The sequence below is a fragment of the Drosophila sechellia genome, chromosome X, assembly GCF_004382195.2.
Source record: "Drosophila sechellia strain sech25 chromosome X, ASM438219v1, whole genome shotgun sequence".
Classification (NCBI taxonomy): Eukaryota; Metazoa; Arthropoda; class Insecta; order Diptera; family Drosophilidae; genus Drosophila; species Drosophila sechellia.
In genome coordinates this window covers 15353825-15597617 of record NC_045954.1, presented here as the reverse complement: position 1 = coordinate 15597617, position 243793 = coordinate 15353825, and the positions used below count along the sequence as shown (strand labels likewise).

At 43.0% G+C, this 243793-nt stretch overlaps 32 protein-coding genes, 1 long non-coding RNA gene and 1 pseudogene across 44 annotated transcripts in view; 16 read left to right on the top strand and 18 right to left on the bottom strand.

Moving 5' to 3' along the window:
* The first annotated feature begins 7151 nt into the window (after window positions 1-7151).
* Window positions 7152-15370, top strand: LOC6619939 (chondroitin sulfate synthase 1). The gene is made up of 6 exons (XM_002044115.2): window positions 7152-7821; window positions 9877-10733; window positions 10850-10990; window positions 11049-11214; window positions 13156-13569; window positions 13673-15370. Exons 2-6 carry the CDS (start codon window positions 9969-9971, stop codon window positions 14674-14676), a joined length of 2490 nt encoding a protein of 829 aa, XP_002044151.2. The 5' UTR covers window positions 7152-7821; window positions 9877-9968; the 3' UTR covers window positions 14677-15370.
* On the bottom strand, window positions 11313-13119 carry LOC6619940 (alkaline phosphatase, tissue-nonspecific isozyme). The gene is made up of 2 exons (XM_032724549.1): window positions 11640-13119; window positions 11313-11575 (listed from the first exon to the last, which is right to left on the bottom strand). The coding sequence occupies exons 1-2, from the start codon at window positions 13084-13086 to the stop codon at window positions 11370-11372; spliced, it is 1653 nt and encodes a 550-aa protein (XP_032580440.1). The 5' UTR covers window positions 13087-13119; the 3' UTR covers window positions 11313-11369.
* LOC6619938 (DALR anticodon-binding domain-containing protein 3) lies at window positions 15337-17157 on the bottom strand. The gene is made up of 3 exons (XM_002044114.2): window positions 16421-17157; window positions 15976-16291; window positions 15337-15913 (listed from the first exon to the last, which is right to left on the bottom strand). The coding sequence occupies exons 1-3, from the start codon at window positions 17155-17157 to the stop codon at window positions 15626-15628; spliced, it is 1341 nt and encodes a 446-aa protein (XP_002044150.1). The 3' UTR covers window positions 15337-15625.
* A 559-nt stretch (window positions 17158-17716) lies between these two features.
* Window positions 17717-19707, top strand: LOC6619937 (protein krueppel). Its single transcript, XM_002044113.2, has one exon. It carries the CDS (start codon window positions 17824-17826, stop codon window positions 19546-19548), a length of 1725 nt encoding a protein of 574 aa, XP_002044149.1. The 5' UTR covers window positions 17717-17823; the 3' UTR covers window positions 19549-19707.
* An 864-nt stretch (window positions 19708-20571) lies between these two features.
* Window positions 20572-22206, bottom strand: LOC6619936 (dnaJ homolog subfamily C member 25 homolog). Its single transcript, XM_002044112.2, has one exon. It carries the CDS (start codon window positions 21997-21999, stop codon window positions 20998-21000), a length of 1002 nt encoding a protein of 333 aa, XP_002044148.1. The 5' UTR covers window positions 22000-22206; the 3' UTR covers window positions 20572-20997.
* Window positions 22207-22323: 117 nt separating this feature from the next.
* Window positions 22324-27709, top strand: LOC116802021 (E3 SUMO-protein ligase NSE2). Of its 2 annotated transcripts, XM_032724875.1 has the most exons (3): window positions 22324-22620; window positions 22670-23281; window positions 27597-27709. In XM_032724875.1, exons 1-3 carry the CDS (start codon window positions 22542-22544, stop codon window positions 27602-27604), a joined length of 699 nt encoding a protein of 232 aa, XP_032580766.1. In that variant the 5' UTR covers window positions 22324-22541; the 3' UTR covers window positions 27605-27709. The 2 variants fall into 2 exon arrangements, with proteins under 2 accessions (XP_032580766.1, XP_032580765.1); XM_032724874.1 differs by lacking the exon at window positions 27597-27709 and having other exon boundaries at window positions 22670-23430.
* Window positions 24098-25057, bottom strand: LOC6621043. Its single transcript, XM_032724876.1, has 3 exons — window positions 24933-25057; window positions 24607-24879; window positions 24098-24544 (listed from the first exon to the last, which is right to left on the bottom strand). Exons 2-3 carry the CDS (start codon window positions 24874-24876, stop codon window positions 24338-24340), a joined length of 477 nt encoding a protein of 158 aa, XP_032580767.1. The 5' UTR covers window positions 24877-24879; window positions 24933-25057; the 3' UTR covers window positions 24098-24337.
* On the top strand, window positions 25213-27537 carry LOC6621044 (CWF19-like protein 2 homolog). The gene is made up of 3 exons (XM_002045198.2): window positions 25213-26482; window positions 26537-27259; window positions 27324-27537. The coding sequence occupies exons 1-3, from the start codon at window positions 25262-25264 to the stop codon at window positions 27450-27452; spliced, it is 2073 nt and encodes a 690-aa protein (XP_002045234.2). The 5' UTR covers window positions 25213-25261; the 3' UTR covers window positions 27453-27537.
* An 893-nt stretch (window positions 27710-28602) lies between the features above and the next one.
* Window positions 28603-30421, top strand: LOC6619932 (UPF0454 protein C12orf49 homolog). Its single transcript, XM_032725575.1, has 2 exons — window positions 28603-29175; window positions 29300-30421. The coding sequence occupies exons 1-2, from the start codon at window positions 29074-29076 to the stop codon at window positions 29831-29833; spliced, it is 636 nt and encodes a 211-aa protein (XP_032581466.1). The 5' UTR covers window positions 28603-29073; the 3' UTR covers window positions 29834-30421.
* LOC116802168 (probable isoaspartyl peptidase/L-asparaginase CG7860) lies at window positions 30310-31575 on the bottom strand. The gene has a single exon (XM_032725574.1). The coding sequence runs from the start codon at window positions 31482-31484 to the stop codon at window positions 30486-30488; it is 999 nt and encodes a 332-aa protein (XP_032581465.1). The 5' UTR covers window positions 31485-31575; the 3' UTR covers window positions 30310-30485.
* A 12858-nt stretch (window positions 31576-44433) lies between these two features.
* Window positions 44434-45438, top strand: LOC6619930 (E3 SUMO-protein ligase NSE2). The gene is made up of 2 exons (XM_002044107.2): window positions 44434-44630; window positions 44680-45438. The coding sequence occupies exons 1-2, from the start codon at window positions 44552-44554 to the stop codon at window positions 45297-45299; spliced, it is 699 nt and encodes a 232-aa protein (XP_002044143.1). The 5' UTR covers window positions 44434-44551; the 3' UTR covers window positions 45300-45438.
* A 10619-nt stretch (window positions 45439-56057) lies between these two features.
* On the top strand, window positions 56058-58173 carry LOC116802262. Its single transcript, XR_004362633.1, has 2 exons — window positions 56058-56980; window positions 57126-58173. It is a non-coding gene; the product is annotated as an uncharacterized LOC116802262 (long non-coding RNA).
* A 2676-nt stretch (window positions 58174-60849) lies between these two features.
* On the top strand, window positions 60850-118965 carry LOC6620492 (adenylate cyclase type 9). Of its 2 annotated transcripts, none has more exons than XM_032726155.1 (5): window positions 60850-61275; window positions 109740-110017; window positions 112141-113331; window positions 113401-113501; window positions 113562-118965. In XM_032726155.1, exons 1-5 carry the CDS (start codon window positions 61267-61269, stop codon window positions 117089-117091), a joined length of 5109 nt encoding a protein of 1702 aa, XP_032582046.1. In that variant the 5' UTR covers window positions 60850-61266; the 3' UTR covers window positions 117092-118965. The 2 variants fall into 2 exon arrangements, with proteins under 2 accessions (XP_032582046.1, XP_032582045.1); XM_032726154.1 differs by lacking the exon at window positions 60850-61275 and adding an exon at window positions 107471-107883.
* Window positions 118966-119047: 82 nt separating this feature from the next.
* On the bottom strand, window positions 119048-142188 carry LOC6620497 (trichohyalin). Of its 2 annotated transcripts, none has more exons than XM_032726156.1 (7): window positions 141690-142188; window positions 141532-141624; window positions 123322-126197; window positions 122478-122641; window positions 122211-122414; window positions 119820-120095; window positions 119048-119758 (listed from the first exon to the last, which is right to left on the bottom strand). In XM_032726156.1, exons 1-7 carry the CDS (start codon window positions 141921-141923, stop codon window positions 119400-119402), a joined length of 4206 nt encoding a protein of 1401 aa, XP_032582047.1. In that variant the 5' UTR covers window positions 141924-142188; the 3' UTR covers window positions 119048-119399. The 2 variants fall into 2 exon arrangements, with proteins under 2 accessions (XP_032582047.1, XP_032582048.1); XM_032726157.1 differs by having other exon boundaries at window positions 123322-126194.
* Window positions 142189-142563: 375 nt separating this feature from the next.
* LOC6620496 (arginine/serine-rich coiled-coil protein 2) lies at window positions 142564-148105 on the bottom strand. 2 transcript variants are annotated; one of them, XM_032726408.1, is made up of 4 exons: window positions 147952-148097; window positions 147416-147637; window positions 143902-144048; window positions 142564-143827 (listed from the first exon to the last, which is right to left on the bottom strand). In XM_032726408.1, exons 1-4 carry the CDS (start codon window positions 148012-148014, stop codon window positions 142727-142729), a joined length of 1533 nt encoding a protein of 510 aa, XP_032582299.1. In that variant the 5' UTR covers window positions 148015-148097; the 3' UTR covers window positions 142564-142726. The 2 variants fall into 2 exon arrangements, with proteins under 2 accessions (XP_032582299.1, XP_032582300.1); XM_032726409.1 differs by lacking the exons at window positions 142564-143827; window positions 143902-144048 and having other exon boundaries at window positions 147458-147654; window positions 147952-148105.
* Window positions 148106-148959: 854 nt separating this feature from the next.
* On the bottom strand, window positions 148960-154604 carry LOC116802305. 2 transcript variants are annotated; one of them, XM_032726405.1, is made up of 4 exons: window positions 154580-154604; window positions 150477-152817; window positions 150317-150425; window positions 148960-150074 (listed from the first exon to the last, which is right to left on the bottom strand). In XM_032726405.1, the coding sequence occupies exons 2-4, from the start codon at window positions 152751-152753 to the stop codon at window positions 150007-150009; spliced, it is 2454 nt and encodes an 817-aa protein (XP_032582296.1). In that variant the 5' UTR covers window positions 152754-152817; window positions 154580-154604; the 3' UTR covers window positions 148960-150006. The 2 variants fall into 2 exon arrangements, with proteins under 2 accessions (XP_032582296.1, XP_032582297.1); XM_032726406.1 differs by lacking the exon at window positions 154580-154604 and having other exon boundaries at window positions 150477-152842.
* Window positions 154605-155268: 664 nt separating this feature from the next.
* LOC116802306 (sprT-like domain-containing protein Spartan) lies at window positions 155269-157939 on the top strand. Its single transcript, XM_032726407.1, is given in 5 exon segments — window positions 155269-155482; window positions 155552-155674; window positions 155753-156112; window positions 156236-157665; window positions 157667-157939. Coding segments are annotated over 5 exon segments (2184 nt in total). The 5' UTR covers window positions 155269-155389; the 3' UTR covers window positions 157845-157939.
* LOC6620490 (UDP-N-acetylglucosamine transferase subunit ALG14 homolog) lies at window positions 157887-160517 on the bottom strand. 2 transcript variants are annotated; one of them, XM_032726412.1, is made up of 3 exons: window positions 160387-160517; window positions 159861-160087; window positions 157887-158502 (listed from the first exon to the last, which is right to left on the bottom strand). In XM_032726412.1, exons 2-3 carry the CDS (start codon window positions 159909-159911, stop codon window positions 157921-157923), a joined length of 633 nt encoding a protein of 210 aa, XP_032582303.1. In that variant the 5' UTR covers window positions 159912-160087; window positions 160387-160517; the 3' UTR covers window positions 157887-157920. The 2 variants fall into 2 exon arrangements, with proteins under 2 accessions (XP_032582303.1, XP_032582304.1); XM_032726413.1 differs by having other exon boundaries at window positions 159861-160070.
* Window positions 160518-161380: 863 nt separating this feature from the next.
* Window positions 161381-166948, bottom strand: LOC6620493. Its single transcript, XM_002044664.2, has 4 exons — window positions 166860-166948; window positions 162898-165238; window positions 162738-162846; window positions 161381-162495 (listed from the first exon to the last, which is right to left on the bottom strand). The coding sequence occupies exons 2-4, from the start codon at window positions 165172-165174 to the stop codon at window positions 162428-162430; spliced, it is 2454 nt and encodes an 817-aa protein (XP_002044700.2). The 5' UTR covers window positions 165175-165238; window positions 166860-166948; the 3' UTR covers window positions 161381-162427.
* A 593-nt stretch (window positions 166949-167541) lies between these two features.
* Window positions 167542-169755, top strand: LOC6622017 (annotated as a pseudogene).
* Window positions 169703-172343, bottom strand: LOC6620494 (UDP-N-acetylglucosamine transferase subunit ALG14 homolog). 2 transcript variants are annotated; one of them, XM_032726410.1, is made up of 3 exons: window positions 172217-172343; window positions 171689-171915; window positions 169703-170318 (listed from the first exon to the last, which is right to left on the bottom strand). In XM_032726410.1, the coding sequence occupies exons 2-3, from the start codon at window positions 171737-171739 to the stop codon at window positions 169737-169739; spliced, it is 633 nt and encodes a 210-aa protein (XP_032582301.1). In that variant the 5' UTR covers window positions 171740-171915; window positions 172217-172343; the 3' UTR covers window positions 169703-169736. The 2 variants fall into 2 exon arrangements, with proteins under 2 accessions (XP_032582301.1, XP_032582302.1); XM_032726411.1 differs by having other exon boundaries at window positions 171689-171898.
* Window positions 172344-173210: 867 nt separating this feature from the next.
* Window positions 173211-178883, bottom strand: LOC6621468. Its single transcript, XM_032724131.1, has 4 exons — window positions 178795-178883; window positions 174728-177044; window positions 174568-174676; window positions 173211-174325 (listed from the first exon to the last, which is right to left on the bottom strand). Exons 2-4 carry the CDS (start codon window positions 176978-176980, stop codon window positions 174258-174260), a joined length of 2430 nt encoding a protein of 809 aa, XP_032580022.1. The 5' UTR covers window positions 176981-177044; window positions 178795-178883; the 3' UTR covers window positions 173211-174257.
* Window positions 178884-179483: 600 nt separating this feature from the next.
* Window positions 179484-182165, top strand: LOC6620489 (sprT-like domain-containing protein Spartan). The gene is made up of 4 exons (XM_032724132.1): window positions 179484-179697; window positions 179767-179889; window positions 179968-180327; window positions 180451-182165. Exons 1-4 carry the CDS (start codon window positions 179605-179607, stop codon window positions 182068-182070), a joined length of 2196 nt encoding a protein of 731 aa, XP_032580023.1. The 5' UTR covers window positions 179484-179604; the 3' UTR covers window positions 182071-182165.
* LOC116801949 (UDP-N-acetylglucosamine transferase subunit ALG14 homolog) lies at window positions 182113-182789 on the bottom strand. The gene has a single exon (XM_032724135.1). It carries the CDS (start codon window positions 182720-182722, stop codon window positions 182147-182149), a length of 576 nt encoding a protein of 191 aa, XP_032580026.1. The 5' UTR covers window positions 182723-182789; the 3' UTR covers window positions 182113-182146.
* A 69-nt stretch (window positions 182790-182858) lies between these two features.
* On the top strand, window positions 182859-186688 carry LOC6621086. Its single transcript, XM_032724130.1, has 6 exons — window positions 182859-183044; window positions 183100-183588; window positions 183698-184312; window positions 184371-184870; window positions 184931-186438; window positions 186501-186688. The coding sequence occupies exons 1-6, from the start codon at window positions 182925-182927 to the stop codon at window positions 186542-186544; spliced, it is 3276 nt and encodes a 1091-aa protein (XP_032580021.1). The 5' UTR covers window positions 182859-182924; the 3' UTR covers window positions 186545-186688.
* On the bottom strand, window positions 186651-187063 carry LOC6620488. Its single transcript, XM_002044659.2, has one exon. The coding sequence runs from the start codon at window positions 187052-187054 to the stop codon at window positions 186686-186688; it is 369 nt and encodes a 122-aa protein (XP_002044695.1). The 5' UTR covers window positions 187055-187063; the 3' UTR covers window positions 186651-186685.
* A 155-nt stretch (window positions 187064-187218) lies between these two features.
* Window positions 187219-188215, top strand: LOC6620487 (transmembrane protein 17B). The gene is made up of 2 exons (XM_002044658.2): window positions 187219-187587; window positions 187665-188215. The coding sequence occupies exons 1-2, from the start codon at window positions 187471-187473 to the stop codon at window positions 188127-188129; spliced, it is 582 nt and encodes a 193-aa protein (XP_002044694.1). The 5' UTR covers window positions 187219-187470; the 3' UTR covers window positions 188130-188215.
* Window positions 188146-189359, bottom strand: LOC6620486 (glycolipid transfer protein 1). The gene is made up of 4 exons (XM_002044657.2): window positions 188959-189359; window positions 188828-188883; window positions 188475-188732; window positions 188146-188410 (listed from the first exon to the last, which is right to left on the bottom strand). The coding sequence occupies exons 1-4, from the start codon at window positions 189089-189091 to the stop codon at window positions 188243-188245; spliced, it is 615 nt and encodes a 204-aa protein (XP_002044693.1). The 5' UTR covers window positions 189092-189359; the 3' UTR covers window positions 188146-188242.
* Window positions 189123-192180, bottom strand: LOC6620483. Of its 2 annotated transcripts, XR_004362324.1 has the most exons (3): window positions 190478-192180; window positions 190150-190318; window positions 189123-189210 (listed from the first exon to the last, which is right to left on the bottom strand). XR_004362324.1 is itself a non-coding variant. In XM_002044656.2 (2 exons), the coding sequence occupies exon 1, from the start codon at window positions 192067-192069 to the stop codon at window positions 190495-190497; it is 1575 nt and encodes a 524-aa protein (XP_002044692.1). In that variant the 5' UTR covers window positions 192070-192179; the 3' UTR covers window positions 189125-189210; window positions 190478-190494. The 2 variants fall into 2 exon arrangements, 1 of the variants encoding a protein (XP_002044692.1); XM_002044656.2 differs by lacking the exon at window positions 190150-190318 and having other exon boundaries at window positions 189125-189210; window positions 190478-192179.
* A 278-nt stretch (window positions 192181-192458) lies between these two features.
* LOC6620482 (anaphase-promoting complex subunit 1) lies at window positions 192459-199379 on the top strand. The gene is made up of 8 exons (XM_032724671.1): window positions 192459-193609; window positions 193670-193793; window positions 193852-194013; window positions 194070-195297; window positions 195357-197401; window positions 197460-197894; window positions 197962-198544; window positions 198604-199379. The coding sequence occupies exons 1-8, from the start codon at window positions 192562-192564 to the stop codon at window positions 199078-199080; spliced, it is 6102 nt and encodes a 2033-aa protein (XP_032580562.1). The 5' UTR covers window positions 192459-192561; the 3' UTR covers window positions 199081-199379.
* On the bottom strand, window positions 199366-201353 carry LOC6620481 (P3 protein). The gene is made up of 2 exons (XM_002044654.2): window positions 200233-201353; window positions 199366-199939 (listed from the first exon to the last, which is right to left on the bottom strand). Exons 1-2 carry the CDS (start codon window positions 201268-201270, stop codon window positions 199610-199612), a joined length of 1368 nt encoding a protein of 455 aa, XP_002044690.1. The 5' UTR covers window positions 201271-201353; the 3' UTR covers window positions 199366-199609.
* An 853-nt stretch (window positions 201354-202206) lies between these two features.
* Window positions 202207-204540, bottom strand: LOC6620480 (adenosylhomocysteinase). Its single transcript, XM_002044653.2, has 3 exons — window positions 204390-204540; window positions 203947-204137; window positions 202207-203461 (listed from the first exon to the last, which is right to left on the bottom strand). The coding sequence occupies exons 1-3, from the start codon at window positions 204412-204414 to the stop codon at window positions 202379-202381; spliced, it is 1299 nt and encodes a 432-aa protein (XP_002044689.1). The 5' UTR covers window positions 204415-204540; the 3' UTR covers window positions 202207-202378.
* A 405-nt stretch (window positions 204541-204945) lies between these two features.
* LOC6620485 (secretory carrier-associated membrane protein 1) lies at window positions 204946-208450 on the top strand. The gene is made up of 5 exons (XM_002044652.2): window positions 204946-205121; window positions 205309-205536; window positions 206226-206427; window positions 206774-206903; window positions 206968-208450. The coding sequence occupies exons 1-5, from the start codon at window positions 205059-205061 to the stop codon at window positions 207374-207376; spliced, it is 1032 nt and encodes a 343-aa protein (XP_002044688.2). The 5' UTR covers window positions 204946-205058; the 3' UTR covers window positions 207377-208450.
* Window positions 208451-234937: 26487 nt separating this feature from the next.
* LOC6620374 (merozoite surface antigen 2, allelic form 4) overlaps window positions 234938-243793 on the top strand; it is a 94860-nt gene continuing 86004 nt past the window's right edge. For 3 of the 4 annotated variants that reach the window (XM_032724768.1, XM_032724766.1, XM_032724767.1), the window contains exon 1: window positions 234941-235261. In XM_032724768.1, the coding sequence (XP_032580659.1) occupies window positions 235109-235261 (153 nt within the window). In that variant the 5' untranslated portion in view covers window positions 234941-235108. Of the gene's footprint in view, window positions 235262-243793 lie in introns of all 4 variants that reach the window. The other variant, XM_032724770.1, reaches the window with a different exon arrangement.

Below are 243793 nucleotides of genomic sequence, written 5' to 3'. Positions count from 1 at the left end.
TGCGTGACTCAAGACCAGTTAGCTAGCTACGTGCAAACTAAGTTTTCCAATTGGCGACAAAAAGCATTGCATACTTAATGGGATAGTACGGTTTTGCAGGCGTAAAAGAATATTGAAATGCAAAACAACATTTTTTTATCAGTGTAGCGGCTAAGCAATGGCAGTGGGCGGACAGTTAAAAGCGGAATGAAATGAACCATACTGAAGCGAACCGGCATGGAGTAGTCATGAATGAATACCCCGGATTGGATGCCCAGATGGACGTGGATGTGGATGCGGGAATGGTTTGGAAATGGATGGAAACGGGTGGGCGGTTTCGCTCGGGGCGTTGGCGGTTCGCCGGCAAAGTGTGAAACTAATTTGTCAGCATGACAATAACAGCCAAAAGCCATAAACATCATAATAATATTCAATAAACATCAGCAAAATGCGCCAATTAACCGCCACCGATTTGGCTGCGGAACAAGCGATCTTAATGCCATCAAAAATACGGAAAGCGAATAGACACGCCGCCGAATGGAAATTGTGCAAGTATTTCACATTAATTGAATTATAAACGCTGCCGGCTAATAAAATCGATGATGTAAATTGCACTCGCTGGCATTTAACACCTTCGCCGCTGGAATTTCATCTATTTGGATGCCCTCCCGCTGTTCGGATCACCGCGGGGCATATGCACTTCCATTCCATGCCAGGAATTCTGTTTCCCAATCTCGATCAGTTGGATGATATATGCAACTTCCATGATGAATTATGATCTCCGTTTGGTTTTGGCTAACAAAAGGAAAGTGCACACATTTGGCACCTTAGGTATGCAATCCATTAACAATTGCCATCATAATATATATACAAAATATTGTAATAGTTACAATTTTGAAACAGCAAGCTCAAGTCAGATTAGTCAGTTGAGAAAGTATCTTGAATGCTTAAGTAATTGTATCTTATGGATACTGAGTAGAGTGTGCTCACAACTTCGGCTTGAGTTTGGCGTACGATTTTGATACTTGATTTATTTATGATACCAGCAACTAGTACCGTACCGTCCCCACCCTCGCACCATCACCCCCCCTCCCCTCTCAGGGGAGCAGGGGAACATGTTTCAGTGCCAATTGCATGCAAATCGCATGCGATGGCAGCCGCGTTGAGCTAGAGCCAAAGCCATAGACAAAGCCTCCGATCGGGTATTGGGTCCGATCTGGTCGGACTGGATAGCTATATGTCTCTGCTTCTGTGCCGATCTCCCCCCTCCACCTCCTCACCCTTTTGGAGCCCCTCGTTGAGTGGGGAAGTTGCGAGCCGCCGATTGCCGCGGGGCTGTGTAATTGTAACGCAACAATCAAAATCAATTGCTATGTAAATAAAATTGCAAATTAAATTACAAATTGATTACCTCACTGAGTCATTAATTAAAGAAAATGCTCTACGTTGAATGGAACTAAGATATTTAAGCCAGACCTGCCATTATGCTCGCTGTGGACCAGCGGCTCCAAATTGCAAACATTCTTCATCAGGCAATCTGGGTTTTTGGTCAATAACGTACATTTTACTTCACATTGGTGGCTTGAAATCTAAAAAGACTCAAAAATTTAGGAATTTTCATTTGAGGTTGGCTATAAAAAATTTGCGATTAATTTTCTTCAAAATTGTCGCATTTTTTGTAAGGAGTAACGTTATTATTTCAAAAGTTATGATAAAAAAAATTGATTGTTTTTTGCAGAAAATCAAGGGAATAATTTTTGGAAAAATGCAATTTTTACGATTGGTTTTTTCTGTATAACTTGGCTAAAAATGGTCAGGCAGTTAAAAGAATTACCTTATTTTGCTCCTAATTACCAATACTAACTATAAATATTACTTTTTGACGGACTTAGGAAAACTTAATTTTTGTCAAAATTTTCGCATTTTTTGTAAGGGGTAACATCATCCAAATTTGCAAAAATGGCGAAAAAATTGAATTTTAATTTTTAAACACAGTTCGTTTAGGAATTTAATTACAAGCTCAACGAGGCATTACATTCGATATTTGGATCATTATTTCAAAAGTTATGATCAAAAACTTGTTTTTTTTTTGCAGAAAATCAAGGGAATAATTTTTAAAAAAACGCAATTTTTACGATTGGTTTTTTCTGTATAACTTGGCTAAAAATGGTCAGGCAGTTTAAAGAATAACCGTATTTTACTCCTAATTAACAATACTAACTATAAATATTACTTTTTGACGGACTTAGGAAAACCTAATTTTTGTCAAAATTTTCGATCATTATTTCAAAAGTTATGATAAAATAACTTGTTTTTTTTTCAGAAAATCAAGGGAAAATTTTTTGAAAAAATTTAAATTTTTACGATAGGTTTTTTCTGTATAACTTGGCTAAAAATGGTCAGGCAGTTTAAAGAATAACCGTATTTTACTCCTAATTAACAATACTAACTATAAATATTACTTTTTGACGGACTTAGGAAAACCTAATTTTTGTCAAAATTTTCGCATTTTTTGTAAGGGGTAACATCATCCAAATTTGCAAAAATGGCGAAAAAATTGAATTTTAATTTTTGAACACAGTTCGTTTAGGAATTTAATTACAAGCTCAACGAGGCATTACATACGATATTTGGATCATTATTTCAAAAGTTATGATCAAAAACTTGTTTTTTTTTTGCAGAAAATCAAGGGAATAATTTTTGAAAAAATGCAATTTTTACGATTGGTTTTTTCTGTATAACTTGGCTAAAAATGGTCAGGCAGTTTAAAGAATAACCGTATTTTACTCCTAATTAACAATACTAACTATAAATATTACTTTTTGACGGACTTAGGAAAACTTAATTTTTGTCAAAATTTTCGCATTTTTTGTAAGGGGTAACATTATCCAAATTTGTAAAAATTGGCTAAAAATTTGAAATCCTAAAATTTTCATTTAATAACACAGTTCGATTAGGAATTTAATTACGAGCTCAACGAGGCATAACATTAGATATTTGGATTATTATTTCAAAAGTTATGATAAAAAAACGGATTTTTTTTGCAGAAAATACAGGGGATTCATTTTTGGAAATATGCAATTTTTACAATTGGTATTTTCAATTTTTGAAAAATTTGGTCCTTTTTCAGCAACTCCTTTAACTCAATTTACTTCTTACATTTATCCTGGGATCCTTAGATGCCAAGACCCAGACTCGTCCCACACCTCACCTTACCCCTAAGTAGCTGCACTGTAAGAAAAATAATCAACTTCTGTATACACTATATAAATACCTTTCAACGAGTCTAGTATACCCTTTTATTCTACGAGTAATGGGTATGAATAGTGCCACTGTAAAGAGGCAGCCCGATCGAAGGTAAAAACAATATATGTATATCCATTTAACAAATGTTCCAATTAGCATTGTGGGCGGCTAGGGGGCGTGGCTCAAAGGTGAGTGGCTCGGTGGTTCGGTGGGTGGTTTTTGGGTGGGTCACTTGGTCGCAAGTCGAGAAAACAAATGTCGTGCTGGGCAAAACAACGCAAAACAGAAAGGAAATCTGCAACTTCGCTTAACGAAGAACTTAACTCTCTGTTTAATATTAACAATAAATCATACTATTTGTAACTACTATGTCATTGTTTACTTGTTAGCTTTCGTTGAGATTAGGAGGATCATGTAATGCTGTTATAAGTCACAGAATTACACGGTATTTATGGATCGAAGCCAGAAATTCGGAGCGTGATCGCCGACTTTCCGTGGCGACTTCATTGTCGTTGGCACGACATTTGCTTAAATTATGGCCAGCACAGCGCCGTTGACCAAACGAGGACAGTTTGTATATATCAAATATATATATATGTATATATATATATATATATATATATGTAACTGGGCCGACTTCGACTTGGACAATGAGTGCTCCACTGGTGGGTCCGGATTGAAGCGGCTTCGATTGTTTTTTGGCCGTGCCCAGGCGCTCTGTCAATCAACCGATTGCGGGGGCGGTATGAAAATAATATATTGGGGGGCGTGGTCGACCCCAAAAAGCCACCGCTACTAGCTCTTGTTGCTGTTGTTGTCTTTCATTAGTCGTGATTAGTTTTGAAAAGGAGCACAAACTGCACAAGAATTGGCAATTTGAGCCCGCTGTCGCCATTGGGCGTATAAGTCAAGCACATTCACACAGCTATTATTATTAAATATTAATATAAATATTAATAGTATTAATATTATTAATAATATTTACTTTATTTGGAAAATATAATTTTAAAACATTTAAAAATCCCGTAGCAAGTGCTGTATGGAATCATTCAATTTAAAAGTATAGTTTTATATGCACTTTATTCCACACCCAATTTAATGGGTATCCCAACGGTCGAGCATTCAACTCCCTGCTCCAATCTTGCGCTTTTTGTTTTCTTAATTCGAAGTCGCGCCACGCGCCACAAACAACAACAAAACAAACACGCCACTTGGACATGACAAATTGCGAGCAACGTTTACAATTGAAACAATTTAATCAAACAACAATCAAAAGTGGCAACTTGGTGGGGCACAACTGCTGGGGTGGGTGGTTTGGGGGGCAGGGGACGATGGACAACACACGGTGGCAAAGCAACAACAGAAGCCCCCGCCGCTGAGTTGCACATTTCGGAGCCCCACTGTAAAAATAATTAAATAAACATATAAATAAATAAATGAACTGACTTCCCAATCATTAAAAAATCTTAAGATAAATCATAGAAAATGCTTTTACTGCTAAAATAAAATGTAATAGCCTTTCTTCAATATGGGAAACCCTAGCTGACAATTTAAAAACAAAGAAAAAGTTATTGAAAATTAGATACAGTAAAATACTTAAGCGCTTAATTAGAACTTAAGGAATTCCAATGACATAATCCATTAAATGGGTGCAAAGAAATGGGGAATTACCTACTTAACTAATTCAAAAATAGTCCAGTCAATGAAATTCATCGCAATTCATCGTTAATATCCACCAGAACGCCAGGTAGAAAGAGAGGGCACGAGGGCCGGCGAAAGAGATGGGGCGCAAAGTTGAGAAGGTGAGTGATTAATGGGCATTTAATAGCCGGTTCGCTGATCGGCAAAACGCGAAGAAGTCGTCGCGATAAATTCGATAAAAACAAAACTGTAGGCCGCTAAATGTTGCCATTTATTAAAGATAAAATATATATAGAGATATAGATATATATATAAATGTAGCACTGGTACAAGCCAAACGACAGCGGAATAGATGGATAGATAAATAAATAAATAATAAATAAAGTAAACAAACAACATCGCACCGATCGCGTTGCATTTGCATATCAACTTTTCGCATTAAATTCAATTGAAAGCTTTTCTCACTTTAGCATCATTTTGAAATTCAATGAGCCGCCCTCGCCCCCGCATTTTCGTATTTCAGACTTGAAGTATTGCTAATGTATTTATTGCCATCGGATGCGAGCACAAAATTTATGATGGCATTAAGCAAATGTTGAATGCAGCAAAACAAATAGAAAAAAACAAAGAAAACGGCAAAATTGAGCACCTAGAAATGCAAAAATTTATAGTGTTACTTGTAATTTACACGAGGCACAACACAACATAACATATCCACATATTAACCCCATGAATACTCGCCTGCCATTAGCATGGTTAATTTTATTCGCCGCTGTCAGTTTAGCTGGAACGCATTTGTTTCGCAATTCCCATTTTTTATATCCAGCATTAGCCAGTGATTGCTCAGCGATTTCAATCATGATTGATCGCTTTTTCGGGAGGGGGCTTTTCCAGGTGAGAAACTCGAAGGGTGGAACCTTCAACGGGTTACGTGATATCCTTCCATCTGATGACCAAGGGAATTAATTTGTTAAGGAGGTTTTAAGCTTAAAACGCTGATAAATTCATTAAATTATTAACAATTTTGTACTGCTTTGAAAATTCAATGTCATTTTTATCATAAAAATAAATGTAGCATTAGTGAAAAATCTAAAGAATTATTAATCTCTAGCGTATTCATAAGTATAAAAAATGTAGATACACTAGCTTAAATGTAGATAAGAAATAACTATACATTACAGTCTTATTTACATGCACATGTATATTTTCTTGTTATATTTGACATGGCACAGATGCGCCAGCAGGCGGATATTTACAAAACTACAATTTACGTTTCTCATCAGTTAAAGAGATGGCGCATTTACAAAGTGGCGCCATCGAATATCTAAAATGAATACTAAGATTTGTAGATCAATTTGAAAAATTTGTATCTTACTATATAACATACTAAAAAAAGCTTTGAGAAAATATCTAGCTTACTTATTAAAACTATCAAACAAACAAAAAAATAAACATAACTTTAACCTCGCAATTCTTGTACGTATTTAATGCTCATTTTTTGGCAAAAGATTCAGTGGATTTCAATTCTGCGAACTATAAAAAGGATTAACGAAGCGAGTGATTTCGGTCCACATGTTGCCATGAGCCAGAAAAAGAGAATTACCAAGCAGACAAATAGCAGGCGGTGCGATGAGCAGGCCACTCAACATTCTGCTATCAGATACAGATACAGATACACCCGTCTCTCCGAAAAGCAAAGATACGCACTGAGAGAAACCGACGGTGGCACAACCAAAAAAAACCAGAAAGCTGTTCTCTCGCTCAATTTACTACTTTCATTTCTAAATATTCCGTTTTTTTTTTAAATTTGTAACTTTATTATTTTTTTTTTGTATGAAGCATGTTTACAAAATAAATCATATGATCATATTTATATGATATGATATCATATGACCTTATTCTTATTTTAAAATCTAAAACATAAAACTAAAGTAAAACCAATTCTTCCAATTTCTTACCAATAAGAATTCTTATTATATGTTATCCTAGTACATCTAACCAATTATTTGAAGTATAACCGCTTGTGGAAAATATTAATAAGTATTTGCTAGGATACTAAGTATCTATGATCTTAACTACGTAACTATTTGATAACTATACTTCAAGAAAGGTGGATACAATAAGGTGGATTTAGCAGTGATGGTTCAACAGCGATCATCGACGCATCTCTGACGCAGCTCAGAAAGAGAGAGAGAGAGAGGGAGAGAGCAGAAAAGTATCTGAGAGATACTTTCGCAAAGGTGGCCGCGTTCGGTCGACCGATCCGATTCCGATTCCGACGCAGTTCGTCGACGGCGGTGCGACTACTTCTCGGATGGATTGGTTAGTTCTTGCAAGGCGCTCAACGTTTTTCGGCGCTTCTATCGGTGGTCGCTGTTAAGATATTTATTGGGAGACATCAAAAAAACCGAAAACGCAACAGTTTGTTAAATAATTTAATTCGCCGCTGCGAAGGAAAAAAGTGAAATTGCACATTACGAAGTTGGCTTAATTATTTTCTGTGCGTGTTGGCTGGTGTGTGTGTGTTACTTTTTTTTTCGTGAAACGACCTTTGCGAACTTATCGTCGTAACCAGCGAAAAAAAAAAGCAAATAGGCAGTGACAACAACAACGAGGGCTAATAATAATTAAAACAGCGTGCTGTGTTGTTGTCTGCTCGCCGAATTGTCGCTGTGTGCGTGCCCGAGTATCTGTGTGTGAGCCACTGAGTGTGTGTGTGTGTCTGTATGGGAGTATAATCTCTCAACAATTGCGTACCCCTAGTCAAGATCCTCCACTTCGCAATTGGGATACTCCCACTCCACTTACGTACATGCATATGCATCTACTCGTCATACTCCCCGATCATCCGATAGATGCGAATTGTCAGCAAGAACCCAGTTAAACCGGCAAAAAAAGGCGGCAAAAGTGCTGACCCAGCATTCGACGGCAACCTGATCGGATCACTTGGAACAGGTGAGTTGCTGCTCGGCAGTTCAATTAAGGCCAAGAGCTGAGACATGTCCATAAGAACACCCAACGTGCTTAGCAAATCAATCCAAGATGGTTTAGTTTGTATCTTAAGTATATGTATCTTTATATAATATTACACAGTTACTATTACATTTTTCATGAAACCCTAATATATAATAAAAAATAGTATGGGATTTTATTGTGAATACAAAAAAATGTTAGCTAAATTACTTGGAATATATATACCACAACTTTTATCTTTGGTCTGGAGAAATTATTGAATCACCGCAGCTTTCAGGAAACTCATAGATCGTCATGAGCTTAATCCGATTAAAAAATATGTATAAAAAATGTGCCCCACCAAAAACGTATATGTGCCCATTAGGACTACCAATGTTCACCATGTGGGCCTTTAAAAAATATTTCTCTCTTGCTAGTCAAAAAAAAAGTACATATATTAATAATAGAACAGAAGTACAATCAAATCCGAGAAATCTCGCCGCTGTCCCCTGGCCAAAAAGGAAATGGGCAACAACCCAGACTTGTTTAAAATCTCGGCAATTTGCTGTCAAGGTCCGAGAATCCGAAACGAGACTCAAACCGAACACTTGGGCATTAAAAAGTTCATTAAACGAATTCTGCGAGCCCGCCTGGATTCTCATACCCTTCCACCGGCGCAGCTGATTACTCTCAGGCAGATAAGAAATAATATTCAAACAAAAAATATATGTACCTACCTATATATACAATAAGTCAAAGCACTCGTTTTAAAGCAGTGCCATATCTATGGTGCGGCCATAGAAAATAAAAGTTAAGTTAAGATCGCAGAGGCCGAAAGTTGCATAAGCAGCTAACCAAAGGTACGCCCAGGTCTCACCTGTACAGGTGACTCAGTGGAGGGCGAGAAGGTCAGCAGAACGCTTTTGCGTCCAAGCTACACTGCAAGAAATGTGTTAAGAATCCTTGCATGCTCTATTTTTAAAACATTAGGAAAACACACAAGTTTTTACTAGAGTTTGAACAATTCTAAGATATTTTCTACTCTCATAAAATGAGTTATTAACGATATCTACGATTTTTTGCTGTCCAACTAAAAGCCATTATAAGCAGAGGCAGTGCCTCCTGTTTATTTCCAATGTGTGTGCTCCCATTTTCGTTTTCGCTGGCCTTTGATTTGTTAACCAAATAGTTTGCCAAGCTGTTTGTTTATTTAATTAGCATTCGGCTACGCACATATTTACTATATCCAAGACGATGTGGCCGACGCACTGGAGGCGACTTTTCGAAGCTACCGAAGCAAGGTTCCCGGACAGGCGGTTCTACAATTGTGCCAAGTGCCATTTGCCCAGCTCGCCCACGCAGTCATCTCAATTTATAAATAGATCTAGATTCTACACGGCACATCTCGCATCTTGCATCTCAATCTCGGCTCAAGTGTCCGCGTCTCGCGAAGATCGACGCCGGGGGCAATGAAGTGGGGCACACCGGACACCGGTGGTGCATCCGAGGCTAATGGAAAACAATTCCAGGGAAATGCCTGGAACATTTGCGAACTCAAATGTTTGCGGAGCCACTCCGACGTCAAATTTCCATTTTCAGTTCCCATTCCATTTCCATTTCAATCACGCAGCGAGTGTAAATGAATTCGACTTTTAGCTATTTACACTAAATCGGATTCCTGAGAAAATAGCTGATTGTATTGATATGTATTGTTTAAACAAAATGAGAGAAACTATGAAATTTTAGGGCTTACCTGTTCGGCAGATTGATTTTCAAACTTATTCAATAACTTCTATTCGAGAGAATACACAATGAGAAACGTATTGTTTTTTATACAAATAATAATTTATAAATAAATTAAGAAAATTTTAAACTTGTATTTTAACTACATATTTCCTTAATACAAATTCCTGTTCAAATTTTATGTTTATTTTAATATATACTATTATATAATATTTTTCCCAGCGCAGGCATACATAACGTATGCGTAATATTTCCGTCTGCTGGCACGAACCATTAATTTATAGATTGCTTCCCTTTTCTCGTTTCCACGCACAGGAATCCCCATGAGCAGCGCCCACTGAACACCAATGCCATTGCACTTGGAATTGGATTCGGATTAGCGTGGCTATACATATACTCTATACAGGATGCTGCAGCACAAGATGACGAAGCGGAAGACGCTGATCATCGGCTTCTTTGGCATCACCCTGGGCCTCTGCATCGGCACCATGCTGAAGAACTACCTGGCCCTGGAGATCGTGAAGCGGTGCAGCCTGCGCCCGACGAATCTCAAGACGCCGGCGGATATCATTGGACTGCGGGAGGAGGACACCATACAGAACTCGCAGCGGAATCTGGTCTTTGTGGGCGTGATGACGGCAAAGAGCTTCCTGGAGGGCAGAGCGCGGGCGGTGTACGATACGTGGGGCAAGGAGGTGCCCGGCCGGATGGCCTTCTTCAGCTCGGAGGGCAGCTACTCGGATGACCTGCCCGTGGTGGGGCTGAAGAACGTGGACGATCGCTATCCGCCGCAGAAGAAGTCCTTCATGATGCTGTACTACATGTACGAGCACTACATCGACCGCTTCGAGTGGTTCATCCGGGCGGACGACGATGTCTACATGGAGCCGGACAAGCTGGAGCGCTTCCTGCGCTCCATCGACAGCTCCAAGCCGCAGTTCATCGGCCAGGCGGGCAAGGGCAACAGCGAGGAGTTCGGCCTGCTCTCCCTCGAGTTCGACGAGAACTTCTGCATGGGCGGACCGGGTGTGATCCTCAGCAGCGAGACTCTGCGCCGCGTGGCGCCACACATACCCAGCTGCCTGAAGAACCTCTACAGCACGCACGAGGACGTCGAGGTGGGGCGGTGTGTCCAGAAGTTCGCCGGCATACCCTGCACTTGGAACTACGAGGTGGGCAATCCCAATAGTTGGACTCAAAGAACAACCAATTAGATCCATTGTTAGAATTCTTTGAACTCTAAAATACTCGCCTTTAAATGAAACGCTTCTTTTTCCCAAAAATCCAGATGCAGTACATCTTGCGGCACAACTCCAGTGGCCGAAATGCGTACACGGGCAAACTGAAGCGTAAGGAGATCCACAACGCCATCACCCTGCATCCCATCAAACAGGCGCCGCTCATGTACCGCCTGCACTCCTATGTCCAGGTGGGTCATCACTATAAACGCAAACATATAAGAGGATACTACTGAATACATCTAACAGGGTTTGAAAGCGGAGGAGATGCGCCAGGAGTCGCTGCTGCTGCATCGGGATATCAAGCGGATGGCCAAATACCTGGAGGTGCCGGACGAGAGCACCTACATGATGCCCAGTGTGTCACCCGAAAGCGATTCCACCAAGAGGCACTTTCAGGATCACAACATATTAGGTGGGTGGCACAACCTAAAGATACATATTATAAAAAGATACATAAAGTAGATAGAAAGATACTAAGTTAGAAAATTACGAAGATACATAGATACATGCAAGACCATTTATTTAGAACAACAGAAAACGAAAATTTATCCGAAAAACTTTGAAAAATCAGGCAGTCAAATCCGCATCCGTGTCCTGGTTGCAGAGAGTGACGCTATTGCCCAGACAAGCGGCATAGCCCATGAGATGGGGCAGCAGATTCTGCTCCATGACGCCACCGAACAGATGGGATTGCGGGCCCATTGCAAATACGACCACATCCTCGCCAGAATGCACGCCCTTCCTTCCATGAATATAGCTGGGCGTGTAGGATGCTGGTCAGGGAATAAAAACGGGTTATTTGGACCAACTACAACCGGAACCATCGAGATTACTCACTGGGACTCAGGGTCTTGCTGGGACTCTCCCGCCGTCCATCCTTGTCCAGGCTCTGCCACTTGCCGATGGCATAGTTGAGGGTGCTGTATGGCACTCCGTTCACATCCCGCTGCTGTGCACCCATGCCCAGGATGGGTGTGCCCCGCTTCGCGTACCCCGACATGCTGAGCGTGTGCGAATGATCGGCGGTGACCACCACCAGAGTATCGCGCGGATCGGTCATCTGGATCACCGTCTCCACAGCCGCATCGAACTCGAGCATCTCATCGAGGGCGTAGCCCACACGGGTTTCATGGTGTCCATGATCAATCCGTCCGCCCTCAATGAACACGAAGTATCCATTCCCATCCTCCTGCGACTTTCTCTCCAGTTTTTCAATGGCCGCCGCTGCCATGTCGCAGAGTCGCGGCAGCTCCTTGCTGGCGGCCAGGTGATAGGACATGTGGCTGTCGCTGAAGAGACCCAGCAGTGTACCGGTAGCATCGCTGCAGTTCCTCAACTCTTTCAGGGATCGCGCGAAGCAGCCATTGGGATTCGATTCACGCCACTGAGCCAGCAGATCCTTGCCATCCCGTCGCTCATCGGCAAATTTGCCCAGACCACCGCCCAGGATGACATTAAGATTTCGTCCCGGCTCCTCCTCCACCAGCTGTCGCGCAATCTCCAGCTCCTCGCCGCGCCTGCTCACATGGGCGTAGGCACCAGCCGGACTGGCGTCCGTCAAACGGGTGGTGGTCACCACTCCCGTGGCCTTGCCCGCTCGCTGTGCCCACTGGAGTACGGACTCCACGCGCTCACCACTGCCACTCTGACCCACTGTGCCGCTGTGCGTCTTCACACCGCCGAAATAGGCGGTGGCCGTGCAGGCGGAGTCCGGTGTCTGCTCGTCGATGCAGTACGTCTTGCTCAGTCCGGTAAAGGGGAATTGTTCCACGGCCAACTGTGCCTCCTCACCGCGTCCTCCGCGCCGTTGCCCCTTCAGAATGCGGGCGGCCGTTAAGGTGGTGATGGACAGTCCATCGCCCAGGAGCATCACCACATTCTTGGCCTGTCGGACGTCGGCGATGGAGTCCTTGGTTCTGGCCAGACGTTCGCGCAACTGAGTCTGCGCCTGGCTTAACCAATGCGACGATAGCAGCTCCTCCGCCCGCTGCACTTGCTCCACCATGGGAACGGATAGCGCAAGGATGGGGTGGAGCAGGAACAGGAACGGCAATTGCCTCAATTGGAGCAACATCTTACTCCGGATTTTCGGGATTTTTGGCCGGGGAAAACCGAATCCGATCTGACTGTCGCCGCCGCCAGACGTTCGTTTTAAAGGCCAACTCCGTTGGGGAGTATGGAGTATCAAGCCAATCCACCGGAAAATTAACAAGCACCACCTGGTGGGGCGTGTTTCCATTAGAGCACATTTGCATTGGCCCAGTTCCAAGTGAATGATATGCATAACACGTAGATTGCCTTCATAAGTCAGAGACTCCGTCCACTAATCCATTCTCTTCACTTTCATCCACAGGAATCAGTCCGGAACTGAATAAATTCGTGCCAGCAAGCACCGACGACCTCCTGGACTGGTCCTTCATTGCCCGCAGCCTGTACTCGGCCAGTTCCGCCAATCCCAAGCAGAAGATCGACTCGGCGATGCGCGAGGGACTGGAGGATGCCATCACCGAGGTGATGGAGAACATCAACAACTATTCCAGGCAGCGGGGTCGCGTCATCGAGTTTCGGGAGCTGCTCTACGGATACCATCGACTGGACGCCCTCCACGGCCAGGACATGATCCTCGATCTGCTGCTCATCTACAAGAAGTACCGGGGCAAGAAGATGACAGTCCCGGTGCGAAGGCATCTCTATGTTCAGCGCGCCTTCACGGGCATCTTTGTCAAGGAGGTGGACGAGGACTTCTACAATGTCACCCTGCAGCAAAGTGAGTGTTATATTCTATTTCAAATATGTATACCCATGTGGGGCAGTAACATCTTGGAGAGATAACTTATATGGTTATTGTAACTGCCCTTTCTCGACGACAGGTCTCCTGGGCAGCCTGTTCCAGAAAGGAATGGCCCGCTTGAGCAGCCACTTCACGATGCCCAGTGGACTGCTGTCACCGACGCAGGACAAGATCGTGTTCGTCCTGCCCATCGCCGGTCGTCTGGGTACATTCGAGCGCTTCCTGCGCACCTACGAGCGCGTCTGCGTGCGTGGCGAACAGCACTGCGACCTCCTGGTGGTGATCTTTGGGTCGCCGGACGAGCTGGGCGATCACCTGCAGCTGCTCCATGATCTACACGCCCGGCATGTCTACCAGCAGGTGAACTGGATCCAAAGAAGCAGCGCCTTCTCCCGTGGCGTTGCCCTAGACGTGGCCGCCAGATCCTCGTACATTCGTCAGGAGGACATCATTCTGTTTATCGACGTGGATATGGTCTTCGAGGTGGAGACGCTGCAGCGCGTGAGGATGCACACGCAGCGGGGCAAACAGGTTTACCTGCCCATCGTCTTCAGTCAGTATGATCCGCAGAGGAGGACCGGTGATGCTGGGGGATCCGAGGACGAGGGAGACACGCCCAGGATCGACGACGAACGTGGCTACTTCCGGCAATTTGGGTTCGGCATCTGTGCCATCTACAAGTCGGACATACTCGATGAGGATATCAACGGATTCGACAAGGACATCACCGGCTGGGGCCTGGAGGACGTCAAGTTCCTGGAGAAGATCGTGCGCGTGGGCACCAGGCAACGGGGCTTCCTGGCCAACACCGCCGAACTGGCCATGGACTACAACGAGGCCGCTGAGCAGTGGCGCAGATTGAGTGTCTTCCGTGCACCGGATCCCACGCTGGTGCACATCTACCATGACATCAGCTGCGACGTGCAGCTGGATGCGCCGCAGTACAACATGTGCCTGGGCACCAAGGCCAACTCCCTGGGCAGCACGCGGCTAATGGAGCAGCTCTTCCACAGCAGTCCCGAAAATGTCCAGTTTGCCGCCGACTTCAATCGGCAAAAGCAGCAGCAGCAGCAGGCCAGGTGATGATCCAGATCCAGTCCCATCCAGATCCAGTGATCCCCGCCAGCGCTCCTGCCACATAGTATTATGCTAAATGTTTCCTACATGCCAAAATAATTGGTAAGTCCCTGATGCTAAGTCCATGTACATGTAAGGCCAATAATGATGAAATGGGTGAAACAACTGTAAATTGATAGGATAGGTTAATACAATATATACATATGTGGACATTTTCATGACCTGGTACATACCATTTAGATTTAAAATGAAACGAAAATAGATTTTGTATGCTGAAAACAAATGAAATGTAGATAAGAGTAAACGGAACATTTATGGCGATTACATTTAGTTACCAAAAATCATTATTATGTATCATTAACATTATTGTTTTCTAACCAAAGTCGCTGAAACCATTTAAAATTGTTGTTAGGAAATAAAAAGTATTTTAATGGTTGTTAGTCCCTTCGAAATAATCAATTTTTTTATATACATACATTCAAACATTTTAGAAATACGTTTCGGTTGGGTTTTCAACTCTAGATAGCTAGGACATTCATACATTAAGATGTAGCCATGTATGCGAGATGATTCCTGTTCTTAAAATGTAGCATTAAGTGTTTAAACAAAATCGCATTTCAATGATAATCGTAGTGTGGATACTTCTTTCAATAATAAACGATTCGATTGTACAAAAGGAGCTTTTGTATTCATACAAAAAGCAAGTCTTTTATTCAACGTTTCAGCGTTTTGTATACAAGTAAATACTGCAATATTTTGATTATTATTTTATAAAATGAGAGGTGTAACTATGTTATATGAGAATTGTATGGTCATTTTAAAGATCACATGTCATTATTATATTATTATTATATTATTACCGCCCACTGTTGAGACAGCTTTCGGTTTTGGTACGGTTTCGCATCAGCCTCTTGTTTTTGTGTTTTTGCGTATAGAAGATATGGTCAACATATCTTTATACGTAGTCCACCGGTTCTATGCCCAGGACGGCCAGAGCCGTATTCAGGACCTGTCTCACCGCCTTGATCAGGTAGATCCTGGCGTACAGGATCGGCATAAGTTCATCGCGCTTCTGAAGAAGGACCTTCTTATGATAATAAAAGCGACTGAAGGCGGCAGCCAGGTTCTCAACGAAGTGCACAAGCAGATGGACACCGCAATTACCCTGGTCCAATTGTTCCATTGTGTACTCCATTAGCTCCGGAAAGGTAAGGAGGTAGCCATAAATCAACTCCCAGTCAACCTGCGCATAAAGGACATAGAAAATCATAAAATGACAACAGACAGCAAACAAAAATCACATACACCATCCTCTAGAACGCTAAAATCGATCTCATCCAGCAGTGGCAGTCTCTCATAGGCACCAGTGCTAACCTCATGATGAAATTTGCGCAGCAGCGCCTCCATACGTGCCGAATTGTACAAGATGTACGAAGCACCCTTGCAAATTCCCATTCCATGGCGCACCACACGCACGGCGCTGGAGTGGCGCACCACAAAGAGATCCACAATCACGGCAGCGGCTCCAAGACGCTTCGTCAGCGTCTCAAGGCTGCTCATTCCTACCGGACACATTCCGGACCGTTGCGTGGCCATCAGCTCCATATGCTTGCGGCGCAGCCTACATTGAAGGTGCAGAATACGTGCACGAAAAAGAAAGAGATGCAAACATATGAGTTTTTAGGTTAACTTGGAAAAAGAGCTTGTCGAAACATGTACTGATATAGTACATACATATGTATGTACTTACTCTAAGTACTCGTTAACAGTCAAAAAGCTGGCGCCCATATTCATGGGGTCCAAAACAGGACCGCTTGTGAGGCACACATGTCTCACGGGCTGCTCGCGCTTGCAGCATTTCTCCAATTCGACAGTCACACAGATGGTGTCCTTCTGGCGGTCATTCGGCTCCACAAGGCGCCAAGACGAGTAGTCAACCATGCGCAGCAGTATCTTGTATAGTTGCTGCACACGATAATGGCGCAAGTCCTGCCCGCCATCGACGGCTCCGGCATCGGCTTGCAACTGCAAGCAAATGGTGCGCGAATGGTTGTTTTTTGCCGAACGGCCGTAATCGCCGCGCAGCGTGAGCACAGATTTAAGCACGTGTGCAATAATCGGATGGCGCTGGAAACGCAGAGAGTAGCGTTCCTTGTTCAGCACAGTGACTTCGAGGAGCGGAAAACGCCACATGCGAGACTGCTCGATCAACTCCTGGCGCTCCACCTCGCTGGGGAGCAATTCGTCGCCATCGATGCGCAGCTTCAGACCCTGCATCTTCAAATATTTTTGCCAGTAACGCGGAATAGCCACTATTGTCAAGTCACCCCGCTTGGTCAATTCATCGTTGTTGTAACGGATCAACTTGCCGAAATTCTTCAAAGGCAACGGAGCCGCAGCGTCGCCGCCAGACTCATCCGTCTTCTCCGGCTGGGTCAAAAACTCGATTAGCTTCTGGCCAAACTGCACCATTGGATAAAAATTCATTTTTCACTAAATAAAATCAACTTCTCCTGCCTGCCGTCAAACGCAAATCTTCTGAATGCCGACACGCGCAAATCTTCTCTTCGCCGATAAATGGTTTTACAGATAAGCGCGAAATATAACAATTTAAATTCCGTTGAAAATAGTCCGACTTATAGAAATATAAACAAGCACTTGTAAAGTATGAAAACTTGAAATGATATGCCAGTAATGCAATAAAAGGTATTTCGAAGTTGTCCTTCTAAAATGCTTAATTTGCTGAAAAACAACCACACGCCAGACGCACTTTTCGTAAAGGAAAGTCAACGATAACAGAATCGCTAGAGGTGAGTAATCAAATCTACAAATAATCGATACGAAATAATCTTTTTTTTTGGACTTACGTTTTACCACTTTCAAATATACCCCTAAGCAGAAAGGGCCTGTACATTTTTATTTAAAAAAGAAATAGACAAACAGGAAATAACCCATCCTAAAAAATATACGATAACTAATAAAACGATAATAGCGCGAGTCTCGTGATTGCCACACTGAGTGTCAGGTACCGAAAAACACGCAAGTGCCATCCCTATTTCAAAAGAAGTGTTTTCTTGTTGCCTGCGCGTGTTGCGAATTTTGGGAGCAGCTTGAGCAAGAGCCATAACGCAGGTTCAGTCCGAGATCGGAGCAATGTCCAACAACCTGCAACCGCGTGTGGTGGACCTGGGCGTGGCGTGCCTGGTCTGCCTGGCGGAGGAGCCCGAGGCCAGCTCGATCTATGGCCACGACCCGCAGTCTCCTCATATGCTCATCCTGGACAAGATTCGCTGCTGCACCAGCCTGCAGCTGGACAGCAGCCCGTCGCAGATGCAGCGCTTGCCGGACAAGATCTGCAAGCAGTGCCATCTGGAGTTGTCCGTCTCTTATCGCTTTCACGAGAAATGCACCGCTGTCCAGAAGCTATTTCGCTCCGCCAGCCGCGCTACCTCGACCTCCGCCGGCTCCGGCACCGCAGCTGCTGCTGCTCCTGCTGCTGCTGCTGCTTCTCCTGTCCCTCCGCTGGTCGATAAGCAGCAGGAGCAGCTTAAGCATGATCTGGAACAGGCTCACGTTCGGCTGCCTGCAACACTGAAAATAAGGAGGCTCAACGTGGATCCCTGCTCTTCCAGTTCAGTAAGCGGTACAATAACTACCAGCACGGAGCCCTCCGAGGATGTCAAGGAGGAGAAGGCTGATTCACTTGCCCTCATACAAGAGGGAGCCATGGCCTTATCCCTGAATGGCTTGCAAGCGCCGGATCCTATTACTCAGCAGGCAGAAGAAAAGGACCCTGAAAGACAGCAGGATGAGGATGAGGGGCAGGCCAAGATGCTGGGACTGGATCCCTGGGATGACGAAAACACGCCGGAGCATCTATACGAGATCGAGACTCCGCTCATCGATGAGTCTGTGGTGGCCAGCCCGCCGTTGCCGTTGCCGCCGACTCCGCCCGCCAACCATCAGAAAAAGCGCACATACCGTCGCGCTTCGCCCAATGTGAAGCAGGAAAAACTGCCGGTGACGGGGAACGTGGACGATGATTTCAAGGTCGGTTCCACGACCAAACGCCGCAATTCCGAACGCTCGCCAAAGATCTGCGAGGTGTGCGGTAATACATACAAGTACCAGCACGCGCTAAATGCCCACATGCGGCGTCACAACAACGAGCGGCCATATTCCTGCGAGGTGTGCCAGAAGGCGTTCATCTCGAACGTTGAGCTGCGACGCCACATGCGCGTCCATACCGGCCAGAAGCCCTACAGCTGTCGCCACTGCGAGCGTCGTTTCTCGGACTTCGGCAGCAGCAAGAAGCACGAGAGGATCCACACCGGCGAGCGGCCGTATGTGTGCGAGGTGTGCAACAAGGGATTCGCCTATGCTCACGTTCTGTCCGCCCATCGGCGGACGCACACCGGCAAGAAGCAGTTCCAGTGCACGCAGTGCGACAAGGGTTTCACCAAGAAGACCTATCTGTCGGCTCATATGGAACAGCACCGTGGCTCGGGCAGCGGTGAGGCATCGGTCGCATCGTCATCCGCGGATGCGTCCAGTCGCAACAGGAGTGCCTCCGCACGGAAGGAGCCAGCGCGCAAGGAGGCGTCGCGCAAGCAACAGCAAATACCCGAGTCCTTCTCGCTGGACTCCGTAGAGCTGGAGCAGACGAAGGTTCTCGAGGAGTGCATTGTGGCGAATGACTTCATGTTCAACGAGGAGGACAACGCGGAGCAGGAGGCCAATCACCGCGAGGGGCTGCAGCATGACGATTCCTACCCGTACGTCGGTGGCTATCAGAGCGTTGACTCTGTCAAGGAACTGGTCGGCGATCTGCTGGACACCGAGGAGTTCTGTGACGAATCCAAGTACATGATAGAATAGTATTACTACCGGGACAACTAACCGCACCACTAAGGGGCTGTCTCCACACAAGGATGGCACCAAACTTCCCCACCCCGTACCATTTAGACAACCAGGCTAAGAAGCGTAGCTCTAAGAAATCGGTGTAAATAAAATGGAGATACTCGGATAGAAAGCTTACGAAATATTGGATATTTTTTATGGAAAGTGGCTGTAAATAGAAGTTAAATAGTAATGAAAATGAAATATTACTTAAGAGGAATATTTTTTGGGGAGCAATTGTGCATTTATAATCTAGCTAATTTAAAGAATAAATGAAAAGGTAAGAAATGTTTATAATTTTAGTAAGTTTAGTAAGTTATGCTCATATTACTTTAAACAAACTGAGGACTTTGATTCTTTAGAAGAAATGATGAGGAAATAAATGTTTATTATTTTAGTAAGTTATGCTGTTATGATAATAATACTTTAAACAAACTGAGGACTTTGATTCTTTGGAAGAAATGATGAGGCAATAAATGCTTATTATTTTAGTAACTTATGCTGTTATGTTACTTTACTTTACTTTAAACAAACTGAGGACTTTGATTCTTTAAAAGAAATGAAGAAGTAATAAATGTTTATTAGTTTAGTAACCTATGCTGTTATATTACTTTAAACAAATTGGGGACTTTCAAGACATGTTTAAATAAAAATTGGTATACGTGAACAGCGAGTAGCGAAATTCGAGAGCCAGACGTATGTATCTGAAACTAAAGTCAGCATTTCGCAAAACAAATAAACTTTATTTGAAGGCTACCATTGAAAAATCCAGACTTCTTAACTCTTCAGCTGACTTAAGTTAAGGCACGTACTTAAGTTTAACTTTCATCAACCCCACCAATCGAAGAAACAATAAGAAAACGAAATTGTTTCTAAGCAAACTGTGTAAACAAAAGCACGGAGAGATGCTGTTTAGAGCGAATAAATGCCACGAGCTCGAATTTTTGGCCATCCAGAACAACTGTTCTAACCATGCACAGTGAACAATCAGTAAGAGAGACGTTTGAATTTTATCTAGTTTATTACAGTAATCGGGTTAGTCAAGTTAGTTAGGAAACACCCAAATGCGGCGTGCTTTTTTTTGTGACCAGCCAGGTAGGGGTATAATTGTTCTAGGGTTGTTCGTTCACGCCAGCCAGTGGGCACTGTGCCGACGCGAACCGAACTTGGCCACGTTCTTGAACCGGTTTTGGCGGATCGCTCCGGCGGGGTCAACGTTTCGCCCTTTGGCGGACGACACCGGGACATTAACATAATTCATATTGATATAGTTGGTGTACAAAAAATTTCTATATATATATGTATAAATGTATCAAAATTTAGACGGTATGGGGATGCCGAGGGCGAGGAATTTGGGATCGGTTTTACAACACGCACACAACAGACTTTTAGATGGAACAATAAAACTTGAACATCGCAGAGCAGCGGCTAATCCTCGAAGGTGATGCGTCCGGGTCCGTGGTTCTTCATGTATCGCCTGTACGCCTTGTATCGTGGATTCTCCGCCAGCTTTTTCTTCATCTCCTCGTCCTGTTCTGCCTTCCAGGCGACGAAGTTCTCGCGCTTCCACAGCTTCAGATGCAGGTACTCCTCGATCAGCTTGTCCTCCTGCGCCTCGAACTGATGCTGGCCCATGCCCAGGTGCCGACGGATGAGGTAGAGCTTCTGCTCGCGGCCATACGGCTGCTTCATCACCGTGTAGCGCCAGAACCACTGCGCGTGCCACACGATGAACGAGAGTATCGTGTAGGGGCAGATGATCAGCTGCACCCACAGCACATCCCAGAGCGTCGGCTTCGCATAGCCGCCCTTAACGTCCATCTTCTCCTCGATCACCCGCCGGATGATCCGTTCCAGCTCATCGCGCTGATCGTTCTTGGACATACGATTCTTGCCCTTCTTCTGGATCTTTTCCTGGATCTCGTCGCGAGCTATTTCCAGGGCCTGGTTCCTATACTTGGGCACCGTGGCAAAGTACTTGATGGCCGAATCGTAGCGCTGCCAACCGGAATAGTACTGGATGACGGACACAATGGTTAGGACGACCACGATCACCACGCGCACATCCACCTTCGGCGCCACGCGTCGCCGGTAGTAACGATAGTAATGCGCATAGTATGCATCCGGGTTGTCCAGCATGTAATCGTAGTCCGTGCGCGACTCCTCATCTCGCAGGATCTCGTAGGCGGTGGCCACCAGCTTGAACTGCGTCTCCGCCGCCGCCTTGGCCTCGGCACCTCGATGCAGATCCGGATGATAGCGCCTCGCAAGCTGGCGGTATGCCTTGCCGATCTCCGACTTGGATGACTCTCTGGTGACGCCCAGCACGTCGTAACAGTTTTCCTTGCCACAGTACAGGCCCTCCAGCAGGCCTAGGGCCATTGTGGGCAGCAGGGCCAAGAGCACCAGTCGTAGTCCGTGCGTCCGCATCTTGGATAGCGCTTTCACCCTGGGGACACGTGTAGCTGCAGCTGAGGCAAGAGGTGGTGCACAGCTGGCACTCGTTGGCTGGGATCGGATCGGAGCGGATTGCTTGTGGCTTGGCTTGGTCCGCAGCAACTGGTGGCGGTGGCGGTCGCGTTGGCGCTGCTCGTCCGTCTGCTCGGCGTTTGTCCCACTGAAAAGTTGGCCGCCGCTCGTTAACCAGGTTGACTTTGGCCGATAACCGCGATAGCTCGCGGGTGGGTATAACCGTATGTTGGGGACTTGGTCACTCTAAGTTAACTCAGCAGTTATCCTATTTTACATTTTATTTTAGCGTCGCTAAGTTGACGCATATCTATTTTACTTAAATTTCAGGGTTATCCATCCATCCATGCTTATATACCACGATTATTAACAGTTCGCAAAATAACGATTACACCCTCGATACGCTGCCTATCGAACTTATCGGTCCTAGCTGAACCGAAGCGTCTGTCTTGAACACATATCCAAATATCCTAGAAGCGTCTGCATAACATTTGGGCTCTAAAATGGACTTAAATTACCATGTGGATTCGGCACTTAGCACTTTATTGGAAAACCATAAGTTCTTCAAGGAAATGGCAGAATGTAAGCAATGTGACACACCGAGACATCTTTAAAACACTCCCACCCACAGTCGTTTCTGATTTCAACGATGGCGGGGATATCCAGAAGTTGCTGGACCAGCAGGTGGAGATCGCCGAGGATCTCATCCGAATGAAGAGCAAGCACCAATTGCTCAACAAGGCTCTGAAGGATGCCAAAAACTCTTGCAACACCGTCGATAAGTTCGAGGAAGTCTGGAAGGAGCGCTCCGCAGCGGTGGAGCAAAAGCGCATCGATGTCAAGAACTCAGCCGAGTTCAAGAACTTCATGAAAGCGCTGGAATCGGCAGCTCCCCAGGAGGGTGCGGAAAGCAATGGTCAAGCGAATGGCCCCGCCCATGATGAGGACCTTATCATGGAAGCCACCGGCGCCGAGGTCTTCTCGCTCTACGATCCCTGGTCCAAGGCCCTGATAAAGAACCCCGTGCGTAACAAAATTTGCGGCCACGTCTACGACCGCGACTCGGTGATGCTGATCATTAAGGACAACATTGGCATTCGATGCCCGGTGCTCGGCTGTGCCAACAGGTCCTACATCCAGCCAGTGCACCTGGTCAAGGACCACGACCTACAGCAGAAGTTGCAACAGCGCATGTCCAACGCGATCGAGGATGAATCTTCCTCGGAGGACGAGGAACAGGCAGATCATTAATTACGCGCAACTACATCTTGTCGACTAATAAGCGAATAATAAGCGCCTTTAAACTTTAAGATTTAAATAAGACTTCAAGTCTTGTTAAGAATTAACTTTATAAATAAAAAAAAAACACTCATTTGGATTGATTGAAAAGAATTTTCGAATTTTATTATATATTTTTATACCCGTTACTCGTAGAGTAAAAGGCTATACTAGATTCGTTGAAAAGTATGTAACAGGCAGAAGGAAGCGCCATTAAACAAATTTTCAAAAATATATACATATATCAAGTATCTTTTTTAAGTGCTGAATAATAAGTAGGCGATGATTTCAACATTTTTCTTATGCAATACCATTTTTAAGTAGGCGATGATTTTAACTTTCTTCTTTTTTAATACTATTTTTGACATTTACACTCATTGTGCTCCAGAAACAACACCTATAGGATTTGCTCCTAACTTTTTCTTTTTTTTTTTTTTGTATATATCATGCGGAAAACCAAGTCCCAACAATAAAAACTGAATCAATGAGGTAGGCAGCAGTATCGCAATTTGAAGCACCTTTCGACGATGGAAAATATACCTGATCTAGGGCATGACGATGGATGGGGCGAGGGTCCGTCGCTAACAGGACAAGGTGCTGATAAACTCCTCGTTTTCCATGGAAATTCCTTTATTAATAGAATTTTCTTCTACAGTATATACAGACGTTGTTACGACGCGGTCTTGGGAGCTAGGAAGCCCAGGATAAATGGCATTATGCTGCGGATTCTGAGCTTTGTCAATCATATTCATTCTTATAACAAATTAATAAAAACCAATAATTCTGATTTAATTTTTTTCGTTTTCAAATTAATTTATTATATGTAGAACGTTGTTGATATTCACTTAAAAAACTAATTGGTAGGCAAACGATTCCAGCTTGTAAATCTAGTTTCATTAACTTTTTTGACTTTTGCGATGAGTCGAATGCTTGTGGCTGATTTTTTGATGTCAGTGAGGAAATATCGTGTTTTCTATACATTTTTAAATACTACTATCGAATGAAGACTTGGTGATATAAATTATTTGGGAGCTGCTTCGTTGCTTTTAATATATTGTTTTACGGTGACCATAACTCCGTTCATGTCCACAAATCGTGTGTGGGTTCCAGCTGCGATAAATCGCTTGGCAGGGGGCATATCCAGTCTTGGCGCCGCCAGAGCTTCGTTTATTTCCTTATCGCGGGCAAGTAGGTCCCTTGCACGACGCAAATCGTGCATCACAGCATGCTGAAATGGAACATCGAATGGTAATTGTCGCCATGTGTGTATTGTGTGTATATTGCACTCACATTTGAGACATCTTCACCCTGCAGTTTCAGGTATATGAAAAACAGTGTGCTGTTCAAGTATACCAGGTAACTATCCAATTTAATTTGATCATTTGTGTTCACTGTGCGTTCCGCCTGTAGAGCCAGTGCCTCCGTATCGGCTTCCAGGAGTTCGATGCTGCTGTAGAAGGTTTTCAGGATGCGTTGAATGCTTTCGTCCTCCTGCAGTCTTGTGTCCAGGTAAGCGTTGCAGGGCAGTCCATTGTCGACAGCTTGATTTTCTTCAGCCATGTTCTTAAAATGAAATTAAATTCATGCGCGCATATTTACATATGGTTTATGCTTACAGTGCGACCGTTGTCTGAACATAAAAAGAACAGATTCTATTAGAAGCATTCAAAAAGCGCCGCTTCCACTTCAACATTCTACATATGTACATATATGAACAAGAGATAATGCTATAGTCGAGTTCCCCGACTGTCAGATACCCGTTACTCAGCTAATGTGAATGCGAACGCGAAATTTTATAATTTTTCTTTATTAAACAATCAATTTTTCAATAGTGAGTTAAGCGATATGTCTGTTATTCAATAGTGGGTTATGCGATATGTCTGTTGTGCATGTTTGTTCATCTCTAAGACAAATGTTTTGGTAAACAAAAAGAACCAAATTAGACATGAGCTACATACAATTTGAAAGCGGCAGGGAGAAGGACAAGGCGCGCCAGGAGCTCCGTGAGGCCCGGCAGGTGATGCTGCAGCAGGCCAAGGAGCGGGCGGAGCTGCGTGGGCAGCGGGAGAGGCAGAAGGAGCTGCGCGGCGAAGCCGACTGGATGCTGCCCGCGGTGGCCAAGAAACTGGAGAAGCCCGCCAAAAAGTCAAAGAAGAAGGTTTCCAAGCACAAGTCCAGGTCCAAGTCCAAGTCATCGAAGAAGAAGAGCAGGAAGCATCGCAGCAGCAGCAGTAGCAGCGAAAGTTCCACTTCATCTTCCTCCTCGTCCAGTAAGGATGAAAAGGAACGCAAGCGACGCAAGAAGAAGTCCAAGAAGAGCCGTAAGGAAAGTGCCAGCGAGGACGAGTGGGTGGAGGCTGCTCCGCCTCCCGCGGCGGACAATGTCACTAAGAAGGAGCCTCCTCAGCGGGACGACTGGATGACCAGCGAGGCTCTTCTTCTGAAAACGTTCTCTAGAGAACGCAAGGAGCCAGCGAAGCCCAACGAGAAGGCCCAACAAATTGATGCCTACGATCCGGCCAAGAGTGTCCGTGAGCTCAATCCTTACTGGAAGAGCAATGGCACGGGTCTGCCTGGTTTCCAGAAGCCACAGGACGATGATGAACGGCAGGACAAGCCGCATCCCAGCAGCTCCGCACAGGGATCCTCGCGCGGTTGGCGAAAACCAAAGGCTCCCAGTCTGCCCAGAAGAAGCAGATCCCGCTCCAAAAGTGCCACATCTCCATCATCTGATGAGGAGATGGAGGAGCAGGAGGCGGTGCAGCAGACCAAGTCCACACCCTCCTGCCTCACAGACGAACAGATCAATGAACTGGCCGGCAAGGTCATCAAGGCAGAGCTCAAAGGAAAGAAAGAACTGGCGGCGGAACTCAATAAGCAATTGGGTGCGGCACGTAAGGAGCGAGCAGAATTCATTGCCTCCGGCCAGTCACTGCAGAAGGCAAATACTAGGCCAGCCAAGTCCAAGGCCTCGGCCGAGCATGTGCTGCTCACCAAGGTGGACCAGAGCGGCAACGTGCGTCCGCTGGTGCAGTCCGGCGATCCGAACGAACCGTACGGTGGCAGGAGGGGACAAAAACGCGGCAGCAAGAAAGTGGACACCCACGTGGATGGCCAGCGTGTAAGATACTTTGCCGATGATGACCGCTACGATATTAAGCAAATGGTAAGCTCAACTTTCAAAAGCAAATACTAAATAGTAACCTATTTTAACCTCCAGTTCGAGCGGGAGAAGCACGCCACAGCCGCAGAAGCCAACCTGCAGTATGCCGACATTGTGTCCAAGCACAAGAATCCCAACGATGACCTGGAAGACATATTCGCTGACAAGGTGCGCAAGCAGATCTCAGCCGGCGATGCTGAAAAGCGGGAGATGCAGAGCGCCATTAGGGAGCACGAGAAACTGGTGGCCACGCTGGACAACTGCGAGCGGTGCTTTGACTCCGCCAAGTTGGACAAACAGCTGCTCGTTTCCCTGGGCGATAAGATCTACCTCAGTTTGCCGTGGTACATGGGCCTCCAGAGTGGTCACTGCATTCTGACGACCCTGCAGCATGCGCCCTGCTGTACGCAACTAGACGAAGATGCCTGGGAGGAGATGAGCAACTTCCGTAAGGCACTCACCCGCATGTTCGCTGCACGGCGTCAGGATGTCATTTTCTACGAGATTGCCAACAAGCTGCACCGTCGGCCGCATCTCAGCGTGCACTGCATCCCCATTCCCGCCAGCCAAGGGGAGATGGCGCCCTTCTACTTCAAGAAGGCCATCGAGGAGTCGGAGCAGGAGTGGTGCATAAACAAGCAGCTGGTCTCGCTGCGTCAGAAGTCCCTGCGGGCGGCCATTCCCAAGGGCCTGCCCTACGTGTGGGTTCATTTCGGCATGGACTCGGGCTTCGCGCACGTCATCGAGGACGAGGATCGATTTCCGGCCAACTTTGCCCAGGTTCGTTGGCATTGCTCGCTCTTATTTGACTCAAATGTATGCTGATTGCACTTTATACTTTCAGGAAATACTCGGGGGAATGCTGGAGCTCAATCCGAATGCTTGGCGAAAGCCACGAAAGGAGGCAAACCCCATCGGAAAGGTCAAATCCTTCGCTGAAAACTGGAAGAAATTTGATTGTACACAGAACTAGATAGATGCATTGTACAAAGCAGATATCCTAAGATCATTTAAAGTTAAAAAAATGTAATATTTATTTTTATACATTATAAAAACCGTTTCAATTGCATTTATTTTATCGAGGGTGAATCTTCCTCGGAGGACGAGGAACAGGCAGATCATTAATTACGCGCAACTACATCTTGTCGACTAATAAGCGAATAATAAGCGCCTTTAAACTTTAAGATTTAAATAAGACTTCAAGTCTTGTTAAGAATTAACTTTATAAATAAAAAAAAAAACACTCATTTGGATTGATTGAAAAGAATTTTCGAATTTTATTATATATTTTTATACCCCTTACTCGTAGAGTAAAAGGCTATCCTAGATTCGTTGAAAAGTATGTAACAGGCAGAAGGAAGCGCCATTAAACAAATTTTCAAAAATATATACATATATCAAGTATCTTTTTTAAGTGCTGAATAATAAGTAGGCGATGATTTCAACATTTTTCTTATGCAATACCATTTTTAAGTAGGCGATGATTTTAACTTTCTTCTTTTTTAATACTATTTTTGACATTTACACTCATTGTGCTCCAGAAACAACACCTATAGGATTTGCTCCTAACTTTTTCTTTTTTTTTTTTTGTATATATCATGCGGAAAACCAAGTCCCAACAATAAAAACTGAATCAATGAGGTAGGCAGCAGTATCGCAATTTGAAGCACCTTTCGACGATGGAAAATATACCTGATCTAGGGCATGACGATGGATGGGGCGAGGGTCCGTCGCTAACAGGACAAGGTGCTGATAAACTCCTCGTTTTCCATGGAAATTCCTTTATTAATAGAATTTTCTTCTACAGTATATACAGACGTTGTTACGACGCGGTCTTGGGAGCTAGGAAGCCCAGGATAAATGGCATTATGCTGCGGATTCTGAGCTTTGTCAATCATATTCATTCTTATAACAAATTAATAAAAACCAATAATTCTGATTTAATTTTTTTCGTTTTCAGATTAATTTATTATATGTAGAACGTTGTTGATACATTATTAATACATTATAAAAACCGTTTCAATTGCATTTATTCTATAAAAATAAACCAATTTCAAATTTTGAATCGTCGATAACACTAATCGATTAGTATTTTTCCCTATCAGTATTGCGCAACACTGGTAAACAGCTGATTGAAATATATAAATATTTAGCAATTTGTTTTCGTGCCTGCTAACGAATTTCGCTTCCATTTATTGCAATAAAAAAATATATAATACAAATAAAGGCATAGTGGTCCAGTAACGGATTGCACATATCATGCTGCAACGCAGAGAAAAGAGAGCTCCCCCTTCCAATTTGAGAACAGTTGTTTCCAACTGGGAAGTTGCCTAGAAAAATTCATCAACAATTCATCAAAATTTCATTACTCTGATGGAGAAACAGTTCAGTTCTGAGTGAAAACTGCAACGACACTGCAACTGGATGTAATCACGACCAGCAGAAGGAGGTAAAGCTATCTGAGGAGTGACAGCACCCAATGCACCAGTAGCATTCAAACCGAAGAATTCCCCGATTGTGACCACTGCCATGTCCGTGTCCCAGGAGAATTACACCCAGCGGGAGCTGTGATGGAGCGCTAGGTTCTGGCCAGGATGTGGCCAGCCGCCCTGACACGCCTGCTGAGACGCCGGATTGTGTACATCGTGCTGGTGGTACTGCTGCTCATCTACGGATTCGGACACATTTTCGATCGGGTGAGTGCAGGTGCTCCAGCTGGCAGTTCCTAGCTCCTGGATCTGAATCTAATGAGAAGCATTAACTGGACCTTCACTACATGATGCAACCCGTTGGCTAATTGAGTTACTTTTGTATGCGCAGGACTCATTTTCCGGCCTGCACTATGACGAGTATATGGTGCAGCGCACCCGACCGCTCCTGTGGACGCAGCAGCTCCTGGCGCCGGAGGAGCAGCTCAATCGCACGCGCGGCGATCCGGAGGCACACTGCCGCAACTCTGTCCAGGGCCGCCAATGGCTGGCGGACGAGCGAGGATTCGTGTGCCGACGCGAGGAGGTGCTAACCAACGGCTGCTGCAACCTGGAGCTGCCCGGCATTGGATACTACAGCTGCCGCACGTGCAATACCAGCACCCACTGTTGCGGTGTTTACGAGTATTGCGTCTCCTGCTGCCTGCACCCCGGACAACAGCCACTGCTGGAGCGCGTCCTGCAGGCGCCCAACACGCCCAAGTACATCTTCGCCAGCGTGACGGACCACTTCGAGCTGTGCCTGGTCAAGTGCCGCACGAACTCGCACTCCGTGGAGCACGAGAACAAGTACCGCGATCCAGCGGCCAAGCATTGCTTTGGTCTAACCGAGGCGCACGAATCCCAGCGTGATGTGGCGCCCTAGGGAGCCAGTCGCAGCTGACCACTGCGTCCACCTTCCACTGTCCATCGTCCAGTGCGATGACTCTGCCTTGTGTACAACGTTTTCGGCCGCCACACATAGACGTTCAACGGATGAGCTTTACCTCGAACTGGAAATGAGAAAGTTTTAAGTCATCAGCTGGTTCGTTGGCAATATTTCTACTAAGTCAGGGATCGCTTTAGGCTAGAAGTAATACGTTTTCTCTCTTATTAACTGCTTAATTATCGTGAAAAGTTCATTAATAACAACTATAGAAGATAATCGAACACACTGTTTTAAACTAAATCGAATTTAGTTTGTATCTTTAGCCAACTTAGATAGCTCTCTTTTATGTTTAATGCTTTAATTTCATTTTATAACGCAATATAAGCTATAGAAATGTGCAATTTTCGTATTTTAGCGTAGGTATAATACAATTGATTATCAATGTTTAATTGTGTAAATAAATAAGCAAGGAATAGAGTGGTCAACTTTAATTTATTTATATATTCATTTGATCAAATGAACTAACTATTTAAAACAAATGCGTGTGCTTCTTATTGAAACAAGTAAAATTTATTTATGGATTAACTTTCTGAAGTTTCTTTAATACCGGAATATTTCATAAATCCTTGGATAGGTACTCCGAATTTAGTTACGTGGAAACTGTGAACGGCTCCTGGTGCACAACCTGACCCTCGATGCCGTAAAAGATGGTGCCATCCTGGACATATCCCCACGCCATGCGACGCGACGTGAAACTGATGCCCAGGTCACCGGAGTGGCCAACCACGATGGCGCCACCAGTGCCACCCAGCCGTTTGGTCATCTCGCGGCACTCCTTGTCGGCGGCGGCCTGGGCGGACAGTCCCTGGTACTCCATGGCGGCCAAAATGCGCTGGGCCAGATTGTAACGCATAAGGGTCTCGCCATGTCCGGTGGTGGAGACGCCTCCACGGCAGTTATCCGCATAGGTGCCGCTGCCCAGAATGGGTGTGTCCCCAATGCGACCCGGCCACTTGCCGGTGATGCCGCCGGTGGAGGTGCCTACCACAATTTGGCCCGATGCGTCCATGGCCACTGCACCGACTGTTTCGCCACTGGGATCCGTTTTCGGCACCGGCTTGTCCTCGGCCAGTTCCGTGCGGGCAAAGAAGGGATCCTTGCCCTGGGCCATCTGATCCTGGAATTCCTTCAGCGTGAAGCGAGCGCCCTCGGTGACCAGTGCTCCCGGCTGCAGTCGCTCGCTGCCCGTGGCCAGTGCCAGCTCCTGGGCCGCTGCGCCGCCAAGGAAGGTGTGCCGCTGCTTCTCCATCAGGCGACGCGCCACTGTAATCGGGTGCATCACATCCTGCAGCAGGGTTATGCAGCCAGCTCGCAAGTCGCGACCCTCCATCAAACTGGCCTCCATCTCCACCTGGCCACTGGTGTTCAGGCAGGAGCCGTAGCCGGCGTTAAAGTTCTCGTCCAGCTCCATGCTGCGCACCGCAGCCTCCACGGCATCCAGGGCACTGCCTGCGCCGCTGCCATTGTCCGGACTCAGTAGCCCCCAGGCGGAGCGCAGGGCCTGCTTAATGCCCGCGAACTTGCCCGCTATCCTGGAGTCCGATATATCACCGGCTCCACCGTGGATGAGCAGAACTGGGCGTGGCATTTCGAAGATATTCGCCGTCAGCTACGGAGATTTTATGGAGATGTGGCAGGCAGCTCGAGCAGCTGATATCTGGTGCTCCGATTGCTGGGGAATTGTTTTATACTCTCTTTGTCTTTATGGCTCTGGCTCCTTTGTTGGCGGAGACAATGCCCTGCTCAAGGAGTCCATTAGCAACTGAAGTTATTTTAAATACACTTTTGATTTATTTTCCAAAGGCAAGGTAAGTGATAATAAAATGTGTATTAGATTTGTATAAAATTGCTTTAAATATTATATTTTATTGATTGATTAAATTTTATTTTAATGGTTAGGGTATATAAATGGTCAGTTCTTTATTTGAAAAATATGACAATTATGGAAATAGCTTTCGTGGGTTTGTGGTCTTTCTTATCTGAAATATGCATTTCAATATGGTTTAGTATCTATATAATATATAGTTTATTTATAAGGAAATCTTACAAGCCAAGAAACCACAAAAAATTTAAATGTTTAATATGGTATAGTATTTTTCACACTTGTATCAACAGTGTGCATCTCAAAAGAGGTAAGGGTATTCGCGCTTCGACTTTAATGAATTATGTGGCTGTCTGCCCCTTGGTTTTTGTTTTTTTTTCTCTCACATGCATTGTGTGATAAGGCGACTAATCAGGTTGTTCGTGCCGTTTAAATATTATTATTCATATTATAATGGGCGTGTGAACCAGCAGATAGATAAGGTTCTGTATGGGTAGAGGTGCAGATACATATGTATCTTGTTGTGGCATCCGACTCTTACGAATCTCTTTGCAAAACAGGCTTAACTTGTTGGCAATTTTTATGGAAAGGCTCGAGGAATGGAAAAACAAATATTACTCTGCTCAAATACGCACTCTTCAGCTGTTTTAATCAATCGTTTTTGATCGAAATTCTCATGGAGCTTACAATCAATCAATTATCCGAATACAGTAATTCCCCAACAGATGTGTTGGTTCTTTCTAAAAATACCACTATTTTCCACACCATTCAATGGTGAATGGTTAATTTCGTGGCCAATGGCCATGTCATATTCATCACCATCGCCATCCATTCCCATTCCCAGTGACATGTTAAAGTTCAATGGTCTTTGCCCGCCGCACGCGTCACTTCACCAGCGCACCACAGTCAAGCACGCACTTGGAGTGCACCACCCTGAGGGGCATGACACCACCCAACCACCATACCACCCACCATTCACCCTGCACCACCAAGCCACTATGGAAAATTTGACCACTTTTTTTGGCCAAATATATTTCTAGTTCTTATTTCTGCAGAACTAAACATTGGTAAATTATAAAAGCATTTAATATTTAATATTATCTTAATCGACCGACTTTTTTTGGCCAAAAAAGGGCTAAATTTCCCATAGTGCAACCAACCACCACCCATGGCCGCAATCATGATGAAGCAATTAAAGCAAAACGTTTAATCAAAACACTCGACGGCAGTTGTGGCGGCGCCATCTACATTCCACCACTGGTGGTGACGCTGGTGGCGCCCTCTGTTGGTGGTGTCACAAGCAACAAAAGATCAATTTACTAGATGTTTTCTAACTTAAATTAGATATTGTGCGTGTTTAGATTGCTTGCTTTAAATTAATAAAATTTTATATTACTAATTTATTACTATATGCTTAAATTAATATCATATCATATACATATTTCTCATATTTTATAGCAGAGGAGTGCTGGTGTGGATTTAAAAGCACTGCTCGATTGTTTGAGCAACTTGATCTTGGTGGTGGTGGGTGGGGTTCCCGTGAACTGGTTTATATGGCCGGGGATTCCCGCGCCAGTACATCGGAATATTCGGTGCACACTCGAGTGCATAATAAAATTTTATGGCATCGAACCGTGAGCATGGCTTTGCTTGAACTCTGACCCCCTCTACTCGTTATAATTTCTCGCATTTCTCTGGGGGGTCTGAATGAAGCAATTTTGGCCATCCTCTCCAGCCATTTACCCCGCTGCCATTTGTTTTTTTTTTTTCTTTGCCGCTGCCAATTTTCCAGCGAAAAGCCCCCGCCCCAATCGTTTGGGGATCAAACGTAAATTTCACTTTGTGCAGCGGCGAGGAGCTCGCAAAAAAGGCCAAAGGAACAGCTGTAGTAACAATAGACGCGCTGAAATGGGCGTTGGACTTTGGAAAGGATGGTGGGGTTGGTTGGGTTGTTTGGAATTTATAAATCAAAATGTCAGAAATTGTTAACGATTCGAGCAGCGATGGGTTGTGTGTCAGTCGTCGTCCTCACATGACCCCATCAGCGCAATCATAGTCATTATCAACGCCATTATTGCCCCCAATGAACTCTTCTCGTCCAGCGGGCTGCGCTAAAATTGGCCAAAGGATAAGGGAAAGGATCCGGGGTAATAGTTGACGTACCTTCTGGCCTTAGCGATCTAATTGGGTGTGAAATGCTCATAACAGAAAGGTTGCATATATGGATAGGGATGGGGATATGGATGGGAATGTGGATGGAGTGCCACTTGGCATCATTACCGGATTAAGCTTAAATGTCGAGCAGATACTTCAATCCTCTTCAATGAATTTTTACAACTGCATGCGGAAATTTCATTTAATATTCGAAAATTAAAATTAATACAAGTGTGGCGAATGCCACAATTAAATTGGCTTTTCGCTGAAGCAAACCCCTCGAATTAACGCATTTTATTGTTCACAACAAAATATGCCGCGCCACAATTTTTTGGAAAAAATATTTTTTAGGAACAGGATAACTACACATTTCCTGCGCAAGTCGCAGCTGAAAAGTATGCTACGATAATAATTGCGTTGGCATTGAAGCATGAGCCTGATGTGATGACATTGTCTGATTGGAGAATCCACATCCAAAGCACGACCATCCCGTAGATAACCAAAGTGACGTCAGGGATCAAGGTCGCAACACCTGAGATCCACCTGTCGATTCCCTGAGGGCAAGGAAATCGGAAATCGCAACCGGAGTGACATTGACAATGGCGACAAAGACGCCAGAGAGACTCTTTTGTTGCGGCTTACGGCTGCCATTCAATGGGCTCCATTTCCATCCACTTAACCCACCCACCCACCAACAACCACCTTCCGAGTCAGCACCACCATCCATCCAGTGGGAAAGCGGATAATTTGCTGTCTCTGGCATTTCCCGAGGAACCAAGCTGCTGAAAACACCTTCTCGGCTCAAGTCATTTTCCAATTAAGACCGTTTTTCAAACGAACTGGTTTATTATAGACTGTTAAAAATTTGACTAAAATCTAGAAAACATATTTACATCTATAGCTCTATAAATTTAATAACAATTTATTATAAATAGAATTGATAAAGCCAAAAAATTAGAATTGGTTATGCATACAGGTTTAAAAACTAACCTTATTCGCTTAAATTGGGTCGCTGTTTTATTTAGAATTTAAGATATTAAGATACCAATATTCACATGTTTCATCGAACAGTTGCCACTTATTTCTCGCAGTGCCGCACTTCCTAACTTCCCCAATTAAACTCTTGATTGTGTGGCAAAATTTCGCTCGGTCTTGATTCCTAATGGATTCAGAACGAATGGATTGTAATCCACGTTGCCGTATCGGTTACACTTGGACACTTGGCAAGGTCGTTGTCCTGCGTCCTTTGAACATCCTGGCTGGCAAATTAAATTGTCAGCTCCCTTTTGGCCATCTATTTCGCATTGTTTTTCCCGTCCGAACGACACCCCCTCCGCCCATAGTAGATTTCAACTTGACTTTGATTTCACGTCTTTCGGTCTTTTCGGTTCGAGGCGGCCACTTGAAAATTAATTTAGAACAAACCGCAGGCGATCGACAGCTCAGCACAGTGGATATTATCTGTTTATCCAGTGCCAGATAATTGAATTTATTGACGTCTCATTCCCAAGTTTGTTTCGGCCAAATTGCGTGTTATAACTTAATTTCCTTGCACCATTGGCAACTCGCAACTTGTCCATTCAGCGACTGCAGCAATTTGAATATATCTATATAGTACTATATACATTCTATTTGGCCCACTTTTATCGATTGTTGGGAATTGACCTCATCTATGCGGTTATTGTTTGCCTGGACTTGGCTGATAACAATTAAAGCTGGCCTACACTTAAAAAACAAAGAGCTAGCTATTTTTGATATGTAATAAATAATATTACTTATAAGTAGATAAAGTACCATTTAATTGTGATATTTTAATTTTTGCCCATTTTTCATGAATATATCTATTACAAATATATGGAGTGCAGTGTAATTGGAACATAATGGGAAATGATAAAGTTTTCCCTCGCCTTGGAAACTTTTGTGCTGGAATCTGCTGCCAATAGATAGCTTCCTTAATTCTATTCAATCTACCACGACTAACTGATTCAATTTCAATATACTTTGGGCTGGTTTTGGCTTGAGTATTTGGTTAATAAAGTGCGTTGCTGTGTCCTTGATGTATTTAAACCTTTAACAATGTGCACAAAGTATATATACATACATATATAAAATTCAAAAGAGTGAATATTCAATAGCGATGCAAGGGGTAAATGAACAATTTTCGCAACAACAGAAAGTTTTTCTTGGACTCGAGTTTTGTGTGCTGTTTCCATTTCCCCGGGGAAATCCCCCTTGCAGGGGGTAACAAATAACTTTTGCAATTGCGATTAATATACGTGTTACTTTGCCCGCTGGATGTCCTTTTTTATCCTTTTTTTTTGGTTTTTCCCCTTGTTATTGCAGTTTGCCCTGTTTTGCCTTCTGTTTTGGGCTTCATTATGGCAATGAATAAATATGAAGCAGCAAATGACAAGCAACAGAGGGGGTGGGAGTGTGTGAGTGTCCTGCTGGGTGGGTGGTTGTGGGTGGTGCGGTGGGTGGCAAGGAACTCTCTCTGCGGCTGTTTACATGGTTTTACCGCCAGCAAAGACAGCGGCAACTGAGGAACAAAGTTGATGAAACTCCCCAAAAAGGGGCGGCGGTATGTGGCGCCAAGGGGGCGGCGAAGTGATATAGTATTTTGCGACGCAGAATGGCCTGACTCCTACGTGTCCAGTTGCTGTGTCCACTGCAACTCATGCGGTTCATGCAACACAGTATTCAAAGTTACAACACTCTTCGCCTTTCAAAAATCAATGCCACACATTTTCAGAGGGCAGTTTAATTCAATTGCGATTGCAAGTCTATTTTGACACATATGTATATGTTTTTAAATATTTATTTTAAATATTTATTTAAGTATTAGGAAAGGTTTTAAGCTAAAATTGATTACAATGCCATTTTAGATGAGCTATTTTAGTTATTTCCGCCGCATAAACGCCGCATTTTTGCGAAAACTTTCGCACAGGACCAACCGTCGGCGAAAAGTAAAAACCAACAGGAGCAACATTGGACAAAGGACATCAAACACTTGGCTTTTTATGTGCTATGTGTTGCCTTGGTGGAAATTTGATTGCCCACGTCCTCGGGTCACTCCCCTTTTTGTACCGCAGCCCGTCCATTCCCTTTCCCAAATCCTCCGCATCCCTGATCCTTCAGCGCCTGTCGCTCAATTGTCCTGTCTGCAAAGGCAGAAAAAAATATTGAAATGATTAAGTTTTTATAGATATTACAAAATATCTAAATACATATATATATATATTGGTTTTGGAATATCCTTGCAAATTTCTTTCTGAATTTTCTTTCTGTGGACATATTTATTAGCTCTTACTCCCGAAATTTGTTGCGGCTTTCTACGTGTGTGTGTGTTTGTGTTTGCCTGTGTGTGCCCACACACACACATCAGCCCCGCCCACTGCGCCCACTGCGCCCACTTCGTTCACATTTCACTCGATTGTCAGTTTCAGTTTTTGGCTCTTGAGACGAGAGTTTGTGTTTCATTATCGCGGCTGTCCGCTTCACTCCCCCTTCCACCGCCATCCTTTTCTTTTTTTCAGTTCATGTGACAGTACCCAGCAAGGGGTATCAAATTCAATTGCAGGTGTGTTGGCACTTAGGAACTTTGGGACTCTTAAGCTGAACGGAAAGTTGGAAAGTTAAATGATGTGTTTCAAACTATATAGACAAAGGGATACAGAAAATAAAGCTATATAAAATATTAATCGAATTCTTTAGAATTTGCACAGTCGTGGCTATCTATGTATCTTTATATCTATGTATCTTTATATCTATATATCTATGTATTTATATATCTTATGTGGAATGTTAGTTGCTTTCGCTTGACTACGAATCGATTTGCATGCTGCTCCGCTTTTACAAAGTCACATCGAGTCGCATTCGTCATTTGGCTGAGTGATGGGAATTGGGATTGGCCATATCCTTTTATCCTTCTATATGTGCTATATAGTGCGCCGATCCAGCAGTGCGGCTGCCATAACGCTAGCGACGACGCTCGTGTCTGGCTGCCCCGCGGCGTTGACCTTGAACTTGCAGCATGAGGCAGCTACAGAATTATAACAAACCCCCATCGAAACCCCCCATCAAAATTTCCCCAATCCTCGGGCTGAAAGTTTCGCTTTCTCCTGGCCCCCCATTTGTTACACTCTTTTTATTCGGTTTGATACGCTTTTCGTTTCGTTTTGTTTCGCTTCGGTTTTCGGTTATTTGGGGCGAGTGTTTTTTTGTTTTTTATGTGCGTGCACTGCGTTCCGATTGGATTTCAGAATTAATTTGCTACCCAGCCCCATCTTAATCCGCACCGCCCACCTGCAATCCCCGCATCCCCTCCAAATTTAACCACTTTCACCGCGTAGCAGGAAGTTGGAAAATTTTCGGAAAATCTCGGTTTGGGCATCGCGATGAATAATACGGTCGACAATTAAGGGGATTTACACAGCACATGCATCCTTGTAATTATTAATATTTTAATTGGAAGAACCGAGTGAGAGCTACCTTAATTGTTATCAATTTATACGTTTCCGTTTTTTGAAAAAACAATTGCCGCTTGACAGCTTTAAGTGACGGAATTTATAGAGGGCATTAGCAAAGCTATTGCCAAATCGATTTCACTTTCAAATGCGATTCGAGACTTAGTATTTAGTATTCCAAAAGACATAGTGGCTTTAATTTGCTAAACTCTCGACTAAACCTTGATCCGCTTTTACCTAAATTTACATGCGAACAATCAAATGCTCAATCTCTCAACAATACAGCAATTGGAAAAATCGTGTTGTAGCTGGAAAGGGGGAAGGTGGTAAGGGGGGAAGGGGGACCAGTAATGGGAAAAGAAAAAAGGACGAAGGACGAAGGAGTTGGCCAAATTGGCGAGGGACAATACGGGCAGCTGTCCATAATAAATGTTGAGCCCACGTTTGTGGCCACGCACGCATTACGCCGCTTTCAATGTCCTTCGGTCATCAGCCCGCTTCCCCCGCTTCCCCCTCTCCGCCCTCTCCTCTCACCCCTTCTCCCAAGTATCTAAGTATCTAAGTATCTAAGTATCTACTATTTTCGCCCAGTGTATCGATGTATTTTTGTGTACCGCTTGTGGGTTAATTTTTCATGCTAATGAAGGGGGCATGTTAATTGTTTGTGTTGCATTCGCCGCCTAGCAGGTGGCCAAACAAGCCCCAAAAAAAAAAAAAAATAGGGACTACCGTTCAAAGGAACCGGATGCCAAGGATAATTGCCAGGCCATCAGGTGGGCTCACATTTTTTGGGTTGCGCCAAACAAATCATTGGCATTAATTTCGAAGCAGGAAATTAAGAAGCGTTTTCTGGACTATGCACACACACACAAGTACGGGGGTCAGGGGTCAGGGATCAGTAGGTGGGGCAGTTCATGGCAGGACAGCCTTGACCCTAATGCCTTCGCCTTCGCCTTCGCCTTTGGCTTTGCCACTGCTCTTGGCTTTTGGCCATCCGAGTAGCAGAACTTTAAGTGATTTCGCTGGTGGCCTTCGCAAGGGGAAAACAATAAAATCATCGCAAACTCATTCAGAAATTATATATAACTTATAACGCAGACAGTGGCGCGCAAAAAGGGGATCCTTTTTGATTGATAACTACAACGATTTGGATTGAATGGGCGCATTCAAGGCATCCGGCTAAGTATTGCGATTAAATCTACAGATATATATCCATATATCCTGTGCCTCTGCATGCCCGTTTACACATGCGGTGGTAATAAAACTCTTGCGGCAAGGATTCAAGGATTCATTTCGAGATTTTCGAACTTTCATGTAAAATATGAATACTGTCGAGTGGAATGCGAAAACTTTGGGGATTGGCAGCGAAATCAATATTCAGCTATTTAAAGTGTAATATTTAAGATATTAAGTGGGATATCTGAAAATTGCTAGCATAATTCAGTTTATTTTTTTAACAGAATTTCACAAAAGATAACCCACTCAAAGCCACAACTTCGATGGGAAACACTTAACGTTTGCGTTCGCAAAAACAATTTACACTGAACAAACGACTTGGAAGTCAAGTAATATTCAATAGCCAGTCGCCAAGTGCCAAATATGTGACAGGGTATCAATATTCGGATCATAATATATGTTTATGTACGCATAAATGGCGCCGTCTCGTGGGAAATGTTTCGACAATCTGTTGAATATTCGCTTTAATGTCTTTGTCTATTGATTTAATGGCCCCACAGGAGTTGGCCACCGAAATGCGGTCACATTTCTCTGGCACACAGAGAAAAAGTCGGAGAAATGGAGAGGGACGGCACTATGGGGCGGTGAGCGAGACGGAATGTATCGCATATGTGCATACTAAGCTGCGTGTGTGCGAATGAAAATGGAATTTAACTCATTTTGATCAAAACGATACCAGCCACGCCCACTGCGCCACGCCCACGCGATATCGCTTTTGCCTGCGAGCTGTCAATGTGGGCGTATGCGAAAGGGGCGTGGCCCGTAATTACTGCGATTGGGGGGCGGTGGAGCGGTTGAGCTCCTGAATTTTCAAAATTTATAGCATACTTTGCGACGCATTGCGTATACGCAGCGTGGCCAGAAAATTGAAGATGTGCTCGTATGTGTGCGTATGCGTTTGGTATGTGTGTGTGTGTGCGAATGTAAGTGGCAAGAAAGTTGAATTTTTATTGAGCAAATTCACGAGTCCCCTTAAATATTTCAACACGAAGCAGTGAGAGAAGGAGGCATCCTGCATCCGCGTCGCTTTATGACACACCCAATGGCATCGTAAAAATCCAACATGCACTCCCAAGCACCTTCAGGAGTAAGTCTCCAAGCTCCAGGCGTCATCCACCCATCAAAACCAGGTGGCCATTGTTTAATTTCGGATATCTTTCGTCGACTTTTGAAACTGCATTAAAGCAAAGTTATGGACCAGGCCCTAACCCTTGGTCAGTGAGGATGGAGCAGGCCGGATACGGATTGGGCCATGCCATCGAAGTGATTTACTTTTAGTTGGTTATCCCAGTTCGCAGCTTGGTTATATTTCTCTTAAACAATAGCAATTAGTTATTATTCTGTAAGAAGAACTGTGCATCTGAATCTGGCGAATGCACATGACTGGCCCAGATAGTAGTAGTTCCCGGTAGTAGAAGGTAGTCGCTGCAGAGGACACCACCACCTGAGGCGGAGTGGCGCAAGTGCGTCGTAAATAAATAAGCTGCATGATGTCAATTGATGGGGTGTGGTGCTGAGTGGTTCGGTGGCTCAGTGCCTCGGTGGCGCAGTGAGTGGGCCAAGGACATTTGTCGCTGCAGGTCCGTAATTAGAATACATTTTGTTTACCAGTAGCTCCAGCTGCGACTGCACAAGTCAGCGTTATAGAATATCCACGTCAATGGGCGGGTCAGCGTATAAATTAAATTACCACTAGACAGGACTCGACACTCGGTAGCTAACAGGTGGGGCCACCAGCGAAGTCGCCTGTTTCCGCACATTTTAAACAACAAGTGGGCAAAGTCTTGCGAATTTAAAGTTACTGATTTTGTTGGGCCACACACTAGATAACCGCATTCAACGTTGTAATCTATGGATTGCATTTGCTTCCGTCCCCAGTCACATTGATGCCCTTCTGAGCGAATGCAAATGGCTTTGACAGGCCCCTTTGATTAGCTGGAAAATCAAGGGAAAACTTTGATCAAAGCGTCCTGTAATTAGGATGCGCCAAGGTGCAGCCACGAGAAAACTTGGCATCGCCCTTCGCTTTTGCAGCCGGGACAGGAACTATTAAAGAACTTAAATAGTATATAAATTGCATAACTGTTCACTGGTTAGGATATATCGATTAAATTCACCATAAAACTAAAGTTAATTTGCTTGAAATCCGCAGAAACTTTCATACTTCTCTGGCAGTGATATCCCCTTACAGCATTTGAGAGAACGACATAATGATAGCTGTGTTTTGTTGTTGATTTCCTGGGAATATTGGTGGGGGTTCGCCGCCAATCGAGTGGCATGTTCCAAGGCCAAAGCCTCCATCTGCTGCAGCCTTTCCGCCATTTCAGAGTCTCAATTTTCCGCAATTACCCCTTTTGGCTGGGCCTGTTAACAAGCAGCAATTAGTCAGCGTTGCACTCTTTTGAAATGCAATATGCAACAGGTGTCCTCTCTCCACTGGCTTTTCCGCCCACACAACGCTACCGCTTCGCACCTGGGCGCTGGGAAATGGCAAATGGGAAATGGCACTGGGATGTGGGAAATGCCAAATGGCAACTGGGTTGTGGGCGAACTGGGCCTGAAAGTGAAAACGGATGCCAAAACCCGTTGATGGCAAGTGGAGGGTTTCTCTCCGGGATGACTGAGATTGCGGAGATGTAATTAAGTCCACTGCATTTGTCATTTGTCAGAGGGGCTCCACAAGGACATGGTTAAAATGTCCCGGTTGTCCTTTTTGTCCTTTTTGCCACTCGTACTTCAACTGTCGCCTGGCATTGTCTTCCCCTTCAGTTTTCTGAATTATTTATGCCAACGAGGCATTTTCCCACAAAGCCTGGCCACAGAGTAGACGGATTACATCCCGTAGTTCCTGCCCGAAAGGTATTTCAATGCAGAAACGTTCGTTTCGTTGAAATATTGCGGTTGCATGTTTATTTTACATTTTATCTGTATGTTTTAGCCCTTCAATAACAAATACCCTTCGATTTGACCCGATTTCCCACGCACTTTTCCACATTTTCCCAACTGCCACGGGAAGCAGTGTCTTTTAATTTACTCTGAAATGAGTTTGCCAGTGGGTGGCAATGGGAGCGATGGATACCGGGGGCCAGGGATGGCTGCAATTGCTGACTTCTTCTCTAATTGACAGGATGTCAAAGTTGCCACGAATTATGGCCAACAACAACAACAAGGTGGCAAGAGCGGGGTGAGCGAGGGGAAGTGCTTAATTCGACAGCCTGGGAGATTTATAAGGCAGAAAGGGTTTTTTTTTCGCAGCGGGAAAACTCTGATGCTGTCCTCTCAGCACAGAGTCCTTGCAAAAAGAATTAGACCTTGCATTACATATAACATCGTGGAATCAATGAGGGATTCTGCCGCCAAATCACCATTTTTATGCATTTTAAAGCATTACAATAAACATTTTTAACATAAATATAATAGCACTGTGTTATGAATTAAGATATGCATATGAACCATATGTGTTTCACACACATTCTTATTTATAAATATAATCAAAAATGTAATATAATAAAATGCACAAGAGCCAAGTCTGAAACGGGTCTACCCTTTCTGCGTAATTCAATTTGCATTCGTTGTGCTTTTGCATAATTCTGGGATTCTTGGAGCCCGGAATATGCTGAACAGACAGCTAATTGGCAGCTGATTAACATTCCCGACTCTTTTCCAGTTCCAAATTGGACCATAATCCCTCAGCGTCAAGGGTCACGTCCAGTCGCCAGTTGATTCGGGTAGGACCGCCAATAATTTTTGGCTTTTGGTTGCACGAATTTCCATTTCGTGGACCGAAATCAACGGTCAGTGGAGAATCGAGTTATGTTTCCAAAATAATTAAGTCGCATTTTTATTAACACTCTTTTGTAGCTTTTGCCGTCGAGGGTATATGAGCCAAGTTGGCCATTGAGATCCTTAAATAGGGAACTATATTTTTTATGAAACATTGTATATACTTGCCGGTTTTTTATTTCAGTTAATTTTAAACATTTTTATACCCGTTACTTGTAGAGTATACTAGATTCGTTGAAAAGTATGTAACAGGCAGAAGGATGCGTCTACGACTATATAAAGTATATATATTCTTGATCAGGATCAATAGCCGAGTCGGTCTGGTCATGTCCGTACGATTGCCTAGATCTCAGGAACTATAAAATCTAGAAGGTTGAGATTAAGCATAGAGATGTTGCCACGCCCGCTCTAACGCCCACAAACCGCACAAAACAGTCACGCCCACATTTTTAAACAATTTTAAAATTTTTACTCATTTTATTCCCCAATATCTATTGATATCTCAGAAAAATTATTAAATTTCGCGTTCGCATTCACACTAGCTGAGTATCGGGTATCTGATGATCGGGAAACTCGACTATAGCATTTCCTTTTGTTTTTTGATGCAATTTTCCAAGATCACTACACAATTAGTTCTTCATAAGCCTATAAGCACGGCATTCCGGAACACGCTTTGTGATCAACACCAAACATAAATGTATTTCATGAGATCTTTTTTGTTCATAATTGACCCACTGTTATGCAATTATCTCAAAAGCTGTGTAAACTATTTTTTTATTTTCCTGAAATTTCCTTTAAGATAGTCTAGCTAGATATTCCCATAAGAGTGCGTAGCCCATTTTTTAATTGGATAGTTTACATACCTTCTTGGATCCTATAAACTTAAGTCGTACATAGATAGTTAGATCTTTCTTTTCTTAATATTTTTGCATTTTGTATTTTTTAGAATTCACCTATAAACCTATATAAATAAATAAAAAACTTCCCCATGTTCCAAATTCTACCACTCCGCCATAGACGCTAACTTAGCGACGCTTATTTCACGCACATCACTATTATTAACAGTTCGAAAATAACGATTACACCCTCGATACGCTGCCTATCGAACTTATCGGTCCTAGCTGAACCGAAGCGTCTGTCTTGAACACATATCCAAATATCCTAGAAGCGTCTGCATAACATTTGGGCTCTAAAATGGACTTAAATTACCATGTGGATTCGGCACTTAGCACTTTATTGGAAAACCATAAGTTCTTCAAGGAAATGGCAGAATGTAAGCAATGTGACACACCGAGACATCTTTAAAACACTCCCACCCACAGTCGTTTCTGATTTCAACGATGGCGGGGATATCCAGAAGTTGCTGGACCAGCAGGTGGAGATCGCCGAGGATCTCATCCGAATGAAGAGCAAGCACCAATTGCTCAACAAGGCTCTGAAGGATGCCAAAAACTCTTGCAACACCGTCGATAAGTTCGAGGAAGTCTGGAAGGAGCGCTCCGCAGCGGTGGAGCAAAAGCGCATCGATGTCAAGAACTCAGCCGAGTTCAAGAACTTCATGAAAGCGCTGGAATCGGCAGCTCCCCAGGAGGGTGCGGAAAGCAATGGTCAAGCGAATGGCCCCGCCCATGATGAGGACCTTATCATGGAAGCCACTGGCGCCGAGGTCTTCTCGCTCTACGATCCCTGGTCCAAGGCCCTGATAAAGAACCCCGTGCGTAACAAAATTTGCGGCCACGTCTACGACCGCGACTCGGTGATGCTGATCATTAAGGACAACATTGGCATTCGATGCCCGGTGCTCGGCTGTGCCAACAGGTCCTACATCCAGCCAGTGCACCTGGTCAAGGACCACGACCTACAGCAGAAGTTGCAACAGCGCATGTCCAACGCGATCGAGGATGAATCTTCCTCGGAGGTCGAGGAACAGGCAGATCATTAATTATGCGCAACTTCATTCTTGTCGACTAATAAGCAAATAATAAGCGCCTTTAAACTTTAAGATTTAAATAAGACGTCAAGTTTTGTTAAGAATTACCTTCATAAATAAAAAAACACTCCTTTGGATTGATTGAAAATAATTTTCGAATCTTATGATATATTTTTATACCCGTTACTTGTACAGTAAAAGGGTATACTAGATTCGTTGAAAAGTAAGTAACAGCGTCTACGACTATATAAAGTATATATATTTGTCGCATTACGAATGTATTTTGACCACTGTACGTGTCTGTCATATTATTAGCATGGTTTGACCACTGTGCTTGCAAGACGCAGCTGCGCGCGCAATGAGTTTGGTATATCGTGAGGACATTCTTAGAATTTGACTACAACGTAGAATATGACTGGCGCCAAAGTACCGTTACGAGTGAGGCGACGGCGTTGTCGCGCTGTCGCCAAGTGTAGTCCAGCTAGGGTGTGTAAAGGATAGATCGATGCGTAGAAAATACGATCAGTTGCATACAGACGATCGAGCACGCCGGTTGGAATTCGCTTCACTCGAAAAGTTTATTTGCCAATATGGAAGATCAGGCGCAAGAAAATGCCAACGCTGCGACATATTCTTGATTAGGATCAAAAGCCGAGTCGGTCTGGTCATGTCCGTGTGATTGCCTAGATCTCAGGAACTATTAAAGCTAGAAGGTTGAGAATAAACATACAGATTCTAGAGACATAGACGCAGCGCAAGTTTGTTTACCCATTTTGCAAACCGCACAAAAGTGCTACGCCTACACTTTTGAAAAACGGCTTAATATTATTTCATAGTTGTTTTAGTCTTGTGGCCAGCTGAGTAACGGGTATCTGCTAGTCGGGGAGTTCTGATATAGCATTCTCTCTTGTTCGAAATATAACTTAAGTAGAACTTATAATGCTCCCCAAAAAACAAAGACTGCGCTGTGTTTTCATTTTAAACCACCGTTAAAACGGCTTCTTAAATTTTGAAAATAGCTTTTTAAAAGCGAAGTTGGCGCTGCAACTCGTCTCGAACTCGAACTCGCCATCGAACCACGTTCGTAGTGGAGCCCCGAACCGAAGCTGCGTTCGAACATGTTGTGTTTTGTTCGCGACGCCGCACAGTGAGGCAAGTGTGAACGGTATTGAGTATGCTTATGTTGGAAACCAACTATAAGGATAAGGTGAAGCTATCCCATAAAGGGCATAACTAGGGGCTTAACAAAGAGGCCCACAAATTTCATAAAACACGTATGGTATAACTATTATTATATTTATGAGTTAGGCACACTTGAAAACCAAATAGTAAGCAGCGTTATTTTCCTGCCATTAATTTGTTGTCTAGCACTTGTTTTGCAGGCATCACATGTTTGTGGGTTTTGGGCCCACTGTGCGGGCTTGGTTCGCTGCGCTGCGATTCCGCTCCAAATTTCATTCTCTAAATTACAGTCGCGGGTGGCGGACGTTCGGCGGAAAACTCTAACTAACTTTAACTAACTTTAACTGAAAATAAAACCAGAGAAAAGCGGAGAACGTGTGATAAGAACAGCAGAAACAACAACAACAACAGCACCAACAAAGTTGACTTTTGATTTTCGAGCGCGTGTGTTTGGATTTATTTCTTTGCCATTTATAATATTTGAGCAAAACAAAACCCAAGCATACCAACAACAACTAAAACGTGGTTCAACTAATTCGTTCATTTTTGTTTTCACTTTTTTTTACTGTGCGTACGAGTGTGTGTGTTTGTTTGTGTATGCGTGTATTAGTTGGCTTGCTTTTTAATTAGTTCGACTCTTGTTTTGATTTTTGTGATTCCCTCATTTTTTTCGAACGAGATCTTCTACAGAACAAAACAAAGAAGCAAGAAAACAAGTAAGTGTATAATGTGGGAAATTGCATTTGGTTATTGAAGAGTCAATTTGATTTGTTATTTATTATTTGTTATTTATTATTGTTTTTTATTCTTGTTATTGTTTTTGTTTCTGGTTCGCCTTTCAGTTATAATACAGAAAACACAGATACAGAAAACTGCAAGCGATCTTCTGTTCCTCTTCCTCCCGATCTTCTTTGACCGAACCGCCTCACTATGGGAAATTTACCCCCTTTTTTTGGTCAAAACATATTTTATGAAAGTCGGTCGATTAAATGCATTCATTATTAACCAATGTTTAGTTCTGCATACCAGAAATAAATATAGATGGCGCCACAACAAAATATGTTTGTCTGCAACGTTAAGTTTTTTCCTTCAACCAAATATATAAATATCTTTTGAACCAAATCGTTTTTTTTTTAGTTTTAAGCCGTCTGGCTCGTATTATGTGTTTGTGTCTGTCAAAACTAACTTACTAATTAAAAATAGTGTTTCCCCTTAAAACCGTGAAAATGTAAGTCGTCTAAAATATTGTTGTGATAAAAACTTAACTTTCAAAAGGGATTTAAAATGAATGCAGCAAGCATCATTCATGAAATAGATTGTTGCCAAGATAGTTTTAATTAAAAAGTGGGATGTACCACGCCCACAATTTTTGGTAACATAAGAGATATGTGCTAGTGTAACCCGATGCAAAAAAAAAATAATTATCTTAATATCTCCTTCTCCCTCTTCCTCTGGAGTTATCAAATCTGGCCAGAAAATGTGATCAACTTTCCCATAGTGCGCCGGCGAAGGGAACATCGAGAGAAAGAGAGAACAAGAAGAGTTGCAGTTGTGGGGCTGCCAACTGTGGGATACCCTTTATTCGAATAAAATGGCGATTAAAACGTTTTTTATGAATTAACAGGGTTTCCAATAAACTAGATATAAAGTTATGTTAGGTTTTTAGAAGTCATAGTCATACATAGGTCCAGAGATTAAGGTGTTAATATGAAGTCTATGATTGTCCAGAAGATACAATGTCTCGCTTAAATTTATTATTATTTAAAGTAGAATAAGCAAAATAAGCAATTGATAAAGAGCAGACCAATAATTTTCTGTACTGATCGTTTAAACTTTAACTGAAATAGAGTTTTGGATTTGAACCTGGTGAGTTTTCAATATGCACATACCCCCTTTCTCCAGAAGTACGGAGTATAGAAGAGAACGTGAGAGACTCTTGCTGTTTTTGTTGCTTTTATTAGCTCATACCAGGCTCAAAGATCACTTGCTTTCTCGCTCTTTAAGACTCGAATCTCATTTCTAATTGGTTAGCCCAACTATGTAATGCGTTCTTTGGCCTCTTCCCACATAAAAAAGTTACGTAGGTAAATCAAGTTAATAAATACGATATTCATTTTTTTTCTCAATATAAAGAAGAAACTAAATAATTAATTATCTTACATTTGCCATGTTGATGATAGAATTTCACATTGATGTTAGCAACAGAAAATCCTGATTAATGGGTGTTAGATATTCGCAAACTGCCAACTAAACTACTGTTTGCAGCTTCATTTTGTCAGACAGCTTTTGGCCCCTTTCGATAACGAAATGACGCCCTCCAACCCCATAAAATATACAAAAGCTTAAGCCAAAACCAGAAGCGGGAGGAATGATAAAGTGTGGTTCGATTTTTAGGATTTCGAGTGCTGCTGCTTCCTCATCGATGGCGAAATTGTTTTCCGCAAATGCTCTTGGCCTTCAGGCCAGCAGCTACAATGCAGATCCTGGCTGAAAAAAAAAAAGAGAGTGCAAAACGCGCTGGGATTTCCCGGGGTAGTGTGTTATGACCGAGAATCGCTTGTTTGTCTGCGGTGATAACGCGCCACGAGCTTCGTTCTGGAGAACCCCCGCAATCCGATACCCCTACACTCCTTAACCCCCTGGCCCCACCCCCGCTTAACCCCTTCCGGCGGTCTGAAAATTGCATTCCCTGGATGAATCTCCGAACTAAACGCAGTTGCAGTCGCATTCCCCGGAGCGGAGTGCAGTTAAGCGCAATCTTCTCTAGAATTTCAATGCCAAACAGAACGCTTGGCGCTTTGACAGCCCATGGAATGGGTTAACGGGGCTAGGGGGGTTAAGGGCGTTGGGCAGTGGATGGTTCTTAGCAGCAATCTAGACAAGTGGAAATTGCTTCGAATGATGCAATTTTGCAGCAGACGTCAAACGGCAAATGTGGCAAACAAAGGCCGCCAAGAGCGGAACTGTAACTTAACTTTTTGCGAGGGGAGAGGGTTAAGATTGGTTAAAATGTCATACTGTATTAGTTGCTCTTACGAATAATTCCTTTCCACAAGCAAATATTTTAAGATAAACAATTTTAGAAGCAGCTCAAAAATGCAAAAAAATCTAATCGTACATTAAATGTTTTTGAAATCACATTACTTGATTCATCAAAATCCATAAAAATAAGAGCTGAAATTATAAAACTGCCGTTTACTACATTGCTTGCTGCTAAGTTAGCACATTCGTTTAATAAACAAAAAAATTCTATGAAGATTTATCAAGTGCTAGTCGAATAGACAAAAGTGCAGATGCTCATCTGGTATTATACAGATCCAGATGAAATCAAATATTTTCTTATTGATTTATTAACAAACAAATAGAATTCGAGCGTGAAGCTGTTTTAAAATTCCAAGCAGCAGTTTTCCAAATGACTTTGATTCTTGTGGGGGGTTCTTGTTTAATCATACGATTTAACGAGTTGATTTAAAGTCGTATCAATCTTTTATTTATGGATTCCCGCGCCATCGATATGCCGGCTTATCATTTCTTTTCAACAAGAAGGATCGCCGCATTCTCTGGCATATTGTATTTGCTTAATGATAGCATAAAAGTTAATACATTTGTGATTTATAGAGAGTGAAATAAATGTTACCAAGCGATTGATAAACGATTTGGTATTAAAGTTAATATACAGCTGGGCAAAAAGTAATGCCAATGCCCATATCAAATATTAAATCAAACTTTAAATGCGTTCAGCACTCCAACTAGGTTAAAGTTACTTCAACCAATTTCCTGTGGATCTTACATTGATTAAAGTATTGAAGCTATACTATAATTTCGAGGGGAGCTGCGTCTCGGTTTAACGATATCCGAGTAAAGTGGGGTTTCCCCAGTTCCGTGCCCCCCACTTTTTCCATTGAGGCTAAGTAACCCACTAATGTAAAGCTTGTATCCGTTTTCTGTGCACCTGTTTTTCACCTGCCTTGAACGAATTTTCCTTGCCGCCTCGGGGAATCCCCGACTGTGCCATTTCCCCCCCGCCCGCGGCTGCGTTGCAGTCCATTCAAATGCATTTTCCTGCAGCAGCTTTTCCCCAGATTCAGCTGCTTATGCTCGCCGAACGGGGTATTCCTCCTCCTCCTTTGGCTTTCATCTTGCCTCGAGTTTCGTTTTTCACTTTATTACCGCAGGACATTTGCTGCTGCTGCTGCTCGTGCGTTGAGGTCCTTGCCGCAAACAAAAACAACAACTGGCAAGGAAAAACGCAAAAGGCCGCAAACAACAAGAAACAAGAAACATGAACGAAACGAAACGAAAAAAGAAATGGCCACCCAAACCACCCACTTTTTGAGGTTTTCCCCTGCAGTTTTCTGTGCCTTTGAAGGGTCGCTCCCATTTTGACATTCAACTTTTCGTGGCATTGTTGGCCGGCAACAATGGGCCACAATTTGCTGCTCTTATTTATGGAAAATTAAAATTAAAACTGATTAATTAAGCAGCTGCAAGTGGTAGTGGCAATGGCAATGCAACAACACCAAAAGCAACAGCGGCCGAATCAAATAAAAATAAAAATAATAATAAACACGGCTTTTTTCGTGCCGCTTGCCTTTGCTGAACTTTTTGCTATGCATTTTTAAATTACTCGTATAAAATTTATGTTTTTCTTTTCAATGCTCGCACACATGGAATGGTCGAAAAGGGGCGGGGCCGAAGGGGGCGGGTGGCCAGACCAGTTTCAGTCTTTTCAGACTTTGTCGCTGAAAATCTCTCGAACAAATTTCCGAAGCGTGAAGAGCGCGTAAACAGTGACGGGGTCTCGAAAGTAGCGCTGAAAAAAATCAAAATCCATGGCAGAAACAGCTGTTTTGGTTCAAGCCCGATGCACTGACAAAAACTAGGGTACCACTTTGAAAATGATAACTGCATATTAGAGAGAATGAAATAACTCTCTAGAGTTATTGAAACGAAATTGTTTAGAAGAAAAAGTTAAGCAGATATTAAAAAATATATTATTTTATCTTCTCAACTCGCTGATGTTTTACTGAGAACATAAAAATTTATTTAAATCTTGTAATTAGGAAAAAAATCCATTTGAAAATTATGTCTTTGTTATTTAGTACACCTTTTTTCCCAGTGCATTGCCCACTTGTTTGTTGTTGCTGCTGTCGTCGCGATCTCAACTGCCGATCAGAGTTGAGCCGAATTCTAATTCGGCATCTTATCTCTATGTCTCTGTTTGGTTTTGATTGAGACTCGGCTCGCAGTTTTCCCCTGCTCATACACTCACTTCAAGTCCGAGTCTCACTTCGAAGCCAAATGCTACCTGAAAGATCTTCGGCTTAGAATGTTGCACATTCACTTAGCATTTGTTAGAAAGTGCTTTATAAGTAAATTAAAACTTAATGTAACCTGCAAATATTAAAATCTGTATCTGTATCTGTATCTGTAACTATATTTGTATCTGTATCTGTAACTATATATGTATCTGTATCTGTATCTGTATCTGTATCTGTATCTGTAACTATATATGTATCTGTATCTGTATCTGTAAATGTATCTGTATCTGTAAATGTATCTGTATCTGTAAATGTATCTGTATCTGTATCTGTATCTGTAACTATATATGTATCTGTATCTGTATCTGTATCTGTATCTGTAACTATATATGTAAATGTATCTGTATCTGTATCTGTAAATGTATCTGTATCTGTAAATGTATCTGTATCTGTAAATGTATCTGTATCTGTATCTGTATCTGTATCTGTATCTGTAAATGTATCTGTATCTGTATTTGTATCTGTATCTGTATCTGTAACTATATATGTATCTGTATCTGTATCTGTATCTGTAACTATATATGTATCTGTATCTGTATCTGTATCTGTAACTATATCTGTATCTGTATCTGTATCTGTAACTATATATGTATCTGTATCTGTATCTGTATCTGTATCTGTATCTGTATTTGTATTTGTATTTGTATCTGTATATGTATCTGTATCTGTATCTGTATCTGTATATGTATCTGTATCTGTATCTGTATCTGTATATGTATCTGTATCTGTATCTGTATCTGTATCTGTATCTGTATCTGTATCTGTATCTGTATCTGTAGCTACAGCTGTTACTGTGACGCCAAAGCTAAAGCTAACGCTACAGCTAAAACTGAATCTGAATCTGATGCTGAATCTGATGCTGATGCCGAAGCTGTAGCTGAAACTGAAGCTAAGGCTGACTCAAGGTGACGTAATGGCAACGCCTAAAGTGGCTTTTATACGCTCCACCAGATCAAGTATCAATTACAAATAAGCAAAAGTGGGCACTTTGTGGGTCAGGGGGAGTTGGCATGCCCGTAAGCGGGGCGGTGGGGGATTTAGGTTCATTCAGTTGGGCATTTGGGAATTGAGAATTGGGATCGGAGGGCGCTAAAATCGGGGGTAAACAGAGCGGAGTGGCACTTGGCGATACGAAAATACATATCTGATTTGTGGGCAACTGCGAACTTTTCTCGCCCGCTTCAAGTTTTATTTGAGTATAAATTATAGCGCGCTAAAAATAGCCGATCTCATTTCGTGGGCATCCACAGACTGCATCAGTGAGCATGGCTGTGCGAGTGTATCTCGAGGATACGAGTTCTTCTTCTGGTGACAGCAGCCCCGGGATATCGGCTTACATTTGGCCAACAAAGTCTCCTGCAACTGACGTTTCAACTTTCCGTTTTGGCCAGACAGACACTTGTGAACAGCTGTCACTCCAATAAAAACAAAAAAAATATATATAAAACCGAACCAAACCAAAATAAAACTCCAAAAACAAAATCTCCCACAAGCCTTCAACTTCAACAGAAGCCCGAAATTCAATGAGAAATAAAAAACCGACACGACTAAAAAACTGAGAACTGAACAACAGTGAAAAAACGGTAGCAATAACAATTCGCCAAACAAATGTAAATAAACAATAATGCCAGGGGGGGATACAAAAAACCAGATAAATAAATCGGTATTGTTAAAATGTTGTACGCCACAGTAACAACAGAAATAACACCATTAATTGGCAGATTGGCCGAAAATTAAACAGCCAGAAATTTCAGCAAAAGCAACAATAAGTGCACAAATTAACTCGCTCAAGTTTGCTGTGTTTTTTAACACCTTATTCACCAGCGATTTTATATGATCGCAATTCCATTTCTTGGAGTAGATGAAAGAAATATAAACTATATAGGCATTATACAACGAAACGAAAAATTCGCACTAATTTTAATTAAAAGTTTATGGAATTAACAATATCGCAAACGTTTTCGTTATTCTATAGACTTCAAAAGTGATTTCATTTGAATTTGTTTGTAATAAACATTATTACTTAAATCATTTGTTCGAATTTGATATTTAGCAAAAGAAATGCTTTCTTTTGCGTACAATTACCAAAGAAAGAGTTTCAACTAATTATTTGTATTTGTGTTAACTTCAGTGTGTATTTTAGTTAGTAGCCGAGCGTATTTCAAGTTCGTTTTGACTTTGATTGGTGTTCATTCTGCTTTATTTCACTTGTTGTATCTGCTTCTTTTGTTTATGTTTATTTTTGTTAATCTGTGTCTTTTATTGTTGTTGGTGCCGTCGTTTTTTGCCTATTTGCACTTTTCCGTCGTTTATTTGTCTTTCAACTTTGTGCTTCGATATCATGAGCGCCAAAAACCAAAAGCACAAACCCCACTGCCCCAACTTCTTGTTCTTCTTCTTGTTCGGCTGCTTGGAGTCATGTAAACAAATGTTTAAAAATGAATTTTTCAATTCCCATTTAATGTGGCAGCGACATGAACAATAACAAGCTGTCCATCCCTTTCCAATTACATGCATCCCATCGCCGGGGAATTGGGCGTGTTTTTGATGTGCCGAGGTCAAGGACGTGTCGAGGTCAGCGCTGTGCCATGCAGCTATACCATGTGTGTGTGTGTAGTGGTGGGGGTATTGGTATTCCCCAAGAACTGACCACCACTGGGAAAACTTCACACGCCGCTTTATGGCACACTTGCTCCCCATTTGCAGTCCCATTTTCGTGGCGCTGATGATTTATTCATCACGAATCTCTAACCCACTGGCTTCCATAGAGCTTTAACTCTATCCCTGTCCAACTATTAGTGTATATAGTATGCAATTTGTTGTTTACCCTCGGTTTCGGTTTTCCACGTCAAATGCATATAAAGTTATAGACTCAACCCTTTCGATTTTCCACTGAAAATTCCCTGCCATGCATTTCGAATTTCCCCTTATTACACAACCGCCGCCGATTTAAACCCCCATCCCCTCCGGATTCCTGGTGGTTCCCTCGGCATGTGGCGGATGATTAGCATTAATGAAGCTGTTGATGATGGCTACGCTTATCATTAGGCTGATGATGCTATGGAGAGAACTTTACGCTGCGAATAAAGCAATCAACGCACCGATCTGGTCCGATCCGATCCCATCCATCTCATCCAATCTGATCCGATCCAATCCATAAACACATTGTCTCGCCGGCCAGCGTGTGCCTCATAAAAATGAGAATGTTTCCATTCGCATTTAGGGGTAATTACCGCGCGGCATGGAATCACTGGGATCATTTGATTCACCCAGGGATCACCGGGGATCACCCTGCACCCCTGTACATACATATATTCCAACCGGAGCTCCCTTTTTTCTGTTTTTTTTTTTTGTTTTTGGTTTTTATTATCATACGTTCGCTTAACTTAACGAATTTCAATTCCGATTCGCCAGTTGTTTGCTCAGTGTTTTTCTTCCATAATTAATTTTTTCTTGATAATTATAGACAGCTATTGACCGGGTACACAGTTTATTTTACACTTTACAATTGGTGTGGCAAGTTGAGGGGGAAGTGGTGGAAGGGGAGGAGGGGGGTATCTCACTTACAGCTTGCATTGTTCTGGCCATAAAGAGCCCCCGATTGCCACGCCCCTGGCCCCAATTAGAGAAACAGCTGCATTGACTTTTGTTCTTAGTCTCGTCTGGCTAAGTCTTGGCTTAGCAAGTGATTATAGTGATTATACGGGAATGCAGTTTCCATATAGATAGACATATGCACATACATATATAGGCCACACACAAAGACAACGAAGAAGTCCACGTAATTCGCTTTAAATATTTATAGAGCGCTCACGGTCTGGCGCACTCATCGTGATTCTTATTGTTCATCTGAATGTGAATGCGAGTTTGAATGTAAATGTGAATGAATGTGAATGTCAATTCGAATGTGCCCTGAGGACCAGAGAATAGGAATCGAAATCAGTTCAGTGCCAAAGTCGACAATTCATCGTTTAAGCAGCGAGATCATACACAGCTGCAAAATTAGCTAAACTCTTTGGAGATATACTTTAAAAAATGAATGAAATTTGAATGAAATTACCACTTTGAGCAATCAAATCAATGAGCGCATTTCAGTATCTTTAAGATATTTTGCTAAATTCCTAACAAAATTCTAGAGTTGCTCAAGAACTTGTCCAAGTGTCTGGCACATTTGTATGCGCTGACTAATGATGATGATGATGACGATGACTTTGCGCCACTCGCATCGAACGAGTATCATATCAAATGTTAATGAGCAATTTGTGCATAATCATGGCGCACAAGCCGCAAAAGCCAAAAAAGCCGCACATTGCGAAATCGGAAAGTGCCACGCGTTTAGTGGCTGCAACTGCAGCAGCAACTGCAACTGCAGCAGCAACATCACAGCGGCAACATCAAGCTGCAACGGCAGCCACGCCAACAAGTGGGGCAATCAGTCGATGAATCGCTTTGGGTAACTCCACTATTGAGGCTTCATTTTACTGACTTGACTAAAGATTAAGGATTAAGTAAAAGGTTATAAGAATCAGTGGCTAACCAGAAATCAAAGAGATCTCAACTGGTATAAAAATATGAATTACTTGCTACAATTACTAAAGCTACAAAGATTTCACCATAATACGTGTAATATTTGGCCTACGTAGCACTGAACTCAGTGTGTCGGCACTTTTATGATCTCTTACCTAATGGATCTGAGTTCTTATCGACACTATTAACTCACACGTTCCCGTTCCTTGTGTGCCAGACAAGAAGTATCAAAGTCTTAGCATCGCATTTATCAACCCTAATCGATCTGCACACAACAAATTGCGATTGCATTGTCCAACCTGGGGGACTTTACCCAGATATATGGTATATATGGTGGTAATGTATATATAATATATATTCACATTCTATCGTGTCTGGGCGTCTACTTCCTGCCGTTGCACTTGGCACTCAACACTCGGCACTTGCTGCAGCCGGGGGTTCATTCAAATGCCCGATATCGGTGCTGTAAATGAGCAAACAATTGCGCTTGTCAAATGACATAATCCGTCCATAAATATGGTATAAACAGTATGGAATCGAGTTCTATCTACTGCAGTTGCTGTTCTTGCTCTACCGTATTCGTATGCGTCACAAGACGACGTCAGCTGCAAGGCAGTAGTGCACTGAGAAAAAAGACCTGCAAGTTTGCCATATATTCAATATGTGAGTATAGAGAAGATGCTACTTCCAATGACTAGTAAGCAGATTGTTATTTATTAGATATTAGTAGACAGTAGTAGATACTATCTACTAGATAAATAAAAAATCTCTTTGATTTGTTGTTACTTTTCCAACACTTTTTCCAAAGCTACGATCATTTCCCTGCACTCCCAGCTAAACAAAAGAATGGACTGTGGAGGGGAACAGACTGGAGCAAGTGAGCTAGTTACACCATCGCCACAATGGGCCGTCGGCGTGACAAGTGCAATCAGTGCTGATACAAATTAATTACGACGCAGACAGAGCGCAGACGAATCGCTATATATATATATATGCACCGATATCGCGTGGGGAGATCTCGGCTTGACATTGGCATCTCAACGGCAAGAAGAGAAGCCCGCCAAGTGGCCGGCGGCGAAGTGGCGTAGCAAGTGCCGTAATCCGAGACAGCCACAGCCATATCCACATCCGAGAGACGCCGCCACCGATCGCGGCATCTTCGCAGCTGCAACATGAATATACATATATATATGCATACATGTATGACAAACAGGAAGTAATCACTCTCCTTTGCATGCGAACGATTTACAATAAATAATTATGATAATGCTGCTCTGCTGCTGCTGGCGATGCCAGTGATGAATGCCAGCTCAAACGACCGGAAGGAAGTGTTTGCACTTGTTAATGGATCCCGGATCCACAATCCTCAGTCCCAAGTGCCCAAGTGCCCCATCTCCGATCTGCGATCTGCAATCTGCAATCTCAGCGGCGCAAGATCATCGTGTCTGAATTGGCAACACCTTCGGGTAACAAAGCAAAATGGGCGGGCTTCTTTGGGAGCGGGGGGCGTGGTTAGAGCCATAAAAGTCGGAACTTGAGCTATCTGGTAAATCAGCAATTAGGTTATAATAGTGAAAAAGGGCTTAAGTGCCGCCTGCCGTTTGAAGCAAATGCAAAAGCAAGTGGGCTGGACATTAAAGTTAATTACCTCATATATTCGGCACTTAAAGCTCCGAAACTGTTGTATATATAATTATTTATGGTAATTTCAGCAATTGCGAAATTGTAGCAATTCATTCATTTTTAAATGCTCATCAGTAAATGTGTATATAGATTTTTTTGTAGAACCCGATGGAGATTTCGAGCCCAAAAAACGTAGTACTGCAAAGTGAAATAAATGGTTAAAGTCAAAAAATCGCCAACCGCAGCCTAATTTCAAACCAATTCATTCAAACTTGGCCTACCAAACAGCCAAACAAAAGGACCAACTTTTAAGCTCGACCGCACCGTTTTGAAAACATTTTCACATTTCCGCATTTTCACCGCGCCATTAAAGCACTCAGGGATTTTCGAACTTTCTTTCAAGAACACTTTTGAACACTTTCTCTTTGTTTTTTTTTTTTGTTTTTTTTTGGGTTCACAGATGTTTGTTGTTCTGGTGAATTTTGGGAACGAGTGTCTGGTTTTATTCGACTTGCTGGCACTCTTGTTCGTCTACAATTTCGATGTTCGCCGTTCTTGAATTTCGTCGCACTTGGCGCAAAATGAAAATGATAATAAACGAAGAAAAAAAGGGTAAAAAAAAAAAATGTTAATGTTGGGGTTAAGGCATTGTAATATTCGAATTACAATTCCTGGTATTCCTCTGGCATTCCTCAAATGCTATTATCACTCCGCACAATCGACTTGTAGCATTATATTATAGCACCCAAAATTTCACCTGAGAACCAATTGAAGTCGAAAATGATTCGCTATGTATGTTTTATGTTCTGCGATTTCTTTTTACGTTGTTTAAACTAATGGTAAACAAATAGTAAAAATGATTCCATTAATTTGTGCAGGCTTTAGGCTTTTTAATTGCTTGGCGAATAAAGAAACAAGCAATTAAAACGAGATGGTATCTAGTTATATGTATGTATATGAGAATTACCCAACACTTCAATTGACTTAAAGTTCGGCTTTTGCCTGCAACACGCGCCATGGAGTCAACCAGCTTAGTGGAATTTGTCCGCAGTATCATTACATGATTATTGCCCCCGCGGCGACCTTCGCACCCCCGTGGCCACCCACGCAATGCCCCCACCCGCATGTTTCTCTATGTTTTTTTTTTTTTCCCTCTGGAGCGGAAGCCACCAAACAAGCGGGATTCATGAGCACATCATCATTATCATTGGGGCCATTATTATGCATTATGTGTGCCCCGATTACCATCTCCGTTTGTCGGACGAGGGCTTCCCGTTGTCCACAGGCTTGCTAAGGGGGTTTGTGGGGAGTTACGGCGAATTCCGGGGAGTTCCGGGTATTCCGGGCATCCCGGGCCATTACGGGGGTACAAGGATAAGCGGACTTTACGCAACTTTGCGCCATGAGTGCGCTTACATGGGCCAACACATGATTATGGCCATGAATTGTGTAGGATTACGAAATAAATGCGAGAGCGGCAATTGATTATCACAATTTTAAATATTTTCCAGGCGGGAAAAGCGGCTACAATTTGTTGCCGAATTATTTCACATTTGGCGGAAATTAAAATGGGCAAATAAGTCGCATTGCTCGCGACTTATTAAATCCTTGAAATAAGTATTCAATTTCAATGAGCAGCCAACTGTTTAAAATATGTCGTTTGCAGCAAGTTTCGCGACAAGTTTCAAATGAATATTAAAGCAACAATTTAGATATCATTCTTCAGAATGTATATAAAGCACTTATCACACTTTCCGAAAGTACCAACTTGATAGAGTTTTATCGAAACCATGTCACTGGAAATCTGCTCAACTTTTATGGTTCATACATCAGATGCTCCACTCCGGGGATAGTAGTTTCTTCCCACCCAGCGAACTCTGAAGTTTTTCGACGAGCCAAAGTTTGTTAAATAGCTTGGAAAATAAGTTTAGCTGAGCGATGATAGAAACTGACAAACAACTTGATGCATTGGATAAGCACTTGGCCACGATGATGGGGATTGGGATTGGGATGGGGATTGGAATTGAGATAGAGATAGCGACTCAGAGACGTGGAAAAGCGACTAGATGCTAATTAAAAGCGGCGACAAATTGAATCAAAGTTAAGTCGCGACAAAGTTGGGCCTTGCACGATTTTCTCAATACATATATATCCCATATGCACATATGTACATATACTCGTACGCATTATATACATACACGTACATATATGTGTATTTACACCAACCGCTCTCTAAAAGCCAGACAAACAGTCGCCAACGATAATCGATGAACACAAAGCCAGCGAAAAATAAAACTTGAAATTTATCACCGAAAGATTCTTGAACTCGTCACTAAGGTCGTCCACTGTCCCCCCTGCCCCATTCCCCTGAACCCCTCTCCACATTCCCCTTAACCCCTCTCGAACCCCCTTCGCCCCGCGATCAGAACAGGTATCGCAGTGTGTGCTGACTGATTGTTTGACTGATTGATCGCCCGATCATTGATTGATTAACTCCCGCTCGCACTCTTCTTACACATAAAAAAATGAGTAGTTTAAACAACGACAGTGGCAGATTGTTTATTTGTTTTATGTGCTTGAATTACCAATGTTATTGTTCTTATTGTTAAGTATTCAGTTTCAAGCCTTTACAAACCTCTGCTTAAACTATTCATTCATTTTAAGTTAATTTTACAAAATAACTTTTAATATTCAATCAAAATATTCAATAAAGAATATTGATTTAAGCTTTACTTTACTTTTTACTTTATTTACTTTATACTTTATTAATTATAGTACGTACTAATTGTTCCTACCTGTGCATTTGTGTTTTCAGGCATGTGGCAGCCATGAGGCGGCAGCGCTCCACTCGCCGCCAGCTGTTATTATGTCCGGGCACTTGTTGCAGGCATTCATGATGCAACTGAAACTGCAGCGACCGGCGGCACAGCGAACTCGATTCCAGTCACTACTGGGCTGCGGCCACGAAAAACACTCATACGCCATGTGGGCGCGAGGCGATCGGTGGATGTTGCAAGAACGGCAGCCAACAACAACAGCAGCCACGGGCGCCACACTGGCCCACGGCCAAGGCTAGGGCTAAGGCTAGTGCCACAGCCACACAGCACCAACTACACCACCACCACCACCACTACCACCACCACCACCACCCCAAACCACCCACACCAGCAGCAGCAGCTATAGGAATACAAAACACAGCCACCACCACCATCAGACACAACAACAACAACAGCGACGACTGCAGGAACAACAACGTTCAACATCGGGAACATCAAGGAAAGTTGAAGAATTCCGTTGAACTCGAACGAAACAAAAACATCAAGAAAATGTCTGAGGTAAGCCAAAGTCACACAGTTACACAGAGAGAAATTGAGTGCTGTCAAGATAAAAAACCATATAAGAACCTTTGATATACACTAAACACTTATCTAATATACTAAGATTTACATTTTGAATGTGTAGTATCAAGTTTATTTTTAGTTTAGATATATATCTTGTGGTATGTTGGTTATTCTATTAGCGAAATTGTTATATAGTTATTGCAGTGTGTCCTCAAGGATGATTAAAGGAGCCAGACAGAGAGTGTTTCTTTGAGGCAGCCTTTTTAAAGAGACGGGGGTCAGAATTTCCATTTTTATTGAATTAAAATCGATTTTCAGTTTATTTTATCAAAAGACTTAAGAGCATCAAACACATTAAAAGCAAAAAACCACACACACACACATGTACAGAGACACAAGAACCTATTTGCGTGTGTGTGTGTATTAATGTTAGTGTGTTTGTGCTCATAACAAGAAGAACAAGAAGATGTCGCTTTCACATACAAAGTCTTCAACTATAAACTTATATAAAAGTGGGGAATGAAGTGCAATAAATGCTAGATAAAAATCGATGGGCCATTTTCTACAAGATAGATAAGGAATTATAAACTTTTATGAACAATAACAAGGCCAACTTAAACGTGACTTGGATGGCAAGCAAATGGTTTAAAGAACTTAATAATAACTTTGTAGGTGCAAAAAAGAATATATATTGCTCATTTTGAATCCATGTTTCGCCAAAAATATAAATTATTTTATATATTTTAGTTATAACTTATTTAGCAGCAAATTATTTTCTGTGTTTTGATTGCTTAGCAAAATATATGTATCTTGAATTCATTCGTTAACCTTTTTCAATTCAAATTCTTGGCGCATCTTGAACGCCATCGGCTCTTGACCTTAAGATTATATGGTGGCTCTAAGATTATTCTGGAGCTGCGTTCCTTGGGTCTTACATTGCTTTCGCTGCCCCATCTCCACTGCCACTTCCTGCTGGCATTTCCCGCATAGGCATTTGAATTTTGGGTCACTGACGTCGTCATCGTCATAGCCATCGCCATCGCCATCGCCATCGTCATCGTCTTTTGTCGCCAACGTCGCCATCGCCTCATGTTTATGTATGTGTGCGACTCCATGTGGCGGCTATACGGCTATATGGAGCATACCTATAGGGTGGGAGCATCGTGAGCAACAGGCGGCAATAACTGAGTCGAGCAGCTGTCGCCATAAACAAGCGGACGACGGACCCATACGACGGACTCGCACACGCAGACATAAATATTGACCTAATTTGCACCTGTTTACAAATTCATTTGAGCCACCCAGTCAGCCAGCTAGCCACCCAACTTCCCACTCCATCGAACCATTTCGCGTCCTGGCAGGACTTTGTGTTTTTGGCGCATGATTTATGCAGCAAACGGAGCGCGACAACCACGACGGCGTCTCCATAGCGAGCACTCCTAAATGGGTCGACCATGTCCACATCCACGTCCACAGGCACATCTATACATCCACATGTTCGTCCAAGTCCGCGTTGCACAGAAGCCAAGGAACGCCACTTCCAGCGCTCCAATGCTCGTGCACTGCGAGAAAATAGCAATGAAAATGTAGTTTAATAGCCACTACATTTTCGCCGATAAAAATCGTTTTCCATCTAAAATTGTAAAAACGCTCACGTTCGACATAAACGGAAATTACCAATTGCTCTTTTTTATTATTATTATTATTATTATTATGCGCAATAATTTTATTAATAACATGGCCTTTTCTCGCTGTGCATGGCTTTTCGGTCAGATTGCTTGTTGGCATGTTATTAGGGAGAATATTTGCATTTTCAACCCGCTCGTTGAAGGGAAAAGTTAGCTGCGGGAGCAACAAATTTGCAAATGCGAATTTCGATGTTATTCTGCGCTGGCTTACGCGGCGTATGATTGATCTGCCTAGGATGGGATGACATGCAAAATGTAACGAACTAAATTAGGGTAATCGTAGGCTGAACTAAATGACATTTTGAAAGATTCACTAGTTTCGCTTTTGAAGAAGAAAACTTTAAAACGCACTTTTGGTCAAATAAACTAAAAGAGGAGACTGAGGTAGAAAAATAAATAGTTTACTACGAAATGAATTTGTGAAACCGCTTTGCTTTGACATTTGAGACGACTTCTATTTGTCAAATCAACTTTATTGTTGGGTTAGAAAACCGCACTTTAGCAAACTAAATAAACATTGATATCATTGCAGCAAGCGTACTTTCATAAATGGAATATAAATAGTTCAGAAACAAGTTCAAAGTAAATGAATTTAATAAATAGGAAATAAATAGAAAGCGGTTTTAGACAGCTCAGAGCTACGACCCTTGAATAGAAAGGGAGATGGGACTTGAAAATCATTTCCAGTTGGACAATTGGTGCTCCATCAGAAGTGAGTTAATCCCGAGAAGAGCCTGAAATTGAGATACTTAGCCGGGTGAATGCTTAACTTTAATTGCCGAGTGCACCAGTTGCGGATTAGGAGCACTCGAAACGCGAAACGATTCAATCGAGGACTTAATGAGTGCCTTGGTCATTTGCCTCGACTCGAATGGAATCCACTGATGGTCATGATGGTAATGATGATGATGATGGTGGGTGATGATTATGGCGTCTGGCAATTAGGCCGCCCCGCCATCAACTTGTCCTCGCCCATGACATTGCCATTGAATTATCCACATCCTTAACCACATCCTCATGCCCATTTCTATGCCCACACTGGTTATTCCCATCGTCCTCATCATCATCGCTGCTTGTCTTTGGCAGCTCGAATCAGTTGTTGTCCATTGTTGGCATTGATTTCCCTTTATTGATGCGTTTTTAATGAAGGCGGGGAGGCGCCAGGTGCCTCGAATCATTAGCGCGATTTTCTCCACTTCTCTGGCTATGTATCCGTATATTTTTATGTATCTGTATCTGTATCCGCATCTGTGTGTTGTCTCCGCTTTTTTTTTGTTTTGCGTGTTGCCCCTGAAAGACAAACAGCCAGCCCTGATCCGCAATAAACTAAATTAAAAATAAATAGTCAATAACAATGGGGAAAGTGGAGCAAGTAGAGGGGTTTCCCCGCACGAAACCAGAAGGCGAAGAAAGTGTCGCAATGTCGTGGCCTGAAATTGACACAGCACTAAAGTTACGGCAAGCAAACAAAAGTGGCCAACAAGGAGCTGTGTGGGTCAGGTAGGAAAAAAGGCCGCACAACTGTGTGGAAAATGGGGAAAAACTAACTGCGATGGGTGAACGAAGAGCAGGAAAACGGGAAAACTGGACAACTGGGCAACTGGCAAACGAATGGAGCTTCCCCACGTGAGACGTGTACAAATGAACTCGGGTGCAGCACCCAAGGATATACATACGTGCATGCAGTTGCACAGGATCTGCGCCTGCAAGTGTGCCATAAAAAATAATGTAATCACAAACTAGGCGAACGAAAGACCCAGAAACAGAACAACATGCTACACAGCAAAACGGACACGTATCTCGACCAGTTTTGTCACATTTCACATGAACAGCCAGGCTGTTAGCAGTTAACTTGGGAAAAACAAGACAAATCGAATAAATGAATGGCACAATGTGGGTTATAACATGATTTCTTGCAAGTACTTAATTAGGTTTTCCCTCTTGAATGCAAATCGACTCCCTTTTCTAACGGATTTTGTGGAAATAATTTGTGTCCAAATTTTCATCAAAATTTGCGAAAAATTCAAAAATCCTAGAATTTCCAAACTTGAATGCAGATCGATTGGGATTTTAACAACGAACTCAGCGAGGTATGACATTCCTTATTTGGGTCATTATTTTCAATGTTTTGATCAAAATACCGATAATTTTTTTCACAAAAAATCTGGAAAACTTTTTTCGGCAAAAAACCCAATTTTCAAGTTGGCTGTTTTGGCTATAACTTGTCTAAAAATGGTCACACAGCAAAAAGAAGTACCATTTTATACTCCTTATAACCAATACTAACTACCCCTCTCACTTTTAAACGGATTCTGTAAAATTAATTTTTGGCCAAATTTGTGCATTTTTTGTAAGGGGTACCATCATAAAAATTTGCGAAAAATTCAAAAATCCTAGAATTTTCAAACTTGAATGCAGATCGATTGGGATTTAAACAACGAACTCAGCGAGGTATGACATTCCTTATTTGGGTCATTATTTTCAATGTTTTGATCAAAATACCGATAATTTTTTTCACAAAAAATCTGGAAAACTTTTTTCGGCAAAAAACCCAATTTTCAAGTTGGCTGTTTTGGCTATAACTTGTCTAAAAATGGTCACACAGCAAAAAAAAAGTACCATTTTATACTCCTTATAACCAATACTAACTACCCCTCTCACTTTTAAACGGATTCTGTAAAATTAATTTTTGGCCAAATTTGTGCATTTTTTGTAAGGGGTACCATCATAAAAATTTGCGAAAAATTCAAAAATCCTAGAATTTCCAAACTTGAATGCAGATCGATTGGGATTTAAACAACGAACTCAGCGAGGTATGACATTCCTTATTTGGGTCATTATTTTCAATGTTTTGATCAAAATACCGATAATTTTTTTCACAAAAAATCTGGACAACTTTTTTCGGCAAAAAACCCAATTTTCAAGTTGGCTGTTTTGGCTATAACTTGTCTAAAAATGGTCACACAGCAAAAAGAAGTACCATTTTATACTCCTTATAACCAATACTAACTACCCCTCTCACTTTTAAACGGATTCTGTAAAATTAATTTTTGGCCAAATTTGTGCATTTTTTGTAAGGGGTACCATCATAAAAATTTGCGAAAAATTCAAAAATCCTAGAATTTCCAAACTTGAATGCAGGTCGATTGGGATTTAAACAACGAACTCAGCGAGGTATGACATTCCTTATTTGGGTCATTATTTTCAATGTTTTCATCAAAATACCGATAATTTTTTTCACAAAAAATCTGGAAAACTTTTTTCGGCAAAAAACCCAATTTTCAAGTTGGCTGTTTTGGCTATAACTTGTCTAAAAATGGTCACACAGCAAAAATAAGTACCATTTTATACTCCTTATAACCAATACTAACTACCCCTCTCACTTTTAAACGGATTCTCTAAAATTAATTTTTGGCCAAATTTGTGCATTTTTTGTACCATCATAAAAATTTGCGAAAAATTCAAAAATCCTAGAATTTCCAAACTTGAATGCAGATCGATTGGGATTTAAACAACGAACTCAGCGAGGTATAACATTCCTTATTTGGGTCATTATTTTCAATGTTTTGATCAAAATACCGATAATTTTTTCACAAAAAATCTGGAAAACTTTTTTCGGCAAAAAACCCAATTTTCAAGTTGGCTGTTTGGCTATAACTTGACTAAAAATGATCACACAGCAAAAAGAAGTACCATTTTATACTCCTTATAACCAATACTAACTACCCTCTCACTTTTAAACGGATTCTGTAAAATTAATTTTGGCCAAATTTGTGCATTTTTTGTAAGGGTACCATCATAAAAATTTGCGAAAAATTAAAATATGCTAGAATTTCCAAACATGAATGCAGATCGATTGGGATTTAAACAACGAACTCAGCGAGGTATGACATTCCTTATTTGGGTCATTATTTTCAATGTTTTCATCAAAATACCGATAATTTTTTTCACAAAAATCTGGAAAACTTTTTTCGGCAAAAAAAATTTCAAGTTGGCTGTTTTGGCTATAACTTGTCTAAAAATGGTCACACAGCAAAAAGAAGTACCATTTTATACTCCTTATAACCAATACTAACTACCCCTCTCACTTTTAAACGGATTCTGTAAAATTAATTTTTGGCCAAATTTGTGCATTTTTTGTAAGGGGTACCATCATAAAAATTTGCGAAAAATTCAAAAATCATAGAATTTCCAAACTTGAATGCAGATCGATTGGGATTTAAACAACGAACTCAGCGAGGTATGACATTCCTTATTTGGTCATTATTTTCAATGTTTTGATCAAAATACCGATAATTTTTTTCACAAAAAATCTGGAAAACTTTTTTCGGCAAAAAACCCAATTTTCAAGTTGGCTGTTTTGGCTATAACTTGTCTAAAAATGGTCACACAGCAAAAAAAAGTATCATTTTATACTCCTTATAACAATACTAACTACCCCTCTCACTTTTAAACGGATTCTGTAAAATTAATTTTTGGCCAAATTTGTGCATTTTTTGTAAGGGTACCATCATAAAAATTTGGGAAAAATTCAAAAATCATAGAATTCGAAACTGAATGCAGATCGATTGGGATTTAAACAACGAACTCAGCGAGGTATGACATTCCTTATTTGGGTCATTATTTTCAATGTTTTGATCAAAATACCGATAATTTTTTCACAAAAAATCTGGAAAACTTTTTCGGCAAAAAACCAATTTCAAGGCTGTTGCTATAACTGACTAAAAATGATCACACAGCAAAAAGAAGTACCATTTTATACTCCTTATAACCAATACTAACTACCCCTCTCACTTTTAAACGGATTCTGTAAAATTAATTTTTGGCCAAATTTGTGCATTTTTTGTAAGGGTACCATCATAAAAATTTGCGAAAAATTAAAATATGCTAGAATTTCCAAACATGAATGCAGATCGATTGGATTAAACAACGAACTCAGCGAGGTATGACATTCTTATTTGGTCATTATTTTCATGTTTGATCAAATACGATAATTTTTTTCACAAAAAATCTGGAAAACTTTCGGTAACCAATCAGTTGCTGTTGTATAACTTGTCTAAAAATGTCACAAGCAAAAAAAGAAAATAAAAAAAAAATAAAAAGAAAAATTAATTTTTCCAAATTTGTGCATTTGTGTCATCAAAATTGCGAAAAATCAAAAATCATAGAATTCCAAACTGAATGCAGATCGATTGGGATTTAAACAACGAACTCAGCGAGGTATGACATTCCTTATTTGGGTCATTATTTTCAATGTTTTGATCAAAATACCGATAATTTTTTCACAAAAATCTGGAAAACTTTTTTCGGCAAAAAACCCAATTTTCAGTTGGCTGTTTGGCTATAACTTGTCTAAAAATGGTCACACAGCAAAAAGAAGTACCATTTTATACTCCTTATAACCAATACTAACTACCCCTCTCACTTTTAACGGATTCTGTAAAATTAATTTTTGGCCAAATTTGTACATTTTTGTAAGGGTACCATCATAAAAATTTGGGAAAAATTCAAAAATCATAGAATTTCGAAACTTGAATGCAGATCGATTGGGATTTAAACAACGAACTCAGCGAGGTATGACATTCCTTATTTGGGTCATTATTTTCAATGTTTTGATCAAAATACGATAATTTTTTTCACAAAAAATCTGGAAACTTTTTTCGGCAAAAAACCAATTTTCAAGTTGGCTGTTTGGCTATAACTTGTCTAAAAATGGTCACACAGCAAAAAAAAGTATCATTTTATACTCCTTATAACCAATACTAACTACCCCTCTCACTTTTAAACGGATTCTGTAAAATTAATTTTTGGCCAAATTTGTGCATTTTTTGTAAGGGGTACCATCATAAAAATTTGCGAAAAATTAAAATATCCTAGAATTTCCAAACATGAATGCAGATCGATTGGGATTTAAACAACGAACTCAGCGAGGTATGACATTCCTTATTTGGGTCATTATTTTCAATGTTTTGATCAAAATACCGATAATTTTTTTTACAAAAAATCTGGAAACTTTTTTCGGCAAAAAACCCAATTTTCAAGTTGGCTGTTTTGGCTATAACTTGTCTAAAAATGGTCACACAGCAAAAAGAAGTACCATTTTATACTCCTTATAACCAATACTAACTACCCCTCTCACTTTTAAACGGATTCTGTAAAATTAATTTTTGGCCAAATTTGTGCATTTTTTGTAAGGGTACCATCATAAAAATTTGCGAAAAATTCAAAAATCCTAGAATTTCCAAACTTGAATGCAGGTCGATTGGGATTTAAACAACGAACTCAGCGAGGTATGACATTCCTTATTTGGGTCATTATTTTCAATGTTTTATCAAAATACCGATAATTTTTTTCACAAAAAATCTGGAAAACTTTTTTCGGCAAAAAACCGAATTTTCAAGTTGGCTGTTTTGGCTATAACTTGTCTAAAAATGGTCACACAGCAAAAAGAAGTACCATTTTATACTCCTTATAACCAATACTAACTACCCCTCTCACTTTTAACGGATTCTTAAAATTAATTTTTGGCCAAATTTGTGCATTTTTTTAAGTACCATCATAAAAATTTGGAAAAATTCAAAAATCTAGAATTTCAAACTTGAATGCAGATCGATTGGGATTTAAACAACGAACTCAGCGAGGTATACATTCCTTATTTGGGTCATTATTTTCAATGTTTTGATCAAAATACCGATAATTTTTTTCACAAAAAATCTGGAAAACTTTTTTCGGCAAAAAACCCAATTTTCAAGTTGGCTGTTTGGCTATAACTTGTCTAAAAATGATCACACAGCAAAAAGAAGTACCATTTTATACTCCTTATAACCAATACTAACTACCCCTCTCACTTTTAAACGGATTCTGTAAAATTAATTTTTGGCCAAATTTGTGCATTTTTTGTAAGGGGTACCATCATAAAAATTTGCGAAAAATTAAAATATGCTAGAATTCCAAACATGAATGCAGATCGATTGGATTTAAACAACGAACTCAGCGAGGTATGACATTCCTTATTTGGGTCATTATTTTCAATGTTTTCATCAAAATACCGATAATTTTTTTCACAAAAAATCTGGAAAACTTTTTTCGGCAAAAAACCCAATTTTCAAGTTGGCTGTTTTGGCTATAACTTGTCTAAAAATGGTCACACAGCAAAAAGAAGTACCATTTATACTCCTTATAACCAATACTAACTACCCCTCTCACTTTTAAACGGATTCTGTAAAATTAATTTTTGGCCAAATTTGTGCATTTTTGTAAGGGTACCATCATAAAAATTTGCGAAAAATTCAAAAATCATAGAATTTCCAAACTTGAATGCAGATCGATTGGGATTTAAACAACGAACTCAGCGAGGTATGACATTCCTTATTTGGGTCATTATTTTCAATGTTTTGATCAAAATACCGATAATTTTTTTCACAAAAAATCTGGAAAACTTTTTTCGGCAAAAAACCCAATTTTCAAGTTGGCTGTTTTGGCTATAACTTGTCTAAAAATGGTCACACAGCAAAAAAAAGTATCATTTTATACTCCTTATAACCAATACTAACTACCCCTCTCACTTTTAAACGGATTCTGTAAAATTAATTTTTGGCCAAATTTGTGCATTTTTTGTAAGGGGTACCATCATAAAAATTTGGGAAAAATTCAAAAATCATAGAATTTCGAAACTTGAATGCAGATCGATTGGGATTTAAACAACGAACTCAGCGAGGTATGACATTCCTTATTTGGGTCATTATTTTCAATGTTTTGATCAAAATACCGATAATTTTTTCACAAAAAATCTGGAAAACTTTTTTCGGCAAAAAACCCAATTTTCAAGTTGGCTGTTTGGCTATAACTTGACTAAAAATGATCACACAGCAAAAAGAAGTACCATTTTATACTCCTTATAACCAATACTAACTACCCCTCTCACTTTTAAACGGATTCTGTAAAATTAATTTTTGGCCAAATTTGTGCATTTTTTGTAAGGGGTACCATCATAAAAATTTGCGAAAAATTAAAATATGCTAGAATTTCCAAACATGAATGCAGATCGATTGGGATTTAAACAACGAACTCAGCGAGGTATGACATTCCTTATTTGGGTCATTATTTTCAATGTTTTGATCAAAATACCGATAATTTTTTTCACAAAAAATCTGGAAAACTTTTTTCGGTAAAAAACCCAATTTTCAAGTTGGCTGTTTGGCTATAACTTGTCTAAAAATGGTCACACAGCAAAAAGAAGTACCATTTTATACTCCTTATAACCAATACTAACTACCCCTCTCACTTTTAAACGGATTCTGTAAAATTAATTTTTGGCCAAATTTGTGCATTTGTGTCATCAAAATTTGCGAAAAATTCAAAAATCATAGAATTTCCAAACTTGAATGCAGATCGATTGGGATTTAAACAACGAACTCAGCGAGGTATGACATTCCTTATTTGGGTCATTATTTTCAATGTTTTGATCAAAATACCGATAATTTTTTTCACAAAAAATCTGGAAAACTTTTTTCGGCAAAAAACCCAATTTTCAAGTTGGCTGTTTTGGCTATAACTTGTCTAAAAATGGTCACACAGCAAAAAGAAGTACCATTTTATACTCCTTATAACCAATACTAACTACCCCTCTCACTTTTAAACGGATTCTGTAAAATTAATTTTTGGCCAAATTTGTACATTTTTTGTAAGGGGTACCATCATAAAAATTTGGGAAAAATTCAAAAATCATAGAATTTCGAAACTTGAATGCAGATCGATTGGGATTTAAACAACGAACTCAGCGAGGTATGACATTCCTTATTTGGGTCATTATTTTCAATGTTTTGATCAAAATACCGATAATTTTTTTCACAAAAAATCTGGAAAACTTTTTTCGGCAAAAAACCCAATTTTCAAGTTGGCTGTTTTGGCTATAACTTGTCTAAAAATGGTCACACAGCAAAAAAAAGTATCATTTTATACTCCTTATAACCAATACTAACTACCCCTCTCACTTTTAAACGGATTCTGTAAAATTAATTTTTGGCCAAATTTGTGCATTTTTTGTAAGGGGTACCATCATAAAAATTTGCGAAAAATTAAAATATCCTAGAATTTCCAAACATGAATGCAGATCGATTGGGATTTAAACAACGAACTCAGCGAGGTATGACATTCCTTATTTGGGTCATTATTTTCAATGTTTTGATCAAAATACCGATAATTTTTTTTTACAAAAAATCTGGAAAACTTTTTTCGGCAAAAAACCCAATTTTCAAGTTGGCTGTTTTGGCTATAACTTGTCTAAAAATGGTCACACAGCAAAAAGAAGTACCATTTTATACTCCTTATAACCAATACTAACTACCCCTCTCACTTTTAAACGGATTCTGTAAAATTAATTTTTGGCCAAATTTGTGCATTTTTGTAAGGGGTACCATCATAAAAATTTGCGAAAAATTCAAAAATCCTAGAATTTCCAAACTTGAATGCAGGTCGATTGGGATTTAAACAACGAACTCAGCGAGGTATGACATTCCTTATTTGGGTCATTATTTTCAATGTTTTGATCAAAATACCGATAATTTTTTTCACAAAAAATCTGGAAAACTTTTTTCGGCAAAAAACCGAATTTTCAAGTTGGCTGTTTTGGCTATAACTTGTCTAAAAATGGTCACACAGCAAAAAGAAGTACCATTTTATACTCCTTATAACCAATACTAACTACCCCTCTCACTTTTGAACGGATTCTGTAAAATTAATTTTTGGCCAAATTTGTGCATTTTTTGTAAGGGGTACCATCATAAAAATTTGGGAAAAATTCAAAAATCATAGAATTTCGAAACTTGAATGCAGATCGATTGGGATTTAAACAACGAACTCAGCGAGGTATGACATTCCTTATTTGGGTCATTATTTTCAATGTTTTGATCAAAATACCGATAATTTTTTTCACAAAAAATCTGGAAAACTTTTTTCGGCAAAAAACCCAATTTTCAAGTTGGCTGTTTTGGCTATAACTTGTCTAAAAATGGTCACACAGCAAAAAGAAGTACCATTTTATACTCCTTATAACCAATACTAACTACCCCTCTCACTTTTAAACGGATTCTGTAAAATTAATTTTTGGCCAAATTTGTGCATTTTTTGTAAGGGGTACCATCATAAAAATTTGCGAAAAATTTCCTTATAACCAATACTAACTACCCCTCTCACTTTTAAACGGATTCTGTAAAATTAATTTTTGGCCAAATTTGTGCATTTGTGTCATCAAAATTTGCGAAAAATTCAAAAATCATAGAATTTCCAAACTTGAATGCAGATCGATTGGGATTTAAACAACGAACTCAGCGAGGTATGACATTCCTTATTTGGGTCATTATTTTCAATGTTTTGATCAAAATACCGATAATTTTTTTCACAAAAAATCTGGAAAACTTTTTTCGGCAAAAAACCCAATTTTCAAGTTGGCTGTTTTGGCTATAACTTGTCTAAAAATGGTCACACAGCAAAAAGAAGTACCATTTTATACTCCTTATAACCAATACTAACTACCCCTCTCACTTTTAAACGGATTCTGTAAAATTAATTTTTGGCCAAATTTGTGCATTTTTTGTAAGGGGTACCTAGAATTTCCAAACATGAATGCAGATCGATTGGGATTTAAACAACGAACTCAGCGAGGTATGACATTCCTTATTTGGGTCATTATTTTCAATGTTTTGATCAAAATACCGATAATTTTTTCACAAAAAATCTGGAAAACTTTTTTCGGCAAAAACCCAATTTTCAAGTTGGCTGTTTTGGCTATAACTTGTCTAAAAATGGTCACACAGCAAAAAGAAGTACCATTTTATACTCCTTATAACCAATACTACCTACCCCTCTCACTTTTAAACGGATTCTGTAAAATTAATTTTTGGCCAAATTTGTGCATTTTTTGTAAGGGGTACCATCATAAAAATTTGCGAAAAATTCAAAAATCATAGAATTTCCAAACTTGAATGCAGATCGATTGGGATTTAAACAACGAACTCAGCGAGGTATGACATTCCTTATTTGGGTCATTATTTTCAATGTTTTGATCAAAATACCGATAATTTTTTTCACAAAAAATCTGGAAAACTTTTTTCGGCAAAAAACCCAATTTTCAAGTTGGCTGTTTTGGCTATAACTTGTCTAAAAATGGTCACACAGCAAAAAGAAGTACCATTTTATACTCCTTATAACCAATACTAACTACCCCTCTCACTTTTAAACGGATTCTGTAAAATTAATTTTTGGCCAAATTTGTGCATTTTTTGTAAGGGGTACCATCATCAAAATTTGCGAAAAATTCAAAAATCATAGAATTTCCAAACATGAATGCAGATCGATTGGGATTTAAACAACGAACTCAGCGAGGTATGACATTCCTTATTTGGGTCATTATTTTCAATGTTTTGATCAAAATACCGATAATTTTTTTCACAAAAAATCTGGAAAACTTTTTTCGGCAAAAAACACAATTTTCAAGTTGGCTGTTTTGGCTATAACTTGTCTAAAAATGGTCACACAGCAAAAAAAAGTACCATTTTATACTCCTTATAACCAATACTAACTACCCCTCTCACTTTTAAACGGATTCTGTAAAATTAATTTTTGGCCAAATTTGTGCATTTTTTGTAAGGGTACCATCATCAAAATTTGCGAAAAATTCAAAAATCATAGAATTTCCAAACATGAATGCAGATCGATTGGGATTTAAACAACGAACTCAGCGAGGTATGACATTCCTTATTTGGGTCATTATTTTCAATGTTTTGACAAAATACCGATAATTTTTTTCACAAAAAATCTGGAAAACTTTTTTCGGCAAAAAACCCAATTTTCAAGTTGGCTGTTTTGGCTATAACTTGTCTAAAAATGGTCACACAGCAAAAAAAAGTACCATTTTATACTCCTTATAACCAATACTAACTACCCCTCTCACTTTTAAACGGATTCTGTAAAATTAATTTTTGGCCAAATTTGTGCATTTTTTGTAAGGGGTACCATCATAAAAATTTGCGAAAAATTCAAAAATCCTAGAATTTCCAAACTTGAATGCAGATCGATTGGGATTTAAACAACGAACTCAGCGAGGTATGACATTCCTTATTTGGGTCATTATTTTCAATGTTTTGATCAAAATACCGATAATTTTTTCACAAAAAATCTGGAAAACTTTTTTCGGCAAAAAACCCAATTTTCAAGTTGGCTGTTTGGCTATAACTTGACTAAAAATGATCACACAGCAAAAAGAAGTACCATTTTATACTCCTTATAACCAATACTAACTACCCCTCTCACTTTTAAACGGATTCTGTAAAATTAATTTTTGCCCAAATTTGTGCATTTTTTGTAAGTACCATCATCAAAATTTGCGAAAAATTCAAAAATCATAGAATTTCCAAACTTTAATGCAGATCGATTGGGATTTAAACAACGAACTCAGCGAGGTATGACATTCCTTATTTGGGTCATTATTTTCAATGTTTTGATCAAAATACGGATAATTTTTTTCACAAAAAATCTGGAAAACTTTTTTCGGCAAAAAACCCAATTTTCAAGTTGGCTGTTTTGGCTATAACTTGTCTAAAAATGGTCACACAGCAAAAAAAAGTACCATTTTATACTCCTTATAACCAATACTAACTACCCCTCTCACTTTTAAACGGATTCTGTAAAATTAATTTTTGGCCAAATTTGTGCATTTTTTGTAAGTACCATCATCAAAATTTGCGAAAAATTCAAAAATCATAGAATTTCCAAACTTTAATGCAGATCGATTGGGATTTAAACAACGAACTCAGCGAGGTATGACATTCCTTATTTGGGTCATTATTTTCAATGTTTTGATCAAAATACCGATAATTTTTTTCACAAAAAATCTGGAAAACTTTTTTCGGCAAAAAACCCAATTTTCAAGTTGGCTGTTTTGGCTATAACTTGTCTAAAAATGGTCACACAGCAAAAAAAAGTACCATTTATACTCCTTATAACCAATACTAACTACCCCTCTCACTTTTAAACGGATTCTGTAAAATTAATTTTTGGCCAAATTTGTGCATTTTTTGTAAGGGGTACCATCATAAAAATTTGCGAAAAATTCAAAAATCCTAGAATTTCCAAACTTGAATGCAGATCGATTGGGATTTAAACAACGAACTCAGCGAGGTATGACATTCCTTATTTGGGTCATTATTTTCAATGTTTTGATCAAAATACCGATAATTTTTTTCACAAAAAATCTGGAAAACTTTTTTCGGCAAAAAACCCAATTTTCAAGTTGGCTGTTTTGGCTATAACTTGTCTAAAAATGGTCACACAGCAAAAAAAAAGTATCATTTTATACTCCTTATAACCAATACTAACTACCCCTCTCACTTTTAAACGGATTCTGTAAAATTAATTTTTGGCCAAATTTGTGCATTTTTTGTAAGGGGTACCATCATAAAAATTTGCGAAAAATTCAAAAATCATAGAATTTCGAAACTTGAATGCAGATCGATTGGGATTTAAACAACGAACTCAGCGAGGTATGACATTCCTTATTTGGGTCATTATTTTCAATGTTTTGATCAAAATACCGATAATTTTTTCACAAAAAATCTGGACAACTTTTTTCGGCAAAAAACCCAATTTTCAAGTTGGCTGTTTTGGCTATAACTTGTCTAAAAATGGTCACACAGCAAAAAGAAGTACCATTTTATACTCCTTATAACCAATACTAACTACCCCTCTCACTTTTAAACGGATTCTGTAAAATTAATTTTTGGCCAAATTTGTGCATTTTTTGTAAGGGGTACCATCATAAAAATTTGCGAAAAATTCAAAAATCCTAGAATTTCCAAACTTTAATGCAGATCGATTGGGATTTAAACAACGAACTCAGCGAGGTATGACATTCCTTATTTGGGTCATTATTTTCAATGTTTTGATCAAAATACCGATAATTTTTTTCACAAAAAATCTGGAAAACTTTTTTCGGCAAAAAACCCAATTTTCAAGTTGGCTGTTTTGGCTATAACTTGTCTAAAAATGGTCACACAGCAAAAAAAAGTACCATTTTATACTCCTTATAACCAATACTAACTACCCCTCTCACTTTTAAACGGATTCTGTAAAATTAATTTTTGGCCAAATTTGTGCATTTTTTGTAAGGGGTACCATCATAAAAATTTGCGAAAAATTCAAAAATCCTAGAATTTCCAAACTTGAATGCAGATCGATTGGGATTTAAACAACGAACTCAGCGAGGTATGACATTCCTTATTTGGGTCATTATTTTCAATGTTTTGATCAAAATACCGATAATTTTTTTCACAAAAAATCTGGAAAACTTTTTTCGGCAAAAAACCCAATTTTCAAGTTGGCTGTTTGGCTATAACTTGACTAAAAATGATCACACAGCAAAAAGAAGTACCATTTTATACTCCTTATAACCAATACTAACTACCCCTCTCACTTTTAAACGGATTCTGTAAAATTAATTTTTGCCCAAATTTGTGCATTTTTTGTAAGTACCATCATCAAAATTTGCGAAAAATTCAAAAATCATAGAATTTCCAAACTTTAATGCAGATCGATTGGGATTTAAACAACGAACTCAGCGAGGTATGACATTCCTTATTTGGGTCATTATTTTCAATGTTTTGATCAAAATACGGATAATTTTTTTCACAAAAAATCTGGAAAACTTTTTTCGGCAAAAAACCCAATTTTCAAGTTGGCTGTTTTGGCTATAACTTGTCTAAAAATGGTCACACAGCAAAAAAAAGTACCATTTTATACTCCTTATAACCAATACTAACTACCCCTCTCACTTTTAAACGGATTCTGTAAAATTAATTTTTGGCCAAATTTGTGCATTTTTTGTAAGTACCATCATCAAAATTTGCGAAAAATTCAAAAATCATAGAATTTCCAAACTTTAATGCAGATCGATTGGGATTTAAACAACGAACTCAGCGAGGTATGACATTCCTTATTTGGGTCATTATTTTCAATGTTTTGATCAAAATACCGATAATTTTTTCACAAAAAATCTGGAAAACTTTTTTCGGCAAAAAACCCAATTTTCAAGTTGGCTGTTTTGGCTATAACTTGTCTAAAAATGGTCACACAGCAAAAAAAAGTACCATTTTATACTCCTTATAACCAATACTAACTACCCCTCTCACTTTTAAACGGATTCTGTAAAATTAATTTTTGGCCAAATTTGTGCATTTTTTGTAAGGGGTACCATCATAAAAATTTGCGAAAAATTCAAAAATCCTAGAATTTCCAAACTTGAATGCAGATCGATTGGGATTTAAACAACGAACTCAGCGAGGTATGACATTCCTTATTTGGGTCATTATTTTCAATGTTTTGATCAAAATACCGATAATTTTTTTCACAAAAAATCTGGAAAACTTTTTTCGGCAAAAAACCCAATTTTCAAGTTGGCTGTTTTGGCTATAACTTGTCTAAAAATGGTCACACAGCAAAAAAAAAGTATCATTTTATACTCCTTATAACCAATACTAACTACCCCTCTCACTTTTAAACGGATTCTGTAAAATTAATTTTTGGCCAAATTTGTGCATTTTTTGTAAGGGGTACCATCATAAAAATTTGCGAAAAATTCAAAAATCATAGAATTTCGAAACTTGAATGCAGATCGATTGGGATTTAAACAACGAACTCAGCGAGGTATGACATTCCTTATTTGGGTCATTATTTTCAATGTTTTGATCAAAATACCGATAATTTTTTCACAAAAAATCTGGAAAACTTTTTTCGGCAAAAAACCCAATTTTCAAGTTGGCTGTTTGGCTATAACTTGACTAAAAATGATCACACAGCAAAAAGAAGTACCATTTTATACTCCTTATAACCAATACTAACTACCCCTCTCACTTTTAAACGGATTCTGTAAAATTAATTTTTGCCCAAATTTGTGCATTTTTTGTAAGGGGTACCATCATAAAAATTTGCGAAAAATTAAAATATCCTAGAATTTCCAAACATGAATGCAGATCGATTGGGATTTAAACAACGAACTCAGCGAGGTATGACATTCCTTATTTGGGTCATTATTTTCAATGTTTTGATCAAAATACGGATAATTTTTTTCACAAAAAATCTGGAAAACTTTTTTCGGCAAAAAACCCAATTTTCAAGTTGGCTGTTTTGGCTATAACTTGTCTAAAAATGGTCACACAGCAAAAAAAAGTACCATTTTATACTCCTTATAACCAATACTAACTACCCCTCTCACTTTTAAACGGATTCTGTAAAATTAATTTTTGGCCAAATTTGTGCATTTTTTGTAAGGGGTACCATCATCAAAATTTGCGAAAAATTCAAAAATCATAGAATTTCCAAACTTGAATGCAGATCGATTGGGATTTAAACAACGAACTCAGCGAGGTATGACATTCCTTATTTGGGTCATTATTTTCAATGTTTTGATCAAAATACCGATAATTTTTTTCACAAAAAATCTGGAAAACTTTTTTCGGCAAAAAACCCAATTTTCAAGTTGGCTGTTTTGGCTATAACTTGTCTAAAAATGGTCACACAGCAAAAAAAAAGTACCATTTTATACTCCTTATAACCAATACTAACTACCCCTCTCACTTTTAAACGGATTCTGTAAAATTAATTTTTGGCCAAATTTGTGCATTTTTTGTAAGGGGTACCATCATAAAAATTTGCGAAAAATTCAAAAATCCTAGAATTTCGAAACTTGAATGCAGATCGATTGGGATTTAAACAACGAACTCAGCGAGGTATGACATTCCTTATTTGGGTCATTATTTTCAATGTTTTGATCAAAATACCGATAATTTTTTTCACAAAAAATCTGGAAAACTTTTTTCGGCAAAAAACCCAATTTTCAAGTTGGCTGTTTTGGCTATAACTTGTCTAAAAATGGTCACACAGCAAAAAAAAGTACCATTTTATACTCCTTATAACCAATACTAACTACCCCTCTCACTTTTAAACGGATTCTGTAAAATTAATTTTTGGCCAAATTTGTGCATTTTTTGTTAGGGGTACCATCATCAAAATTTGCGAAAAATTCAAAAATCATAGAATTTCCAAACTTGAATGCAGATCGATTGGGATTTAAACAACGAACTCAGCGAGGTATGACATTCCTTATTTGGGTCATTATTTTCAATGTTTTGATCAAAATACCGATAATTTTTTTCACAAAAAATCTGGAAAACTTTTTTCGGCAAAAAACCCAATTTTCAAGTTGGCTGTTTTGGCTATAACTTGTCTAAAAATGGTCACACAGCAAAAAAAAAGTACCATTTTATACTCCTTATAACCAATACTAACTACCCCTCTCACTTTTAAACGGATTCTGTAAAATTAATTTTTGGCCAAATTTGTGCATTTTTTGTAAGGGGTACCATCATCAAAATTTGCGAAAAATTCAAAAATCATAGAATTTCCAAACTTGAATGCAGATCGATTGGGATTTAAACAACGAACTCAGCGAGGTATGACATTCCTTATTTGGGTCATTATTTTCAATGTTTTGATCAAAATACCGATAATTTTTTTCACAAAAAATCTGGAAAACTTTTTTCGGCAAAAAACCCAATTTTCAAGTTGGCTGTTTTGGCTATAACTTGTCTAAAAATGGTCACACAGCAAAAAAAAAGTACCATTTTATACTCCTTATAACCAATACTAACTACCCCTCTCACTTTTAAACGGATTCTGTAAAATTAATTTTTGCCCAAATTTGTGCATTTTTTGTAAGGGGTACCATCATAAAAATTTGCGAAAAATTCAAAAATCCTAGAATTTCGAAACTTGAATGCAGATCGATTGGGATTTAAACAACGAACTCAGCGAGGTATGACAGTCCTTATTTGGGTCATTATTTTCAATGTTTTGATCAAAATACCGATAATTTTTTTCACAAAAAATCTGGAAAACTTTTTTCGGCAAAAAACCCAATTTTCAAGTTGGCTGTTTGGCTATAACTTGACTAAAAATGATCACACAGCAAAAAGAAGTACCATTTTATACTCCTTATAACCAATACTAACTACCCCTCTCACTTTTAAACGGATTCTGTAAAATTAATTTTTGCCCAAATTTGTGCATTTTTTGTAAGGGGTACCATCATAAAAATTTGCGAAAAATTAAAATATCCTAGAATTTCCAAACATGAATGCAGATCGATTGGGATTTAAACAACGAACTCAGCGAGGTATGACATTCCTTATTTGGGTCATTATTTTCAATGTTTTGATCAAAATACGGATAATTTTTTTCACAAAAAATCTGGAAAACTTTTTTCGGCAAAAAACCCAATTTTCAAGTTGGCTGTTTTGGCTATAACTTGTCTAAAAATGGTCACACAGCAAAAAAAAAGTATCATTTTATACTCCTTATAACCAATACTAACTACCCCTCTCACTTTTAAACGGATTCTGTAAAATTAATTTTTGGCCAAATTTGTGCATTTTTTGTAAGGGGTACCATCATAAAAATTTGCGAAAAATTCAAAAATCATAGAATTTCCAAACATGAATGCAGATCGATTGGGATTTAAACAACGAACTCAGCGAGGTATGACATTCCTTATTTGGGTCATTATTTTCAATGTTTTGATCAAAATACGGATAATTTTTTTCACAAAAAATCTGGAAAACTTTTTTCGGCAAAAAACCCAATTTTCAAGTTGGCTGTTTTGGCTATAACTTGTCTAAAAATGGTCACACAGCAAAAAAAAAGTATCATTTTATACTCCTTATAACCAATACTAACTACCCCTCTCACTTTTAAACGGATTCTGTAAAATTAATTTTTGGCCAAATTTGTGCATTTTTTGTAAGGGGTACCATCATAAAAATTTGCGAAAAATTCAAAAATCATAGAATTTCCAAACTTGAATGCAGATCGATTGGGATTTAAACAACGAACTCAGCGAGGTATGACATTCTTTATTTGGGTCATTATTTTCAATGTTTTGATCAAAATACCGATAATTTTTTTCACAAAAAATCTGGAAAACTTTTTTCGGCAAAAAACCCAATTTTCAAGTTGGCTGTTTGGCTATAACTTGACTAAAAATGATCACACAGCAAAAAGAAGTACCATTTTATACTCCTTATAACCAATACTAACTACCCTCTCACTTTTAAACGGATTCTGTAAAATTAATTTTTGGCCAAATTTGTGCATTTTTTGTAAGGGGTACCATCATAAAAATTTGCGAAAAATTAAAATATCATAGAATTTCCAAACATGAATGCAGATCGATTGGGATTTAAACAACGAACTCAGCGAGGTATGACAGTCCTTATTTGGGTCATTATTTTCAATGTTTTGATCAAAATACCGATAATTTTTTTCACAAAAAATCTGGAAAACTTTTTTCGGCAAAAAACCCAATTTTCAAGTTGGCTGTTTGGCTATAACTTGACTAAAAATGATAACACAGCAAAAAGAAGTACCATTTTATACTCCTTATAACCAATACTAACTACCCCTCTCACTTTTAAACGGATTCTGTAAAATTAATTTTTGCCCAAATTTGTGCATTTTTTGTAAGGGGTACCATCATAAAAATTTGCGAAAAATTAAAATATCCTAGAATTTCCAAACATGAATGCAGATCGATTGGGATTTAAACAACGAACTCAGCGAGGTATGACATTCCTTATTTGGGTCATTATTTTCAATGTTTTGATCAAAATACGGATAATTTTTTTCACAAAAAATCTGGAAAACTTTTTTCGGCAAAAAACCCAATTTTCAAGTTGGCTGTTTTGGCTATAACTTGTCTAAAAATGGTCACACAGCAAAAAAAAAGTATCATTTTATACTCCTTATAACCAATACTAACTACCCTCTCACTTTTAAACGGATTCTGTAAAATTAATTTTTGGCCAAATTTGTGCATTTTTTGTAAGGGGTACCATCATAAAAATTTGCGAAAAATTAAAATATCATAGAATTTCCAAACATGAATGCAGATCGATTGGGATTTAAACAACGAACTCAGCGAGGTATGACAGTCCTTATTTGGGTCATTATTTTCAATGTTTTGATCAAAATACCGATAATTTTTTTCACAAAAAATCTGGAAAACTTTTTTCGGCAAAAAACCCAATTTTCAAGTTGGCTGTTTGGCTATAACTTGACTAAAAATGATAACACAGCAAAAAGAAGTACCATTTTATACTCCTTATAACCAATACTAACTACCCCTCTCACTTTTAAACGGATTCTGTAAAATTAATTTTTGCCCAAATTTGTGCATTTTTTGTAAGGGGTACCATCATAAAAATTTGCGAAAAATTAAAATATCCTAGAATTTCCAAACATGAATGCAGATCGATTGGGATTTAAACAACGAACTCAGCGAGGTATGACATTCCTTATTTGGGTCATTATTTTCAATGTTTTGATCAAAATACGGATAATTTTTTTCACAAAAAATCTGGAAAACTTTTTTCGGCAAAAAACCCAATTTTCAAGTTGGCTGTTTTGGCTATAACTTGTCTAAAAATGGTCACACAGCAAAAAAAAAGTATCATTTTATACTCCTTATAACCAATACTAACTACCCCTCTCACTTTTAAACGGATTCTGTAAAATTAATTTTTGGCCAAATTTGTGCATTTTTTGTAAGGGGTACCATCATAAAAATTTTGGGAAAAATTCAAAAATCCTAGAATTTCGAAACTTGAATGCAGATCGATTGGGATTTAAACAACGAACTCAGCGAGGTATGACATTCCTTATTTGGGTCATTATTTTCAATGTTTTGATCAAAATACCGATAATTTTTTTCACAAAAAATCTGGAAAACTTTTTTCGGCAAAAAACCCAATTTTCAAGTTGGCTGTTTGGCTATAACTTGACTAAAAATGATCACACAGCAAAAAGAAGTACCATTTTATACTCCTTATAACCAATACTAACTACCCTCTCACTTTTAAACGGATTCTGTAAAATTAATTTTTGGCCAAATTTGTGCATTTTTTGTAAATAAAAATTTGCGAAAAATTAAAATATCATAGAATTTCCAAACATGAATGCAGATCGATTGGGATTTAAACAACGAACTCAGCGAGGTATGACATTCCTTATTTGGGTAATTATTTTCAATGTTTTGATCAAAATACCGATAATTTTTTTCACAAAAAATCTGGAAAACTTTTTTCGGCAAAAAACCCAATTTTCAAGTTGGCTGTTTGGCTATAACTTGTCTAAAAATGGTCACACAGCAAAAATAAGTACCATTTTATACTCCTTATAACCAATACTAACTACCCCTCTCACTTTTAAACGGATTCTGTAAAATTAATTTTTGGCCAAATTTGTGCATTTTTTGTAAGGGGTACCATCATAAACATTTTTTGTAAGGGGTACCATCATCAAAATTTGCGAAAAATTCAAAAATCATAGAATTTCCAAACTTGAATGCAGATCGATTGGGATTTAAACAACGAACTCAGCGAGGTATGACATTCCTTATTTGGGTCATTATTTTCAATGTTTTGATCAAAATACCGATAATTTTTTTCACAAAAAATCTGGAAAACTTTTTTCGGCAAAAAACCCAATTTTCAAGTTGGCTGTTTTGGCTATAACTTGTCTAAAAATGGTCACACAGCAAAAAAAAAGTACCATTTTATACTCCTTATAACCAATACTAACTACCCCTCTCACTTTTAAACGGATTCTGTAAAATTAATTTTTGCCCAAATTTGTGCATTTTTTGTAAGGGGTACCATCATAAAAATTTGCGAAAAATTCAAAAATCCTAGAATTTCGAAACTTGAATGCAGATCGATTGGGATTTAAACAACGAACTCAGCGAGGTATGACATTCCTTATTTGGGTCATTATTTTCAATGTTTTGATCAAAATACGGATAATTTTTTTCACAAAAAATCTGGAAAACTTTTTTCGGCAAAAAACCCAATTTTCAAGTTGGCTGTTTTGGCTATAACTTGTCTAAAAATGGTCACACAGCAAAAAAAAAGTATCATTTTATACTCCTTATAACCAATACTAACTACCCCTCTCACTTTTAAACGGATTCTGTAAAATTAATTTTTGGCCAAATTTGTGCATTTTTTGTAAGGGGTACCATCATAAAAATTTTGGGAAAAATTCAAAAATCCTAGAATTTCGAAACTTGAATGCAGATCGATTGGGATTTAAACAACGAACTCAGCGAGGTATGACATTCCTTATTTGGGTCATTATTTTCAATGTTTTGATCAAAATACCGATAATTTTTTTCACAAAAAATCTGGAAAACTTTTTTCGGCAAAAAACCCAATTTTCAAGTTGGCTGTTTGGCTATAACTTGACTAAAAATGATCACACAGCAAAAAGAAGTACCATTTTATACTCCTTATAACCAATACTAACTACCCTCTCACTTTTAAACGGATTCTGTAAAATTAATTTTTGGCCAAATTTGTGCATTTTTTGTAAGGGGTACCATCATAAAAATTTGCGAAAAATTAAAATATCATAGAATTTCCAAACATGAATGCAGATCGATTGGGATTTAAACAACGAACTCAGCGAGGTATGACATTCCTTATTTGGGTCATTATTTTCAATGTTTTGATCAAAATACCGATAATTTTTTTCACAAAAAATCTGGAAAACTTTTTTCGGCAAAAAACCCAATTTTCAAGTTGGCTGTTTGGCTATAACTTGTCTAAAAATGGTCACACAGCAAAAATAAGTACCATTTTATACTCCTTATAACCAATACTAACTACCCCTCTCACTTTTAAACGGATTCTGTAAAATTAATTTTTGGCCAAATTTGTGCATTTTTTGTAAGGGGTACCATCATAAACATTTTTTGTAAGGGGTACCATCATCAAAATTTGCGAAAAATTCAAAAATCATAGAATTTCCAAACTTGAATGCAGATCGATTGGGATTTAAACAACGAACTCAGCGAGGTATGACATTCCTTATTTGGGTCATTATTTTCAATGTTTTGATCAAAATACCGATAATTTTTTTCACAAAAAATCTGGAAAACTTTTTTCGGCAAAAAACCCAATTTTCAAGTTGGCTGTTTTGGCTATAACTTGTCTAAAAATGGTCACACAGCAAAAAAAAAGTACCATTTTATACTCCTTATAACCAATACTAACTACCCCTCTCACTTTTAAACGGATTCTGTAAAATTAATTTTTGCCCAAATTTGTGCATTTTTTGTAAGGGGTACCATCATAAAAATTTGCGAAAAATTCAAAAATCCTAGAATTTCGAAACTTGAATGCAGATCGATTGGGATTTAAACAACGAACTCAGCGAGGTATGACAGTCCTTATTTGGGTCATTATTTTCAATGTTTTGATCAAAATACGGATAATTTTTTTCACAAAAAATCTGGAAAACTTTTTTCGGCAAAAAACCCAATTTTCAAGTTGGCTGTTTTGGCTATAACTTGTCTAAAAATGGTCACACAGCAAAAAAAAAGTATCATTTTATACTCCTTATAACCATTACTAACTACCCCTCTCACTTTTAAACGGATTCTGTAAAATTAATTTTTGGCCAAATTTGTGCATTTTTTGTAAGGGGTACCATCATAAAAATTTTGGGAAAAATTCAAAAATCCTAGAATTTCGAAACTTGAATGCAGATCGATTGGGATTTAAACAACGAACTCAGCGAGGTATGACATTCCTTATTTGGGTCATTATTTTCAATGTTTTGATCAAAATACCGATAATTTTTTTCACAAAAAATCTGGAAAACTTTTTTCGGCAAAAAACCCAATTTTCAAGTTGGCTGTTTGGCTATAACTTGACTAAAAATGATCACACAGCAAAAAGAAGTACCATTTTATACTCCTTATAACCAATACTAACTACCCTCTCACTTTTAAACGGATTCTGTAAAATTAATTTTTGGCCAAATTTGTGCATTTTTTGTAAGGGGTACCATCATAAAAATTTGCGAAAAATTAAAATATCATAGAATTTCCAAACATGAATGCAGATCGATTGGGATTTAAACAACGAACTCAGCGAGGTATGACATTCCTTATTTGGGTCATTATTTTCAATGTTTTGATCAAAATACCGATAATTTTTTTCACAAAAAATCTGGAAAACTTTTTTCGGCAAAAAACCCAATTTTCAAGTTGGCTGTTTGGCTATAACTTGTCTAAAAATGGTCACACAGCAAAAATAAGTACCATTTTATACTCCTTATAACCAATACTAACTACCCCTCTCACTTTTAAACGGATTCTGTAAAATTAATTTTTGGCCAAATTTGTGCATTTTTTGTAAGGGGTACCATCATAAACATTTGCGAAAAATTAAAATATCCTAGAATTTCCAAACATGAATGCAGATCGATTGGGATTTAAACAACGAACTCAGCGAGGTATGACATTCCTTATTTGGGTCATTATTTTCAATGTTTTGATCAAAATACGGATAATTTTTTTCACAAAAAATCTGGAAAACTTTTTTCGGCAAAAAACCCAATTTTCAAGTTGGCTGTTTTGGCTATAACGTGTCTAAAAATGGTCACACAGCAAAAAAAAGTATCATTTTATACTCCTTATAACCAATACTAACTACCCCTCTCACTTTTAAACGGATTCTGTAAAATTAATTTTTGGCCAAATTTGTGCATTTTTTGTAAGGGGTACCATCATAAAAATTTTGGGAAAAATTCAAAAAGCCTAGAATTTCGAAACTTGAATGCAGATCGATTGGGATTTAAACAACGAACTCAGCGAGGTATGACATTCCTTATTTGGGTCATTATTTTCAATGTTTTGATCAAAATACCGATAATTTTTTTCACAAAAAATCTGGAAATCTTTTTTCGGCAAAAAACCCAATTTTCAAGTTGGCTGTTTGGCTATAACTTGACTAAAAATGATCACACAGCAAAAATAAATTACCATTTTATACTCCTTATAACCAATACTAACTACCCTCTCACTTTTAAACGGATTCTGTAAAATTAATTTTTGGCCAAATTTGTGCATTTTTTGTAAGGGGTACCATCATAAAAATTTTGGGAAAAATTCAAAAATCCTAGAATTTCCAAACTTGAATGCAGATCGATTGGGATTTAAACAACGAACTCAGTGAGGTATGACATTCCTTATTTGGGTCATTATTTTCAATGTTTTGATCAAAATACCGATAATTTTTTTCACAAAAAATCTGGAAAACTTTTTTCGGCAAAAAACCCAATTTTCAAGTTGGCTGTTTTGGCTATAACTTGTCTAAAAATGGTCACACAGCAAAAAGAAGTACCATTTTATACTCCTTATAACCAATACTAACTACCCCTCTCACTTTTAAACGGATTCTGTAAAATTAATTTTTGGCCAAATTTGTGCATTTTTTGTAAGGGGTACCATCATAAAAATTTGCGAAAAATTCAAAAATCATAGAATTTCCAAACTTGAATGCAGATCGATTGGGATTTAAACAACGAACTCAGCGAGGTATGACATTCCTTATTTGGGTCATTATTTTCAATGTTTTGATCAAAATACCGATAATTTTTTTCACAAAAAATCTGGAAAACTTTTTTCGGCAAAAAACTCAATTTTCAAGTTGGCTGTTTTGGCTATAACTTGTCTAAAAATGGTCACACAGCAAAAAAAAGTACCATTTTATACTCCTTATAACCAATACTACCTACCCCTCTCACTTTTAAACGGATTCTGTAAAATTAATTTTTGGCCAAATTTGTGCATTTTTTGTAAGGGGTACCTTCATAAAAATTTTGGGAAAAATTCAAAAATCATAGAATTTCCAAACTTGAATGCAGATCGATTGGGATTTAAACAACGAACTCAGCGAGGTATGACATTCCTTATTTGGGTCATTATTTTCAATGTTTTGATCAAAATACCGATAATTTTTTTCACAAAAAATCTGGAAAACTTTTTTCGGCAAAAAACCCAATTTTCAAGTTGGCTGTTTTGGCTATAACTTGTCTAAAAATGGTCACACAGCAAAAAGAAGTACCATTTTATACTCCTTATAACCAATACTAACTACCCCTCTCACTTTTAAACGGATTCTGTAAAATTAATTTTTGGCCAAATTTGTGCATTTTTTGTAAGGGGTACCATCATAAACATTTGCGAAAAATTCAAAAATCATAGAATTTCCAAACTTGAATGCAGATCGATTGGGATTTAAACAACGAACTCAGCGAGGTATGACATTCCTTATTTGGGTCATTATTTTCAATGTTTTGATCAAAATACCGATAATTTTTTTCACAAAAAATCTGGAAAACTTTTTTCGGCAAAAAACTCAATTTTCAAGTTGGCTGTTTTGGCTATAACTTGTCTAAAAATGGTCACACAGCAAAAAAAAGTACCATTTTATACTCCTTATAACCAATACTACCTACCCCTCTCACTTTTAAACGGATTCTGTAAAATTAATTTTTGGCCAAATTTGTGCATTTTTTGTAAGGGGTACCTTCATAAAAATTTGCGAAAAATTCAAAAATCATAGAATTTCCAAACTTGAATGCAGATCGATTGGGATTTAAACAACGAACTCAGCGAGGTATGACATTCCTTATTTGGGTCATTATTTTCAATGTTTTGATCAAAATACCGATAATTTTTTTCACAAAAAATCTGGAAAACTTTTTTCGGCAAAAAACCCAATTTTCAAGTTGGCTGTTTGGCTATAACTTGACTAAAAATGATCACACAGCAAAAAGAAGTACCATTTTATACTCCTTATAACCAATACTAACTACCCTCTCACTTTTAAACGGATTCTGTAAAATTAATTTTTGGCCAAATTTGTGCATTTTTTGTAAGGGGTACCATCATAAAAATTTGCGAAAAATTAAAATATCATAGAATTTCCAAACATGAATGCAGATCGATTGGGATTTAAACAACGAACTCAGCGAGGTATGACATTCCTTATTTGGGTCATTATTTTCAATGTTTTGATCAAAATACCGATAATTTTTTTCACAAAAAATCTGGAAAACTTTTTTCGGCAAAAAACCCAATTTTCAAGTTGGCTGTTTGGCTATAACTTGTCTAAAAATGGTCACACAGCAAAAATAAGTACCATTTTATACTCCTTATAACCAATACTAACTACCCCTCTCACTTTTAAACGGATTCTGTAAAATTAATTTTTGGCCAAATTTGTGCATTTTTTGTAAGGGGTACCATCATAAACATTTGCGAAAAATTAAAATATCCTAGAATTTCCAAACATGAATGCAGATCGATTGGGATTTAAACAACGAACTCAGCGAGGTATGACATTCCTTATTTGGGTCATTATTTTCAATGTTTTGATCAAAATACGGATAATTTTTTTCACAAAAAATCTGGAAAACTTTTTTCGGCAAAAAACCCAATTTTCAAGTTGGCTGTTTTGGCTATAACGTGTCTAAAAATGGTCACACAGCAAAAAAAAGTATCATTTTATACTCCTTATAACCAATACTAACTACCCCTCTAACTTTTAAACGGATTCTGTAAAATTAATTTTTGGCCAAATTTGTGCATTTTTTGTAAGGGGTACCATCATAAAAATTTTGGGAAAAATTCAAAAAGCCTAGAATTTCGAAACTTGAATGCAGATCGATTGGGATTTAAACAACGAACTCAGCGAGGTATGACATTCCTTATTTGGGTCATTATTTTCAATGTTTTGATCAAAATACCGATAATTTTTTTCACAAAAAATCTGGAAAACTTTTTTCGGCAAAAAACCCAATTTTCAAGTTGGCTGTTTGGCTATAACTTGACTAAAAATGATCACACAGCAAAAATAAATTACCATTTTATACTCCTTATAACCAATACTAACTACCCTCTCACTTTTAAACGGATTCTGTAAAATTAATTTTTGGCCAAATTTGTGCATTTTTTGTAAGGGGTACCATCATAAAAATTTTGGGAAAAATTCAAAAATCCTAGAATTTCCAAACTTGAATGCAGATCGATTGGGATTTAAACAACGAACTCAGTGAGGTATGACATTCCTTATTTGGGTCATTATTTTCAATGTTTTGATCAAAATACCGATAATTTTTTTCACAAAAAATCTGGAAAACTTTTTTCGGCAAAAAACCCAATTTTCAAGTTGGCTGTTTTGGCTATAACTTGTCTAAAAATGGTCACACAGCAAAAAGAAGTACCATTTTATACTCCTTATAACCAATACTAACTACCCCTCTCACTTTTAAACGGATTCTGTAAAATTAATTTTTGGCCAAATTTGTGCATTTTTTGTAAGGGGTACCATCATAAAAATTTGCGAAAAATTCAAAAATCATAGAATTTCCAAACTTGAATGCAGATCGATTGGGATTTAAACAACGAACTCAGCGAGGTATGACATTCCTTATTTGGGTCATTATTTTCAATGTTTTGATCAAAATACCGATAATTTTTTTCACAAAAAATCTGGAAAACTTTTTTCGGCAAAAAACTCAATTTTCAAGTTGGCTGTTTTGGCTATAACTTGTCTAAAAATGGTCACACAGCAAAAAAAAGTACCATTTTATACTCCTTATAACCAATACTACCTACCCCTCTCACTTTTAAACGGATTCTGTAAAATTAATTTTTGGCCAAATTTGTGCATTTTTTGTAAGGGGTACCTTCATAAAAATTTGCGAAAAATTCAAAAATCATAGAATTTCCAAACTTGAATGCAGATCGATTGGGATTTAAACAACGAACTCAGCGAGGTATGACATTCCTTATTTGGGTCATTATTTTCAATGTTTTGATCAAAATACCGATAATTTTTTTCACAAAAAATCTGGAAAACTTTTTTCGGCAAAAAACCCAATTTTCAAGTTGGCTGTTTTGGCTATAACTTGTCTAAAAATGGTCACACAGCAAAAAGAAGTACCATTTTATACTCCTTATAACCAATACTAACTACCCCTCTCACTTTTAAACGGATTCTGTAAAATTAATTTTTGGCCAAATTTGTGCATTTTTTGTAAGGGGTACCATCATAAACATTTGCGAAAAATTCAAAAATCATAGAATTTCCAAACTTGAATGCAGATCGATTGGGATTTAAACAACGAACTCAGCGAGGTATGACATTCCTTATTTGGGTCATTATTTTCAATGTTTTGATCAAAATACCGATAATTTTTTTCACAAAAAATCTGGAAAACTTTTTTCGGCAAAAAACCCAATTTTCAAGTTGGCTGTTTTGGCTATAACTTGTCTAAAAATGGTCACACAGCAAAAAAAAGTACCATTTTATACTCCTTATAACCAATACTACCTACCCCTCTCACTTTTAAACGGATTCTGTAAAATTAATTTTTGGCCAAATTTGTGCATTTTTTGTAAGGGGTACCTTCATAAAAATTTGCGAAAAATTCAAAAATCATAGAATTTCCAAACTTGAATGCAGATCGATTGGGATTTAAACAACGAACTCAGCGAAGTATGACATTCCTTATTTGGGTCATTATTTTCAATGTTTTGATCAAAATACCGATAATTTTTTTCACAAAAAATCTGGAAAACTTTTTTCGGCAAAAAACCCAATTTTCAAGTTGGCTGTTTTGGCTATAACTTGTCTAAAAATGGTCACACAGCAAAAAGAAGTAACATTTTATACTCCTTATAACCAATACTAACTACCCCTCTCACTTTTAAACGGATTCTGTAAAATTAAATTTTTGGCCAACTTTGTGCATTTTTTGTAAGGGGTACCATCATAAACATTTGCGAAAAATTCAAAAATCATAGAATTTCCAAACTTGAATGCAGATCGATTGGGATTTAAACAACGAACTCAGCGAGGTATGACATTCCTTATTTGGGTCATTATTTTCAATGTTTTGATCAAAATACCGATAATTTTTTTCACAAAAAATCTGGAAAACTTTTTCGGCAAAAAACCCAATTTTCAAGTTGGCTGTTTTGGCTATAACTTGTCTAAAAATGGTCACACAGCAAAAAGAAGTACCATTTTATACTCCTTATAACCAATACTAACTACCCCTCTCACTTTTAAACGGATTCTGTAAAATTAATTTTTGGCCAAATTTGTGCATTTTTTGTAAGGGGTACCATCATAAAAATTTGCGAAAAATTCAAAAATCCTAGAATTTCCAAACTTGAATGCAGATCGATTGGGATTTAAACAACGAACTCAGCGAGGTATGACATTCCTTATTTGGGTCATTATTTTCAATGTTTTGATCAAAATACCGATAATTTTTTTCACAAAAAATCTGGAAAACTTTTTTCGGCAAAAAACCCAATTTTCAAGTTGGCTGTTTTGGCTATAACTTGTCTAAAAATGGTCACACAGCAAAAAAAAGTACCATTTTATACTCCTTATAACCAATACTACCTACCCCTCTCACTTTTAAACGGATTCTGTAAAATTAATTTTTGGCCAAATTTGTGCATTTTTTGTAAGGGGTACCTTCATAAAAATTTGCGAAAAATTCAAAAATCATAGAATTTCCAAACTTGAATGCAGATCGATTGGGATTTAAACAACGAACTCAGCGAAGTATGACATTCCTTATTTGGGTCATTATTTTCAATGTTTTGATCAAAATACCGATAATTTTTTTCACAAAAAATCTGGAAAACTTTTTTCGGCAAAAAACCCAATTTTCAAGTTGGCTGTTTTGGCTATAACTTGTCTAAAAATGGTCACACAGCAAAAAGAAGTAACATTTTATACTCCTTATAACCAATACTAACTACCCCTCTCACTTTTAAACGGATTCTGTAAAATTAAATTTTTGGCCAACTTTGTGCATTTTTTGTAAGGGGTACCATCATAAACATTTGCGAAAAATTCAAAAATCATAGAATTTCCAAACTTGAATGCAGATCGATTGGGATTTAAACAACGAACTCAGCGAGGTATGACATTCCTTATTTGGGTCATTATTTTCAATGTTTTGATCAAAATACCGATAATTTTTTCACAAAAAATCTGGAAAACTTTTTCGGCAAAAAACCCAATTTTCAAGTTGGCTGTTTTGGCTATAACTTGTCTAAAAATGGTCACACAGCAAAAAGAAGTACCATTTTATACTCCTTATAACCAATACTAACTACCCTCTCACTTTTAAACGGATTCTGTAAAATTAATTTTTGGCCAAATTTGTGCATTTTTTGTAAGGGGTACCATCATAAAAATTTGCGAAAAATTCAAAAATCCTAGAATTTCCAAACTTGAATGCAGATCGATTGGGATTTAAACAACGAACTCAGCGAGGTATGACATTCCTTATTTGGGTCATCATTTTCAATGTTTTGATCAAAATACCGATAATTTTTTTCACAAAAAATCTGGAAAACTTTTTTCGGCAAAAAACCCAATTTTCAAGTTGGCTGTTTTGGCTATAACTTGTCTAAAAATGGTCACACAGCAAAAAAAAGTACCATTTTATACTCCTTATAACCAATACTACCTACCCCTCTCACTTTTAAACGGATTCTGTAAAATTAATTTTGGCCAAATTTGTGCATTTTTTGTAAGGGGTACCATCATAAAAATTTGGGAAAAATTCAAAAATCATAGAATTTCCAAACTTGAATGCAGATCGATTGGGATTTAAACAACGAACTCAGCGAGGTATGACATTCCTTATTTGGGTCATTATTTTCAATGTTTTGATCAAAATACCGATAATTTTTTTCACAAAAAATCTGGAAAACTTTTTTCGGCAAAAAACCCAATTTTCAAGTTGGCTGTTTGGCTATAACTTGACTAAAAATGGTCACACAGCAAAAAGAAGTACCATTTTATACTCCTTATAACCAATACTAACTACCCCTCTCACTTTTAAACGGATTCTGTAAAATTAATTTTTGGCCAAATTTGTGCATTTTTTGTAAGGGGTACCATCATCAAAATTTGCGAAAAATTCAAAAATCCTAGAATTTTCAAACTTGAATGCAGATCGATTGGGATTTAAACAGCGAACTCAGCGATGTATGACATTCCTTATTTGGGTCATTATTTTCAATGTTTTGATCAAAATACCGATAATTTTTTTCACAAAAAATCTGGAAAACTTTTTTCGGCAAAAAACCCAATTTTCAAGTTGGCTGTTTTGGCTATAACTTGTCTGCTAAGTATAACACATATTTTGGAAAATGCTATATGGTTTGAGGTATGAGATTATCTCAAGCACCACCGAGCAACGAGATATGTACCAATTGGTAGCCGAAGTAGCACTATCACCTATTTCCAAATCCAATCAGTGGGTCTAATGTTAAGTCAACGAGCACAGGTCCTCTTGTGGGCTGAGGATATTCGATTCTGGCTGCGAATTCATGACTTTGTCGCCTCGTGGAGGCCGCAATCGGGGGTCAAGGCGGGGCCAAGGTCATAATGAGAGGTTGTGCACCGCAACACCCCACATTTACAGCCACTCTTGTAATCTCCAATCGGCATAACCTTCATTGAACCGCAATCCGAAAGGTCAGCAGGGGGACATTGGCCCACTTAAGTGACATCTGATACTGGGAGGCAGCGTTAATCGGTTGTAGTTAATGGGCAATGGGCAATTTATAGGCATTTTCGATTGATTTGTGCCCATTTACAAATATGTGATATCCTTGTTTTGTATTTAGGAGGTGTTCTTCGAAAGTAAGAATGTCTGGTGTCCAGAATTTTCCACGCAAACCGACTTAAGGACGTCATCTAGGCAAAGGTCCTGCTTGCCAGCTGTTTCATCGGTCTCCAAGCATCTGCCTGCGCCCTCGTCCTTCGTTCTGCGCACCTTTAAGCAATCCGATCATTCCGCATCATTATGGGGAAGCCAGCGACGCCTTTGCACTCGCAGCAGCTATCGAAATTAACATAAAACATTTATGACAATGTCGCAGTGTCGCGGGCAGGACTAAGCCGTTTGTATCCTGATTTGCATGCATTTGCATATGAGGAGATGAGGGAGGAGGCAGGATGCGGGATGCGGTATGCGAGATGTGGGATGTGCCGGGTGGAATGGGTTGGCAAGTGTCCTGGCCGCTTGAGCTGTCGCGTTGAGACGCGTTTATCTGTGCGTATGCAGAAAGTTTTCCAATTAAAAGTTTCGCCCAGGTCCAAGTCTGTCGCCGCATCTCCGTCTCTCGGTCTTGGGTTAACAGCTCTCCGCCCGGATTCTGCGTCCTTTTGGCGACAATTAAGCCCCATAATGAGCTATAAACTTCCAGCGACAAGTGGTAAAGCTTCTCAGTGGCAGAGGCACGCAAAGTGCCCTGTTAAAATGCGCACATATGGCAAATAAATACGCATACGCCAGGTGTGACAGCAAAGCTGATGGCACACTTCGCCGAGAAAAGCACACTTTGGCCAAAAAGTTGGCAAAGGTTATTGATTTCGTATATGCGGTGATAGCCAAAAATGTATTCTGATGTTCCAAAATTATTTACAACTTGCACATACATGATATAAATCATTAAATATAATAGCAGACAACTTTCCAACATGGCTCTACAAATTCTTTAAGGATTTTCTGTGCTTGAGGGAGCGTTTTAAATGTATTGAAAATTCGTCAATAGCTTTCATAATCTATTGTCCGTGGCCAGCGGAATGTTTGCGTCTTCCTTCCCCTTCGACTTTTGTTGTCAAATGAAGCGTGACAGCTGCCAGGGATTGTAAAGCAAACAATTGTCGAAAAATTATTGCTGCCTCATTTGCTGTGGCGGCCCAATTTGGCTTTGACACCTTTGACAGATTGCTTAGCATTGTTGGTCTGTCACCCCGCACCCCTGTTGCCTTTTACATTTCACCTTTAACCTTTGGCACTTGGGCCTGCCCCACAGAGCCTTTGCCAAAAGAATTTCATAATCAGCAGCAGTGCGATAAAAATAAACTCGGGTTGGGTCTGATAAGAGGGTGGCGCCATTACGTCAGCCGCCTTTGCAACTCATCAAAAATGTCTGAAATGAGGCTGGTGGGTGGCGAATTGTGGGCGGGGCTCTTTGTGGGCGAGACATGACCTGCAGCTGCCACCAGCGGGGATTTGTCGAACGTCATTTGCAATATGCGAGCAGCCAAAGGAATGCCATGCCAAGTGGTGTGCGTCCTTCCCATCTTCCCACCAGGCTCGTAATCCCCAATCCCGTGAAAGCCACCCACCGCCCACATTTTAGCCTGCTAAAAGTGCGTTCCTTCTGCTCCTGGCAGTAATCCTTTACCAAAATATGTTGGCGTTCTTTAAACAGTATAAAGAGTATCTATTAAATTGTATATACTAAAATAAATCCATTTTAAATCATATGAAAGTATCTATAAGAATTTTTAGCTTGCATTGATAAAATAAATATCCAACGAAACTATCTAATGCAATATCTATATGAATTATTTATTCTAAATAGCTTCATATTGGAAGAACTCCCTTGGAAATGGTTAAACCGAGCTCATTCATAGGCTTGGCTTTCAATATTTGTTCGTTGTTTCCTGGGAACTTTTATCCGCCGGCCGAAAATTCAATTTAGGTGGCGACGCCCACTTGGCTTCCCTCCCTCGGGGACATAAATCCCAATCTGGATATCCCATTCGAGGGCCTTCGGCGATTTGCCAGAGATAAGGAGGCCGCTCGTGGCATCCGAGGCAGTCCGCTGTCATCCGTTGGCCCGGCCGGCCTTATCATAAGTTTCAAGCACGCAGCAAATAAATCCAATTAAATTAGCAACAATCTCAAGTGGCCGACGGATGATGGCTGCAGCTCCTCCTCGTGTTGGCTCCAGCTCCTTGTTGGCTCTTTTTGCGCTCCCGCTCCTGTTGCTCGGCCTGATTCTGTCCTGGCACATCCTTGTGCCACTCCTATTTCGCTGGCCGGGATACATTATTTTCAATTTGCCTTCTGCGGTTGTTCAGCATCCCTCTCGCCACCTTCGCCTCATCATCCATCTCCGTGGGCCCAACTCGTCTCTCATCCCACATCGCATCTCGTCTTGCTGGCCAACCAACCTATGGGCATCGGATTTTTATGGGCATTGTGTGTGTATGTACCGCCCACACAAGAAGCACAGTGAAGCCTTAACAGAAGGACATGGAAAAACACTAGATATATATACATATCCTTTTGGACTACTGATACTTATCCCGTATATTTATTTACTTCGTTTGTTGGTTAAGACTATTCGTCCAACTTATTGAATCACTACTGTAGCTGCTGCTTCACATATAAAGTACTATTTCGATTTGTTTGCCTCCCCTTGAACTTCTTTATGCCGCCTCGCATTTGTTTGTTGTTTGTTATTCAATAGAAAATTAGTTTGTTTCTTCGCCACGGCTTTTTGTATTGGAGTAAAATGTGCTTTGATATATTATCAGCATACAAATGCACTCAGCTAACGTGAATTTCGGTTTCTTCTCGCTATTCTGACAAACCGAAATCAAATCCTAGTCTGGAGTCCACTCCAATTGAAATTAGCAGCATCTGGTGCAGAATGTAATGTATTCCTCGGCAGCTGTGTGAAAATTAAAGGCCCAAAAAGGGTTTATCCGCCAGCTGGTGAATGGAAATTATGTGGGGTTACATCGAGGAAACTATCGGGAAAACTGAAGCTAAAAACGTTAGGAAATAGACAATAATCAAAATGTATATTTCACAGCAGATGGTCATTTTTTCTTTAAGTTTTTTATTTAATGTTTAATATACTGCATGATAAGATTAAAATCACTTTCCACATGTGCATAATATATGATTGTATATGCGCTTTATCAATATCATTGATGAGCATTGTGCAATCAAGATAATTTCCTTTGCATATGCAACCGATTAACAATATTGATAAACTTGCTGCTCTGTAAGACAAGTTTATATTGCTAATTAGCTATCTTATATCGCTATCAATTGTTTATTGTTATGAATGGGGGAGGCGATTGATAAACTTTTCGCTCAATGTACAATATCGAGTAATGATGGCCATGATTTACCTTTTGTCAATTAGCAAATGCAACAAATTAAAATGGAATTATTTTCCAGCTAGAAAGGCTGAAGAATGTGCAAAATTGGCTACGAATATTTCAATTAACAAGTGCATTTATATCAAAGATGGGATATTTCTTTCACCCTGTAGAACGGCATTCCAAACTGGGAAGCTATTCCATCTCGGCACTTCATCGTTCTCCTGGCGGGCAGTGGAATGGGATGGGATTTCTGGGATGCCAGTTGCCGACCTTTGGGCAATCAATTAAGTTCTGCGGCACGCAATCTCCCCGAGTGTTTGCTGACCATCTGACCAAGTGACCAACTGACCAGCTAACCAACTAACCAACTAACCACCTAGCCATCAGACCATCCAAAGGAGCTGCCTCATTAGAACTGGAGTACTCCTCCTGCATTCCGTTTCCCTGCGATGACAAAGGGAATGGTGGGGAGTGGGCCGGGGCGTGGAGTGAATCTTGGGTGCCCACGTTGCGGCTACGTGACAAACTTGGCACGACAACGCGCACCCTGAATTTTCAAGCCACTGCGAAGAGAGCCGGCGATTTAATAGAATTTAAGCAGCATTTAGGCGGGGTTATGAGTTGTGAGTTGTGAGTTGCCTGGAGGGGCAACCGGTGACAAGTGGGGGCCAGGGACCTTTGCCACATAAATCTGTCAGGCCGAGAGCAATTCTCATAAAATAATAATGGCAACAGCAGAAACGGGAATGAGCACAAGTCCACTCAGAAAAAATTGTGCAGCATTCCCAGCCATAAAAGCAATAAAAACTGTAAAGGTTTGAAACTGAAAAAATATGGATTTCAATCAATATAAACTTCAATGATATAGTATATATGTTTTAATGAAACATTCAGTTTGCTTTCAATTATAAGCAAATGTGACTTTTATGACTTTTTTTTATAAATTCGTAGCTTTGCTCATTTCTTTCTCTCAGTGCACCAAAGACAAGGGCAGGTAAATGGTGCAGCAATAAAAACGCGATAAAGTCATTCAAAGTGTTTAACCGGCGGGCGGGGGAATCTGTGGGGATCATCTCGAGAGTTGGGCGGCTGGGTGGGCTGGATGGGCGGTACGAATCGGGGCAAACAAAGTCAAAATTTTCCACATGCGCTGTTCCGAAAGAAGAAGAGGCAAAAAAAAAACAAAAAACCGAAGCACTCTCGCTCACCTGTACTTTTTTTGTTCTTTATATTTTTGTGTTTGCTCGACAGTGTCATAAATTTGTTGATGTTTGCCTAACACTGAAGGGGAGTGGCAGCTGGTGGTGGGCGTCGAAAGGGGAGGGGTGGCGTCAGCTGGGTGGCAGGTGAGAAGCGGGTGCAAGGTCATGCACACAATTATATTACGCCTGGCCAAACAGAGTCGAAAATCATGGAAAAATAACCAATCGCATTCAGTGAACGCATTTGCAAATGAGCGCATTTTACTGCAAGCAAAGGGGGATTAAGAGGGATTTCAAAAGGGGGTTTTAAAACCCCTTTTTCGAAAGAATTCCTCTGAGTGACGTGTCAGCAAAGCGACTGCGAAGTGAGCAGCGAACTCTGACAGGTGGTGAGCAGTACTGGTCCAGAGTATTGTTGCATTATCTCATCGGGTAATCCGATGATTCTGCATTTCGGACATTATCGCAGCTGCACAAATGGGACAGGTGGTAATTTGTGCATTTATTTATTTTACATGTCAGTAAGTCGGCATAGAGACTGTTCATTTCAGAAGTCCACCAAACAGTTCTTAAAGAAAAGAAGGATATAAATATATCAAATTGCATATAGTTAACTTAAACATACAATTTAAGTTACATGCTTTCCAAGCTGTTTCTGCTTAGATTCAACAGTCGATTTGCCACAACTTTTGCTTTCTTATTCGCTACAATTTCTTCTGTCTGCCAGCGACAATTGCTGCAATCCCAAGCAATTCAAATATTTGGCGAGCGTTGTCGGGGGACTCAGTACTTTCATTATCAGACATCGTCGCAGCAGCACACAAGGACATATAAAATGCGCTGTGCCAATGCACTGGAAAAAAACAATAATTTGAGCAAAATTTCAACAAAAAATAGTATAGCATATATACATTTTTCATTTAGAGAGTTATTAAGGAACTAAAACGTAATTTTTTAGCATGCATATCATGTTAATGATAATTCCATTTAATTTATGCTATTAATAACACCCCTTTTTTCACTGTGCAGCTGCTTGGCAGCATTCTGCTTCTTACATTTCTGTCTCAATCTGTCACAGCAGCCAGCTTGAAGTGAAGATCTTATCGCTTCTTCTTCTCCTTTTTTTTTTGGCCATTGCGCTGATAAGACCGCCAACGCTGTCACCACTTTTGCCAGACGCCTTGCAGAGACGTCATCAGGTGGACAAACGCAGTGATCCAGAGATCGTTTATGGGTTGAGCCGTGGATTCCACAGTGAGGCAGAAAAATCTGGCATCAGTTTGCATTTCATGCAGTGACGTTCAACATGGCGTATGCGTAATATTGGCGTATATATGGCACCAATGGGGATTTTCGCGAACAATCGAAATGGCACCTGATCCGCAGCATCATCACGTTCATTTTCGGTCGTCAGCTACAGTTTTCGGTTTTAGTTTCAGTTGGAGGAGTGTCACATTGACTGGGGACCCACGTGGCGTATGCTTGATATGTTGGCCAACAATGCGGGAAATGGTTTCAGCTTTCAGTTCAGTAGAAGTTCTGGTCTTTGATAGAAAGATTTATTTACCCCGAAATAATGGTATTGTAAGTAGTTTTCAGTAGCTATATGACTGCTTTCCCAATCTTGGACTGGCACCACAATTAAACCTTGCAGCACCTCCACTTTGTGTCATCCAGATTGCTTGTCAGTCGGCTGGTGGCGGCATCCACATGAATGCATTTGCGTGTTTCTGTCGAGGGCTTTTCCCATGTCCCATTTCCCATTTTCCGTTTCCCATTTCCCGCTTCCCGCTTCCCGCTTCCCTGGGACTGCCAAACATTTGGCCGAGGAAGCAGCTTGTTATCCCGCCCGCCATTCCCCCCCGAATCTCCTCGTCATCGTGCTTAAAGCAAATGTCATGCAATGTTCTGTTTTAATCAAAGGATATTCGAGCGCATCATACGAATAACAAATGCAAGCAAATGCACATAAGTACACGTATTTATTTGCATATGCATTAAAAAGGACCTGCCAGCATTACCTCGGGAATTTTTTGATTTTTTGCCAGCGAATGTGGCCGAATTGACGCCACTTTGCACTTAAAGTAATGGCCTCTCAAAGGATCCGCAAAAACCCCAAATACAGTTAACTTCATAATGGAAAAAAGTGTTAGCTGCGTGCTGCGTTTATAGAATACCCTGGAAAACGGGGGACTTAGGTACTGAGTTTAATGATATTCATTAATTGAGTAAAAAAATGAAATAAAGTTTATTGTAATTTGGAAATCGTCTAAATTGAATACAAAAACGCCCATCTAAATCTGCTTTTCAAAGGGTATTTCAAGTGGTTGTTGTGAGAAGCAAAAAACTATTTTCGCTGCAGCAAACGTGTCACCTGCAATGAGGAGCGACGTGATGCGAGTGGGCGTGGCAGGTGCAAAGTGCATTATATCTAAAATAAAAATGGAAGATGGAACATCAAAACGGACGTAAAGCTGCACAACAATTTGATGACAACGTGTGCGGAAAGTGTGCTGGGTATAAATCGAAGAAAGGAAAATCGGAGATGATGGGGGTTTGGAGGGGGTTGGGGGATGGACTTTCCATGGGAAACTGCAGCGGAAAAGAGCCACGACTTTGAGTGTAGTGAAGCGTGAAGCGGCGGAAGTGCTGTTGACTTTAGTCGGAAATGCCATAATCTCATGCTCATGCCAACTGAACAGTTCGCTTATATATACATATATGTGTAAGCTTCTTTTTCCAATGCATATATACCAGTTTATATATAGACAGAAATTTTCCGTCTTTGAAATAACGCTTCATTGAAACCAATTATCAGTTGAAAACTTTCCGCGAGCACAAAGGAAATGAACGACGACGAGTTCCTACTAAGAAGTTAAGCAATCAATGCTTAAGCAGATTCTGGGGAAATATTTGCAATAATCTTATTTAAAGTCTATAATTTTCCTTTCTTCCTAATCAATTATCAATCAATTTTTAAAATCCTTTCCTCTGTTGAAAACTTGAATTATCCTTGAGAAGGTACTAAGACCATTACCATAATGCTTGCTTATCGGATTATTGAGTTCGAGTCTTGAGTTCCAGCTCCAGTAGCTTCGATCTTATCTGAAACAGTTTTATTTGCCGCAATTAGGGCACTTATTCCACGTAAATGCCACTGCACGGAGTACGTCATCATGTGTGAGGAGCGGAGCGGAAAATGTTAGCGTTTTATTGGAATTTATACTTATGCGAAAAGGACCTCGGCAATTCCGATTGAGAGCTCCCTTGAGTGCGCGATTTGTGATGGCGAAATCCTTGGCCCAGGTCGCACGGCATTGGCTGGCGATGATGGTGATTGGGCCTATGATGATTGCGATTCCGATTCCGATTGCGATTCTCATTCCCAATCCCAGTTACAATCTCATTCCGATGGCAGGCACCGTCTGTCTCCGGAATTCCCCAACTTCCCCGACAGAGCTGCGGCGCTTCCTTGGCGCTGCTCATTATCCTTGGCAATGTCTTTTTAAATTGATTTTTTCGCTGTCAGCTTATTACACACACTCACACTCGCACACTCACTCACACACACACACACAAGTTCAACAAATTCGCGCGAGTAATTGTCGGTGCCTGTAACTCAGCCTCAAAGTGTGCGATATATTTCCATTGTTTTCATTTTATTTTCATTTCATTTGAGTCCAATTCTCAAGAGCTGCAAGTCACATGCTGGGGCACATGTAGGGAATATAGAGTACAAAACCATCGTGGGTTTTAACTATCTAAACACAACTAGTCTTGGCCATCAAGGACTACAATTGCTTTCGAACAAAACTGTATATCCTGCATCCCACGTTCGCAGAGCACACTTACATATGCTGAACTTGGCACACTCTACGTTTTGTCACTGTTTATTGACTTGATGGCGAAGGGTCGAAGGTTGGGGAATCCGCCCCCCCCCCCTCCCCCTCTTTTTTTGCAATGCTGTTGCGCAGGCCTTTTCATTTGGCATTCAGGGGGGTGGTGGGCGGTTGGGGACAATTGTTGCCAACGGATTTTCGGCTTAAGTGCGAGTGCTTCTTTATATAAGCATATGCCATATATATATATATATATACATATATGACTCGATTATATATATACATATATGACTCGATTATATTCCAGTTTATGCATTATACATGCCTTTTCCGTTCGCATGTCTGCCCTCATCTTTTTCGTACATCTTTCGTTGTTGTCCTTGTGTAGGCCGCTTTGTTATAATCGCATTTTCAGTTATTGTTTACCACCACCACCCACCACCCACCGCCCTTCGAATCCTTCGTGCCCATCCTTGGAATGTCCTTTGTGCATTTCGAATGCGGGCAAACGGAAAATCTTGCGAGGTCCAGGTTTTTGGGGCTCGGAAAAACCTACTCATGCATATTTCAGTTGGCCATCCAAACGTTCACTTTCTTTCTGCTGCGTGTAAGTGGCATGCACAGAAAGAAACAACTAAAACTAAACTAAAATGCTCGAAACAAATCGTTAATACTATAGTCGCCAACTTTGGCACCTTATGGTGATTATTTCCCAGATGAATTACCCATTTGATTGACCATTTCCTTCGGTGTGTTAAAACTGATGACCGAAATCAAAATGGATGCGGCTTATTTAAAGTAAGCGCCTCGTTATCCCCTTGCAACATTTTGCGGCAGAAGTTTAGTGCATTTGCTTTGATTGCATTTTGGCGACGCCATTCCACTAAACACATATCGCCCCCATATCCATCGCATCCATGGCATGCAGGATATTCGCAAGAACACTTGCCCGTTTTCGGTTCCAGCTTCATGTGTATTCATTAAAAATTTAAGTGCTTATTTACACTTTGAGTGAGTTTGTACGCTCGTCGGGATGCAGGGGGATGCAGTGGGATGCAGTGGGCTGCTGTGTGGTGGGCGTGGCATGTGCAGCACAGGGACCACAAGTGCATTCACTTCAGCCACATGGAAAACCGCACTGATACCAAGGACCTGCTCTCCACATGACCCGACCCACGCCACGCCCCCCTTGGCTGGACACCGCCCTGTTTTGACAGTTAATCATATTTTGGAATGCAACATGGACATGACACCATCCACTGGGCATGGAGCACGGAGCACTGGGCTATGGCATGACTTTGTTGGACACTCATTGCTGGCCCGCCATTCCTTTGTATGCCCAACGGGCAGCAAGGGGTTAAGGGGGCAAAGGGGGTTAAGTTCGTTGGGCTAGGACCGAAAAGCGCTCCTGGTGCAACCAACCACTGGTCCACGAGACGAGCTCCTTGCAAAGAGTGCTAACCACAACGCAATCGATCCGCACAAATTGGCCATCGGCAGTGATTGAATTTCAATATGCTTCGGTCAACTGCAATTTTTTCTCAAATGTTGTTAAGATTTCATAGTAACTCAATAATGGGGTTTCTTCATTTTCTGCCAAATTTAAAGTTCCAAATTTAAAGTTCAGAATGCGCACTTTATTTCGAACTGAATTTTAATGGTCAACGGATATTACTAAAATTGTTCTTGAAAGTTTATCGAATTTTAAAGTAAATGAACTAATATTTGTTGCCTCTACTGATATTATATTGTTATATATATATATATAATACCAATAAAATGTTTTTCTGCGTTCTACAGATTAAAATACCATTCTTAGTCATATTATTTTACCACTAATCAACGAGCGTCTGCAATTTGATATGAGCATACCCTTTTATCCAACTGCAAAACAGATCGATTTATCGCTGGTAACTTCCTAGGTATATCCGTGCCACGCCCCATTCGCCTCGGCCGCCTTCGCCTGCGAATCGCCGTACTGAAAAATCCGGCGTAAATTTATCAGTTTACTGATAAGTGGCAGCCAACATGGCTGCTACTTGGCTTTCGCCTCTGCCGTTGGCTTTTCTGCTAATTAATATTCAAAAACTTCTTAACAGTTTGCCGCTTTTGTTGTCGTTTGCCAGGCGAATTGATGCGGCTGCCAAGAGAGTTTAATTAAACAAATATTTGGAATTTGATTTGCAGCCAGCAGAATTGTCGTGCTAGTGGTGGTGGTAGTTTGTGTGAGTGGTGGTTGTTGGCCAAGAATTCAAGACGACTGCCAACGGAATTCCAATTTCCTGTCCCCAATTGCCGAATGCATTATGCAAGCCACTGAGCCAACATCACAAAGGCCCCTTAAATCGAATGTAAATAGAAAAGGGACGCTGGCCAGGACTCTAGAAAGCCAATCAAAGGAATATTCGCCATGGACAGCAGCTTAATTGCCAAATTAAGTCGGCCACTATATGTATTATATATACATATCTATATACCATGTACATGAACTGGAGGAGCAGGAGGACTTATTCCTCGAATGGCTGAGTGCACGATAATAAAGAAGAGAAATAATATTCGCAAGACATCTGCTTTTGTCAGCCTTTTGGCATTTTATCATATCGCTCGTATCTCCTATCTGCCACATACATATGTATCTACAAGATCGTCTTGTCAGAAGCATCTTTGAAGGCATTACTGTCTTTTATACCTTTGTTTTTGCAGTTCAAAGTTCGAAAAAGTCAGTACTTTATAAACAATATATATATATATATATATATATATTTATTGCTAATTTCTTAGTTACTTGTGCCTCTGTTGCCTGTATTTGCATATAATTTCATCAAATGTGTTAATTCCTGGGTATATATTGCGAAGTTGACATTGATCTTATGATCATACTAATGAGATCAACTTAGACGCAATAATAAATATTTTGCACAAGCCTTATAATAAACAAGACCAAATACATATGTTAGTAATAAGTAAATCAAATGAAATACTAAAATAATATTTAAAATATTCTGCTAGTTCCCCTACTTTTTTCCACGTGTAAATTAGTGAATGAACGCGCGAAAGAGTGAGTGTGTAATGAGTGCACTTGCCGAAGAAGTTCAAGGCGATTTCCCCCGGCCAGTTCACATGGCAAAGAAAGAATCGTGTCTGGAGCGATCCTTATCTTATCTGGCCCCAACTGCCGGAATAGCCGAGCGCTATTTATATTAAATTTTTTTGTTATATTTTACGGGTCCCACAACAATGTCGCCTCATAGATTATGGCCGGGGGTCCTTGGCCACTTGAAAGCGACATTCGAAGCGACACTGATCTCAAGTAGATCCCTATCTGTTTCGCTCTCCGATTTCGTTTTCGATTTCGAGCGATTCGAGCGATTGCTCAGTTACCCGCCGCCAATTCTCGCTCACCTGGCCTTATCAGCTAGACGATAAGCTGCCTGCTTTTTGCATTCTCCAAACGCTGTGGCTGCGGCTTCTGCTTCTGCTTCTGCCTCTGTCAGCTGTTTGCTGTTTGCTATTTTAGCGCTGGCGATCGACGGCGGTACAATCGACACAATCCCCAACGTCGCACCGAAAAATTCAAATCAGTTCTCATTCAGCGTCGCGTCAACGGAATTCGTTGAACCGCACCGCTTCTCCGCTCGGAAGCCATTTGTTGCTGTTGCTGTTTCGTTAACTGTTTCCGTTTCACTCACAAATCGAATCAAATGAAATCGCATCAAATCGCATCGCATCGAATCGCATCAAATCGAATCCAAGCCGCATTCAAATCGAATCGAATAACGTACGCATAGCGCGGGAGGCGAATTTCCAATTGCCAATAAATAACGAAGAAAATACGACGAAAATGCTGGGACTCTAAGTGAATTGTTTATTGTTTAACGCTATTGTCGCGCACTTGCCGACCATTCGAATATATGTGCAATGTTTTACTCACGTTCATGGAAATTGTGTGGATTGTTATTCGGTAGGTGGCAGCAGTGGAAAACTAGAACACACATTTTGTTAAAAAACCGCAATCCCTAAATGATGGTAAAAAAAAAAACGTGGAGTATTAAGAAGAATTCAAGGGTCAGCTAGCAATTTGCAAATTAAATATTTGCTTTGGCGGTCAGGAAAAGGATTCAGCGGGCAAAAGAAACCCAAAATATGCCCACAGATTTGGTTAACTTTATCCCAAAAGTCGCTTCAAAGGGTAAAAAGGTGAATGAAAGCTGTGTTCGCGCTTGTATCTTGTATATCAGCCCCACCCAAATGATAAAAGTTTGTCAGAACCTTTTTAATACCCCTTTGTTCGGCATTCAAACTTCTTCTGCTGTATTCATTTATTCATTTTTGTAGGCAATATTCGAATATTTTGATTTTTTATATTTGATCGTAGCTACAAATGTCTTATTTTTAGACTTTTACCAATGAAAACTTAGCACTTATACGAGTAGTTAACAATGTTTAAAATAGCTTATGAAATTATTGAAATGATAGATTGTGTTGGGGCATTTTTAGGTTTGTTACTCCGCGCACCTTATCTATTTTTTTTGTATTCCACCAACTTCTATTTTTGGACCGACTTTTTAGCGGCTTCTTAATGAACAACCAAGTCGCTTTGTATGGTGAATGCTTTTATGATTAACTTAGCAACTTTGTCCGTTTTGTTTGAGCGTTTCGCTCGAGTGCCGCCCACGGGTCGTATACGCGATGTGATTGGGCGCCCAAAATTGACGTCTCTGTTCCTTGATTTTGCCAGCGATTTGCGGCTGCACTTTGGGCTGCTGCTTTCTTTTGGCTTTGGGCTTACTGGGCACCCAACCTTCGCTCATTTCCCGATAAGATTGGCCGAAATCGAAGGCCGAAAGAAATCAGCAATCGCAAATCAGCTGGCAAATATCAGAAGTCAGAAATCGGAAGTCAGAAATCAGAGCCGTTGTCGCGTGACTTGCGCTGCGGCAATTTTTGGTGATAATCAAAAATGAGAAATACTACAGGCAAGGGAAATTAAAAAGCGTTTAAAAGGAATTTTTACGAGGGGCCATAAATCAGTGATTTATCACTGTGGCCGGCAGTCCACGTAGTGACGAAGAGCACTACTGCATATGCACATAATTTTTAGATATGGTATTTTCTTAATAAAAAAAACATGTTTCGTTACAAAAGTTGATATTATAACTCTGGTTTGTTGATGTTGAGGTGCTATCGTCACTAGTTTTCATGTCGTTAAGAAGTGTTTTTATTTGATGTTTAAGGTTTTTTAAAATAACATCATACAGTTGAAATAAAATCAACCAAAACTAGATTTTCAGTGCAATTTTGTGCGATTCGCCTGGGGAAATAATAGCTCGGAAAGCCAATGACCCATTTGCGAAATGGCAAAGATTTGAGGTCCCTTGGCCGTGACCTTTGACCTCGCACCCACCGCCACGCCCATTCGCAATGGCTGCCTCCGTTGCTCCGTTGAATAATCCGCTAATCCTCGCATTTCAACCCCTTTGTTGCTATTATTATAATTTTGTTTACTTTTATTCTTGTGCCACACGATTTGCGGACTATTTCAGTCGCGTAATTGTTTAAACATTTATACTTCTGAAAGTCAAAGAGCTAAAATGCTGTTTTTAGAAATTGAAATTTAATGATGTGTACATTTTAGTATTTATTATGGCCAAAAGGAATGACAAGCCACTTAAGTTGTATTAATAATATTTAATAGACGTTCTAATATTAAAAACTAAGAAAAAAGGCAATTATTTCAGATGCATTAAATCTTTCAATACTATTTAAATATGTTATATATTTTTTCCAAACTAAACCTTTTCGTTGCTTTACTTGCAGTCGCGCCGCCAGTCGGTGAGCTCCAGGGCGATGCCGCCGGGCGTTCTGGTCAACGATAGCCGTGCGAACTCCACCGATGACATCCAGATCGCCTTGGCGCCCCACATCCAGACCTACCTGAGCCAGACGGGCCGGCGGCACTCCTGCTGCAGCGTGATGCTCCCAGTGGCATTCGAGCGGGCGGCGGCCAAGTCCTGGCTGGACCCCAAGTTCGACTCCCCGGTTCTCGAGGAGCAGTACCAGGCCAGCGTCTTTCCACACATCCGCATGCGATACAGGTAAAGGATATAGATGATTGCGACTTATCACTTAAGTCAAACCAATGTAAAAGTATCTATGTTCCCCTTTCGAAATATGCAGATACATGTTGCCACTTAATGATGAAGTAGATTCAGATTCATACGATTTGTGTTCTTAAATTAAATGATTTATTTTGTGCTTCAATATTTGTATCATTAGTCTGGGTTTTTCCCGCGCTCTTGTAATTAAAATCGCAGCGGGGTGGGGCATCCAAAACGGAATTAAATCTAAGTGGGGCCAGTGGGTCAACCCGTCCATCATCGTGGCTTCCACCCAACCAACTGCTCAAGTACTCAACTATGCAAATCGAGCTGTCAGCCAGCGCAATCAAAAGAACAAATAGGCCAACTCTGCCAGGTTTAAAGCTTTTACAACGCCATTTATTCTCCACGATTTGGAACAATTTAAATATCGTTTCGTTTAAATCGTTATAAATACGCGAAAAATGGTGTGCAAAATGGAAAACCTTTAGAAAATGAGGCTAATAATAAATGGCTAAAAAAATGCTTGCTCCTAATTGTGTTTGCACCCACTAGTTTATTTTTAGTAATTGTGGCAAATGGAAAATCAAATCTATTCTATTCGCATAATTTAAAAGCACGTATTTTCAGTGTCCCTAAAAATCCTATTAAATATGTATTTGTTATTACACACTCCAAACCACTTTTCCACATCCAATTATGTGTTTAAAAGTCACAGGTTCGCTGACACCTGGCGGAGATTCCATTTAGCCCAAAGACCCCGACGACTGCCTTCCGCCTGGATAGACCCTTTTTTACTAACCCTTTTGCAGGTGTACGGTTCCATTGAATCGCAGGGGAGTCCAACACACGGACGTGCATGCAATCAACACGACGCCAAAGAACATGGGTTTCTGGGCGGGATCAGGGTACCAGGGGTCCGGAATTAGTGGCTGAGGGGCTGGTAACTGCTCAGGATGGCGAAATTGCCGCCATAAATGCTCCGTTGGCGTGTGCCTACCCAAAGAGGTGGACGAAGGTGTGGGGCATCCGCGGAACTAAGGGGTCTTGGGGGGTGTGGGTTACGGAGTAAGAGGTATGGGTTAAGGGTCTTGGGGTTAGTTGCAGGTCAATGCCATTTCGGGCCATTTGGCTGCCAATTGCAGCAGTTTCGCGTGCGGCACCAGAAAAAGGCAAACAACCAATCGATTTGGCTGCCAGTACTGTCAGCTGGGGAATTTTTAAACCAGATATATTAAGTTCGCTTGCGGGTGAAGCTAACTTTTCAAAAAACTACTGAAGACACTAACATTCATTTGCATTTTCTGTCTAATGAGTTTGCTGGTTAGTTCTTAGTTAGTTTTTACAGTTCCCCTAAAATGTTTTGAATCACCTGTGATTCCTGGAAGTTGCCATTCGCACTACTTCATTTACTAGGACTTTAAAATTGAAAAGTTTCCCGAACCAGCTTTTGGCATATGTAAGCCTCGGAAAGTTTTAAGTTCGCCAAGTCCGAAATTTGAATTTTGCAAGATGGAAAGCGCAGTGCTCTGCTCTTGACACTTTTTCACTTGGGGAACTTTTGATGGAGACCAAGGGTGTTGCCAGCCAAAGTTGCTCGAAACAATGGCGACAGCTCCTGGTCCCAACAGCTGGCTAAGCCATCAACAATGGCCGGAAATTAGCGGGCAGGTGGTGGTCGTCATCTGGGCAGCATTACCCGTTTAGTTCCGCAATGACCTCTGCTCCCTGGAGCGGAACCAAGTGGGTGATGAATGCAGTTCCACTGGCAAATGTTCCCATGGTGACAGCTTGGGCAAGTAAGTTGAGGAAGCCGCTTTCTCCGCTTACCGCTCCAGTTCTCAGCCGCTTTCCTTTCGCTGCAGTTGGCGTTAATTAGGATGAATGGCACTGCCTGCCTGCAAGCGAAAGTTAAATGGGATGAACGTCAGAATCTTGAAGTGCTTGCCATCGCTGGCCAACGGGAAAACCCCGACGCCACCCAGTTGGGTCAAGTCCTTGGCTTCTCGGGCATATTGTACTGCACCTAACCCCATTAATCAACGGAAATACAATCCCAATTATTTCCTGGGAGCTCGTTCCTAATGATTATTCGTCTCAATTCGCTCACTGCCTTCCAGGTTCACCCTCTCGTACATCCTGCTCTGCTCGCTGATGTGGTGCCTGTACTTCGTGGTGGATGGCGGATCGGAGGACTTCTGGCGCCCAATCTCTAGCTCCTTCTCGATGCTCTCGCTGGTCACCATCATGGCGTTGTGCTTCACCCATTGGGACCTGTACAGGGAGCACCGAACGGTGACCTCGGCGATAACTGCGCTGCTACTCTGCGGCGCCTCATTGGCATTCCTCACCTACACGGGCCGGGCGTTCAGTCCGCTGGGTCACTTCGCCATCTGCCTGGAGATCGTCCTGCTAATCTACACGGCTCTACCGATGCCCTTGTGGCTGGGCGCCAGTACGGCGATCAGCTATTCGATTGCCTTCGAGATGGTCTCGCACATGGTAATCGGATGCAGTGCAATTCATGGAGGTCCCATGCACGGCGGCGGTGGAGCAGCTGGAGGATCAGGAATGGAGGCCAACGGAGATCCCAGCAATAGGATACTCATACTGCGGATAATGGCCCACCTGAGTGTGCACTTGGTGGGCGTGCATGTGCTGATCATGAATCTGGTGCGCATGCGCGGCACCTTCATGAAGGTGGGTCAGAATCTCCTCGTGCGTCGCCAATTGGAGATGGAAAAGCAGCTCAAGGAGAAGATGATACACTCGGTGATGCCGCCGAAAGTGGCCGATATGCTGCTCAATGAGGGTGGTCCGTCGGGTCTGGATGCCGGTGGACTGCCACCGGAATCCCACTACATGCGACCACGTGCCTCCAACGATGTGAAGTCCCTGTTCCGACCATTCCACATGCACAGCATGGAGAACGTGAGCATCCTATTCGCGGACATCGTTGGCTTCACCCGCATGTCCTCGACGAAAACAGCCGAACAGTTGGTGGAGATACTCAATGATCTCTTCGAGCGTTTTGACGACCTTTGCTCGCTGAGTGGCTGCGAGAAGATCTCCACGCTGGGCGATTGCTACTACTGCGTGTCCGGTTGTCCAGAGCCACGGGCGGATCACGCCATTTGCTGTGTGGAAATGGGCCTGGGCATGATTGATGCCATGCGCTGCTTCGATGCCCAGCGCCACGAGGGTGTCAAGATGCGAGTGGGCGTCCACACGGGAACAGTTCTCTGCGGGATCGTCGGCACGAGGCGGGTGAAGTTCGATGTGTGGAGCAACGACGTCAGCCTGGCCAATAAGTAAGTTGTCGTGTGGTTATCACGCCCAAAGATTACAATTGCCTAACTGTCGCTTTATCTCTACTCCAGAATGGAATCCTCGGGCAAACCGGAGCAGGTGCACATCTCGCAGGAGACATCCAGCTTTCTGGGCGATGCCTACTACTTGGAGGAGGGCGAGGAGGTGTTTGGTGAGTGTACCCTTTGACTACTTTCCTCTGGAAATCCCCTAATGTTTGTCAATCCATCAGGTCATCGTACGTACTTCGTGGTGGGAAGACGACGCGACTTCACACGCACCAACAGCCTGAGTCCCAGCATGCCTGCGAATGCCACTGGCAGTTCCCTGCTTTTGCCCGGCGCCCATGGCGCCTCCCTTTCCCAGAGTGCCACCAATGTGTCGGCGGTGCAGCCGAACGTTCCTCCGGCTTCGCCGGTGGGTCAGCTGTCCAGCTCGCTGAATCCCTCGCCGGTGCTCTCCATGCGACCGCGTCTCACCTCGTTGAGCATGAAGATGCGCAAGAAGTCGCAGAGCCGCGACCGGGATGTGGAACGTGGCATCATCCATCCGGCGGCAGCGGGAATTCCACCGGTGATTGTGGTGCGGGAACGACCGAAGATCATCATCACCACCAAGTCTCTGCCCGGCAGTCTGGACTCTGATGAACAACCACCAGTCAGTCCACCGTTGCTACCGCCAGCGAATCCCCCAGCGGCCGAAACACGATCGAAGATCAAGCTAAAGGTGTGGAAAATTCCACGATTCCTCAAGCGATTTGAGGAATTAACCAACAGGAGTAGCTGCGGCGGCAGCTCCTCCGCTGGTCATCTGGACAAGGAAAGAGAGAGGGAGCGGGAGAAGGAGAAGGAGGAGCTGCACCATCAAAATCAACTGAATCCCGAGGAGACCTTGTCATTCATGGACAACCAGATGCAGAATGGCAACGGTTGTGGCTATCAGCAGTTGCCCGTTTTGGTAGAGTCCAACCATCGCACTCAGACCCTGGACATCCCGGCCGCTCGTCCGGTGCTCCATCATGCAGCTACATCCACGGCACTGGCAAGCAGCGTGCTCAGATCGCCGGAGGCGGGAGTCAGTGGAGGCGGAGGTTGCTGTTCTCCGGGTCAGTACTCCATGTACGATGACATCATCGATGTGCGATCCTACATCAGTCAGTCAAGGAGCGATATATCTCCATTCGGTCGTTCGGGCAGCTATAGATCGCAATGTGGCCGCCAGTCAACGGGAGGAGTAAACGGAGCAGCAGGACCAGCAGCAGTCGGGGCCGATGGAAGAGCTGGCACCTCCCAGGCTGCGCCACCGGTAGAGCAATCGCCACTCCCGCGACCACGCGCATCCACCTTGGCAACCGGTAGACCCACACCGAATAGCCTGGAACCGGGCACTTCGTCCACGAGTCCCTGTTGCTTGCCAGCTCCGGGCAACTCCGGCGGAGGTGGTAGCATCTTTCCGCCAACGCACTCCCGCCAGTCGAGCATCTGCCCATCGGCCACTTCGCGCAAGGATTCCGGGATCAAGAGCAACTCGCGCAGATCCTCGATCCAACAGCAAATCTATGCACTCAACCAGACGGCGATTAGTCAGCACAGGGTCTCCGGTTACTTTACCAGCTCCACGTCCAGTATTTCCAACTTGGGAGAGGTGCAGGGACTGGGACTTCCGCTGGCGGTTCAACCACCACCACCTCTCCTGATGCCCGCCTGCTCCTCGCAAATGGCGGATCCTCTGGCCGCCTGCCTGCAGCAATTGCGCAAGCAATCGGACCTCCAGCTAATCCGTTGTGTTCGGGATAATGCCAGGTCGCAGAGGAGCTATCTGGTGAAACCGCCGTTGCGGAAATTCAGTTTGTACTTCAAGTCACGGCAGTTGGAACGCGATTTCCGCTCGAAGGCCCATCGATTTGGAGCGGAAAATGAGACGGAAGGACCGCCGACTTTGGCCACGCCACGCTATAATACCTACATTGATATATTCGTGGGCATTGCGGTTTATCTGTGCATCTCCGTCTCTCTGTTTTTGATGACCCAGAACACGGTATCGCCGAGCTTCCGTCTGTGGGTGACCTTGTTCTCCTGCTTCACAGGCATCCAAGTGTTCGCCCTCTTCCTCTTCACAAGGCAAATGTGTCGCCGGCAGAGCGGTAGCAATGTCAGCAATCGATTCAGATCCAAGTCGACGACCAGTGAGGATTTGGAGCGGGAGGAGCGAGGAGCTGCACCGGGGGGAACACCACACTTTGAGTCCTGTGCGGATCGCATCTTCGAGGCCATATCCAGCTGGTATCCGTGGCACATTTGCCTGGCCGTTCTGATGGCCATGCCAGTGCTGTTGATCATCGCCAACTTCCTGCTCCTGGACTTGGAGCAACTGGAGGCGTTTGAGTACCATTATGGATTCCTGATCTTTGTGTGCATCGTGCACTTCTGCAATTTCACACAGCTGAATTGCTGGGTGCGGAATGTGCTGGCCTTTTTGGCAGCCCTCTGCTTTATTGGCATTGCAGTGTCCCAGTTGATGGTCTACAGTCACAATCGGAGTGACCAGCAGCAGGATCAGGAGGCGTCGAATTTCATCCAGGAGATCAAGTGGTTCCAGGACTATCACGTGGAAATCTATCTGGATCTGCTGCTCATCCTGGTGTTGGTCTGGTTCCTCAATCGCGAATTTGAGATTGGTTATCGGCTGACCTTCTACGGCAATGCGGTGGCCAATCAGGATAAGGTCCGGGTGCAGAACATGAAGAACCAGGCCGACATGCTGCTCCACAACATTATACCCAAGCACGTGGCTGAGCATCTGAAGAACACGGCCAAGTACTCGGAGAACCATCACAACATAGCCATCATCTTTGCCTCAATCGTGAACTTCAATGAGATGTACGACGAGAGTTATCTGGGCGGCAAGGAGTTCCTGCGTGTGCTCAACGAGCTGATTGGTGACTTCGATGAGCTGCTCTCACGTCCGGAATTCCGGTCTGTGGAGAAGATCAAGACAATTGGTTCGACCTTCATGGCGGCCAGTGGATTGGATCCCTCGCATCGTGGCACAGGGGACGAGCATATTCACACACTGATGGAGTTCTCAATCGCCATGCAGGAGGTGGTGGATGCCTTCAACAAGGATCTGTTGGAGTTCAATCTCATCCTGCGGATTGGCATGAACATTGGCGATGTGACGGCTGGAGTAATCGGTACTAGCAAGCTGTACTACGATATTTGGGGCGATGCAGTCAATGTGGCCTCCAGAATGGACTCCACCGGGCTACCCAATCGCATCCAGGTGGGCAAGGACTGCCTGCCCTTCCTCACCAATCGCTATGAGTTCGAGCCACGTGGCAGTGTCTATGTAAAGGGCAAGGATCACATGGAGGTGTTCCTCTACACGACACGAAGAGATAATCCACTGGATGATGACGAGGCTGATAAGGTTGATCGGTTGCCAACTAAGAAGAATGAGTGCGTGGAGCGGGATGAGGATGTGGTGCAGGGCGAGCAGCAGGCGGAGGACGATGACGAGGAGGAGGAGGAGGAGGACGATGACTTGCACTCCAGTGAGACCACCACGCTCTTCAAGTCACAGGAATCGCTGCAGGCGAATGGTGGCAGCCACTTGGCACCCACCGCCGCAGCCACCAGCCACACCCACACCATTACCCTAACCAACAACAACAACCATAACAGCAGCAACAACAACAACAACATTGCCACCAGCAACACAACAACAACAGCCAACAACAACTCAATGCCAGTGGAAACTTAGGAAAATTGCAGGGTAGCAAGGCACTTGAAAAATGGTTTCAAAATTGCATTTAATGACTCTAACGGTAGGGCAGCAAGTTTCCCGGACAACCAGACCATCCGTCGACAACCACAAATGGCTAAGAGTATGGAGCTGTGGCCAGAGAACCAAGCCGGATCCAGGGGATACAAAATCGGAGGGGCGGGGCGAGGGATTACCCAAAGGGGTGGGGGTTGAAAATTAAAAAAAGCAACCGTGTTTTTTGTGATATAAATGAATATGAATAGATAGAAACGTTAGGAACGATAGAATCGGTTTAAAGTTGCTAGTGATTGATTGGTTGATTGATTGATCCATCGATTGATTGTTGTTAACTGCGTCTTTATGGGATGGCCAACGAGTATTGGAGTATTCGAAATCCAACCGGAAGCAGACCATCAACTATGGCATATGCAAAATATGTGTGTGTTGACTCATCTGCACAACCAAAACGAAATGCTTTCTTTCCATTCTACCACTGTTTTTTTTTCAAATAGATACATAGACTACACTTAATTAAACTAATGGAAATACGTGGCTTTAAATGGTAGTAGCGAAATATAGATGTGGATTGTATGTAGATTCAATGTAACATAGAGTTAGCCCACTATGCATATAAGTAACTAAATAACAATTTTTTTGAGCCAACGAATGGATATTACATGTATAAATTGGCCGTTGTTCGATGTTGATCAATGTGTGTATATAAATGTACGTAGCTAAAGTTAAACGATTGCTGATTGTGTCTCGCAGACGAAGATCTGTTGCCATATAAGAGGGGTTTTTGGGGTCTGCAGGGTCGGATTATGTAGGATTACGTCGGATTTCGAAGAATCATAACCAAATGATCATTGTGTCGTCCGTTTTTAGCATAACATCGGAGGAAATGGCGAGGAAATTGGTTTCCCAGTGTAGCTTCATTTTTTTTTCACGTTTTTTGTAGTAAAGCAGTTATATTTAACGATCTACAAATGTATGTAGTAATATTATAACACGCCGCTTTTACATTAAATGTACCCAGCAAAGGACCGAAAAGTATGCACCAAAATGCTTGCCATACACACACAAAGACACGCACTCACCCACCAAAAAAAGCTTTCACCTCACTCACACACACACACACACACACCAACCCCCAAGACACCGGAAAAAATAATTTTATAGCCTTTTGTATAATTTTTTTATACAAAACACACCTTTTGTGCAATGCAACATTGCCAGTTTCTAATGGTAAACTTAAGCAGAACTCTATTTCCGCCACGAAAAAAATAAGAAAAAACCAAAAAAACTAATTACAAAAATCAGTGAAAATATATTGCAATGTAAACGTGTATGTGTATCGAAACCTATGGACCCTACTGTATTTTTATATTAACAAAACAAGTATTTTCTACTAATTTATTGAGCGACAAAAAAAACTAAAAAGACGTACATTTTTTTCTTGTCTTTTTGAAACCTCTAAGTGTACATACAGCATGATATATATATATATATATGCAAATGATATATATATATATATGAATATTTATATTTATAATTGTATATTTTTATAAAACAAAAACGAAACTGACAAAAAAAAACATTGAACTCAAAGAGCGAATGATATTTATGAGAAGTCTAGCAGTCCTGTTTACGATGTGTAGAAATGTTTAAATGTTGTTAACGCTGAGATACAAACAGCAGCCATAACCATTATGGCCATAACCAAATGTATGTGGATCCTACGTGTGTCCTACGTGTGTTTTAGCAAACGATTTCAAAGAGTTTATCGAAATGTTATAGGCAAACCTACTAAGCGAGATGTGTAGTAATAAAAATAAACCAAGGCAGCAGTCTTATATTGTATGTACTTAAAAGAATGTTGTTTCATTTCATTTCTTGGCCGGGAAGAACGGCTCGCAATCCAAGTGAAAAGTACAAATACTAGTTATTTAGTTATTTAATTATTTTTTATTATTTGGCGGCTACTCATTAGAAAGGCCGCTGTGAAGGCGTGTCACAGGCAAGCAAAACGGGCCAAAACCATTGGGTTCTACTTTTCTTCTGCTGCCCTCGACATGTTCAAGTTGCATATTACATATTTACAAGTTGCTAGTGTTGCACATATACACATACAGACATTGTACAGTTTTGGAGATATACATAATTAAATATATATATATATATATATATGCGGGACATATGTTTGCGGAATACGGGCGACAATTGCACAATTCGGTTTTAAAATATGCTAAAATTAACCAATAAAAAAACACGCGACAAACATAAAGAGGCGACTATTCTACAACAATCAGGAGTCGCTGAGGATGTCCTTCAATATCGAGCTGGAGTTGCGTGTGGGCGCAAATTCGTTAGAGCCCATGGCCAGCAGCTGTGGTGAGCCACCACCCACGGGCGGTGTGCGAGGAGCCGCCGGATCCTGCGTACTTGCTGCTGTTGGCGCCGGCGAAAATGGTGCCGCCTGCGGAAGATGGCCTGAGGTGGCGGATGTGGAGGTGGCGGTGGTGGTGGTGCCACTGGCGGATGTGGCCCCATCCATCTGACCCGTCATGCTGAGCAGCGTGGGTCGCGATTGCGCCTGCGGCTGCGACTCCTGCTCCAGGAATTGAACGAAGGCTTGCACCAGATTCTCATTGCCACGCGAAGATCCTGTTGGTTAGATACGGATATCAGATACGGACCTGGGGTATGCATCGAAATGGTAGCTTACCTGCTCCCGACGCTGTGGTGGGACCGCCACCGAGAATGGCGCCCAGCCAGCTGCTTTGCTGCTTATTGAGTCCCACCTTGTCCGCCTCCTGGGCATTGAAGTCCAGCACAGAGGAGATCATGCGCAGCACCTGCTGCTTATCCCCCGCATGTCCACTGACCACATAGCCGATGAGCAGGCTCTTGATCAGGCTCTTGTCAATCTTGTCCGTCTGGCTGCTCTCGCTGCTGCTGAGCCGCTGCTCCAGCTGGCCATTCGCCTCCTTCAGGCTCTCCACTGGGCGTGAGAAAAGGAGCAAAGATTGTGCAGGATTAGTAACCGGAATTGGAAGTTGAATGGGCGTTGAATTAGAGGCATGGGCATGTGAGTGGAACTCGGAGGGAGGCACATCCGTGTGGGTGAAGCGCGCGCGTTGGTTTGTTGGTCATGCGGTTAGTGCGATCCGTGCACGGCGTAGTATGACACAAGTACTGGTTGTTGGATTTCAGGCACACCAGTACCTGATGTAATACTCAACCGTACAGACGCTGCTCCATCGTACAGACGATCCTTCAGTGCGTCGCGGCAATGTTTCCCTATGGCCCAATCGGATTGCTTTGCTCCGATGGCTCGACGGGAATCTACTGGTCAGTGGTTGTGATTGATTCTGCTCTCAGCTGGCTGGGTTTGGTCAATTATTTGGTTCGCTCAAATGCAAATTTAAGGGAAAACAAAAATGAAAATAATAAAACCAAAAAAAAGGAGAGAGAACAAGGGCATACGACAACGGAAACAGATCAGACAGCATATCCAAACGATATTTAGAGGCATAGGGATAGATACATATATGATGTATATATAAATCATTATTTATATATATGCATTATGCAGACATGCAGAGTAGATAAAGGCGGTAGATATATATATAGGCTATACATAAGGTGTGTACATAATAATGTGGCATATGCCGCAGTCTCGAGCAATCTCCAATTGCAAAGTGAGTGCGTCAAATGGCTCAAACCGCTCACATTTACAAATTGAGATTATTCAATGCTGCAGATACAATTGGTACTGGTTTTCGTTTTTTCTTTGTTTTTTTTTTTTTACTTTTGGTACGGATTACGGGTTACGAATTACGGATAACGGATGGTACGGTTTACGGTTTATACGGTTTATAGAGTACAGAGTTTCTGGTCCCTGGGTGTGTCTTGTGTGCAAAAACGCTCATACTTATTAGCTTGTACACAAGCAATATTAAATTATAATAATCAAAATGGATAAAACAATAAGTGCCAAAGATACATTCAAAGTAAGCGGCGATCAACAACAAATATGGGGTTTCAGTAATTGAGTGTGTGGTTCAGCAAAGGGTTAAAGCTTTCAATACTCTACTTTCAAGTGCGGTTTCAAAAATGCAATGTGTTCGAATAAATACAAAATACTAAATATATTATCAAACATATAGTTACTATTACTTAATTATCTTTGTATTTTTCTGGCACACTTCAAGTGTGTTTAGCACAACATTAAAACAACATGAAGATCCAAGGATACAAATCACAGATACTCGAACTTAGGGCTACACAAAGTACTAGCTAATTGGTTTACAACATCAAAGGATTGTTTTCAGTGTACTTTCGGTTTTGGTGGTGCAACATTGATGGGTTATCAAATGGTGAGTACTTCCATTTCGGCGGAGACACTTGTGACGGACGCAAAAGCGGACAAGTTAGTTGGGTTTACCTGTGGTGAGGTGAGCAGCTAACAGCCAATACGGATTTTCATTTGCCACGTGCCGCAGGTGCGATCTACATTGATTTGCCTTCTTTTTTTGTATTTCTGTGGTAGTTTTCTATGTGTTTTTGTTTTTTTTATTTTCAAATTAATGTCGATTGTTTTTTCTCTTTTTTTTGTGGTGTTTGGTTTCGGTTTGTTGCGCTTATGGTGATCAAATGCAATTCAAAAAAGTCGATACCAACTGAAATTCCGAGTGTTTCATATTTAGGCTTAGCTCCCAGAATTACCAGCTGATATTTACCTTTGAGAATCGTGTGAGGTGACACTTTTCTCTGTTTTTTTTTTTTTTTTGCAATCCCAACATTAAATACTATTATTACTTTCCGTTAGCAAACACACTGGCATACTTTCTCTCTCTCTCGCTCCCAAAGTTAATTCAATATTCTAAGCATTTTCCCAGTTTTATGCGAGATTTAGTGGGAACATGTAGTTACGTGTGTATAGTTTCGATCGGGGTGCAACACCGTGGGTTAGAAACATGCCGGGAATCCCGGAGGTGCTCCAACAGGTTTTTGGGTTAGTCAAGTAAATCGCGGGATGGGTAAGCACACAGTTTGGTTGGTTGGCTCCCCATAGCGCCACAACCACCAGCTCACCAGCTCCGCTGGCACTCACCTTCATCCCGCAGCACGGCGATCGTCTGCTGTCCAGCCTCCAGTTGATCCGAGAGTCGGGCGGCAGCTCGCAGTCCCTGATTGGCCTCCGCCAGCTGCTGCTGCAGCGCGCTCATCTCCAGCTGGAGCTGACCCTGCCGATCCAATTGGGCCTGCATCTCGCGGCGAATCCTCTGCGTGGCCATTTCGATGTCGTGATCCTTATCTGAAATGACAGCCCGGATTAGTCATCATAGGGCTATGCTGTAAATGGACTGCGTGCTCTTACCATTTTGGAACTGCTCGAGGGCACACTGAAGATTGGTCAGCGCCGCCTGCTGCTTCAGCTCCCGATCCTCGTACTGGCCCAGTTTGGCCAATAGCTCATCACGCTGCTGCTGGAGCAGGGCGTGCTGCGCCTGGAGCGTCTCCGCCTGCTGATTCGCACGGATGCTGAGGGGGATAATTAAAAGAGTAACTAAGTGACGATGGAACTACGAAGAAAGGCTCATTGTAATTTCAAATTGCCTTGGTGCTCTAGGTTTTTGCATTTTCGCAAGTAACTTAATAACTATATAAGTGCATGGCTTACTTTCACATCCACAATCTAGCAATCAACACTATTCCCAAGCCCAATTCTATTATATTTTGAATGACTTTAGCTAATTAATTTAATAACACCCAGCAGCAAGTAATCTAGTTTTTAAAATCTAAACACCACAAGGTGTATGGAATATTTCGCAATGAAATTGATTGATACTGGATTCGCTTCGTCAGAATCACGCTTTTCCAACCTAAAATAGCAATATTGGTGCCAGTAGACCAGGAAAGGACTCTTAAGCAAGAGCACCCAGTGACGATATCCAAACTAGCTCGAAGTCGATTTGCCAGCTGGCGATAAGACGAGCTGCCAGGCATGCGGAAATATGGATGGCAATTTGCATGGTCCGATTCCGCCGGCGGCGGGATGGAGTGGGTGGAATGGCAATTGTCATTGGAATTGGAATCGTGTGGGAACATGTGGCGAATGCAATTAGCCAGCTTCGATCGCTTATCGCCGGTGTGACGAATATATCAGCCAATGGCAACCAAGGTGACCCCCAGCCGTAAGTTGTTCTGGTCTGTTTCCCTACCTGGCTGATGTGTACGCCGTGCTGGATTTGGACACCTGCTGCTCGAGGATCGCTTGACGGGAGCGCGACTCCTCCAGATCGCGCTGCAGCTCGACAGTTTCCTGCGTGTGCAGCTCCTCGATCTCCAGGAGATGGGCCCGCAAACGCTCCAGATCCCGCAACGCGCTGGCCTGCTGCTCCTGGGACTCCGCCTGCTGTTGCTGCAGGAGCCGCTGGTTGGTCTGTTCCGTCAGCAGATTCGTGGTGAGTATGTCGGACTTCTCCTTGAGGAACCCGACCTGATCCTGCAGCTTCTCGCGCTCCTTGACCAGTTCCTTCACCTGCTGCTCGAAGGGTTGCAGTCGCTGGATTTCCGCATAGTACTGGGTGTTCTCCTGGTGCTTTTGCTGCAGTACCTTGATCAGCTCGTTCTTCTCCTGTCCCAAGCCATCGATGGTCTGCTGGAGTTGCTGGCTCTCATCGGCAACTAGCTGGCCCTGCAATTGTGATTCCAGAGACTGCAGTTGCGATTCCTTGGCACGAAGCTGCTCCTCCTTGGCAAGGAGCTGCTCTTCGTTAACTCGAAGTGTCTCTTTTAGTTTTTCCAGTTCAGCTTGGTTTAGCTGGAGTTGCTGTTCCTTGGCCAGCAGCTGATCCTCTAGCTCCTTAAGCCGTTTTGCCTGCTCGGAGTCCAAGCCAGATTCCTGCTCCTTGGTCAGGAGTTGCTCCTGCAACCTTGTTCTTTCCTCGTTAACTTCTTGCAACTGCTGTTGGATTTCCGCCAGCTGGGCTTCCTTGACGGTTAGCCTCTCCTGGCACTCACTCAGTTGACTGGTCGTCTCGGTCAGCTCCTTCTTGATTATGGTAATCTGTTGATTCTGGTCCACTTCCATGAGCTCCTTTTGCTGCTCCAGTTTGTCCTGCAGCTGGAGCAGTTCTCTTAGCTTCTCCTGATCGGCTTGCAACTGATTTTGGAGATTGGCCAACTGGAGCTTGTGCTGATCCTGATTGATCTTCATCTGAATGGACTTCTCATCTAGATCCTGCCTAACGGAGCTTAATTGCTCCTCCAGCTGCTTTAGGTCCTCATCCCTGCGTTGCAATGTTTCCCGCAGTTGTGAAAGTTCTTCCAATTTCTTTTGATCTGCCTGATTTTGCTGCTGCTGTTTAGTCAGCTGTTCCCCATTCCTTTCCAGCAGTTTGTTTCTATTTTCTAGTTCCGTTTTGGCGAAGGCCAACTGCTCCTGCAATTGGAAGTGTTCCTGCTCCTTTTGCTCCATTTTGGCCAGAAGCTCGCTATCCAGGGCAGTTTTTTCTGGACTGGATATCAGATGGGCTTCCATCTGCTGTTGACTAGACAGAGAAGCCTCCAATTTCTGTCTGGCTTCCTCCAACTGGGCCTCCAGCTGCACAATCGTCTCCTCGTGATGCTCCTCAATGGTTTCCAGCTTGTTGCGCTTGTATTTGTCCAGTTCGTTGAGCAGCAGCTCATTGTTCTTCATTAGCTCATCACACTGGAGGATATACTGCGAGATGTCCGCCTCGAGGGTCTTCTTCTCGTGCTCGCTGATCAGCTGTTGGTTCTGTACGTCCACCAATCGCTGCTCCACCAGGTCAAGGCGGTGCCAGCGATCCTTCAGTGCGTTCCAGGCTCGCTCCAGCTTCTGCTGGGGAAACGAGCTGGCCAAACGATCCTCCATATCGGCTTGAAGCAGAGCACGCAGCTTGTCCAGCTCGAAGGTGCCGTACTCCGAGTCCGCATCGTCCAGATCCGTAATCTTCTGCTTCTCCTCGTCAATGGCCTGTCGGAACTTGGCCTCTGCTAAGCTGCTGTTCAGCTCCTGGCGCAGACGTTGGTTATCCTCGCGCAAATCGCCCAGCTGCTCCTCCAGTTTCTGGGCGTGACCCTCCTGCTCAGCCTCCGCGTGGAGTTGCAGCTCCTTGTCCTGCACGGTCAGTTGCTGCAGGCGAAGCTCCAAGTTTAGCTGAAGCTGCTCCTTTTCCGCCTCGCTGAGGCGCAAGCGCTTTTCCAATTCTTCGAGCTGTTCACTCAGCATATTGATGCAGAGCTGCTTCTCCAGCTGAGTATCCTCCAGCTGGGTATTGGTGAGGGTCAGCTCAGCGATTTGTGATTCTAGAGAGACGAGGCGATCGCGCAGCTTCTCCTTCGAGGGCGGCGAAGTGACGTCGGCATCTGGATCGCGATCTGAGCCGGAAGCGGAGCCAGAGCCCGTGGCATCCGCCTGGCGCACCACTATGAACTCATCTTCGCTGTGCTTGCCGGTGGAGGAGCTGTTCGATGACGACTCCGAGGTCTTCTTCTCCTTGGCTTGCCGAGACTCCTCCAGATCCTTGAGCAGCCGTTCGCGCTCCGTTTCCGCCACGCGTACGCGTTCGATGAGCTCGGAAGTATCCTGGCGCCGTTTGTCCAGCAGCTCTCGCATCTCGACCAGCTCAGCCTCCTGTTGCTCCACCTTCCGCTGCAGCTCCTCCTGCTGCTCCTTGGCGGCTGAGGACGTCTGCAGCAGTTCGTCCAACTGCTTTTGCTGCCTAGCATTGGACAATTCGTGCTCCACCAGGCGATCCGACTGCAATTGCTTGAGACTCGCCACCTGTTCCGCCAGCTGCGTCTTGTGCTCCAGCACATCCCGCATGGCCAGCTCATGCTGCGAGTCCAGCTCCTCCAGCGAGGCATTCAGCTGTTCGTTGAGCTGCTCCAGCTCCGCGATGCGATTATTTAGCCGCACCACATCGTTGTTGCCCAGTGCGATGTCCACGAGTCCGGACTCCTGGTCTCTGCCCGCCGAATCGCCCGATCCGGCGCTTGTGGCTCCCTTCTCGTCGCCTCCATCGGGCTCCCAGCACCAGCTGTCCTCCACATTGGGCTCCTCATTCTGCTGTTATGGCGGAAAAAGATAGAAGTGTGAAAACACAAATATTAGTTAGGGCGCCAACTAAATGAGGTGCATTGTTGAAGGGTCTACTGCTGCCTACCTTAATAGATATTTATAAACAAATGGTCATTGTGTTACTTGCTATATTCATAGTTAGTTAACTAGCTACGAAAAGGGTATTCATAAATCTACTGAAAGACTTACAAGTTTAGGATGCTGTTTTCAAAACGTGTCAGCCGTTTCAACTGTACTTTTTTCTTAACTCTTAGTTATGTAAATTAAAGTATTTGTAAGATATAATATCTTATTCAAAATCCACAAATAGATCCGCAGATGATTTTCGATTGGCTGGCTGGCGATTTGCAGAGCTCAGAGCTCATTATATCCTAGCCGCCAATCGCAATCTTCTGGCACCTGTTGCGCATGCGTCGCCCACTTGGCCACCCGAGTCCACCCAACGCCCCTACCCCACCCCTTTCGACTCATTAGCAAACCAGGTCAATTGGCAGACGCTAATGGCAGGTGGGTAAGGGGCAGGAGGAGGTGCTGGAGATGGTGGAGGTGGGTACGGGTGGGACAACAGGTGCAAGTACCGCCGGCGGAAAAGAGAAGGCAACGCGTGAGACATGCGCGCGTTAATGAGTTTATGGATGAGTTGAGCAAAGATGGCTGCCCTCTGCCGCTGCCGCTGCCGCTGCCTCTGCCGCTGCCGCTGGCGACTGCGACGCCGGCGACCCTAGCGATAAGGTCCCAGCAACGAAATCCCCATAAAACCCATGACGAGACCGCTTAGCGGGCGCCAACAAAATGGCTGTGGTCGTAAAAAAAAAATGGGTTAAATAAAATTAACAACGACGAGCAACGGGAAACGGGCCACGAAATAAATATTTGAAAAAATATGGCAAGCTAATTAAAATTACCTCAAACGACATGCATGTGTCTATGCACACATCTCTGCCTTTACGGCGATGAATCACAAAGGTTCGCCTTTGCCAGGCATTTGAATAGGTTTTGTGATTTGGAATACGGTTTCGCTAATGATAGCCAATATAACTGGTACTAATGAGAGCTCAGATAAACAGAGATACGAAAAAATTACTTCAAAATCAGCAGGTATTGTATAAACTAGCTTGGTATTACCATATATAAGCTAATAACCATCCTTAAATATCAGCGCTTCTCTCTTTATCTCAATTTGGATAATGCTGATTAAACAGTTTGATGCCAAAACGATAATACCCATGCGTATGTACTTTCATTCAAATAACACGAGGGAGTAAACAAATCCTGGGAGGAAACCGCCAGAAATACCATTCCCACACTCGGATCTCGAAGCAGTCGGACCGGACGGGAAATACATATGTATATATAGCCGCCGATCCGACGTCGGTCTGCACTGCGTTTGTTTGCTCGGCCGGCATTCCGCTTTCCCGTTTCCACTTCATGGGTGTGTAATTATACCCTCTCGGCCTGGTAGGGTATCGAAACGCCGAAAAGACACTTGTGCAAACTGGGTTATCAACATGAACAGCCTGCGGAGAATCGAGAACTGAGAACCGAGAATGGAGAATGGAGAATGGAGAATGGAGAACGGAGAACATGGCTGCCATGTAGTTTGGGTGTGAAATAACACTTGTGTTTTGTTAACAAATATTGGAAATATTATTCACGCTCCGCGACCTGGAAGGCACCATTTGTGCCACCGATCTCGACGATCCGCAAGGCAATCGATCATCGATTCGAGCCGTGCCACATATGATATGATGTGATACGATACGATGTGATATGATATGATATATGTATAATCTGGACGCCTATATGGGCTGGTCATATAGCAAGATATATGGGCAGAGACAAACGCACTGAGTAGCCATAAAAAGCGAGAGCGAACCCACCGAAAATTCCCGACGCGATAAGATAAACTGGTGCTGTTTTCACAGGGGTTAAGCAACAGGTTTTTGGCGCTTCTCGGGGTTTCTTGGGGTTTCTTGGAGTTTCTCGAAGGGAGCGGTTTACAATAGTTCGCCTAGCAACCGGAAGTTCGCAAGAAATAGTTTCGCATTTGATATTTCCCAAAGAGAATAAATAGCACACATATGTGTCACGGCGGCCATAAAATAAATACAGCTGAAATTTGATAGCGCAAATCTAAGCTTGTGTTTATAGTTGAGTGCTATTCAGAGCTAAATGAATATTTAAAAAGCACCCAATCCCTTCGATAAGCGTATGATTACAGTATTTATAGTGAAAGTTCTCTTGAAATTGAGCTTCCAGGAAGTAAACCATTATTTTTCAACAACCCAGTTACAGTGAATAGTGACTACATGCTATTCCATCACTTCGATAAACATGTAAATATAGTCAAGAACTCGATTCCTCTTGAAATTGAACTTGATACTTATCGCATACACTAACTTCCCACGAAAAAGACTCTATGCCAGTCAAATAAGCGAGTCAGGTTTGCCGAAGATAGTGTATTTGTGCAAATAGAGTGTGCAATTACCGGGAAGTATAAACAAAAATATGCGGAGCATTGCTCGATCAATATTAATTTGAATCGCTTTCGCTTTAGTCATGCCACGCCGCGGACGTCTGCCTCCAGAGCCCAGAGATTCCTTATCTTATCGGTGCCATGGCACCAAGATATCCGCAGTTCACCCCTTTCTCCAGGCACTGGTATTTCGAACTTTGTTTATAAATAAACATTAGCCGATTGCCGGGAATGGTCTGCGTGCTTCATTCGCCCCGAGGGAGCGGCCCTTCGACTCGATTGAATGCGATACGTTCCGATCCGATCCGATTTCACGCAGTACTTCAACTCCTGATTTCGTCTAGGATACCGCAATCCGAGCCGTTGGGATTCGGAATTCGAATCGGAGCTTATCAGAATGGGCTCCAGTTTTGGTCCATTTGTGGACTTGTGGATTTCGGTTTCTGGTGTTCGGTTCTCGTCATTTTGCAGCGAAATTCAAACACTGGCGATACCGAGAATTCGATGTCAGCAAATCGGACATTTCCGAGGGTCCCACAAATCACTGGAAACAATGCTGACCTAAGTTCTTCGCTATGTGCCCATAAAGGCGACTGCCAAAGGGGCACTGAACAATGGACTACGAGTATTAGGTTACAGGGCAAATTAATGTTAATAAAGTTACTTAGCAATATATAATAACTGGCATTTTGATGAGCTGATAGAGAAATGAAATCTCCATCGAGACTGCCCGATAGCAACATAATAGAAAGTGACAAATTATTAAATGGCCGAAACAATGACGATAAGAACTAACTCAATTAGGCTGGTTCTCCGTGCTCCACCTTGATACGGAAACCCGTGGAAAGTTTCAAATGTGCTTATCTCCGGAATTCCAATCCCCATTCCGTTCCAATTCGAAGTCGGTTGTCTGGCGGCATTTTGGCCAGACTGTAGTGATGACTCTATTAAAACGTGCTCTTCTCGTGATGACACAATCTAAAGTGATTTCAGGATTTATGATGTTTTAGCCCAGAAGATTTATAACCAAATCTACACTACAGACTTATCATTCGCGGGGAAGTCGGGAAAATTGTTTGACAGATTTACAAATTCTTCACTGAAGAAAAAATTCGATCTAAACTGAGCTGTTTCAATGGGAATTTAGACGTTTTAGTAGTGGAATAGAATAGACTTGCACACAATAATTCCGTATTTAAATGACACTCTACATTTCACACTTTAGAACACTTTATTTTTCGCCATGTTTTCGCAATTTGAGTTCGGGCAAATGAGTAATAATAAACACAATAATTTAGTGTATGCAGTGCAATAAAAACCAAGAGAAAATTACATAGTTAATAAGAGGAGATGTCAAGACGCGACAAAAGTCGAAAGTCAAGGCGGGCTTAAACGAAAAAAAAGCGAGGAATAACTCAACTTAGCTCAAGTTTAAGCCAAGTCACTCTGCGACTAGCCCCGTCTCTTTCTGGCCCCCCACCCTGACCCCCTGAACCAGCCGGCTAAGTTAATGGGCATTATTAACTGACGGCAACAATTACATTTAGCAACAACTTACAGTTTTTTACTCGTCAGCTGAGCGGCGATTTTCAATTTCGATTTGCCAGGCTGGGCAGTAAATTCTGCCTTCAAATTATTTCCCGTTCTTTTCAATATTTTGTATTTAATATGTTTCCATTCGGCTTTTCCGTTCCGTTCATCACAAGCAAAAACAAATCAAAAAAATAATAAGTTTTGTTCGGAAAAAAAAATGAGGAAAGAACAAGAGTCAAATGTAATGCAACTTTTCACTTGATTACAATTATAAGGCAGGGATACAAAAAAAAAATTAGTTAAACGTATTGTTCTGTTTAGGATATATGTGTTTCAAACTTTATAATGTTTTATCGGTTTCGAGGGGGTGGCAACGCCGCACCGACGCGAGCAGCGACTGCGACCGACGGACAACGGAGGAGCGATAATACCGGTACGTCCGATCCGCTGAGCGAGCGATCGACGAGTGATTGCTGCGTGCAGTGCGCCGGTGGAAATAGCGACCGGCGATCGCATGCGACGGAACTGCAGCCGAAGCCGCACACGAAGCCGAAGCCGAAGTCGCCGAGCCGAGCACACGAAGCTCGGCACGAAGCACCGCCATCGGTGGGTAAAGAGCGAGCGAAAGAGACGATTGATGGCGCGAATAAGGATCATCATATCTTTGAAACGAACTCAGGTTAAGTGGGAAATATTAAAACCGTTTGAAGTTCTAGTACCTAACTACATTTGGTTATATTTTGATATTACAGTACGATAAAGGATTGTTTAAAAGGATTCTCTAAGGTCAAAGCTACACTAATCTATATAATATAATATAAGGAATTATTATCATTAAGCTTTAATATCAATTTTCTTATCTGAGACCCATCAAAAACATATTGCCAGCATATCAAAAGCATACCTACTACACAGTTACTCTCTTTATAGAATTCCAGCACGTCATGTTAGAGTTTCACATCATCATAAGTATGATTGGCGTTTTTGCGTTTGAATTATACATATTTTTATTGCTTAGCAACTGTGACCATACTGATCCCACTAGATATACTTTAAAAGCGTGTGCTGAAAGCAAAACTTTGATGAGTTTGGTGAGTTAGGATGCTAGTTTAAAGACAGTTTAAAGGACATAGCCATTGAGTTGATGAACCCGACCCATCCATGATTCATAACTCTGATTCATGTGAAAGGTATAAACCCATAGATAAAGACCGCGCTGGGTGGGGAGATATCAGCGACGGGGTTAATGGATAAAATGGTAAGACATTTATCATGACAGCCGTGCATAACCTCACTCGGCGGTGGGATGGATGTGGGTACATGGGCATTCGTACATGGATTCGGATATATGTATGTATGTACATATGTACATATGTATGGCGATATGCACACGTAGCCAGCAACTTCGACTTGCTCTCCATTTCAAAACTCAAATAATGCGCGTCGGCTATTTAACTTGAAATTAAGCGACGTTTGTTGTTGTTTTTATTTATTTTCTTTCATTTTTTTTTTCCTTTTGTGTTGTTTAAAGAATTGCTTATGTGTGTGTGCGATGGTGTAGTTGTCGCTTTTGTTGTTGTACCGCTGGATACGGCTTTATTTGCTTATTTTGCTCATTTTGTTTGTTCTCGGCGCTCAGTGATGTATGCTCTCTGCTGGCCGCTCTCCGATCGCCTAAGTCGTCTGTACCGCCTCTGCCGCCCCGCCCCCAAGCCGTCCTGCCGCCCCTCCTGCCACTTCTGCCGACGCTGCACCGCCGGCTAAAATACACCTACAGTACGACAACTCTATGACGATCTTTGAAAACCGCAATCTCGAAACCTCTATTCCCAAAATCGAATTCTAACGTGCATTGTTTTGAATGAAGAGAAAGCTTTGAACCCGAACCAAAATTTCATAATAAAGTGGATAATTTGCATCCCTAACTGCAATTGAATATATATATATATCCTAGCTTAAGACCCCACACTGTATTTGCTGAGCTCTCCTAAGACTCCCCTCATTTGAGTTCCTTTCGGGAGAGCCCAGAGATAGAGATAGCAAGTTGTTAAAAGAAAACAAATAAGCCCGATATCGTTGTTGAAAAAAGGTTTGGCTAGAAAGGGACGGCAGGATGCGACAAAAAGCTGGCTACATAGGCATTACGTGCCATCCAGATAGACCAGTCGAGTTTCCTTGCTTTCCCAAGTGATTCGATGGAGAAAGACGACACCTGGACGCATGTAGTTTCATCTTTTGGCTGTGCAAGCACAATTCCAGGCTGCCCCGCAGCAATTCAGAGTGTATTTTCGGTTATATCATATATGTAGTATATGATATATGGGTATTTACATGATATATGTTATTATATGGTATATGGTTTATGGGGTTCTAGTGGTTCCATATGGCCACGTCGTTGACTTTAAGCGGGCTGTTGTTACTGGTGTTTCTGTTCGGTTTCGGTTTCTGTTTCTGTTTCTGTTTCTGTTTCAGTTGCTGTTTTCACTGTTTCTGTTGTATTTGTTACTGGCGCAATCGAGCGTCTGTGTTTAATTAGCAGATAAAAATACAGTCAACCCATGAAGGTAGGAATACACACACAATCGTCTAGACCCCAAGCCCATAGAGGCAGGAAGAGGGAGTGGGGAGCGGGGCAGGGGGCAGGGGGCAGGGGGTGGCACACTATCAATGCTTGGTAATATATATGTACAAAATGTAGGTATATGCCATTATATACTGGCAGCAAACACGTTGCAGGCGTTAATTAGTTTTGGGGGTATTTCTTTTATCAGCAATGGGAGGGAAAAAAAGCAACTGTAACAACAGTCAGCACAACAATGCGCAACACCAGCACACAGATACACACACACAAACACACACGCACGCACACACAGACATCTGCACGCTTTTCAAATGCATTTCGTTCGGTTGCGAGTGCAGAGCGAATTGTTGAAAGGGGGAACCCTTGTACTTAGCTTCCTTGTTCCACGTCCATATCAATCGGGCGTGCAAGTTAACAGTGGCGTTAACATGCGTTAAGTACAGTACCCCCAACCCTTGCAGTAACCCAACCACACTCCACCTCACTCCCCCTTGCCCCACCCAGACAAAAGTCACCGTCTTTGTGGCGCCAATTGTTTAAATCGATTGTATAATAAATTCTTTCTCGCTACCATTTCGGTTTCATCTTCGGATCGCTTGCTTTCTTCAGTGGAAGAAACGCCCATTTCTGTGCCGGAAATAATAGAGAGTACTCCATATTGAGGCCACACAAACGAAGCCAAGACAGAGGCGTAACTAAAGGGGGGGTTTTGGGAATGTCCTTGTAACTTCATACAGCTAGTTATATTGATAATATACCATATAAAGAAGAGGTTCACCAATGCAGGGTTATAGAAGTTACTATTTAAAGATCACTAGTTTTGGAAAAACACCATGAATGCCTCGATTCTGAAGCAAAACCCAGTAGAATTAACTAGGTTAAGTACCCCGAAGAAGAGTGGTTCCAACTACACCGCTGCCTTAAGCAGATACAAGATGCTAACGAACTGCAAAGATAATAAATATTTAAATTGTATTTTATTTGCACACGTTCGATCAATATGTGGAAAACACGGTACCAGCACACAAAGGCGGTACGTGCATAACTTTAAGAAAGCGGTCACCGAAGCAGGAATAGAGAAAGATACGGCTGGAGACCCAGATGCGGATGGCGACTGGCGGATACGGATGCGATTCATAGACGGATCGATGACGAAAGCACGAGGCTCTGACGTCGACCATCCAACTCGATCTGGAGCAGCTCGGATCGGATCGAATCGGATCGGGAGCGGGAGCGGGAGCGGGAGCGGGAGCGGTATTGGTATCGACGATGCTTAAGAACGAGGTAAATGGACAGAGCATGGCACAGACATACATAGCACTTAGAGATCGGCGATCTGCTAGGTGCGAGTATCTCCGGATGGGTAGATACTAGTTACCTGGCAACGACAACGGATACGTTCGAAATGGAAATGGACATAGAGATAGAGATAGAGATAGATAGAGATGGAGATGAAGATGAAGACCGAACCGCCGCCGGCTGTTTCTTGTGTGTTGGCATTCATTTAACACGTTGCTGTTAAAATTCAGACAAGACAAGAAATCAAATTCAAATAACGCGCTTCAATTCGGTCGCACAGGCAGTTCAGTTCGTTACCGTTCCATTTAAGATGCAAAGATGCACACCTCGACCATAGACGCGAATATATATGGTACATATACACGTGCACGGGCTTCAGTTGCAGATGGAGTTGAGACTGAAGATACAGATACAGTTGCCAGCGACTGGAGTTCAAGAAGAGATCGTCTTCCAGATTAGTTGGAAGCTAACTTAAAGATTTAAATTTACCTAAATCTGCCCTATAGAATATATCTCATATATACTTTTTACTTCCCCATTAGATACTGTACAGATATAGATACGAATTATTCACGGGCTGCACTCTCAATCCTTTTTTGAATTTTAGATTTTTCATTTAAAAAACATATACAACTTGCTTTTATTGCTGCAATTGTTCTCGTTTTGAGCCAAACAAGATGCCTTTCAACGATAACTAAGTGAAAAGGCAAATAGGAAGTCGGGGAAAATGACTTTTCTTGTACGCAAACAAATCCCATTTCCATTTAAGCTAGAGCAAACACAGTGGGTTTTTTTTTTTAGGAAAACTAATGCTTATCATAGTTGGAAAATTACACTGAACGTGTTTAAATAAATAAATTGGAACCTAAATTCAAAGTGGGATACATGCTTAGTTAAAGTCTATAAATTATGCAAAATGTTGGGAAAATCAAGCATTCGTAAGAAGTAAGATTAATAGTAGGTGCAATTAGTTAATATGTACTAAAATCGTAATACATTTCATTACAGTAAATGGGATTTGCAAGACAAACTAGTGATAAGCGAAAGCCTTTCAACTGGAGTTGTATATTTTTGGGGCCTGTTGGAAAAGTTGGCTTGTGAAAATGGAAAATGGCTAATTGGAAAATGCCACGAGTGGCGGGAAAATCGCTGCGTTCGTTCGCTCAATTTGTTCGGCTATTTTATGGGCGTTCTAGTTTTTAGTTGTTTCCTTCTCGTTTCTACTTTTTTGTTAGTTATTTTAATTTTCTTTCGGTTTTGTTTTTTTTTTTTTTTATTGCTTACCGGCTTGTCCGCTTGTTGTTTTTTAGTTAGCAGTTTTTAGTTTCGTGGTTTGAAATTTATACACTTCGTTGTTGCTGCATTTTGTGGCTTCTGCCTTGGCGTACAGGTGAACATATTTCCATTTTGGCGTCGTCGCCGCTCGTCGGTGTTTATGCAACTGCGCGACTTGCCAATAAAAATCGCCGAAACGCAGCCCCCATCCATTTTTGCCACTTGCCCACATTTCCGCGACCCGCGAACACCGACCCCCTTCTTCGTTTGCCACAGTAGTTTTCCAGTGCAAAAACTCTGGGCCATAAATATATGGATGCTTAAATTTCGTCATTTACGGCCCGACTGGCCTGCAAACGAAAAATCTTTTCATAATTTAATGCTTATTAGCATTTGTTCGCCACTCAGCCAGATTTTTCACTGCGGCTTCAAATGGCCGCTGTTTCGTGGCACGGGGGCAGGTGTGGGTGGCTGGTGCTGCGTAATTGCTTAAAGGGGGATGGTGGTGGGGGTAAACGGAGCCATATACACCTGACCTAGAGCCACCAGCCAACAGTCAATTAAGAGTCGGCAGCGTTTTGTCAACGTGTCCCAGAGGAAGGTTATGTGAATAGAGCCAAAGAAACAGCAGACCGACAAGGCGAGTGGGGGGGGGGCTCCAATTGAAGGCCGTTGGCAATCCGTCAATCCTCGATATAAATCAGCCAAAAGAATGCCACAAATCTGCCAGAACATGGCGATTTGCGAGCGAGCAGCTTGCGTGACAAATGCATTTTGACCAATTTCGATAAACGAGCTTCGGGGCGTAGGCGTGGGTCAGGAAATAGGGGGATTTGGTTGTTTGAGTATTAAGATATATAGGTCAAAGATCGTAAAAGCTACAATCAATATGTATATTCAAATTTCATTTAAGGTGCATTCCCTATGACAAATAGCACAGTTGAAATGGTTTAGTAGGCTTCATACATGGTGATGGCAACCCTGCCAGGGAATTTATTTTCCATCAGCCCTACGATCCCCTTCAAAGAGCAACCCTGCGCTCAGTGCCACAGTTCTGCATGTGCATCTGATGACTGCGATCTCAGACGGTGGCTCCAAACACATGCAATTACGTGCGAAGGTTAAACGCGACGCCAATTGAGCAACTCACTGCTGGCCATGGCAACTCTGGAAAATGAATAGCAATAGCAGCAGCAGCAGCAGCAGTAGCAACCCCCCTCGACAGCGACGTTTAGGCCTCAAAAACTGACTCGGCTCGTTAGAAGCACGCGAAGCTAAATGGAAACGGAAATGGATGTGGTTTGTGGATATGTGGATGTGGATGTGGATGTGGCTGTGGATGTGCCTGTGGATGTGGCTGTGGATTTCGATGTGGAAGTGGAAGTGACTGAGAACGAGAATGAGTTGGAGGCTGAAACTAAAGTCCCCATTCACAGGCAGCAAATTGATTTGGACCAAGATTTTTGTTGCGTACCAGACCCCCGCATTGTTCGTATTATTATACTCTTTCAGAAGGTACTTCCCCTGCAAGATAACGTGATAGTTTCGTACAGACTGTTTTTTTTTTAATCAGGCTGTTTGCTCCTTTTTTCTGGCTAATTGAATATGCAAAATTACACAATTACTTTGCAATTTATAGCCAAGTTTTCGACAGAGAGAGTGAGAGCATTTTCAGTTGCGGTGCTTAAAAGACCGCCTCATTTTCTAGCTCATTTTCCATTTTCCACGTTTTGCCGTTGAAGTTTTTGAAGTTGTTGGTGGCAGTTAGTGAAAATTGGCCGCTCGCTTCGCTGATTGTTTATAGGAACCCACGGGCAGCCGAACAATGTCAGTCATCAGCAACAACAAATGTTATTAAATAATTGCAGGTCTCCACTGACAGCAAACGACAAAAGCAACAACAACGCAGCAGCAGCAACTTAAACTGCAACTGCAACTGCACTTAGCGACATGCAACGTTTGACATCCCACTGGCCGTGGGTCAGTTGCTAGCAACTGGAGTCGGTAGTTCGGTGGGTGGTGGTCGGTGGTCGGTGGTTTGATGTGTGGTTTGGTGGGTGGCTGGGCGACGACAGCAACTGCACAAAAATGCACTCCGTTGAGACAAAAACCGAAATAAAAAAAATAAAATAAATGTCATTCTCATTCGTGCTCGAATGCAACAACATTGGATGATTGCATTATGACAAACTTCAGTGGATTTCTACGGACAAGAAGTTACCCTAAGTTCGATTTTAATAGGTGTAATTATGTTTTTGAAAACAAAAGGAACCACAAATGGAAAAGGATAAAATGCATAAAATATACGCATTGAAACAGTCTTGATTTGGCTATCGAACATTATTTTGGGATATATACTTATGATCTTTAGGCGTCATTTTCGACTCGAATCCCAATCGGAATCATGCCATATTCCAGCAATTGTGCCTCGTTGGGCTCTAAATAATATGTGGATCACTGGCGTGACACATAGAGGTAATCTATAGCATTTATGCCATTAAAACATGAGTATAAACTAAAGAGTAATCATTTAAATCAATTGCAAGGCAATCGTATCCATTTTATCTGGAATTATTCCCCGTTTTTAGCGATGCAAGTAACTCATTAGCCATCAGGAAGCTGCACAGCTCCTCCAATTAGATGATTCTAGCCCCCAATGCAAAACATGCCATTTCGAATTTAAAGGGGCTCCAAGGGCAAGGGGGGTTGGGAACTGGGTACAGGGAACTTGGAACTGGGAATGAAAACGTTTAGAATGATGACATATCGGACACGGAGCACTCGCGATCCGTGGCCAATGGGGAAATAACTCCCACAGTCGCCCGATTATTGGGTAGATGGTCGAATGTGATGATGGGGATGGCGGCGAGGGGACATCCAGGTAAACTGAGGTAGTAACAAGTGCAGCTGGGACACATTTGACACAGTTTGGCCGAGCGTAACAAACCGCGTTTATCAAATGGAACTCGATTCGGTTTCGGTTTCGCTCCGGCTCTTGACGGTTGACGTGTCCAAAATCAAAAATAATATAGAAAAAATGGGCAACTGGCCAGCGGACCACCTGAACAGCCCTCCCTCCACCACCAGCCACCCACTGACCCAAGCGGGTGAGCCAACCAAGCGGCCAATCAGCATTTCCGCTCTAATGAAATCTGTGCAAAATGAACGCCATCAGCACAGGAGTTCTATGATATGTACGGTAATTACGATTATTATGCACATCGAGCGCAACATTCGATACACATACGAAAATACAGAAAACTGAGTTAGGAAAATGTTATAAACATAGACAACTGAATACATAAACAATCCCAATGGGCGCACGGAATTCAAAACTTAAGCGTTCGATTTCACAAAAATGTCGCGCCATTGAGTGGCGCCATCTATTGGTCAAGTTTCGGCTGAAGCTGAGATATCGGATGATAGATTACAAACAAAGCTATCCATTTATAAACAAAATCGAGCTAAATTATTAATGATCAGCAATGATTATTTCATAATAAACATCGCCAGACATTATATAACTCACTTTACCATTAGTTAGGTACAGTAGCAGGTAAAACTTCTAATAAACGAATATATTTATACAATAGAATACAGAAACCCAAATATTTTGACAAACATATTTGCCTACCTAAGCTGTCTTTCGAACAATGGACTTTTATTGAAATATCCCCCCTAATTTCCCATTTAGCCCAATTTTTGTAGCTTATTATCAACGCCAGCTGCGTGTCGAGGGTTTTTGAGTTTTAATTCCTGACCGAAAGTCACCAAATCATTGCGCCTATAAATTTGACAATTAGACTAATTTGCCTGTTGCATATGGGAATGAACACGAAAAACTACACACTATCTACGTAATTTTCAACTCACCCAAAATAAATACCGCAAAAGTACACACCAGAGCACACGAAAAAAAAATAAAAATGCAGTCGTCGCGAGACTTCCGGCAATAAAAAATGAATGCAAAGAACAAACAAAAAAAAAATGTTAAGAAAAATTGACCTTCTTTTTGGATGAAAATTTCACACGATTTTCAAATGCAAATCGCGTTTGTGTCGTTGCGTTTTTCTTTTCTGTAGTTTTTCAGGCGAAAACTGTGCACACCGAATGAGAAAGAAACTGAGTAGAAATTAACACTTTATGCGGGCCTACGTGAATCGATCACACGGAACCGAATGAATGCCAGCCAGCAGGTGAACCGGGCTTTTATAGGCCCCCGGATCCAGGCAATCCAGCCAACCAACCCCCTCGATCCTGGCCAGCTTGGCCCGGATAAGATAACCCGAGCATGCAGATGTCCCAAATGCCCGCCTAATGGGGATGATAATGGTTGGCAGGAGCAGATTGCCATATCCACAAAGGAGGAGGAGGAGGAGGAGGAGGAGGAGTTTGTAGTGGCAGTGGATGTGGAGGTGGAGGTGGAGGTGGGCCATGAGGGATGTGGATGGAAATGGAAATGGGAATGGGGACGAGGGCACACTTATCGCCGGTCGCCTGGCGCAATTATGCAAAACAATATGGTGACCCAACTATCGATCCAAAAGATAGCCATAGATAGTACATGCGAGATAGCCCAGAAGGAAAAATCTGGGAAAACATATACCCACAAATATAGAAATCGAATGATGAAAGTTTAAGCCCTTCAAGTCATTTTAGACTAAAGAAGATATAGATTTGAATTAGCAGACTATATATATATGTACATATATCGACATTATATTAAAAGAATAGCTCAAAATCGCTCACTTGAAAGAAATATATGTCTATATGTATCAGATATCCGTATTGATTTTCCAACCGCTTACTGTTCAGATTTCACCAGTTCCGATAAGGAATGAGTATATATGGTTTATCTCTGAATACTCCTGCTAAATGATGCAATTTTCCCTCATAATTTATGCTTCGTATATTTGATAGGAACTCATTTTTACACATTCGATTAGCTAATCGGAAACAAATATAAAACATGAGTAACAATGACAACTATATATTTTGTATAAAGAACTTTAAATTTCAAAAAGCGGGCAGTTTGAAAGTAAAATCCATATTGTAAAGTCTTTAGGATTTCTGATTATTTACCTACTTAAAATGCGATCGATTTGAACTTTAAATAATAATACAATGTTCATTATTTAAAGAATTGAATAAAGTATCTACGATTCTTATAAAATTGCCAAAGAGTAATTCAATCTTTTAGAAAAATAGGATATCTTACGTTATAGTCTCCTGTATTTCTATATGCACGACATTTAGCATTTTAAAACTAGATCTACAATGTGGAAAGCCCTTTTTGTGTATATTTAAGGTGACTATGGAATCTCAGGTACAGTTGTGCTCTAGATAGATCTCCAGCCCCCCAGTGATTAAACCAAATGGATACAAAAGCAACCCTGAAACCATGCATTTTCAGCGGGAATATCAGGCACTTGGGGTTGCGCTGCAGTAACTTGCCTAATCAGAAATAATTCGGTAAATTGAACAAGCAGTTGGCGAATGGAGGGCTATGGAGCGATAGGGTTAGCCGCACGTCCAGATAAGGCCAACAGGCATATGGGGTGATCGAAAAGGAGACCAGGGATTTATGACAGCCAGGCAAATAGCAGGCACCAAACACCATCGAATGTCAAATCAAATAGAAGTTGCACGGGGAAAAAGGTTAATGGATGTCAAATGAAGAATCAGAATCAACAACACGCTTAAATTAAATATTATATACCCTGCTTTACTATTAGCAAATTCTTTGCAATCAAGAACTTGGCTTACTTATAACCCCTCTCTACTTGTTGGGAAAACAGAAATCGGTGATTTCCAGCGATTTGTAATCGTGCCAAGGAAAACAACCATATGCCACTGCAACCAGTTTTCTCTCCGTGTGGAGCATACAATGTGCCATCAGGTAAACGCGAGAAGTGCAGATAAAACTAGGGTAGTGCCGACTCCTAGCTTATCGCAGTTTAAATATTAATTCAGGGATATGTGGCCAAAAGCAAAACAGAGAGCCCGAGAGCTGAGCTTATCGCTTATCTGAAAGATAAACCCGGTTAAACACCACTCCACGCCGGAGTGCAATGTTTCCTGGAAGACGGAGTGGGCACCGGATGTGGCATGGCCACATGGGGGCCAGCTGCAGGTCCCTCGGATCAAACGTCACTTACCAAATGCGGTTCCCGCGTAGCTGATGTGCTGGCTGCCAGCTTGGATTCTTGTTTCTGCTTACTTTTGGCCAATTCTCGGCGCAGTGCGGCTATCTGAAAGTGGCAATTGGGTGGCCATTAGTGATGAAGCCGCAAAAGTGGCTGTGAGTTGACTTTACCTCACGATCCTTCTCCTCGCACCGCTTGTCCAGCTGCTCCTTTTGCTCCTGGGTCTCGGCTAGCAGTTCCAGGGCTGTCTTGGCCTGCTGCTCGGTGTCTTGGGCGCCAGCACCTCCTGCTCGATGTCCCTCATACTCCAAGTCGCCGGGTCCTGCCGTTTCGGCCAGAACTTCCTGCGCCAGATTGGTTAGTTGGCCCTTCAGCTGGCTGAGACTGCTGTTCAGCCACGACATCTTCGCTGCTCTCTTATGGGCAGCGTGGGCGGATGGGGGGCGTGGCTCTTCTTGCCGGGATCACTCCAATTTTGGCTACCTGTTTGCTAATTTTTTGATGAAGTTGGCTTAGTTTTTGGGAAACGATACTTTTTTTTGCGTGGCAGTGGCACAAACTCAAGCGGTTCTGTTTGCTTCGTTCCACTAATTAAAACCAATTTGGCTATTTGTTTTGATAAAGAATGTGTAAGCTTTGTCTGCTTTTGTTTGTGTTCTAGTAGTATTATTTCTGTTATTTATTATTATTTTTATTATTAGTTTGTGATATGGTATCGATATCCGACGTCCTATCGTCAGCTGATTTTGTTATTGTTATTGTTTTTGGCCAGATATCGATTGGCGATAGGCAGACCGGCCGCAAAGGTACATGGCAAAAGGCTGACAGCTACGAAACCAAGTGCCAAAATTCAAAACTTTAACCATACGTTTATTGTAAAAAAAATACCTTTAATTTTTATCTAATATGCAAGTATTTTGGAATTAAGAGCCGCTGAACTTTATAGTTAAAGTTGGATAACTCTTAGCAAACTTAGTAATAGTGTAGACTGAGGGTCTACCTAACGATTTATCCCAAGCAAATCCAAAGAGAAAGCCACGTCACTTCATAAATTCGGTTGCAACGTTTATTTGAAATCAAAAAAACATTTGCTCAACACAAACAAAAAGTTGTTGAGGAGAAACATATTGACTGACTAATGAGTTGAGTAAGTGGCATGGTATTTACAGCCTGGCAGGGAGCCGATCCTACTCCGTTCCGATCCCTTCTAGAAAGTACGTGGCTGGGATCCGAAACCAAGCCCCACGCCGCGCATCGTGTGTGTGGCGGCTCGCGCCATCTCGTACTGCTGCTCCATGTTGGAGAACATGCGCTGGCGCTGCTGCACGTCCGTGGGCACTTTCGTTCCGCCAGCGGCTCCCGATGGCGCAGCACCTCTGACTGCGCGATTTCCCTCGCCTGCTGCACTCCCATTGGTGGACTCTGCCCTGTCATCGCCATTGTCGGAAGTACCTGTGTTCTTGATACCCATCAGGCGCATAAACTTGGAGGCCACCTTGCCGTCGGAGTCCTGGGAGAAGTGCGCGTTGCCCCACTTGTTCGCCGAGTTCTCGCTCTTCTTGGAGCCCCACAGCAGCTTGCGCTTCTGCTGCTGCTCCGCATAGCGATTGGCATTGATGATGCTCGGATTGTAGTAACTGGGCAGCTGGATGGGTTCTGCGACTGGTGCTGCTGCCGCTGGTGTGCTCAGCTCCAAGGACATCAGCGAGGGTATCTTGGGCGCATAGTTGGGCGTGGGCAGGAGACCACCGCCACCGCCGCCAGATGAACCGGCTGCCATAGCTGCGGCTGCTGCATTGGCAGCTACCAGAGCGGCCGCTGCAACCCTCGCCGCTGCTGTTGCATTAGTTGCCGTTGATCCTGCTCCGCCGCCTGACTTAGCGAGCAGAACATGAGATCCGGCCACAGCTCCAACGCGAAGTGTTGTGGCATGTTCTTCCTTCGGAGATCTGGAGCGGCTGCTGGAGTCGCGTTCGCGATATTTGCGTGACTGTTGCGACTGATGGTGGCGACGAGCGGGCGGCGTGCCCGGGGGTGTGCGGGAATCGGATCGAGAGTCCCGGCGACGACGACTGCGTTCATCATGGGAGCGACGGACTGATGCTGCACTGACCGCTGCAGCGGCGGCTGACGATGAGTTGTTGTGATGATGATGATGGCGTTCCTTGCCACTGTGGTGGCGACTGCTCTTCTCCGAACGCCTGCGGTCCCGATCCTTGTCGCGATCTCGCTCCCTCTCCCGGTCACGATCGCGCTCCCGCTCCCTGTGGCTGTTGCCGTCTTTGGTACGATGGTGGCGATGGTCGCCCTGTAAATAGCATGGACATTAGTTTGGCTGAGTTATGCTGAGTTGCCTGGGAGTTGATTAGGACTCTGTCTCACCTTGCTGTGATCCTTGTCGCGTCCTTTGTCCCGACTGCGTTCTGAATCGCTGCGCTTCTTGTCCTTGTCCTTGTCACGTTCGCGGTCGCGGTCCCGTTCCCTGTCCTTGTCCCGCTCCTGGCGGTGGCGACTGCTGGGCTTCGGCTCCTGGAACGGGATGAAGCAACCCATTGAGGAGAATTACATTAGAGCGTATGGATCTACGAATCTGCGTCGGTGACTAAGGATCTAGATCTAGATGCTAGATGCTTAGGATGCTGGAGGGGGAATAGAAAGAGGATTCGGGCTGTGGGCCACCAGCTGGGGCCCGAGGTCCTTTCCGGGGTGTCCTAGATTGCTTAGAGTGTTGTTAGGTTCTATTTGATCGCTTTTTGTATACTCACTTTCGTGCGCCTTGATCTCTCTTTCGCAATATCTCTCTCTCTCTCGCTTTCGCGCCACCAGTGAGTGAGTGAGTGGGTGGGTGGGTGGGTGGTTGTGTGTGTGTGTGTGCGGGCGGGCATGTGTGTGGTGAGTGTGATTGTTCTACATGCTTTTACCATTTTCAGTGGCTCACACACACCCACCAACACAGCCACAGAGTCGCACACAGGACTACACACACAGTGGTGGTCATAACAAATTTGATCGATTGTCGCATTATCGAAGAAGCTATTGGTAATCGAGCGATTACTACGATCGGGCTATTGTCAATTATCGTCGGTCAGGTTTGTGTTCGTCTTTTTTTGTTTGTTTTTGACTTGTTTGTTTTGAAAATGGTTTTTCGTTTTGGTTCGATTCGGTTTCGTTTACGTAACAACAATAACAATGATAATAAAATGGTAGAGTTTAGTCATTTAAATATTGATTGGCATATAAAGTTTGTAGTCTTAACTAAGCTGGCCGAACAACAACAATGTGTGTGTAAATCGCAAGCGGACCGACCAAACAGAATTTTCTTTCTTTGGATTTGAGTTTGAGTTTTCGGCCCATAAGAAGCTGGCAGTAGCGAAATTTGAATGGAACGGGTTGGAGCGCAAGCAGTCGATCGTGGAGATCAATATATAATATACAGTTGCGGTAACAATAATAGCACCATAAGCACATTCGTGTTTGCCCCATCGTTTCTCTATTTTCTGACATTTTTTCATAATTTTTTTTAACTAATCTTAAATACTACAATGATTTTCAATCGAAATAATAAAATTGGTAAAAGATCTAATGGATATTTTAAAAATAATTGGTAAAACAAAAAAAAAACCTTCAAGTTTAGGCGGTAACAAAAATAGCACTGTTTCTCGTATTTTGCTAAAACTAAATCAAAAAATAAAATAAGAGTTCAACAAATGGATTATATCTTAAGAACTATGTTTAAAGAATATTAATATTTGGTTGCGTGACCATTGTAGGCAATGACAGCTGCGCATCCTCTTGGCATGGAGTCCACCAAGTCCTGGTACCGTTTTTGAGGAATTTTGCTCCATGAATCCTTGATCCTCGATCCCCCATGAATCCAAAGTTCCTCGATATTGTTGGGTTTGGCTTCAGAAACCTTTTTTTCACGTCCGCACAAAGTTTTTCGATTGGATTCAAGTCGGGTGACTGAGCAGGCCATTTCATTACTCGGATCGATTTCTGCTCAAACCACTTTCGAGCTCTCTTGCTCGTGTGTTTTGGGTCGTTATCCTGTTGAAATGTCCCAAAAAAACGGCATTTCATCCTCGGCATATAGTGCCATCACATTTTCCAGGATATCTGTGTAAATGTGCTGATCCATGATGCCTTGAATCATATGAATCGGATCTACTCCATGGTATGAAAAGCACGCCCATACCATGATGTGTGATCCCCCGTGCTTTACCGTCTTAAATGTGAAGCGAGGATTATATTCAGCTCATGGTGGACGCCGAACATAAGACCGAGAGCCTTTCCAACCAAAAAACACAATTTTGCTCTCATCTGACCACAAAAATGTGGCGCCACTTCTCCACAGGCCAGTCCTTGCGTATCTTGGCATATTCGATTCGCTTTGCCACATGCTTCACAGTCAAAAGCGGGACTTTTCTGGGACTGCACACATTAAGGTTGTTTTGTCTTAAGTGTTTGCGAACTGTTTCCACGCTTGCAGCTATCTGGAGCTCCTTCTTCAGTTCCGCCGCCGGCTTAAAAGGCTCCTTCTTGCTTTGCCGAACCAAGCGCTTGATCTCCACGTTGGACATAGAGGGCTTTCTTCCACGTTTTTCGTTATTTTCGACAAACAGAAGTGCGTTGCGGATCATTTTGTTTGAAAAACCAACAAACCGTCCCATTTTAGCGTAGGTTTTACCTTCAGAGATCATGTTTTTAATCAAATTCCTTTTTTCGACGGTAGAATGCTCTTCCCGACCCCATAACTAGAAAATTTTTGGGCTTCTTTCGAAAAAAATTCAATTAAAACCTTTAATGCAACTCCTTTTTTCAAAATTTGTCGAAAAAAAACCCAAAGCAATCACTCCTATTAATTTTATTCAGCAAAAACGTGGTCAGTGCTATTTTTGTTACCGCCTCATTTAGCGCGATTTTGCAGAAAGTGCCCAAAAACAAAAAGAACCGTTACATTGAGAGAGTCAAAATTTCTTGCATAGAGAGACAATATATGGTACTTATTATTCATGCAATCAGACTTTAAAAAAAATAAACATCCAATACCTTTTTTTAGGAAATCAACTTTCCACCTGCAGTAGTGCTATTATTTTAACCGCAGCTGTATATTACTACATTGATATTGAATTTTTCATTGGGGCACAGTAGCTGACCAAATAATAGCACACGAAAATGCCTGAAGCCCTTAAAGATGCAGAATTAAACAAGATTTACTATTTATATCTATAACTAAAGGAAGTATTAATCAATAATAAACGAAGTAAAGTTGAACTCATAATCTGTTCTTGTCGTTAAATTCAATATAATCTATAGAACCAGCGAGAAATGGACTGCATTGTGTTTGACTCTTCCTTTTTCACATTCTATTAATTTAGTTTTAGCAATAAATGTACATTCATATGGATTGCCCTGCGCTGCCAATGACCTTGCCTATGTATGAAATTATTACTTTTGCTGGCATAAAAGAATGGAGGCACTGAAAACTAGGCCGCATTATTGATTTGATGCAGTGTCCTGTTTTATTGCACAAGTACTTTTCTTCTCTATTTAATTGAACCCAAGTGAAATTAAACTCAAAAGCTTAAAAGATCTCGGTTTCGATTTGATTGATATCTATATTTATCAGACGTTTGATTTAAAGCGGACTATGCTATTATTCTGCCCGCCACTGTAAGTGCTGCTGCTGCTGGCAGCGCAGTCGGCGATGGCGTCGCCCTTTGCGGCAGCGGAAGAAAACGGCACATGGAAGATCCGCTTCCGCTCCAACCCCGATACACACACACACATACGTATGAAGTAAGTAGTACAATAGCATATGGTATTTGGTATATACATATATCTATATATATATATGGGGAGTAAATATCGATTTGGTGCAACGGTAATTCTTTACCTCATCAATGCGGCCTCCGCTGCTGCTCCTACGACTCTGCTGCTGCGACATCGGCTTTGTCTTCTCTCTCTCCCGCTCGCGCTCTCTTTCCTTGCCGCGCGGACTATTGCCACTACCATTGTTATTGTTGTTCTTCTGCTTTAGGAAGCTAGCAGTTGTTGTTGTTTTCGTGGATTTAGCATGCGGCAAATGCTGCAGTTGTTGTTGTTGTTGTTGTGGTGCCTAGGGGAATTTTGCAACTTTTAAGAAACAGCAAATTCGCATTATTTTACTAAAGCACTAGGATACTTGAACTATATTATTGGAGTGGTTTTCATTGTTTGATTATGTTTTTTGAATTGATGGGATGAGTTAGGTTTATTTATTTCGCGTTTCCGCGCATTCGCACACACACACAACACAAACACGATACACACGCGCTTCTCATATACGCAAGGAAGAAAAAAAGTGATGAAGATGTATGTGTACACAAAATGCGCTCTGACGATTCTTTCTTTTTTCAGCTGCTTCCGGCCTTGCGGTGTAGGCATATTTACCCGTATCTGAAAGCCAGCATCCTCCTGGTCGTCCTCACTACTATAATTCACTAGGGCCTCCATTGTTTTTGGCCAAAAATTGTTTTAGGCCAAAAATGTGGCTGAAGCACGCAGGTGCGTCCAAAAAAAAAAGTAATCAATTGCTAGAGCAGAAACTAGTGGTGGAACTATTGATAGAAATGGAAAGTGTGACCAGCGCGCGCTTCGAACTATCGATACAATTTCCTAACTATCCGTTGAAAAATAATGTATATTTGAAAAGCCGATGTTTTGAAAAACTAAATTCGCGCGTCTTTTTAGACTAGCTTTAGATTTTGCCAAATTATTCCCGATAATTTAGGCCTTTGATCATATATTTTGTTTATCATAAGTGTACACATACATATGGTTGTGTGTATCGCGAATATTTCAAATTACTAAATAATTACTTATTTTCATATATCTTTATTTTCGAAAGGCATACGATTGATTTCCAACTGGCAGCTATTAAGTCAGCCCATTTCGGCGCGCCGGCTAACTAAAGTTAGTTGTATCTAAATTTATAAATAACAAAACAGGACAATAACATTTGTATAAATGTCATTGTCTACTGACCCTCCTTAATGGAGATCGAAGAATGAGGTCCCTCGGTTGGCTTCTATTAAGCATCATTGGTGGGCGGGTACCTGTGGTATCTTAGTCAACCAGTGATCGTATTGATTTGGCTGTCGCAAGCAAAGCCCCAGATTTGCCACCCGAACTTCCAAATAGGAGCTAGAATCCTTTTGTATCCCGCCTCAAGCTCACTTTGGGACCAGCAAGTGACACACACGTCATCGGCAAATGTAGGAAGCGGGTTACCTTTCCGTTTTGCCAGGTTTGTGGATATCATGGAACTCAACCCGAGCTTTCACTGAGAAGGGAAGTTGATTACCAACGTTATGAGGATGATCAGCTTATGCTTCCCTCTTTTTGATTCGTCTTACAATTGTTCACATTCACAAAGGTTAAACATAAACAAAGTTGATATATTTTGTAGTAAAGGTTTTATTGTCATCAGTAGTTTGTATAAAAAATGTAAATATAATTCTGTTTGGCTTTAGTCCCTGAAATTGTATAGGAAGGGATTGATAACTAGCTATCACAAAATTGTAATCACGAAATTGATCACGAACCTGCGATATTGTATACATCGTAGCAAACTTATCTTCCACACGAGTCAAGCATTTTGATGCATGTTCGGTGGATTTATTAGGTGTTTATAAAAAATGGTGAATTAAATTCTGTTTTCTGTTAACAATAGATTTGTGTATATATGAAATTCTTTTTGTTAATGGAATTTTTGTGTAAATGCAATTTTTTTTCTGTTAACAATAGATTTGCGTATGACTGTAAATGCAATTATTTTGTCTATTATCAATATATGTGTGTAAATGAATTCCTTTTTCTGTTACAAAAGATTTGTGTGTAAATTAAAATTCATTTTCACTTACGAAAGATTCTCGTATCTGTGTAAATAAAAATTTTTTTTTTGTTAAAAAAGAAAAAGGATTACATTTACTCACATATCTTGTAAGTGCAATTCTTTTTTCTGTTACCAATAAATTTGTATGTAAATGAAATTTCTTTTTTTCTGTTAGCAAAAGATTCACGAATCTTTTCAAATCCAATTTTGTTTTCTGTTAACAATATGTAGATACATATGTGTGTAAATTTTTCGTATCTTTTCAAATGCAATTTTGTTTTCTGTTAACAATATGTAGATACATACATATGTGTGTAAATGAATTTCTTTTTTTTGTTAGCAAAAGTTTCTCGTATCTGTGCAAATAAAATTTTGTTTTCTGTTAACAATATGTAGATACATATGTGTAAATGCAATTCTGTTTTCAAGGGTATACAAAAGAAGGCTCTTATATTTAGGCCACAAATAGATGTTTTCAACATTTCTGTTTCACGTTGTCCTGTTCCCCTGAGATTTACCAAATTTGGTTACTAAGTAGCGGTGGGAAGTGTGTTTTGATCAAGGCGAGATCTTCCAGTTTTTTGAGATCATCTTTCTTTCCATCCGATGCTCTAGCACCAACGCCCATCAGAGTCACTTTCTTGGCGCTCCGACTCAATTATGTTATTAAAACGAGGCTCTGTGGTACGAATTAAGTGAATATATGTACATAAGTGTTAAATGTTTTGCAATCAGGTGCTAAATATTACTGATCTAAACGTTTACAAAATGCGAAAACAGCTTTCTAGAATGAAAGAATATGTGGGAAGTGCAAATAATGTTTTGGGATTGATACTACAAGCTGTTGGTACTAAAAGTGCAATAAGCCAATCAAATATTACCAATTTTAATTAAGAAAGTTGTAAAAATTGCGGTCCTTACTTGCAGCATTTAGACCGGGATTTGGCTTGCATCCGCCAAACTCTTCGCCTCCAGCAAAGCGTCCTGGAAGTGGTCCTTCCTCTCCAGCTCTTGAGTAGCGCATGTTCGGCTGGGGAGAGACATGTACACTTTGCAGACCAACAAACATGATCATCATTACCTGATTCTCGTGTTGCACCTGGCGATGTCCTGGTAATGTCCTGTCCATTTTATGCCCCATCACTTGGAGGTCCGATGAATAGTTGCGCGAACGCTGCTGCATCTGTTGCTGCGGCTGTTGGAACTGCTGCCGCTGTTGGAACTGCTGCGACTGTTGGAACTGCTTTGACTTTTGGAACTGCTGCGACTGTTGGAACTGCTGTGACTTTTGGAACTGCTGCGACTGTTGGAACTGCGGCGACTGTTGGAACTGCTGCGACTGTTGGAACTGCGGCGACTGTTGGAACTGCTGGGGTTCCTGTTGGTGCTGTTGAATCCGATGGATCTGATTGATCTTATTAATCGTATTGATATGATGGATCTTGCGGATCCGCTCCATGAACTGGAGCTGAATCTCACCAAATGGCGGGGAGGAGCCGGTAGGGTCTCCCGGGAAGTATCTGCCAATGGCTGTCTCGAAGAACGCCTCGCCGTACACGTTGTACATCTGGGCAGCGTACAGCTCCATCTGCGACAGGTTGACCAAGATGTGGTCCATATTAGCAAAGAAGTTCATGTAGTTGGCATTGTGCCACCAGTTCTCATTTAGGTACTGGACTTCAGTTGCCGGAGCCGACTGATTATTGGGATGCAAGTTGGCATGCTGCATGGGATAGTTGTTCTGAATCCAGTATGTCGGAGGGGCCGTCACGTTCGAGGGCATCGAATTGGTTGGATTTGACTGGGCCGGCGGATTGGGTGGCACATGTCTTGGCTTGAGCTCATGGCGCTCCACACTCCAAATAGTCTTGTTTGGCGGCAGCGTGCTATCGCTTCTATAGTTCTCCCATATAAACGCGATGGTGCGGACCTTAAGTACCACCTGCTCCTCATGGTAGCGGCAGATGAGTTCAATATTTTCCTTGTGCTTCCTGGCCATCAGCATCTCGTAACCAATGGGTTTCAGCGTTTGGTTAGCAAACGTATCCTCATCATCGGAACTGTCGTCATCTTCTATAAAGTTCAGACCCAATGGGTTTCGCCGCAATCTAGCGGATGTCTGTATCAATGACTCGACATATGGTGTGAGTGGTTTCGTCAAGTCCCGGGGAGCATCGAAATACACCGGCTCATCGGGTAGGTCATCGTCGAGATCGATAGGCAACGTCATCGGGTCGTCAAATGGCGAAGCATCACTTTGCGAACCAAGTAAGGGGTGCTGGTGCTCCCCATCCATTGGCTCCGTGGGCTTCATGGGGTGCTGGTGCTCCCCATCCATTGGGTCCGTGGGCTTCATTGGATCTGTTGGCCCCGTTGTTTTCATTTTGCCCAATAGATTCACTGCCTCCCTTAGATAATTCAATAGCTCCATTGAATTCACTGGCCCCTTGGGATTTATTTGGCCATTTGGATTCACTGACACCCCCATCATACACATTTTGACCATCAGATTTACTTGGTCGATCAGATCCTTTTGGCTCATGGAATTAATTTGGTCATTTGGATTCACTGGCCCCATTGGGTTTATTTGGCCATTTGGATTCCCTGCCTCCATTGGATTAAGTTGACCATTTGGATTCACTGGCCTCCCCATCATATTCATTTTGGCCATCAGATTCATTTGGCTACCTGAATTCATTTGGTCATTTGAATTCACTGGCCCCATTGGGTTCATTTGGTCATTTGGATTTTCTGGCCACATTGGATTAATTTGGTCATTTGGATTTTCTGGCCACATTGGATTAATTTGTCCCTTTTGATTCCCTAGATCCTTTGGATAAATTTGACCATTTGGATTCACTGGTCCCCTCATCAGATTCATATCGTCCATCGGGTTCATTTGGCTCATTGAATTCATTTGGCCATTTGGATTCACTATCCCCATTGGGTTCATTTGTCTATTTGAATTCCCTGGCTCCATTGGATTCATTTGACCCATCGGATTCGGTGGGCGAATTGGTTCAATTTGGCCCATTGGGTTCACTGACTCCTGTAATATTTCTTGGTCCATTGGATTCACAGGTCCCATTGGATTTTTTTGGCCCTTCGGATTCACAGGTTGGATTGGATTCAATGGCTCAGTTGGTGTCATAGGCTTTCGCTCCGACAGCTGTTTCAAGACCCTCTGAGATTTGCCCGAATTTTTTTTTGGTTGCTTGAAAAACTGATTATCGATGAAGCTGCCCAAGGTGATGGTCTGTGCGTTTTGGTAGTGGTAAATGGAAACTGGGTAAGTCTTCTTCGGATCCTTGGAGCTACTGCTCTCGCTGCCGGTGTCGCTGCCGGCGATTTTAGTCATCGTGTTTCCGCCCTCGCTACTGCTGTTGTAGCCCCCCCTGCTCTGCAATTGATCAAACCGATTTCTGCGCGAAAAGGAAGAAGTTAACAAATTAGTAAAAATGCACATGTATGTTTGTCTGAATATTTATGTCTCTTAAAAAACCGCCTTTCCATAGATATAAATCTTATGTTTACTGTATAAAAGTAATTCTTACGAAAATGACTGGCTAATAGCCACAACATTAAGTCACCCATAAATAAAAGGACAAAAATGCACATATACATGTACATACATTCATTAGTAAGTGTTACAAAAAGCGGAAAACTAACCGTTTTACCTATTAACTACCATTTTGACACTGGTTACATCTCCATATGAATGTACATACGCACACTTCCTTGAAGCTTGAAAACACACATCCATACATACGTATGTATGTATGCATGCATATTTCTCGTGTTTTTGGAAATCGCTAAAGTGGGGAAGAACAAACACGGATAAATGTTCGCCAGTGTTCCGAAAATCTTACACACACATACATGAAGCGTCTTCTCGCTGATTCGCCATTCACACACTTGTCACTTTCCACCACTTTTTGGAATTTGCAAATGGGAGAAGGAACGAACACTGAAAAATGTTCTTCAGTGTTCCGAAGGTCTCACACACATACATAGATCGTCTTCTCGCTGATTCGCCACACACACCTGTCACTTTCCACCACTTTTTGGAATTTGCAAATGGTAGAAAGAACCAGCACAGATAAATGTTCGCCAGCGTTAGGAAAATCTTACACACACATGCATAAAGCGTATAAGCATAAATACGTATGTATGCATGCATGCATATTTCTCGTGTTTTTGGAAATCGCGAAAGTGGGGAAGAACCAACACGGATAAATGTTCGCTGGTGTTCCGAAAATCACACACATACACAACGAAAGAGAACTTCTTGCGAATTCCAACCTTCTAAAAGACTTGTCACAATCACATTATTGTCAAGTTAAATGCTTCTCTATTTTTTTTTTTTTTGCGGTCCTTGTTTTTGGTTGATTTACATTTTTGATTTGCATTTGCTCTTTCGCTTTATTTGCACAATTATGCTTAGCCAACACTAATACCAATGAACCAACGCCATGCTGAAAGTTCGCCATTTTGGCAGAAAAGAATGCGAGTTGCTTGTGCGTTTCCTCGCGAAGATGGAAGGGAAAGCATAGGGGAGAAGATTGTAACCGGAGCACGTGTTTCGTTAAACTTACGGTCGGGATTTGTTTGGCAAGCACAATTCAATGGTCCAATGGTCAGCAAATGTAAGCTTATGTTACCGAAACCCCAATTTGTTTATATGCACGCCGCTGATTTTGTTTATAAGTGACGCCGTACAGACGAGAAGATAATGCATAAATGAATGACTGACTCCGGACTTACAGGTAGCCGCCGGAACGAAAAGCTTGGGATTGCTTGGATAGTGCCTTGCGGTGGCAACCTGAGGCGAGAAATGTGAAGTTAGCGCAAACAATGGCTGGCTAAATGGATTTCGGCAAATGAGCAGCAAAAAGCCAGCGGCCCATGTTTAAAACACGTGCTGGGCTCCCCTGGCTGCTGTTGGCCATCGTCACACTTTTTTGCCGGACCAGCGTGCTGAATTGATGGCGCTGCTGGTGTTTCCACATGGCTTTGCCCCAAAATCAGTGGCCTTGGTTTGGGATTCGCATTAGAATTGTTTTGACCGGGGCGGCCCTGGCGCTTCATCTGCCGCTTGCAGGAGAACTTTTACTTTTTTCAAGCTCCCCATTTGTAAATTGTAAGATTTGAAACTTTTCCGGAAACGGATGCTGGGAGACTTACCAAAGAGACAATGTTGCGTCCTCGAGCGTTGGGCCGTTAATGAACGGTGTAGCATTGATACGTAGGACATTCCGATATCGATGCCACTAGCGAAGGGATCGCCTTCCTTCTCCCCTCTCTAAAGACACGATAGATTTGAACACGTGATAGGTGGGTAATTAATGTTGACTTCGCGCTAAGCCATATTGACTCGAAAGTCTAGCAAAATGCGTGCGTCGCTTCAAATTATTTCGTTTCCACAGCGAATAGATCAGCTAAAATAGAGGTGACGCATGCGCAGGCTAAATTCGTTTCTCGGAATTTCGTGAGCTATTTGAAAATAGCGCTGCAACTAGAGATGGACTTTGTGCGACACTGAACACTGTGTATTTGATATTTGAAACAAGAAATAAATCTTATCACGCTATATTAAAATTTCGTACGTTTTGCACGAACGTGGATTCACTTTCACAGTTCAATAATGCAACCACGGTTATTCGTTGATGTAAAACCAATTTTTATAGCAGAAGTATTAATCGATTATTATTAAAAGTGTCGTGCTATTTCACCGCCAAGTCTTAAATCGCTTGTTAAGTTTCAAATCGCAAACCACTGTCGTTAAATGTGATAAATGGAGTAGGCAAGCTTGGCGCGATAACCGAACTTATCGATACCTGACTAACCGCGCCAAGCACGAGCATATATTTTTGCCCCAACGACTGGTCACACTGCAGCGAAGCGCGAAATATTTTTCGAAGTATTTTTGTGCACCTAGAAATTGCGATACTAATTTCTGCAGAGGATTAGCCCAGGAGAAACAAGGCGACCATCATGTCAGATGCAGACTACTTGTTCGCGCTGAACCTGCAGAACCAGCTGAATGCTGAGTCAGACCAAAGTTACACAGCCGCGGATGCCAGCAAAGTACGTAGGGGAAATGGTAATCTGGCCAATAAAAAAACACCTCAATAACATCCACTCTGGGTTCTGCAGGACACGGACTACCAGCTGGCACGCAGGATTCAGGCCCAAATAGACGAGGGCGAGGAGGGCGGTGATAGCGAGCTGGACAGCAGTATCCAGTTCGTCTACCCCAAATCGAATCAGCCAAAATCAGTAAGTTTACAATGAAAATCATAGCATTTCATTTATCGTAGGCCCTTCTCATATCGTATCGCCTTTCATCTCAACAAGACAAAAATGGAGAACACTAAAATCAAAAACAAAAAACGAGGAGCGGCTCCCACGAAGCCACCAGTGCGCGCTATTCAGGCCAGCTATGATGACTATCTCAATAAGACGATAAATCTGGTGCATCCGCAGTGGGAGCTGGTCGATCCCACTCCGGACATCTACTCCATGTTCATACGATTCGACGAGAAGTTCTTCCAAGAGCGCCTGGGCGCCGTCTCCCTGGAATGGAGCAAGAAGATGTACTCGTGCGCTGGAATCTGCTACCAGCGTGGCAATCGCTTCGTCAAGGAGGTGACCATTCGGCTCAGTGAGCCGCTGCTAAAGCTGCGTCCGCGCAAGGATCTCGTGGAGACGCTCTTGGTAAGAATTGTTGTACTTTTCACGTATATTACGCAGAAATCTTCATAATTGGCATCTCAAGCCTAGAGAACTGCATATGCACATAGATATTTAGCATTACATTAAATCTATTTGTTCATCCAGCACGAAATGATCCATGCCTACTGCTTTGTGCTCAACATCCGCGAGGGCAACGGTGGCCATGGACCCAATTTCAAGCGCATCATGGAGACGATCAACAAGGTGGCGGGCACCAACATCACCGTTTACCACACTTTTCACGACGAGGTGGCCTCCTATCGCACACACATCTGGCGCTGCACGGGCATTTGCCGGGAGCGCTCGCCCTTTTGGGGCTATGTGAAGCGGACCAGCAACCGAGCGCCCGGTCCGAACGATGAGTGGTGGGCGAGGCATCATCGTGAGTGCAGCGGCACCTTCATGAAGTTGGGTGAACCATCGAAGCCCCCAAAGCCGGAGACCAAGTCCAGGGCTAAGAAGTCCACACCGGCGGTGGCCGCGCCCAAGGAAGACATACGCAACTGGTTCGACCAGCCGGCAGCCAAGAAAGCGGCCACCGGCACAGCTTTGCTGGGCGATCTGGCAAAGGCGGTGCCGCCGACTTCTTATCCCGGACTCTCCTCCGAACCCTTTGCCATGCCCAAGACACCAGCTGCTGGCACAAACCGCAACACAAGTGGCGGAGGCAATGAACTCGACAAATCAGGTTCGAAAGCCACCACTGAAATAAGCGGACAGGGCTACAGTCTTGGTGGCTCTAGCGCTATAGAAAACATCGATATTAGTGACACTGATGTTCCCGATCCCGCTAAACTTCGTCAAATTCGACTTGAGCGTTTTAGCGGAGATGCTTCCAACAAGGGACAGAATAATTCTGAAGCAGATATTACCAAAAAGAGGCGTCGTGTTTCCAGCGACGGCGAGATAATCACCTGGGAGTCCTACGATGATGACGTAATGGTCAGGGATGTCCATGTGCCCTTCGTCAACTTGGTTGACAGCGATAGTGATGAAGAGGAGATGAAGATGCCAGCTGGCAGGAACACCATGAGCAGTCAAGAGCGCACGCAGAATATCAAGCGCCAAGTAATGGAGGATGAGTTGACCTTGTGTGAGGACGATATTCTCTTAATTGATGATGAATACGACGATGAGGTGGCCGCAAATGACTCTTTAACAGCCGCCACGGAACTAGCTGACCAATCCATCATTGATGATATTTTTGGAGAGGACACCCTGCTGAAGGAGTTCCAGCGTGAGAACGACGTGCAGCCCACTTGCTCAAGCTACGGCAAGAATATGGGCAACGACATTGTATCTTGTCCCATTTGCTTTGAGAAGATGAAGCGCACTGAGTTGGCCAATCACTTCGATGGCTGCGCCATTATGGTGCGCTTGGAACCGCCATCGTTTAAGCCTAAAAACCGTCGACCAAGGGCTTCCTTTACCTCAAAGGACTCCTCAGGATTTTCCACATCACGCGGAGCCAAATCGAAAGCCAAGTCATCAAAACGAATTCTTCGCAGCTCCGGTTACACAGAAAAGGAGATCGACGAGCTCTTCCACCGACTCGTCTGCTCTGCTCTCCAGCGAGGACGAACTTACTCCGCGTCAGCGCCGGCAGCGCAACCTCTTCAAACAGACCGTCGGCTGTCCCAGATGTGGCCTGGAGATCATGCCCCACCACCTGAAGGCGCATCGATATGTCTGCGCGGGTTGCAAGAAGCGCTAGGACGGCACCTTCTGCAAACCATAATTCGTTAAATAGAGAAAGTACTTCAAAAATTTTTTGTTTTATTAAAAACATGTTACAGGATTCGCCCAAAATATCGCACGTTCTTTTTATCCACATAGCGCGTGGCCAACGCCGGCCAGTGGACCACAAAGAGGTCCGCCAGCGGAAGGAGCAGGCGTCCGCTCAGCGACAGCGTCTCCACGCGGCAGAAGCTCTCCACGAACACGATCCTGGAGTGCGAGGGCAGGCGTCCGAGGAGGCGCCACAGGTAGGCGGCATAGCAGAAGGGCACACAGGTGCCGGGTCCATTGCAGAGGATCAGCTGGGGGCGATCACGCCAAACCAGATAGCAGCTCCAGAGAAGCGCCCACAGGCTGGTGAAGATACTGCTCAGCCAGGATTGGCCCACGTTGCGGCTGCGCGGCACCTTCGCGATTTCCGCACTCTGGGCAGCCTGCGGCATGATCTGCCTGAACTGGCGCTCGGAAGTTGAGTCACTGTTGGCCAGGATCAGTCTAATTGGCTGGTACTTCTCCGTCTGTTCGATGTCTGTCTGTTGTAGCAGCGCCTGGGTCAGCCGGCACATCTCCGCCGTGTGGCCGCCGGAGCCCAGTATTACGTAGGTGGGGTGAGGCGCGCTGGTCGTCATGTTGCCCTTCAAAAACACAATTTAAATAACAACAATTAGAGTTGTTTACGTTTCAAGTCGATTGTCGATCATGCACGAACAGCTGTTTCCATTGCTATCGATAACTGAACCGATAATAATGCCGGCGTACCATAATGTTGTTGTTATTACTGAGGGCGCCATTTATAAAATTTATTGAATCTCAATCTCTATTGGTAATCGAGCGATTACTACGATCGGGCTATTGTCAATTATCGTCGGTCAGGTTTGTGTTCGTCTTTTTTTTGTTTGTTTTTGACTTGTTTGTTTTGAAAATGGTTTTTCGTTTTGGTTCGATTCGGTTTCGTTTACGTAACAACAATAACAATGATAATAAAATGGTAGAGTTTAGTCATTTAAATATTGATTGGCATATAAAGTTTGTAGTCTTAACTAAGCTGGCCGAACAACAACAATGTGTGTGTAAATCGCAAGCGGACCGACCAAACAGAATTTTCTTTCTTTGGATTTGAGTTTGAGTTTTCGGCCCATAAGAAGCTGGCAGTAGCGAAATTTGAATGGAACGGGTTGGAGCGCAAGCAGTCGATCGTGGAGATCAATATATAATATATATTACTACATTGATATTGAATTTTTCATTGGGGCACAGTAGCTGACCAAATAATAGCACACGAAAATGCCTGAAGCCCTTAAAGATGCAGAATTAAACAAGATTTACTATTTATATCTATAACTAAAGGAAGTATTAATCAATAATAAACGAAGTAAAGTTGAACTCATAATCTGTTCTTGTCGTTAAATTCAATATAATCTATAGAACCAGCGAGTAATGGACTGCATTGTGTTTGACTCTTCCTTTTTCACATTCTATTAATTTAGTTTTAGCAATAAATGTACATTCATATGGATTGCCCTGCGCTGCCAATGACCTTGCCTATGTATGAAATTATTACTTTTGCTGGCATAAAAGAATGGAGGCACTGAAAACTAGGCCGCATTATTGATTTGATGCAGTGTCCTGTTTTATTGCACAAGTACTTTTCTTCTCTATTTAATTGAAATTAAACTCAAAAGCTTAAAAGATCTCGGTTTCGATTTGATTGATATCTATATTTATCAGACGTTTGATTTAAAGCGGACTATGCTATTATTCTGCCCGCCACTGTAAGTGCTGCTGCTGCTGGCAGCGCAGTCGGCGATGGCGTCGCCCTTTGCGGCAGCGGAAGAAAACGGCACATGGAAGATCCGCTTCCGCTCCAACCCCGATACACACACACACATACGTATGAAGTAAGTAGTACAATAGCATATGGTATTTGGTATATACATATATCTATATATATATGGGGAGTAAATATCGATTTGGTGCAACGGCAATTCTTTACCTCATCAATGCGGCCTCCGCTGCTGCTCCTACGACTCTGCTGCTGCGACATCGGCTTTGTCTTCTCTCTCTCCCGCTCGCGCTCTCTTTCCTTGCCGCGCGGACTATTGCCACTACCATTGTTATTGTTGTTCTTCTGCTTTAGGAAGCTAGCAGTTGTTGTTGTTTTCGTGGATTTAGCATGCGGCAAATGCTGCAGTTGTTGTGGTGCCTAGGGGAATTTTGCAACTTTTAAGAAACAGCAAATTCGCATTATTTTACAAAAGCACTAGGATACTTGAACTATATTATTGGAGTGGTTTTCATTGTTTGATTATGTTTTTTGAATTGATGGGATGAGTTAGGTTTATTTATTTCGCGTTTCCGCGCATTCGCACACACACACACAACACAAACACGATACACACGCGCTTCTCATATACGCAAGGAAGAAAAAAAGTGATGAAGATGTATGTGTACACAAAATGCGCTCTGACGATTCTTTCTTTTTTCAGCTGCTTCCGGCCTTGCGGTGTAGGCATATTTACCCGTCCTCCTGGTCGTCCTCACTACTATAATTCACTAGGGCCTCCATTGTTTTGGGCCAAAAATTGTTTTAGGCCAAAAATGTGGCTGAAGCACGCAGGTGCGTCCAAAAAAAAAAGTAATCAATTGCTAGAGCAGAAACTAGTGGTGGAACTATTGATAGAATTGGAAAGTGTGACCAGCGCGTGCTTCGAACTATCGATACAATTTCCTAACTATCCGTTGAAAAATAATGTATATTTGAAAAGCCGATGTTTTGAAAAACTAAATTCGCGCGTCTTTTTAGACTAGCTTTAGATTTTTCCAAATTATTCCCGATAATTTAGGCCTTTGATCATATATTTTGTTTATCATAAGTGTACACATACATATGGTTGTGTATGTATCGCGAATATTTCAAATTACTAAATAATTACTTATTTTCATATATCTTTATTTTCGAAAGGCATACGATTGATTTCCAACTGGCAGCTATTAAGTCAGCCCATTTCGGCGCGCCGGCTAACTGAAGTTAGTTGTATCTAAATTTATAAATAACAAAACAGGACAATAACATTTGTATAAATGTCATTGTCTACTGACCCTCCTTAATGGAGATCGAAGAATGAGGTCCCTCGGTTGGCTTCTATTAAGCATCATTGGTGGGCGGGTACCTGTGGTATCTTAGTCAACCAGTGATCGTATTGATTTGGCTGTCGCAAGCAAAGCCCCAGATTTGCCACCCGAACTTCCAAATAGGAGCTAGAATCCTTTTGTATCCCGCCTCAAGCTCACTTTGGGACCAGCAAGTGACACACACGTCATCGGCAAATGTAGGAAGCGGGTTACCTTTCCGTTTTGCCAGGTTTGTGGATATCATGGAACTCAACCCGAGCTTTCACTGAGAAGGGAAGTTGATTACCAACGTTATGAGGATGATCAGCTTATGCTTCCCTCTTTTTGATTCGTCTTACAATTGTTCACATTCACAAAGGTTAAACATAAACAAAGTTGATATATTTTGTAGTAAAGGTTTTATTGTCATCAGTAGTTTGTATAAAAAATGTAAATATAATTCTGTTTGGCTTTAGTCCCTGAAATTGTATAGGAAGGGATTGATAACTAGCTATCACAAAATTGTAATCACGAAATTGATCACGAACCTGCGATATTGTATACATCGTAGCAAACTTATCTTCCACACGAGTCAAGCATTTTGATGCATGTTCGGTGGATTTATTAGGTGTTTATAAAAAATGGTGAATTAAATTCTGTTTTCTGTTAACAATAGATTTGTGTATATATGAAATTCTTTTTGTTAATGGAATTTTTGTGTAAATGCAATTTTTTTTCTGTTAACAATAGATTTGCGTATGACTGTAAATGCAATTATTTTGTCTATTATCAATATATGTGTGTAAATGAATTCCTTTTTCTGTTACAAAAGATTTGTGTGTAAATTAAAATTCATTTTCACTTACGAAAGATTCTCGTATCTGTGTAAATAAAAATTTTTTTTTTGTTAAAAAAGAAAAAGGATTACATTTACTCACATATCTTGTAAGTGCAATTCTTTTTTCTGTTACCAATAAATTTGTATGTAAATGAAATTTCTTTTTTTCTGTTAGCAAAAGATTCACGAATCTTTTCAAATCCAATTTTGTTTTCTGTTAACAATATGTAGATACATATGTGTGTAAATTTTTCGTATCTTTTCAAATGCAATTTTGTTTTCTGTTAACAATATGTAGATACATACATATGTGTGTAAATGAATTTCTTTTTTTTGTTAGCAAAAGTTTCTCGTATCTGTGCAAATAAAATTTTGTTTTCTGTTAACAATATGTAGATACATATGTGTAAATGCAATTCTGTTTTCAAGGGTATACAAAAGAAGGCTCTTATATTTAGGCCACAAATAGATGTTTTCAACATTTCTGTTTCACGTTGTCCTGTTCCCCTGAGATTTACCAAATTTGGTTACTAAGTAGCGGTGGGAAGTGTGTTTTGATCAAGGCGAGATCTTCCAGTTTTTTGAGATCATCTTTCTTTCCATCCGATGCTCTAGCACCAACGCCCATCAGAGTCACTTTCTTGGCGCTCCGACTCAATTATGTTATTAAAACGAGGCTCTGTGGTACGAATTAAGTGAATATATGTACATAAGTGTTAAATGTTTTGCAATCAGGTGCTAAATATTACTGATCTAAACGTTTACAAAATGCGAAAACAGCTTTCTAGAATGAAAGAATATGTGGGAAGTGCAAATAATGTTTTGGGATTGATACTACAAGCTGTTGGTACTAAAAGTGCAATAAGCCAATCAAATATTACCAATTTTAATTAAGAAAGTTGTAAAAATTGCGGTCCTTACTTGCAGCATTTAGACCGGGATTTGGCTTGCATCCGCCAAACTCTTCGCCTCCAGCAAAGCGTCCTGGAAGTGGTCCTTCCTCTCCAGCTCTTGAGTAGCGCATGTTCGGCTGGGGAGAGACATGTACACTTTGCAGACCAACAAACATGATCATCATTACCTGATTCTCGTGTTGCACCTGGCGATGTCCTGGTAATGTCCTGTCCATTTTATGCCCCATCACTTGGAGGTCCGATGAATAGTTGCGCGAACGCTGCTGCATCTGTTGCTGCGGCTGTTGGAACTGCTGCCGCTGTTGGAACTGCTGCGACTGTTGGAACTGCTTTGACTTTTGGAACTGCTGCGACTGTTGGAACTGCTGTGACTTTTGGAACTGCTGCGACTGTTGGAACTGCGGCGACTGTTGGAACTGCTGCGACTGTTGGAACTGCGGCGACTGTTGGAACTGCTGGGGTTCCTGTTGGTGCTGTTGAATCCGATGGATCTGATTGATCTTATTAATCGTATTGATATGATGGATCTTGCGGATCCGCTCCATGAACTGGAGCTGAATCTCACCAAATGGCGGGGAGGAGCCGGTAGGGTCTCCCGGGAAGTATCTGCCAATGGCTGTCTCGAAGAACGCCTCGCCGTACACGTTGTACATCTGGGCAGCGTACAGCTCCATCTGCGACAGGTTGACCAAGATGTGGTCCATATTAGCAAAGAAGTTCATGTAGTTGGCATTGTGCCACCAGTTCTCATTTAGGTACTGGACTTCAGTTGCCGGAGCCGACTGATTATTGGGATGCAAGTTGGCATGCTGCATGGGATAGTTGTTCTGAATCCAGTATGTCGGAGGGGCCGTCACGTTCGAGGGCATCGAATTGGTTGGATTTGACTGGGCCGGCGGATTGGGTGGCACATGTCTTGGCTTGAGCTCATGGCGCTCCACACTCCAAATAGTCTTGTTTGGCGGCAGCGTGCTATCGCTTCTATAGTTCTCCCATATAAACGCGATGGTGCGGACCTTAAGTACCACCTGCTCCTCATGGTAGCGGCAGATGAGTTCAATATTTTCCTTGTGCTTCCTGGCCATCAGCATCTCGTAACCAATGGGTTTCAGCGTTTGGTTAGCAAACGTATCCTCATCATCGGAACTGTCGTCATCTTCTATAAAGTTCAGACCCAATGGGTTTCGCCGCAATCTAGCGGATGTCTGTATCAATGACTCGACATATGGTGTGAGTGGTTTCGTCAAGTCCCGGGGAGCATCGAAATACACCGGCTCATCGGGTAGGTCATCGTCGAGATCGATAGGCAACGTCATCGGGTCGTCAAATGGCGAAGCATCACTTTGCGAACCAAGTAAGGGGTGCTGGTGCTCCCCATCCATTGGCTCCGTGGGCTTCATGGGGTGCTGGTGCTCCCCATCCATTGGGTCCGTGGGCTTCATTGGATCTGTTGGCCCCGTTGTTTTCATTTTGCCCAATAGATTCACTGCCTCCCTTAGATAATTCAATAGCTCCATTGAATTCACTGGCCCCTTGGGATTTATTTGGCCATTTGGATTCACTGACACCCCCATCATACACATTTTTACCATCAGATTTACTTGGTCGATCAGATCCTTTTGGCTCATGGAATTAATTTGGTCATTTGGATTCACTGGCCCCATTGGGTTTATTTGGCCATTTGGATTCCCTGCCTCCATTGGATTAAGTTGACCATTTGGATTCACTGGCCTCCCCATCATATTCATTTTGGCCATCAGATTCATTTGGCTACCTGAATTCATTTGGTCATTTGAATTCACTGGCCCCATTGGGTTCATTTGGTCATTTGGATTTTCTGGCCACATTGGATTAATTTGGTCATTTGGATTTTCTGGCCACATTGGATTAATTTGTCCCTTTTGATTCCCTAGCTCCTTTGGATAAATTTGACCATTTGGATTCACTGGTCCCCTCATCAGATTCATATCGTCCATCGGGTTCATTTGGCTCATTGAATTCATTTGGCCATTTGGATTCACTATCCCCATTGGGTTCATTTGTCTATTTGAATTCCCTGGCTCCATTGGATTCATTTGACCCATCGGATTCGGTGGGCGAATTGGTTCAATTTGGCCCATTGGGTTCACTGACTCCTGTAATATTTCTTGGTCCATTGGATTCACAGGTCCCATTGGATTTTTTTGGCCCTTCGGATTCACAGGTTGGATTGGATTCAATGGCTCAGTTGGTGTCATAAGCTTTCGCTCCGACAGCTGTTTCAAGACCCTCTGAGATTTGCCCGAATTTTTTTTTGGTTGCTTGAAAAACTGATTATCGATGAAGCTGCCCAAGGTGATGGTCTGTGCGTTTTGGTAGTGGTAAATGGAAACTGGGTAAGTCTTCTTCGGATCCTTGGAGCTACTGCTCTCGCTGCCGGTGTCGCTGCCGGCGATTTTAGTCATCGTGTTTCCGCCCTCGCTACTGCTGTTGTAGCCCCCCCTGCTCTGCAATTGATCAAACCGATATCTGCGCGAAAAGGAAGAAGTTAACAAATTAGTAAAAATGCACATGTATGTTTGTCTGAATATTTATGTCTCTTAAAAAACCGCCTTTCCATAGATATAAATCTTATGTTTACTGTATAAAAGTAATTCTTACGAAAATGACTGGCTAATAGCCACAACATTAAGTCACCCATAAATAAAAGGACAAAAATGCACATATACATGTACATACATTCATTAGTATGTGTTACAAAAAGCGGAAAACTAACCGTTTTACCTATTAACTACCATTTTGACACTGGTTACATCTCCATATGAATGTACATACGCACACTTCCTTGAAGCTTGAAAACACACATCCATACATACGTATGTATGTATGCATGCATATTTCTCGTGTTTTTGGAAATCGCTAAAGTGGGGAAGAACAAACACGGATAAATGTTCGCCAGTGTTCCGAAAATCTTACACACACATACATGAAGCGTCTTCTCGCTGATTCGCCATTCACACACTTGTCACTTTCCACCACTTTTTGGAATTTGCAAATGGGAGAAAGAACCAACACAGATAAATGTTCGCCAGCGTTAGGAAAATCTTACACACACATGCATAAAGCGTATAAGCATAAATACGTATGTATGCATGCATGCATATTTCTCGTGTTTTTGGAAATCGCGAAAGTGGGGAAGAACCAACACGGATAAATGTTCGCTGGTGTTCCGAAAATCACACACATACACAACGAAAGAGAACTTCTTGCGAATTCCAACCTTCTAAAAGACTTGTCACAATCACATTATTGTCAAGTTAAATGCTTCTCTATTTTTTTTTTTTTTTTGCGGTCCTTGTTTTTGGTTGATTTACATTTTTGATTTGCATTTGCTCTTTCGCTTTATTTGCACAATTATGCTTAGCCAACACCAACGCCATGCTGAAAGTTCGCCATTTTGGCAGAAAAGAATGCGAGTTGCTTGTGCGTTTCCTCGCGAAGATGGAAGGGAAAGCATAGGGGAGAAGATTGTAACCGGAGCACGTGTTTCGTTAAACTTACGGTCGGGATTTGTTTGGCAAGCACAATTCAATGGTCCAATGGTCAGCAAATGTAAGCTTATGTTACCGAAACCCCAATTTGTTTATATGCACGCCGCTGATTTTGTTTATAAGTGACGCCGTACAGACGAGAAGATAATGCATAAATGAATGACTGACTCCGGACTTACAGGTAGCCGCCGGAACGAAAAGCTTGGGATTGCTTGGATAGTGCCTTGCGGTGGCAACCTGAGGCGAGAAATGTGAAGTTAGCGCAAACAATGGCTGGCTAAATGGATTTCGGCAAATGAGCAGCAAAAAGCCAGCGGCCCATGTTTAAAACACGTGCTGGGCTCCCCTGGCTGCTGTTGGCCATCGTCACACTTTTTTGCCGGACCAGCGTGCTGAATTGATGGCGCTGCTGGTGTTTCCACATGGCTTTGCCCCAAAATCAGTGGCCTTGGTTTGGGATTCGCATTAGAATTGTTTTGACCGGGGCGGCCCTGGCGCTTCATCTGCCGCTTGCAGGAGAACTTTTACTTTTTTCAAGCTCCCCATTTGTAAATTGTAAGATTTGAAACTTTTCCGGAAACGGATGCTGGGAGACTTACCAAAGAGACAATGTTGCGTCCTCGAGCGTTGGGCCGTTAATGAACGGTGTAGCATTGATACGTAGGACATTCCGATATCGATGCCACTAGCGAAGGGATCGCCTTCCTTCTCCCCTCTCTAAAGACACGATAGATTTGAACACGTGATAGGTGGGTAATTAATGTTGACTTCGCGCTAAGCCATATTGACTCGAAAGTCTAGCAAAATGCGTGCGTCGCTTCAAATTATTTCGTTTCCACAGCGAATAGATCAGCTAAAATAGAGGTGACGCATGCGCAGGCTAAATTCGTTTCTCGGAATTTCGTGAGCTATTTGAAAATAGCGCTGCAACTAGAGATGGACTTTGTGCGACACTGAACACTGTGTATTTGATATTTGAAACAAGAAATAAATCTTATCACGCTATATTAAAATTTCGTACGTTTTGCACGAACGTGGATTCACTTTCACAGTTCAATAATGCAACCACGGTTATTCGTTGATGTAAAACCAATTTTTATAGCAGAAGTATTAATCGATTATTATTAAAAGTGTCGTGCTATTTCACCGCCAAGTCTTAAATCGCTTGTTAAGTTTCAAATCGCAAACCACTGTCGTTAAATGTGATAAATGGAGTAGGCAAGCTTGGCGCGATAACCGAACTTATCGATACCTGACTAACCGCGCCAAGCACGAGCATATATTTTTGCCCCAACGACTGGTCACACTGCAGCGAAGCGCGAAATATTTTTCGAAGTATTTTTGTGCACCTAGAAATTGCGATACTAATTTCTGCAGAGGATTAGCCCAGGAGAAACAAGGCGACCATCATGTCAGATGCAGACTACTTGTTCGCGCTGAACCTGCAGAACCAGCTGAATGCTGAGTCAGACCAAAGTTACACAGCCGCGGATGCCAGCAAAGTACGTAGGGGAAATGGTAATCTGGCCAATAAAAAAACACCTCAATAACATCCACTCCGGGTTCTGCAGGACACGGACTACCAGCTGGCACGCAGGATTCAGGCCCAAATAGACTAGGGCGAGGAGGGCGGTGATAGCGAGCTGGACAGCAGTATCCAGTTCGTCTACCCCAAATCGAATCAGCCAAAATCAGTAAGTTTACAATGAAAATCATAGCATTTCATTTATCGTAGGCCCTTCTCATATCGTATCGCCTTTCATCTCCACAAGACAAACATGGAGAACACTAAAATCAAAAACAAAAAACGAGGAGCGGCTCCCACGAAGCCACCAGTGCGCGCTATTCAGGCCAGCTATGATGACTATCTCAATAAGACGATAAATCTGGTGCATCCGCAGTGGGAGCTGGTCGATCCCACTCCGGACATCTACTCCATGTTCATACAATTCGACGAGAAGTTCTTCCAAGAGCGCCTGGGCGCCGTCTCCCTGGAATGGAGCAAGAAGATGTACTCGTGCGCTGGAATCTGCTACCAGCGTGGCAATCGCTTCGTCAAGGAGGTGACCATTCGGCTCAGTGAGCCGCTGCTAAAGCTGCGTCCGCGCAAGCCCTTGTGCCTCTTAGGGCTAAGATGTCCACACCGGCGGTAGCCGCGCCCAAGGAAGACATACGCAACTGGTTCGACCAGACGGCAGCCAAGAAAGCGGCCACCGGCACAGCTTTGCTGGGCGATCTGGCAAAGGCGGTGCCGCCGACTTCTTATCCCGGACTCTCCTCCGAACCCTTTGCCATGCCCAAGACACCAGCTGCTGGCACAAACCGCAACACAAGTGGCGGAGGCAATGAACTCGACAAATCAGGTTCGAAAGCCACCACTGAAATAAGCGGACAGGGCTACAGTCTTGGTGGCTCTAGCGCTATAGAAAACATCGATATTAGTGACACTGATGTTCCCGATCCCGCTAAACTTCGTCAAATTCGACTTGAGCGTTTTAGCGGAGATGCTTCCAACAAGGGACAGAATAATTCTGAAGCAGATATTACCAAAAAGAGGCGTCGTGTTTCCAGCGACGGCGAGATAATCACCTGGGAGTCCTACGATGATGACGTAATGGTCAGGGATGTCCATGTGCCCTTCGTCAACTTGGTTGACAGCGATAGTGATGAAGAGGAGATGAAGATGCCAGCTGGCAGGAACACCATGAGCAGTCAAGAGCGCACGCAGAATATCAAGCGCCAAGTAATGGAGGATGAGTTGACCTTGTGTGAGGACGATATTCTCTTAATTGATGATGAATACGACGATGAGGTGGCCGCAAATGACTCTTTAACAGCCGCCACGGAACTAGCTGACCAATCCATCATTGATGATATTTTTGGAGAGGACACCCTGCTGAAGGAGTTCCAGCGTGAGAACGACGTGCAGCCCACTTGCTCAAGCTACGGCAAGAATACGGGCAACGACATTGTATCTTGTCCCATTTGCTTTGAGAAGATGAAGCGCACTGAGTTGTCCAATCACTTCGATGGCTGCGCCATTATGGTGCGCTTGGAACCGCCATCGTTTAAGCCTAAAAACCGTCGACCAAGGGCTTCCTTTACCTCAAAGGACTCATCAGGATCTTCCACATCACGCGGCGCCAAATCGAAAGCCAAGTCATCAAAACGAATTCTTCGCAGCTCCGGTTACACAGAAAAGGAGATCGACGAGCTCAACCTGAGCTCTTCCACCGACTCGTCTGCTCTGCTCTCCAGCGAGGACGAACTTACTCCGCGTCAGCGCCGGCAGCGCAACCTCTTCAAACAGACCGTCGGCTGTCCCAGATGTGGCCTGGAGATCATGCCCCACCACCTGAAGGCGCATCGATATGTCTGCGCGGGTTGCAAGAAGCGCTAGGACGGCACCTTCTGCAAACCATAATTCGTTAAATAGAGAAAGTACTTCAAAAATTTTTTGTTTTATTAAAAACATGTTACAGGATTCGCCCAAAATATCGCACGTTCTTTTTATCCACATAGCGCGTGGCCAACGCCGGCCAGTGGACCACAAAGAGGTCCGCCAGCGGAAGGAGCAGGCGTCCGCTCAGCGACAGCGTCTCCACGCGGCAGAAGCTCTCCACGAACACGATCCTGGAGTGCGAGGGCAGGCGTCCGAAGAGGCGCCACAGGTAGGCGGCATAGAAGAAGGGCACACAGGTGCCGGGTCCATTGCAGAGGATCAGCTGGGGGCGATCACGCCAAACCAGATAGCAGCTCCAGAGAAGCGCCCACAGGCTGGTGAAGATACTGCTCAGCCAGGATTGGCCCACGTTGCGGCTGCGCGGCACCTTCGCGATTTCCGCACTCTGGGCAGCCTGCGGCATGATCTGCCTGAACTGGCGCTCGGAAGTTGAGTCACTGTTGGCCAGGATCAGTCTAATTGGCTGGTACTTCTCCGTCTGTTCGATGTCTGTCTGTTGTAGCAGCGCCTGGGTCAGCCGGCACATCTCCGCCGTGTGGCCGCCGGAGCCCAGTATTACGTAGGTGGGGTGAGGCGCGCTGGTCGTCATGTTGCCCTTCAAAAACACAATTTAAATAACAACAATTAGAGTTGTTTACGTTTCAAGTCGATTGTCGATCATGCACGAACAGCTGTTTCCATTGCTATCGATAACTGAACCGATAATAATGCCGGCGTACCATAATGTTGTTGTTATTACTGAGGGCGCCATTTATAAAATTTATTGAATCTCAATCTCTATTGGTAATCGAGCGATTACTACGATCGGGCTATTGTCAATTATCGTCGGTCAGGTTTGTGTTCGTCTTTTTTTGTTTGTTTTTGACTTGTTTGTTTTGAAAATGGTTTTTCGTTTTGGTTCGATTCGGTTTCGTTTACGTAACAACAATAACAATGATAATAAAATGGTAGAGTTTAGTCATTTAAATATTGATTGGCATATAAAGTTTGTAGTCTTAACTAAGCTGGCCGAACAACAACAATGTGTGTGTAAATCGCAAGCGGACCGACCAAACAGAATTTTCTTTCTTTGGATTTGAGTTTGAGTTTTCGGCCCATAAGAAGCTGGCAGTAGCGAAATTTGAATGGAACGGGTTGGAGCGCAAGCAGTCGATCGTGGAGATCAATATATAATATATATTACTACATTGATATTGAATTTTTCATTGGGGCACAGTAGCTGACCAAATAATAGCACACGAAAATGCCTGAAGCCCTTAAAGATGCAGAATTAAACAAGATTTACTATTTATATCTATAACTAAAGGAAGTATTAATCAATAATAAACGAAGTAAAGTTGAACTCATAATCTGTTCTTGTCGTTAAATTCAATATAATCTATAGAACCAGCGAGAAATGGACTGCATTGTGTTTGACTCTTAATTTTTCACATTCTATTAATTTAGTTTTAGCAATAAATGCAGTACATTCATATGGATTGCCCTGCGCTGCCAATGACCTTGCCTATGTATGAAATTATTACTTTTGCTGGCATAAAAGAATGGAGGCACTGAAAACTAGGCCGCATTATTGATTTGATGCAGTGTCCTGTTTTATTGCACAAGTACTTTTCTTCTCTATTTAATTGAACCCAAGTGAAATTAAACTCAAAAGCTTAAAAGATCTCGGTTTCGATTTGATTGATATCTATATTTATCAGACGTTTGATTTAAAGCGGACTATGCTATTATTCTGCCCGCCACTGTAAGTGCTGCTGCTGCTGGCAGCGCAGTCGGCGATGGCGTCGCCCTTTGCGGCAGCGGAAGAAAACGGCACATGGAAGATCCGCTTCCGCTCCAACCCCGATACACACACACACATACGTATGAAGTAAGTAGTACAATAGCATATGGTATTTGGTATATACATATATCTATATATATATGGGGAGTAAATATCGATTTGGTGCAACGGCAATTCTTTACCTCATCAATGCGGCCTCCGCTGCTGCTCCTACGACTCTGCTGCTGCGACATCGGCTTTGTCTTCTCTCTCTCCCGCTCGCGCTCTCTTTCCTTGCCGCGCGGACTATTGCCACTACCATTGTTATTGTTGTTCTTCTGCTTTAGGAAGCTAGCAGTTGTTGTTGTTTTCGTGGATTTAGCATGCGGCAAATGCTGCAGTTGTTGTGGTGCCTAGGGGAATTTTGCAACTTTTAAGAAACAGCAAATTCGCATTATTTTACAAAAGCACTAGGCTATTTGAACTCTATTATTGGAGTGTAGAGGTTTTGTTTTTGTACTCTTTTCATATGTTTTTGATGGGATCAGTTATATTTATTTCGCGTTTCCGCGCATTCGCACACACACACACAACACAAACACGATACACACGCGCTTCTCATATACGCAAGGAAGAAAAAAAGTGATGAAGATGTATGTGTACACAAAATGCGCTCTGACGATTCTTTCTTTTTTCAGCTGCTTCCGGCCTTGCGGTGTAGGCATATTTACCCGTCCTCCTGGTCGTCCTCACTACTATAATTCACTAGGGCCTCCATTGTTTTGGGCCAAAAATTGTTTTAGGCCAAAAATGTGGCTGAAGCACGCAGGTCCGTCCAAAAAAAAAAGTAATCAATTGCTAGAGCAGAAACTAGTGGTGGAACTATTGATAGAATTGGAAAGTGTGACCAGCGCGCGCTTCGAACTATCGATACAATTTCCTAACTATCCGTTGAAAAATAATGTATATTTGAAAAGCCGATGTTTTGAAAAACTAAATTCGCGCGTCTTTTTAGACTAGCTTTAGATTTTGCCAAATTATTCCCGATAATTTAGGCCTTTGATCATATATTTTGTTTATTATAAGTGTACACATACATATGGTTGTGTATGTATCGCGAATATTTCAAATTACTAAATAATTACTTATTTTCATATATCTTTATTTTCGAAAGGCATACGATTGATTTCCAACTGGCAGCTATTAAGTCAGCCCATTTCGGCGCGCCGGCTAACTGAAGTTAGTTGTATCTAAATTTATAAATAACAAAACAGGACAATAACATTTGTATAAATGTCATTGTCTACTGACCCTCCTTAATGGAGATCGAAGAATGAGGTCCCTCGGTTGGCTTCTATTAAGCATCATTGGTGGGCGGGTACCTGTGGTATCTTAGTCAACCAGTGATCGTATTGATTTGGCTGTCGCAAGCAAAGCCCCAGATTTGCCACCCGAACTTCCAAATAGGAGCTAGAATCCTTTTGTATCCCGCCTCAAGCTCACTTTGGGACCAGCAAGTGACACACACGTCATCGGCAAATGTAGGAAGCGGGTTACCTTTCCGTTTTGCCAGGTTTGTGGATATCAGGGAACTCAACCCGAGCTTTCACTGAGAAGGGAAGTTGATTACCAACGTTATGAGGATGATCAGCTTATGCTTCCCTCTTTTTGATTCGTCTTACAATTGTTCACATTCACAAAGGTTAAACATAAACAAAGTTGATATATTTTGTAGTAAAGGTTTTATTGTCATCAGTAGTTTGTATAAAAAATGTAAATATAATTCTGTTTGGCTTTAGTCCCTGAAATTGTATAGGAAGGGATTGATAACTAGCTATCACAAAATTGTAATCACGAAATTGATCACGAACCTGCGATATTGTATACATCGTAGCAAACTTATCTTCCACACGAGTCAAGCATTTTGATGCATGTTCGGTGGATTTATTAGGTGTTTATAAAAAATGGTGAATTAAATTCTGTTTTCTGTTAACAATAGATTTGTGTATATATGAAATTCTTTTTGTTAATGGAATTTTTGTGTAAATGCAATTTTTTTTCTGTTAACAATAGATTTGCGTATGACTGTAAATGCAATTATTTTGTCTATTATCAATATATGTGTGTAAATGAATTCCTTTTTCTGTTACAAAAGATTTGTGTGTAAATTAAAATTCATTTTCACTTACGAAAGATTCTCGTATCTGTGTAAATAAAAATTTTTTTTTTGTTAAAAAAGAAAAAGGATTACATTTACTCACATATCTTGTAAGTGCAATTCTTTTTTCTGTTACCAATAAATTTGTATGTAAATGAAATTTCTTTTTTTCTGTTAGCAAAAGATTCACGAATCTTTTCAAATCCAATTTTGTTTTCTGTTAACAATATGTAGATACATATGTGTGTAAATTTTTCGTATCTTTTCAAATGCAATTTTGTTTTCTGTTAACAATATGTAGATACATACATATGTGTGTAAATGAATTTCTTTTTTTTGTTAGCAAAAGTTTCTCGTATCTGTGCAAATAAAATTTTGTTTTCTGTTAACAATATGTAGATACATATGTGTAAATGCAATTCTGTTTTCAAGGGTATACAAAAGAAGGCTCTTATATTTAGGCCACAAATAGATGTTTTCAACATTTCTGTTTCACGTTGTCCTGTTCCCCTGAGATTTACCAAATTTGGTTACTAAGTAGCGGTGGGAAGTGTGTTTTGATCAAGGCGAGATCTTCCAGTTTTTTGAGATCATCTTTCTTTCCATCCGATGCTCTAGCACCAACGCCCATCAGAGTCACTTTCTTGGCGCTCCGACTCAATTATGTTATTAAAACGAGGCTCTGTGGTACGAATTAAGTGAATATATGTACATAAGTGTTAAATGTTTTGCAATCAGGTGCTAAATATTACTGATCTAAACGTTTACAAAATGCGAAAACAGCTTTCTAGAATGAAAGAATATGTGGGAAGTGCAAATAATGTTTTGGGATTGATACTACAAGCTGTTGGTACTAAAAGTGCAATAAGCCAATCAAATATTACCAATTTTAATTAAGAAAGTTGTAAAAATTGCGGTCCTTACTTGCAGCATTTAGACCGGGATTTGGCTTGCATCCGCCAAACTCTTCGCCTCCAGCAAAGCGTCCTGGAAGTGGTCCTTCCTCTCCAGCTCTTGAGTAGCGCATGTTCGGCTGGGGAGAGACATGTACACTTTGCAGACCAACAAACATGATCATCATTACCTGATTCTCGTGTTGCACCTGGCGATGTCCTGGTAATGTCCTGTCCATTTTATGCCCCATCACTTGGAGGTCCGATGAATAGTTGCGCGAACGCTGCTGCATCTGTTGCTGCGGCTGTTGGAACTGCTGCCGCTGTTGGAACTGCTGCGACTGTTGGAACTGCTTTGACTTTTGGAACTGCTGCGACTGTTGGAACTGCTGCGACTTTTGGAACTGCTTTGACTTTTGGAACTGCTGCGACTGTTGGAACTGCTGTGACTTTTGGAACTGCTGCGACTGTTGGAACTGTGGCGACTGTTGGAACTGCTGGGGTTCCTGTTGGTGCTGTTGAATCCGATGGATCTGATTGATCTTATTAATCTTATTGATATGATGGATCTTGCGGATCCGCTCCATGAACTGGAGCTGAATCTCACCAAATGGCGGGGAGGAGCCGGTAGGGTCTCCCGGGAAGTATCTGCCAATGGCTGTCTCGAAGAACGCCTCGCCGTACACGTTGTACATCTGGGCAGCGTACAGCTCCATCTGCGACAGGTTGACCAAGATGTGGTCCATATTAGCAAAGAAGTTCATGTAGTTGGCATTGTGCCACCAGTTCTCATTTAGGTACTGGACTTCAGTTGCCGGAGCCGACTGATTATTGGGATGCAAGTTGGCATGCTGCATGGGATAGTTGTTCTGAATCCAGTATGTCGGAGGGGCCGTCACGTTCGAGGGCATCGAATTGGTTGGATTTGACTGGGCCGGCGGATTGGGTGGCACATGTCTTGGCTTGAGCTCATGGCGCTCCACACTCCAAATAGTCTTGTTTGGCGGCAGCGTGCTATCGCTTCTATAGTTCTCCCATATAAACGCGATGGTGCGGACCTTAAGTACCACCTGCTCCTCATGGTAGCGGCAGATGAGTTCAATATTTTCCTTGTGCTTCCTGGCCATCAGCATCTCGTAACCAATGGGTTTCAGCGTTTGGTTAGCAAACGTATCCTCATCATCGGAACTGTCGTCATCTTCTATAAAGTTCAGACCCAATGGGTTTCGCCGCAATCTAGCGGATGTCTGTATCAATGACTCGACATATGGTGTGAGTGGTTTCGTCAAGTCCCGGGGAGCATCGAAATACACCGGCTCATCGGGTAGGTCATCGTCGAGATCGATAGGCAACGTCATCGGGTCGTCAAATGGCGAAGCATCACTTTGCGAACCAAGTAAGGGGTGCTGGTGCTCCCCATCCATTGGCTCCGTGGGCTTCATTGGATCTGTTGGCCCCGTTGTTTTCATTTTGCCCAATAGATTCACTGCCTCCCTTAGATAATTCAATAGCTCCATTGAATTCACTGGCCCCTTGGGATTTATTTGGCCATTTGGATTCACTGACACCCCCATCATACACATTTTTACCATCAGATTTACTTGGTCGATCAGATCCTTTTGGCTCATGGAATTAATTTGGTCATTTGGATTCACTGGCCCCATTGGGTTTATTTGGCCATTTGGATTCCCTGCCTCCATTGGATTAAGTTGACCATTTGGATTCACTGGCCTCCCCATCATATTCATTTTGGCCATCAGATTCATTTGGCTACCTGAATTCATTTGGTCATTTGAATTCACTGGCCCCATTGGGTTCATTTGGTCATTTGGATTTTCTGGCCACATTGGATTAATTTGGTCATTTGGATTTTCTGGCCACATTGGATTAATTTGTCCCTTTTGATTCCCTAGCTCCTTTGGATAAATTTGACCATTTGGATTCACTGGTCCCCTCATCAGATTCATATCGTCCATCGGGTTCATTTGGCTCATTGAATTCATTTGGCCATTTGGATTCACTATCCCCATTGGGTTCATTTGTCTATTTGAATTCCCTGGCTCCATTGGATTCATTTGACCCATCGGATTCGGTGGGCGAATTGGTTCAATTTGGCCCATTGGGTTCACTGACTCCTGTAATATTTCTTGGTCCATTGGATTCACAGGTCCCATTGGATTTTTTTGGCCCTTCGGATTCACAGGTTGGATTGGATTCAATGGCTCAGTTGGTGTCATAGGCTTTCGCTCCGACAGCTGTTTCAAGACCCTCTGAGATTTGCCCGAATTTTTTTTTGGTTGCTTGAAAAACTGATTATCGATGAAGCTGCCCAAGGTGATGGTCTGTGCGTTTTGGTAGTGGTAAATGGAAACTGGGTAAGTCTTCTTCGGATCCTTGGAGCTACTGCTCTCGCTGCCGGTGTCGCTGCCGGCGATTTTAGTCATCGTGTTTCCGCCCTCGCTACTGCTGTTGTAGCCCCCCCTGCTCTGCAATTGATCAAACCGATATCTGCGCGAAAAGGAAGAAGTTAACAAATTAGTAAAAATGCACATGTATGTTTGTCTGAATATTTATGTCTCTTAAAAAACCGCCTTTCCATAGATATAAATCTTATGTTTACTGTATAAAAGTAATTCTTACGAAAATGACTGGCTAATAGCCACAACATTAAGTCACCCATAAATAAAAGGACAAAAATGCACATATACATGTACATACATTCATTAGTATGTGTTACAAAAAGCGGAAAACTAACCGTTTTACCTATTAACTACCATTTTGACACTGGTTACATCTCCATATGAATGTACATACGCACACTTCCTTGAAGCTTGAAAACACACATCCATACATACGTATGTATGTATGCATGCATATTTCTCGTGTTTTTGGAAATCGCTAAAGTGGGGAAGAACAAACACGGATAAATGTTCGCCAGTGTTCCGAAAATCTTACACACACATACATGAAGCGTCTTCTCGCTGATTCGCCATTCACACACTTGTCACTTTCCACCACTTTTTGGAATTTGCAAATGGGAGAAGGAACGAACACTGAAAAATGTTCTTCAGTGTTCCGAAGGTCTCACACACATACATAGATCGTCTTCTCGCTGATTCGCCACACACACCTGTCACTTTCCACCACTTTTTGGAATTTGCAAATGGTAGAAAGAACCAACACAGATAAATGTTCGCCAGCGTTAGGAAAATCTTACACACACATGCATAAAGCGTATAAGCATAAATACGTATGTATGCATGCATGCATATTTCTCGTGTTTTTGGAAATCGCGAAAGTGGGGAAGAACCAACACGGATAAATGTTCGCTGGTGTTCCGAAAATCACACACATACACAACGAAAGAGAACTTCTTGCGAATTCCAACCTTCTAAAAGACTTGTCACAATCACATTATTGTCAAGTTAAATGCTTCTCTATTTTTTTTTTTTTTTTGCGGTCCTTGTTTTTGGTTGATTTACATTTTTGATTTGCATTTGCTCTTTCGCTTTATTTGCACAATTATGCTTAGCCAACACCAACGCCATGCTGAAAGTTCGCCATTTTGGCAGAAAAGAATGCGAGTTGCTTGTGCGTTTCCTCGCGAAGATGGAAGGGAAAGCATAGGGGAGAAGATTGTAACCGGAGCACGTGTTTCGTTAAACTTACGGTCGGGATTTGTTTGGCAAGCACAATTCAATGGTCCAATGGTCAGCAAATGTAAGCTTATGTTACCGAAACCCCAATTTGTTTATATGCACGCCGCTGATTTTGTTTATAAGTGACGCCGTACAGACGAGAAGATAATGCATAAATGAATGACTGACTCCGGACTTACAGGTAGCCGCCGGAACGAAAAGCTTGGGATTGCTTGGATAGTGCCTTGCGGTGGCAACCTGAGGCGAGAAATGTGAAGTTAGCGCAAACAATGGCTGGCTAAATGGATTTCGGCAAATGAGCAGCAAAAAGCCAGCGGCCCATGTTTAAAACACGTGCTGGGCTCCCCTGGCTGCTGTTGGCCATCGTCACACTTTTTTGCCGGACCAGCGTGCTGAATTGATGGCGCTGCTGGTGTTTCCACATGGCTTTGCCCCAAAATCAGTGGCCTTGGTTTGGGATTCGCATTAGAATTGTTTTGACCGGGGCGGCCCTGGCGCTTCATCTGCCGCTTGCAGGAGAACTTTTACTTTTTTCAAGCTCCCCATTTGTAAATTGTAAGATTTGAAACTTTTCCGGAAACGGATGCTGGGAGACTTACCAAAGAGACAATGTTGCGTCCTCGAGCGTTGGGCCGTTAATGAACGGTGTAGCATTGATACGTAGGACATTCCGATATCGATGCCACTAGCGAAGGGATCGCCTTCCTTCTCCCCTCTCTAAAGACACGATAGATTTGAACACGTGATAGGTGGGTAATTAATGTTGACTTCGCGCTAAGCCATATTGACTCGAAAGTCTAGCAAAATGCGTGCGTCGCTTCAAATTATTTCGTTTCCACAGCGAATAGATCAGCTAAAATAGAGGTGACGCATGCGCAGGCTAAATTCGTTTCTCGGAATTTCGTGAGCTATTTGAAAATAGCGCTGCAACTAGAGATGGACTTTGTGCGACACTGAACACTGTGTATTTGATATTTGAAACAAGAAATAAATCTTATCACGCTATATTAAAATTTCGTACGTTTTGCACGAACGTGGATTCACTTTCACAGTTCAATAATGCAACCACGGTTATTCGTTGATGTAAAACCAATTTTTATAGCAGAAGTATTAATCGATTATTATTAAAAGTGTCGTGCTATTTCACCGCCAAGTCTTAAATCGCTTGTTAAGTTTCAAATCGCAAACCACTGTCGTTAAATGTGATAAATGGAGTAGGCAAGCTTGGCGCGATAACCGAACTTATCGATACCTGACTAACCGCGCCAAGCACGAGCATATATTTTTGCCCCAACGACTGGTCACACTGCAGCGAAGCGCGAAATATTTTTCGAAGTATTTTTGTGCACCTAGAAATTGCGATACTAATTTCTGCAGAGGATTAGCCCAGGAGAAACAAGGCGACCATCATGTCAGATGCAGACTACTTGTTCGCGCTGAACCTGCAGAACCAGCTGAATGCTGAGTCAGACCAAAGTTACACAGCCGCGGATGCCAGCAAAGTACGTAGGGGAAATGGTAATCTGGCCAATAAAAAAACACCTCAATAACATCCACTCTGGGTTCTGCAGGACACGGACTACCAGCTGGCACGCAGGATTCAGGCCCAAATAGACGAGGGCGAGGAGGGCGGTGATAGCGAGCTGGACAGCAGTATCCAGTTCGTCTACCCCAAATCGAATCAGCCAAAATCAGTAAGTTTACAATGAAAATCATAGCATTTCATTTATCGTAGGCCCTTCTCATATCGTATCGCCTTTCATCTCAACAAGACAAAAATGGAGAACACTAAAATCAAAAACAAAAAACGAGGAGCGGCTCCCACGAAGCCACCAGTGCGCGCTATTCAGGCCAGCTATGATGACTATCTCAATAAGACGATAAATCTGGTGCATCCGCAGTGGGAGCTGGTCGATCCCACTCCGGACATCTACTCCATGTTCATACGATTCGACGAGAAGTTCTTCCAAGAGCGCCTGGGCGCCGTCTCCCTGGAATGGAGCAAGAAGATGTACTCGTGCGCTGGAATCTGCTACCAGCGTGGCAATCGCTTCGTCAAGGAGGTGACCATTCGGCTCAGTGAGCCGCTGCTAAAGCTGCGTCCGCGCAAGGATCTCGTGGAGACGCTCTTGGTAAGAATTGTTGTACTTTTCACGTATATTACGCAGAAATCTTCATAATTGGCATCTCAAGCCTAGAGAACTGCATATGCACATAGATATTTAGCATTACATTAAATCTATTTGTTCATCCAGCACGAAATGATCCATGCCTACTGCTTTGTGCTCAACATCCGCGAGGGCAACGGTGGCCATGGACCCAATTTCAAGCGCATCATGGAGACGATCAACAAGGTGGCGGGCACCAACATCACCGTTTACCACACTTTTCACGACGAGGTGGCCTCCTATCGCACACACATCTGGCGCTGCACGGGCATTTGCCGGGAGCGCTCGCCCTTTTGGGGCTATGTGAAGCGGACCAGCAACCGAGCGCCCGGTCCGAACGATGAGTGGTGGGCGAGGCATCATCGTGAGTGCAGCGGCACCTTCATGAAGTTGGGTGAACCATCGAAGCCCCCAAAGCCGGAGACCAAGTCCAGGGCTAAGAAGTCCACACCGGCGGTGGCCGCGCCCAAGGAAGACATACGCAACTGGTTCGACCAGCCGGCAGCCAAGAAAGCGGCCACCGGCACAGCTTTGCTGGGCGATCTGGCAAAGGCGGTGCCGCCGACTTCTTATCCCGGACTCTCCTCCGAACCCTTTGCCATGCCCAAGACACCAGCTGCTGGCACAAACCGCAACACAAGTGGCGGAGGCAATGAACTCGACAAATCAGGTTCGAAAGCCACCACTGAAATAAGCGGACAGGGCTACAGTCTTGGTGGCTCTAGCGCTATAGAAAACATCGATATTAGTGACACTGATGTTCCCGATCCCGCTAAACTTCGTCAAATTCGACTTGAGCGTTTTAGCGGAGATGCTTCCAACAAGGGACAGAATAATTCTGAAGCAGATATTACCAAAAAGAGGCGTCGTGTTTCCAGCGACGGCGAGATAATCACCTGGGAGTCCTACGATGATGACGTAATGGTCAGGGATGTCCATGTGCCCTTCGTCAACTTGGTTGACAGCGATAGTGATGAAGAGGAGATGAAGATGCCAGCTGGCAGGAACACCATGAGCAGTCAAGAGCGAACGCAGAATATCAAGCGCCAAGTAATGGAGGATGAGTTGACCTTGTGTGAGGACGATATTCTCTTAATTGATGATGAATACGACGATGAGGTGGCCGCAAATGACTCTTTAACAGCCGCCACGGAACTAGCTGACCAATCCATCATTGATGATATTTTTGGAGAGGACACCCTGCTGAAGGAGTTCCAGCGTGAGAACGACGTGCAGCCCACTTGCTCAAGCTACGGCAAGAATACGGGCAACGACATTGTATCTTGTCCCATTTGCTTTGAGAAGATGAAGCGCACTGAGTTGTCCAATCACTTCGATGGCTGCGCCATTATGGTGCGCTTGGAACCGCCATCGTTTAAGCCTAAAAACCGTCGACCAAGGGCTTCCTTTACCTCAAAGGACTCCTCAGGATCTTCCACATCACGCGGCGCCAAATCGAAAGCCAAGTCATCAAAACGAATTCTTCGCAGCTCCGGTTACACAGAAAAGGAGATCGACGAGCTCAACCTGAGCTCTTCCACCGACTCGTCTGCTCTGCTCTCCAGCGAGGACGAACTTACTCCGCGTCAGCGCCGGCAGCGCAACCTCTTCAAACAGACCGTCGGCTGTCCCAGATGTGGCCTGGAGATCATGCCCCACCACCTAAAGGCGCATCGATATGTCTGCGCGGGTTGCAAGAAGCGCTAGGACGGCACCTTCTGCAAACCATAATTCGTTAAATAGAGAAAGTACTTCAAAAATTTTTTGTTTTATTAAAAACATGTTACAGGATTCGCCCAAAATATCGCACGTTCTTTTTATCCACATAGCGCGTGGCCAACGCCGGCCAGTGGACCACAAAGAGGTCCGCCAGCGGAAGGAGCAGGCGTCCGCTCAGCGACAGCGTCTCCACGCGGCAGAAGCTCTCCACGAACACGATCCTGGAGTGCGAGGGCAGGCGTCCGAGGAGGCGCCACAGGTAGGCGGCATAGCAGAAGGGCACACAGGTGCCGGGTCCATTGCAGAGGATCAGCTGGGGGCGATCACGCCAAACCAGATAGCAGCTCCAGAGAAGCGCCCACAGGCTGGTGAAGATACTGCTCAGCCAGGATTGGCCCACGTTGCGGCTGCGCGGCACCTTCGCGATTTCCGCACTCTGGGCAGCCTGCGGCATGATCTGCCTGAACTGGCGCTCGGAAGTTGAGTCACTGTTGGCCAGGATCAGTCTAATTGGCTGGTACTTCTCCGTCTGTTCGATGTCTGTCTGTTGTAGCAGCGCCTGGGTCAGCCGGCACATCTCCGCCGTGTGGCCGCCGGAGCCCAGTATTACGTAGGTGGGGTGAGGCGCGCTGGTCGTCATGTTGCCCTTCAAAAACACAATTTAAATAACAACAATTAGAGTTGTTTACGTTTCAAGTCGATTGTCGATCATCCGCGAACAGCTGTTTCCATTGCTATCGATAACTGAACCGATAATAATGCTGGCATACCATAATGTTGTTGTTATTACTAAGGGCGCCATTTATAGAATTTATTGGATCTCAATCAGAAAGCGGAGCGAAATGGCTCCTCCCGTGCAGAAGGGTAAGCTTCGGAATCACTCCGACAAGACCTCGACGGAAGTCAACTGCGCCATAAACGAGAACGTGCGAAAACTGGTCAGGAGCCTGTCGGAACCGGGGGTAAGTTTTAAAACAGATGTTATCCCTATTCCAATTTAACCAATTTAAAACGCAGACGAGCCAGAAAAAGTTGCGCCAAATGGAGGATACTGCATTAAAGATAATCGCCAACCAACGCAGGTCATGGGATCCGACAACCACGGACATGGAGGTGAAACGCAACCTGGACGATCTCGCGGAGCGATTCCGGGCGGAGGGCATGGCGTCTTTAGGTGATACCATCAAGGACTTGGCCATCAGGTATCTGGCCATGGACGAAAATCAACAGCAGTTCGATCCTAATCGCGGATGGTCAATGCTCGAATTACTCTTCTGCATAGCCGATAGGCCGGTGCAAAAGATCCGGCGCAACCGCGAGCTCATGGAACAGCTCCGGCTGTCCATAATTAACAGCATGGAAGCGGCCGAGCGAGAGCCACATTTACAGGAACAGGCGAAACTGGAGGCAACCAGGAATACCTCCGAAACGGATGAGGATTGGCCAGCGCTGCTGGCCGAGGATTTCCTGGATCCGCCTGAGGATGACAGCTCGGACAGCTTAAGTGTGAGCATCTAGAGAACTCCAAACACATATCATCCGCTACACATATGTAGCCTGTTCTTTCCCTGAAATCATTTGCAGCATAATAATACCTTTACCTTCTTTCCAAAAGGACTGGTCGGAGGAGTCGGACTGCAACTCGACAACTACTCTGACGACCGATGAAAATATTGGCGTCTCGCGAAGCCTTTTGGAAATGGCCAGGGTTTATGAGCAGGCCGTGATGGCGGTCGTTCCGACTGGAAGTGTTAACAAAAGCTATATACCGACCGTGGAGTGCGTGATCCGGAGTTACGACTTCCGGATAATGAAACCAATGGTTTTGAGCCTCAACAACTTAAAGGGCAACCATCTGAGCCGAAGCAAGCTGCTCCAGTTGGCGCCACCCCAACAGCCCCGACCATTCACACAATATTGGCAAAGTGACAACATGGACTTCTTCCGTAAAATCCATTCCCACTGGTGGTGCCAAGATGTCCATTTGAACGCCCTGCCCTCCAGTGCTAAGCCACTGGACAACTTTGCCGTCAGCTACGTGCAGTTTTTGAATTACAATGCCCGAGGCTTGTTCGCCTTGCCAGTGCCCAAAACGATCACGGAGTCCTGTCTGCTAAGGGAGATCCTCTTCATGTTTGTGCGTCCAGCGAGCTGTTGTTTCTTTGAATTCGACAAGGCCACGAGACGCATTACTGTGCGCGATAATGTCAGTATCTGCACGGTGACTGCGGTAAGAAAATCGAAGCGTTAATGTATAACTCCATCTAAAGTCCTGCTCTTTCTTGCAGAGCACGATGAAAAATTTTCTGCTATTTAATGTGGTGCCTGCGCTGGAGGATATGATGGAACTGCGTCGCATCATCGATACTCATACGTTGCATTTGCATGGCGTAAAGACTACATACACCGTGGAGTTCTTTGCATACGGCCTGAGAGATCTTGTCCAGCCCATTTGTCAGCTCCTCATCGCTTACGAGGATCGTGTCAATAAGGATCCAGCAAAAAATACGCTGATCCGCTTTACGATTGAGTTCAGGAAACACTTTAGCCAGCTGCGCTTGCTGCGAGAACTGGCCGAAGATGTCATCCTGGATAAGGGACCTGCGCACATACGCAGTGCCTACTTGCTATCCAGTTTGTATAAGCACACCTTGATGCACGAGCCGCACCAGAAGCTTGCCACTGCTCTGCTGTTTATTTCCCTCAAGCGATACTGTATCATCATCGACGGCTGGTGGCGCAGGGCCGCGCTGGAAGATCACCTTCGCGAGTTCATCGTGGAGTTTTGGTAAGCCAAAAGGGTGCTCACACACCACCAGCTGAAGTCATAGCTACATTCTTTTTATAGTTACGAGGAAGATGCGCATATACGTAGCCACGTGCGCAAACGAAATGTGGGAATCGAGGATGATTTGCAATTCGTGGAGATCTTCAACAAGCTGCAATCCTGCCCACTCTATCAGCTACTGCTGGACCATGCCCTGGAGTCTGGAGAAACGCAGGATTTGCTATGCAGTGTAAATACGCTGAGCGAAATGCTGACCAGCAACAATGAAATCCACCTGCAGTCACTGCACGATGAGCTGTTCGCGCAGCTTTTTGCACAGCTAAAGGTTTACTGTGGTGCCGACAACACGGATTACGAGGATGAACCGAAGCCGGACAAAGACTACGAGGATCTGACTGTGTGCAATAGGCAGGGCATTAGGAACCATCAACTCTTCGCCATATTTACCAAGCCGTTAATGGAACAACGTTTGGAGCGACAACGCGAGCGGCTTAAAAGCCACCCCTTTCTATTGGCCAACATTTTGAAGCGCTTGGAGCGCTCCACTTGTCTGCAGCTGAAGTCTGAGTTGCCGGAGGCACTGCGCGAAATTCTGCGAAGGAGACAGTGGCTGGCGAACGAGTACGCGATTCGAACGTACTGCAAGGAAATGCAGGTGGCCGAGAAGATGCGATTCCTGCGGCATACGATGCTGCTGGAGAAATACTATCTACTCGTGCCATACTACGATGCACTCTTCGTGCGCATGGAGAAGAACAATAGCTGGGCACTGGGCTCGGTGCTCACTTCCAAGCTATGCGCTGTGCTCCTGCCGCACTATCCGCAATTGGGTCATCAGCTTCACGTCAAGTTGATATCCCAGATAAACTCGAATTCAATCAAGGTCTATGAGGCCCTGGACGCTATTGAACTGGACTTCGAGCGGCCAGTGGCCATGAACCAGTGGTATATTTTTACACCCGCGAACATGCAAGACTACAATTCGGTGTGGCGTCTGATGCTGAAGGTGAAGTGGGCCGTCTGGAAGCTGGAGAATTTGAAGTTTTTGCGTCGCGCCAGGCCCAATCCATGCGCACCTCTGGATTTGATAGGCCTGACCATTCGTCGCCTGGAGATTGTGCGCTTCTGGTTGATTTTCCTCATCAACAAGCTGCACGCGCACCTTATGGAGGCCGTGAGCCGTCAGATCGAGCACAGGATTGGCGAGTGCAAGAGTGTCCGCGATTTGCGGAATATGCACGACGAGCACTTGGCGTGGCTGAAGACACATTGCATGCTGACCGACGAATTCAAGTCATTCCGCGTCGCCCTCGATCAGATCTTTCATCTGGTCTACGTGCTGGACATGGAATGGACCACCTGCGCCAGCTGCATGCGCGACCACGATGCCCTATGCTTGGACTTCACCATTTCGGATGACGGCATTGATGACGGCGAAATGCAACGCAATAGCTTGGAGTACCTGGCGCTCAACCAGGTGGCCGAGATCGAGTTAACGTACATACGTTGCCACCAAATCCTGGCCGACATCCTTAACACGCTGGTGCACCAGAACGATCACGGATTCCGTAAGTGGTTGTTGGTCCCGAAATTTGGCCATTTGAACTTACTTTTTCACTACGTCTTGCAGTGTCTGCCTTGGAGGAGACCATCAACTCCAGTGTGCCCCATTAGAATCGAATCTCCACAAAGGATCTTGTTACACATTAGCATTACCGCATTACCATTACCATCACCAGCACAACTACCGATAGTCCCGACCAAACATTCCCATACCAACTTAATTAAAAGCAGCTTATTTTTGTTGACAAAACCTCATTCGAACTCCTCATCGCTGTCCCCGAAGGGCTCGACGATCGGTGGTGGCGGCGGCAGGGTGGTCACCTCGTGCAGCGTGGCTCGCCGGATGTACGGCTGGCAGGTGAGCTCGCACATGCGGGCGCTGGCGAAGACCGTGCGGTGTGGGTAGCAATTCCCGTTGACGTGCTCGCAGCGCCGATAGGCGGCCTGGCGATTGAAGACGTACAGATCGGCGCATGGCGAGCAGTTGGCCTGGCCCCTCAGGCGCGGCTGCAGGCACTGGAAGCGGCGATCGTTGGTGCTGAAGCCCAGGGACACCTGCCGTATGGTCATGGCCAGGGCGATGGCCACCAGGCAGCACCAATGCACTCCTTGCCGCCGCATGGTCAGTTGGTCTCTGCAGCCTCGCCGCTCTTTATTCGTTTCGCTTCGCCCGTTTAGCTGGTTTCTCATGGTTGGCGTGGCGCTAATGTGTTCTGCACCACCTTAGTGTTAGACTAATACATATTTGGAGCAGAAAGTAGCCCTTTCAATGGTTTAAACATGTCAAAAACAGTTTGGAGACAGGCTGTAGCTGATTATTTAAACCGAAGGCACGACCTTTTCGAGTGCGGGAGCAGGCAGCTTAGGTCCTGCAAGCGGCAGCAGTCGCAGCACTCAGAGCTGAAGCGTCCTTTCCAGCTGATTGCGTTGCCCTGTCAACCAGCAGGAAGTACAACAAACGTTGTAGCCACTGGAGATTCATTGCCACTGAACTGAAGTGCAGTGCCTAGAGCGTGCTTGGTGGAAATCCAATCGAAATGGCGTACTCGGTGACGCCGAATCGGGCCAACCTGGTGCTGCAGATGCTGCTGCAGGCCAACACCTATGTGTCCATGGTGTGGGCCATGAGCTACATGATCCACATGCTCATACGCGTAAGTCTTCATTTGAGATTAGCCCCCCCCTGCGGTAGTATGTGCGGTCATAACCAGCTTCCGTTTGTCCCCGGCAGCTGCATCACTTGTGGAACCTAGAGGGCCTGTCCATGCTGGTGGCCTACGTTTTGGCGGTGTCCGCTGAATCCGTACGCCTGTACGCCGGCTACTCGGTGAACCTGTGCTCTGGCGCCACCGCCATGTGGATGCTGCTCACCGTGACGCCCTGCATCCTGCTGCCCGCCATGGTCTTTCTTCGCCTCTCAGCTGCCGGACGCAGTTTGTGGCTACGCATCATCACGAACGCCGTGTTCGCGCTGATAGTTCTCGAGGTGATCGTGTCCCTGGTGCACTTTGTCATCTGCAAGCCCGGCTGTAAGCTGCCGCTGCCGCTGCCGCTCCCACTGGAAGAGAACGAACAGCTGCCGGAGGAGGAGGAGGAGGAGGAGGAAGAGGAACAGCAGCAGCAGTCCGCCAGTGTGGGCACGCCCACGACCAATGAGCAAAGGCGACGCGTGCGACGCTCCCCGGAATCGAAATGATGAGCCGTGCAGCAGGTGGTTATAAGTAAGGCTCTGCGTTTTACTTGGACATTGGCATAAATAATAAAGTAGGATAAGCTATTTAAGCTAAGCTAGGCTAGGCTAAGGAACGATCACACCTTCCGTGCATCGTCCAAGTTGTGCGCCTTAAGCAGGGCATCGATCGAGTCCAGATGGGCGCGCATACGCGGCAGAAAGCTGGTCAGCACCTCGATGTTCTCCGCCTGGGCGTCACCCTGGCCCAGCAGTTGGCTGCGCGTGGGCACCCAGCTGTAGATGATCTGCAGGCGAGGGAATAAGCACAATTAGCGAAGGAAGTGAGAGATGCCCGGCCGATGCACCCACCTTGATTGTGCTCTGGACGATGAAGCCGTGGTAGGGCTTCAGCGTGCGCTCGTACGCGTCCTGCAGATGCTGCTTCAGTGCCTCCTTGGCCTGGGCATCGTTGTAGATGTTCTCGAAGAAGGTGCATATGAGCTGCAGTCCGCGCTTCAGCCAGAGCAGCGCGTTGGCCGCAAAGTCGTCCACGTTCACGTTCAGCACGATCAGATCCTCCAGATACTGGTACTTGACCACATCCGCTCCGTAGGCTTTCGTCAGTTTCTGAAACGGCAATAAACGGCAATGTAAACGAATGTACATATGTATGTGCAGGTGGTTGATCTTGATCTTGATCTTGAAGATCTCGGAAAGCTTACGCTTATGTTTCCGTTCATGTCGCTGATCACGGGTGTGAATAGTTTGCCGAAGCTCTCTGCAAAATGGAAAATGGTAAACAGATAGCAGTGAGCGGAATTGATTGGCTTCGGTTTGGGTGCGCTGTTATCACCTATGACGGTTACTATCTCCTTGGAGGCGGCGAGGAAGGCCTGTGTCTCCAGCTTATCAGCGGTATCACCGATGGCCGGAAATCCACGCAGCGCCTTGAACTGAATGCGCGCCGATCCCTCGCTGGCTGCCATCGTGTGCTCGTGTGTTCGGTCCTGTTCCGTCCTCTAATTTCCTGCTCCGCTTCTGCTCCTCTTAGCTCGCCGCTTGGTTCCGTCTCCAATGTGCTTCGAACGCCGACTGATTGGTAAATCTGCAAGCGAAGTTGGCCAGCTGCTTAGTTTCGGGCACCAATATCGGCTGTTTATCTTATCGAACGAGCTGCGCTCGGAATTCTAATACTACTCTACGCTCGTGCGACACTTGAGCTCGCCATCGCACGGCCTTCTCCTCCGCCACGGCGATAATGGGAACTGGGCACTGAGCAAGTGCCGCGCGCGACTACGTTGTTTCCACACGCAGGGTGAACGGGTTGCGGGGTGTGGCGGAGGGGGGTGGTGGGGGTCAGAGCTTTAACCCACCTCACAGCTGGCGTCTTGGATCTTGGAGAGCCGGCAGAGAGCTCGTGTTCCACACAATTCGATTCAATCCGAGTTGGCTCAGCACGAAAACCTGATTTCAGGTTTGCACCATGGGCTAAAACGTGCTTTTGCGGCTCAAATGTAGGAACTTATTCGACTTAAAAAAAAACGCACGAAAATTACAGATTTCGAGTTTGAAAGTTTTGATTGAGAAGTTTTGAACTGCGATTGAAATAGACAAAGTTACTTAGTCGCGATTTCAAATACAACACTTTCAATCGCTAAATGAAAGTATTTGAAAGTGTTTTTAGTTCAAAAACTCAATATACAAACGTTTTTCTAACCGCAATGCGTTTTAATACCAAAAGTATTAAGTAAAGCAAACCAAAAATAGTTAATAGTTAAATTTTTCTAGCTAAAAAACCAGAGTTTTCAAAAGCTATATGTATTTCAAATGCCAATTTGCAAGTTAGCAAACAAAAACTTTGGGACAAACATTTAACTATCACGCATTTTCGAATCATGGTAAGGCTTATCAATAAATATATTTATGGCATTCCCATGTCAATCTGGAGTGTGTTTTCCTTATTTTGTATGCGAAAGTCAGACAGTTTGATTTTGCGGAATCAACCAGGGTGCACGTCACCGAGAATGGAACTGCAATGACTCACCGATGATGGGTGCGATCTGGCTTTCGGTTTTATCAGGCAATTTGATTGCGTGGCGGGGGAATCTTTCGAGCGAATCTTTATCAGCCTAATTGATTGCTGGCCAATTGAGTTGCGTTCAAACAGAATGATAGCTCTCTTATGTTGTTCCCACTATTTTTAAGTACATTTACTAATTATAAAGCGATTAAATTATAATATATATTATTTAATATAAAGAAGCATATATGGCTGATAAATTTAGATACGTTTTGAAATCGCATTTGGTTTAGTATTTTGAAATATATAGCATATCGTCCAGTTAACTACTCCAAGGACGAGGGCCACTCACCTGGTGCTGCTGCAATCCTAGGAGGAGTCGCAGGAGAGCCGCTTGGTGTCGCCACTGGTGGTCAGCACGAAAACGTAGTGGGTGCACTGCTCCGCTAGGAGATGCCAGAGCGAAGCGGGCAGCTGGAAGCGATGCACGGTCGGCTGCTCGAACTCCTCGTAGTGGGCCACCAGGCTGTTCTGGTTGCAGCGCAGCTCGACCAGTCGGATGGGCCTGCTGGAGCGAATCTCACGGGTGTCGCGGTTCAATTGAATGCTGGCCGCCTCAAAGTCGGCGGCAGCCGTCTGCTCCAGCTCCAAATTCAGCCAGCGATGATGGGCCAGGATCACGGCACAGTTGCGCGCAAAATAGAAGCTATCGTGGCGTCGCTGGTTGTGGTAGTTGTCCAGTAGTTGGCTGCTCGGCTGCAGTTTCAGTTTGGTGAGGCGGCCACGGTTGCCGGCTGCGGCGCCGCTGCCGGCGGAGGAGGAGTGGGTGGAGGTGGAGGATGATCCGCCCTCGGATGAGTTAGTATTGGCAAGTGAGCCCCTGCGGGCGTCCACAATTCGCTGCGGCAAATGCTCCGTGGGCTGGTCGACGGTCAACACGCGATTCAAGTAGTCGAAGCCCTGGCCCATCACACCCTCGCTGGTGTGGCCCAGATCGAAGCAGTGGCCCAGTTCGTGGCACACGGCGCCCAAGGTGCTGGCATAGACGCCGCCGTACGTCCGCCGATAGTTGCTCTCGTCCGGCAGGCGGGCGATGTCCACCCGCTGTGCGCTGCGCACACAGTCGCCGATCTCCGCGAAGCTCGTGGGCCACGCGTAGAAGTGGGCACTACCAAAGAGCGCCAAGCCGCCGCCACCGAGGGCAGCGTGTCCCTTGAGATGCCGCCGGATGCTGGCGTACGAGGAGTCACCGCCGGCCACCACCGCGTCGCCGTCGTAGCGCGTGCAGCCCACGAAGGCGACGAACTTGAGGAGCAACTGGTGGCCCCACTGCGGGCAGGCGATGATCTCGCCGGCGAAATGCTGCCACAGCTCGTCCTCGCTCTTCGCCAGCGCCTGCTTCCGGGTCAACTGGCTGCGGAAGGCGCAGCACTTGCCGTTGAGCGTGAAGGTGCGGTTGGGAAAGCCCGCCGCGTGCAGCTTGTGCGCGTAGATGGACTGCACCAGGCGCAAATTGAGATCGATGAGGGAGTGCACCTCGTGCTGCTGCGCCGGCGTCTTCTCCTCGTCCTGGCAGAGCAGGTAGAGCGGCTGCACCCGGTAGGAGCTGCGGCGGGGCCGGTAACTGAAGCTAATCGTACGGGTGGCCGTGCAGGATCGCAGCTCCAGGAGGCAGGCGCTCTCCTCCTCGTCCTCCTCCTCGCGATTCGCTTGTTCCAAGTCGAATAGGAGCTTAAACTCGCCGCCGGCCGACAGCTGGGTTAGCTGCTCCTGGGACAGGTGCTCGGGCAGATCGAGGATCGCCTTCAGTTGACGCGCCGTGGAACACTTGGGCACCAGGCGTCCCTTGACCAACAGCAGGCTGTGCTCCAGGCGCTCCGACGCCAGCGGCTGCTCAACCTCGATGCTGTGCGCGCGCTTGCAGCCGGCGGTGCCGCTGCTCATTGCCAAATTCTGGCCAGGATTTCTGGTTCCGTTTTTCTGCTCAAATCAAAATCCAGACTCCGAAATCCAATTGGAAAAGCCGAACAAACGCACTGTGCTGCCAGACCGGGAAAATAACCGGTACGCCAGCGGACCGAAGCTGGTTGCTACAAGTGACCAACAGGCATTGTTATCGATGTGAAGGCAATCGAATTGTTATATTTTATAATTTATATAAATAGGCACAGCCATTTCTCTAGCCTTTTTTTCGGTATGGCTTTATGGCATATAGTGGTAATTGTTTTGTTTACTGCGATGATGGTCTTCCTATCGTTATCGGTTTTTTGATAGCTCACCTCATATCGACGTACTACAGGCCCGATAGAATCAGAAACTTATCGCCACCCGATTTCGATGACTGTTTTTAAATAAATGTGCAAATTCTTTGCTAATAATAAATTGTAATCAATTAACTTGTCAATCGCAATTCTGGATGCACCTGGCGACGCGGACATGATCGCCGTCGCAGAACCGCCGCTGGAGTTTGTGCCGCGCGGCCGTCAGACGTCCGCGGAGCATCCGGGTCCACATGACCAGCCAATGGCGCGCCACCAACTACCGACCACGGAGCATCTGTTGCTGCAGCGCCTCCAGAATGTGAACATCTCGTCGGCCGGCGAGGACTGCACTCCGGGCGGTCAGGAGTCGTGGACGGTCCGAGAGCTGTACGATGACTACGAGGCATCCGAGGAGCGCGCCGCCCTGCGATGCAAGTTGACCGAGCGGACCAAGCGATGTGGTCCCCAGGCCACGACGCTGCCGAACAGACTGCTCAATCCGCCGCTGATGCGGCGCGTGGAGCCAATGTGCGACTATATGGTTAACAACGAGGAGGAGCTCTACGTGAACCGGAACACGGTGGTGTGGACACAGGGCGTCAACGATGACGATGACACCGACAACGGGGTGTACCGGCGCATGTGTTTCACCACCGATACGCCGGTGCGCTTCGCCTGCTTTCTAAAACGCAGTTTTGTGCGCGGACGACTGGCACAGCTAAAGGCGGCTGTCGACCCGAATGACGACCATCTGACCGCCATCTGTGTGATGGATCAGGACGCCCTGCGGGTGTACTGCAGCAACGGCGAGGACTTCCTGGCCAATCTGGACTTTCCCGTGTCACAGCTGTGGCAAACGAAGTATGGCCTGCTGCTGGAAAAGGACTCCAGCAATGCCTTGATATCTCACATGTCCATCCCGATGCCGCGTCTCTTCTCCATGTCGCATCCGCTGCACGAGGCCTGTCCCGTCGTCCTGAAGACGTCCACCGGCTCCACCGGCTACATGACCGAACCGGAGTACACTGTGGTCTTCACCACCGAGGATTCGGACTTGGTTATGCTGTACGATGCCAAGTTCTGTAAGCATTTCGTTGCACGCCTGCGTAAGGTAACGCCCGAAGAGGTCAACTATGTGAGTCAGCAGATGGAGCTGGGACAGACGCTAATGGGACCCAGGTCGATGGCAGGCAATAGCTTCAGTTCCACCAAGCAAACTGGAGGTGAGTTGATAGCAATGCCAGCAAAGGCATTCGATTTATTCACAGTCTATCCATGGCTAGCCACACCAAAAGCAACGAACTTCTCGTTCGCGGCCAGGACTACCAACACCACCACCATGGGCATGGGCAACCAGTTCGGACTCAGCCAGTCGCAGTCGTTCAGCGGAGTTCTTGGCCAGTCGAAGTAGGTTTAAGTCCCTATCATCCAGCACTTACTTATTATTGCTTGTACTTCCATTTAGTCGCGCCTCCCTGGGCACTCCATTGAGCCAACTGCAGAACAGCATTAGCCAGCAGTCCATGTCCGTGAAGGATATGCGCAAGTTAACGCACGTAAAGCCGGCAAAGCCCATTGAGCCGGAATTGTGCATGGAGCACATCTGGACGGAGAACACCTACGGAACGTCAGTAATTTATAAAAGATGTCACTTTCAGTACTAAAATTGTCTGTCTTTCTTAGTCAACGAGAATTCTGCGAGATGGCCACCCGAGCATTTATCCACACGGATTTGGTGGGTCAGACCTTTCTGTGCTACCTGCTGTCCCGCTCGTGCCGCCTTCAGTTGGTCCGCCTCACTGGCTACGAAAGTGGCGAGTTGCACCTCTCCACGTTCGCCTCCACGCTGGCCGCCAAAGATGCAGTGGGTCTCCAGAGAATGCACATGATTGCCGTCCTCGATCCGAGTGGCAGCTTACTTCTATACACAGGCACCGTGCTTATATCCAAGGTGCACATCACGCCGTTTTTGGCGCCTACCCCCATTCCCACACCGCTGGTAACGCCCATGGCTGCTGCGGCATCTCCGTCGGCTCCGTCGGCCTCGCCTGCTCCGTCTCATGTCAAAACACCAATGTCAGCTGCTGCACCTGCAAGCGGCATTCCGTCCGGCAGCAGTTCTTTCGTGGAGGTGCGAAGGAGCAGCCTACTGCCCACAAAAGCGCCGGGGGATGTGGCTGCCTTCGAAGAGGAGCTGCACATGCTGTCGCCCATCCAACCGCAGCCGGTGTCCTACACACAGCGGCAGGCGCACAATGTCTGCAAATCGCTGAGAGATCCGGCAGGCAATCGATTGACTTTGGTTTATGCCACCGGCAGAATGCTCAGAATAGCGCTGCCATTTCTAAATGACACACGATTGCTTACCAGATGTGTGGCTACGCTACGGCAGGTTCTAAGTCCGACCCAGTTCCTGGACTTTGTTATCCGTTGGTATAGCGACAGGAATCCGCCGGGATCGAGGAATTACTCCATAGAGCAGGAATGGCTGCTATTCCGGTCCACACTGCTCGCCCTAATGGGTCTGACTGCTGCACCGGATGTGGATGCGGGCGAGAACTACGCTAGATGTGCCACGCCACCGCTGCACACTCAATTTGGAGGCGGCGCTACTGCGGCGGAATCGAGTAACGGTTCTAGTTGCAGCTCCAGTTCCACACTGGGCGGCCAGGATGAGCCGAAGAAACGGCGAATATACAATGATTGCGATGATTTCACGGACGACGACTGGGAGTTCCTGCTGCTCCAGACGACACTGGCTCCCTGCGGAGCCGATGGCCACAGCTACAGCGTGAACATCGGTGCGCTGCTCTTCCAAATGATCCCCGCCATCTTCTTCAGCTTGCATTTACTGTACGAGGATCTCAAACTGGACGCTGACTTCTATGGAGCGCTTCCATATCTGGCAACGGTAGGTGGATCATTAAATAGATCCATTAGTGGCTTCCTAACACCATCTCATCGTTCCAGTTCCTACACCAGCTGGCCATCGATATGCAGCTGGAAAGCTATGTGCTGCACTACATACTGGACTTCCCGGAACTCTCGAATCGCACGGGCAAGCTCTCGTTGCTGGGAGCTGATCACGGGGCTATGATGCTGCACCAGGAGCTTCTGAGGGTTCCGGCACCCAGTGTGTTTGCCCAACTCGAGCACATTATCGTCGGCGAGGAGGAGGTGATGCCTTACACCTTCTTGGAGTGCGTTAACGAGAGGAGTCGCATTTTACTGCAGCTCGTATCGCTGGTGGCTCATGGGCATGAGCGTCTGAATTACTGGTGGCAGCTGCTCGAGATCCCCGGCGCCGTTCAGGCAAACTTTACGCGGTGTTCTAAGCGCAATATCACGGCGGATGCTCCGCGTAGCCATCAGATGTTACAGCTGCTGCTGGCCATGCGCTTGACACGGCGAGACATTGAAAGATTCCCGGCGGCAGTGCATCTGATCGTAGCGGAGGCACTGGAGGAGGCTCGCCTATCGCCGCCCATGGGCTGCAGCATGGCCACCTATGAACTTATCCTGCGTCCGGAATTGGCGGCCCACGCTCAACTGCCGTTCCTCGAAACGAGCACTGGGCAACCGCACTGTGGCCGAGTCTACAAGGAAGATTCCCTGTCAGCGAGGTGTCCGCCGACCGGCGGATTAGAAACTGATGCACCGGCCCAATTGCGACGCGATGACATGGACAACATGGACACAAAACTGCTGCGTCTGCGTTTTCCCGATGACATGCGGGTGGATGAAGTGCGTCGTCTGCTCAACAGCTCGGAACCGGTGGTCATTGAAGTGCAGCAGGCACCGGGAACCAGCGATCACGAGTTCATTGAGGAGCAGGAGAAGCAACTGTTTGCACTATGTGCGCGGACAATGACACTGCCCCTGGGCAGAGGTATGTTCACCCTGAGAACGATGTTGCCGCGGCCCAGCGAAAGCTTGGTCATGCCCAAATTGTGCCTGTTGGGCAAGGAGCCGGTGAAAGGCACCACCATCGAAATGCAGCAGATCGAGTTCCCAGCCAATATGCAAATGTGGCCATCGTTTCACAATGGCGTGGCCACTGGCCTGAAGATCTCGCCCCAGGCTCAGGACGTTGACTCCAATTGGATTGTCTACAACAAGCCCAAAACGCATTCGCACAATGCCCTGGAGCACGCTGGCTTCCTCATGGCCCTGGGCTTGAATGGTCACCTAAGGACACTGTCCTTCATGAGTGTCTATAAGTATTTGGTTAAATGCGATGAGATGACCAACGTGGGTCTGCTGCTGGGCATTTCCGCCGCCCATCGCGGCACCATGGATACGAAAACCACAAAGTTGTTGAGCGTTCACTTGGAGGCACTGCTGCCAGCCACCGCCATGGAGTTGGATATACCGCAAAGCACACAGGTGGCTGCTATAATGGGCATCGGTTTGCTCTATCAAGGATCAGCTAAGCGCCACATAGCCGAGGTGCTGCTCCAGGAGATTGGCCGTCCTCCAGGCCCAGAGATGGAGAACAGCATTGAGCGCGAATCGTATGCCATGACAGCTGGACTATCCCTCGGATTGGTTACCCTCGGTCAGGGTGAATCGCCGGCGGGCCTCAGGGACCTCCAACTGCCGGATACACTGCACTACTACATGGTCGGTGGAGTGAAGAGACCCATCAGCGGCTCCCAGAAGGAGAAATACCGACTAGCCTCGTTCCAAGTTCGTGAAGGCGATACCGTTAACATAGATGTCACTGCTCCGGGTGCAACGCTCGCATTGGGACTCATGTTCTTCAACTCGGGGAACGCGGCTATTGCCGAATGGATGCAGCCGCCAGACTCGCGATATCTACTGGACATGGTGCGACCTGATTTTCTTCTGTTGCGCACTATTTCCCGGGGCCTCATCCAGTGGGAGAATGTCCAGCCGAACAACGCGTGGTTCCAGGCACAGTTTCCGCGAGCACTTCGAGCTCACCTGAAACTCCCGTTCTACGAAAATGAGTATGCCCCCGAGGATCATGACGTGGACTACGAGGCCATCTCGTGAGTAACTTATGTTGAATGTCAAGTAATCAGATACGAATTACATACTCTTGTCCAGGCAAGCCTATTGCAACATCATGGCTGGAGCTGCCTTCTGCATTGGTCTCAAGTACGCCGGCACTGAGAATATGGTGGCCTTTGCCACGCTGCGGTCCGTGATCAAGGATTTCCTGCGCTTCCCCAGCAGGCCGATGGGCGAATGTGCCGGCCGCACCACCGTGGAGAGCTGCCTGATGGTGCTGCTCATCTCGATCTCGCTAGTGTTCGCCGGCTCAGGCAACTGCGAAATTCTTCGCATAATTCGCTTTCTCAGGTCGCGAGTGGGACCACAATATCCGCACATAACCTACGGCTCCCACATGGCCATACACATGTCGCTGGGCCTGCTATTCCTCGGCGCGGGTCGCTTCACCATTTCCCAGACACCGGAGTCGGTTGCTGCACTGGTCTGCGCCTTCTTCCCCAAGTTTCCCATACACAGCAACGACAATCGGTAAGGATTGATCTTTTTGCAGCAATGTGTTGGCACACTTCATGGATGCATGGACTTACTTTTTAAGATACCATCTGCAAGCGCTGAGACATCTCTATGTACTGGCTGTGGAGCCGCGCCTGTTCCTTCCCCGGGACATTGACACCAATAAGCTGTGTCTGGCCAACATATCCGTGCTGGAGGTGGGTGCCACCGAGCTGCGCCGCCTGCCCATCGCTCCCTGCATCCTGCCAGTGCTGAGCAGCCTGCAGCAGGTGGTGGTGGACGACGAGAACTATTGGCCAGTGTGCTTCGAGCGATCGCGCAACTGGCATCAGCTGGAAAGGGCGCTGGAGATGAGTGCACCGATTGATATTAAGAAGCGAACAGGCTGCCTTTCCCACTTGGAGGACCCGGACAGGTTGAAGAGCATGCTGGCCCAAACATTGACGATGGAACAGAGCATCTGTTGGCAGATCGACATGAACGACCTGCAGCAGTTCGCCAGCGAACGCATGGTGAAGCAGTTCCTCAGTCGCTGCCTGGACACCAACGGCACGGATTTGAGTCCCCCGGAGCTGATGAAGCGACACCAGGTGATGCTGCTATTCTACAATGCCGTGGTCAAGGATCGCATGCATTTCCTGCCGGTTTACCTAACACTATACGATGTAAGTGCATCCATCCACTGGCGCAGTCTTATCGCGAATGTAACGTTCTTTGTCCTTAGCACGTAACCAAGTCCATGCCGAACAACATCGATGTGTGGCAGATGAAGCTCATCGATGCCTATTTGAGTCGCAGCCAGGAGTCCCAGCATCCGCTCATCTCCGTGGAGCTCATCCAGATGATGCAAGAGCTCTTCAAGCAGGAAATGGAGGACTCGACGCGCGAGTTGTGCCTACCGCTGCGCGAGTTCCTCAGTCGAAGGCGTCTGGATCCCAGCTATGTGACCACCGTCAGTGGACCGGACTTGCAGCGCGCTTTCTGCGTGATCAATTACTACAATCTGTTGCCGAATATGTTGAATGGAGTGGACTTGAGCACGGGCACAGTTAACTACTTGCGTCTTATGTACGAATTCCGCCGACTGAATCTCGGCGCGCACACCATCTTTGGCCTAATGAAGATTCTGCAGTCACTGGCCACCGAGGTGGTGACTCTGGATGAGGCAGCCCTTCTGGCGTACACCATGGGCGACCAGTGATGCCCGATGGAAATTCTTTTTTGCTAGACCTGGAACATTTCTTCTGACGTCTGCGATTCATATTGTACATTCATATCTAAATTACATTATTGCACATTATTTCTAAATTTCGCCGCCACTTGTAATCGAAACTTTGCATAAAAGTTTGCTGCTGTATTCTTGAAATTATATTGTTATACAATCATGTCGAAACGTTTTGGATATAAATATTTGAATGCATGTTTAACGATATGAACTAGCACAAAAATTGTATAAAATATATTTACAAATAAATAGTCCATAACGTTTGCAAAAATTAATAGGTTAATTTTATTGTACAAAAAAAAAAAATGATTATCCCAACAAGTGGGTTGGGTGCGTCTTAGGTGTAGGAAATTCTGGAGTATAATACGCTTGAGATTTGCGGCATTCCTTGGTCCCAAATTTAACCAGCATCTATCTCAGCCTTGTCTACGTGCTACCACGATGTAAGGGTTATCAAAATAACAAATATGTACAAAAATAACTATATGCTATAGCCATGGCAATGCTAATGTATTGCCCCAGCTATCCGCTCCGCTTCGGAGGCGGTGGCGCTGGCCTCGCTGATTCGCTTGTTGCCCCAGCATCGGTTGTACAGATAGATGCCCAGCAGGGGCAGCGGCGTCATCACGGCCACCGACACGGGCACCACCGTGGTGATGTCCGCCTCCGGCGATTCCAGCGTGGTCGTCAGCAGGAAGATGGCGATGCCCGTGTTCTGGATGCCCGTCTCGATGGCGATGGTCAGGGCGTCGGCTGCATTTTGGTGCAGCAGCTTGGCCGCCAGGAAGGCGAAGATGTAGCCCAGACCTGGCAGAGCCATGCCAGCGACGACGATCTGGAAAGGAGTGTTTAAATGGGTTTACATTTACATTCAACTGTATTTAAACGTTGTTTTTCAAAACAGGTTTATCTCGCTGTTTATTATTATTATTTATGGATTATTCACGATAGTTTATCTTGAGAAACCAGAAGTGCTTCCAATCTTTAAACACTTTCTAAAAACTGGTTGGATAAATTGTAGTTCATTATTTACAATGAAAGTGGATATAAACCTAAAACCTTTTCGATCAAAAAGATGATATCCACTGAAATATCTTGAGAAGTATCAAGATGTATCAATAAACTCACCTGCCAGGAGAACAAATAGAACAGGTAAAAGTTGTTGATGATCGCGAACACGATGATGAAAAGGATGATGATGGCGGAAACGGGCTTGAGCAGGCGGACCAGCACCCTGGCGACCTGAGGCATTTTCTTCTGGACGAGCAGCCCGAGCAAGAGCGGAAGGACCAGGCTGCTGCTGTAGGAGGCGATTTTGCCGTACGGCACCTTGATGCCCGCTCGCTCGAAGATCAGCTGGCCAAGTGTGATGGTCCACAGCGGTATGGTGGCGAAGGCAGCCACATTGGAAACGGTGGTCATCAGCACCGAGAGATGTATATTACCGCCGAGAACGGCGGACCAGGTGTTCGATGTCCCGCCGCTGGGCGAGATGCCGGTGAAGAAGAGACCCAGCTGCATGGCCGGCGCCTGGGGGAAGATGAAGACGCCGAGGGCGTAGCTGAGCAGAGGCATGCCCACCACCTGCATCACGAATCCGATGCACGGGCCGGTTGGCCGGGTGATCAGACCCCTCAGCACGTCCAGATTTAAGGCGGCTCCAAAGCTGATGTACAGCAGCGACATTAGCAGTATAATCGTGCCCACGAATATGTCATCCACCATACGTTTCGGCCGCTTGATCTTCACGTCCAGCGTGCTGTCGTTGCTCCAATTGGTGGGCAGTTCACTGGTGTTTCGTTGGCTGTCGTACAGCTTCACTTGGATCTTGGTCTGACCCAGAAAATGGCCATTAACCACGATGTCACCCGTCCAGTCGCGTGTATCCGTGTCGAATACATCCAGGGATATCGTGGCATTCTCGCCAGGCACACTGGCCAAATCCGTGTCCACACTTTCTAGGCGGAAGTGGTAACGCGTCGACTGCTGCAGCGTGGAAGGTGCCACATTCTCCAGCTTCAGCTGCACCCGATCCCCGCGCTCCATCTGCAACGTAAGCGCTGCTGGACGAAAGTGGGCCATCCAGCCGTGGGTGGATGCGAATGCCAGTGCCAGGGTGAGCAGGAGGTAGCCCCATGCCCAACCAGGACGACCGTGCGGAGACATTATATTCGCCGCCACTCGGGTGATGTAATTCGTTAGCCGGAATGTTTTCGCACGCAACAAGTGCTCCAACTGGAATGAGCGTGAATTCTCACAAAACAGCGGTTTACAATTGCAATTGCAGGTGGGAGCGGGATGGCGGCATGACTTGACTCTCGGGAGGGAGCGGGATGGCGACGGTGAACAGCTGGTAATTATCGGGCTCTGCAAGAGTCGGCCATCTCTTATCTCGAATACCCTACGTTACAATTGGGATGATGAAGATAACGATAAGCACGAGATCGTAAAAGTCCATGGACGTAGGTCGAAATTTAAATGGGGATCAGAAAGGAAAATGGGATTTAAAAATAAAATAAACATAAATATTACAAATATTAAATATTATATTATTCAATTAACAAGATATTTATTTATTTCTTAATTTATTTATTTCCCTTCGCTTAAAAACATTGTTTATAAATAGTTGCAGATAAGGTTTAAAGCAATGTTCCGCATATAAAAATCCATTTACGCATTATCACTCCAAATTTGCTTACGTATTTGTTTTTTGGACCAAAACTTTTGGTAGATAATGAATTTTGACTTTCTTCCAGATGTTTCGGTTCGCCCTTGATCTTATTTATATATAGAAATCCTATTTTGTTGAGTCACTGTTTTTTCAAGTTGTAATTCTTCAATCAGATTGCCTTCACACATCGTATGTTTTTTTGATAGTCAACACATGCTTCAAAATAGAAAGAGGTGTTTTTGAGCGTCTTTATAAATAATGACAAAGCATTTTCATGATTTTGAATACATCATTAGTATTATGAGCCTAAGCTTAATATGTTTACAAAGTTGTATATTACACTAAAACCCATAAGTTTAATGCCGTACACATTCTATTTTTTCCAAACCAATATGCCCCGTCATGTGGAGGGGAAAGAAAAACATTGGAACTGTGTGGGGTTTTCTCTCGCTGAGAGGACGTGAGATGGGTTTTTATTGGAGCTGCTTAGGTGAATAGTGAAATGCGCAAACAATAGATAACTAGTGTGGGTCCGTCGTCTCCGGCGCCGCGTACCGATTCGGTTATGGATTCGGGTGTGGAACCGGTTGGCGAATCGGGTGCTCAGTACCGGTAATGGTCAGGCTTGAAGGGACCGGTCTGCGAGACGCCCAGGTAGGTGGCCTGCTTCTCCGTCAGCTTGGTCAGCTTCACGCCCAGCTTCTCCAGATGGAGACTGGCCACCTCCTCGTCGAGGATCTTGGGGAGGACGTGCACGCCGACGGCGTACTTGTCGGACTTGGTCCACAGCTCGATCTGGGCGAGCACCTGGTTGGTGAAGGAGTTGGACATCACGAAGCTGGGATGGCCGTGGGCACAGCCCAAGTTCACCAGACGACCCTCGGCCAGCAGGATGATGTGCTTGCCACTCTGCATGGTGTACCGATCCACCTGAGGCTTCACGTTCACCTTCTCTTTGGCATTGGCGTTTAGCCAGTCCACGTCGATCTCGATGTCGAAGTGCCCGATGTTGCACACGATGGCATCGTCGGGCATTTGTTGCAAGTGCACGCTGGTGATGATGTCCCGGCAGCCGGTTGTGGTCACAAAGATGGAAGCCTCCTTACTGGCCTCCTCCATGGTGGTCACCTCATAGCCCTCCATCGCCGCCTGCAGGGCGTTGATGGGATCGACCTCGGTGACGATCACCCGACCACCGAATCCCTTCAGCGCCTGGGCACAGCCCTTGCCCACATCGCCGTATCCGGCCACGCAGCATACCTTGCCGGCGATCATCACGTCTGTGGCCCGCTTGATGCCATCGATCAGCGACTCGCGGCAGCCATACAGATTGTCAAACTTGCTCTTGGTCACCGAATCGTTGACATTGATGGCCGGTACGCCAAGACGACCCTCCTTGAACATCTTGTACAGGTTGTGGACACCGGTGGTCGTCTCCTCGCTAAGGCCCTTGATGTTCTTCAGATACTCGGGGAACTTTTCGTGCACCAGGTTGGTCAGATCGCCGCCATCGTCCAGGATCATGTTCAGAGGCTGGCCGTCGGGGAAGACCAGGGTCTGCTCGATGCACCACATGTACTCCTCATCGGTTTCACCCTTCCAGGCGTACACGGGCACGCCGGTGGCAGCGATGGCCGCGGCAGCGTTATCCTGGGTGCTGAAGATGTTGCAGCTGGACCATTGGACCTGGGGAAAGAATGGAAATGTAGTTCAATGCGTTGAACTTGAGATGTGGATTCTAAATTCTATAGATATTTGCAAACTGATTGATTAATATTTAAAGAAAGGCTTTCAGCATTTTGGCACCAAATAGTTGCCATGTGCGAGGATTGAAAAGCAGATGGTGCTGCGTCAGAGGAAGTAACAATCTGGAGGTCTTATCTTGGGCGCCTTGAACTTGCCCCCCTGTTAAACGAAAGTTTTGTTATTCAAATTGGTGCGTAAACAAAAGGTGATAAGGGACCAGCCCTTGGACAATGCTTGAAGATACCTATCTTTCTACATGATTTCCAAATTCCTCACGGAATTTTGGTCGGATTAATGGTTTTTGAAATGGTTTTTCGTATAGAAATGATGCTATCCCGACTGTTCAGTCCCCTACAGTTGGGCATACATTTCGAATGATACGATGCGTATAATCTGTTAGAGCGCCAAAGAGGCAGTGAACCCACCTGAGCGCCCAGTTCGACGAGGGTCTCGATGAGCACGGCGGTCTGGACGGTCATGTGCAGGCAGCCGGTGATGCGGGCGCCCTTTAGGGGCTTAGATGGGCCGTACTTCTTCCTGCAGGCCATCAGGCCGGGCATCTCGTTCTCCGCAATGATGATCGCCTTGCGTCCCCATTCCGCCAGACTGATATCGGCTGTCGATTGGGAAAATAAAAGGGAGACAGAGTCAGATAAGCAGGCACTGCTGATTTATACACCATACGGTACGAATTTCAACGTTTTTTGTCCCGGCAACAACGTGCTCTCCTCTGTTTTGCCTCTTCTTTAACCTCAGAAACATGTGCTCATGAATGGATGCAATTCACCCGCACATGTCGCCTGTTGCCGGCCGGAGATTCGATTCGAGAGTTTGCCATCCATTTGGGTTTATTTATAACACAACTCACCGACTTTGTAGTTGGGCTTCGACATTCTTGCAAGGATTGGATGTTGGACTTGGACGCGGAGCAAACAGAATCGCACACAACCGAATTGGAGACGCGGGCAGCGGTAAATGAATCGAATCGCAACCCAAAACACTAGAATTCCAATTGCGGAATGGCGGCACCAGGGATGGGAACTAGTTCCACACAGCTGGTTCAGCTGGAGCAGTTCCGATTGGCACGATTATTGCAATTTAAATTTGAAAATCATATGATAATAGCTGGTTTACATCCAATTGTATATATAATCTTTAGTTTTTTTTTCTGTCATTCTTATTACTATTATTATTATTATTATTAATGTATTAATATGTCCTTAAATAATCAGACCATGGTATACCAGTTATTTATATTTTCTAAAATTGTAGATTAATGTTAAGTGTGTTAAATAATAAGTTTCTCTGACAATATTAATTTAATTTGTAATCCAAATAACATTAATTGTTTAAAGTAATTCTTCCGATAGCTGACGCCCACACGATTGCCAACGAAAGTTTATCGATGCTGAGCCATCACTAAAACCGACATCGATAACTGAGCAGAGTCTTAGGGAAAATATACACAGCGAAAAGCAAAGTGCGAGTCAGTGCGTTTTCCTGGTCATCGAACAGCCGTATCCAAAGTAGAATTCCCATGTCCGGCTCCGGTCTCGACGAAAATCCCTTCGGGGAGCCCAATCTGGACAATCCGTTTGCGGTGAGGCGATAGAAGAGCGTGGAGAGAGAGCGCGGAAGCCGAAGAAAAAACCCATCGCACACACACGCATACGTACGCAAAGGAGGGGTGTTGGTGTGCGTGCCTGCGAGTGTGTGTGTTGGGTGCATTCGTCACATATGTTGAATGAATTGGTTTCTGATTGGGATTTCCCGGTTTTCGCCCGCAGGACCCCGCCATCCAGCAGGCACGACGACTCCAGAGCGGCGCCGCCCTTGTCTCTCTTGAGGATTACAATCCGTTCGAGGAGCAGGCCAAGCCGCAGCTGCAGATCAACTCAACGAACACGGCGGCGGTGGTCCAGCCGCTGTCCCAGAACATTCCGCCCCCGCAGACCAGTTCCCTGGGCGCCTCGGCGCCTAGCACCAGCATACAGATCACCTCGGAGGAGCTGCAGGTAACCCACTTGGCCGCTCGTCTCGCGTTACCGCCCACACAACAGTGAGCACTCTGCGTTGTTCCGTGCCGGCATGGCCACATCCGCATTACTCTAAAAACCACATCTCATACAGGCTGTACATCCAACACTCAGAAACAGTCGAAATGGACCACACCACCCACCCACATTAAAAGCTTGCCCTAAAAGTCTGCACAGTAAACTTTGCTAGAGTGCCGGATTAGGGCAGGCATATCACATTTTAGTCTCCATCAAAGATAACCGTGCTTATCTCGATCTGCCAACGATGTATCCGCTTTGGAGCATTTATCTGGCTGAGACTAGAAGCGACTGGTCGAGTTTTCACTGTACAAACTGCGGTTTCTCTTGATTTACTTGGCTTCTTCGGCCCTACACAAAAATTCAAGAAATACTAGTTACTAGACCTAAATACACATGATTTGGAGACCTTAGTTTTCACTTTAATTTTGTACAGAATCAGATGTTAGATTTAGTATATAGATAGGCCAAATGCCTGAGTTTAAGATACAAGTTTAACTATTGCAAGATTAGGATTGAATTTCGCCTATGTTTTTCCAAAGATGTAAGGGAATGAGATTTAAAGTATTTACCATATACAGCCAATTTACTAAGTCGTACAAAATGTATTTTAAAACCGTCGATAATCGTATGATTTTCATTATATCTAGCGCCGGCAGGAGGAGTTGGATCGCAAGGCCGCTGAGCTGGACCGCCGCGAGCAGCAGCTGCAGGGCAATGTGCCGCAGCTGAACAACTGGCCACCGCTGCCGGATAACTTCTGTGTTAAGCCGTGCTTCTACCAGGACTTCGAGGTGGAGATACCGCCCGAGTTCCAGAAACTGGTCAAGCGATTGTACTACATTTGGATTTGTGAGTATTTGTTCTTTATGGCTGTGTTTTCTACATGTTTTCGCTGATAAGCGGTGCCATAGGTTGTGGGATTAGTCATCGCGTGTCGTTCACAGGCCGATGCCATGATTAATATAGATAGATATAGCTGAATGGCTAATGTTCTTGGATGTGTGCGTGCCTTTGTGCAGAATATGCTTGCAAAGAGGGGAGCATGCAATTTGTTTGATTTACATGTTATCACTATTAAGATAGTTTTTAAATGCATTTCTAGCATTATTTATTGCATGCATACTATATAGTATATAGTATATGCCTTCCCCTTATGCTGATTGTATGTGCCTATTTTGAATACTTTCTCCGACAGTTTACACCATGACGTTGTTGGCCAACGTGATAGGCGGTCTAATTTTGCTGTTCCACGCTGGCGAATTCGAGACCTTCTTCCTGGCCATCTTCTACACGATGCTCTTCTCGCCCGCCTCCTATGTCTGCTGGTGAGTTTGTGCCTGGAAGCTTCTTAAAACATCAATAATATGATGATGTGTGATTTCTTTTCAGGTTCCGACCGGCGTACAAGGCATTCCGCAACGATTCGAGCTTCAACTTCATGGTCTTCTTCTTTATCTACTTCTTTCAAACGCTGTACTCCATTGTGCAGGCGGTGGGCTTCAACCAGATGGGCTACTGTGGCTTTATTACGGCCATCAAGCAGTTCGATGGCAAAGCGTCGGGTATTATCGTCGGCATTCTGCTGCTGAACGTGGCATTCTGTTTCACAGCGGTGGCCGTGGCCAATGTGCTGATGATCACCAAGATTCACTCGATCTACCGCAGCACAGGGGCCAGTATGGCCAAGGCCCAGGCGGAGTTCACCACCGAGTTTCTGCGCAACCAGCACGTCCAGGAGGCAGCCTCCTCGGCCGTTAATACGGCCATCAATTCGCAGTTTAACAACAGCAGGTACTAAGGCACACTCTGCTTTCCGGGGATCTGATCAAATCAAAAGGAGAATCAATCAATCAACCACGAACTCAAGTAGCACTCATCCTGCTAAACTGGGACAGACAAAGATGATGATAGCCGCGCCAGAGAGAGGGAGATGGAGAAGGAACACTTGATAAACATTGAAATAGCTTAACAAGAAATAAAAGTAAAGAAAACATGAAACTAAAGCTAGCATTGGAGCATGGAACTAATAACTATTTGCTTTTGTGCATAAACAATTCCTAGAAAGCCGTCGTCTTTATTACAAATAATTACTGTAATGATAACACAGAAACAACACACAATGCATTAACAATATTTATAAACGGAGCAAAACCGAACTTGGAACTAAACTGAATGTAAAAAAAAAAACAAACAAACAAAAAGGAGATATGAAAAACAAAAGGAAAACTAAAGCGGCCCACGATGCCTTCGACACACAGCTGCAGCGGATCAAGTGGACAGGACATCTTAATCGCACGATTATGCCTCCAAATACGAGTATCTAGACTAAATTAGTGTGTGTGTGTCTGTCCTCTGGATTAATTCGATTCTGATACTAACCCAGATTAATCAGGCGAAGGGATGACACTGATGACGATGATGCTGCTGCTGCTGCTGATGATGATGATGTTTTCTAGTTCTTTAAGTCATTAAAACGATATAGGAATATCCCCACTCCTTCGCACACGCAACACACACACCCACACCCACACACACATACATATATACGATCTTATATATATAACAAACATAATATAAATAATATATTTAACGCTTACATTATAGAACTTTATCTCTCGTCGCCTCGACCAGAGACAACAAGAAAGCGAAATTCATTTTTCATCCAAGCTGTGCTCCACCGCCTCCTGCTCCACTGTCCCCGTGTCCAACCCACCCCCCTCCCCCCTGTTCCATGTAGCGACCCCCTTTTTCCGCCGTAACTGTCCTGCACTCACATAAAATGTCGTGTTTTTTTGTAATCGTAATTGTTATATATTATCTATTATCTATGTACATGAAGACAGCATATAAAATATATTGATTCACTTAAGTATTCACATTTTTTAGATACATTTTGTTCGTTTCTGTTTTGCTTGCAAGTCAAACTTATTATGTTACGACCTATTTAAAACTGAATTCAGAATAGCTAATGAAATTCAAGCAAAATTTATGATAAATTCCAAAATAAATATAAAATACTTATAGATGTAAAATAAGCATTGATTTTGAATTGATGGTATTAAAGGGGTATAAAGACTTTTGAGAAATCCACATTAATTCTCTGCAAATTCCAGCCTTGAAACGCAATAATCAGGCTTAAATTCAAGGTTTATTACTGCTGGTTATCTGAATGGAACTGCCAACAGTGCTTGTGTGTTTATATTAGTCAGTTTGCTTATAGATTCTAATCTAGAGTTTGCTTTGTATAAATAAATTCCAATAAAATTGGAAGCCCCACAAAATGACTGGCAACTAGTTCGGATTACCGCCTTAATAGTCTCTTAATTAAGAGGAAGTGTATAATGCCATTTAAAACTGGGCACGAAGACCTTTGATTTCGAGAACTCATTCGAAGGAAAATCAATTAGAAAGAAGAAAAGTTTACGTAAGCCAGTCGGTAATTAAGACGATTGAACATGGTCGAAGAGTGTTCCGGGAAATGCATAGTTACTGCACCCACGTCGCATTAGGGCAATGCACGCCCACATCTTGTAAGGGCATCTCGGATTGATTTGGGGGAGCAGGGAATCGGATTTGGTATGCCCATAAGTGTGATGTTTGTCAACGAAAGATGCAAATTTTATTTGGCAAATGTGGAATTAAATCAACAACGGGTCACACACTCAGCCATGAAATATGTGTGCTAGGCAGTTACAGATAAACATACATATATGAATATATATATCTACTCGTGCAGATATACATATATGTATATATACTTATCGCCCCCTTCTAGTTTGGGCAAAAATTGCGCATACGCCACGTTGGGCGATTATTTGCAACGATTTGTTTGCCATTTTGCTGGCAATCGAGAGAGCCGCAGAGCAGTCTATGAATAGAATTGTAGAATCTCTTGGAACGGTTCGAATGGTGGGCAAACCCACTTTCGGGTGGCATTTTGTGGGCCTGTAGGGGCTGTAAAAAGCGAGCATGATGAGCAAATATGCTCGAGAGTGCTGCAGACACAGATACAGATGCAGATGCGGATGCACTGCATCGTTAGTGGCAAATCCTTTTTGGCACACTTCAGTCGAAAGCCTGCATCACTCACGTGTTGCAGCTGGATACTCAGCTATCCGCACATGACCACCAAAACCAACCATGCCCCAATCAACCACCACCTGGTCCAGCCCACGTGGGCGTTGAATTAACCCAAGTAAATGGTACATGCATGGGCGTCTGGGCGGGATCGGGTATCAGGTCTTGGGCCGGACGCTAATTGCTGACAACGATTTGCTATTGATTGCATTTTCACGTTGCTTGCGTGCCAAGAGCTCACGGAGCGAAGTCAAAGGACACGCTGTGACAAGGTAACCATATTGATTTTGTGTCGCGCCAAGAATACCCAAGTAGTGCCACGTAATGCAGCTGACTCTCTAGCCGAAACTTCATCCTGGTTATGGTGCCGAATGTTAGGGTTAAATCATTAATACTAACAAGAATCCTTTTTTGATTTTTAAAGATGGATCAAAAGTAATGATTGGAAGTTAGCTATGCATTCAAGCTCCTCTTCTCTAATATTCCATTAGTTAATTGTTAAAAAATTAAATAAAATATATATATTAAAAATAATAAATACGAAAGTAGCCCACAGCTGGTTGGCAGTCTATCTTTCCATGGATTGATTGCATTCGCTAAATGCGTTTTTGGTCAACTAATGATACATTCAGAATGAACTCTAATCCTTAACCCTTTCACTTTGCAAAGTAGCCACACAGTTTTCCCGTATCATTTTCCGCTCGAGTGATAAACGCTTTCCGCTCGCTTGTCAGTCGCCAGCTTAGGAATCACTTAAATTATATTTTCCTCGCCCGCCGGCAGCTAAACGCTCGCCCCGCAAGCGGTCCTGCGACAAATTAGGCATCCACTGTGGGTGGCACGGCATGGTCATGGAGGATGGGGCATGGCGATTCGAGGGAATTCCTGGCCAATTTTTCACACTACGCGGAAGTATTATTTGGGTCACATTTCCTGCTGCTTTTAATTAAAATCTTCCTCCACTGGCGGAAGTACAAATTTCTTGCCGTTACAAAGCGAGCTGTGCGACGCTCCACGGGCGTGGGCCCAACACCAGGCGCGGTTGGATCCAAAGGGGGGAGGGGGGTAGGGAGGGGGCCAAGAGGTCCTTGCCAGATAGCGGGGTTGACTGGCTTAGTGACTTGGTCAGAGCTAAGTCGCAGCCGAAGGCGTTTGTCGACCCGGCAACCCGAACTTTATCCCGACACCGATGGTGGACCCGAGTCCACGGGAGTCGCCCACAACCTATTGCCCTTCATAATGCGACAGGGGCGTGGGCCGAAGGAGCGGGGCGGGGGCGGCCTTTCCCTTCACTGCTTGGCGAGGGGAAGGGGGATGGGGGGATGGGGGGATGGGGGCGGTGGTGGTGGTGGTGCAGATGATTTCAGCTGAGATTGAAGATAAAACACATGCGCTCATCACGTTTGCTGTTTGTGCCGTTTCTGTTTGTGCTCTCGTCGTGGTTCTACTGCTGCTGATGCTGCCTCTCGTCCTTAGCCCCCCACCCCGCACCACACCGCTCGCAGGACCTCCGCTCACAGACACACACACACACATGCTCGCTCACACACAGGGACACCGCAAGGCCGCACTCACACAGACGCCGACACAAAGCGCCGCACATGGCACTTGGCGCTTCCTTCGTCCCAGCACTGAGAAAAATAAATGGGGTACTTCACAAACTTAAGTAAGAAATTATTTTAAAATGTTAAGAGCTATATTAAAAAAAGGTAAATATAAATACATCAATTTATAATATATTTCAAATCACATTTAAAAGTCCATGTACTTATGTTAAATTCAAAGATCAGAGAATTCTTGATTCTAAAACAGCATGAATGCATTTTTAAAGCATTTATGTGCAAGAATTATTGTTGGCAAATTTAAAATACATATTTTTTTAAATAAATTGGTTATTGATACACAATAATTAAATGTTAAGAGCATATCTCACATGCTTTTTGTTTTTAAAGTAACTTAATATAGAAGCTGGCATATTTTTAAATTATCGATAAAAAATCTACACAAATATTTCGAATTTATAATTACGATACAAATTAATCATTTACAATCAATATAATATTATATATGTATGATCACATACCACAATATCAGTTACATTATTCTTCCGTAATGTTGTTAGCTAAAGGTGTCCAAATTGTTCTCAGTGCACCATTTCTGTTTCTATCTGTGGTGCTGGCTGGTCTGGTGCTGTTCTCCTTGCTCTTGTTGTTCTTGTTGTTCTTGCTGTGGAGCTGTGGAGCTGTGGGGTCTTCTGTTGGCTTTGTCCCAGCTGGGAAATGCGCATCGCCCGCGGCAGACAAATATTTTTTTATCTTTATTCAATTCAATTCCACCAGCGAGCACTTCGGTGTTTCTTTGGCCCGTCCTCGGATATGATTCTCTTATTGTCTTAATTGGAAATCCCGACCAGTTTCATCTGCCAAATGGAGCTGGGAGCAGCCGGCTGCCCGATGCCTGCAACTTTAATGTACCATGCAGGTGGGTGGGCGGCATGGAAAGTTCCATGTCCCCATGTCCCCGCGGAGTTGACATTTCGTCGACCATTTTCATAAAACTATTTTCAGTTGCGGAAAACTTAGTGGGAAATGTACTTTAAATACACATTAGTTTTAGATATAGATGGCAAATGATTTCATTTATACCAGATTGTTCAAAAGTTACTAAATCATTTACAACTGACAGAATAACAGACTTAGTAGTTGTTAAATAAAAATTGAGTTGTTTTCAACAAAACGTTTTCTAAATCATAAATTTATGTGCTTTAAGCATTGCATACTCAGTGTTTATGTTTTTAGAAGCTTTCCATTTATATTCTTTTATTTTTTAATTTATTTTTTATTTTATTTTAGAAGAATTTAGGCTTAGATTTTCTAAACTAGCTAGATTTTGGTAAAATAATTTACTATAAAATCTTTACTTTTAACACAGGGTAGTGTGAATTAATACAATAATATATTCTTCCGACAATTCCTTTTTTACAATTAAGCAATTTGACAACATTTAAACGTATTTCTGAAATTATTTTCCTTTTTTTCAATTCCAAATTATCTTACATAATTGGCGCAGATTTTTAACTTTTTATTATATATTTATATTTATTTTAATAATTGCTAATGTCACTTGATTTAAATCAATTTGCTTCTATAACACGCCTAATCTGTGATTCCCTCCCAAAAAAAAAAAACCCGGACACTACTGCTCCATTTCCCAGCGGGCTGTTCCGCCTGAGGAGCAGTAGTAGTGTCCTTTCGGCTCGCATTTGGGCTCGGCACTCGTTTTTGGCCCGCCTCGGTTTCGGCTTGGCTTGGCTTGGCTTGGTTCGGTTCACTTCGTTGGGTTTCGCTTCGCCTGGAGTCCTGTGCCCATGCTGATGGTGCTGCTCCTGCTCCTGCTCCTGCTCCTCCTTTAGCTCCTGCTGATGCTGGGCTTTCCTCAATGAACATGTGAGTGCGCGGGGGGTGCAAGGATGTGCGGCAGGCGGCGATGCGGAGGCGAGAGGGCCGAGCTTTGGGCCTGGCTACAAACATTATTTTGTAACAGTCGCGCATATCCTTAAGCGAGAGAATCACCTGCCCCTCCCCTCCTCCTTAGCAGCCCAACCGCCAGGATGCCGATCATCCCCCCGCTCATCCATCCAAAAGGACTCTCGGTTGTTTGGGGGGCATTCGGCGGGGCCTTCGGGCCTTGGGGGCTTCGTGTCGGCTCGTTACCGCTCGGCTCTGATAAGCTTTGGTCCTGGCCCAGTCGTCCTGGCCGTGGTCCTGCTCCTGCTCAGTGCCAAACTGTCAATCGTGTAGTGCGGTCATGTGGTGCGGAGCCAGCGTGCGCTCGCCTCCCATCATCATCGCCCTCTGAGTGGTCCTTCAGTCCTCTTCAGTCGTGCCACAGCCACAGCCAAAAGTCCACAACCAAAACCAACTCGAAACCGATTCCAAATCCGAAACTGAATCTGCATGTGATTCTGAATTAGTATCTGAGTCCGCAACGAACACTCTGGCAAGCGGAATCGCCCTCGACAAATATTTTTTGTTCTTGTTCCCCGAATTCCATTGCAACATTTAGCCAGCAGCTAAAACAAAGTAAATAAGCGCAAGAAAAATATAATAAGCAAAGTGCTCAAGTGCCAAAAAAAATAAATAAGAAAATAATAATAAAAATTGCAAGAAAGAAAGAAGAAAATTAAACCGGAACCTTTCCAGCTAAGCTGAAGAAAATATATATTAATATAAATGTGCCTGCGACAAAAAAAGAAGGAAAAATGCCAAGAGGGATAAATATGCTACGTGCAATTGTTAATTTTTTTGAGATTTTTTGTTCTTGTGCGGTTTGAACACGAGTGCGAACAGAACAACCACAACCCAATATACATATATATATAAAAATATATATAATATTCAACAACAACAACAACAGCATCGACAACAACCACAACAAAAGGATGAAGGACTGCTGCAAATGAGCGTGAAATGTGACCAACAACAGCAGGATATGTAACTAAACCAACATTTTGTATATGTTTGCATGGCTTTCGAATTTGTTTCCAGGGTATTTTCCAGTCTGTTCCTCATGCTCATACCACTTGCCAAGTGTGAAACCATTCGGTACTTGGTCCTAATCCAATTTGTGACCCAACAACTCGAGTCGAGTCAACTTTTCCATGTGTGCCAGTGTGTTTTTTTCTGTGCCAATTAGTTGACAGATTACGCAAAACTAATGCCAACATTTAATTTCTGGCCGCATTTTAGCATTTTTATTCATATAATTTATATAACACCGATATCCCCCGCGTCCCAATCTCTGCCAGAAACCCCGAAGAACAGTCCCACATCCGAATTCATCTAATGAAGTTGTGTGTGGCGGTTGGGCGGCGGTGGGATTCCAAAAAAAAATTACTCAATCGCCTTTGGTGTGTGTGCTAGTGTGTGTGTGTGTGTGCTAGTGTCCCTGTCTGTGTGACAGTGGTCCTTGTAGTCCTTGTGCCACCCTCGATTTAGGCCTTTTTGGCACTGCCGCCTCTTGTCTGCGCCTTGTTATTTTTACAGCTCCTTGAGCCACTGACCAAATTTTCCTTTTGCTTTCCTCTTTTTTTTTTCTTCGGCTGTAATTTCTTTTTTTTTTTTTTTTTTGGGGGGGGTGTGTGGGCTGGTCCTCAAAACTCTATTAGCTCCATTATTAATAAAGTTTTCCCTTTTCAGTCCGGGATCCTAATGATATTTTCTTGTATGGGCATTCTCAAAGTCGGCGAAGGCGAAGGGGTGTGGGAATTTTGATGAGGGGTTGTTGGCTTGAAAATTGAGTGATTATGGTTGTTGTGTCGGAATGCGGGCAATAATTTTGCGTATTTCACTGGCCCTCATGTGTGTGCCTTTGTTGCGTTTGGAAAATCATAAGCTTTTTTGGGAAACAGCTTTAACCTTCTGGATTTCTGGATGAGAGGCATTAAAGGTTGAAAAATATGCGATGATTTTTAGTTCATATTTATTCGATTTGAAAGTAGGAAAAAGCCATACAAAATGCAGTTGCTCGCTTTTAAAAGGTATAAATGTATTGATTTTTAGGAATTTAATTGTAAAAACAAAATGCCATAGCATTTTTACATTCCAACATGCTTTATCATAAGCTATATCTTTTATTAAATTATCTTCTTATCTTCTTTAAATTATATATTTATAATTTTTATAATTTTTTTAATTATATATAATAAATATATTTAAAGCTATTTCATAGAATATTCTTCTTAATAACCATTTAATTAAATTTATCAGTTACTGACTAGCTTCTTAATTTCAATTAAATCGAAAAAAACAACGAAATATTTAATTATAGTATTAATGGAATTATTAAATTAAAATAAATACTTGTTTGGCAATTACCACTTCTTCATAATTAATTAGTCAAAGGCATTGACTAATTATGGTTTTAAATTGAAATTCTGTGGATTTATTTGTTCGCAATTTCCTGCTAATTGGTGTTTGGATCCCAAAATGCAATTCAAGGCTTTTTCCCGACCATTTTCCAGTGAATTTGTCCATATTTGTGGCACTAATGATGCGGTTAAGCTAGGCATTCAATACTTCTTGGAATCTTTAATTAGCGATTGCAGCCGAAAGATTATACCAATTCTCCGTGGGTTGTCAAGTTTACAATGCAATGGTATTTTGCATTTTAATTAATTTGATATACGATTCCGGTTTTAATTTAATAACCACATCGCTGTACATTTCGGCGTCGCAAAGCGACCGGAATGCAAAGTGCGCTTGTTGCAAGCAACATTTTGCCATTTGTCGCTCGTCGAATATAAATTTGCCTGTCTCAGCAGCACACACACGCACAGTGCTGGCCAAAATAGTAGGAGCGATATGTATTATACTTTATTTGCAAAGTTAGCCAAGTTTATTTTATATAAATATGCTTACTAATGACAGAACTAAATGGGTTTTAGCAACTTTAATTTAACAAATAACTTTTGGCACAGCATCCATTTGAAAGTAAGTTTGAGAAGTAACCAAAGACATAAATCATGCAAATTTAATGTACTTTCCAACTGATAAATCACTTTTATAAAATAAAATGTACTCACTTAGCAGAAGGAATTTACTTGATACCGGAATCAAATAAATCAGCGTGAAAAGAACAAGTTATGCCTTCGCACGACAAAATTTATTTAGTTTACTTCTAAGAAGTAAACTAAACAAGTTAAAGCTTTGCAGACGACACAGTTCACTTCCCTAGTGGTCACTATCGCATTGACCAGTGCTTTACGCATTCGATGGACGTGGGGAATCCCCCATTGACGGCACTGTCTTACTGACGTTACCCATACGCCGTGTATGCCCGCCTGAAAATGTTGGCTTGCCTGCTTGTTTGTTTGTTTGCTAGCCGCTGGTCGTTTTGTGACTTTGATGACCGGATAGCTGGATGGCTGGTTGGCTGGATGGACAGAGGGTTTGGCTTTTGCGAGGATCTGGGTTTTTCTTTTTTTGATTTTGATTTTTTGCCCAGATTGGCAGCTGATTTTGCTGTTGATGCTATTTTCGCTCGGAGCTGTGAATGAATGTCATAATCGATAATTTAATGTGCAAAGTGGCTGCTTTTATTTTTGGTCCTGTGTGTGCTTATACTTTCCTTTTTATTTCTGTTTCCCTAGCCAACTTTATTTATATTTTTTTTTCACCACTTTGCTTTTCTCTTTCGACTGGCCGAGCCATAAACGTGTTTAATTAATGGCAATGACACAAGCACTTGCACACTCAAAAACACACACACATAATCCTGGCAGATTAAGGATAAGAAAGAGAGGAAGAAAAGAGTGACTGGATAAGGAGGAGGGGCGGGCAGGGGATAGAGAACGAGAGAATAAAATGACACTCGGCCAGTCACATTCGAAATGTGTTCACAAAATAAACACTGAAGCAGAAGCGGCAAAAGTAAGACACACACACACTCGCATTCGCATTCGCAGGATGCTTGAGAAGATGATGAAGAAGTAGAAAAATAAGAATAAGAATAAGAATAAGTGAAAGCGGGGAGAGAAAGCGCGGAGAAAGCGACACGGTGAGAGCGAGAAAACATCAGAAGAAAAATGCCAAAGATGCCGACTATGAGGAAGGACAATGGCAAGCAGACGACATCTTTGCTAGTAAGTGTGAATGTATCTGTGTAAAGGACGCTCTCCCTGCCTTCACATGTGTGCGTGTGTAGGTAGTGTGTGTGTGTGTGTGACAGCAATAATAATAAAACCCTAGAAGACCATGTGTGCGCGTCTCTTGGTCTCTCTTTATGCGAAATGCCAAGAAATGAAGTGCTTCTCCCCCACACAAGCACACAACGCACACATACAACTGTAACTGTAACTGTGTGCGTGCCCATGTGTGTGTGTGTGTGAGTGAGTGAGCCCTACAATTACATAATATGGTACGCGCATAAGACGAAAAGTATTGTTAAAGCCCTTTTTGATTTCATCGTGCATTCGCAGCTGGCATGAAAAACTATGCCATGCCGGGCGGAGATTTCCCTCTTTATTGATTGAATGGCACTCGCCCAAAAAGGAGGCGCGCTGGCAAAGGGGGCGTGGTGGGCGGAGAGAACGAGAGTTGGAAGGGCGCCGGGGTCTGGGTGGCATTTCCGGCTTGAGCCCCAAAGTGAAAGTGAACTGAATTTGAGCTCAGCTCCTTAACACGTCCTTACTTTGTTCGTTGGTGTACGCTCAACTTAAATGCATTTGTGCACAGGGAGAAAAGCTTTTATGTATATCTAAATAGATGAATATATTAAATTAAGTTTGTAGTTCATATAAAAGGAGACTAAAAGAACATTAGAACTAAAGAACTAAAAGAACTAAAAGAACATTTTGATAAATGTTAAATTTGATTGCCATAAAATTTAAATAACTTGGAACTATCAAACTTTAACTAAGCTTTTTTTTACTCTGTCAGTGACTGTGTGTTTGTGTTTGTGTCTCTGTGTGTGTGTGTCCGCTGTGGCTGTGTGTGTTTGCCCTACTGCCCTAATGAAATTACAGAGTCCAACGATGAGCTGCCAACGCAGAGAATGCACTCAGGGCACACCAATACACGCTTAGTTATATACATATATATATAACCAAGGAGCGACTGCATTGCTGCATTGTAACCCTGTCACTCACACACACTCGCACACTCGAACACTCGCACACTCGCACACTCGCACACTCGCACACACGCACACTAAGAACTCACCGACACCGATAGTGTGTGCTTTTTCATAAATTGCATTTAGTTGGCCAAGTTTTTTGTTACTTTTCAGTTGATTTGATTTTATGGTCTGCCAGGATCTGTGTCCTCGTGCGAACGAGTCGGGTGTGCGGACTCCAGGGTCCGGAGCTCCGGACAAATGTGTCCGTAATGGATGCCAAGTTGAAAAAGGTTTTTATAGAGATTAATTATAAATGTTATTACGCTGCCGAGAATGTAAAGCAGCCCGCCGGGGATGTGTGAAAAAGCGACGAGATTTGATCGTTCTCGAAAAGAGTTGAGCATTGCATGTTTTCACAATGCGCTTTTGTGCGAATAATAGCCAAGTTGATGGATGGGGGCAAATAGTAGATGTAGTAATCACTAAGATAGATAAATGCGCTTAAATTAATTCCCTTCTGCAAGTGCAGAAAAAGCATATAAGGTTTAATTACGCTTTTGTCTTCCATTGAAGCTCCCTGTTTGATTACTCTTCCAGATATTTCAAGTATGATAACCAAGTATAATAGTGCTATAATAGGTTTAAGTGTTCCTAAAAAATTGTTGAATTTCTCGAATATCTGCTACATATCAGACCTTTAACAAGCACTTTCCATCCCCCAAAATCAGCCACTTTAGATTTGGCTCCACTTCTTTTACCCATTTACTTGAATTTTACCTTCCCCATTTAATTTTTTTTTTGTTTTTTTGGCTGGCTTGGGCGTCTGTCTGTTTACCTTAACTTTCGATTACCCGTGAAGCCAAATACCGAGAACCATAAAAATCGTTGTTACCTTCGTTAAGCAGCAAGGCAGGCGTCTTCATTTGGTCCTGCTCTCTTGGCCCTCTCGTCCTTTGGATCCTTCTGGCTGGCTGGGGTGACTTGGTGATTGGGTGACTGCCTGGCTGGTTGACTGGCTGTCTGGCCGAGTGGGTGTGGACTGACTTCTGGCCAGCATTTCCGCACTTCCGCATTTCGTGAGCTGTCCTCTGAAGAAGCGGCAACTAACTCATTTGCCAGCCGGCTTTATCGCCGCATCTTGGCAACTGCGCGTGGTACGTGCCTATTAGCCGGAACGTGTTCCATTCGCAGGCGGCTTGGCCGTGTAACAGACACTCCTTACCATTAATTTCCATTTTGATTGGGTTCGCCACACACACTCATCCACTCCGTCCCTTTGTATCTATCTCACATCTTTTTGATATCTTTTTGTTTCATCTCGGACGGCGAATCAATCAAACATAATTTACTGCGCTATGCAAAACTGAATCCTGATGGTTTCTTCATTTTTATTTTTCCCGGCACACTTTTTATTTAATTATGCTGCCGCCGAGAAATTGATTGTATGCCTCAGTTGGCCGAGCTGCAATCAATCACGGGATTCGTCTTAAAAGGGTTACGGATCCCGGCAAAAAACATTTCCGTCTCGGGTCGAGGGCTATAATAAGATCACCCATTCCCCGCCCAGAGTTTCCCTGTTCACTTGAATCAATATACATATATTCCTTCACATTGTGAGAAGTTATATGGCAAATTTATTGAATAGCTGACATTCTATTCGATTTCAAAGGTTACTTCTATACATTCTTGGGTCTCTAAGGAAACTTGTTCTCATTGAAATACAAGTCGCTGTACTATATCCCAATATTATCCTCCATATTTTTAGTTAATATAAAGCTAATATAAAATATATACAACATTTTGTGTAACACCCGGAAAAAACTTGAAAATGCGAATGGCATAATTTTGGGAAGCATCCATCAATTAGCTTCCGATGAAATATCATCTTTACACACATGTGTACCCATAATGTGGCCCACTCGTTGGATCTCGGTTGGGGGATTCCCCCATAGCCCCCAACCCCTCCCCACCCATCACCACTCCGAAGGGCAGCCAAATGACTGGAAGAAGCCTCTGTAAATGCACACTAGGGACTTTTTTGGTGGGCGTCCATGGAGGAGGCACACATGCGAACACCACCCACCGAAACCCACTGTGTTTTTCTTAATATACCCATTAGACGTAGAGTAAAAGGGTATACAAGATTCGTTCAGAAGTATGTAACAGGCGGAAGAAAGCGTTTCCGACTATATAAAGTATATATATCTTTGATCAGGATCAATAGCCGGATTCAATCTAGCGATGTCCGTTTATCCGTATGAACGTAGAGATCTCAGGAAATATAAAAGCTAGAAGATTGAGATTAAGCATAGAGATTCTAGAGACATAAGCCTATGTTGCCACGCCCACTCTAATGCCCACAAGCCGCACAAAACTGCCACGCTCATAGTTTTGAAAAAAGTGTTTATATTTTTCACATTTTGAGTAGTCTTGTAAATTTCTATCGACTTGCAAAAAAACCTTTTGCAAATTCGTGTCCCGCCGAACTGAGTAATGGGTATCTAATAGTCGTGGAACGCGGCTATAGCATGCTCTCTTGTTTTTTTTTTTGTGGAATGGGTATGGGGAGGATGGGGACTGTGTGTTTGGATGGCCTTTGCGTGTGTGCGGACATGAGGCATGTCAAATAGTTGTCAATTATTTTTATTACAATTTCCCCTTTTGTGTTTGCGCCTCGACTTGACTTGAGATGTCTTGTTCTCTGCGAAATCCCCCACAATGCTCCTTCAGTTTGCCCGGGCACCTTTTGGACGCACTTCGTCACGCCCCTGCACTGTGTTCTTTTATTTTACAAAAAATTCTCAAAAAAAAAGAAACGAAACTGAGAAAGAGCAATACGAGAAATGAACACATGTAAGCTTGTCTGTAGGATGCTTGTACACCGACAAAAATCAGTCGAAAAATAATGATCGATGGGCTTGAACAAGCTACTTAATCTTGGCTGGAACTCCTGTCGAGCTGGTGGAGAAACATAAAGAACTAGGTCAACTTTTAAGATACAATTTCATAATAAATTCATGAATAATATAAACATTTATCTGCAAATAAACATACAAGCAGTTAAGTAAAAACAAATAGTGGTTTTTACCATATAGATATATGATTTGTAAGCTGATATTTCTCAGTTTCTTTAAACGCGAATGTGACTCTAGCTTTTTCACTCCCCCTTTCTCGCAGTGTATGCATGCGTGTGCGTACTACACGTGTATGTGTTTTCGTGTCAGTGTGTTTAGCCTTTTTTAACGCATTTATTATTTCGACGAGCGTCTTTTGTTGATTGCCAGTGAGGACGGTGCGCGGCAATTCGCCTTTCATTCAACGCATTTCGTCCTTCGTCCTTCGCCGATGCTGGGGTTCAAGTGTAGGCTTAATTGGCATTCATTTGCCTTTCGCTGGGCTATGCTTTATGTGTGTGTGTGCCTGGGTGGTTCTGCTCACTGTGTGTGTGTGTGTGTGTGCGAGTATTTTATAATTTTTCCATTTCTCTCCTCGCTCATTGCATACACATTTCAGCTTCCTGCTGCGGCACTTTGCCATCTCTGTTGCTTTTTACGCTTTCATGCGCATTGTGCTCACTTTTCCTGTCATTCGCGTAATTGTGTGTGAGTGTGATTGCGTGTGGGTGTGCCTATACGCCTGTGTGTGTGTGTGCGTGCGCCATTTGATGGAAACAAGCTCAGCCAGCTGAGTCCTTCTTTTTCCTTGTAGAGCTGGTTACTGTTAGTCTCTTTAACTGCACCAGGAAAAATTAACATTTCATTATGACACTTGAGTGTTTTTCATCTAAACACTTATACATACTAATTGCAGTTGCTAACCCCACATTTAATAGCTGCTGAAATGATTCAATCGAAGGCAGTCATTAATCGGGCTTACCAGTTTGTAAGCATATGGATAATATGGAGTAGTAACTTTTAAGTTTAGTATTCATTAGCAAAGAAAAGTGCAGCCAAAATACGAAACCTAAACTTTGGCACTGAAACATTAAGTCAGCACTGTTTGTTCATTACAAAATGAATAGCTGATGCCGAGGAGCGGAACTTCTTATTTCTCCAAGTGTTGTGTCGCCAGCCTTAACAACAAATTCAAATCCAGCGGAAGTAATTTGACGCACAAGCGGGGGTCCTGACTGACTGACTGACTAACTGTGACCTGGCCACGCCCACCGTTCATCCTACCCCTCTCGCCGTTCATCATTTGAATTGGGATTGACAGGCGGAGGATGAGAAGGACGAGAATTGGTCCTGCGAACGAGGTGATGCCAATTATGTGTGTGCGTGCCGCTCTCTGTGGGTGCGAGAATATGCTCCTTACGAACACACACACATGCATCCTCAGCCCCTCCCCCCTTCATCGCGAAGCCAGATTTTATTTGCCTCAATTAAATATTTAAGCTAATTAGCTAACACTTCACGGCCAGACAAAAGTTGATTGATGCAAGGCGTTAAATAATTATGCTGCTTGTGCTTTCGGCGCCTTTTTCCCCGCCTCCCTTTTTTATGACTTAGCACTGCAATTAAGTGCAAAAGCATTAGGACGGGGCCAATCCAATTGGGGTTGTACGTCGGGGTGAATGAAAGTGAAACTTAAAATGAACTGAGAATGAAAACGAATATGGCGGACAGGAAATGGGTTTGAGTGAGTGTGTGTGTGTGCAAGTTAATTGAAAGTGACGGGCGGATGTTGGGATGCCATTGTGCGTTGAATTGGATTATCAAATTCTCAATGAAAAGACGGCAATCGAATCTGTAGCTGTCAATAACTTATTTATGCGATTGTTTTTGTTAGCCCAAAATATCGCCGAAAAATCAATTGGCTTTAAAATACATACATTTTGCTTTTTTGGGCTAAAGATAGACAGAACCATTTCTGGTATGCATATTTTATGGGCTACGTTTTCTATTTTTTGTTAACGTCCTTGATTTTTGCATTTTCCCCCACAATTCGTTACGTTTTCATTCTTTTTGGCATTTTGCACATGGCTCTGGAATATTTAATATAGCTGTTAAATAAATGAAATCCGTTTTTATGGGCTTTTGGCAGTCGCTTTTATTAAATTCAAAGGATTTTAATTGTATTTTATGTGTTGATAGCACACTTTCATTTTGATTAATACAATCTGATTCAGATGCGCAAACTAAACGATTGACTGAAAGTCATTTCGTTTTGTTGCAAAGTTAGCTTAAAATAAAAACTTTTGAAATTCGACACTTTGTTATGACTTTCCAACTATAAAGTAGAGTTTCAAGTTTAAATAGCTGCATTTGTAAGTAATTACTGGGAATCTTAAATGCAAGGTAAATGATTTAATAACAATTGTTTCTTAAACATAATATATTAACTTGCATTCTATGAATATTAATACTATTACATAGTTTAAGCACACATATATGTTGGCTATTCCTGTAAAATTTCCTTGTTTCGTTTGCTAAGTAATATTATTTTGGCCACGCTTTGAACTCAAATGAAGCCGACTGCAATTCCCTTTTGTAATTTATCGTTATCGAAGCGAAGTGTCCTGTGGGATTCTTTATTATACCGGCCTGTGCATTGTTAAGCCAATTCAGGCTAATCTACGCCCCTCTTCCCACTCCCTTTTTTTTGCCAGCTTTCGCCACCAAATTGCATTAAGTCGGCTGCGAACACGCGGCGTATGCGTAATACGGCACTACGATGCGATTGAGCAAAATTAAACGCCCGCCAACTGGCAGCCACCAACAGCATGGCCATTAATTTCCATTGCCGCTGCCATTAAAACGTTTTTCAATTTTTCAAACTCGCGGCAAGCAGCAGAAAAAGCAGTGGCAGGAAAAGCGGGAGCGACAGAAAAGTTCCGACATTGAAAAATTGTTGAGCCAGGCAGGCAGCAGGTCCTTGGTCCTTGGTCCTCGGTCCTCGGTCCTTGCCAGTCGACAAGCACATTTGGAGCAAGGCCTGTGGGCGCGGGTCCTTAAATCAGCACCACCCACTCGCCGACGACGCCGATAGGTAATTGCAGCGATTGCCACTATCGCCTATCGAACGATTTCAGCTGCAAAAGGCGTTAAATCGGTCCCATCCATTCCACAGTCGCTAGCGAATCTCTGGGCAATGGATTTAACCGCTCAGGATTGCTGATTGAACTAATTAATCACTTGCACTTGGGCTGAAACTTAGAATCTTAAGATGCCTCATTTAATTTTATAGAACTTACTTAGAATGAAAATTAATGATTTCTGAAGATTTGTTCTTACATGCGCCTTTTAGTTCGGCAGAAATGTATTTCTGTCTAGCTTCATGTGAAAATTGTATAATTGCATAACCCTATTAGGAACCAACTCTGTAAAGATGAAACACCTTTTTGGTAAATTGTGTTTACGACTGTCTCTTCTGCACACCTAGTTACCCTTACATTACGTATACGCCCAGTTGAGTTGGTTTTTGTAAATGATCGCATTTCCCTATTAAAGACAGACAAATGAATTCCATGAAATCGTCATAGGCCAACGAAATTTAAAGGACCAAAATACAGTTCGTGCGAAATTTATGCCTGGCAATTTGGGTGGCCGGAATGTTGTTACGCATACGCCTAGTGGGTCGCATAGTAATTTCGTAGAAGAAAGCGCCGCATTACGTATACGCCTGGTGAAGCAATTCGAATGCTAACTAGCTCAGCATCCGCATTCACACAAGCAGGTGGCACAGTATAAAGCAAACTTCGTGGAGTCGATGATTACGTAAGCCAGAGTGGAGCACTAAAAGTGCCATCGCATCTAGACATTCGCATCCGCAACCGAGGAGCCAGAATTCAGGAGACAGCAGGAGTCGCAAGCCGCAAAAATCGAGAGCCAAAGTGCATTAAAAATTCAACGTCTCTGCGAATGATTTTTCACTTTGCCTTGGGGGAGATGATGGTGGAGATGATAATGCCTGGTGATTGCGTTCATTGCATCATGTTTCATGCAGGAGAATCCCGGATCCGTGATGTGTGCCCTCATTTCCCCAGAGTTCACTTTATTCACTCGGTCTCTTGCTTTTCACCCTGAGTGTATTTGTGTGCGCGTATGCGTGTGTGTGTTTTTTTTTTTTTTAATTCGTTTATTGAATCCTTATGGTAAACTATATACAATAAAAAATAATAACATTTAGGAGGGCAAATCCCGGACTCCCCGCGGTATGGCCGTGAAGCATTGCTTCGCGAGGGCGATCAGGATTTGCTCACTCGTGGACCCTCCTGGCTCTCCAGCTCTTCTGAGCTCGGTGGTTATCGCTGCGGCGAAGCTGTTGACCGCTTGCCATTCCGCCTCCCCCTGCAGCATGAATGGGACTAGGTTGTCCGCATTCAGTCTGCCGCCAAGTACGGCTTCCAGAGAGCTCCGTTCCCTAGCGTATTTAACGCACGAGAAGAGAACGTGCTCAGCTGTTTCGCTCCGACCACCACCGCACCATGGACAGTCTTCCGCATCCTCGTGTCCAAAGCGCTTCAGGTAGCTGCGAAAGCAACCGTGCCCGCTGATCAGCTGCGTTAGGTGGAACGTGATATCGCCATGCTTCCGCTCTAGCCACGGCTTGAGGTTGGGTATCAGCTGCTGCGTCCAGCGACCCTTAGGCTCGTTGGTCCACCTGTGCTGCCATGTCTCCAGCGTGTGCTGCCTTGCTTCAGCTCGTATTGCTTTCTTGGCGCCGGGGGAGAGTCTTCGACCGTGGGTTTGGTTCCAGAGGCGGTATCCCTGCGATCACCAATGCCGCCGCGTTGGACACTGTTCTGAAGGCGCAGCAGACACGTAGGGCCGAGAGTCTGTGGGTAGCATTTAGGCCCTGGGCGTAGCTTTCGGTACCAAGCGCTTTTGCCCATACCGGGGCGGCATATAGCATGGTCGCTCAAGTGACGCTCGTCAGGAGCCTTCTGCTCGCCTGTTTTGGGCCTCGGGTGTTCAACATTATGTGTGATAGCGCCCGATTTACTCCTGCTGCTTTCGAGCTAGCGTAGGCAAGGTGTTCTCGGAACGAAAGCCTGGTGTCAATCATGACTCCCAGGTACTTGATTGCCCGAGAGGAGGACACCTTGGTACGGCCTACTTCGACAGTGGCCGTCTCTACCGCTTTCCTTGAGCTAATCAGGACAGCCTCAGTCTTCTCAGGCGCCAGCTCTAGCCCCATTGAACTGAGCCAATGTTCAATGGCCCTGATGTTTTGGTTACAGCTTTCTTCGGCCTTGCCGGGATACTTGTCGACAACGAGCAAGGCCACGTCGTCCGCGAAGCCTACGATCTCGCTGCTCCCGACCAGCGGTAGGCGAAGTATCCCGTCGTACATGATGTTCCACAGAAGCGGGCCGAGGACCGAGCCTTGCGGGACTCCACCGGTGACCTGGTGCCTGAAGACGCCTTCCGACGACTCGCACAGTAGGACCCGATCAGAAAAATAGCTGCGGATGATCCTGACTAGGTAGGCTGGGACGCTGAAGCCATTTAGTGCTTCTAGGATCCGGTCCCATCTCGCTGTGTTGAAGGCGTTCCTGATGTCTAGCGTGACCATGAGGCAGTACTCTTTGCTACCACCCTTCCATCTGGTGCCGTGGATTGCTTGGGCCTTCTTCGACCACTTCGACCACTCTGTTGACAGCTTCGACGGTGGACCGCGCTTTCCTGAATCCAAACTGGGACCGTGAGAGGTCACCCGCGTCGGCGATAGCCCTCTCTAGCCGAATGCACACCAGTTTCTCCAGGAGCTTGCCAGTTCCATCGATGAGGCATATTGGCCGGAACGATGAAGGCTCCTCGGGTGGTTCGGTCGGAATGAGTTCTTCATTGCCAGATTAATGCTCCTCACCCCGTTATGGTTGACCTTCGTCAGAAGGTCGTCCAGGATTGCTCCCATCTCCTCGATTTCTAGCTGAGGGCTCTTGACCCGCTTTGCTAGTTGAGCTCTGGTAGGGGGTGATGTCGCTTCCAATGGTCTCTTGGGGGTGCCATCGCTCAGGTTTTGGGGTGGGGTCCTTAGTACCTTTGACCTTTTCCCAAACGCCAAGCTTTCTTCATCTTTACTTGCACTTGTTGCATTGCTTGGTCCGACGGCCAAGTGTGCCGCCGTCGGGGCGGGGATGGGGGGAATGTTGGGTAGGGCCTCCAGAATCCGTGCCCTAGCCTCGGGATTAGCCGAGGGTGGATTTCCACATATGTGGCTGCCACCTGGAGTAATAAAGTTATTTCCAGACATTCTATTTTCTTGTTGCATTTTATTCCTACTGCCAGGTTTGCGGCTTTATACCTATCGTCAGGTTTTAGATTCACTGCCGGCCGATGCGGCGCAGACGCAGACCATTCTGCCGGCCAACTTGGCTCAGACGCAGAATGGGTTTTAGCTGTGCTGATGCCCGGCTGACGAGAGTACAGGCACAGGCCACGTAGCCGCCCATTTTGGGTCAGACGCGCCGTGGGCTTTGGGTGGGGGTGGGGGGTGTGGTGTTGTGAGCAGGGCAAAAAAAAGTTGCTGCGGTGGGAGATATACCGCTCCAACTCGGTCGCCAGAGCCCCGATTTTATAGTGTGCCGCCTACTCGGGGGGGGGTTGGCTATTGGTCTGCTCCTTGACTTTTTACACTCATCTTCTGCCTCTCCTGCTCGTTTCATGGGTCTGTCTCCGGGATTGCATGGGATATTGCCAATGATAACCGTTGGCCGCCCATATATGTATGCTACGCCCGGAGGACAGATCGTTTGGTGACTTCTGAAGATCGTCGACGGCGGGCGATCCCTGGACCCTTGGAGCTGAGCCAACTGCTGGTGAGTACGGCCCAACCTGCGTGCGTTGGCGACAGCCGCTCCTGTCACTGACGGGTTGGCGCGACCCGGAAAATTTCGAGATTTTCCAGGAGCGCCAATTCAATGCACTTCGCGCGCGCACAACTTTTTTTTGAGCCTGCGTGTGTGTGTGTGTCTTTGTGTGGCTTAATAATTTTATTGCTTTTGGTTATGGGTTTATATGCCCGGCTTGGAGGCAAAAAAGGATGAGCTTGTCGTCTACCTCTGTCGTAATTGCGTTATTCCTTTCACAGGGAAAACAGAAAACAGAAAACGGTTTTCTTTTAATTGAATTTCACGCAGCTTCTCTCGCTTCCTCTCATTCGGCTTATTTGCATATATAGTCTCCAAAGGGTTTCCTTTGGTTGGTTGCCTGGTGGGTTGGTTGGGTGATATAAATCACCAGCAGGCAATCCCCGATTCGAATTCAAGACAAACAGGAAGACATGAAGTCCTTTGCCGACTCCGCCTGATATATGACCTTTATTATTGCGAGTGTGTGCGTGTGTCTGTCTGTCTGGTTGAATGGCAAGGGTTTTTGGTTTTTAGGTTTTCTGGCCGGGCGATAAATAAATCGGTTTAAGAGGTGCCACATCTACCAGCGAATTTATTACGCTGCCGGCTTACGCGGCGTATGAGCAATTCCCCCATGGCATCCGCCGTGGCAATTGATACAAAATCACAGAGGCACAAATTGCACCATCTCGGCATGGCAATGGGCTGGATGAAGGATGGAGGATGAAGGCTGAAGGATGAGGGCGTCGCCTTCGCTGGCGTTGACTGAGTGTCATGTTTATGCATGAGGCAATCCACGTAACGAGCTGCCTGAAAGCCAAAACGCATAACCAAAGTCCCACCTCAAGCAGCCTGATTATCGAGGGTATCCTCGATTCGACGGCGATTATGGTTTATCGATGATATATCTATACATATGTCGTTCGTTGCTTCTGCAGCATTATACTTCTTAATTACATCAAGTTCTTTGCTATATCTATAAAAAGTATTCTTCGTTTTAAAAACATTTGCTAGAAATCTTTAATTCCCTTAAAAATGTGTTTGTTATTAATATTATCTGCGATTCATTGTCTTATCCGTTCCATTGTCACAAACTTTGTGTTAATTTCTATCGCAATTTGATTAAAATCTTTTTCCAACTCGATTTCTGTAAATTGCAATATTTTTTCATTTTGCTTGGCACACAATGGCCAAAAAGAATTATATAAATTGGCCATAAGCTTTGCATTTCCTGCATTATTATTCACAACTCAAACATTTGCTGTGTGGGTATAAAAAGACACATCAACTATTATTAGCTCGGCCATAACAATTGCGTATCATTCTGGACTTAAATATGTGTTTTCACTTGCCGCAAGTTGCACAAAAAAAAAAAAAAAACGGGACGTGCGAAAATATAAATTTTCAACGGCTATTATTGGTCACTTTTTGCCAGTCGAAATAATGTTGATTTTGGACTTAGTGGGCATTATGTTTTGTACTTTCCGTGTGCTTACTGTTACCATAAATCGCATTATAAATATAAATGTATATGTGCTGCATTTCGTTATGGGTTTTGGACAAACACACAATCGATATTAATCATATTATCAGGTGGGTAGTACATAGTCGTCACCCGATGGGCAACACATTGTGCCCCAAAGGACGAGATGATGACGAAATGGTATTGAGGGGCTCATCCATGGCGATGCTCTTTCATGCAAATCTGGCCCCACCCTAATTTATGCTGCGGCTCAGTTTACAAAATTTACATGACCATGCTTTTCCGGAGGGAGGGGGGAAAGGGGATGGTATGGCATGGTGGATGGAAAGCCGGAACGGAAGAGCAGCAGCTGCTTGACCTACTCCAAATCCCAAGCCCAAGGATTCCCCACGGATTCACTTAAGTCCGGCTATATGCATGGCAATGGCAACATTTGGCTTTTACAGGCCTAAAACTTCATATTCATAACACACACGGCCGATGTTTTCAGTCTTCCGCCATTCTGTTCTCTCCTTGCGGTCTTAAGACATAAGTAAAGTCCTGGCAACAAAAAAAAAGAGAGAAAAAAAGGACAAAGGACGAGCCCGGTGGACAGCAGCTTGGCTACTTAGTGGCCAAACATTTGACATAATCGTTGATAAGGGATTGCTTGGCAAAAAAAGAAAAAAAAACGAAAAGAAAACTGCGAAAAGGACCACGCAGCTAGGAAAAGAAAGAAAAACCATAAGATAAATAAAAGGACAAAACACAACAATCTGGGCAAGTTCTTACCTAACTGAAATCGCAATTGGCTCGAATAAAGAAAAATATAAGAACTTTCAAGCGAAATGTGGGTCAAGCGAACGCAGAGTATTGTATTTTGTTGTTAGATTTATCATGGCCCTATTTATATACACATCTAACTACATGTATCTCATATATGTGTTTTGTCCATTATCAAAACTTCTCGCTCCCTTTTGTAGTTTTTTTAAAGACAATCAAAAATAATTATTTATATTTTGCACTATTTTCTTGGCCGCCACTGTAGCTACTCGCTGCTCAATCCAACAAACATCGCTCATAATTTAAATTCCCTAACTGACGCGTAGCCAAAGAAAAAAAATTCCAAAAAAACAGGAATAAAAAACCGAAGAAATAGAAATAGAAAATGTCATGCATTTTAATGTCGGATCGGGACACGTGTCCTTTAATTAACCACCGAAAAACCAATCAAAATTCGTCAGCGCTTTTTTGTTGATTTCTCACTGGCCGCGGGGGGCTTTAAAATATGAATGTATTTTACATAACGCATACGTCGCGTGACCCCGCCACCGACTGCCACTGTGGCGATGGCAACAGCGCTTTCTCGATAAGTTTTTGATAAATATTCCCCTCCTTTGGACGCTCGTTGTGCTCCTTCGTCCTGACAAGTGGCTACCATTTTTTAATGTCACTTTTTGTGTGTGCTTGTGGCCCGCTCCTGGCGGCTGGAGACTGGGGGCTTGGGGTGTCTTCACTGCCCAATGGAGCGTACATTTTGAAATTGAAATCGGCAGGGGCGGCGAAGGGGAAGTGGAAAGGGAATGAGCCACATCAGCATCAGCATCAGCAGCCGCTGCCAGTTTCTTCTTTATCTCCCCGACAGTCGGTGGATGCTTCATTGGGTTTTATGTAGAAAAATGCGCAAATACACGGAGATATATATATGTATGTATATATAGCCGGTATATATATATAGCCTATAGATTGCCGATGGGCACTGCCTCACTGTCTGACCAAGCAAAAGCTCATAAAACTTGCAGCGGCTCCTTGGCTCCTTTGGATCCTTGGGCTGCCTGGCTCCTTAAGCTGGTTAAGCATTCGCACAAAGTGTTAAGTCTCTTACTTTGTTTTCACCTCCCCCGATTCTCCCACCGACCTCTGACCTCCTCCAACTGATCCACCACAGGCCCTCTTGAAAGCCCCTCTGCGGATGTTTGAATGCTTTATAATTACATTTTATGTGCCATCGTTGTGTATATAAGATGCCAACAGGTGCAATCCATCGACTCTTCGAGATGAATTAAAAGCCTGCCAGTACACTGCAAGAAAATTCTATTTTCGAAATTCAAGGTGCAGAACAAAATATCTAAATATATATAATTAACTTCCTCTGACACTTTTGTAAATAGTTTACAACAAAGTTAGCTTATTGAAATACACTTTTTGTTTAGTAATTTTGAAAACTGCCCGCAAATACTGTGCCAGTGTAAAAGGGCACGGAGAAGTCAGGTGCCTGTTCCTCCATCTTCGTTTATTCAGTTTACAGTCTTTATTGAATGTTTGCCTTTGGCTCCACGGATTCAGTGTTGTAATTGCTCGAGTTTAATGGCCAATCGGCGTATCCTGTCTGCAAAACCAGTTTCTGGCTTCCACCTACTTTCCCAACCTCCTCAGCCACCGTGGAAAAATGTAAATCCGCGGAAATCGACCGACAATATCTGATACCCGCGGCGATTCCACTCATACTTTTTGTGATTTACATTTACAGTCTCCTGGAGACACAAAATTCCGTGCTCACCCAAAAACTCCGCCAGTTTGCCCTAATAAACGAGGAAAGCCATTGGTCCGTCGGTGGCAGTAACATTAATCCGTTTCCGAGGGGCATAAAGTGCGGCATTGTCTATGTAATGAATGCCGAGTGAATGCCAAGTGAATGTTGAGTGTTTGTTTGAGTTTGGCGAATGAACGAATGAGCGAATGAACGAATGAGCGAGTAAGTGCGTCAGTGAATGGGCAAATAATGGAGTTTCCCACGATATGGAATAGGGATTCGGGTTTTGAAGGCGACTCAACAGCTGAATAACGAATTCCGATTACTTTACGCTCGATTTGGCCAGGGATTGTAATTCATTAGAAAAGTGTGTCAAACAATTGCCGGCGTCTGAATATTCAATGATTTCCGATTGAGATCTTAATTGATGATTTGACGTATCTTTTGCGATAGCGATAAATGTTTTATATGGAAATGTCAGAAAAAATTACATGTTTATTTAATAATTTATAATATTATATAAATTATTATATACTGTATATATTGATATTTTATTTAGTATTTCCACTCATCAGATAATAGCTACGTATACAGCTTAACCAATTGACAACCTGATCTAGTGGCGAACATAATGATTGATTGGGGTCAAGTAGCTATCACTAATTAGATAATTTCCAGGCCCCATTCCACCGCTCCAAAGCTCCACATCTGCAACGCAACCCCGTCAATCATTGGCCATCAATCACGGTTGCTGGATAGTTGGCCAACTTGTCCGTGCGAAAGGTTCAATTACACACAAATCAAACTTGCCGCAAAGTTAATGAACTTTGTGCTGACCCACCGAAACTCACCTTTGTCAGCCAGCACATTCCATTCCATTCCATTCAATTCCATCTCATCTTCGATTTATGTGCCCAAAAATTAAGGGAAGCTTTTAGAATTATTGAGTTCATTTCGGGGTTCAAACAATATTGATTGGGAATCTATCATCATTAAGCTATATTAAGCACAATATTATATAGTAAATACAACTATAAAAAACATAAGCGGCATCAAACAAGAAGCATTTGTATTGCATTTCGATTAAACTAAAATTTAAATGAATTTCAAGCTGTTGCAGAACATTGCATCACTTGCTTACTTTCTCATGATTTAATTATATGTTTTAATTATCGAATTCCTAAGATTCCAACTGGCACATATTTCCGAACTCTCCACCCATTTTTCCCTGTGTATTTGTGTGCTGGGGCAAATGCCGATGTGGTTGCCCTTTAAACGACTTTTGCTTCTTGGAATTTGTTGAAAACTAAATCGTTTCGGTGCGAAACACTTAATGATGTGCTTGTGTGTGTGAGTGTGTGTGCTGGTGCTGTGTTGTGTTTACAACTAAATTGTTAGACATTTTAATTAATTTCCACATTAATGTTTACTTAGCTAAATGTTTTCCTCCCTGCCTGCAGGCAACAACAACAGCAACAACGGAGACTTCGAGCGGATACGACAGCTACGGCAGCTAGAGATACTTGTAACTAAAGTGACATGAGGCCTTAACAACAATAACACCAACAAAACAACAACAACAGCAACAACAACAACAACTACTACAAAAACTACTACAACAACAACAATAAAAACAGCATCAACAACAAGCAGAAGCACTACAACAACAGAGAACATAAGAACAAAGGACACGACGGCAACAAAAGCAACAACAACAAATTCAAACAAGCAACCGTAGAGCAATAAAAACCAAATTACAAACAATTAAAAGCGAACACAGGGAAGGATCCTCCAGGGAGAGAGAGCTTGACAACGGTACTGCAGCCACGCCCCCTGGCCAGCCTCCTCACACACACACACACACACACACACACACACACACACACACACACACACACACACACACACACACACACACACACACAGCCTAGGAGACAAGGATACAGCGCAGAGAGCCACCCAACAAAAAAAAAAAAAGCCATCTACATGCCTCAATGGCCGCTCCATCGTTTATGGCCAACTAAAACTGAGCAGCGGTGCCCACGAAGGACCCCCGAATTCGTCCTGGTTGCCGGGGCGACCGGCCACCCCACCAGTCCATCATCGCCGGGACCTTTGTCTTTGTTCCGCATCAGGACCAGAAACACCAACAGCAACTGAAACAGAAACGACAGCGCCACCGAAGGCGGCAATAAAAAGTTTGCTTTGTGTGTGCGCTCTTTGGGCCACGAAACACGCTACCATCCCATTCTCGCCTCCCTGCCCCCTCGGAGCCTGGTCCACCTACTCGTGCTGCTCCTGCTGCTGCCACGCCCCCCGTTCGAAAACGGTGTCGCCCTCGTTGTCCTTGTCGTCATCGTCAGACGCCTGTGGGCACTCAATTAAGCCCAATTCAACGCAACTTGAAAGCGACAGCGGCAACAAAAGCAGCAGTCGCTGAAAGTGACAAAAACAGCGGAAGGAGCAACAACAATAGCTGCAGCATAAATAATAACTGTAACAATAGTGGCAAGAAATAGCAGCAAAACCTGCAGCAGCAGCAGCAGCAGCTTAAAATATTGCATAGAAACCGGAGGAGCAGCAGCAGCATTAATAAAAACAGCATTAGCAGCAGCAGCAACGCAACAAGAGCATCAAAAGCTGCAAACCTGCAGCATCAGCAATAATTGCAATAAAATCAACTAAAACCGCAGCAACTGAAGCTGCAGCAGCAGCAGCAGCAGCAACTGCGATTAAAGCTGCAACAGCAACACAAGTGGCACAAGCAGCAGCAATTGAAGCTGCAACACCGGCGGTAGCAGTCAGCTGGCCACGCCCACGGTAACACCAACGCCCGCGCCCCCACACACACACACACATACAGCCGCAGACAACGAAACACACACACAGATACAAGATACAGATATACAGATACAGATTAAGATACAGCTGCAGCTACAGATACATTTAGAGGAGCAGCGGCAACAGCGGCCACACGGTCTTGCGACACGCCCACGTATCGCTGGCGTGGGCGGCGGGCGGTGGGAGTGGCTGAGTGGATGTCAGGATGAAACTGAGCGTGAGCGCGTATCGGGCGCATGCATCCGCACACAAGAAGATCCTCTCCAGCGGCTATCACTCACAGCTCAACTACGGCAGCACTGGAGCGGCAGCGGCATCCTCCTCGTCGTCGGGGGCCACTGCAACGGGCCTATATACGGTGAGTGTCCATGGTGTCCATGATGCTCATGATGTTCACGATGTCCCTGAGTCCCTGAGTCCCTGGCCCCCACATCCTGCCAACGCTGCACTCGTACATTTCCGTACAGAGCAGTCCGATTTTGATTCCGATTTTGGTTTCCCAGAAGGACAATCTCTGTCACAGCTCGTGTTTCAGTTACGTATTCCCAGTTACACTGCAAGAAACGCACCAGTGTGTAGTATTGCATTATTTAAGCTCAACTCTTGAGATTTCACACAAGTCCTTTCTAATTATTTTTTGTTTGTTATGAACTATATTAATTTTTATGTTATATTTTATTGCTCAGGATAATTAATCCTTCACACTTTGTGTGTATAGTTCCCTATAGTTTCGTCCTTTTGCTCCCCCATTTTAGGCTTTTCTGCTCATTAATGTTGTGTGACAAACAAAGGCATACAACTTAAACATTTTTGATTATGAGTTTTACTGTTATGTCCATGGCCATGGTGGCGATAGCTACATTTTAATGATATTGCTTTCCAGGGGGGATTTCAGTGCAAACATGGGTGTATTAAAAGGAATTGAGGCTATTGCCATTGGTTAAAATCGTAGTCGGAAGCAGCTTGCAAATAAATATTGGAAACCCATTTGGGAAAATTGCCATGAAATGCAGCCTGGATTTTTATTAAATAGAAAGAAAAACACATAACCATATCAGCAGATGCAATATAATCCGGCAAACTGTAAAAATAATATTTTAAGAGTGCTGGCTTACGTTTTAAAGTTGCCAAACATGAAACCATTGTCAAATATACGATTTGCGAAAATATCCATGAAATGCAGCCTGGTTTTCATTAAACCGAAAGGGGGCAAATATGTATGAACGTAGATGAAAAGTAATCCGGAAAAACCTTATGCTGTTGAGCTACCAAATGAAAAACCATATATATATGTATATGTCGTGGCGAAAATAATGAGTATGCGTGTAGTCGCTGTTTACTTCTTCTCCAAGTTCCCTTTGCTATTATGCGTGTTCCTATTTATGAACACGTGGCGAAAACAATGAATGCGTTTAGTCGCCGTTTACTTCTTCTCCATGTTCCCTTTGCTATTATGCGTGTTCCTATTTATTGTCAATGTGTGAGGATGAATAGATGAATTATCTAGGACTTTGCAAAAACGAGAGCGATAGAGCTGTTGCTGAACGTGGCCACTTGCGCTGCTTGGTTAGAAAGGGAAAACTATATAATGAAAAGGAAATGCCAAAAATTGAGAAGAGACAAAGCAGGCTGCACGAAACGGGAGTGAGGTCATTAATCGTGGAGAAGCCAAAGCAGACGCAAGTGGACTCGTTGACTGCGCACAGCTGCATAAAATTATATGTGAAAAGGATATGAGCGACGCCGATATGGACGGACGGACGGACGGCGAGGCTCCTGATATTCATAACCCGACATCAGAAGTGGGATCTGTGCCACACCCTGCATTTTCTGAGGATCAGTGGCTGCAGTAGTGAAATGCAAAATCGGAATTTTGCTGAACTTGTAAAAATCATGCAAGTGACGCCCGGGCACCAGGCCAGCAAAAGTGGTGTTCAACAACCGATATAATTCTAACTGAGCACCCCCTTAAAGGAAGCCGCCCGACTGCCGATGAATGTTACGCGGTGTATGCGAGTCGGCTGGTGACGACGCTGACTACAAAGTGGCGGAATATGGAAATAGAAGAAATTGCCGTTACAACTGTTCTTGCGCATATGGCAAACATTGACAGTCGTTTGCAGCGCGTCCTCTTCACATCCAATGTGCGTACCAGAAGTAAGCTACAGGCGGAGTTAAAAGCGTTTACGTTCGACAAGAAGCGACATGCTCGAGATGACAACCTTGGACCTGACCAGAAGAACCGTAAGGCATCGCCAGTTGTATGCCACTTCTGTTCAAAGCCGGGACATCGAATTGCTGAATGCCGAAGTAAAATGCGACAAGATAGACAGGCGAAACCGCAGCGTGAAAAATCAAATGTTACGTGCTATCGGTGCGGCCAACCGGGACATTTCTCCAACCAATGCCCGAAAAACGGAAGTGCAGCCAAACAAGATGTGACTCAACAGAAGACTGTTAACCAATGTTGTGTGATTGAGCCAAAGGGAAGCTTGCATCAACGAGGTGAGATCTATCCAATTTGTTTCGATTCCGGTGCAGAGTGCTCCCTTATTAAAGACGACATTAGCAATAAGTTATCTGGTAAACGTATAAACAATACTGTAATGATAAAAGGCATTGGTGGTGGCAGTGTGTGCAGTACATTGCAAATCTTGAGTGAAGTCACTATAAACGAAAATATTATGGAAATATTATTTCATGTAGTCCCGAACGAGCAAATGAGGAATGATATTCTGATAGGGCGAGAAATACTTAAACAAGGCTTTTATGTAATTTTGACATCCGATAATTTTAAAGTTGTAAAATCAAAAACTGTTAATAATTGTTCCGTTACTGAGCGATCGTTTACTTTGTCCGATATTGACACCGAATTAGTCGACAATGAGAAAGCTCAATTAATTGAGTTACTTGAAAAGCACTCAACTTCATTTACCAACGGGATACCTCATACTCGAGTAAATACAGGCGAAATGAAAATCCGTTTGATTGACCCAACTAAAACTGTTCAGCGCCGACCTTATAGACTTAGCCCCGAAGAGAGAGAAGTAGTGCGAATGCAGGTGAGCGAATTGATAAGATGTAATATTGTTCGCCCAAGTTGCTCTCCCTTTGCTAGCCCCATGTTGCTCGTCAAAAAGAAGAACGGAACCGACCGTCTATGTGTTGATTTTAGAGAGCTAAACTCGAACACGATTTCGGATAAATACCCCTTGCCGCTTATCAGCGATCAAATTGCTAGACTTCGCGGAGCAAATTATTTCACATGCCTGGATATGGCAAGTGGTTTCCACCAAATCCCGATTCACCCTGAATCCGTGGAATATACTGCATTTGTGACCCCAGACGGCCAATTTGAATTTCTTACAATGCCTTTTGGCCTCAAAAATGCGCCATCTGTTTTCCAGCGCGCAGTCATAAATGCACTTGGTGACTTTGGTAACTCTTTTGTAATCGTTTACATGGACGATATAATGGTAGTATCGCCAACCAAGGAATTGGCTTTGGAAAGGTTAAAAACTGTTTTGAATGTTCTTACAAAGGCTGGTTTTACCTTTAACCTTGCTAAATGCAGTTTTCTCAAAACAACGGTTCAGTATTTGGGCTATGAAGTGCGAGCGGGAGAAATTCGTCCGAATGTGCGAAAGATAGCTTCATTAAGCTCCTTGCCTCCTCCTCAAACTGTCTCCGGCGTTAGACAATTCATTGGCTTGGCCTCTTACTTTCGCAAATTCGTGCCTGGATTCTCCCAACTTATGAAACCATTGTATTCACTTTCCTCTGGTAGCGGCAAGATTACATGGAGCGCTGAGCTGGAAGAGATCAGACTTAAAGTTGTGACGATCCTCACAAATGAACCTGTTCTGGTAATCTTCGACCCGCAATATCCTATTGAGTTGCACACTGATGCAAGTGCCTGTGGATATGGAGCGATACTTTGCACCGTATAGAAAGTAAGCCCCATGTAATCGAATACTTCAGCAAAACAACTACCTCTGTTGAATCTAGATATCACTCCTACGAGCTGGAAACCTTGGCAGTGGTAAAAGCCGTTAAACATTTTCGCCATTACCTAATTGTCCGTGAGTTCGTTGTCTATACAGACTGCAATTCATTAAAAGCTTCTCGCACAAAAATAGATTTAACCCCAGAGTTCACCGCTGGTGGCATACTTACAATCGTTTAATTTCGAAATTCAGTATAGAGAGGGTAAGCGTATGGCTCATGTGGATTTCCTATCAAGAAATCCTTTATCACCCGAACACATTTTGTCAATAAACAAGATTCCCGAAAAACGAGTAAATCTGTCTGAAATTTCAAGTACTTGGCTTCTTGCTGAGCAACGGTTAGACCTTGAGATAATAGAAATTGTTAACAAATTGGAGTCAGATGAATTGGCCGAAAACTTGGCCAAAACGTATGATTTGCGAAAAGGTGTATTATATCGCAAGGTCCAAAGACGAGGTAGAACAAGTTATTTACCAGTTGTACCCAGAGCTTTCAAATGGTCAGTAATTAACCAGGTACACGAGTCGATAATGCATTTAGGGTGGCAAAAGACACTTGATAAAGTGTACCAGTATTATTGGTTCGCTAAAATGAACAAGTATGTTCGAAAATTTGTTTCAAACTGCATAACTTGTAGATCAGTGAAATCATCTTCCGGGAAGGTTCAGGCGGAACTTCATTCCATTCCGAAGACAAGTATACCGTGGCACACCATCCACATAGATATAACGGGGAAATTAAGTGGCAAGAGCGATTTGAAGGAGTATGTCATTGTTCAGATTGATGCCTATACAAAGTTTGTTTATCTGTATCACACCTTAAAGATAGATGCCGAAAGCTGTGTAAATGCTATGAAATCTTTCATATCCTTATTTGGAGTACCAAATCGCATCATCGCCGACCAGGGCAGATGTTTTACTAGCTCTAAGTTTTCAGAGTTTTGTGTATCGCAGAAAGTTGAACTTCACTTGATTGCTACGGGAATGAGCCGTGCAAATGGGCAAGTGGAACGGGTGATGGAAACACTGAAAAATTTGTTGTCAGTGGTAGAATCAAGTCAACGATCGTGGCAGGACGCACTTGGCGAAGTCCAACTTGCACTGAATTGTACAATTTCTCGTGCCACTAAGGCAAGTCCGTTAGAAATGTTAATTGGTAAACAGGCTCGACCCCTTGGATTAGTTCCCCCATGTGAGACCGCATGTGAAATAGATTTGGCAACTGTTAGAGCTCATGCGACAGAAAATATGAATTCCTTAGCGTCTTACGACAAATCCCGATTTGATAGCAGTAGGGCAGCCGTTGACAAACACCACGTAGGTGACTATGTGCTATTGAGGAATGAAGAAAGACACCAAACTAAGTTAGATCCGAAATTCAGAGGACCGTTTTTGGTGACTGAATGATTAGAGGGTGACAGGTATACACTAAAGTCGTTGACGAGTAACCGATCGTTCAAGTATTGCCATGAAGATATACGTAAAATGCCGGATGCAGAAATCCCGAATGAGTTAAACGAGAATGTAGAGCAATAGCTGAAATATAGAAACAGTTGAATGAAAAGAAAAGCCCGCCAATGAGTTCTTTTGTGAACGAGAGATATCCGTCTAGGTGAGACGATGAATTGTGAGTTATCCGTCTAGGTGAGACGATGAATTGTGAGTTATCCGTCTAGGTGAGACGATGAATTGTGAGTTATCCGTCTAGGTGAGACGATGAATTGTGAGTTATCCGTCAGGTGAGACGATGAATTGCTTGTTATCCGTCAGGTGAGACGATGAATTGCGAGTTATCCGTCCAGGAGAGACGATGAGTTTGGATTGAATTAATAATCAAGTGTGTGTGAACTGGCGGAAGATCGATTTATAGAAATCGATAAATGATAATGTTAAGATAAGTTGTAAGCTGATTTATTACTGATCAATGGAACTGAATATGAAAACAGAATAAGTTATCCCAGCAACAATGAAATAAAAGCTGTTTTGTTTCTTCACAGAATTAAGATTTAAGAAATACACCTAATAAAGTCAAACTAATGAAATTAAATGTTATTGAATTGTGATGAAAGTATGTGATCTTGATATCTTGGTATCTCGGTATCAAAAGCTTACACGAGGACGTGTAAATGTCAGAATGGCCGTGTCGTGGCGAAAATAATGAGTATGCGTGTAGTCGCTGTTTACTTCTTCTCCAAGTTCCCTTTGCTATTATGCGTGTTCCTATTTATGAACACGTGGCGAAAATAATGAATGCGTTTAGTCGCCGTTTACTTCTTCTCCATGTTCCCTTTGCTATTATGCGTGTTCCTATTTATTGTCAATGTGTGAGGATGAATAGATGAATTATCTAGGACTTTGCAAAAACGAGAGCGATAGAGCTGTTGCTGAACGTGGCCACTTGCGCTGCTTGGTTAGAAAGGGAAAACTATATAATGAAAAGGAAATGCCAAAAATTGAGAAGAGACAAAGCAGGCTGCACGAAACGGGAGTGAGGTCATTAATCGTGGAGAAGCCAAAGCAGACGCAAGTGGACTCGTTGACTGCGCACAGCTGCATAAAATTATACAGTGAAAAGGGATATGAGCGACGCCGATATGGACGGACGGACGGACGGCGAGGCTCCTGATATTCATAACCCGACATATATTTATATTATTTATGCCTCTAACTGGAACGTACCTTGAGCATATATGCTGTGACCCGAAAGATGGTGAACTATACTTGATCAGGTTGAAGTCAGGGGAAACCCTGATGGAAGACCGAAACAGTTCTGACGTGCAAATCGATTGTCAGAATTGAGTATAGGGGCGAAAGACCAATCGAACCATCTAGTAGCTGGTTCCTTCCGAAGTTTCCCTCAGGATAGCTGGTGCATTTTAATATTATATAAAATAATCTTATCTGGTAAAGCGAATGATTAGAGGCCTTAGGGTCGAAACGATCTTAACCTATTCTCAAACTTTAAATGGGTAAGAACCTTAACTTTCTTGATATGAAGTTCAAGGTTATGATATAATGTGCCCAGTGGGCCACTTTTGGTAAGCAGAACTGGCGCTGTGGGATGAACCAAACGTAATGTTACGGTGCCCAAATTAACAACTCATGCAGATACCATGAAAGGCGTTGGTTGCTTAAAACAGCAGGACGGTGATCATGGAAGTCGAAATCCGCTAAGGAGTGTGTAACAACTCACCTGCCGAAGCAACTAGCCCTTAAAATGGATGGCGCTTAAGTTGTATACCTATACATTACCGCTAAAGTAGATGATTTATATTACTTGTGATATAAATTTTGAAACTTTAGTGAGTAGGAAGGTACAATGGTATGCGTAGAAGTGTTTGGCGTAAGCCTGCATGGAGCTGCCATTGGTACAGATCTTGGTGGTAGTAGCAAATAATCGAATGAGACCTTGGAGGACTGAAGTGGAGAAGGGTTTCGTGTGAACAGTGGTTGATCACGAGTTAGTCGGTCCTAAGTTCAAGGCGAAAGCCGAAAATTTTCAAGTAAAACAAAAATGCCTAACTATATAAACAAAGCGAATATAATACACTTGAATAATTTTGAACGAAAGGGAATACGGTTCCAATTCCGTAACCTGTTGAGTATCCGTTTGTTATTAAATATGGGCCTCGTGCTCATCCTGGCAACAGGAACGACCATAAAGAAGCCGTCGAGAGATATCGGAAGAGTTTTCTTTTCTGTTTTATAGCCGTACTACCATGGAAGTCTTTCGCAGAGAGATATGGTAGATGGGCTAGAAGAGCATGACATATACTGTTGTGTCGATATTTTCTCCTCGGACCTTGAAAATTTATGGTGGGGACACGCAAACTTCTCAACAGGCCGTACCAATATCCGCAGCTGGTCTCCAAGGTGAAGAGTCTCTAGTCGATAGAATAATGTAGGTAAGGGAAGTCGGCAAATTAGATCCGTAACTTCGGGATAAGGATTGGCTCTGAAGATTGAGATAGTCGGGCTTGATTGGGAAACAATAACATGGTTTATGTGCTCGTTCTGGGTAAATAGAGTTTCTAGCATTTATGTTAGTTACTTGTTCCCCGGATAGTTTAGTTACGTAGCCAATTGTGGAACTTTCTTGCTAAAATTTTTAAGAATACTATTTGGGTTAAACCAATTAGTTCTTATCAATTATAACGATTATCAATTAACAATCAATTCAGAACTGGCACGGACTTGGGGAATCCGACTGTCTAATTAAAACAAAGCATTGTGATGGCCCTAGCGGGTGTTGACACAATGTGATTTCTGCCCAGTGCTCTGAATGTCAAAGTGAAGAAATTCAAGTAAGCGCGGGTCAACGGCGGGAGTAACTATGACTCTCTTAAGGTAGCCAAATGCCTCGTCATCTAATTAGTGACGCGCATGAATGGATTAACGACGGACGTGTTTTCGTTGCGCTCGTGTACAGATTGCGAAGAACTTGGTTTTCCGTGTTTGGAAAGTAATAAAATCGGTGAATTAGTGCTCCGCGAAAGTCGTGTGCTAATTTTCGTGTGTTATAAACAAGCGGTTTGGAAGTAATTAACAATTAATTGTTGGGAATTTTCCACTTAGCACGTGCTGAAGGCGAACTTACGAGTAAGTTTTTCGAGTAAGCTTTTTGATCAGCTGTCACAAAGCTTATTGGTGGGAGTCACTGCTAAGGTTTGTGTCTAGGGAGAGTTTTAGTGCTACCAGACTCTACCGATAGGTGGAGCTCGAGTTCCAGAGCAACTACCTTTTGTCAGCGAGTAAACGAGCATACGGTTGCTGGCGTCGACGGTAGGTGGAGCCACCATCGTATTTATGCCGATGGAGAGCGACAGCAGCGCGAGTGCCTTGAGCGGAAGTAGTGCCTCGATGAAGTCCAGACGAGGCAGGCG

Coding starts and splice junctions, on each gene's coding strand:
- LOC6620492 (XM_032726155.1), top strand. Junction 110,018..112,140: donor CACATCCGCATGCGATACAG/GTAAAGGATATA, acceptor ACTGCCTTCCAG/GTTCACCCTCTCGTACATCC. Junction 113,332..113,400: donor GACGTCAGCCTGGCCAATAA/GTAAGTTGTCGT, acceptor TCTCTACTCCAG/AATGGAATCCTCGGGCAAAC.
- LOC6619937 (XM_002044113.2), top strand. CDS start 17,824: ATGTCCAACAACCTGCAACCGCGTGTGGTGGACCTGGGCGTGGCGTGC.
- LOC6619936 (XM_002044112.2), bottom strand. CDS start 21,999: ATGCGGACGCACGGACTACGACTGGTGCTCTTGGCCCTGCTGCCCACA.
- LOC6621468 (XM_032724131.1), bottom strand. CDS start 176,980: ATGACTAAAATCGCCGGCAGCGACACCGGCAGCGAGAGCAGTAGCTCC. Junction 174,677..174,727: donor AGGTGCAACACGAGAATCAG/GTAATGATGATC, acceptor GTCTCTCCCCAG/CCGAACATGCGCTACTCAAG. Junction 174,326..174,567: donor TCCCGGTCTAAATGCTGCAA/GTAAGGACCGCA, acceptor TTCGTACCACAG/AGCCTCGTTTTAATAACATA.
- LOC116801949 (XM_032724135.1), bottom strand. CDS start 182,722: ATGACGACCAGCGCGCCTCACCCCACCTACGTAATACTGGGCTCCGGC.
- LOC6619930 (XM_002044107.2), top strand. CDS start 44,552: ATGGACTTAAATTACCATGTGGATTCGGCACTTAGCACTTTATTGGAA. Junction 44,631..44,679: donor CTTCAAGGAAATGGCAGAAT/GTAAGCAATGTG, acceptor TCCCACCCACAG/TCGTTTCTGATTTCAACGAT.
- LOC6619932 (XM_032725575.1), top strand. CDS start 29,074: ATGTGGCCAGCCGCCCTGACACGCCTGCTGAGACGCCGGATTGTGTAC. Junction 29,176..29,299: donor TCGGACACATTTTCGATCGG/GTGAGTGCAGGT, acceptor TTGTATGCGCAG/GACTCATTTTCCGGCCTGCA.
- LOC6619940 (XM_032724549.1), bottom strand. CDS start 13,086: ATGCATATCATTCACTTGGAACTGGGCCAATGCAAATGTGCTCTAATG. Junction 11,576..11,639: donor CAGCAAGACCCTGAGTCCCA/GTGAGTAATCTC, acceptor TTCCCTGACCAG/CATCCTACACGCCCAGCTAT.
- LOC6621043 (XM_032724876.1), bottom strand. CDS start 24,876: ATGGCTGAAGAAAATCAAGCTGTCGACAATGGACTGCCCTGCAACGCT. Junction 24,545..24,606: donor AGGGTGAAGATGTCTCAAAT/GTGAGTGCAATA, acceptor GTTCCATTTCAG/CATGCTGTGATGCACGATTT.
- LOC116802305 (XM_032726405.1), bottom strand. CDS start 152,753: ATGACTAAAATCGCCGGCAGCGACACCGGCAGCGAGAGCAGTAGCTCC. Junction 150,426..150,476: donor AGGTGCAACACGAGAATCAG/GTAATGATGATC, acceptor GTCTCTCCCCAG/CCGAACATGCGCTACTCAAG. Junction 150,075..150,316: donor TCCCGGTCTAAATGCTGCAA/GTAAGGACCGCA, acceptor TTCGTACCACAG/AGCCTCGTTTTAATAACATA.
- LOC6620486 (XM_002044657.2), bottom strand. CDS start 189,091: ATGGCAGCCAGCGAGGGATCGGCGCGCATTCAGTTCAAGGCGCTGCGT. Junction 188,733..188,827: donor ACATGAACGGAAACATAAGC/GTAAGCTTTCCG, acceptor TTGCCGTTTCAG/AAACTGACGAAAGCCTACGG. Junction 188,411..188,474: donor TCGTCCAGAGCACAATCAAG/GTGGGTGCATCG, acceptor CCTCGCCTGCAG/ATCATCTACAGCTGGGTGCC.
- LOC116802021 (XM_032724875.1), top strand. CDS start 22,542: ATGGACTTAAATTACCATGTGGATTCGGCACTTAGCACTTTATTGGAA. Junction 22,621..22,669: donor CTTCAAGGAAATGGCAGAAT/GTAAGCAATGTG, acceptor TCCCACCCACAG/TCGTTTCTGATTTCAACGAT.
- LOC6620493 (XM_002044664.2), bottom strand. CDS start 165,174: ATGACTAAAATCGCCGGCAGCGACACCGGCAGCGAGAGCAGTAGCTCC. Junction 162,847..162,897: donor AGGTGCAACACGAGAATCAG/GTAATGATGATC, acceptor GTCTCTCCCCAG/CCGAACATGCGCTACTCAAG. Junction 162,496..162,737: donor TCCCGGTCTAAATGCTGCAA/GTAAGGACCGCA, acceptor TTCGTACCACAG/AGCCTCGTTTTAATAACATA.
- LOC6620490 (XM_032726412.1), bottom strand. CDS start 159,911: ATGTCGCAGCAGCAGAGTCGTAGGAGCAGCAGCGGAGGCCGCATTGAT. Junction 158,503..159,860: donor GCGGAGGCCGCATTGATGAG/GTAAAGAATTGC, acceptor GTGTTTTTGAAG/GGCAACATGACGACCAGCGC.
- LOC116802168 (XM_032725574.1), bottom strand. CDS start 31,484: ATGCCACGCCCAGTTCTGCTCATCCACGGTGGAGCCGGTGATATATCG.
- LOC6619938 (XM_002044114.2), bottom strand. CDS start 17,157: ATGAATTTTTATCCAATGGTGCAGTTTGGCCAGAAGCTAATCGAGTTT. Junction 16,292..16,420: donor ACTGTTAACGAGTACTTAGA/GTAAGTACATAC, acceptor CCTTCAATGTAG/GCTGCGCCGCAAGCATATGG. Junction 15,914..15,975: donor TTAGCGTTCTAGAGGATGGT/GTATGTGATTTT, acceptor CTTTATGCGCAG/GTTGACTGGGAGTTGATTTA.
- LOC6620497 (XM_032726156.1), bottom strand. CDS start 141,923: ATGTCGTGGCTGAACAGCAGTCTCAGCCAGCTGAAGGGCCAACTAACC. Junction 122,642..123,321: donor ACGGCGTACACATCAGCCAG/GTAGGGAAACAG, acceptor TATCCCCCTCAG/CATCCGTGCGAATCAGCAGG. Junction 119,759..119,819: donor CACCACAGCGTCGGGAGCAG/GTAAGCTACCAT, acceptor TCTAACCAACAG/GATCTTCGCGTGGCAATGAG.
- LOC6620487 (XM_002044658.2), top strand. CDS start 187,471: ATGGCGTACTCGGTGACGCCGAATCGGGCCAACCTGGTGCTGCAGATG. Junction 187,588..187,664: donor TGATCCACATGCTCATACGC/GTAAGTCTTCAT, acceptor TGTCCCCGGCAG/CTGCATCACTTGTGGAACCT.
- LOC6621044 (XM_002045198.2), top strand. CDS start 25,262: ATGAGCTACATACAATTTGAAAGCGGCAGGGAGAAGGACAAGGCGCGC. Junction 26,483..26,536: donor GCTACGATATTAAGCAAATG/GTAAGCTCAACT, acceptor TTTAACCTCCAG/TTCGAGCGGGAGAAGCACGC. Junction 27,260..27,323: donor TTCCGGCCAACTTTGCCCAG/GTTCGTTGGCAT, acceptor TTATACTTTCAG/GAAATACTCGGGGGAATGCT.
- LOC6620485 (XM_002044652.2), top strand. CDS start 205,059: ATGTCCGGCTCCGGTCTCGACGAAAATCCCTTCGGGGAGCCCAATCTG. Junction 205,537..206,225: donor TCACCTCGGAGGAGCTGCAG/GTAACCCACTTG, acceptor CATTATATCTAG/CGCCGGCAGGAGGAGTTGGA. Junction 206,428..206,773: donor ATTGTACTACATTTGGATTT/GTGAGTATTTGT, acceptor TTTCTCCGACAG/TTTACACCATGACGTTGTTG.
- LOC6620480 (XM_002044653.2), bottom strand. CDS start 204,414: ATGTCGAAGCCCAACTACAAAGTCG. Junction 204,138..204,389: donor GAAGCCCAACTACAAAGTCG/GTGAGTTGTGTT, acceptor CCCAATCGACAG/CCGATATCAGTCTGGCGGAA. Junction 203,462..203,946: donor TCGTCGAACTGGGCGCTCAG/GTGGGTTCACTG, acceptor TTCTTTCCCCAG/GTCCAATGGTCCAGCTGCAA.
- LOC6620482 (XM_032724671.1), top strand. CDS start 192,562: ATGATCGCCGTCGCAGAACCGCCGCTGGAGTTTGTGCCGCGCGGCCGT. Junction 193,610..193,669: donor TTCCACCAAGCAAACTGGAG/GTGAGTTGATAG, acceptor ATCCATGGCTAG/CCACACCAAAAGCAACGAAC. Junction 197,895..197,961: donor ATACACAGCAACGACAATCG/GTAAGGATTGAT, acceptor TTACTTTTTAAG/ATACCATCTGCAAGCGCTGA.
- LOC6620483 (XM_002044656.2), bottom strand. CDS start 192,069: ATGAGCAGCGGCACCGCCGGCTGCAAGCGCGCGCACAGCATCGAGGTT.
- LOC6620496 (XM_032726408.1), bottom strand. CDS start 148,014: ATGGAGGCCCTAGTGAATTATAGTAGTGAGGACGACCAGGAGGATGCT. Junction 147,638..147,951: donor ATGCTGGCTTTCAGATACGG/GTAAATATGCCT, acceptor AAATTCCCCTAG/GCACCACAACAACAACAACA. Junction 144,049..147,415: donor GCGGAGGCCGCATTGATGAG/GTAAAGAATTAC, acceptor ATCCCGTTCCAG/GAGCCGAAGCCCAGCAGTCG.
- LOC6620488 (XM_002044659.2), bottom strand. CDS start 187,054: ATGCGGCGGCAAGGAGTGCATTGGTGCTGCCTGGTGGCCATCGCCCTG.
- LOC6619939 (XM_002044115.2), top strand. CDS start 9,969: ATGCTGCAGCACAAGATGACGAAGCGGAAGACGCTGATCATCGGCTTC. Junction 11,215..13,155: donor TCAGGATCACAACATATTAG/GTGGGTGGCACA, acceptor TTTCATCCACAG/GAATCAGTCCGGAACTGAAT. Junction 13,570..13,672: donor CAATGTCACCCTGCAGCAAA/GTGAGTGTTATA, acceptor TCTCGACGACAG/GTCTCCTGGGCAGCCTGTTC.
- LOC6621086 (XM_032724130.1), top strand. CDS start 182,925: ATGGCTCCTCCCGTGCAGAAGGGTAAGCTTCGGAATCACTCCGACAAG. Junction 184,313..184,370: donor GTATCTGCACGGTGACTGCG/GTAAGAAAATCG, acceptor TCTTTCTTGCAG/AGCACGATGAAAAATTTTCT. Junction 186,439..186,500: donor CCAGAACGATCACGGATTCC/GTAAGTGGTTGT, acceptor TACGTCTTGCAG/TGTCTGCCTTGGAGGAGACC.
- LOC6620494 (XM_032726410.1), bottom strand. CDS start 171,739: ATGTCGCAGCAGCAGAGTCGTAGGAGCAGCAGCGGAGGCCGCATTGAT. Junction 170,319..171,688: donor GCGGAGGCCGCATTGATGAG/GTAAAGAATTGC, acceptor GTGTTTTTGAAG/GGCAACATGACGACCAGCGC.
- LOC6620489 (XM_032724132.1), top strand. CDS start 179,605: ATGTCAGATGCAGACTACTTGTTCGCGCTGAACCTGCAGAACCAGCTG. Junction 179,890..179,967: donor AATCGAATCAGCCAAAATCA/GTAAGTTTACAA, acceptor CATCTCAACAAG/ACAAAAATGGAGAACACTAA. Junction 180,328..180,450: donor ATCTCGTGGAGACGCTCTTG/GTAAGAATTGTT, acceptor TTGTTCATCCAG/CACGAAATGATCCATGCCTA.
- LOC6620481 (XM_002044654.2), bottom strand. CDS start 201,270: ATGTCTCCGCACGGTCGTCCTGGTTGGGCATGGGGCTACCTCCTGCTC. Junction 199,940..200,232: donor TCTATTTGTTCTCCTGGCAG/GTGAGTTTATTG, acceptor ACTCCTTTCCAG/ATCGTCGTCGCTGGCATGGC.